Source organism: Manis pentadactyla, chromosome 1 (genome assembly GCF_030020395.1).
Source record: "Manis pentadactyla isolate mManPen7 chromosome 1, mManPen7.hap1, whole genome shotgun sequence".
Classification (NCBI taxonomy): Eukaryota; Metazoa; Chordata; class Mammalia; order Pholidota; family Manidae; genus Manis; species Manis pentadactyla.
The window spans coordinates 119708119-119970396 of record NC_080019.1 but is presented as its reverse complement, the minus strand read 5'-3'; the positions used below and the strand labels follow the sequence as shown (position 1 = coordinate 119970396).

The 262278-nt window shown below is 37.3% G+C and overlaps 2 protein-coding genes across 3 annotated transcripts; one reads left to right on the top strand and one right to left on the bottom strand.

Moving 5' to 3' along the window:
• Nucleotides 1-55287: 55287 nt before the first annotated feature.
• On the bottom strand, nt 55288-174436 carry IL1RAP (interleukin 1 receptor accessory protein). 2 transcript variants are annotated; one of them, XM_036875196.2, is made up of 11 exons: nt 174259-174436; nt 132670-132734; nt 98650-98935; nt 95350-95536; nt 85983-86148; nt 83870-83941; nt 81807-81933; nt 79314-79462; nt 66409-66552; nt 64964-65107; nt 55288-56603 (listed from the first exon to the last, which is right to left on the bottom strand). In XM_036875196.2, the coding sequence occupies exons 2-11, from the start codon at nt 132731-132733 to the stop codon at nt 55885-55887; spliced, it is 2058 nt and encodes a 685-aa protein (XP_036731091.1). In that variant the 5' UTR covers nt 132734; nt 174259-174436; the 3' UTR covers nt 55288-55884. The 2 variants fall into 2 exon arrangements, with proteins under 2 accessions (XP_036731091.1, XP_036731092.1); XM_036875197.2 differs by lacking the exon at nt 55288-56603 and adding an exon at nt 59071-62480.
• Nucleotides 174437-230665: 56229 nt separating this feature from the next.
• TMEM207 (transmembrane protein 207) lies at nt 230666-247191 on the top strand. Its single transcript, XM_036875324.2, has 5 exons — nt 230666-230821; nt 232653-232690; nt 236748-236792; nt 237650-237792; nt 246129-247191. The coding sequence occupies exons 1-5, from the start codon at nt 230750-230752 to the stop codon at nt 246263-246265; spliced, it is 435 nt and encodes a 144-aa protein (XP_036731219.2). The 5' UTR covers nt 230666-230749; the 3' UTR covers nt 246266-247191.
• The last annotated feature ends 15087 nt before the right edge of the window (nt 247192-262278 follow it).

Genomic DNA, 262278 nt, shown 5'->3' with positions numbered 1-262278 from the left:
TTCACCCCACCATCCTGAAATTTCTGAAACTTGTGAGCTAGAAGTTAGTGAGCTTAGAAGAAAAAAAAAATCAAACCATTTCACTCTGTGTATCCAGCGACCAGCTCATTTTCTGATCTGCCAGACACCAGACTGTGGAAATTCCTGTATTTCCCAAAACTCAATTCATGCCTTTCCCACTCAATTTTCCCAAAGAAACTCTTAAAACATCAAAGGAAAGCTGGAAACTAAACTATGACCCAGACTTCACCTAAGTTACCCTCTGCTAGGAGTCTTGTTCTTGTGACATGTGTCTCCTTTTACAGAGTTGTTTGTGCTTCTTAACTAATTTCTATATTTCATATTAATATGAAAATAGTTTTTAAAAAGGGGAAAATCATTAAGAAAAAGGAATAAGAGATGTGAAGTATTTAACATAGTGACTCATATATAGTAAGTGACCCAATAAGTTATAATAAACACAATTGTTATAATTTTATGTATCACTTCCCTTCTCAATTATTTTTCTGGAACACAATTTAGGCAAAAAAATCTTTCAAAATAGTCATATCATGACTTGATTATGTAGCACATGTGTACAAAATGTCCTCCTACCACTGAGGAACACAAGCAAATTCTAACTTCCTTGAGATGTTAGCAACAGTGAAAACCCGATGGCATTAATGTCCATAAATAAGGTATATATTAATTATAACAAATATATCTGATGAATGACCTATGTAAAGAGTTTAATTGACATTAAAATAATTGTGTTCATGTAGCACATAGACATATACTATATAAAAGATGTAGTAGAAAAAAAAAACTACTCTACCAATCAAGAGACCTTGAATCTACTTCTGGATCTGTTATGACCTAATTCATGAAGCTTGGTAGGGTCCTTTCCCTCAGGACAGTAGAATACTTTATCTGCAAAATTAGGACATTGGTCACTGTGCCAAGTGCCTTGGAAACTTGCCCAAGGCTGGGAACTACATTTCCTAGAATTCATTTCTCTGATGGTCTTCTGCTAGAATTGTCAAAAGAAGAACTTGCCTGAGATTTGGAAGGTCTGAGTAAAGCATGTGCGGTGACTGTTGGAGGGCTGTCTCCGTATGACGCTGTGTTAAGCAGATGTAGGAGTGTCCAGTAGAACTCAGCTTACATGCACTTTCTTCCTCTCTGCTTAGAGGTCACCTTCCCCACTGCCAGCCCTGCTGACCAGGCCCACCAACAGACTTGGCTGCAAACTCAGACATATCAGCTACAAAGTGGCACAACTTCCTGAGAAGTGGAGATTTCTGTCAACTCCCCACCAAACTCCCCCCTTTGTGGTCCTGATACACAGACTGAAATTGTTTGATAGCCTGGATTTCCAAAAAATCTTCTGTTTGTCCATTCACATCAGTGCTTAAGGTGGACTAGTCAGTGACCTTTTCTCAGATCTTCCAAATCCCCTCTGGACTGTCCCTTCTTCAGTTCCTCCCACAATTGGGTAAGGTCTAATTCCTTTAATAAATCCCTTATTCACATAACACCTATAGTGACTCTGTTTCCCTGACCTATAAAATGTGTTGATGAGCTGTAGGGCCCCCACTAAATGGGACATCTTAGGATTTTCAGATTCCATTCCATATGATACTGTATGATCTCTAGGCATGTCTCAATAAATAGTAGAAGCAGATTCAAGCCCTTTCATCTATTTCTAGCAGACAACAGGGAAGTTAAGACTGTAGGTTTTCTTGTAACTTCCCAGAACACAGAGTATTGAGTTCTCAGATTTCAAATCTATAACCAATAAAAGATTTACAGCGACTGCATATGGATTAAGTAGACACGCAGTCTCACCTGCATAATAGTATATATTTAGAACATAAGTGCTTAAAAAAGAAATTAAATAAAAAAATAACAAATGCTTCTATTCATGCTTCTTAAGTATACAAAGATAAAATAGAGATTAAAGATTTGTTCAATAGCCAAGACCACAGCTGAGCCCCAACCCTAGCTACTTCCCATTAGTCCTCAATTGTTGCAAAAGTATTTCACTTGTACCTAAAGGAGAACAATATCTCAGAAACTATTCTAAGACAGTAAATCAAGAAAGCTGGTTTGTTCACATTTTTTTCTTTTCTTTCCATTCTGAGGTAAACCTCCTGCAGAGAAAGTTATACCATGTTAGGGATTCAGCAAAATGAATGAAAATATATTTATGCCACTCATGGATTACTTTCCTGTGGCATAATTCCAATCAGCAGCACTGGAGGAAAAAAAAGTATATGTGTGTGTGTATGTTTTATGGTTCCTTAACTTTATAATTGCAGCTGTTCAAACATTTATTATTTCATGTTACAAAATAAGGATTTCACCAAAGCACAAAAAAGCAGCATATTTTTCTATCAGTTTAGCATTTGTCTTGGGATTTAAACAAAACAAATGAAGAACACGTGGTTTTCACATGCATTAGTTTGGCTTCATCAAATCAATTCCCAAATTATCCTTTCTTTGAAGTCTCCTTCTGCTAAAAATATTACCAACTCATCTTTGCATACCACATTAATTATAGAAGTTAGTATCAGCATATTAATTTACAGTTTAGAAAATAATTTTATGAACATAAAAATAGATCAGCAAAGTATAGAAGGAAAAGACTCCGGTTTTGGAGTTCAAAGATTCTTACCTTCTGTGAAGCAGAGTGGGTCAGGCAGAGGCGGGGATCACTGCTATTTTGAACCTCAGATCTCTTAGGAAATTTCTGTAAGATGAGTTCACTCATGTGAAGGTGATTTGCAATTGCAAAAGGTCTGAAAGGAGACAAATAAAGGATATTAAATTGATTTGCATTTTACAGATGAGGAACAGCCATTAAATGATTCAGCCCAAATTAAATACAGGCATATCGGGACCAGAAATCCAAAGTCTTGACTCCTAGTGTAATATTTTTTCAACTCCATCTCACTGCCTCTCTTTCATTGCTTTTGCTTAAAAACAAAAAAAATTGCCTAAAAATAAAAATATATATATTTTTTGTATGGACTGCATCATTTCATGTAGAAATTTAAAATGAAGCAACATATTTTAAAAATGAAGAGATTGTGAGCAGGAAATTGGGACCCAACTTTTCTGAGTTTAGATCTGAGCTCTTTCCCTCAATAGCTTTGTGACGGAATACACCAATTAACTGCTCTGTGCATCAGTTTCATCCTTAAAAGTGGGATAAAATTAGCTTCAACATCATAGCTGTTTTGAAGAGTATATTAGTCAGTATATGTAAAGCACTGAGAATACTATCTGGTACATACAAAGCATTCAATAAATGTTACAAATTTTGTGTAAACAGTACTATAAGGTCACTATGTAAATGCACTCTATTATACTAGACTTGCCATCAATAGGGTAGCAACACCACTGGTGTCCTTGTATCTTTAAAAGCACTGGGGATGAAGCAAGTCGGGCATGTGCAGGGCAGTAAAGGAATTTAGGGCCCATCTGGTCATACCAATCCTCATTTTATTCAATAAATAACTATCCTTTCCAGTATCACCTATAAACAATCTTCCAGCCACTATTCAGTGTTTTAAAAGACAGAAAAATTCTCATTTCCAAGGAAGTTCTCTTACCATCTGACAGGAATAGATATTTAGAAAGTTTTTCTTTACTTTGAACATAATTTTATTTCATAGTAACTTCTGTCCACAGGAACTAATGCCTGGCTCAGAAAGAACAGTAACACTTTACAATCAGTAAGGACTGTGCAAAATACCATAAAAATTAAGTTTTTAGTAAGTATTATAAAATAAGCCATATTTGGGTATTGTGAGATAGTCCTGACATGAAGGTCCTGCAAATAGATATCTGAAGCTTCTCATCATCAGCTTTCACTTTTCACACTACATCTGCCCCATGCCTACTCTCATTTTTGGCTGAGTACAAATGTCCAATTTATAAATTTCATAAATGAACCTGTAGTATAGTTTGAGTAGATATTTATTTCCTCCTACTCAAATTCATCTGCTGATGACATATTTGTTTCTATTTTTTCCCCTTCTGACCTAGGTTTTCATTAGTGTTGGGAGGAGGTCATCCAGGGGACATGACCGCAGGTTGACTGGAGGGCTGGACTCTGGCAGCCATAGGCTCCTCACCCCCTCCCCTGTCCTTGTAATGTAGGCTTGCCCACCATTCCCAAAGCTGAAGTCATCTCTAGAGTAATGTTGTTGAGACCATCTGTATTGTATATGTGACTGAATCCAAGTCCTCTACATAAACTATCAAGATTCCTGCAGCCGGTGCAGAGATTTGCCTTGTGGCATCCAAAGCAAGTCTCAAAAAGTTAAGCTCCCTTGCTTATTAAAACTGCCACTTACCAGTCTGGAGTGGCTTGCCTTTTTCTTTGGTCTCTCCTTGCCAAAATGGGAGCCAGTTTCAGATTTCACCTGGGGGCCTCCCGAAGCTGCAAGCCAACAATCGGTGAGCCAGCCAGGAGGCTGAAGAAATGCGTCTTGGGAGATAATCATTTCCGGAGGAAATCCAGATTGGCCATCAACTTCTATGTGGGGAGGGGTGGTGGTGCCTTAAATGCTCGTGGACCACTGTGTGATATGGGCATGCTCTGGAAATGCTGGCTGGTCTAATGCACTTGTTTGAGGGAATGTGCACAACACACAGTGGCAAAGAAGGAAAACATATGGTTGCCACAGCGGGCCAGACTCCACAGTGGGCAGAACCAGAAGCTGAAGCTCCAGTCAGAAAGTGCGAAGAACTGAGGTTAGAGAAGGAAGTACTGTTCTCCACTGCTTTGCTGGTTTTGGGCTGGCAAACAAGATGGGAGAGCAGAATCATAAGTCAGAGGTCTGAGCATGCCGTTCTGAAAAGCTAGGAGGGTACCAGCTGCCACTGATTAAGGTCCAAGAGCGGTTGACAAAGCCTGAGACTAATGGGTGGAATCTTTGGGAAGGTGAGGGGTGAAAAGAGGAGAATGTTGTGGTGATTGATGGTGAAATAGACAAAGAGCCCAGTGCTGCCCCATCTTAATACAAAGGATAGGTTTAAGTAATAATTACCTTAGACTTCTGATAACAGAGAAATATACTCCAAAACTCCTAGGAGAAAAACTTGCATTCTTTCTCTGTTCCTTGAGGATGTACATCATATCATGTTTTTGAAATATAAATATCCCAGGAGATCAATTAAATACTGCTCATAGGGACTGAAATAAAATAAAAGGGGGAAAAAGAAGCCTTTTAAAACACAACTGCTATGGAAGCTCCTGAGCCCTAAATCTAGTCCACAGCCTCCATTAGATTCTCATCAAGGGCAAACACAAATCTTCAAAGTCTTCACAAAAATTGGTACAAAGCTTTAGCCATGTGACTGGGTAATTTGAATCTGATACAATTTGGTTCTAATAGTTATTTGTAAACTAGTGAGTTTCACATTATTGTATCTCATTCATGGCTAAATTCAAATAAAGTCTTTCCAACTCTCTTTAAGTGTGATTTATTCCCTTTCTTCTCAAGTGGAAAATGTAGTTGATTTATTTTAATCATTCATATTCTCTATTTCATGTATTTATGCAAAATAATTTCCTCTAAATAGTTTCAATTTCATGCTACATATTTTCATATGTGGTGCTATCATATATTCAGTAAATAGTTGACAGGTCTCAGTGAGATGACCAGCACAGCTGTTAGGCAATTTAATTACCTGTAATTTTAGTTTCCAATTCCTCTTTAACCAAACATTTGCTTTTTAATTATCTTTATTTCTATACTTTCCAAAAGGATACTATATCCTTTTGCCATTAATTTTTATTATCACATTCTTGTTAATATATTTGATCTATGTTATTTTTCCCTTTTTTGAGTTTATTGAAATGATATAAATACTTCAGGGGGTTGCAAAAAATATGTACTTTTTTTGTTACACTATCTTGTAGCTTAGAAATTCAGTGTTAGCTGCATTCATTCTGCTATTGTATCCCATCCATTTTTTTTGTTTCTGCAGTTATGTTTTTATTTTTCAATTCTGATTTTCCTTTCAAAACTGCCTGTTCACTTTTATGAATGAATGTCCTCAAAAACATTTTTAAGGGCATTAATTATACCTAGCTTTCTTCTGGTTTCTAAATTAAGACTTTGGAGTTTAGTTATTTGATTTGTTGATGTACATATTCGAAATCCTGATTGACAAATACTGGCAGATGAAGATTTTTTCACTCCACCAGAAAATGCTGCTGTGAATGTAAAGGCAGATCTGATCGAAGGCTGCTGGGATGCACTGCCATGTCTGCATTTCAAATCTGGAACCACTGCACTTCAAATCCTGGGACTTGAAGTCTGAAGATTTAATTTAAAGTGCAACTCTTGCAGCCATGGGGGAGAAGCCATGGAGTCAAAGCAAACACACCATTGATATCAGAATGAAAAGATGAAAATGCTCCAGTCCTGGATGATATTGCTGTGTCACTGAATAAACAATCCTCTAGATGTCTTATTTAGGAGCTTGTTATTTTATGAGTTAACATATTTAACTTTTATATCCACTATGAGTTATGTTTTCTGTAATTAGAGCCAACATCATCCAAATTAATATACCACCTCCTACAATCTGTTTTCCAAAAATTAATCAGGGCAGTCTTTTAAATCATACATTACATCATGCTACTTTTCTGTCTACTTGTCTCCAATGGCTCCTGATCCTATTCAGAATAAAATTCAAACGCCTACCTGGTTTCCAAAACCTTACATAACCTCACCTTTGCTTCCTGCTATGCCTACCTTCTTACCATCTCCCACATGCCCTCTTTCAGATCCTCAAACATTTGTGTAAGATCATTTATGTCTTAGGGCCTTTGCACTAGCTCTTCTCTCAGGAATGTTCTTCCTCAGATCTTTAAATAGCTGGTTCTTTCTTGTTCACCTCTCAACTAAAATATCAGCTTCCTCAAACAACTCTTTCATAACTATCCCAATTAGAGCAGCTACCCAGTAATTTTTCTACCACATTAACTTATCTTAATTATTTGCACTGCATTGCCTTGATCTAATATGTTTCTTACCTCCCTCCCTCCCTCCCTTCCTTCCTTCCTTCCTTCCTTCCTTCCTTCCTTTGTCTGGCTTCCCTTTTAACAGTGTAAGCTTCATGAGAACAAGGACGTATCACATCACTTCACTGCAGTATTCCCGTCACATAGAAGAGTGGCTGGTATTTAACAAGTCCTCGATAAATATTTGTATAATAAGGAAATTAATCTACCCATTATCTTCCAGAAGTTCTTCACTATTCTGATAAGCTGGTGGTACGTTTCTCCAGTTTTAATCACACTGCTATGGATGTATTTTTATACCTGTTCCATCATTTTAGTAAGATTTTGGAAGAAGAAGAAGTAGATAAAAGTATGTATTTAGAAACATTTTTATAAGAATCAGTTTCCCTAAAAGTAATCATCATTACCTTTGAACATTTTAGTGATGTAAACACCACTGTTCACCTTAAAGTCATATGATTTTTTTTCACTTCTCAAATTATTATAATCACAATTCCTGAACAGAAACAGAGAGCCAAATAGGAATATCATACATGAAGCAAACATACAGAAGGTACCCATTTAGTCCTTCCTACTTTAGAGTTATTAATTTGCTGTCAGTAAATTTAAAATAAGCAGACTCTAAAGCCCAAATATGAACTACAAGAAAATATGTTAATGAGAATGCAGCCTGGTCCCCAAGTTTTTTTTTTACCTAAGACAAAAGAGTGTATTTCAGTGATTCCCAGGTTTTGTATATTGATCATAATATTTTTCAAATAAGAATCAAGTATTTTATGCTGGTACATTAAGACATGTATGCATATTATCATTATTGTTATAAAATAAAGGATATTAGAACATCAAATATTATAAAAGATATATTTAAAAATAAAAGGACATTCCTTTCAATGAAATACTTTCAGTTTTGTGAAAAATTTACTTCACTGTTTGTATCTTTCTCATTTTGCAATGGACCAGTGGAAAACTTCTCAATTCTAATGCTATTAAAAAATTCCTGGGACTTGAAGTCTGAAGTTTTAAGGTGCAACTCTACACTGTGTGACCATGAAAAATCGCTTAACTGTCTAGAGACCAAAGTTTATCTCTTTTTACCTATCTAGCTAGAGGAAACTGAGGATCAAATGAAATAATCATCGCATTAAATATTTTGTAAGCTACTAATAAATTACAGATTTAATGGAAGGCGTGGGAGAGAAGGGAATGGTGGCTCTAGTCTTTTCCCCCTGAGGAACTAGAAGTTGTTTTAAATTGAAACAGGAAAACTAAGTTTTGGAGAAAAGATCAACAGTTTAGTCTTGGACATCAGTTGGAGGTATATATGAACACTCAAGTGAGCATGTCCAGTAGGCATTTGGATATAAGGATCTGTAGTATAAGGGAGGGATATAGCCTGCAGGGATACAGCCTTAGCAATTGTTACCCTATAGGTGGTTTTAAAATTCATGAAGCTAGAGGAAATCACCAAGGAAATGAGGCAGACACAGAAGAGAAGAGATCCCATATCTGTCCCCTGCGCGTGATACTGTTATGCCATCAGAGAGAGGTGGAACACAAAGGCCGCTGAGGATGAGCACCTTTTGATGTCAGAGAATTCAGGAAAGCATTCTGGTGAAAACCGAGGGAAAACTTTTCCAGAAACAGGTTAGAACATCTCCTTGATGCTCTTTGTAATTCAGGCATACAAACTCAATATTCGCTCAGCCACACCAAATATAAAACCAATACTTACCACTGTTACAGAAGATAAAATGTAAAGTTGTTTACAAAGACAATCCACACATATACACATAAACATAAATTCAAAAATGTCTCTTACAGACTTAAAATCTGAGCATTCCAATGTACATAACCAGAAGGTAGAATTGAAATTTAACAAGGTGTAAGCTTTCACCCAGACAGAGCTTTGGGGCGCTCAGAGGAAGCATCAGTGAATGGCCCAGGAGTAGAATCAGTGGATACGCTAAGTGACTGCTTGGAGATTTGGAAATCTAATTCATGCTTTGCCAATGGTCTTATTGGGGTGTGTCAGTGTAGTGAATCAAGCCTTAAGTAACTTAGCAATGTGACACACTTCAAACATTTTAATAAGGAATTTGCAGGTGTGTTCAAATGTTAAAATGATATTTTGTCTTCCTAAAGGATCCTTTCCCATTTTGAAAAGACCTGCTTATGCCGTCTTTTAATAGTGAAATCACCCACCATCATTAAAATAGATTTTGAATTTCAGAAAATAAATTTATAGCAAACTGTTAGGTACTATACTGATGACATGATAGAAGTTACATGTGGCCATAAAGCTGTAAGTCCATTGCAACATCTCTGTTAACAGTGGAAGGAGAATGAATATAGGGTAAACACCCACTACATTTTAACAACTCTTTTTAAAAATTTCAGTCTCGGTTCCAGCAACACCATGCTTTGGAGTAGTTTGTGTTAGTGTGTCCTGGTGCTGCCTGACCCTATTGGCTTAGTTCCCCTTAGTCTTGAACTTTCCCCAGGTTAAGGAGTTGTTATTTACCTCCCTCACTGCTGACTGCTGATGCCCCCCAGTGGTCATTGTGGAAACAGAGCTCGAAAATGTCTAAATTCTGCAATGGACGGAGAGAATATGAAGAGCTAACTGGTACTGAGAAACTGTTGCCACGTTGTTACAGCTTGAACCAGTTTTCCTGCTTTATTTCTTATTTGCTTCTTCTGGAAATCAATCTTTCTTGATATTCTTTCCAAACATTGTCTCTTTCTTGACATTTCTAAAGCAGAAATCTGTATCCTCCATCAACGAGGTATTGACACAGATTTATATGCTTAGAAAGAATTTATGGCCTAAGGGGCACACAAAGGCAGACAGTGTGGATGCTATTTTAAGCTCACATAAATCCTAGAACAAAGCAGAAGATTATTTGAAAAAATTTTCATTCCTGGAGAAGATACGCAAAAAAACAGTATTCACAACATTCTTTTCCTAAAATATGTTGCCTAGTGACCAAATTGCATCAATTGACAATTGATCTGGTAGGAAACTCAATAGATAGTCTGTCTGACTACCCTTTATGAGGCATAACGATGCGCTTGTGAAGCTCCTCTACTCTAGAGGAGAGGACAAGAAACGAAGAAGTGACAGATGGAACCAGGACAGGAAAGAGCTATGTTTGATAGAATAAGAGAGTAATGGAGAAGTTCAACGAAATCTGTGGCAAAAATAATTATTGTTATTTAAAAAGCAGGAAAGAATAAGAACATTTATAACAACAATAAACAAAGTATGTATATTTGCCAGGCTTTATACATATACATATATTTTTTAATGTGTTTAATCTCCACAACAATCCTGTGAGGAAATAAGTATTGCTGTCATTGTCCTTATACATTTGATAAAATGTATCAAAGTTAAGAAATTTGACCAAAACAAAAGGTAATCTGGGTCCAGAATCCATTTTCTTAAGAAAGAATATTATGAAAGAAGAAAATTAAAAACAATATAGAGAAGATAATATAAAAGTTTGAAAATAAGCAGTGAGGGTATTTAAAAAAAAATTAATGGACCCATATATATTCATCAGCTTGGACTACCATGCCAAACTTCCAAAGACTGGCTGCCTTACATAACAGAAACTTATCTTCTCACAGCTTTAGAGGCTAGAAGTCAAGATCAAGGTCCTAGCTGCTTCAGTTTCTGATAGGAGCTCTCTGCCTGGATTGAAGACTACTACTTTCCCACCGTGTACTCACATGGCCATTCTTTTGTGACAATGTGGAGACATATAAGTAGGGAGAGAGGGAGAAACAGAGAGACAGAGATAGAGAGGGAGATGCAGTGTTTCTCCCTCTTCTTACAAGAACTCCAGTCTTCTGCAATTAGGGCCCCACCCCATGACCTCATTTAGCTATAATTACCTCCCTAAAGGCCCTATAGCCAAATATAGTCACATAGGGATTATGGGATAAAAATATGAATTCTGGGGGACACAATTCAGTCCATAGCACCACATTTTAACCTAAGTGAAATAAAAAGCTATACAAGATATTGAAAATAATATTTTTTTGGATATGTACAAGAATATGTATTGCAGCTTTAGTCACAGTGATGAAACAAAACACAATAAAACTGAAAAAAAAAGGGAATCCTTCTTAATTGGGAAATAAATGAATAAATGCCAGTGTCTCCATGGTGTGGAATATTATACTGCCTTTAAAACAGATGAAGTAGAGCTAGCTGATGTGAAGGGTAAAGTTAAATGAGTAAGAAGAGCTGTGTATATAACATGGTCATATTTTCATATAAAAACAGTGACAAAAACAATCCTGTGCATTTTCTACTTCTTTCTATTGAGATACAATTGACATATAACATTATATTAGTTTTAGGTGTACAACATGATTCAATACACGTATATATTGCAAAATGATCACCACAATAAGTCCAGTTAACATCTATTCCTTAAAAAACATATTCTTTAATGTAACTGTACAATACATAAATTTCATCGCGCGTAAGTGATAATCTACAACCAATCCAGCATTCAGTGAGAGAGCAGATCTAATTCCTAGAAAGAACAATTAACAGAGGAAACTTGATCAGTCTTAGATGAAAGCCTGAAACTCAGCTTCATGAAGCAGATTTGTGCTATGATCCCAGGAAGGCCCTAAAAGGTAGATTAAACTAAAACTTAATATGAATATTTTAGGTTTGCCTTTCCAGATTTGAACTCTTCATGTCCATCCTTCAAAAATCACTTACCAGTGAAAGGTGTATGTTTTTCCTGACAAACAGATACTGAGATAAATATTCAAGTGATGCCAGAACACACAGAGGAATGGGAAAGTAGAAAACAAAATGGAAAAATGCCAGCTAAGAGTACATTATAAAGCCAGTTACCACTATGGACAACTGGAACTAAATACTTCCAGGGAACTCTAGAACAAAGTTCATGGGTATCTGAGGGAGAGGAAGCTGGATTATTGATATGTCATCTCCCCATATGTCATTGTTTGAGAGCTGCTTCTGGGCCAATAATTACAGTACTTCTAATTTTCCTGGAGTGCAGATCCATTGTGCTCCCACAGTTAGGGGAAAAAAAAATCCTGGGGCAAGCACTAGCATGTATTCACAATAAGTTTTGAAGCAAAACCATCTTCTTTAAACTGCTGTTCATCACCACTGCTCCAATCTATTCCCAAGTTGCGCTGTTTCTATGTCCTTTAAATATATCCTGAATTTAGCCATATCTTAATATCCACACTTCTACCAGGCTAGCTCAATCACCACCTCTTGCCCAGACTGTTGCACATTCTATCAGGCCTTCTTCCCTTCAAAATGCTTTCCTCCAGCTTTTTCTACACATAGGAGCTTCACTGATAATTTTACAGGATAAATATGAGCATACCTTTTCCCTGCTTACGATGCTTGATGTTCCCTCAGTGACATCTGAATAATGTCTGAATTTGTTAACATACTTTGGACTTCTTAGCATGGTCCAGAAAGGGTATTTCAAGTGCTTGCCCCCTGCATACATACAAAGAAACTCATACCACTTGATACGATGCCTACTGAAAGCCCATATGGTTGGCAAACCTATTCTTGGACTAGAAAATGGATCTCTGTAACCTTCTCATGCTTCCCTCCCCTCAGAGAAAGTATCTTAAAACAGATACTTAAAAAGGAACATAAGTATAATATTTCCTTAGATAATATTTTCTTAGCATGATACAAATAATCTTAGCATCACAATCCCTTTGTATAGCAGAATTGTTTCTTGTTATGGTGGTAATCAATTCCACACTTTCTCTATTGCTTGAACCTCAACACAAAGATGACTTTACATTTCTTCTTTTTAGGTCTGAGGGAATTTTTGCAAAACTTTCCCAGGCAAGCTTATGTTGAGGGGTTACATTTTGAGGGTAAGTCCCTAGTTTGGAAAAATATTTAAAACTCATTTATTTAAAAAATACTAGTTGGAATTGAGAAAGTTGTGGGTTAGTCACACCTCAAAAAAATACCAGTCTCTTGATTCCCTTTTCTGTCTAGACACTGGGCCTTCAATGCCTCCTATAAGACTGCATGCAGTGGGGGCCTTACATATGGCCAAAGCATAGCATAGTCCTGTTGTAATAAGACCTTCTATCAGGGACAAATTGTTGAGAGTGAAGGTTTTGGTTTGAGGAAACCCCAAAAGGTGAAAATTAATCCACATGTGCCAACAAAAAGAGCATTATTGAAATGTTAAGATCTGTATCTAACCCCTTAAAAATAATATAGAAATCAAGGATGGAGGAATAACCTTTCTCCTTTCAAACTCTGAATAAATGCATATTGCACATGGTCCAGCCCCTGATTATTTAAATTTATCTCTTACCATGCCCCTTGCTCCCAATCTACCTTTTTTTCTTTTTTTTTTTAATGTTTCAGTCAGACTAAGCTACTCATCATTTTCTAGAGCTTTTCACTGGCTCTTACCTCTGCTGCCTAGGACTGTCATCTCCTACTTCCATCAGGATTGCTTACCCATTCTGAGTTTTACTTTAAATATCACCATTTTTAAGGAGGCTTCCTGAGCTTCCCAAGCCTGGGTGTTGCATTGCATAATGCCTGGAAAGAAGATGCTGTATGAACTACAAAGTTATAAACAGATATAGATGCTAAGTAACATGAATATTACTCAATAAATGGCATTTATTGTTTCAAATTATTTCTGTAGTGGCAACTGCTCCATATAGACCAAAAATGTTTGGAATTCAGAGCAAATATGTCCTAAAAACTCACTTTGAGACTTCTTTTGCTGTAATATATTTTGTTGTTATACCAAGTATCTGTATCTGTTTTATCTAGTCTTTTGCTAAGAGTATCAGTTGCAGAAGAGTTGTAATTCAATTTTAGAGTTTATTTTTTTAGGATATGCAAGGAGGTCCACAGCAATGTGAAAAAAAAAAATTTAAGAACTATTAGGTGGCCTTCAGGCATCTACCACCAGGTGGAGCTAAAAAAAACCTTTCAAGCTGTTTTATATACACAACCTATATGGGAAAGAAACGGGGTAACACATATGATGTCATTTTTCTGTTCTGAATTCTACATTTTGAATGTTCCAGTATATTATTCTCAGGAAAGGTGATTGCCTGCCATAGTTGGGGATTCCTTCAATTTTCTGTTTTCCCCAAATCCTCCTAAAATTCTGGAATGGTACAATTTGAGACTTTGTATGTTAGAAATAAAGCGAAGGCTTTCTTTCCAATAATAAAACCTACAAGCAAATAAACACCAAAAACCCAGTCTGGGAGAGGTAACTACTTTGTCAAAGATTTGATTCTAAACTTTCTCTGCCTGAGAGCTAGGGCCAGCCTAGCCCATTAACTCGCCATGCAAGTTAGTGGTTGAAACTGGGTGTCCTGGGAACAACCTGGCGTGGTTTCTAGCCCAGCCTAGTATTCAGGACCAGAGGAGCCAAAGGAAAGTCTAAGCCCAAGTCCTGGGTGAATTCTGGAGCTTAATGTTTATGAAACCTAATTTCCATGTAAGAAGTTGAAGATAAAGGCTGGTATCACCTGCTCCATCATCTTGTTGATGCCACCATCTATCTTTAGTTACTGTGATTATTGGATTTATCCTATCACCCTTACTAGTTTACAGTTTATTTTTTATGTATGTATTTTCTGTTTATTCCTAGCACAATTACTGGTTCACAGTACACTTCATGAACATTTGTAGAATATGAAATACCTAGTGCCTGGTTTACAGTAGGTGCTCAGAAGTGTTTGCACATAACTGGTTTGGATGAAGCATTATAATGTACAGCAAAGCTTGCCCTTTAGCCTTCAGCATCAGGACTCATTTCTTTTAATCTCCTAAAGCTGGTTTAGTTAATATGCCTGTCCCAAATGTTCACTTGCTTATAGGAATAGAGAATCTATTCCTAGAACAAACTAAACTCATAGACTCCATGAGGGCAATAGCTTTGCCTATAGCACCTCACTGACATTTATTCATAGAAGGAAACCACCCTAGCATCAGAATGAGCTGAGCAAGCTGTAGGTGTTGCAAAGTAGGACTCGAGTCGGGAAACCCACATAGCACACACCAACAAGAAACCCTTCAGTGAGTCTTAAACTAAATGCACAGATGTGTGTGGGGAATTCCTTAAATAGCAGGGGTGGGTTGTAAGTTTAGACTGTGATATCTCAACTGGGTGCTGTAGGGGTGGGAATAGGGAATGAAAACTAAAAGTGCAGGACATTTTAAGTTGGAACATTATAGTTGAAAAGAACTGGATACCCAATATTTAGGGGATATCATACTTCCCTTGATATAACATTTAGATAGAAAGATAAGTGTACACACATGCACACACAATAACTATATTACATTATGTGCCTTCCCTTGTTGTTGGACAGAAAAAAAAATGCAGGAATTTTCAGATTTCCAATGCAAAAGAAAAGGTAAGAAGCCACAGACATGCATGCAATTGGAAGTTAAAACAATATACTATTTTTTTTAAGAGGAAAACTTGATATATAGTGTTCTACCTGGGAATCAAAATGCATTTGGATCTGAGAACCAAGGGGAGGAGATAAGATCCTTCCCTCTCACCATTCCTTCCTGTGCCCCAGTTGCATAATTGGTCCTGCTTACCATTGCACTGTTAAGTCATTGCCAAATTAGACTTTCTGGTTTCTAAAGGGTTAATCACTTTCACCAAGGACCACAGTAAGGTTTCTCATGAGCTGGAAACTGCACCTACTACCTGCTTTCTTCTGCCTTCTCATACCATGGGTCAATAGGCAAAGTAAGGAATTGATATGATAAGGGTGCAATCAGCTCATATTATCAGGAGGAGTGATGTTTTCTGTTCTCTAATGCAGACAGGAAATAGTATGTTTGGAACTGTGTGTTTCTTGCATACCCAAAAATATTAGTTATTGGACAACAACAGCAACTATAGCCCAGCAAGGCAACTGAGGGCTGAGACCACATTGGGAAAGTGAGAGCCAGCATGCTGGCTGAGGATGAGGAGACTCTAGGATGAACAGTGGGAAGAAGGAAAATGGTGACAAATACTAATTACAGCCTCATTACTGCATTAGTATATTTTAATAACTACCTTGCCTTAAATCTTAACATCTAAGTGACATTAAGTGGCCAATATCTAGGAGATTTGTTGGTAGACTGGAAAATAGTGAAGGCATCTTGTTCACACAAAAGTGGAGACTCCATGTTGGGGTATGGCAGCCAGGTATAATATACTACACGAGAGATCTGAATGGTGTACCGGTTGGTCTCCAATGGCTCACAGTTAGGACCATTTCTGATCCTCTCAAGCTCACCTCTCTCTTGTTATGGTTATAGCTGTGTGGCTGCACAACTTCACATATATGTGAATTTCACATATATGAAATTTCACAGTACCCTGTATCATATCCACATTGGATACTTCTTACTTACCACCTTGGACCTTTCCTATTATGTTGGGATGGGAAGCTGTGGGACTCTACCTAAACCAACATATGTATAACCCAGAGGTGTAGGGAATTAAAAAACTTATATGGGAAGTATTTGCCCAATAGAAGACAGTTGGAGTATAAATGATTCCCTTTTACTTCCAATAAGAAAGTTGTCCCAATTATGTAGTTTATATGGCTTCTAAGAGGACAGTCCCATAGGATTGACCAGTCACTCTTAGTGGTAAATTATTCAATAATACATCCTGTATCAGCTCTCCCCTTGTTCCTCATTCTTACACCATAGGATCTCTCACCCTAATAAAAGCATAACATTTATGTTTTTTATATCTGTTTCAGTTTCCTAAAGAACCCAGGCTAGGACACATGGACTGTGCTTTAAGTCAATTTCCATAGATGGTAATTGGTTCCTATCTTACCTGAAGACAGAGAGCTTTGGAGCCCTTTGAAAGTCAGCCCTTGTTTTCAAGAATGTTTCACTTCGTGAACTGAAGTCCATGACCACATTATCCAGTAAACAGTTCTTTCTTTAAGTATTTTAGGAAAATCTGCACTGAAATTACATCTGATACCAGTATCAAAAAAGAAATTCCTAATCTGGCTCTGCCACTTGTTCCAGTTTTAAGGCTGCTTTTCTGCCCCTGTACTGAAGAGGAAACAAAGACAGAGGAGCAGAGGCAGACCGAGAAGATGAGGCGATCCTTATTGACTAGGACAAAGTGACTGTACAGTGCAGATGGTTTGTGAAGCAGGGTAATCCCTTCCTGCCTGAGTTATCCTATCATGTATCTGAACTAATTTAGACAATCTCAGACTAGATCAGCATCATCATCACAACAGCGATCAAACCCCATTAGGTTAATGTAGAACAAAAGAGGTTCTGTGTTAGAAAGGGCTACACATATAAATCTCTGTGTAGATAAAGTTGCTGCTGTTATAACTATTCTCAGTCTAGAGATTCTTAGCTACTCTCTGTGGGCTCTCTGGTGGGTGGGAGGGGTGATATGAAATTATAGGGGAGGCATGGATTTTGAGAACATTGGTACCTCATCCTGTCTCCACAAAAGGTGAAGGTCTATATACACGTTCCTTGGTTCCTCAGAGACACAGGTTCTTCATGAGTAGAATGAAGATAATAAAAAAGGCTCCCATACATACTCCCCACAGAGATGTTGTGAAGATCAGTAAGATAATGCTTGTGAAAGAACTTTATTAACTATAAAGAACAGGAAAAATATTGTTATTAATATTTTCCTCGATCAACTACTAAGGTATTTTCCTTGTTGAAGAAGTGAGTACTCTGCACTCTACTTGGCTAAGCAAACAACAAATATATAATTGCCTCCTTGAGATGTTGGTAATTAGGTTGAAGTAAAAACTCAATTTTCTTCAGGTTTTCAGAATGAAAAATCTTTCTACATTTCTATACTAGTGGACTTTAAGATCACCAAAGCCTCTTCTCTAGCCCATTGGGAACAAACACATTTGGTTACTTATGATCTATTTCTTCAAATACCAAATTCTTTAATAATATAACAACTCTAACCCAGAAATGGAGGACAGCTGTTTTGAGCTGAGAAAACTAAAAATAACTTCTGAGCAAGTAATTTTAGCCTCTCTGTATTTTAGTCTTGCATAGCTTTAACTTGAAAATATGAGTGAAGGGACATATTAGTAGAGGCTGGAGGAGAGAAGATAGAGTACAGATTGAGTGAAAAAATGGGGTGAAAACAGTGCAACTCCATGACATTTTCCCTAACTCCCCAGAAAGTAAATATTTTTGTAATCCCAAAGTATGTACCCTTTCACAGGAATTTAAAACAAAAAATTTAAATTTGTCTAAAATAAATGCATAACTCTTCAGAATCCTAGCATATGACTTCCAGTTTCCAGTTCCCCATGTAAGCAGCTTGGAAGTAACCATTCCATTCCAACAAGAAGAAGAAGATAAACAGATCGAAAAATCAACAACTGTCCTTAGATCCCTAAGAGAGGAGAGCACGTAGGGCAAACCACTGCAGGGAAGAGTGAGAGACTGATGTGAGCACAGGAGTCATGACTTACCAGACCAGAGGCTCAGGAAATGGAAACTGCCCCAAGAACCGCTACTAGGCTGAACCTAAGCTGTACCTGACAAATTGCCAGAGGCTCTGGCAACTCTGTACAGCACTGAGAATTCAAAGCTCCAGGGGCCACAGTCTTGGGGATGTCAACACAATACCATGACATTTACCTCCAGGAGCTTGACCAGGTTTCATAGGAAATAGGAGAAAAAATCCCCTGGGTTTCCAGAAGCAGCAGCAGGAGGAGACGAGGAGGAGGAAAGGAGCCATTTTGCAATGTGCCAGAGATTCTGCTCTCCTGAACAAGGCCTGCCCTCAGGGGAAATCAGTAAACCCAAGTTTAACCTGCTGGGGTATTACTGAGTCTAACTGAGCTGGAGAAGGGAAATACCTAACTCAACCCCACTCCAGCCATCATATCCCACCTCAAGGGGAGGAGAAAACTGAAACACATGTAAGGTTCACAGTCTGAAGGCACAGGCTGACTACGAGAGGGAGCGCTAATCAGAAGCTGTAGAACGCCTCCCTCCCTCCACACCTACCATCACATTACTAAAGGTCTGCACAGCAGTTCCCTTTAACTTGGTACCTCATGGACAGCTGTTAAGAAAAAATGTCAAGGCATATCAAAAGTAAAAAAAAAAAACAATTTGAAGTGACAAAGCAAGCATCAGAACCAGTTACAACATGACTAGTGGAATGATCAGACTGGAAATTAAAGCAACTATGATTAATATGCTAAGGGATATAAGGAACAAAATAGATAACATGCAAAAATAGATCTAAAATGTAAGCAAAGAGACAGAAATCCAAATAAATGACCCAAAAGAAATTCTGGAGATAAAGAGGAAACACCATAACAGAAATGAAGAATACCTTTGATGGGGTGATTAGTAGACTAACATGGCTGAAGAATGAATTTCTGAGCAGGAGAATATATCAATAATATCCTCAAAAACCAAAAGGCAAAGAGATCAAAGACTGAAAAATTAAAAAATTAAAAAAACAGATTATGCAAGAGACTGTGGGACAACTCTAAAAGATATAACAGATGCCTAATGGAACTAACAGAAGGTGAACAATGAGAGAAAGGAACAGAAGTATTAGAAGCAATAGTGACTGAGAATTTCTCCAACTTAATGTCAGACAACAAACCACAAAACCAAGAAGTTCAGAGAAAACTAAACATGATAAATATTAAGAAATCTGTACCTTGGCATATCATTTTCAAATTACAGGAAATAAAAAAAAAATCCTGAAAGAAATCAGAGAGAAAAAAACACCTTACCTATAAAGAAGCAAAATTAAAAACTATCTGAAATCATGCAAGAAGAGTGGAATGAAATATTTAAATTGTTGAGGACAAAACCAAGAGCCTAGAGTAAGCCTAGCAGTAAGGCAAGGCAAGGAAACAAAGGGTACACTGTCTTGCCAATGGGTTTCAGCGCCAGGCAAGTTCGCTATGGATTCAATGTGACCAAAGAAATTGACAGCAAAACGTTCTTTGGGGTGAAAGGGTTTATTAACCGGCTTGTTCTCCTGGCAGTAGGTCGGGCACTACTGTCCCTGCCTCCGCCCAGAGCACTGGGCTGAGCTCTCTATATAGCGCACTAATAGCTTATTGCCTAAAGGTGTGGAAGCGGTAGCCTAGCAACAGGCCAGTTACATAATCAGACGGTTTAAGTTCAGTAAGGATCCTGGCCATAGGAACCCCAACTTCCCCACATATACTGACTGATAAAGGAAGACATAAAACGTTCTTTGTTTACGGATGACATCATTGTCTACACAGAAAATCTGAAAGAATTGATGAAATACCATCTGGAACTGATGATTATAGCAAAGTTGCAGAAGTCAAGGTTAATATACAAAAGTCCACTGCTTTCCCATATATCAGCAATGAAGAAACAATTTGAAATTAAAAACTCAATACTATGCTTATTAGCACTAACAGGTGAAATAGATATAAATTTAACAAAATATATATAAGATCTATTTGCAGAAAGTACAAAACTCTAATAAATGAAACCAAAAAGAAGTAAATAAATGAAGAGACATTCCAAGGTCTTAGATAGGACAACTTGATAGTATCAAGATGTCAGTTCTTCTCAACTTCATCTATAGATTTAATGCAATTCTCATAAAAATCTAAGTAAGTTATTTTATGGATTTTCACAAACTGATTCTAATGTTTATATGGAGAGGCAAGAGACTCAGAATAGCCAACATAGTACTTCAGGAAAACAAAGTTGGATAACTGACAATACCCAAGTATAAAACTTACAGAGGTGCAGTAATCAGAACAATGTGTTCCTGATGAAGGAATAGACAAATAGGTCAATGGAGCAGAATAAAAAGTCTGGAAATAGACCCACATAAACTGAGTTAACTGATCTATGACAAAGGAGCAAAGGCAGTCTCTCCAACAAATGGTGGGAGAATAACTGTATATCCACATGCAGAAAAGTGATTGTAGACACAGACTTTACACCTTCACAAAAGCCAACTAGAAATGGACCACAGACCTAATTGTAAAAGGCCAAACTATAAAACTAGATAATAACATATGAGAAAACCTTAATGACCTTGGTGATGGTCATGATACAACACTGAAGGTCTGACCCATGAAAGAATTGATAAGCTGACTTCATTAAAAGGAAAACCTGAGCTCTGTGAAAGAAATTATCAAGGGAGTGAGAAGACAAGCCACAGATTGGGAGAAAATATTTTCAAGACACATCTAACAAAGGACTGTTTTCCAAAATAGCAAAAGAACTTTTAAAACTCAGAAATAAGAAAACAAACAGTCTGATCACAAAGTAGGCCATAGAACTAAAGAAATACCTCACTCAAAAAAGATACACAGATGGCAAATAAGTAATGGAAAGACAATCCATATCATGTTATCATCATCAGAGAAATGCAAATTAAAACAATGGGATACCACTACACTCCTGTTAAACTGTCAAAAGTCTGGAGTGCTGACAACACCAAACACTGGCGAGGATGTGGAGTAACAGAAACTTTCATTCATTGCTGGTAGGAAAGCAAAATGGTACAGTCACTTTCAAAGGCAATTTGGCATTTTCTACAAAGCTAATGATGCTCTTACCATATATTCCAGCAAGTGTACTCCTGGCTATCTACCCAACAGAGCTGAAAAATTACATCCACACAAAAACCTGCACATGGATGTTTACAGCAGATTTATTTGTAATTGCCAAAACTTGGAAGCAACCAAAATGTCCTACACTAGGTAAATGGCTAAATAACCTGTGGTACATCCAAAGAAATATTGTTCAGTGGAAAACAAATGAGCTTATCAAGGCATGAAAAGATATGGAGTAACCTTAAATGAATATTACTAAGTGAAAGAAGCCCATATGAGAAGGCTATATACTGTATTTCTCCAATTATACGACATTCTGGAAAAGGCAATACTTTGGAGACAAAAAATGATGAGAGGTTATCAAGTTTTGGGTATGGAGAGATTAACAGGCAGAGCACAGAGGGTTTTTAGGACAGTAAAAATATACTCTATGACACATACTACATATGTCATTATTCATTTCCAAACCCATAGAATTCACAACACCAAGAGTAAACCTAAAAAACAATGGGCATTGGGTGATTATGATATACAAAGGATGTTCTTGTTTGGTAGGAGAAATTACTATACTTTTATCTCAATTGAATTGTAAGCATAAAACTGTTCAAAAAAATAGTCTTTAAAAAAACTTACCACACTACCTCAAGAAAGAAAAACAATCCCATATGAGCAGTCTAAACTCACAATTAATGCAACTAGAAAAAGAAGAACAAATGAGGCTCAAATTCAGTAGAAAGAGGGACATAAAGATTAAAACAGAAATAAGTAAATAAATAAATAATAAAACAATAGAAAGAATCCATGAAAGCAGGAGCTGGTTCTTTGAGAAAATAAACAAAATAGATAAACACCTAACCAGACTTATCAAGAAAAAAAGAGAGTCTACACACATAAACAGAATCAGAAATAAAAAAGGAAAAATCACTACGGACACCACAGAAATACAAAGATTATTAGAGAGTACTATGAAAAATTATATGCTAACAAACTGGATAAACTAGATGAAATGGACAAATTTCTAGAAAAATACAATCTTCCAAGGCTGACCCAGAAAGAAACAGAAAATCTGGACACACCAATGATCAGTAATGAAGTTGAACTGGTAATCAAAAAACTATCTAAGAACAAAATCCCTGAACCAGATGGCTTCACTGTTGAATTTTATAAAACACTTAGTGAACACCTAATACCCACCCTCCTTAAAGTTTTCCAAAAAGTAGAAGAAGGGAATACTTCCAAACTCATTCTATGAGGCCAGCATCACTCTAATACCAAAACCAGGCAAAGACACTACAAAAAAAAAAATTGCAGACCAATATCCCTGATGGACATAGATGCAAAAATACTCAACAAAATATTAGCAAACTGAATTCAAAAATATATCAAAAAGATCATCCATCATGATCAAGTAAGATTTATTCCACGGATGCAAGGATGGTACATATTAGAAAAATCCATCAACATCATCCACCACATAAACAAAAAGAAGGACAAAAACCACAATGTCATCTGCACAGATGCTGAAAAAGCATTTGACAAAATTCAACATCCATTCATGATAAAAACTCTCAACAAAATGTGTATAGAGAGCAAGTACTGCAACATAATGAAGGCCATATATGACAAACCCACAGCCAACATCATACTTAAAAGCGAGAAGCTGAAAGCTTTTCCTTTAAGATCAGGAACAAGACAAGGATGCCCACTCTCTCCATTTTTATTCAACATAGTACTGGAGGTCCTCGCCATGGAAATCAGACAACACAAAGAAATAAAAGGCAAAAGGCATCCAGATTGGTAAAGAAGAAGTTAAACTGTCCCTGTTTGCAGATGACATGATATTGTACATAAAAAACCCTAAAGAATTCATTACAAAACTAGTAGATCTAATATCTGAATTTAGCAAAGTTGTAAGATACAGTATTATACACAGAAATCTGTGGCATTCCTATACACTAACAATGAACTAGAAGAAAGAGAAATCAGGAAAACAATTCCATTCACGACTGCATCAAAAAGAATAAAATACCTAGGAAAAAACCTAACCAAGGAAGTGAAAGACCTATACCCTGAAAACTACAAGACACTCTTAAGAGAAATTAAAGAGGACACTGACAAATGGAAACTCATCCCATGCTCTTGGCTAGGAAGAATTAATATTGTCAAAATGGCCATCCTGCCTAAAGCAATCTACAGATTCAATGCAATCCCTATCAAAATACCAACAGCATTATTCAACAAACTAGAGCAAATAGTTCTAAAATTCATATGGAACCACCAAAGACCCCGAATAGCCAAAGCAATCCTGAGAAGGAGGAATAAAGCTGGGAGGATTATGCTCTCTGACTTCAAACTCTACTACAAAACCATAGTAATTAAGACAATTTGGTGCTGGCTCAAGAACAGAACCATAGACCATGGAACAGACTAGAGAGCCCAGATATAGACCCAAGCACATATGGTCAATTAATATATGATAAAGGAGCCATGGACATACAATGGGAAAATGACAGCCTCTTCAACAATTGGTGTTGGCAAAACTGGACAGCTACATGCAAGAGAATGCAACTGGATTATTGTCTAACCCCATACACAAAAGTAAACTCCAAATGGATCAAAGACCTGAATGTAAGTCATGAAATCATAAAACTCTTAGAAGACAACGTAGGCAGAAATCTCTTGAATATAAACATGAGCAACTTTTTCCTGAACACATCTCCTTGGGCAAGGGAAACAAAAGCAAAAATGCATAAATCAGACCACATCAAGCTAAAAAGCTTCTGTACAGCAAAGGAAACCATCAGCAGAACAAAAAAGGCATCCTACAGTATGGGAAAATATATTTGTAAACAACATATCCAACAAGGGGTTAACACGCAAAATAAAGAACTTATGTGACTCAACAACCAAAAAACAAATAACCTGATTAAAAATGGGCAGAGGATATGAACAGACAATTCTCCATAAAAGAAAATTCAAATGGCCAACAGACACATGAAAAGATGCTCCACATCACTAATTATCAGGCAAATGCAAATTAAAACCACAATGAGATATCACCTCATCGTAGTTAGGATGGCCAGCATCAAAAAGACTAAGAACAACAAATGCTGGCAAGGATGCAGAGAAAGGGGAACCCTCCTAAACTGGTGGCAATGTAAGCTAGTTCAACCATTGTGGAAAGCAATATGGAGGTTCCTCAAAAAACTATAAATAGAAATACCATTTGACCCAGGAATTCCACTCTTAGGAATTTACCCAAAGAATACAAGTTCTCAGATCCAAAAAGACATATGCACCCCTATGTTTATTGCAGCACTATTTATAATAGTGAAGATATGGAGCAACCTAAGTGTCCACCAGTATATGTGGTACATATACACAATGGAATACTATTCAGCCATAAGAAAGAAACAAATCCTACCATTTGCATCAAGATGGATGGAGCTGGAGGATTATGCTCAGTGAAATAAGTCAGGCAAAGAAGAGCAAGTACCAAATGATTTTCCTCATTTGTCGAGTATAACAATGAAGCAAAACTGAAGGAACAAAAGAACAGCAGTCTCATAGACTCTAAGAAGGGACTGGCAGTTACCAAAGGGGAGGGGTGTTGGAGGGTTGGTGGGGAGGGAGGGAGAAGGGGATTGAGGGGTATTATGATTGGCACACATGGTGTTGGGGGGATCATGGGGAAGACAGTGTAGCACAGAGAAGGCAAATAGTGACTCTATGGCATCTTACTACACTGATGGACAGTGACTGCAATGGGGTATGGTGGGGGTACTTGATAATATGGGTGAATGTAGTAACCACATTGTTTTTCATGTGAAACCTTCATAAGAGTGTATATCAATAATACCTTAATAAAAATAAATAATTGAAATAAAAACTTATCATATATGTTTATTTTATCCTTAAGCCAGTTTCCTTTTTGGAAAATAAAATATTATGAGGTACAGAAAAATTAGAGAAAAATGGGCCACAGTTCTCACTTATACTGACCATAATTTCCATATAACTAAACTTAGCAGATATTTTGCAGTATTTAATTTACTTGCCTTCTAAGCAGTCCTTGAGAAAGTATCTCTCTTTGGACTTTGGAATACCATGTTCATATGTCTACGATCCTTCCTTCTTAATCTTCCAGATTCTTTGATTCTTTACTCAACATATACAAAGTGAATTAATTTATGACTCAGTTTGAAGTACTCTTTCATTTTTTTTAACTTCAAACTTATTTTTAAATGATCTCATTTTTACCAATGGATTCAGCTACCACCCAATAAGATCTCAGTACATTCACTGGAATCTTCTTCTGCACTCGAGAATCTTAAAACTGGCTGCCAACTTGATATTTCTAATTGGATAGATCAGGTCTAACACTGAACCTATGACTTTCCAACCAAATTAAAACAAACTATAATAATTCAAAAAATAAAAGCAAACAAAACAATCCCAGCCCCTATTTTACCATTTTTTAACAGATTCCTCCCCATGTGAAGGGAACCACTTTTCCCCGTCTACACCCAGACCTAACCAGTCCCCACCCCCTTACTTCCTAACGATCCCTTAGATCTGTGTATTTTGTTTCAATGTAAATACCAGCTGATCTAAACTATTTCTCATTTATACCATTTTGAAAATAGTCCCTTTATGAGTCTCTCTTCTCTACTCTTGTCCCTTCACATAACCACTCTTCTTGTGGCCAGAATGATTTTTGCAAAATAGTAATCATCTCCTTTCCTTGTTCAAAAATTCTTTCATGGTTCTCCACTACTCTCAAGCTAAAGACCAAAAACTTAGCACAGTCTGTAAGGCTCTGCATACCTTGACCACTAGTAATATTTCCAGCCTGTGTTTCATTTTGGTTTTCATCACTGCTCCTGCCACACTGACCTTTTCTCATGTGTCCATGAGAACACAACAGTTCCTTCCACCAAAGCTTTTGTATGTTTTGTTCCGCAGGAGTGAAAAGTACAGCACAGGGAATATAGTCAATAATATTGTAGTATCTTTATATGTTAATAGATAGTAACTACACTTACAGTGGTTAGTATTTCACTATATATAATCGTTGAATCACTATGTCATACACCTGAAAAAATTATGATATTGTTAACCAACAATACTTCAATAAATACATATATAATAAAAGTTTAAAAATAAGATAAGAAAAACAAAATTTATATGAAGATGCAAAGGACTTAAAATTCCAAGAGTAACCCTGAATATAAAGGTGAAAATTGAAGAGTTTATGCAACTGATATCAAGATTTACTATAAAGCTACAGTAATCAAGACAGTGTGGCATTTGCATAAATATAGACAAATCGATCAGCAAACAGAAGGATAAGGACCGAAATAGATCCACGGTTAGACAATTGATTTTTCAATTATAACACCAGAATAGTTCAATGGAGAAAGATCAATCTTTACCACAAATGGAAGTGGAATTACCAGATATTCAAAGAAGGAAAAATGAACCTCAACTTCTGCCTAAAGCTATTTACAAGCTTTGCTTCAAAATGGGTAATAAGGCTAAGCCTACATGCAAGCCAAAGACAAAAAAAACTTCTAAAAGAAAACAGGATAATTTTTTTCTAACCTGGAAATATCCAATTTTTATAGATAAGATACAGAAATTGGTAGCCATGAAAGAAAAAAAATATTAATCAGACTGCATTAAATTAAATATTCTATCCATAAGAAGATCACATAAAAAATGAGTAAGCAATGCATATACTGGCAATACACACACACACACACACACACATATATAATACAGATATAGTCATTTATATAATTAAAGGACTATATCTGTATATATACCTATATATACATGCACATAGGCACATACCTGTGTACATACATACACATATGTAGATGATAAACTTGTATCCAGACTATATCAAGAACTCCAGTAATTCAATAAAAAATATTAAAAACAAATACAATGGAGTGAGGGAGCCAAATACTTGAACGACACATGCAAATAGGCAATAGCCCATAAGCATATGAAAAAGTTCTCAACATGATTACTCAACAAGAAAACACAAATTAAAGTCATAATGTGATATCATTACCCACCTGCCTTTGTGGCTAAAATTAAAAAGCCTAACAATGCCAAATATCATCAAGGATGTGAAGCCATAAGAACTCTCATACATAGCTTGTGGTTATAAAATACCAAAATCACTTTTGAAAAAGGTGTAGCAGTTTCTGACATAAATAATTTCAAACTTCCGCCTACCTTATGACCAAGTAGTTATTCCTGTAGGTATTTATGCACTAGAAATGAAGGCAATTTTCTCAAAAAGGCTTGCATGTAATATTCATAGAAGACATATTCTTAAAAACCTCTAACTGGAAGTAACCCAACAATTCATAAGAGTACAATGTTTCTTTAAAATTGTAGTATATTCTTACAACAGAGTACTATTCAATGATTAGAGAGAACAAACTACTTATGCATGCCACAATATGGATGAATCTCAGAGACATTGTGCTGAGTGAAAGAAGACAGATACAGAAAAAGAATACACTGTCTGATTCTATATATGAAGTTTTAAAAAAGGGAAAACTTATCTTACAGTAAATAAATAAAAATAAAAAGAGAAAAAAAGAAAAGGTTGCCTCGATGGTGGAGGCATTTACATAATTAACTCAGAAGGGACATGAGGAAACTCTCTGCTATGATGGAAATATTCTATGTCTTGATTAGGGTGGTGAATATATGAATATCTATATGTATGTATATATACATATATATATTTCTGTTTATGTATATATATATATAAGAGTATATATAAAACTTCATCAATGTATTCACATAATGTGAATTTTAATTTATGTAAATTATGCAAAAATAACTTTTTATACAAAGAGAAAAGAAATATTGCATAGAGTGTAAAGTATAAACAACTACTGAGTTCTCACAAGAAGTCTTTAAAGCGTTAAAGACTTGAGCATAACAGAGCCATCTACCTTGAATTCTAAGTTCATTAAAAATATCTTGCAGAATAAAGATATTTTCAAACAGACAAACTCAGAGAGAATTTGTTTCCAGCTGACCTGTACCATAATAGCTTCTCAAAATGCTGACTGAAATTATTCAGTCTGGAAACAAATGATACCAGATGGAACTCTGGATCAGCAGGAAGAGAGGAAAAACATCTGAGTGGTTAAATAACTGGGTAAATATAAAAAGACTTTTAAAAAAAGTATCTTATTTTTATATGTAGTTTTAAATTTAAAATATTATTAACTATTTAGAACAAAATAACAATATGTTATGATGCACAAAATATATGGAAATAAAATATAAGACAACTGGAGTATAGTGAGTGGGAAGGGGTGAAATGGAATTACAGTTGATCCTTGAACAAGATGGGTTTGAATGGCATGGGTCCACTTATACGTGGACTTTTTATCAATAACTATATTTGAAAGTTTTTGGAGATTTGTCACAATTTGAAAAAGATTTTTTCTTTTTCTAGCTTACTTTGTTGTAAGAATACAATATATAATGCATATCATAAAATATGTGTTAATTGACTGTTTATATTATTGGTAAGGCTTCCAGGGAACAATAGGCTATTAGTAGCTTAGTTTTTGGTGAGTCCAAAGTTATAGATGGATTTCTGACTGCATGCAGGGTCAGTGCCTTCTAACCCCATGTTGTTCAAGGGTCAACTGTATATTGATCAAGATCCAATAAATTCTACAATGTTATTTGAAGGTAAACTGAATACTTACAGGTGTTTATTGTAATCTCTTGAGCCACAACTGAAATGTATCATAAAATAGCTTAGCTAAAAAAAAAAAGCCAGTTCAGAGGATGAATACTAAAAACAGTGATTTCCATTCCCTTTCAAAAAAGGGGAGGGAAGAAAGATTAGAAGAACAAAGAGTAAATAGAATAAATGCAAAACTTAAATTGTATCAATAATTAAATTTAATGAAAATAAACTGAGCACTTCAATTAAAAGTCCAAGATCATCAAACTGGATTAAAAAGAGAACCCAATCATATGCTGTTTACAAGAAAACACTTTAAATATAGAGCACATCTGATTGAAATAAAAGGGTAAAAAAATGAAAAAGGCACATTATACAACACTAGACATAAGAAAGCTGGTGTGGCTACATTAGTATCAGACAAAGTAGACTTTAAAATACCAAGTATTACTAGAGAGCAAGAGGGACATTTTATAATGAGAAACAAATCAGTCAGAACATAATAATGTCAAGTATGTATACATCTAATAAGGAAGAGAGAGAACTCTTCTCTTAATTCCTCTGGATGTTAATGTGACTGGAGGCTATGCTGGGAACTTCCGTAGCCATATACTAATCATGAAGGACCCAAGTCTCAGACTGAAGCCAAGACTTAAGACAGCAGAGCGAAGAGATGGTAGGAATCTATGTATATACACTCTTGCTACACCCTTAAACCATTAGTCATATCTCACTGGGTCCTGTCTTACTTCTAAACTTCCAGTTATAAGTGAATCAATGCATTTCTTTACTGCTTAAGTCAACTTTGGGCAAATATCTAATATGTGCTGTCAAAGACATCCTATTTAAGAGTGAAAAATAAACATGCAATTGCTAAATTAAATAAATAAATGAACATAATTCTGCAAATGAATCAGAAAATCAGTTGCCATCAGCAGATATTGAGAAATCCCTGAGTTTATCATAATTTTTTTGCTGTGTCCATTTCCCACTTTTTCCTAAACAGATAGAGTTGTCTTTTTATATGTGCTATTGATATTTCATCTCTCTATTGGTTTACTGCTTTTAAGGTTATCTATTTATTTTATCTTAGTGGCCTCTGTTATATTTTAACATACTTAAAATACCAAGTTGAATGTTTCTACCACATTAAAGTTAATATTTCTTTCTTCTGAACAAGAAAAAAAATGTGTCTACTTTAACAACTACCTTAATTACTCCCCTCCTGTCTACCATGTTATTATTTAGTACTTTAATTCCACCCCATTTTTCTACACACACACAAAATAGTCATTATTTTAAAACTGATACTTAATACTTCCATTATTAATACGTTTATTTAATTCTTTCCTCATATTTCTTCTTGCATATTGCTCCTTCCTTCTGGGTTCACTTTAATTTTCTATTTATACATCCCACGGACAGTGCTTTCACTTAGCATTTCTCTTTTTTTCCCTTGGAAATGTCTATTTCACCCACAGATTAGAATTATGGTTTACTGGGTATATAATTTTAGGGTGACACTTTTATTTTTCCCTCAGTACTTTGCTAATATTATTCCAAAAGTCAGCAAGCTTCCATTTGTGCTGATAAGAAGTTCACTGACAGGCAAAGCTACTTATTTTTGTGTCATAAACTGTTCTTTTGTCTTTCTATAGGTTTGGTTTTTCTTTTGATCAGTTTGAGCTCTATAAACACATGAACACACTAGTTTTTAAAGTTTCTTGTTTTTCTCTTTCTCATGATTCCATATGTGTACATTCTCCCATTTGTTAGTCTGTTTTCTGCCTTTTACTACTCACGTCTGTAAGAACATCCTCAGTGGTCAACCTCCTAGGGAGTTTTGTGCAAATTCTGAGTATACCAGAAGTCCTCTACTGGGAAGTTTTAGAGTTGCCTCTGCCTAGGCCCTAAGGGTAGGCTGGTTCCAATTTTCATATCAGGTTTTCTACTTGGGCTTCTTCCAAATAGTTCAGGTGGTGTAAATCTGGGCTGCACATAGGTATAAGACTAAGATCTCAATCCCTTACTGGTAGCTTGGTTCACGCCCATGATGTTAGGCCATTGTTCAGCAGGCAATGACTTCAGAGACTTTAGGAGCCTATGCTTACACTAAGCACACTTACTTGGCTTCTGAATTATACTAAGAACCCACCTACAGTTCTTACTGTATATGGAGACAGAAGTCTTGACTAATTTTTGCATGTAGCATTAAAAATTCCAGCCACTAGCATACATATCCTTACTCTCCCAGGGCTAACATGCTTCAACTTTTGCTCATTGCTATGACTCTGGGATTATTATTCATATCTGACATCTGATTATTTCCCTTTATTACTAATGGCCTATCTAACTTAATAATTTATTTAAAATGTATTAACCAGCCAGCATTACTATGTGGTCAGAGTAAGAGAAAGAATTTCTGCTCTGTTAAGTCTGTCTTTGAGCCCAGAAGTTTGGCTTTTCTACTGTCCCAGTTGGCTTCTTTTTGAGTGTCTACCTACTCAGTAGCCATTGCCCCTATGAGCAGTTCTTTTCTGTTAGACCACACCCCTATGAGCAGATATTTTATGTTAGACCACACCCCTATGAGCAGTTATTTTTATGCTAAACCACATGATAGGTTAGCAGCCAGTTTATGGATTTTCTACTTTTAGGCCAATCTAAGGTAATGAGTTCATTCAAAGAACAATCTCACTCAGCTTCTCATAGTAGATGTGGTAGGTTGGGACTTGAAAGATGTTAGGTCTGGTAGGCACAGCTATTGACATGTTTAATTACTTGGTAATGTGAGGCTTAAACTTATAAAATGAGTAATAGATTGGTATCACTTAAGAAATAAGAGTGAGTGTTACATAGAAAGATGGTGTGAGAGGTGAGATAGAGGTTTCCTCCTAAAACCACATAAAATATGAAAATATAATTAATACAACTAATCCTGAAAGAGCAACAGGAAAGAGGACTGCACCAGACTGCATACACCTGGAGAAAAGAGCAGACCTCACAGAACAGGGTAACATACCAAAGCTGTGCCCTGGTGGGGCCCAAGCCCTTCCCCAACCCCAGTGCACTGGTGGGAGGAAGAGAAATGGAGCAGGGAGGTAGTGGAGGCCTGGGACTGCTGAATACCTAACTCTGGAGATCTGCTCTGGGAGCACAAACCTACATTTCATGGTGCTTGCATGATACTCTCATGATTAGGGGACTGGAAAGCTACAACAGGCAGAATTCCTAGAGAGACTGTGATTCCAGCTGCTTGTGGAAAGCAGGGATCCATATCCAGCTGCTCTGAGACAAAAGAAAGGTGGGCAGTCTGAGAGACTTCCTAACAAGGAGGCCCTTAGCAAGAGGGCTGCTAAAGGGGCAAGGATTGCAGAGAGCTTAATGCTCAGGAGAAAGGACAGGTAGACAAAATTGTCTGGGTGCACTCTTCCCAGCAGACTGGGAACTTTCATGATTTCCAGATGCTACAGCTCCCTGGCTAGCTACACAGCTCCAAGGACACCCTCCATGATAGGCAACCTTCTGCACCTTTCTCCCAGCCAGCCCCACCTGGCTGGCAAACTGGCAAACCCTATCCTGGTGTTAGGACAGCCAGAGGGAATCAACCTCTTTCCTTACTCCAGGCACCAATATTGCTCCCCTGTGACCCCCAACATTGCATCAGGGGATGAGCAGCTCCAGAGAGTAGAGCTTCTGGACACAAGAGGGCACCATATACAAATATGAAATGCCAAAGGAACCTGGTTCAGAGTAAAATTATGAGTACAACTCCTGAGAAAGATTTAAATGACATCGACCTCATGAATCTTCCTGAAAGGGAGTTCAAAATAAAAACCATTAACATGCCAATGGAGGTACGGAAAGGTATTCAAGAACTCAGGAATGAATTCTGGTCAGAGATCCAATCGTTGAAGAGAACAATGGAGAGTATTAAAAAGCAGATTGGATATGGTGGAGGAGACTATAAATGAAATAGAAACTAGAGAAGAGGAATATAAAGAAGCTGAGGCCCAGAGATAAAAAAGGATCTCTAAGAATGAAAGAATATTGAGAGAACTGTGTGACCAATCCAAATGGAACAATATTTGCATTATAGGGATACCAGAAGAAGAGAGAGAGAGAGAGAGAGAAAGGGATAGAAAGTGTCTCTGAGGAGGTAATTGCTGAAAACTCCCCCAATCTGGGGAAGGAGATAGTCTCTCAAGCCATTGAGATGCACAGATCTCCCAACACAAGGGACCCAACGAAGACAACATCAAAACATATAGTAATTAAAATGGCAAAGATCAAGGATAAGGACAGACTGCTAAAAGCAGCCAGAGAGAGAAATAAGATCACATACAAAGGAAAGCCCATCAGGCTAACATCAGACTTCTCAGCAGAAACCTTACAGGCCAGAAGGGAGTGGTATGATGTATTTAATGCAATGAAGCAGAAGGGCCTGGAACCAAGATTACTTTATCTGGCAAGATTACCATTTAAATTTGAAGGAGGGATTAAAAAATTTCCAGATAAGCAAAAGCTGAGAGAATTTACTTCCCAGAAACCATCTCTACAGTCTATTTTGGAGGGACTGCTATAGATGGAAGTGTTCCTAAGGTTTAATAGCTGTCACCAGAGGTTAAAAAAACCACAGTAAAGAAAGAAGAACAGCTAATTACTAAGCAAATGAAAAATTAAATTAACTATCCCCAAAGTTAGTCAAGGGATAGACAAAGAGTACAGAATATGATACCTAATATATAAAGAATGGAGGAGGAAGAAAAAGGAGGAGAAAAAGAAAAGAACCTTTAGATTGTGTTTGTAATAGCATATTAAGTGAGTTCAGTTAGAGTCTTAGATAGTAAGGAAGTTAACCTTGAACCTTTGGTAACCACGAATCTAAAGTCTGCAATAGCAATAAGTAAATACCTATCGATAATCAACCTAAATGTAAATGGATGGAATGCAATGATCAAAAGACACAGAGTCACTGAATGGACAAAAAAAAGACCCATCTATATGTTGCCTACAAGAGACTCACTTTAAACCCAAAGATATACACAGACTAAAAGTGAAGGGCTGGAAAAAGATATTTCATTCAACTAATAGAGAGAAAAAAGCAGGAGTTGCAGTACTTGTATGAAACAAAATAGACTTCAAAACAAAGAAAGTCACAAGAGACAAAGAAGGACATTGCATAATGATAAAAGGGTCAATCCAACAAGAAGATATAACCATTATAAATATCTATGCTCCCAAACCTGGAGCACCTACATATGTGAAACAAATACAAACTGAATTAAAAAGGAAAATAGAATGCAATACATTCATTCTAGGAGACTTCAACACTCCACTCACTCTGAAGGACAGATCAACCAGACAGAAAATAAGTAAGGACACAGAGGCACTGAACAACACATTAGAACAGATGGACCTAACAGACATCTACAGAACTCCACACCCAAAAGCAGCAGGTTACACATTCTTCTCAAGTGCACATGGAACATTTTCAAGAATAGATCATATACTAGGCCACTGATTTTGCAGTAAATTCAAAAAGATTGAAATTGTACCAACCAGTTTCTCAGACCACAAAGGTATGAAACTAGAAATAAATTACGTGAAGAAAATGAAAAATCCCATAAACACATGGAGGCTTCACAACATGCTCCTAAATAATCAATGGATCGATGACCAAATAAAAACAGAGATCAAGCAATATATTGAGACAAATGACAAATATAATTCAACACCGCAAAATCTGTGGGATGCAGCCAAGGCCATGCTAAGAGGAAAGTATATTGCAATACAGGCCTACCCCAGGAAAGAAGAACAATTCCATATAAGCAGTCTAAACTCAAAATTAATGAAAATAGAAAAAGAAGAACACATGAGGCCCAAAGTCAGTAGAAGGAGGGACATAATAAAGATTAGAGCATAAATAAATAAAATCGAAAAGAATAAAACAATAGAAAGAATCAATGAAAACAAGAGCTGGTTCTTCAAGAAAATAAACAAAATAGATAAACCCCTAGCAGACTTATCAAGAAGAAAAAGAGAGTCTACACACATAAACAGAATTAGAAAAGAGAAAGGAAAAATCACTACAGACACCACAGAAATACAAAGAATTATTAGAGAATACTATGAAAAATTATATACTAATGAACTGGAAAACCTGGAAGAAATGGACAACTTTCTAGAAAAATACAACCTTTCAAGGCTGACCAAAGAAGAAACAGAAAATCTGAACACACCAATCACCAGCAATGAAATTGAACTGGTAATCAAAAACTACCTAAGAACAAAACCCTGGATCAGATGGCTTCACCACTGAATTTTATCAAACATTTAGTGAAGATCTAATATCCATCCCCCTTAAAGTTTTCCAAAGTGTAGAAGTAGAGGGAATAGTTTCAAACTCATTCTATGAGGCTAGCATCACTCTAATACCAAAACCAGGCAAAGATACCACAAAAAAAGAAAATTACAGACCAATATCCCTGATGAACAATAGATGCAAAAATACTCAAAAAATATTAGCAAACCGAATTAAAAAATACATTAAAAAAATCATCCATCATGATCAAGTAGGATTTATTCCAGGGATGCAAGGATAGTACAACATTTGAAAATCCATCAACATCAGCCACCACATAAACAGAAAGAAGGACAAAAACCACATGATCATCTCCATAGATGCTGAAAAAGCATTTGACAAAATTCAACATCCATTCATGATAAAAACTCTCAACAAAATGGGTATAGAGGGAAAGTACTTCAACATAATAAAGGCCATATATGACAAACCCACAGCCAACATCATTCTTAACAGTGAGAAGCTGAAAGCTTTTCCTTTAAGTTTGGGAACAAGACAGGATGCCCACTCTCCCCACTTCTATTCAACATAGTACTGGAGGTTCTAGCCATGGCAATAAAGAAATAAAAGGAAAAAGACATCCAGATTGATAAAGAAGAAGTTAAACTGTCCCTGTTTGCAGATGACATGATATTGTACATAAAAAACCCTAAAGAATTAATTCCAAAACTACTAGATCTTATATCTGAATTCAGCAAAGTTGCAAGATACAAAATTAATACACAAATCTGTGGCATTCCTATACACTAACAATGAACTAGCAGAGAGAGAAATCAGGAAAACATTTCCATTCACAATTGCATCAGAAAGAATAAAACCCTAGGAATAAACATAAGCAAGGAAGTGAAAGACCTATATTCTGAAAACTATAAGATGTTCATGAGAGAAATTAAAGAAGATACCAATATATGGAAACACATCCTATGCTCATGGATAGGAAGAATTAATATTGTCAAAATAGCCATCCTGCCTAAAGCAATATGTAGATTCAATGCAATTCCTATCAAAATACCAACAGCATTCTTCAATGAACTAGAGAAAATCATTCTAAAATTCATATGGAACTACAAAAGACCTCGAATAGCCAAAGCAATTCTGAGATGGAAGAATAAAGCTGGGGGGATTATGCTCCCCAACTTCAAGCTCTACTACAAAGCCACAGTAATCAAGGCAATTTGGTACTGGCACAAGAATAGAACCATAGAGCAATGGAACAGACTAGAGAGCCCTGATATAAACCCAACCATATATGGTTAATTAATATATGATAAAGGAGCCATGGACATATAATGGGGAAATAACAGCCTCTTCAACAGCTGGTGTTGGAAAAACTGGACAGCTACATGCAAGAGAATGAAATTGGATTACTGTTTAACCCCATATACAAAAGTAAACTCGAAATGCATGAAAGACTTGAATGTAAGCCATGAAACCATAAAACTCTTAGAAGACAACATAGGCAAACATCTCCTGAATATAAGCATGAACAATTTCTTCCTTAACACATCTCCTCAAGCAAGGGAAACAAAAACAAAAATGAACTCATGGTACTACATCAAACTAAAAAGTTTCTGTACAGCAAAGGACACCATCAACAAAACAAAAAGGCATCCTACAGGATGGGAGAACATATTTGTAAATGACATATCCTATAAGGGGTTAACATCCAAAATATATAAAAAACTTAAACGCCTCAACACCCAAAAAGCAAATAACTCTATTAACAAATAGGTAGAGGATATGAAGAGACAGTTCTCCCAAGAAGAAATTCAGATGGCCAACAGACACATGAAAAGATGCTCCACATCACTAATCATCAGGGAAATGAAAATTAAAACCACAACCAGGTATCACCTCACACCAGTAAGGGTGGCCAGCATTGAAAAAGACTAAGAACAACAAATGCTGGTGAGGATGCGGAGAAAGGGCAACCCTGCTACACTGCTGGTGGGAATGTAAGCTAGTTCAACCACTGTGGAAAGCAATATGGAGGTTCCTCAAAAAACTAAAAATAGAAATACCATCAACCCAGGAATTCCACTCCTTGGAATTTACCCAAAGAATACAACTTCTCAGATTCAAAAAGACATATGCACCCTTATGTTTATCACAGCACTTTCTACAATAGCCAAGATATGGAAGCAACCTAAGTGTCCATCAGTAGATGAATGGATGAAGAAGATGTGGTACATATACACAATGGAATACTATTCAGCCATAAGAAAGAAACAAATCCTACCATTTGCAATAACATGGATGGAGCTGGAGGACATTATGCTCAGTCAAATAAGCCAGGTGGAGAAAAACAAATGCTAAATGATTTCCCCCATTTGTGGAGTATAACAGTGGAGCAAAACTGAAGGAACAAAATAGCAGCAGGCTCAGAGACTCCAAGAATGAACTAGTGGTTACCAAAGAGGAGAGGTGCGGGAGGATGGGTGGGGAGGGAGGGAGAAAGGGACTGAGGGGTATTATGTTTAGTACACATGGTGTAGGGGATCACAGGGAGAACAGTGTAGCACAGAGAAGGCACACAGTGGATCTGTGGCATCTTGCTAAACTGATGGACAGTGACTGCAATGGGGTATGGGTGGGGACTTGATAATATGGGTAAATGTAGTAGCCACATTATTTTTTCATGTGAAACCTTCATAAGAGTGTATATCAATCATACCTTAATAAAAATTTATTTTTAAAGTGTGAGTGTTACATAATGGACATGGAAAATTATTAGTTGAAAGAGTGACTAAATCAGTGACTGAAAGGCCTATGTTTCTGTATAGGCTGTGCATTCACTGGAGTTGAGGAAACCCTCCTCTGTCCCTCACCTTCCTCAACCTTAAAATAGTGAGAATAAAATTGGCTCTGCCCACTTCACAGATTGTTATGAGAACAGAATCACAAGGAGGTAGAGTATCTGGAAATATTTTGAAACTGTTAAATGTAATATAAATGCAATTTCTTTTTACTGCTATTGTCATAACAGAATTATATTTGATTTCACAAGACCATTTATGTAGTTATTATAATCTGTGATCTATAATGAAAAAATAATAAAGCTTATTAATCATCAGGCCATTCTTGATTGCATTACATTATATAATCTGTCAGTGGTGCCAAAAATATAAACAACCATTTAAGAATCATGTTGACTTGAAATGTTATAAGGCAACCCAGTTTGTGAAGAAACCTTAAGTTTTTGGAGCCAGATTTATCTGGTTTCCGAATACTAGCTCTGACACTTGAGAGCTGTTTGATCTTAAGCAAGTTAATTTTTCTGAATCTTGGTTACCTAATTTTTGAAATGGAATTATCTAATTTTGTAATTATGTGAACTTCTTGTTGGCCCTAGGATGGTTGAATGGCATGATATCTGTGAGTGAGGCCTGGAAGACCCCACTACCCTCATCTCCTCTCTCCAGCCAGTCCCTTGATGCCTCCTTTACAGCAAATTTCAAGGTCAGAAAGATTGAAAAAGACTGTATAGTTGGAAGAAAATATTTTACTGTTTTAAAGAAAAACCCTGTCCATAAACATGATTATTTATAGAGTGCACAGCTGTGGCTTTTTTCATACAGTTTTATCGATAGAAACTATCAAAACGTCCTTCAGGAGACAGTAACTATCTATGGTTAATTGAACTTAATGGACAATTACTACAGCCTGTTTCATGCAATTAACGTAATTCCCTGAATAGTTCTGAATGCAAATATCTAGTCTAGGATTTTCCAGATGAAGGTTGTGGATAAAATGAGAGTTCCTGTGGCCAGGATTCTCACCTGGCCCTGGCTGACTAGCTCACTGCACACCTGTGAACAATGCATGGCTGTTGACTCTATATAAAGAGCTCTGCCCAGTGCTCTGGGCATGACATGGTGGCAGGGTTGCAAGGCTGCAGGAAAGCAGAGAAGAGGCTGGAGTGGTGGCATCGCTGAGGACAGAGGCCCAGAGGACAGCTGTGAGGGACGACTGTGCAGAGAGGCCCAGAGGACGGCTGTGCGGGCAGAGGGGCCCAGAGGCAGAGACCAGCTTGCTGCACGCAGACTCACTCTGAGTGAATGGGATTTTAGTGACTGACCTGCCACCTGGAAATAAAGTTGAGTATAACCTTTTCACCCCAAGAATGTTTTGCTGTCAATTTCTTTGGTCACATTGAATCCATAGTGAACTTTCCCGGGGCTGAAACCCATTGGCAAGACAAAGGTGTATCTAACAAAGCAATATAGCATGTTATGAACATGATTATGATTCTGTTATATTCCTCAGGAAAAGATTGTTGTTTTTATTTTCTCTTTAAACTCTTCAAAACATAATGTGTTTCACAAAAATAGCTAACATGGTATGCCATTGTTCTGCTTTTTAAAATTGGAAATAAATTATGCAGTGTGTTTGGAGAAGTTCTCTCTGTGCCTTTTGTGTGTACCCTTTGTTCTGTTCTGGGTTGTTGCAAATTAACAATAATTAATTAATTGATTTATAGCTCTGAATAAAAATTAGAAACCCCTGAATAAAATATATTGCAAGTTCTTCCAAAAGGTAAGCAGTTTGATAAAATATAATAGGGAGCCAACTTCCTTTGAAACAGTTTGATTTAAAATTTTTCTTTGTTTCTCTCAAGGGCAGGTTTTGTCTGCAGACTATGTGACTTGTGCTGAATATGGGCACTGTCATAATTGAATGAACCTTTAATTGCAGATTTTGGGTGGCTTTCAAAAGGAAGAAGAGTTTACTCTTAATTATCTTTGGCTAATTATCTCTGCATTAATGGCCTGACTGCTGTTATTCATTATGTGGGAAGTATAAATCGAGGATTAAAGTTGAAAGGAACAATCCTAGACAGGGGCTTTTCTCCCCACTGTCTAAGAGACTTATTTTTCCTGTTTGGATCCTAGGAGACCCAATAATTCTCAGGAGTTTGGGTTCTAATTACTGGATGCAGGATTTTTGATTCTCCATCATGTAAAGTGATATATGAGTCATGGTTCTTTTATTTATAATGGAAGGTACTCATTTCAACAGTTGTAAGAGAAAAAAAGTAAATTTAGTGCTTCACATGATTTGGGAAGTCCAGAGAACAGAAAATGCTTTATATATTGCTGGATGCAGATACTCAAAATAGGTCTTCAAGAGTCATTCTCTCATCTCTCGACTCCTCTTTCTCCCTCTGTTGGCTTCATTCAGGTGATCTCTTCCCACAAAGTAAGAAGAAAGTCTATTCTCTCAGTAACTCCATTATTTTCCTTTCTGAAAATTACAGTAATCCCAGTTCAATTTCTTTGGACTGATTGGGATCATATGCCTTTTATAAATTAATTATGGAAGCCAGGAAAATACCACTGATTGGGTGAGATCAAAACATATACCCTATTCTGGATCTAATCCTACCCATAAAACAAGAATTGAAGGAAGGGCAGAGCTACATGACCTGAAGAATTCAGAATGTTATTACTGTGGAAAAGGGAAATAGATACTGGATTGAAAAAAAAAAAAAAAAGAAAAATCCTGGTAATGCATTTGTCAGTAATATTTATGTTGAACCTCAAATAATGAAGAAAAGTTCATGAAGTATGCAAATGGTTGTGGGACATGGAGTAGTGGGCATTTGGGACAAAGGGGACAGCAGACTCCGGGATTGGGTGTTGGAGAATTGGATTGGGTGTTGTGGCCGAATCTCATAGTAATCACCTACAGGCAGTATCACTTCTGGTAGGGAAGGGCCCTTGAGACACTAGGAGGCATTCTAAAGACAGAGCATTTAAAAATTATATAAATGTAGGGTGCAATGAAAAAAAATGCTTAATAGTAACTGAGGATGGCTAGATCATTACTTCAAAATAGCTTATAAAGCACTAACTACCATGTTGGGGATCTCTGCAAGTACAGAGAACCTAAGCAAACAGCAGTGATCTCTTCAAGGAACTGTTAAAGGTGCTGTAAAATGCATAAGCAAGCCACTCTATACAGGGCGGAGGATAGGATCAAATTCTTATCCCTCATGCTTCCAATCATGTGGGTCAAGAGGCAGCCCCAAGGCTGTTTGTGCTCCTGGCAAGACCTCTGAGTCTCTCTAAATTCAGCACTCACAGCCTCACCAACCTTTTCTTCCTAGAGGACATTGGGACCAATACATCATGCTCTGTCCCCCTTGCATTAGCTACTACCACAAAACACACCTCTCTGGCCATTTCTGAGCCACTGAACTCTCCTCTTCATAGGCCTCTTTTCATCCCTCCAACTTGATCCAATTTCTCAACCATCCATTCATCTCAGTGGGGATTTCCTCATAGATGACAGTTGAGCCCAAGGCTTCCAGATCACCTTCGTCTTCCGAGTTATAATCCACATGTGGTCCTGTTCTTACCCACTTCTGACTTCATCCCGTTCCTCTCTCCTAGCACTTCACCACTTTCACCAAGCCCTCTGGAACTCACTGTCAGTCATCAGCAGAATTTCTGATATCCTCTCATTCTTTTTTGTAAATTGCTTTTCTTAGTCTAACAGAAGGTGATTTGCCCTGAAGATATTATTTCTCCTCTAGCTTTCTCAAATAGTGACTATTTTTCTCTTATCCCTTATACAACTGCTTTGGCATTAAAATAAGTATCCAGCTTTTTCTTTTTTCTTGATTCTTGACCATTGTCCCTTCTTCCTCTATAAAAAGAATCCTCCACCTTAAATTTCATGTATTCCACCCAGATTGCTTCCTGAATGCAGGCACATACCAGCTCCTGCTTCCTACCCACCCATTTTGTGATTTTTAACAACTTCAATATTCGATCTCCCTCACTCCCCCACTACTACTATCATACCTTTAATGTTATGAAGCTGAATATTTTCAATTTCTCCACAATCTCAGTTTTAAGCACTCATTCTGTCACCTGTTGTTCTAGCTCACTTGACCTAGTGCTACCCTTATTTCAACAATCTTTTAACCTTACAAAGACTGCCAATCTATTGATCTAACTGCTCTTCACTATTCCTAAACTCCCTCAGTCCTCAATTCACTCTTTATGTAGTTTACATTCCAGGGCCAATCAACACTATCATGTCTTTGCAGGCATTCTCAATCTGCATTCCAGTTAAACCCAGCTCTCCACCTGCTCACCACCTGTGCACGGGTAGCCAAATACGGTGGAGAAAATATGCAACCATGCTGATGGATCTCATATCAATTTCATGACCACCATCCTCAAGGAGACCCTTATTGCTCATCAGAAATAATTTTATGTTGCACAGGACCATTTGCTTTCCTATTTATCCAGCTGACTGTTTCATACCTGGCCCTTTTGTCTCAAATATTTAACTCCCAACACATCCTCTTCCATTCTGTCAGTAGACTGATGATCTTACTTTTCAATTAAAAAGAAGAGGAGAGAACCAGGACAGTCCTCGAACTCTAGCACTGCCTCTTCCTCCCTACCAGGATCTCTCCTCTGCTCTGAGCTCTGCACTATTTAAGGAAACTAGATGCAATTGATATGGGCCCATTTTTCCAGCAATTTTTCCTCTCTATCCTACATCTTTAATTTTTTCCTATCTTTCTTTTTGTCCATGTGCAGCTAAATATGGGTAATGAAAAACACACAAGGATGCCAAATGGTCTCATATAAAATTTAGGACTGACATTCTGAAGTAACACCTCATCGGTATTATTCTCATCAGTGAGGGAGAGGTGACAGCAAAGTACTTTTTTATGTCATTTACACCTCTAAAAACCATTTCATGCTTCTGTTCCCTTTTACAGAAGAATTCCTTTAAAAATTGTTTACTTTCTGTACCCAATTCTCTTTTCCCTCTTTCTTGAACCTATTCTAAGAATGATTTTGCTCTCACCACTCCATAAAACTCTTCTTGTCCAGCTCACCAATGACCTCTGTGTTGCTGAATCCAGTAGACAGTTCTCAGCGCTCATCTCACTTGATGCAGCCCCGCTCTCGCCATACTGGTCATCTCTTTCGCTCTGAAGTCTTTTCTTCACTGGACTTCCAGAGCTCTACATTCTCCTGGTTTTCTCTTTTTCAGACTCCTTGTTGCTTCCTTCTCATCGTATTAACTTTCCATCACTGGGAGACCTCAGGGATACTCCTTGGACCTTTTCTTTTCTCAAGACACCCACTTTTTTCTAATGGCTTTTGATGGTTCAAGATGAATATACCCTGCCCAGTCCTTTCTCTTGAATGGCAATTTCCCAGCACGAAGCTGCCTTGTAAACATCATCACTTTGAGAAATCTAAAGCATCTTGAACTTAAAAAAATAAAAATATCTAATCCTCTCTGGTCAGCACTACCATTCCATCTTTCCAGTTGCTTGGCCAAAACTATGGATTTATCCTATGTCCTCCCAGACTTTCACATCCCTCATCTGTCACAAAATTTTGTCAGCTTAAATGCATAGTTTGCAATTACTTCTCACCACTCTCCTGTTAACATGTTGATCCAAATCCCCATCATCTCTCAGTAGCTTCTCACCTCCATTCTTGTTCCTCTATAGTTTATTCTTCACAAAACAGGTGGAGTGTCCTGATAAAACATAAGGTGTATTATGTCAACCCTCTGCTCAGAGATCCTAGATCTGAATATCTTCAGTGTGTGCTCTAGATTCTTTCTATCCTTCCCTACCCTGGTTTATGCCCAAAGGGACTTGACTTTTTAGATTGCATCGATAAGACTCTTTGATCTCTTGATTCTGGTTGGATTCAGCAATGAGAAGCACTGGCTGGAGATTGGCGGGCAGAAGGTCAACAAGGGCTCTGCATTTCCCTGTACTGAAAGCCCTCGTTCCACATACACATCCCTGGTTTCTTACAACCACTCAGCACCTTGCCACTAAGACCTAGTATAGTGATGTTGCCCACTGTCCCTAGTACTTGGTACTACATGATCTCTTACTAGGTTTCTTAAGCCTTGTTCATGCATTTGTAAATAGAGTATGTTTGAAATGATCCTTCAGTTTCCCAGTTTATGTATGCCATCTCTTCCTGCTGGGACTATGGATGTTACATTTGCTGTTCCACTCACAGTGAACTGAAAGGTCCTTACAATAGGCTACAAGTGCATACGTTATTGTCACCTTACTTCAGTGCCTCTGACTTTGTTTTCTATTCTCCTACATGTTCTTTGTTCTCTGACCACAGGACTCCTCCCCTCCCTATATATATATACATATATATATATGTACATATATATATATGTATATATATATATAACCAATCTCTTGGGACTTTCTATGAGGACTATTTAAAAGCGAAAGTCCCTCAACACTCCCTATCTTATGTCTCTGCTTAAACTGCAGGTCTTATCACCATATAACATGCTCTGTATTTTCCTTATTTTGTTTATTTTCTGTTTCCTGCTACTGTAATGTAAGCTTGAGGAGAGGAAGCAGTTTGGTCTGATTTATTCACTGATATGATTTAAGTTTTTACAATAGATCTTGGCACAGAGTAGATGCTTAATTAATATTATTAAGTGGGTGAATGAATAAATAAAAAGTAGAAATTCTATGGGAAATTTAAAGGGAAAAACCTTTCTACTGGTGGTATCAGAAAAATGATATTTGAACTGCTCTTTGAGAGTGGACATGTGAGATATGTAGAAGAGCTTTCTCAGGCATTAACAACTTGCACAAGGTCACACTGATGGAAAAATATTCAGGAAACAGTAAGTCTTTCAGTTAGATTGGAGTGTCAAGTGCAGAAATAGTCAATTACTGAAGATAGGCTGAGGCCAGAGAATAGAGAGCCTCAAATGCAAGGTAAAACAAACCAACACAAATTTTATCTTGTAGGAAGTGAGGTTTCACAGAGTCTCTGAGACTTGAAGTGCCATGGTCAGAGTTGTACCCTAGAAAGGTTGATTTGGTGATGGTGTACACCAGAGTTTGGCAAGGAGAGACTGGAGTCTTTGAAAGAAACTAAAAAGCTGTTCTGAGAGGTGATGAGTCCCGAATCACAGCAGCAGTGCAGAGCATGAGAGGAGGGAAGTAAGACGCATTGCCTTGTAAAAGTTTATTGACCTCTAGAGGAAAAAAGTACATTATGCAGGGCATTTGGAAGAAGCAATCTCTTAATTACCGACTCACCCTGAATCAACATAGTGCTTTATTTTATTTTTCCAATATCATCTGGATTTTAAAACAATAAACAGGTTTAATTTTTTTCTGCTTGAATTAATTAGCCAGAAATACTCTGTGGGACACTGCAGGTAGAGTGTGTTTATCACAGCTTATTGTCCTGTCATTTTGAGGCTATTTAATAGAAAGATGACAAACAGAACATCTGCAGGTGAGTACAATACTGATGCCAGCCTCAGCTGTTCCTGCAGACAGAGTGGAACAGGGAAGGGAGTCCTTCATGTGATGATGGCAGCCAGGCCAGGCATGGCACAGCTGGGGCTCTTTTCACCCCCAGGAGATCATGGATCACCTGTCCTCACACAATACCAAGGGCTCAGTTTAGTGGTGTGGCATATGGTGTTGGGTGCCTCAGGATTCCAATATTGTAATGCCACACAGTGATGAACAAAAGCCTGAAATGATACCTGTTATAAAGCAGTGCACCTGTAATGGAGGGGAGATGGAAAAAAGAAAGAGACAGTGTTCTAATACTTTGTTTCCAGTGACAGTGGTCATGCTAATTGATTAACTTAAGAAAATGTCAGTGGAAAAATTGTTAAGTACTTACCATCATTCTAAGTCCTCAAATCAGAGATTCAATATATAGTATCTGCTTATGGGAGCTTATAGGATAGCAAGTGAAAGATATATCAAATTTATAATTCAATAACAGAAGTATTGGGAATAATTCAAGTACAGAGGAAGGAGCAGCCAACTCTGCCTGGGAAAGTTTCATAGGTTTGAAAGCATTGATTTCTTACCTGGAGGGGAAAAGAGTAAACATTCCAAGCAGAAGTCACATTAGCTGAGGCACATGAAGCATAAAATACATGGCATGTTCAGGAAATACAGTGCTTAGTGTATATGTCTAAATTCATAGAATTCTTGGGGAGAGGAGGAGAGAAAAAATTTGAAAGGTTTTCTGGAAGTAGACTCAGCAGTTGACCAGCAATTGACTCTGGATGAGTGGAGGGGAGAAATCTCTGAAATTTGGTTTCACATGTGCAACTCAACTGGCATTTTGTGCACTTAAGGAGAATCAAATTCCTTAGGCATCTGACTTTAGATTACTTGGAAAGAACCATGGATTATACCTGAAACACATAGGAAAGTCTTACTATTACACTGATTTCTGGAATACCAGAAATGGAAAGGCTCATAGTGATCCCTGAATTGTACTGGTGGAGAGATTGGCCATGAGTACTTTGCTCAAGGTGTCTTAGCAAAAGGAAAAAAAAAAAAAAGAATTATAGTTCAGATTAAAACTCAGATCTCCTAACTCCTGGGATGTTGCTAGTTTTACACTATGTAATTTTAAAGCTTGGCTCTATTTGAAATATATGGATACATCATGAAATATATGGACACATATTACAGTAAGAGGGATGCTTGGGGTTTTATAAGCAAAAAGTAAGGGCATAAAGCTGTTAAGAAAACAAAAGGCAATAGTTTTTCAATCTAATTTACCAAGTAGTAACCTTGGAACTTGAGATTAAAATTGGCTTAGAGAAATTGGAGGCACCAGAGTTGAACTGTGAACAGGCTCCCAGTAATCCTAATGTATCTTCTCAGAGCTATTGGCCCCAGACAGTGATAGAAAACAGATCAGGGACAACAGAAGTTAACTATTTAGCCTTTTAAGTCAGAAATGCATGTTACAGGAACTAGGTCTAAACAGAAAGAAGTCTACTTTCTGATTCCTTGAGAAGCAGCTTTGTAGCTTTTAAATATTCTTCCAAACATCACTAGACATTGGGTTCTCATGTATGTGCATGTGAGGAGGGATAGGGGTTATTTAAAAATTAGTGAATATAAGATGTATAGAATTAAAACACCTTACAGACTTTCTAGTCCAAATCTATCTATTTGAGGGTCCAGAAATTTGAGATACAGACGAGAAATTACTCAATTATTAATATAAATCCATTTAAGTTCAAAGCTAAGGTGAGAACCTGAGTTACTTCAAAAGAGCAATTACCTGCTCCTCCTTCCTCTTTCAGTGGCTGTTGTTTGGGAATAAACAGTTGCTTCCAATTTCTTTAGATGTGATCCCAGAATAAAAGTTCTGTTTCAATACTCAAATCCCAGACCAAGAATGTGGCTAACCAGCTCCATTCATCTCATCCATCTGCAACTTGTAAAGCCCCTTTGTCCACTAGAATAGAATGGGGGGAAAGGGGAAGAAGGGAGGGGAAAAGGAGAGGGCAGGAGAAAGAAAGAGGGAGAGAAGGCATGGGGAGAGGGAAAGAGAGGGAGGGAGGGAAAAAGCAGACAGACAGACAGGGAGAGAGGCTGAGATAGAGACAGACACAGAGATGACCAGAAATGCGCATGCTGTAATTCTTCCCATTCTGCAGTCTTTCACCAGGAGGAGGAAATGTCCTATCCAGAACAAGCAGGTGGCTCTGATCTGAGTTGTGGCACCGCTGCAGAGAGTTAGCTTACCAGTTGGGAATGAAGATAGGAGGGCTAAGGACATGTCACTTTTCTTCTCTCATCCTCAGTTTATCAACTGGTTGAAAAACAAATGGTTATCTATGTTACAGTGCTGGCTTTAACATATGTCCACACATTCTTTGATACCCCTACCTTCAGGAGGTGGAGCTGAATCCCCTCCCACCTTGAATTTGGACACGATTTAGGAATTCACTTCTAACCAGTGGAATATTGCACAAGTGATGACATGTCACTTTGGATACCAGGTCACAGAGGACACTGTGGCTTCCTCCTTGCTCTCTCTTTGGGATCTCTTGCTCTGGACTAAGTTGGCTGATGTGTCGTGAGGATGCTTAAGCCACCCTATGGGAAGAACCATATGGCAAGGAACTGAGGCTTCCTATCAACATCCATGTGCTTCCCCCTGGCAGGGGATCCTCTGGTCTCAGTCAAGCTTTCAGATGGCCACAGCTGGCCAACAGTTTGACAGCAGCCTCATGAAGTACTCTGAGCAAGAAGATGCCCAGCTAAGTAAATCCCAAATTCCTGGCTCACAAATAATGTGAGGTAATCAATATTTGTTGTTTTAAGCTGCTCTGGGAGTAATGTATTACATGGCAAAACAAAATCAATACAGTTATTTTTCCACTTCTTATTTTTTCAGAGACTATGATTTTCTTTTGAAATCTTCTACCTTTAGAGTCATATGAAATTGTGTTTTCTATTTTCTAATTTTTAGCTATGATAGATTACAGATAGATCATGTGTTCTGGAATATATACCAATATTTAGCAGCTTAAGGAACTTCTCTTGAGCCTCTTCTTTATCTTCAACTTTCTTTTATAACATCATCACCACCACCATAATGCCCTAAGCATGTCATTTACAGATTTTAGAGGTTTACATTCATTATATACTTCCCCCTACAATAATCCAATGAGGTAGATGCTATTTTATTCCATTTTATGTATGAGGAAATTGAGAACTTGAGAGCCAAGTTTCTGATTGAAAGTCACACAGTAAATACTAGAAGTCATACTCTAATTCAGGTCTTCTGAATCCAATGTAATTTTTTTTCCACTATATCAAGAGCCCTTTATAATATGAATGACCATTCAACTTTGTTCCCCAAACACTGACAACCACTCCACATATTAGGTGTCCAATCTCATATTTGGGGATTTTTACATATCTCCCTTCATTTTTACATTGCAGTATTGAGATTTGTTAATAAGTGAATGGATTCTCTTGTTCTCCCTTTTTTCTTCTGGTTCTTTTTAGAAATCATCTAACTGTCTAACTATATCCAAGTTGGGATATTACTCTTTATATTACTGATGACATAGGCAATAAGTATTATGATTCTAGCCTTCTTTGGCTGATCAATTGAATAACTACATTATTTCTATAATTTTGTTATCTACATTTTGTTTTTCTCATATTTTCTTTAATTTCATAATAGTGTATGAAAGTAAAGAACCAAAATCCCAGTATTTGCCAATGAGTTTTAAGTTTTGCACTTTAAGAAAAAAATATTGCCAGAATATCAGGATTTGTTTAACCTTATTACTCCAAATTTATGTTATCATTGATTTTTTTCCATTGAAACATTTTCAAAGAATTTAAGGGTATTTAAGGCAACTATTCTTTTCAAGAGTATGCATCTAAATTATTTGGGGAGATTTAGTAGTCTGGAGGGGGCCCCAAGTATGTGCAATTCTTTACAAGAACCACTTGCCCAAGGTGTTTCAAAACATGGTACTAAAGTGTAAGTTCAGATGTGTGGCATGGTTTTGACCATAGAAAAATAGTAAGTTGTTACATATGGCTTTATGTCTTAAATGAAAAATACATACCAGATTTTATATTATTTTGTTGTTTTGCTTTTTTCAATAAAGCAATGGTGTATTGAAATTCCTATCACCTAGTGTATAGGATAAAAATAGCTCAAGATGTGAGTTCAGAGTTTATGTGGAATGTTTCTTTCTTTCCAAGAGCCTATTTCAAAGAGCCATTCTTTCCATTTAAATATTTTTAATTGTTTTGAATTTCTAAGAGAAAAAACTTTGTAAATTATTCTCTAAAGAATTTTGAGTGTATTGGTCATCTCCTCAGTACACCAAGAAATAAAATGTTTTCTTTGTTCAACATGGTAACTTATTAACATAGATCAAAGCTCCATCAGCACCAATCTTTGCTAACCCAAAGAGAACTTTTCCTCATAATCAAATGATACTGCACAACATTAGAAAAGTCATATAAAAATTCAAATCTTTAATACAGAGAATTCACATCATGTAGCAGATACATAGATAGCAGCAAATTGCACAATACCCACACCAGCATTTGTGTCTTCCTGAGCTTTAGCACGTGCAGTCTGAATTCCCCATTTAGCTCTTCAAATAAATGGATCAAGTGATGCTTTCTAATGATGGTGTTACATGCTCTGCTGTGTTCTAAATGTCTTCAGTTCTTCTGAGGCTCCCTGGATATTCAAAAACGAAACGGCTCATTGGCAGATAGTTTGAGCATCATATTCTTAGAGAGCCAACTAAAGCCAAGAAATTAACCAAATACAGGGACGTTCTAATTTTTAAAAATGATTTCTCTTAACCAGAAGCCATAATCATTATTATGCATTCCTTCAACATCTTTTCTTTGGGGAAACATTTAGGGACAAGGTCTAGTCTTTCTCGTACACTGTTTTTTTCACTACTAGCTGCCTTGACACTCTGGCAAGCTGAGGTGGGTGTTGGCAGCCAAGTCTATTCCTCCCTTTTCAGTGTATGTGACAGATCTCAGTTTGAAGGGCTCTTGCTTCTTCAGGAATTTGTAACATCTCATTCTTAGATAAAGGCAGTGCTGTGTGTTCACATAGTTCCATTTCATTTTTTCTCTTCCTAGGAACACAGAAAGATTGCATTTTTTCAGCCTTCTCTATGACTGCACCAGTACTCACAGATACTTTTTGGCCAGTGAATTGTAAGTGAGAGTAGTAAGGGTCAGCTTTAGCCTGAAGCAAAGAACAGCAGGAAGCCACACATTTCAGATGACAAAGCTAACAAAAGGTAAGCCCCTATTTGGAGCTGTAGCATAAACAAGAAATGTTGTGTTACAGGAAGCTACAGAAATATTGGTGTTGGTTCTTAGCACAGCAAAGCTTATCTGACTCTGATTAATACATATGGGGACTCAGCAGTCCTACCAGATTCCCAGTGTCGGTGTTTGATATTTCATGTATGAGAAATACACTCTACTAATCACTCTTCTATTCAACTGTTTCCTTGTGCAGAGGCAACTCCAAGGGCTAAACGTGCCCAATATTTTCATCTATTCCCTGTAAACTTTGTTAAAAGGATGATTCGTAGTCCTCCTTGAATGGAGAAAATCAGAGCCTACAATGGTAAAAGAGGAGTTAAAGAGATACACAAATTTAAAGATCTTAAACATTTTGTGCATCAGAATCACATGGGAAGTTTATTTCAAGTGCACATCAGCCCTGTTCTAGAAATCCTCATTTAGCTAATCTTGGATGGGTCAAGAAATACACATTTTAATATGAACCCAGAATGGTTCTGATGTGGATACATAAAGGAGTACACTCTGAGAAGTCTTGGGCTAGGCTCTAATAAAGCCTCTCTCCCCTTAAACTTCAATAATAATACAAAACAATAGGGAAAGGCTTTGAGAGAATTCTCATAGATAGTAATTTGACCATAGGATACCTTACCTGAATTATCAAGGGCACAACATTTAAAAACAGACTCCGAACTAATTTCCTGGACCTAATAAATCAGCCCCTCTAGGGGAGGGGCCTGCTCTCAAATCTTCATTATAAAATGCCCCCAAATGATTTTCAGACACACAACAACTTGAAACCATTGCCACAGGGATTGTTTGTCATTCTGTGCTCATCTTTATGATTAGTTCAATTTATTATTCATGACTTTTTCATGAACATAAATTCAAGAGCATTAGTTTGACCAACCACTTCAAATCTTCAAACTGGAAGTGAATGTGCATTTACTAAAGATTTTACTAATTGTAAGAGGCGATAACTAGAACTCACAGTGTAAATGATAGCTGCTGAAATATAAAATTTGTTTTTCAAGGTAAATGGTGAATATATTTTTATTTTTCATTAACACAGATACAAACCATTTCTTTTGGAGGGAAAATATAGCCTGGTTATGAAGTCTAAAAGACACAAAAAATGGTTCTATTTTTTAAATGCTTAAACAAATGTATGGTATTTTTAAATGAAATGGTAGCAATATAAGATCATGCTATGACACATCAGACACTTGATATGACATTTAATTAGCTGTGTAGGGTTTACATTAACTGCCTTTCTGATTTGAATGAAAAAATGGTTCAGATTAAATAGTTCCAGTTAAATGGCTTTGTAATAGAAATACTTTCACTTGAATATTACTGGAATAGTTCTGGAATGGGCACTGGCTCAGGGATTAGAAGCCTAAATTAGAGGCCCAACCCTACTGCTAATGGGCCAGATGTCATTAGGAAAGTCGCTTAACCTGGATATGTTCCTGTTCTGACTGCTCTTTTGCATTTTGTGAGAGTTAAAAAAAAATACTGTATATGATATCAATTTATAAGCCATAAAGCACTCTGAAAATATTCGTGTCTGCAAGCACAAGAGTGATTTCACTATGGATATAGTACTGATCAATGCTGACTGAGCATTTACAATGTAGCAGGCACTGTGTTATGCACTTACATGCATTGTATCTTAATGCTCACGGCTATTATCCCCATTTTAGCTAGCAGGAGATTGAGGCCCAGAGAGCCCATTGTCAAACAGATAATTAGGAGAGAAGACCGACTCACATTCATATCTGTTTGACTTAAAACTCATGTTCCTAAATAACAGCATTTCTATGTAAGTGATATCCATTTAACCTACAATCATACCATTTGAGTTATGAATATGCATGATCCATGAGGAAATTTTCTTATTATCATTTGCCTCACTGAAACATATGGCACTGAATATTACATTCAATTGTAGCATATTGGGTCAGAGACTAATAACATAACCTCCTAGCATTTCTCCATACAGTAAAACGTGTGGTCTATTATCTTTCCAACCCCTATATAGCTAATGCCAAGAAGTATGACTTTATACTGCTTACACTGTACTTACATTGTTATGGAAATTGATACTGACCAAAACAGCTTTTGAGAACACCACACAATTATCTAGCTAGTCATTCATAGTAAGAGCTCATGTTTTATTTCCATACCTCTGCTCCTAGTCTTTTCATTTTTTTCTATACTAAGAAAATAATTCATAAATGACAAAAGTAATTTCTCAATTTTCCCAAAGATATTTTATAGTTTGGGACATTGTGTTAATAAGCAATAGGCTGTTTATGGATAAAAACATTCTCTCTCTTAGAATTTGGAGTAACTTATATTGTCCATTGTTAACCCATTTGGAGAGAAACTGCTATCTGTCTTCCAAGTGGAGATCCTTGAATATTCATCAAGGATGGATTAGAAGGACTGCAATATAGAACATGGATTATGTTCAATCATTTCTGCTGGATATTCAGGTAGGGTGACCTGTCATTTCCAAATTACAAGTCCCGTGATGAGTCACAATAACTCTGGGTGGTCCTTATTCCCTCATCTTCTTGTTTCAACAGGAAAAGGAACTAATAGTTTCTTCTTTTAACAAAGAAAATATCTGCTTTTCTTTCCAAGAGGAACAGTGGTATGAAACTTCTGGTTTTTGCTCTACTCTTCATTTGCTATTAATAACTAAGAGAGGCTGATGCTCATCGGGCCTCAGCTCATTGGCAGCCAGTGCTAAAGTGCTGAAAGTAGATTAAATCATGTCTGGTGAGGCCTTTTGTTGTTTCTTCTGTTCCTGTTCAGGGGTAGCATATTGTGCTTCTAATTATCTTACAGTAAACCCACCAGACCCGGAACCTCTACAGAGCAGACGGAAGGCACACTGTTTTCCAGCTTTTCCTCCACTGATGGAACATTAGGTCAGGTCAACCCTTTACCGAAGGTACAGATGTTTTTGATTTGGGGAGGGAATAAATGTCTCATTATGTCTTAATGGCCAGCCTGCATTCTTCAGTTTCAGTATTGCCAGGGACACTTAAAGCCCCATTTGGACATAGTGTCTTTGGATGAAAATTTTAGTTTTGATATTAGAAACTAGTGGCCCTTGGGATGAATGTGTGTTCATGAGTTTTGGTTGGTTCTTCACCTTTTTTCCTTTTCTCTTGTATTTATTAATTTTTTCAGTTTAAACCATCCTATCACTGAGAGATTAAATACAAACCTGAATTTTTAGGTTCTTTTGAAAAACTGGACAATCCACCAACAGCTAATTCCATGACAAGAATCTAGGTGGAGCTGAGTAGAGGTTGCTCCCTTTTTAAGAAATAAATGCTCTTCAGTTAGTTATAGGACCAGTTATCCCTACTATCTCCCTAAGTGGGAGACCAAAAGCCATATGCCTTTTATGATTGTGTTAAAATGTTTATGGGTGTTAAAAATATATCTGTACCCATGTCCCCACACACTATGGGTCTATATGGAGACCATATATATTGTGTTTTTATCTGGCCCCCTTTTCTCTTTTTTCTTATTTTCTGATCCTTGTAAGCATGTGAATTGATTATCCCTTCTCAGAATCCTGAACAGGAAGGAAGGATTCATGAACCCAACTCTACACTAAAGCTACAATGCTGAATTTTTCCAGCTGTCAGTTCTAAATATATGAAATTTTTATGTGAACTTCCATTTCATTTGAAACATTTCCTCACTCTCTTTTGGTCCTTTCCCAGATTTCTTCTAACACACATTAGAAAGGAACTAGAGGGACACCTCAGCTTTCCTAATGCCTAAACCAAATCTCCATTTCCTGAAATAGAATACTCTTCAGATATGAATACAAAAGTCATAAAAAGTATAAGGGGGAGAGAGAAGTAAAAATTTGTTAGTACAAATGAAATCACATAAAAATATAACTTTATTGACACTAACAACTTTAGGCAGTTTGGAGAACACTTAGTTTACACTGAGACAGAGAACACCATGTATCCCTGCCAAAGTATGTCTGGTTCTTCCAGGGAAACTGTGCTGTAGGTTTTCTGTTGAGCTTAGTCTTACAGCTTCCACCAGAACCAACTCCTTTCCATAAAATGCTCCCTTAGGATATGCATACCCTGTAAGTGTCATAGCCCAGGCATACCTGACTGACTCATAACATGAAGTTGAGCAACAAACTTAAAAGAAAACATATTTAAATCTTTGCTCAGTTTTAGACCACTGGCCAAGGCAGAGGATCATACTTTAGGCAACTTTCACATACTGACCTTCTAGGGCCCAAGAAGAGTGTGCTCTTCTGAGGCTGTTAGACACAATAATTCTGGATTCAGATCCTTTGGGTCTTTTGTCTCCTAGAAATAAATAGTTTTTAAAAATCAGTAAAGGGATCACAATCTGATAGTCCATTAGAAGATAAAAATGTTGATTATCCCCTTAAGCTCACGACACAAAAAGGGCTGGTAGAGAAGCAGCCACCACCCACCACATAGTAATTATAGGATATAAAAGTCATTGTTATTGGATAAATCCGTGAAATGGTGAAGAGCAAGAGCTGAGATCTGGGGAGCAGGGGGCTCCAATCTGGTGCCGTTTTGTATCCACTGAGTCTCTGACTCTCGGGGAACAGGCTTACAGAGGTGTGTCTCCCACTGGGGCTGGGTGTGCATCTCTGCCCGGCTCTTGCTCCTAAGGTGACTTTCTCCTTCACAGTAGGTGACACAGCAGCGACAGGCTGCAGAGGGCTTTCCTCTGTGCTTGGACACGGTGTCTGCAGCTGGAGAGGCCTCAGCCGCCGTCCCTGAGCTCTGGAGTCCTGGGGGCTCTTTCAAACGACTCCTTCTCCTCTGGACGTGGTCCAGACTGATGTCAGACTGGGAGGAACAGCTTTCATTCCAGCCAGAGCTGGCACTCAGACTTCTCAGGGGGAGAGCCAACCGCAAGGCCTTCCAGAATTTAGAGCCAGAATGTTTGGACTTTTCTCCCTTCCAGCTCACAAAAGACACAGATTCCTTCAGCTGCAGGATGCCCGGGTGTGGGTGCTCAAGGGGCCGGTACTCAACGATGATGAGCTTGGTGGCAATGGAGTTCTGGCACATGATGCCCAGTTTAAACTCCAGCATGCTGATGCTCTTTTCTGTCACGTAGTCTGGGCTCAGGACGACGATCATCCTTCGGCTCCTCTGAATGAAATCAAAAACTGCTTCCACCGTATCTATAGGAAAATGAAAGATAGGACAGCGCCTATTGAAAACTTACATGATTTCCAGTTCATCATCATCCATCCTACAAAGGACAGCCAATGAATAAATACTTGGGCAGATAAGATTTCAGTGTGAAATCTCAGTGTAGATGGTTAAGGAATCCATCTCCACCACTTTTACCAATTGTTGTTAAGCTTCTGGTACCTTCAAGGATGATGAATTTACACCTTTAAAAGCAACTAATTTTAGTTCTGTTTGTAAATTATTTCTTGTTTTGAAATATTCTTCCCTGCCACTTTTATTGGGTGGTTTTAACTTTGGCACCTTCAAATATTTGAAATATTTCACTATTTCAATACTGAAACTATTTTGTTCTCAGTATATTTTCTTCTACCTCTAGATTAAATAACTTGAGGATTTTTATCTTATTCTCCATATGACATGGCATCAAATCTCTTCCCCATTTGATCATTTTCCTCTGAATAATATTCAGTTTATATGTATCTCCTCTGAACACAATGCTCCCTCCCGGACACAATCTGCTCAGGAAAGAGCAATAGGAAATACCATGTCCTGAGATCCACAGTTATTTCTGTTTGATACTTAAAAATTTTGGACCCAACATCTGACAACTCATACTGTTGACCCTGTTGTCAGTCAAAATTCCCTTTCTTTCTTGTGTGTATATGTGTGTGTGTGTGTGTGTGAGAGAGAGAATTGGTCTAAAATCAATGACAGGCAACATTGACAGTCAATTCGTTAAGACTGACAAAGCATTCAGTTCTAATGGTTACTGAGGTAGATTTGGGCAGATCCCAATGGCAGGTTCTTGAGATAAATGCAGGGCTTAGCACACTATGATATTTAAGAGTTTCAACAATGTGATTTTGTGAAGGGAAGGAATTCCAAATGTGTAAATCACAGCCATTGACAACTCTGAAAATAGGTTGCTGCAGACAGACCATGAGGTTGAGTGCCTGCGTTTCTGGGGTCAAGGGTGAAACAGTGATGGAGAGACTTCCTAGTCTGTGAAGACAAGCTGAATGTTTGCAGTGAATTTGATCATTATGAACTTGATAGAAAATGAAGGAAAGAACTGTGCTCCTTATCAGATTAGCTCCTTGCAGTTAGTGAATTTGACGGGAAATTGGAAGAGACACGTGCTCAGTTTTTAAGAACTTTTGACTGGTTTGTCAAGAGTGCCCAGTGTTTTAGAGAATTTTTGTTTTGGTCTTAAAAGATGTCTTAATTTTCACTTACTTTTAAAGTGTGTGTGTGTGTGAATGTGCATTTTTGGTAACTTCTTTGTCCTGTCTAGTTTTCCTGGCCCTAGTCCTGCTCAAAATTTTACGTAGTTGCCTTTCATAAGCTTGACAGTGTGAGAGTAGGAAGCCTACTCCTTCTCCTGTCATAATATATTCGATATAACCTCAAGACAGGTTTTTCTTTAATTCTTGGTACCCACCTTGAAAGTGTAGAATTTAAATTTGAAAGAGGGCAATGCTAAAAAAAACTGTTGTGAATTGTGGCATTCCCTGCACTGAGGAATGGATGTAGGAGATGCTTCTTAGAGGGGGTTGGGCTATGTTTAGGGTTCTTTACATAGCACTTTGAAGGAAGCTGCTTCCATATTATCAAGACTTCATATCTAAGGATATGAATTGTTATAATTTTTTAATGCTGATGACTGTTTGGAAAGAGAGTGATAAATATGGTGGTTTATCCTTTTGGCTGAAAAAAATGAGGTGCGGCTGTAGAGGCTCTGAAGAGTTTGAATTTCTCGTCTGAAACTCTTCAATACTCCAGAGTACTCCTGTCTTTAAAAGTCATAATCTCCCTGGAGTTCACCTAGAAGAAAATGAGGGCTGTAATTTTGTTCTTTGGCTATGTTATTAGTGTATGAAAGAGCAGCAAACCCCTTTCTTGAAGAGTAGGACAAAACTGACGGGCAGTTAAAAATGGAGGGGGGACACGTAATTAGGAAGTTGGATCTGAATTCAAATAGTGGTTTCCTCATTTATCTGCATCTTAGTATCTCTGAGTTCATGCATCTGTAAAATGCATATGAGCACACACTTGCAGGGCCCTTCAACAGCTTAGAGATACCTATGTGTAAATGCCTAGCACATGGTAGATGTTTAAATTAACCACTGTTGTTACATTATTATTATTCAATGTCTAGTAAGCATAATATTAAAAATGTATGGACCAATGCTGATTGAATTCGAATCGACTCTTGATAGTAACTTTAGAGAATCACCTTAATATCTGGATTTATAGGAGAATAATGAATTCTAAAAATTCTGTCTATTCAGTTTAAAATAAATGTGAATAAAAAAAATACTACCTGTATTTTCAAATATTCTTCCCTGACACTTTTATCTCCAAGCCCATTGCTCTCTCTGCCTCTGTCTCTCTCTCCATACAAACACACACACACGCACACACACACATACACAACCTGCTGTACTAGAACACTCCAATTTACTTAAGTATCTTTTACTGACATGTAAAGAAAATGTTCTTCAGATGAAGTTTATATTTTTCTCAGATTTCTCAGAAAGAGAACATTTATAACATTTCTTTTTATGTGTAATATTAATTCTCTTTATTCTCATTTTTATGCCCAAACATGAAAAGAAAGACATGGAACACATGAACAAAATAAAATGCAAAGCTGAAAATAAATGGTTTATTTTTTAAATAAACACATTTACAAACCAAATGGAAAATGGAAAATACAAAAGTTTATGAATAAAATAAAAAAGATAATCTTAAATTATTAAAACCTATGGAAAGAAAATGGATCATTAACAAGTGGAGTGATGCTTTTGTTTCTTAATACAGTGGTGTGCTTGTTTATTAGAATTCTACGGAATCATCCAAGTTACAATATAGAAGAGAATTTAATAAATTTTATATGATTGTGTAATTAGATACTGTATATATCATGGTTCTTTGTTAACTTGTGTGCAGGTCTTTATATAATAAACCTAAAATCACTAAGTTTTTTTTTTTAACATTAGAGGCATAGTTAACACTAGAGAGCAATTTCTGCTCGCTCTCAAAATTATATTTCCCCATCTCCCTCAAACATTCTATATTAGGCATCTTCTGGGACATAAAACAAATAATCCCGAAAAAAAATTATCTTATATCATTTAAATTTGAGATGCTTTAGACTTCAGCACTTGGAAAATTTCAGTAACAAAGACAGGAATATAAATAGGAAAAAAAAAATCAAAAAGTTTCTAGGGGCATACAACAGCATCTTGGATAAATATGGAATCCAAAAGTGCAAAAAAAAAAAATGCAGCATTGGCAAGAGAATGGCCCCTTGGTGATGGGACTGTCTCCCACTTACCTAAAGCTATGCAAAAATTGATATTCAAAGTATATCTGGAATCAGCTCTCCTGTGGTCTTGCAAGTGAAGGGTTAATAGGAGAAGAAACTGTGTTTTGTAATATGGAAAAACATTCATAAAGCTAAAAAATGATATCCAAGAGTGACTCCATACAATAGTTTTATGGTAAAAAATTTATGAAGATTTTGTTTTAAAATAATAACACCTCTAAAGATAAATGAGGTACTATGCACTTAAATACTGCTGACAGACACATAAATATTGGAAATAGTTTTAGAATTTCTTATCAACATTTATATTACTGGGCTAAGGTTGTCTTTAAATTATGAATTACGGTATTTCATAGGATACTCAGGCTCACTTACAGGTATTTTCTTTTCTTTTCCTTTATTGCTCAACAGTCCAAATAGAGACTAATCTAGTAGTTGAGCATTGATATTAGCATAGCTTACTTTCTAAGTGTGTGTGCTTGGAACATAGTCGATGATTGGTTAATGCTAGAAGCCTGGGTACTATTCAGGAGTGACCATGGAAGCTCTGTGCACAACAGATGCCACTGCACCCATATCAACTGTTGTAGTAGTAAGTTATTTATTACTAATTCAGGGAAGACAAGAACTAACAAGTACCACTTTGTGAGCTGTGAATTCACAAATATTAATGTACAGAGAACAACGACACAAAAATGTTACAGTAAAAACATAATTTAAAAACTGACTAAGAGTTCCAGGGGTATGTAATATAGTGCCAATGGCTATTTAAAGTCATATGCATGTGTGTATGCATATGTATATATACATACATATAATGAATGTATGCATATGTGTGCATATATGTACATATGTAATTCATATGTGTATGTATGCAATAATACATATATAATTTGTGTGTATATATGTACATATATTTTAAATCTGTATGTACCATAGAAATTCACCACTCTGTAAACTCTGGACTTAGTTTTCACTTTTCCAGGTCTTAAGAACAATAACATTTTACTTAAAACAAAGTAAAACAAGTTTCATTGTCAGTGACTTTTCAGACTGATTTGTTTGAGTGTATTAACTGTACCAGTGAAGAAAATATGGGAAATGCTGCGAGTCCAGTTAATTTTCTTAGAATATTAATGCTAAACACAACTTCCAAGGTTTCTGAGTATAACTTCCATACTTTTACAATGGGGGAAACAAGTGAGAAGTCGCTTTCCTAATATTCACAGTAGCAAGGTTGCAATTAAAAGGCAAATGACCAAATGCTCTGTTCTGTGCTTTTCTCACAAGCCAGAAAATGCCCTAAAAGCATTTTGCTGTTATTTCACTCTCTATTAGCACCATTAGGAAAAACTTCCTATCCGACCGAACCAAATGTGGAGCCGCCTGCCCCCCGAACGCCTGACAGCAAGGCAGAGTAGACAGGAAGATGGAGTGATGAATACGGTTGAACCACAGATGTTCAGTATAACAACAAAAAATATGAAATATTTTTCAGCTTGACAAATATGACATCAATTACCTGAGATAGAAGGCACAGGGTGTATAGTAGGAAAAAAACTGCAGGCAAGTCCTTTAAATCAATAAGGAACCTTTCGGTTTTACTGCTTTGTTACAGTTCTAAGTGAGCGTCAGTCTTGCCAAGAGGGTGTATTTTAGAGCAGAATGAGCAAAGAGCTCATTATCCTCAGCTAAAATAAATTTAGGCCCTGATTATCTTTTTAATGCATGAGTAAAAATAAAAGAAAACTATACTTGAAAACTCATAATGACCCTGTTAACAGATGATTTCTCTTTAAGAGGTCTCTAAATCCACAGCAAAAGGCTGCCGCACAATGTTAAGATTATGAATGAGAGAGAATAAAGACATGTGGGGACAGGGATAGAGGATGCATAAAGAGGAAATTCGCATCAATCAAGTCTTTGCCTGCAAAGAACAGAGTGACATCAGATCTGGTGACAGCCCGGGGGCACTATCCCTCTAGACCTCAGCATTGCCTGAGGGGGCAGAACGGGCAAGTGACACCATCACTTGGAATTTTTCCCTATGGAGAAGCTTTGATAGAATTGTTTTCTGTTCATGTAATAATAAACTGGGAATAAAGAAGGGGTGTTTCTTCCTTCTTGGAGCGCCCTTGGTTCTTTTAACCCCTTTTTCATCCCTTTCATACATTTTTCAGGGATGAATAGGAGAGACCCTGCTCGCCACCTCTAGACCACCTGGAACTCCTCTTCACCGGCATGGCCACCTGCAGCTGCTTCCAGAACCTGCCCTGTGGATACTTGGATTTCTCCCCTTTCCATTTAATGACCGTGAGCACCGTCTTAGCCCTCTTCAGCTCCTTCACCTTCGTGTCCTTCACAGCTTTGTACTGTACTAAAATGACGTTGATGTTGCCCCGAGAGGCCATGTTTTCTAGGCCAGCCTTGAGCTCCAGGAGGGCTTGGGTTCCCTGGAGCACGTAGTTGGGGCTTAGGACAACCAGGAGGCGTCTGCTTTTCTGAATGAAGCTCAAGGTCTCATCTGTGACAACTGGGAAAGAAAACACCATGGGGATTAGTGTTGGCCAAGAACTCCCCAAAAGCATGGGGCTTGAGAAAGTGTAGGGAAGGTAGGGTAACAGCCTGAGAAAGGAGGTGAAACTGTGCACTCTATTCACTAAATGCCATTTTCCCAGGAAAAATTGGTATTATGCATGAGTATTCCACCCCCAAAAGAATTCCAAACAGGCATGAAGCCCAAATATACTTCTTTGACCTTGGTCTTCAAAGGCATTATTTGGGACATAAGGAATAGATGGATTGTACTGAAATTAATTTCTTCAAAGCATCTGGTATGTTACAGCCCAGTCAAATCAGCTCCTGAGCCCTTTCTCCCAAGGGTACCCATGTAATCAATGCTCTGCTGCCAGTGGGTATTCAAAAAGATACACATTATAGAGTCAAAATCATGGAAATTCATTTTTTAAATTAATACAGGAGGGCAAGAGTAGGGAATTTTGGTATTGTAAAGTCCCTCTCTGTTTCTAGACACCTCCCCAACTCATACTGGTATCGCTTTGTGGTTGGATTAAGACCTTAAAAAAAATCTAGCCAACTGAATTTCATTTTGGATGGCATTACACTCTTAGCTCAGCTTTCTATTCTGCTTTCTGCTCTGGAGCCTAAATTAGTCCCTGGATCTTTCTTTTTAAACTCCTATCATTACTATGAAGCCATGTGTTTCGGCAGCTGCTCACTGATGTGTCTGCGCTCACTAACAGGCAAATGCTTTCTTCAGGTCAGAAGAGAAGAAGAAAAAACAGGGAAAATGGAAATGCAGTGCTATTTTATTCTGTTTTCAAGGGTTCTGATTAGTTCCTGTCACTAAATTCTTGGGAATAATCTATCTTCTCCAGATTGGTTATGGAGGACTGTATAATCCTTTACCTAGAGTTTGGATAGGAGCCAGCTCCACGGAATACACTAGTGCTATGGAAAGCTATTTCACGTCTTACCATACTCCCCTAAGCAGTCATTTGGCCCCTTAATCTTCACAGGTATAAAGGCAGTGGGGAGAGACTTGCAATTAAAATACCATGTGCAGTCTGGAGGAGAATCTAAGAATAAGTAATTGTCTACTCCAAGCAGTGCTCCTGGAGGCTGGCTACATGTATGCATGGAAAGAGACCCAGAGGCAGAGAGGACCGAGTATAAGCAGCAGAGAGAATGCAAAAGAACACGATGATCAACCATCAAAAGTAAGACGCAAGAGTAACCATGCAGGACTCGAATTCTTCAAAGAATTATCAACTGCTATCAGAAGGTCTTACATTGCTGTTATACTGTATATCTTCATATATCTTCATGCAGTAAATAAATATTTGTTGAATGGCAGTACGAATGAATAAATGATTTAGGATTTTAAGTTCTAAAATGAATGGAATTTATCCTTTGACTGTATAATCAAGTCATCATTTCCTGGCAGAAATACACTGAAGGAGCTATCCACTGCAGAACACAAACATAATGGACTTCTGGGTGATGAGCTTGGGAGAAAAAAATAACTGATCCAGCTAATTCAAAATGAGAACAAACTTTTAAGTCTATTCTGTATCTCAGTGACCCATGTAACATTTTTAAAAACATGTGAAACGATTAATGTAAACAGGATTTTAGGGGAAGAAAATTAGTTTGTTGTACTGAAGATCAGAGACATTACATGCATTTCAACAGTTTAACAGGACTTCAGAATTCTATTATTAAACATGCTCAAATGGACCATCCCTGTGTGTTACTATGTAGATCTGAAAATTAGAGATGTACTTTTATTTTAAAACATTCAGCAAACAACGCAAGAGTCAAGCTTCCTTTTTTTTTTTGACCTACTGCAATATACTGGCCTTTATAAGATTATAAACTCTATTTCAAATGTATACAGTGACAGAAAGGAAAGGAAGAAACAGACCCAAGGTAAAGGGGAATTTGAGTAGTGCTGGTTTGCTAGAAAACCAAAGCGAGGCAAAGGAAATTAGCAAATGCCGAAGGCAACTATTCTGATTTATTATCAGTGAGTAATAGAAAGACAGATTCCATGCACTTTTTCTGCATTTTATTTTTAGTATAATTGAGTAAACCTCACCTTTGTAAAAGTGTTCTGGTTGAACTTAGCCTTTGTAAAAATAATTTTAAGCAAATTAATGCAGATTGGCCTAAAATTTCTAAAAACCTAAGGTGAATAAATAGGACATTTAAAGCTATGGCATTTAGTAGAGCACTGATCCACTGAGCGTCCATGCTTTCACCAGTTTTTCTTAAAACTTACAAGGGAAAACTATTTTAATACCACAAACCACACTTAAATAACCTACATCTTACAATGTAGTTTTATTCCTGCTACTACATTAAAGAATTGGACATTAAATGTCCAAAGGTGCCAATATAGAGATATACCATGATTCTCATACATGACCCAAAACAAAGGATCCGCTTGACCCTTCATGGCAGCATCACCAGTACTCATATGAAAATACCTACTTCCCCCAGGCAGACTGTCTCGGTCAAAGATGCACAACTTGTATCCAAATTCGTTCTCCAAAACACCACGGAGGGTCAGCAATACAAATTCTTCTTCTTCCGCATTCCGTGCATAGGATACATAAATATCATATTCCTTTCCATCTAGCAAAAGGAACATAGGTCCAACATAAATTAGGAAAAGTTTTCAATAGTATTGCATTTTTTCTTAAATCAAACATTTGCATATTAGACATTTTCATTTTTCACATATGTGAATGACTTGACAGATTTCAGTGATTTCCCACTTGTGACAGGTCTCTAGGCAAAATGACTATTTTAAGGTGTAATTGCAAATTCATCTGATGAGTCTTCTACTCATCTCACTGCGTTCAGTTTTTAAAGTGGAGAATGAGTGAGGGTTGGCTCATTCAACTATGAAGTAAGAGAATCAGGATGAAGATAGTCAGTCGTAGGTACTGGCAATTAAAACCATGCAGAAAGTTTCTAGTTTCTGTCCTAGTATGTCACTCACTAATATATTAGAACCACAAATAGAGCAAAACTTTTAGAAACTGTCTAAATTATTTATACCTGAAAACAGCTACAGTTAAAAATATACTTATGTTCAATAAACCAGTCTTTCCCAAAGTTGTCTAATTGTAAAAATTATCTCTCATTAAAAATACTGTGTCTCTTCCACAAACCTATTGAATGAAAACCTTTATGGAGTGGGTCTAAGAATCTATATGTTTAAGTGTTCCATTCTTGTTACTAGGCAAATCTGCAGTAGAAAAGTGTTTCTTAAAATTTAATGTGCACATGAATCATTTGGGAATATTGTTAAAATGTGAATTCTGATTCAGAATAGGGGTTAGACTGAGGTTCTCCTTTTAATAAACTTCCCTGGAAGGCTGATGTGGCTGATGCATGCATCACCCTTGAGTTCAAAGAAGGTATTGTCCAACACAGCAGACACGAGCCACATGTAGATACTGAGCATTTGAAATGCAGCTGGACTGAATTGGGAGATGCTGTCAGTGTAAGATATAATACATTCAGAGTTTTAAGAATTCTTAGTAACAAAAATAAGACTAAAATATCTCCCATAACTTTTTAACATTTGTTACATGCTATAATGAAAAAAATGGAATATACTGAATTAAATAAGATATATTATTAAAATAATTTTCATGTTCTTTTAACTTTTCCTAATGTGACTTCCAGAAAAGTTTAAATTACATATGTGGCTTATATTATATTTCTAGTTAGACAGTGCTGGTCTAGACTAAACCACACATTGAGCCAAGAAAGCAGAATAATATGCATTAGAAAGATTTTCAATAGTAAGGGCTGAAACAGAAGGAAGTCTGATTAAATCTTCCAGTTAATCTAGCTTTTATCGAGCCAACATGTTTTCTAAAGATGACAGTAGAGGAGATTTACATCAAACTTCCATTACTCACCTAAAATGGTTTCATCTGTTCCAAAATGAGCCCGGTAAAATAGGACCATCTCCAGCCAGTAAACATGGTAAACAACAATGAGAATTACTACCAGCAGGACTGTGGCTCCAAACCCACATGCCAGTTCCACTGTGTATCTTGGAGCTATCAATGGAGTGAACAACAAAGAAGTAATTGATTTCTGTGCGGTGATCACAGTGACCCATCATCCTGCAAATGGATGGGTAAGCCAAACAGCTGAGTCATGTCCCTGACTTGTATGTGTGAACAAGCAGAGATAACACGGTAGGGTTTAAGCACTCTGTTTTAATACTAGACTGTGGCATATTTATCTTGTTGTTTCCAACACCTGGCAAAGAAGGCATTTTTAACTGTTCAATTACTTGAATAGACTTTGATGGTCTACAAACTAAAACCATCTTAGCATTGGGAAGGATTTTAGACACTCATCTAATTCAGCTCATAATCTGATACCTGAATGTCCTCAAAAATGCTTTTGAAAAGTGTAACTCCATCCTCTGCTTGTCCATCGCTTGGGATGGAATCCTTATAGTACCCAGATTAGACAATGATCTTGGTAAAATTTTAAATGTTAGAGCAGTTGAATTGAGTAAAAATTTTAGTGTTTCCATTAGCCTTAATTTCATTCTCTTGTCAGTGTCATATGGAAAAAATATAATTGTTTCCATTATGTCTGGAAATAAACCTCAAATATCTTATTGTCATTGGGCAGAAACAGAGGATATCCACCAAATACTGATTCTGAAAGTATCTCTCATGTGTACAGTTCTAGGATACACACTGCAAAGACTGATTTGCAATATCCAGGTGTGGGCAGATTCCCAAATTATCTGTGAATATTTATATCATAAGCACCTTAGCAGCTTATTTGGGAATATCAGAAATAGAATGATCTAACTCCCGATTATCTAAAAACTAGATGTTAACTTAGCCCTGTAAACAAGGTCTGCCACAATCACATGACCAACTACCTGTCTTATTTACTATTGCCCTTTCATCCAAAACAAAAGGAAGATTTACCTTCGTGCCTTCACTCATGCTGTGACTTCTGACTGGACTAGTCCTTTCCCTTCCTTTAGTTTTCAAGTTCATGCTCAAATGTCATCATTTTTGTATAAACTTTCCTAGAACAAGACTCTTCTTGCAATCTGACCCTGCTCCACAGACATTCCTACTCTTCCCATTCTTTGTAATTCTAATACAACATTTTTCTTATATTGTAATTTGGCTACAAGCCAAATTGTAATTTGGCTTCTCCACTCTCACTCCCCACTAAACTATCCACTTGCATTCTTCTAGGTGGAGACTGTCTTCTTCATTCATCCTACCCCTAACACCTAGTATCTCAATGAACATTTTCAGATATAACACTTCTGGGTGTTTAAAATAAATCTAGTATTACACTATGTGTCAACAACTTCATTTGGCTGCTCTATTAGCTTGTGATAATGAAGCTTAGAGTTTAAAGAAGGAACAAGCTACTTGATGGATCTAAGACAGAAAGGGTCTCTTCCCTCTTAGAGCTAATGTTCCAGTGCAGTGAGATAAGGAAATAAATATGTAAGACAATATTACATATGATCAGTGCTATAAAGGAAATAAATGAGGGCAATATGACAGAGCTTAACTGAGGGGCTGGGTTAAAGGGGGAAGTATATCAGATAAGGGTGGTAAAAAGCCTTCTCTGAGCCACTGAACTTTATAAGTGTTAAGTGTTTGCCAAAGCAAAGCTGGGATTGTTATCCAGCCTCCCCAACTCCAAAGTCCAGAGATTTTTGCACAGCACTACCATGAGATTCAATTATTGATAATATAAATGGTAGAAAAATCCCCTTCTAAAAATAGATATATGTCCCAAGAGGAAAATAGTAAGTAGCCTGTAGGGGAAGCTGAAGTTCTCTAATTAAACGGCCAGTCTTAGAGTTGCAAGTTCATTGTCCTAAACTCAGGATACTAATCCTATTGCAGCGAATGGGTTGGGGCTCCACAGTGAAGAATTATTATCAGTTACTCTTCCACTCAAAATCTCAATCTTGTTCCATCAAAAATGATGCTTTAAAATAAGAAAACTCCATCATAAAATACCAGAGGATATGTCAATAAAGTTGTTGAGAATTTACTGATAAATTTGGGTGGAATGAAAATTGCTGTGTCCCTGGTTATTTCTGAGTACATGTTAACAGTACATTGTGGTAATTCCCATTGTTATCTTCACTATTTGCTCAGTTATTTTGGCTCTCTCTGGATGGATATTTTGTGACACAGAGAAAAAAGGTCAGTGGATGCACTTACCTGAAACAGATTTTTTAAAAATGTCAATAGATATCTTGCTTAATGATCCAGGGATCAATTGCCCTCATAAATTCCCATCTGTCACATTCATTTTACTACTGCCTATTTTACTTCTAGTGGGACTTTTCAGTTGGTCTTGTGTCATACAATTACATATGTCTGTGTTTTGTGGGGATCTCTTGATGGTATCAAGAGGTTCCCAGGGCTAATTAACTAGTTGAACTCTTCAGATAAATAATCCATATGCCTGAATTTCTAAATGGCTTGAATCACATGCAGGAAGTGCTCTGATATCAGCACTTCAGTAAAAATAAATAAATAAATAAAGTCCAGTACCAAAAATAAATAAATAAATAAATGAAAATAAAAAAATAAAGCTTTGCTGGCTTACAGGGAAAGGGTGGTCCTCAGTCCCCGTTTTATGTCTGCCCCAGCTGGTCCTCTGATGCTTTTGCATAAAGAGGATTACAGTGTAATCCCAGACCAAGGGTTTCCAGTTAGGAAGGGGTGGTACAGTTTGACCAAACCGGACTCCTAAATTGCTTCTCTTTGACTCACTGACAAACTGATTCAGGATATGGTCAAATTTAGTCACTTGCTCTGCTGCTGCTCTTCCCTCCACCAGAATTCCCTCCATCCCTTTGGCAGTTCTGTAGTAGTAAGTGGCTCCAAAGCCCACATTTCCAGCTAATCACCCTTGGTTAAACCAGTCTAGTACTTCAGCTTCAGTCTTTTTTCCCCTGTTTTAAGTTATTGGTCTACAATCTTGTTTCTTGTTGAAAACCTAAATTACTCTCTTCATCTTCATTATTGTGGTTGGGGCCTTGCTATCCACTGAGTCTTCCAACCAAACGCTTATTATTTCCTGCCACAGAATCTGTTGCTTTTCCTTGCTGAATTGCTGGGGCTGCTTGATAGGTTTGGAACAATGGTAATGGCCATCTTCTTGGATTATAAACAAAAAGAATGCTTTGTTTAAATGACAGTAAACCAGACAATTGAATTGACTTATAGACCTGATTTGTTTGGCTATCATAGCATATTAAAACTTGTTAGTTTGGACTTTGCTTCTGACCTTATTGAAGGAACTGATGCAAGAATAGCCTTCTCTCCATAATGGCTACTCTAACAGCTTTTTAAAGATGAACAATTGGTAGCATGAAGAGGTGATTCGTGAGAGAAAAGATACACAGACGGCAAGCCCACAATCACAGGCTTTTTGCCTGAAGTTACCCTGGATGGTGGCATAGAATGGGGAAAACCAGAGATGTACAGTCATTGCAATGAGCTAAGGAGACAGAAAACAGGACCATGGAGTCTATTGAATTTATAGACCTGGGTGAAGAGGGAAGAAAACTGTGTAGCACTCTAGACATATAAAAGGGGTTATCTAAAGTCTTTGGAAAAATACAAAGCTTTGCATATTTAGGGTGACATTTCACACAGTCATACAAAGAACAGCTACTAGTGAAAGAAAATCTACCAGGGGAAGAAACAACTACTGGGGAAGTGGGAACTGAAGAATTCTAAGAGCACATCAGGGCTGGAGGACACCTGAGTTAAGACCACTCAGAGGAAAGAAATTTTGTTTATCTCCCCAACTATTAGGTAGAGGCCCCAGATAGTCTGTGTCTGAGAAATAGGTGCAATGTAGACTTAGAGAAAAGCTATTTTAGACCTCCTCTAGCAACAATAAGCAAGGCACTTCAAAAACAGCCAAGCTGTTAGGCAAGTAAATTAACTATGTATTAGAACAAAACTCAATAATGCAACATTCATAATGTACTGTATATGATTAAAAAAAAACAAAATAAAAAGCAAAAAACATGACCCATACTCAGAAGAACAGTCAGCCAACAAAAACAAAATCAGAATAGACAAAGATGATATAATTAGCAAATAAGTACTTTAAAATGGGTACTATAAATATGCTTCTTTCATTTAAGTGGAAAAAAAGGCAAAAGGCCATGAACAAAAAAAATAAAAAGAAAGACAAAAAAAAACCCAAAAAACAAAACCAGAAACAAAAACAAAAAAAAGGCCATAAACATTATGAAGAGCAAATAGGAAATATCAATAGAGACATTTTTGATGGAGAAATGGAAATCCCAAACTGAAAAATACAATTCTGAAATTAAAAACACTGTAGATTAAACATCAAAAAATAGATAATCAGTGGACACTAGAAACTATCAAAATCAAAACATAGAGGAAAATAAAGGATGAAGCTAAAAATAATAAGAACATCAATGATACTGACTAGTCTGTCATAAATTTTATTGTTCTTCTAGAACAAAAGGAAAGAATGAATGAAAGAATGACCAAAACATATTTGAAGAAATGGCTGAATTTTTTCAAATTTAATGAAAAATATACACCCAAAGAATCAAGAAGTTTAAAGAACATTAAATAAGTATATACAAATAAAAAACAAACCAAAGGATAACAATTTTGAAAATCGATGACAGAGAGAAAAATCTTAAAATCTGCCAAAGAAAATAAAATGAGACACACATAAAGGTTTAATGATAAAAACAAACAAAAACACTGCCTAACTCACATTGGAAATAATATTAGACAGAAGACAAGAGAATGTCATCTTTGAAGAGCTGAATGGGAAAAAAGAAACACTTCCAACCTAAAATTAAGTGTTCAGTGAAAATATCAGCAAAGCACCAGAGCAACACAATGAAGAAAAGAAACTCTTCCCAACAAATTGTGCTGGAACTGGATATCCATATAGAAAGAGATTACATTTCAAATCCTACCTCACACTATATATTAAAAAAATAATAATAATTAGGGATGCATCAGAGACCCAAACAAAAGGTGAAATTTCATGATTTGGGGTATGCAAAGTTTCCTTAGGACATAGAAAGTAGTTAGAGAAAAAGTTAATAAATTATACCTCATCAACAGTGGGAACCTTAGTTCATTAAAACATACCATTAAAGTAGGGAATTAAAACGCCAAAGACTAGGAGAAAGTATTTGCAAAACGTGTACTTGACAAAAGACTGGTACCCAGGATAGAGAAAGAACACTTAAGATTCAATAATGAAAACACAAACAATCCAATTACCAAATGAACAAAATGTAAGAACAGACATATCATTAAGAAGGTACCAATGGTCAATAAGTACATGAAAAAATGCTCAGTATATTAGTCATCAAGGAAATGAAAAATAAAACTTTAATGAGGTACAATCACACAGTCACTGAAACGGCTAAAACCAAGACTGACAACCCAAATGGCGAAGATGTGGATACTGTCGGTGAGAGTGTAGGATGATACCACCCCTTGGGAAAAATAGCCTGACATTTTCTGATAAAACTAAGCCATTAATCCCACTCATAGGCATTCATCTCAAAGAAGTAAAAGTCCGTAAGGAGAACAGCATAAGAATATTCACAAGAAATCTGTTTGAAGGACTCCAAAATGGGTGACAACCCAAATGCCTACCCGCCAGAGAATGAATAAACAAATTGATATTCTCCCTGTCCCCCCTTAATTACGTGGTACACAAAGGAACAATAACTCATACACACAATAGCATGGATGAATATCAAGAACATTTGCTGAATGAAAGAAGCCTTGTGCAAGAGTACCCTCTGTATGGATCCATGCATATAAAATTTTAGAAGAGGGAACAATAATCTATTCTAATTAGGAAAATCACAACAGTTGCTTTGCCAGTGGTGGGGGAGGTAGGAATAGCAGGGAGGGACTGATGTGAAGAAGGGGAGGCTGCTCTCTGTGGTGATGGTACCATTCGACATTCTGGTGGGATATTAGGTTACACACACGTGTGCATACATGTGTGCACACACACATATGTATACATATACATTTCTAAAAAATTATCCAACAATATATTTGAGTTATGCAATATGTCACCCTGCAAATTTTACCTGAACAGAAGAGAAGTGTAAATAAATATAAAAATCTAGATAATAAGATGCAAGTTTAGGTGGTAATTTACTGATGTCTTCCAGTACTTTAAAAGGTATTAAAAAATATGATGGATTAATGGATGTATAGAAAAATAGATAGATGGACAGATATGTGATAAAGCAAGGATAGCGAAATAATAGAATTTAGGTGGGTTATTGAATGGTTACTGTAGAATTCTTTCAAATCTTCCATGTATTTGACAATTTTCTTAACAGAGTGTTGAAAGATAAAAATTAATATGAAACAAGACATTTTCAGGTAAAAACAAAGCTAAGAGAATTTGTCATCAGCAGATGTGCACCACCAGAAATATTAAATAGCTCTCCAGACTAAAATGCTAATGAGAGTAAGTTTTGCCAGAAATGGAACATATGTGAATTAAAAAAAAACCCTTTTTCTCAATTCTTAATTTCTTTAAGAGATAATTATATAAAGCAAAAATAAGAATGTATCATGCCATTTATAATATATGAAAACTAAAATGTATTACAACAGTAACACAAAAGATAGAAGAAATAGTATATCATTGTGAGATTTTTCATAAAATATGTTAACTGTTTAGTTCAAGATAGCTTGTGATAAGTTCAAGATGAATACTATAAATACAAAAGAAAATAAAAAACAAAGACATTAAGCCTAAAGGTGAAAATAGGTGATAAAATAGGTTACTAGGGAATTATCAATTAATCCACAAGAAGGCAGGAAAGAAAAAAAAGAAAGTAGAAGTAACAGGTAGAAAACATAGAGCAAGACAGTAGACTTGAAGTCAGTAATATGAAAATTACATTGAAAATAAATGGATTAAACATTCAAATTAAAAGAAAGAAATTACCAGATTGGATTAAAAATCAAGAACCAATATGTTGTCTATAAAAGATGTATAGTAAATGTGAATACATTGATAGAAGAAAGGATGACAGATGATATACCATGTAAATACTAATTATAAGAAATCTGGAATGACTAAACTAATTTCATACACAGAGTACTAACAGAAAAAAAAACTATCTAACTTTTCAAAATTTAAAGTAGTCAATCTATCAAAAGGATATAACAATCCTAAGTGTGTATGTACCTAATAACACAATTCCAAAATACATGATGCAAATACTGGCAGAACTGCAGGAAGAATTAGAAAAATCCATCATGATGCGAAAGATTTCAATACCTCTCTCTCAAAAATTGAAAGATTTATAAGCAAATTAAAAAAAAACAGTAAGGATATAGAAGACTTGAATGACACTGATACCAACTGATTTGACATTTACAGAATACCCAAACAGTAGAACACCTCCAAACTCAGAATATGCATCCTTTTTAAGTGCATGTATAACATTCACCAAGACAGACAATCTGCTGGACTTAAAAAAAGTGACAATAAGCTTGAACAAATGATACAAATGAAGGAATGAAATGATAGAGTATACTTTTTAGCTACGATAGAATTAGAACAGAAATTAGAATCAAGTGTGTAGCATCATGCTAAGTACTTGTTACCTGTTCCTTCAGTTCTCAGAGACACACTGGAAGTTGGTATCTGAAGTCTTGGACTAGTTCATATATCCAGTCAGTACCAGAGTCAGAACTTGAACCCAGGTCTTTCTGGCACCTAAACCCATATTCATCCCACTCTACCATATAGTTTGTCCAGATAGTCCTGAGTCAGAAGAACCCTGAGTTTTTAATCTCCATTGCTGAATTTTTTAATTACTTAGACTTACATAAAAATACTTCAAATTATCAAGACTGACCATAAAGGTCAATTCTAAAGGTCAAAATAAATTTTAATATGTAATTTAATTTAAAAAAAGCATTACCTGGAAAATCTCTCAATAAGTGTAAGTTAAGTAAGTTCTAAATAAACCATGGCTTAAAAATAAATAAATAAATAAATAAATAAATAAAGTATTTTGAATTGAATGATAACATTTAACATTTTATCACTTAAATTATTCAAAATCAATTATGAAGCTTTCATCTTAAGATGGCAGGAGAAGAACAGCAAATTAAATGCAAAGTAAGCAGAAACAAAATAATAAAGAGTAGAATGAAATACAAAATAGATTAAAAATAGAGAAAAATCAATGAAAACATGTTTTGTTCATCGAAAAAAATAGTAAAATTGGGAAACCTCTATTTTGATTGAAGAACAAAACTAGCCAAAACACAAATTATTAATATGTGAAATGATAAAGAGAGAATCACCACAAATCCTGTATTATAGAGACAATAAGGAAATAATGTAAAATACGTATGTCAATAATATAACAAATAAGATGAAATGGAAAAATATTCTTTGAAAGACAAACGATATTGACATAAGAAGAAAAGATAAAATCTGAGTAACTACTAAAGAAACTGAATAGTTAGAAGTATTCCCATTAAGAAAACACCATTCTCAGAAGTTACATAGCTAATTCTTTAAAGAGCTCAAGGAACAAATAACATCAGTTTCACACAAAAGCTTTCAGATAATAGCAAAAGAGGAAACATCATTCAGCTTATATCAGGAAGCCAGCACAACACTTACACTAGTCAAAAGCACTACAAGAAAATTATAGACTGATATCTCTCATGAACAAAGATCTGAGCAAAATTCTTAACTTGAGCCAAAATCTTAACAAAGAATTGTTATTAATAATCCTTATTAGCAAATCAAATCAAATCCAGCAATACATAAAAAGGATAATAAATCATACTGACATGGGGGTTTATCCCAGGAATACAAGATTGGATCACGATTTTAAAATCAAGCAGTGTAAATCATCAAACTGACAGGATAAAGGAGAAAAATCACAAGACTCTTTCAATGGATGGAGATAATAAGAATTTGACAAATCTCAACATTCATTCATTATAAAAACAAACAACAACAAAAATTCTCAGCAAACCAAAGACAGAAAATTAATAGATAAAGGTTATCTACAAAAACCACACACAGATAAATCTCATCTACAAAAATCTATAAATAACATCACACTTCATATGTATAAATATTGAATGCTTGACCTCTAAGGGAACAATGCAAGGATAGTTGCTTTCATAATTTCTGATCACAGCCCTAGAGGTCCAAAAGAGTGAAATAGACAGGAAAAGGAAATCAGAGGCCTAACGTTTTAAAGGAAGGAGAAGTCTGTTTAGATATGGGTGAAATGATCAAGTGTGTGAAAGTGCTAAGGAATCTAAAAACAGAACAAAAAACCAGAAACCTTATTTAAATTAGTGAATTTGAGAAAGTCAAAGGACCAACCAAACTCAATACATAAAAATCAATTAATTTCATCTCTATTTTCTATCAATGACCAATTGAAAAATTAAATTAAAAAAATACCATTACAGTAGCATCAAAACCAAAAATGTTTAGAGATAAATTTAGTAATATGGGTGCAAAACTACAACACATAACACTAAAAAGAAGAAAAAAACATTGCTCAGGAAAATCAATGAGGCAATGAGATCTAAATAAATTGAGAGATATATCATGTTCATGGATTAGAAAACTCAATATTGTTAGGGTTTCAATTCTCTTCAAATTGATTCATAAGTTTAATGCAATCCCAATCAAATCCCAGCAGGCTCTTTTATATAGAAATTGGCAAGCTGATACTAAAATCTATATGAAAAAATATATGGTCCCTAGAATAGTTAAATCAATCTTAGAAAAGAAAAAGGGAGGAGGATTTACAGTTTCTGATTTTATGATTTACATTAAAGCTGTTAAGACAAAGCAGTATTGGACTAAAGACAGGCAGACTAATAGAACAGACTAGGGATTATAGAAATAGAGCTACTCTCACAGTTCAATTTTTTTGCCAAGTTGTTAAAATAATTCAATAAAATAAGGAGATATTTTTTTCAATATAAGGCTAGGACAACTGGTTTTTATATGGAAAAATGAAAACAAAAAATACCAAGCTCTAACACATATCTCATACTATAAAGAAATTCATTTGAAATGGACTACAGACCTAACCGTAAAAGAAACATTTCTAAATCAATGATTGCTAACATAGCATTGTAAAAGTACTATCCATAACAGAAGAAACTGATAAAACTGACTCCATCAATTTTTAAAAATCCTGCTCCTCAAAAGAAAATGAATTCACAAACTGGATGAAAATATTTACAAGTCACATACTTGATAAAGGAGATGTACACTACAGCTCATTAACAGACTACCCAGTAACAAAACAGGCTGAAGATTTTAATAGACACTTCACAAAAAGAAGAAATGTTAACTAATGGTCAATAAATCCATAAAATCGTGCTCACCATCGTTAGTATTTGAAAATGCAAATTAAAAACATGAGGTGATAGCTATATACCCATCTACAGGCATGAATAAAAATTAGAAGTTTGAAACTCCCAGCGTTGGTGAGAATTACAGTACCTGGAATTTACACACAGCGTATGTGGAAGCAAACAATGGTACAACCTCTTTGGAAATAGGTGTGGCAGGTTCTCACTAAGTTCAACATACACCTTGCCTTGGTCCCTACCACTGTCCTATGATGAAACAACTGCAAGTTTAATACATTCACTGACTTTCCTTTCATAATTTAACTGACTAGGTGAAATGGTGTTATCAAGAAATTATGAAATTTCCAAAATTTTGTTGTCAGAAGACTTATCCCAAGACACTCCTTTCACTGCAGGCTCTAGCCATTTTTTTGGTGAAGTACACAGAATGAAATGCTTTGTCAATGAATTTGGAGAAGGACCCAGACATGTATGTATGAATGTGAGCACAGGTATCACCCCCAAATTTCAGCAGTAACTGGCCTAGAACAGAAGCCAAGAAGCCAAGCCCACACACCTCTGATACCACTGGACATACACAGACCCAGCTGGATTATGTGTACTATTAATGTAACTTCAGCACAGATCATCTTGTCTAATGGTTGCACTGGGCATTGCACATTCCTGATGCCATTCACATCAAACCATTCAGAGCAGTCTTCTGTGGAAGGGGTGCTACTCTGTCACTTCTAGATTAAACAGTATTTTAATCGATTGCTTTGATTCTATCCAGCTGACAAAAAGTAATTCATTTATGTTATCCTCCATAATGTTTTCCCCAAACACATGCAAATAGTACCTATGAAAATCTTGTGGAAATAGTAACACAAGCTAACATTTATTGAGCATTTAATGTATAGGAATATATGCCAGCAACTGTGCTGAGTACTTTAAAACAACCTTATGAGGTAGTCTTATTATTTTTGCCTATTTTAAATATAAAGGAAATGAAGCTCACAGAGAAGTAGCTTTCCCAAGGTTACAGAGCTCAGATGCAGAGATCAGATTCCAACACAGGTCATCTGAGTGAGTCTACAGTACAAATGATGAATTGCAGTACTATGGAGTCTTAGTAGTGTTCTTAGGAATTGACTCTGGGAAACACTGCCTTTTATCATGTAGTTCAGTCTTTTCTCTTTACACTGGCAACCAAGGAGCAGAACAATTAACTATCCAGAAGCAGTCCATTAAGAATTCTTAAGAGGCATATATGCTTCAGGCCTTTGCTCTTTACTTTCCAAATTGTAATGAAATGTTAAGGTGAAGACTCTTTTCATCATCTTTAAGACAAGTTTAATTCCCACTGCAAAATGTAACAGTTGTGAATTAACTTTTGTTTTTTTTACTTTTGATGTAAATGTTTTGGGCTTTATCTGACACTGGGATGCAGGATGATTCTGAATGACTTGACGGCATATGTGATATATCATCATCTGTCTCCAGATCATTGAATAACATCCTGGAAAGTATTAACTGTCTGGGATTCTGTGTTAGGTGAGAGACCCAAAGAGTATTTTAGACACAGTCTGTTTCAGGAGCAAGAGTTCACACAAGAAAGCTTTATAATTTCTGTTTATTGTAGGTAAATAGTACAATCAATTTAATGTATTATGGATAATATCAACATATAAATCACTTTATATCATTTTAAGTAAGGTTTAATTTTCATTTTAGCAATGGTGGCTAGTGGTCTCTTATAAATCTGCTTGAATATTGATAACAGTGTTTAAGATGATCATTTTAAAATTATATTTTTTAGAAGAAATATTTTACATCTTAATTAACTACTTGCATACAATTAGAGACTGCTATTTATAATGTTTCATTGCTATAGTTATGATTCTAAGAATATCAATGCATACATAATTCTCTTTCTGTTAAGTTACTTGTTCAGGGAAAATTCCTAAAGTATTAAGTCATATTGTGTGACCATTTTTATGGCCCTTGAACTCTGCCACCAGTGATTTCTAAAAGGGCCTTTACAATTCACCAACCATATGCAACTCTATCACTTTTATTATATCTTTGTTAGCTTTAAATATTTTCTGGATTTTTTCATTTTTCATGACTGTACAGATATAAAATGATTCTCATTACCATAATCATGGATTGTTTAGCCACATTTGGGCACTAAATTACAAAACTATAAAGAAATGTTTTCAGTGTGTTTATATTGATGGAAACTTTCTTTAAAGATTTTTTATTCAACTTTGATTACTCTGTGTCAGATATTGGGCTAAGCGCTGGAGCTCTCTCATTCTCAATTCCTCCTTTTTCCCCTTTGCCCCCCAATGCTACTTGGGGAGTTCACAGATTCATCTGCTGATCACATCCATTACCTTTCTGTTTCACCTTGGCTGGTTTGTCAACCTCCCCTTTGGCATTTCTAGCATGACAGACATAGTTGCGCTTGAGATCCTCAGCAGTAACTTTCTTGATGCTCAAAATCTGAGTTCTTGTTTCATCCTCTGTTTTAGTCTCACTTACACTAGAAATGGGGGAGAGAAAATCAAAGCATTAGTGAGATTCGAGAGCTGGGCCCTGTGCATTGAGTCAGATGAGTCAGCAAGCACAGAGACCCCCCGTGAGGACAGACAGGGTGTGGACGGGCTGTGTTCCTGTGACCCAAGGGTTCCAAAAGAGTAAAAGCTCCTAGACTCCAATACTATTCTTCACCGACTATACAACACACAATTTCCATATCCAGGTAAAATCCCATTGTGGGCGTCATACTATAGATCTTCCTTCAAAGCAAAATGGCTCCTTCCCTCAAACTTCTGGGGCAGGCTACTCTATCAGTTTAGAGAGATGCCTCGAGGCCAGATTCATTTGGGTCTTGATGCAGGTTTTGGCATGTACTGGCTAGATACTTTGAAGAAGGTAACCAGTCTTTCCATGTCTTGAATTCTGCCTTTGAAAAAGTGTCAAGTAGCAATGCCTACACAGTACATGACACGTATTAACTAAGGCAAGAATTCTGAGGCTTGAATATGTTAATGTGTAAGAATTAGAGCAACACTTAGCAAATATTCATGCATGTCATTATTGTCATCTCACAGTAATAGTTGATGTACTCCAGGGATTCCCAAAGCTTGGATTTTGAGGTAGAATATTTTGGTCAAAATGCTGAAACCTCATATTTAAATCATAACATATCAAAGTAAGAAACTTCTCAGAGAAAGTTAACTTTGTGAAAATAAATATATCCACATCTCATCAAGTTATAGATCAAGTGCTTTGGGTCCAAGATCAAAATTTAAGATAACTTCAAACCACTTCGCTCAAAAGGGAAAAAAAAATCTCTTTTCTAGATGACGGAAACCCAGGTTCTTCTAATAAGGCTTACTGTCAGTCATGGGAACTTGGTTAAGGGCTGTGATGGGTTTAGAGCTTAACTGCACTGCTCAACTATGAATGTTGACTTGTGCTTCAATAGCAGCAAGGAGGAAATTTTCTATTATTATTATAATAGGATAGAAGGCACAATATTCAAAATTCCTGAAATGATCAGTAACTCTCTCTCTGTGCTTTCAGCTGCATCTTTGATCAATTCCTTCTACAAAAACTGCTCCAATTTCAGGAAGCTCCTTCTGCACTTTTAAATATGTCCCACTTCCCTAATATCCAGGCCTTTGAACAGGTTGCTCCTTTTACCAGGAACATCTTTTCAATTTCTTAATCTAGTTGATTTCTACCCATTTTTCAAACCTTTCTTTAGGTACTGTTATCATCTGAAAAGTATGACCTAGTCATTTAAAACTGACTGAAATATCCAACTAAGTCTTCCCATAACATCTCCTAACATAAATGGGATACTTTCCAGTCACTGCATTTATCATGTTATATTGAAATTTCTGCTCTATCACTGTTACTCCTATAAAATCTACTCAGTGAGGGAGTATCTTGCAGAGTGTCTAATGCAAAGCAGACATTATAATTTTTGCACACAGTCTGAGTTTAATACTAGGAAAGAAATATCTTTGCATTCTACAAGTTAAAATAGCCTAAGATCTATCTACACATAGAGGATAAAGCTTAAGGTCTTAAAACTACTTTGTCATGAGCTTTGTCAGATGCTATTTTTTATTAATTGTAGCAGTGAGCCCATTGCTATCTTGCAGGTGTGCACTCATTTACAGAGGCATCTTCTGTCTTCAAAGACCTGTATTTTCCTCTTTGCCAACCTAATCCCTTTCAAAAGAAGTCATGTTTATTTAGAAACAAAATGATCCAGCTTGTGATTTAAAGAGTGAGTTGTGTTACCACCCATCCACTTTAAAAATAAAATTTAAAGAACATGAACGTATTTAGCCAGTATTTAAAAAATAACTATCAATTGTAAACGTGACATATATGCTATGTGAATTAAGAGAGAGAAGGAAGAAGATAGGAAATACATGCTTACGGGAAGACAAGAGACTAATGCAGCTCTCTGAGGCACAAATATATAGGCCCAGATCCAAACTTGAGGAAGAAAAGAACAAGGCTACATTGACAAGCTTTCATCTACCCACAACCCTATTGTGTGGGTTTTTCATTCACATCAGATATGCACTGCATCTTCTTGCAAGTGGGTAGCATAAACGCGTGATCAGCTAACGGCATCTCAGTCCTGGTTTGCAAGTCCAGTAACCCTGCTTTGGGATCTTTGGGATCGGTCATTAAAGACTTGAAAATCTTGCTGATTTTTGTGAATGATGAACAAAAATTAGAATTTTTATTTAATTGATTAGGATACAATGAATTTATTTTTTTCAGTATTCATTTTCATTTATTAGAGCATTTGACTGAGGGACAAATGTTAGCCACCCCCTTTCCTGAGCCAATGATACCTTTCATTAACAGTTACATCAATAGTGGTGTCGTCTGGCTTTTTTCCATCAATGGTCCACCACACCTCATTGTGAGAATCCTTCACAAAAGTAAAAAAGGCTGTACAGGGGATGAGTAGCTCCTCTCCTGAAAAAACAAGTTAATCCATCAGTCCGTAACCTCCACATGGTTAAAACCTATATTGGTAGTCTACTCTATGACAAACCAGAAGCTTTAAAAGTGTACCTAAAACCCTACCTCTGATAATTTTCAAGTGGGCTACTATAAGGTACTATACCATATTTTATTGCAAAACAAACCAACGAAAAACAAAAGGACAGCAGCTTTATAGAAAATTACTAAAATGACTATTTTTAATACAATCCATATCTGTTCTAACATGACAGTATTTGTTCAGAAAGGCTCTGACGACATCCTTTTTTATCACTAAGACTCCATGGACCACTCTTCTCCTTTGTTATCTCCCTTACAAAGGCTGACTAAGGAGAGGTTCTCCAGATCCTTGGTCCTTGGCCCAGAGAAGATGGGCAAAGCCATCGTAGAGAGGACTGCATAGGCAGGCCACATCTTGAAATGCTCAAGCTGTCAGGATACAATCAGTTTTAAAATGATTTATAAACAGAAATTCTATGCTATCATTCTGAGATAGAACATGGGATTAGAGGGATCTCCAGGCAGAACCAGTAGTGGTAGGAGTAATAATAGTAACAATAACAATAATAACAGCAGCACCCTCCTCAGAACCCTGTACAAGTCACAATGCTAAGTATTTACACTTTATAATGGTCTTATTTAATTTTAATTAAACAATGTTAGATACTTTTAAATTCATGTTTTACAGATGTGAAAACTGAAGCTTAAAGATGTTAAATGGCATTTCTAGATCAAGTTATTATTAAGTGGCAGGCCAGGATTTGACCTAAATGGACCTTCCATTCCACTTTGCCCAGAATAGTTCTTTTTGATGCTTACTTTCCTAGTTATTAATACCAATTGCTTGCACTGTTTAAGAGTATCCAGGTTGAAATGATAAATTATACTGTCATCCTAATTTGAACTCAGGTCTGTCTCACTGCTCATACTCTAGCCTCTCTTCCACTGCATGGTTCTTAGGCCTTCCCTCCAGTTTTCTATATCAATATGTAGGAAGACAAAGTGAACATGGATTCAGGCATGCTTTTGTAACCATATGACATATACTTAAGTGATTAATAAGGATTTACCCTGAAGGCAGGAAGAATGTTCATATTACTATATAAAGCTACTACGAATTCTAGGAAATGTGGTTGATTGGGGTTGGCAGACTCCTCAGTGTGTTCTTTGCTTTTTTACAAGGCAGATCACTATCTGAAACCTTAACTTAATTGTGTGTGTGTGTTGTGGGGGGGATTGATCACTGCCTCTATTCTCTTTAAGATATTTAAGCAAATGTTCATTTATAACTCTAATTAGGTTTAGAGTAAATTTATTACAAATGATACAATACAGGAAATGTTAAGATTTTCTATGGTTTTCCATTTAACTGTAGGAGGCTCTGAGCCAGAAGAATAAGAAATTATGCTTATTTGGTCAGTTACAAATGATTTTTGTCTAGAATGAAAAAAATGTGAAAATGAGAAGAAAAGCCAGCCAGCCATAGGATGCATTCAATAGTATTCGGAATCAGGGTGCACTAGTTCCTCGGCTGTTACCTATCATGTTCACAGTCCGGCTTCTACCCTTTGGAGTGGAGCAGAAATTAAAGGATGTCTTATGCTCATGCTGAAGTCTTGGCAAATCAAAGCTGAAGTCTGCATCAAACAGAAATCGCTAATCAGGAGAGGAAAACCGCTCACAGAGAGGAAGGGAGCAGCTGCTGAGAGAGAAGCAGAGTCCCTGAGTTGCCCTCGAGATCAATGAAGGAGCTAATCCCCAGGGCTGTCTTGGTTTCTGATAACATTTCACTTTCAATTCATGTGTTTCTTTCCAATAGCCCTCTATTCTCTAGCATTAACTTAAGTGACAATTCAATCCTTGTGATTAAGAGAATCCAACTGAAATTTAGAGGCACAGCTATAATTACCAGGTTCCTTCTCATAGACTACAAGATCGTTGGGTGAGAAGATCAGGGGAGGTGACGCATCTTTTGGAGAGCCTATGATAGACAGCAAAGAACAAAGGAAGTTGATGTTAAATCATGTAGCTTTTATCCCTCATAAACCATTTCAAAAAGTTGCTCTTCTGTGAAGCCTTGCCCAACTTGCTGGCATTATTTGTCAGTTCTTCTTGAGGAGACCTACAATTCAGCGTATAGTCAATTGCAATACTTCATTCATTTAAAATAAGCAAACAAACAAACAAAGATAACGTTGAATATCCTCCATATTTCAGGATAGAACCTTTTTAACCAGTGCCTTCTTCCCCAAAGTTAATATGAGATAGATTTCTCATACTACATAATAATTAATTGCTTTCATATGTTGCTCAATTGTTTCTTTCCTACACATTTTTTCTCAACATACTTAGAACGTCTAATATGGAACCTGGTTAAATAAGTATTAAATGAATGGAAAATTCAAAAGCACAATTGTGAGGCCAGCATGCAAGTCATCTACCTGATGTCTGGCTATTAACTGACTGTTCATTCATAGACTTGCTGCTCTTTGTAACATTCTACACTCCTAAACTGAAAGAACAATACCTCAAAGAGACTTAATAGCATAGTGTTTAAGTGTAGAAGCTTCAAAGATTTAATGGCCAATGTTCTAATCCTGACTTGGCCATAAACTAATCATATGACTCTAGTTTTCTGCTTAATCTTCAAAAAGCTAATTCCTCAGCTCTAAAATGAAGATAATAAACTCACCTCACAGTTCATTTTGAGGATTAAATTAAGCAATGCATATTAAAGCATCCTACTGGTATATAAGTACTCAACGGATCTCAGCTTTAAAAAAACAAACCTGTGCTTAAAAGTTGGATATGAAACTCCCAACACACACATCTGTGTCTGTCAACTTTTACATCTATAAATCAAGGTGAACAAGCATGACTGCTCCCAACTTTCCAAATATATTTATATTTATATATATATATGAAATAACTGCCTAGATGAATATAAAGTTAGATTATTGATTTGACTTTTAAAGTCCTTCATGTTAGGTTCTAAATTTAGTCTAATTTTTCTTTTGAATTAGTCCTTAACTTTGTGTTATTCCAAAAGTAAACATTTACACATTTGCTTGTAATAAACTATTAAGAGAAAAAGAGAAAGATAAGTGATTATACAATTGTTCAATTTGAATTTTATTTGCATTATGTTAAAGCCTTTAAAAAAAAACAGTCTGCTGACTCTAATGTCAGACTAGCAGAAAAAGCCCTGAAAAGATTCTGGATTTAGAATCACTTCCATTAATTTAGAGAGCATGTTTAAATAATTTATGTTCTGTTATTGGCCCTCAATGTTTCCATCTGGTAAAAGATGGGATATGCTATCTTTTTTAATATAGTTGCCACAGTGGTATTTAGGGCTTTACTATAAATGCCACCTATTCTGACACTGATTCTCTTGACTTCTGGGTTTGCTAGGAGTCTGTTGACTCTGCCTAGACATTGTCCTTTCTACTTTCCTAGTTTTCTATTTTCTCAGTACAATGCAATGGTTGAGCCCTGCTAGCAAGTAGCTTCAGCATTACCTACAATAGTTCTACTACTCAGAAAGACACAGTTTACTTAATTCAAGTTAAACATATTTTTGACAATATTAACTGCTATTCGTTGACTCTGTTGCTTGCTTATAACTACATTAGCATAATATATTACTTCTGATATTCTAAACTGTACTGAATGCTAGGCAGTCTTAGTCCCAGAGTTCAGATAAAGAGATTGAGACTTTGATCATAGTCAATATTGTTAATAAATGACAATGGTTTAATTTGAACACAGGTGTGTCTGGCACACTTTTCAGTCCCCAAACTGCCTTTACTTCATTCATTCACGTATCTGTTCAGTAGACCAATACTTAGTAAATGCCTATTATGTATGTGGAATTGCTAAAGGCTCTCAGGATAGTGGAGTGAACAAAAAAGATAAGCCTCTGTTCTATAGAATTTACACAGTTGCTTGTAATAAACTATTAAGAGAAAAAAAGAAAATTATGGCCTTTTGGCTATGCACTTAACACAAATCATGCTTACCTACCACCTTTACAGACAGAGACCTGGTGAGATGGAAGGTACGCCCATTTTCCAGATATGTAACAACACACGTGTAATCTCCATTGTTTGAAGTCAAGGGTATGAGAAAACTCAAGTTCATACCTTCAGGTATTACATTATGAAAGTTATATATTTTTTGACATCCCTAGAAGTAAAAGAAAATATGTTTACCACTGCATAGAAAATATATAAACACATATATATACACATCTAATTTTGCACAGAGCGTATCTACGCTGGCTGCACTGTTTGCAGAACTCTTTTGGCCACTTATTTGATGATGCTTCTGCAAAGAATGAACGTGGTAAGTTTCATTATCTTTTTGGCAAAAGAAAAATAAAAATTCTGAACTAAGAAATTAATTCAAAATTTACAAATTTCTCGTCTAAGGATTCAGTATTCAGATTCTGAGAATTCCTATTACTAGTGAAGCAAGATTTAAAGTCTTGAGAAACAACTAAGGCAACTTAAGCAAATGTATGTAGTGCTATTTAAAAAAACAATTATTTTTCATTTTTCCACATCTCTTCACTGATTATATCAATTCAGGAATCCAGTCACTCTGGCAAAGTAGGCCTCAATGTAGATGTCTGGTTTTGGCATTCCTGATCATTCTGCTGAATCACCATACCAGTCATTTCCAAACTTTTTTGTGTTTTTCTTCTACTTATCCCATTTTTAACAACTGAATATTACAGACTCCAGAATCTAAAAATAAAAGATATTTTATGAATCTCGCCAAGAGTTAAGAGTTTATTTCTGTTCCAACTCCTATTTTCATGTAACTCTGCTGATTTTCAAATTTTTGAGATTGAAATGTCTCATTTAACATAGCTAAGATCTTGTTTTGGAACTCCTAGCCCCATAAACTAACTATATTATTTTTTTATTTTAAAGGAAAATATCAATACATCACCTGTGACAAAAACATATGTTAAACATTTACTTTTAGAAAAATTTTGTGTTTGTTTTTCTTTTACAAAAATCAATAATTCATTTATGAAAAAAGGATTGGGTTAGCTCTAAGGTCATTTAGATCTTTAAAATTCTGGGAGGTTATTACCGGATTGTATTGTCAATTTCCCGTTTTACATACTTAATTCATGTATACTTAAGGTTTTCTTACCTCAATTCTTGAAGCGTGCACTTTGAAATATGACAACTACACTAAGTGACATATTTTGTAATTCTTTGTCACAGGAAATACGTTTTTTCAAGAACAGCACTGAAGTTTGATGTATGGAGATGATCATCAAGAGGAAGTAATACATGTTCAGTTACATTTTTTAATGTAATTTTTCCTGTTTTGATGCAATTTATCCAGTACTTCTAGACACTTGCCACATCAGCAAAATATTTCAACACTCTTAGTTTATTACAATGTATAAGGCCACAAAAGCTTACATTCTTATAATGAATTTACATCAGATTTGGTTTAAATTGAGTTCAGACTGTAGAACTCTACTTGATTTTGTGGCACCTTTCATTTAAAAAGTTCAAAGCTATTTTCTTCTTTCATTTGTTAGCTTAGCTGTTCTTAAATCTCCATAAAGCTGACAGAGCAGACTACATAAGCTCTAGCTTTACAGGTGGAAAAAAAATGAGACAGGCAGGTCAAGAGATATTCTAGATAAAACAGTCCAGAGCTAAAACTCAGTTTTCCAGATAGCTGAATCTTTCAGATACCTAGTCTTCCACTAACTTCTTAACCAAGAATGAACAACTCTTGTCAGCATTTGTCAAAGCTGGAAAAATACTGAGACATGCACTTACATGAACTCTATTTTCTCATCTGATCATTATTCCAAACCTAGCAAGTTATGTCCATTTTATAGATGCGGATACAAAGGCCTAGAAAGGTTAAGTAATTGCCAGTGTCATAGAGCTAGGCAGTGTCAGAGCTGAAATTTGAGCCTTTTAAATTCCAGCTGACACTGTCTCCCCACCCTATACTGTGGTCCTGCACATATGGCATACCTGGGTCAGCCCCAGCGTTAATATGTGATATGGCTCTATCACTTATGTGAAGCTGATTCCTGTCTCATTAATTAGTAGTAAACTGGAAAAGATTGGAAGTTTCTCAGGATCAGAAGTTAGCAGTTAGTACTGAACTTGTCAACACACTTCTTAAGAATGTTATAAAAAGAACTTTTTTGACTTGCCAAGTATCATTTAAGTAAAAACTTTAAGACACATTGTTTTAGGACTCATACTATGTGCTATGAATGTAAAGAAATGCTTCTGACTCAAAGTTTGTTCACACATTCACTTCTTCATTCATTCATCCTTGAGTATTAATCAATAAATCATGTGCCATGTACTATTTGAGTTTCTGAGAACACAGCATTGAATAAAACAAAGAATTAGCCCCATGGACTTATGAATAGAGATGTGGATCAGGTATGTCTAAATAGCAAGGAAAGTAGTGCAAAACAGGCATCTGTTGATCTCTTGCTAGCTCCTTCTCTTTATTTATCTTATCCCAAACCATGAAGAGGAACTTGAAATTTGGACTAGACATATTTACAGCTATTCATTGACCCTATGTGTCAGTGATGCAAATATGCTTTCTCTTGAGATTTCCTCTACTTTCCATAAGGTAGGATAAAAATATAGGCCAGGGACAATTTTTACTTAGAGCTACTTTGTCTAGAAAAATATTTCAAATTGAGGAATATATCATAAGAAGTAATGGGTAAGTCTGGGGTCTAATCTACTCTTCAGAGAACACAGACCATTAAAAATTGTGTATTAGCTAGTTTTAACTGAAAGAAAATAAAATAAAAGAAAGCCATTTGAAAGCTATTAGACCTATAGCATATTAGAAAAGGAAGTGAAGGAAACATTTTCCATTCTAAGTGATGGGGTAGCTTCAGGGCATTTTTGAACTATAAATACTCATTAACTCTAGTCTGTGGCATCTGATGATCTCTTGCTATTTCTTATAAGCAGTTGCATCTCTCAACCCTTTGACACATGCACCTGAGACACCCAGGATATTTTTAAACATGATGAACCATTCCTGAAAATAAATCCTGTAAATTTTATGATGCTTTCAAAATTGTTTATTTCAAATCCATGAAAAAAAGATATGAACAAAGATCTAGATACCCAAAGAATAAAAAAAAATCTCTCCAAATAGGAGAAATGGGTTAACAGTGGATTTCCATTATGAAGCAAACACTTGTTTGTCTAGAAGACAAGTCATCCATTTAGTTGACCAGTCAGTTCCTCATTCTGAATTCAAAAGGGAGAAGTTAAACAGGAGAGCAGCTTTCCAACCACGTAATGGTAGCCAACACAACCTACCACAATGTATAAGTAAAGAAATGCAAGAAATGAGCAAAATTCTTGAAAGGAAATAAATCATGTGGTGAGATGTTAGCTGTGGGGGCAGGGGGGTATGTCATGACTAGGCAAAGATATTTTCCTATTTTTTTGAGAGAAACTTATAAACAATATCTAACCAGTTATGATTAATTTCACACTGAAAATTATAGGTGGAGGTAATATACCAATTTTAATGATCACACTGGGTACAAGGACAACCAAATTTTCCAAATCTGGAAGGATGTCCATTCAGTTAAACAGCAGTTGAGAGCGTTTCAGTTGCTATACATGATTACATTTCCGAAACACTTAGTGAAGAGGTTCCTCTGATTCTCAGTAAGGAGGGGAAAATTGCCTTTGTTTTTTGTAAGTGTCTATGGAAAAAAAAATCAAATATGCAATTAAAACAATGAGAATCAGAAGTAATCTAGTAATATGAAAGTTCAGCTGGCTTGCCATACTTTAAAGCTCAGGTGTCTCTAAGTAAATCTAATAGTAAAAGCAAACAACCACCACAAAGAATCCCACGTACATGTGCCTTTACTGCTATATATTTGGAAAGTCCTATGTGAGAAAACAGGCAGCCTCCAATTTATACACACGTTTTGTTCCAGAAGTTATTTTATAAGCTGGCTATTTGAAATTCAGTAAATCACTCGTAAGCCATGGTTTACTTTCCAGGCTAGTTACAAAATCTGGCTTATTTAACAAACATTTACTGAACATCAATTTAACTCACAGGATTGCTGCATTAAAGAACTGTTGAGTCTGGGCCCTGAATAAAGAAAACCCTGCCAAGCAGAAGAGATGAGGCTAAGCAAAGACAGGCAGAGGAGGAAAATTTAATCCTGCCCCATTTCCCCTGCAATTCTGAAACAGAAACTTTTGACTTTCTGTTCCTAGCAATCTCAGTTTTCTGAACCCCTTTTGACTTCCCAGGGCCCTCTATCCTCAGGTTTCTGTATGTCCCACCATCCCATTTATAACCCACTCTGTATTTGAAGATTGCCCTGCCCTTCAAAGTGCCCTAAATTTCAGAAGAAAGGGCTGGGCCACCCTTTCTGTGTCATTTCTGGGGAGTATAGGCTTTAGAACCAAATAAAAATTGGCCCTAAATCTCAGACTCTCTCATCATCAGCTGGACTGTTTTGAGTAAATTATATAAGGTAAAGTAGAAGTATAGGCTCTTGATATAGATTGCATAGGGGTGAAACTTAGCTCCTAACTCTGTGACCTTGGGCAAATCTCTCAACCACTCTCTATTTATTAACTATAAAAGGAGAAAACAAGATTGCCCATTTCATGTTGAGAAAACTAAGCAACATAACTAAAGTATTTGGAAGAATTCCTGTGTCCAATAGTGTTTGCTATTTTTGTTTACCTCTCGGAGCCTCTGGTTCTTAATCTGAAAAGGATATCTACCCTAAAGGATATGATTAACATTCCATATAACATATAAAGTACCCAGCATAATGTATTTTACATTATAAAATGCAAGAAATGTTAGTTTTCTCTCCCTTTTTTTCAGTTTCCATCTTTCTGTTAAGAGGAAAGAAAATTTTCTGGAACTGATTATCTTTTAATGCTCATAGAGTAATCTGTGTTACTAAAAGAGACTATTTTTTAAAATGTCAGAGTAGGAAGGCAGTTGATGTAAGAGGGCCAGGATATGAGGTGGATGCAGGGAGAAACTGCAGAAGGTAGGAAATAGAGAGCAACGTGAGCATTCCCACGCACTCCTACATAGGGGACAATGTAGCTGCAGAGAACGACCTTTTTGCAAGATGGCAGAGCTCTTAGGCTTAAAGGTGTCAGTCATTACCCCACAACAGAAAAATCAGAAGCAGTACACCACACCTTAATAACACTCCTTCCACAATCGTAAAGTAGAAAGGATGGCTGGTAACTGGTTTCCTTTTCAGTCACCTCCACATTGCTGGTATCGGCCATGGTGATGGCTTTACTGTTAGGACTTTTTTTGTGTGATTCTTTTTCCAGGCTTTCTGCTTTCATTCACTGTATGAACATTCTCCCCAGATTTTGACCTATGTCCTTTTCTCTTCTCCTTTTATTTTTCTTAAGAGCTTCAACTATTACAGAGATGCATCCAGTTCTCTGTCTCCAGCTTTGATTTTTCTTCTGAGCCCCAAACCCAATCACAAGTGGCCTACTGACCACTGCCCCCTAGATGTCTGACAGACACCTCTGACTCAATAAGACATTACCTAAATCTATTGCTTGCTCCCTAAACCTAATCCTATGCCTCTGCTATTTCATGCCTTGGTTAATAGCACCAACATTCATGCAGCTAGGAAATAAAAAGTCTGAAAATCATTAGAGATACAGAGTATATGCAATAACTTTGCCCTCAAGAAATAGATAATCTCATAGAGTATAAGCATGTACATTTCTCCCTCCTTATGACTAAAAATAGATACTCTTTGGCACTTTTGTGGAACTTAGAATCCTACTTCTGAAAAGAATAGGAATTCATAATTATAAACTTATCTGAACTAAAATGTAAGATCCATTAGAACTATGTAAGGCAGGAGATATATCTTATTCATTACTGTGTCCCCCAAATCCCTGACATATTGCAACTGAACAGAGTTAATCTTCAACAAATATGTGTTGAATGCACAAATGAATGACTATAAAATGATAAAGAAGTGAAAATGACATGTAAATAGACATAAATAAAAAGATATGGGATTATATGAGGGAAACATTATTTCTAGTTGGACAGAACAGGGGACATTTCATGAAGGTGGCAGAATTGGACCCATTTTAAAGAAAGAAGACAAGACATTTCAGGCAGAGAGAATGAATGAGGAAAAAAGGAAAGGAAAAAAATATAGAATGGGTAAGGGAATAGAATTTTTCCAGACCACTGAGTACTCAAAGTATAGAAAAATTAACAGAGTTGGAGATGAGAGAAATTGATTGTGGGTAAATAGATGAATACTTTTTTAAACTTGGAAATGTATTACACTTATTGATAAGAAATTGCTAATATTACTCTTTTAATAATTTTTATGTTGTTTACTATAGAAAATTACAATCATAGAGACAATAAACAGTGATTCCCCTGTATCTACACCTACCCTCAAAAGTACCAATTCAGGCTGTCTCATTTCATCTATAACCACTTACTGTACCTAAAGATTATTTTGAAGTAAATCACAGACATTATACAAGTTCATTTGTAAGTATTTCTGTGTGTGTCTTTAAATGATGAGACCCTTCTGCAATTGTAACTATAGTTCTGTTATCACAATTTAAAAAGTAATAACCATTCATTGTATTATTAATATTCTGTCTGTGTCCATAGCTCCCTGATTTCCTCACAACTTGTTTCATAGTTTGCTTGAGTAAAATACAATCCAACTAAGGTCTATACACTGCAAATGGTTGTTAGATATCTTAAATCAGTCTGTCTCAGTCTCTCTCTCATTGTCTCTTACCTTCTCTTGTTCTTCCCTTCCTCTCTACTTTTCTCTCAATCATTTTATTATAATACAAAACACACTCAAAACGTGTGTGTGCTTTAGTGAATTATTATACAAAAAATAACAAAAGGAAACACCTTTGTAACCACAACTCAGATCCAGGAATAGAATGTTGCCAGCCATCCTTGAAGGCCTTCCATATGCCCCATGTCAATCACAGCTCTTATACAAGCCCCCAAAGTAGACTCTATGTATACTTTCATAATAAAATCACTTCCTTGTTTTTATTTATAACTGTATCAGGTATATGTGCATCCTTACACACTATAGTCCCATCCATTTTTAAATGCATCTATATGTGTTTCTTTTAATCTATACATCCCAAGACCATGGTTTCTTTTTCTTACAATTTATCTGTTGAATAACCTAAAGCATTTGACCTACAGTATTTTCCTTTGAATGTTGCTGACTGCAAATTAATGGTGTAGATCAATACATTCCTCTGTTCACTCTATTTCCTGCAAAATGGAAGCAAGATCCAAAAGTTTTATAAGGTTCAGGTTTAAGCCACTTAGCACAATTATAAGTGATACTGTGTTCTTTCACCAGAAGGAATCTATCTGGCTATTTCTCTTCTTGTGATATTAGCAGTCACTGATACTTAATGTTTAAATTTATTAATTTATTGGGGGTTGCAACATGATTACATACTTTTATAAAAACACTTCTCTGCACTTTTTCATTGCTCAGAGTACATTTCTTATAGGGAAGAAATAATGTATACTTGATTTTCCCCTTTATTTACTAGTTTAAAAGATAACAAATTGATTCCCTATCAATATCCAAATGTGACCAATTATATATTTTGAAATATCATTTCGAACTTATGGATTTAAGCTTAATTCATGGGACTCAACAAATGGTGATGAACACCCTTACTGAAGTAGAAATTGTTCCATCTTTGACCACTTGAAAACTCTTAAACTTGCCTCTTGTTTCTTTAATGATCAGTTAGAGACAGATGATAAAATTTTCAACTATGATTATGTAATTGTCTATTACTACTTTTAACTCAGTTAACTTTTGCTTCATGCATTTTGAAATACTGTTTTAGAAACATATTTATTTTTTATACCCTCCTTGTGAACTGGTCCTTTAATTATTCTGAGATGTCCTATTTTTCTCTGATAATACACATTGTCTTAGAGTCTACTTTACATGATATTGGTATATATCCTAATCTTCTAATTTTTATTTATCATTTATTTTCACTTACTCCCTTCAATTTCTGTTAACCTTAAGACATTATCTATTGGGTTCATTTGCTGTTATGTTCCTCTTTAGCTTCATTTCTGAAATGACTTATTTTCTTCTAAGATTTGATTAATTATATAACTTATGGACTTTTCTAATTCTTATTAATTTATTTATAAATTACACCCTGTATCATTTCTTAATGGCTTTTAGTTAACTTTTGAAGTAGTAGATTACAATATGTCCTTCCAGCACGTTTTTTTTAATACAGAAATGCTATTCTGTTTCTTATTCTCCTTTTTCCTTATAACTTTGAATGGGATTTTACCTTGATTGCTTTTTGTTGCTCATTTCTATGTGAAACAAGCTTTTTTTTTGAGCTTTGGAATTTGGCAGGATTTCTAACTTCATGGGGATCCCTCTTCAAAACTGTACCTTGAGATTCCCTGACACTATTCTGCTCCTCTGTTTCTAGCTGGTCCTTCACTTTCCTTTCTATATATTGTGTAATTCTGAATCCCAGCAATTTCCCTTCAGTGTGGGTGACAGTTTTTCAGTTCTGAGGCATTAGACTATTCCAATCCCTTCAAAATTTCTTACTCTAGGCCTCTTGGACTCAGCATCTCTTAGGGAGCAAAATCTCTCCCAATTTCAGCTACTGCTTTCAAATTTACTCATACTTCCCAGTAAGTACCCACCAGCTTTCTGGGGGTCCTCCACAAGTCTGCCAGATGCTGGTGGCTCACCTCACTCACTTCACTGAAGGCAATTCTTGTGGATAACTTGTCACTGTTTTATTTTAAATATTGTTAAGAGTTTTTAGCTTTGTCTTATGCAGACATTTGAAAAGATTAAAAACTTTGCTACCGACACAACTGACACCTTCCAGCATTTTGATTTTTGATTAACACTTTCCAAATCCCTCAGATATGGAAGAGACCACAGATGTGCTCTGCCCACAAATCAGGGCAAACATGAAAACCAAAAACGAAATACCTCACTGACTGTTCAAGGAGTTGATATTCACCAGATGAATTAGCAGTTTCTGACTCCACTCAGCAGTCAGTAGAAGTGGGCAACATTTCTCAAACTGTACTTCATAGGAAGTTAATAGAAACAAGATAGTTCTAGCAGTTCAGTGACTGTAATTCAAGAAGTGGTGGGTTAGGCAAACAGTTCACCACTTCCTTTAAAATGGTAAAAAAAAAAAGAGGAAGTGGTGCATGACGGAAGAAATGAGAAATCTCAGTTTCTGTATTAACAAATAATTATTGCTGTTTTAGAGAAGGCAAAATGCCTTCTAGCTTGCTTACCATATACCAAGTGATGTTTGGTTTGACACTGGAAGGAAAATATCCATCTACATTTGGACATGTGATCTTCTGAATACCATATTCTAAATACAGCTTATGCAGTGGGAGTTTCATGGAAGAATTGAAGCAGCTATCTTTCTGAACAACTTCCAGAGGAAACGCAACTTTGCTGCAATACGTGGTATTCCTGAAAAGAGAAATATGCAATGAAAGGGCAATCTCATTTGCATTTGATTTAATGCAGCAAACATTAAAATGAGCTAAGTGAAGTAATGCTATGCATTGAGACTTGATTTATATGTGTGAGTTCATCTAAGAATTAAATGTACTGTGGCGTTATTTCCTATATGAATTTGAATCACAGAATAAAAACTGACACAATTAAGTATTACTGATATATTAAAATATTTACATTTTAGATGTGTTCCTAATCATGTGTATGTGTTTTTGTATGTATATATATATATGTATATTTGTATTCAAGGATACATATGTATGTATATATATTATACATAATTTTACCCTTAACACATTCTCAGTAAGACTCAGTGTTAGTAAGAAAAAGGTGAGAATAGTGTATAACTCATAGCTAATAATGGTATAAATAACCTTTGGAGAAGAAATATGTTTTTAAAACCAAAAAAAAAAAAAGTTTAGCTTTTGCCCTACTAATTCTATTATTAGAAATTTTTTCACATAGTAGAAATATGAAAAAGTGGGGCTAAAAAGAGCACATGATCCAAAATGCCCACCCAGTGTTATATCATCAAGGAAGAGATTTGAATAAACAAGAAAATCTATGAAAAGGAAGACTGTAAAAAAAACTGTGGTAAAACAATTCAAAGTTGTATTTACCTATCAAAAAAAATTAAGCATAAAGAAAAAAAGTAATAAATGCATGAAACTTCTTAGGATAACTATGGACTTGTATTTATGCTTGAATGTTTGCCCAGGTCATTTCATCATTTCATCCGCCTGTAAGTCTCTTCTGCCATCACTCCATCTTTCCACAGAGGTCCTCTACATCATCCCCTATGCATCCGTATCTAACTTAGGTCTCACCTTCTCCGAGCATCGTGGACATTTCCTTGACAGAGTTTATCATAGTTCAAATAAAGGCATAACTATGTGTGCTTTCTTTTATTCCATGTACCCAAAACAGTGTGCAGACTTTCAGTAGGCATTGAATAAATGTTTGTTAGAATGGAATGGATATAAAACTTGTGTCCACATACAGGAAAACAATGAAAGGAACTTAGATAATAAAAATAACTGACTTTTAAGGGTGATGGTAAATGGGTCATTCACTGTCTACTCTTTTTTGTGATTTCTATTTAAAACATATGTTAGATACTCAACAGCTCATGAATTAGTATCAAATATAATGGAAGGTGTAGGGAAATGCATTCCCCACTCCAAGGTTGGGGGAAAGGGGAGAGTTATTTAAAAAATGACTTAGGACAATGGTAATAAGGTGGGAAGGGAAAGTGTCAGGCATGATCTCTACCTACAAATAACAAAAGGTCCACTAGGTTGAAGTCTTCTATACATGGATGTTATAGAAGGCAAACTTCAGCTTAATAAGATACATACTTTGATTAAAAAATGATAAACAGTGGTTGGACTGACTTTTCCAGCTCCAAAATCAAATCTGGATGTTATCTTAATAGGGGTATTGACGTAAGAATACAATCAGTAAAATCCTGGGGGATGAATCTCGACTTTATGGCCTTAGAGATGTCAGGCCTATGATTTCACTTGATTCAGCTGAAGATCATTTTCAGTCTAGAAATCACCTCAGGACAAAGGGAAGCTTTTGGTGTCCTCACCTCACAAGTTCAATTCTAGATTTTCTTTAAAGAAACAGAAGATAGGCAGACAAGCAAACTGAAGAGATGACAATCTGGAAATTGATACGTAACATAAAAGGTATACTCAGGCCTTAACAGCCATGCAGCCCTGCTCCTATAATGTAAAAGAAGGTCAGAAAAATTTGGGAAGGAGCTCTCCATATGTGGTGAGTTGCCAAGGAAAAGGAAATAGAGATACTATAAATGCTAGAATGCATAGTAGAGACCAATGTCATCTAGAAAGCTACTGATGACCCCTTCCCAGGTATTTGCTGATATTCCAATTATGAAATGTTAATGGAAAAATAACTGTCAAAGATGAAAAGGAGCTTGAAGAGGATTTCGGGTAACTTTCTCATTAGTGGGTACAGATACCAAAGCTTTCAGATGTACACTGACCAGATGAGTAGTAGCAGAGCTGGGACAACAGCCGAGTTTTTCTGTCTTTTCATCCAGTGCTCTTTCTACTATAACCTGTTCTAACCTCTCCTACAAACCTGTATTAGGACATAAATAATGGACATATGAGTATTTCAGAATTTCAGACTCTTTGGAAGTCCACACATCAGTCTAGAGTCCACTGCAATGAAATCTAAGAGTGAGATGAAAGCCTTGGAAGAGCTTTCAGAAGTTACAAGGGACTCCCAAAGCCACAGTGATCAAAGCTGCTTTTCTGTGATAGAGAAGAGGTCCTTTTTCACCTAATCATAATAGAGCTTAAATTAATAAAAACACACTCATAATTCTGCATCAGAAAACAGTAACATCCATGAGAGATAAGGGACATTCAGAACAAGGTCTAGGATTACCTATTATGTTATTCTAAGCTGTTGTGTTGTTGTGTTATATTATTCAGCCCTATTGTTATGAGCTGAATTGTGTCCTCCCCAAATTCATATGTGGAAGACCTAAGCCCCAGGACCTCAGAATGTGACTGTATTTTGATACAGACCTTGAAAGAGGTAATTAAGGTAAAATGAAATCATCTAGGTGGGCTCAATACAATATGACTGATGTTCTAATAAGGAGAGATTAGGATAGATTAGGATACAGAAGACAGAGGGGACAGCATGTGAAGACAGCCATCTACAAGCCAAGGAATGATGAATAAAACCAACCCTGACAACACCCTATATTGGATTTCTGGCCTCCAGAATTGTGAGAAAACAAATTTTTTTTTTATTTTTTAATGCCACCCAGGCTATTCTATTTTGTTTTGATAACCCTAGCAAACCAATACACCTATTAAATAGTATGAAATTATGTATTTAAAAAAAATCCATATCCCAGATGGGAGTTTAAAAATAAAAGTAAAGCCTAGAATCTAAGAAGGAACTTTGGGGGAAAAGTAACCAAGGAATTCCGCCTTAAATGCTTATTCTTAGCAGGGGCCGCTAGGTTAAACCCAGGAGCTAAAGGGAAAAGGGGGAGTCACCAAGAGTCCGTCTACCTTAGCATGCAGGTATAGTTTCCCGTGTCGTTGAGGAGGGTGGGCCGGAACCAGAGTACGTCTTTCTCTTTACTAATGCGGTTCTCAGGCAGGCGGAAGTTAATTGGCTCCTCGAGGTCCCGGTCCTGCCTAGTCCAATACCAGATCAGAGTAAGGCCCGCCGAATGGGCTGTGCTATAGTTATATTTCAAGAAGTGTTCAAAGAGTGGGCACTTGATGCGCGCCGGCTCATCTTCAAACACTTGGACCTGTCTCATGGTATCTAGTCCCCAGTCGTCGCAGCGTTCTGGAACAACCAAAAAACAGAAAGGTTAACCGAGTCATCTCACGCTAGAGACCTTCAGAGAGCACACTTTCTCCTCATGGTGTTCAGTCTTCTCCCCTTCTCCGGCCATCTTCAATAGGTTCTCTCTAGTAACCGCATGTAATAGGCACCTGTGATAGGAAGTGTGCCTTCTGCTCATTCCTTGACTGCCTCTTGAATAACCATTTGATCCAATAGCTTGATCCTACTGAACCCTTTCAGGTACCGGGGAGAGTCACACCAGAAAAAGAAAACTATGTGCTCTTCCATTCCTCTGGGGGAGGTTCTCAGAGGAAAACTACAAATTGAAAAGACAACCCTCCAAGACTCCCAGTTCTTCCCAGGTCTCCAGATTTAGGGTCTAGATCTGCTCAGGCAATGATAATATGATATATATATATAATATATAATATATAATAAATTCATGAGGAAAAATACATATGCAATAAGTAAAATGAAGTTTGCCACCGACTTCCATGGTAGTGTATTAGACAGCATTTTTCTGGCAGCAAATAACTGATGGAACAACTAAATTAGTAGCTACTTTAATTTTTATAAAAGCAAAGAATTTGAAGCTTTATGACTTGAGGAAGGATTTGTAATACATTCCTAAGTAATAGATCTCCACCAAATTTAACAAAGTGTCTTTTCTAAGACTTGACAAATTATTATTTATTGTTGCTATGCTTTCATTAAAAAACACCTTTTAAAACCCAATACAAAGAGAAAGAATTGGAAAGACCAGAAGATTTTGCATATCAATACAAACATGGTAATAAAATACTTTTTTAAATAAAACATCTGACTTATCACCTTCTTTAAATATATTTTCATTAATTAAAACTAAAGAGTTAAAGAATTAGCTCATTCAGGTTACAGGAAATCACAACCACAGCATTCTGGATAAATGCATCCAATTCAACATATGCAACCAGTTTCACTCTTTTCTGAAACTTCACTAAAACCAAAATAATTTGTTTAAGACATAACCCCAACTAATAGCAAGAACAGGAAAAAAGACAATAGCAATAACAAAATGGACAAATGGTAATCAGCTTAGACAATTTAAAAAGACATATCTTAAGCAGTGGGGTGGGGGGAAACGAGAACAAAGCAATCTGTAGTTCACAATGCTTGAAAAGACCTAAGATGAACTATCAGCACCAAGACAGGAATCACTAGTGCTGTTCACCCAACAGTTCTGGGCTCTCTTCCTTGCAATTGTGAGACAGTACTCTTCTGCCTCTCTAAAGTAAGAAGAGGCCATATGACTTAGTTTTGACAATATGATGGAATGGGTGTCACTTGGGGTGATTATTTTAAGGGTAAAATATATTTCACCATGCCTCCTTCTCTTCTGCCTTAGCAAATATAAAAGCAGAGATTGAGACTGATTCCCTTAGGTTGGATTTGTTGGCATACAGCAAGAGAAAAAGAAACAGAAAGGTGAGCATTATTAGCTAAATAAGTCAACAAAAATAGACTTATGTGACAAAAATATTTTTTCTTTGAACTGTGGAAAAAGAGAAGATTCTATCAACTACCAGAGAGTAAGAAAGGATGAAAAAAATGTTCACATACAAAGGTCTAGGAATCAGAATGGCTTTGGAACTCTCAAAAACAAGACTGGAAACTAGAAGATAATGAAGCAATGTACCCTGAAGGAAAATGATTTCCAATAGTGAATCTAAATCACATAAGTGTGAAGGTGGCATTTTCAGGAACATAAAGACTCAGTAATTTTATTTCCCATATATTCTTTATCAGGAACGGTCTGGGGGATTTATGCCAACAAAATGAGAGGGGAAAAAAAACATTTTTATAATCCTCATTTACTATAATTAAAAGTGAAAAAGTAATGCTTTGGATCACTAAATGAAAAATAGCAGTATACACAAATTGACTAGCAAAATATAGATAGACAATGGCAGAAGAAATTAATACAGTACTCCAAGAAGTGACCTCTAATGAAGAGACCTAGTGGGGAGTGAGGGAAGTTAAGGCAGAAGGAGTATAATCATTCTGCTATAAGCCTTTTAATACGTTGGCCTTAAAAATTCTCTGTGGACGATTCGCTTTTAAATAATTAATCTAATAATTAGAAAAAAGGAAGGAAGGAAATATCTATCATGTAATTCAATTGACAAAGCCATTCTCAGTGTTGAACAATCCTAATCCTATCCACTTTCTGTTATAAAAAGTCTTGATTTCATTTTTAATTCTAAAATTTATATTAATATGCATTGGTATGAGATCATTTCAATTTTGCATTATAGTATATAGTTCAAAAGAGAAAGGGACAGGCAGGTGGACAACTGATGGAGTCAAGAATATCACTATAAAGTATGTTGTCTGGGTGAAGTAAGATGTAACTGCAGTGTGTATTTCATAAAATATTCTTTATACTGCTCCTAATGGCAACTCTTTTAAGGGCTATGCACTTTTTGTCTGAATTTAGATGTGTGAGGGCAAGACTATTAAATGAAAATTATATCCACACTCTATCTCAAACCAGATGACCCCAACTTGGGCCAATTGGCTACAGTTCTCATATTGTGACTCACTCTTAACAGGAACATTGGTAAACTTGAGAGAAAGAGGAAGCCTTTCTGGGAACTAAGTGTGTCTAGATTAAAGGAGACTTTCTGACACCAGTATTATAAATTGTAATTTCATTTGGTCTCTGCAGGTATTTATAGGCCTGGGCAATGATTACTAGTAAGATAGATGGTAAGTTTTCCTGTGTAGAGGAGAATGCTGACTGTGAAAGGGAGGTGGATCAGGAGGGCTAGTGTTGACATCTCAACCACAAGCATGTAGTCAGATCAACTCAGGAGGAAGTACAGAATGGAACTTTGGTGACCACTAGGGCAGACTGATAGAGACAGGCTAAATGTTCATTGGTACGATTTTTACACCCTCGGCTGGTAGGAAAACCACATATCCTTAGCAGTTGGGCTGGGCCCACGCAATTTCTTTCTAGACAGTGAATGTGGCCAGAAATGTTACCAAACATGAAACTCCAAGCATAATCCTTGATGTTCTCTCTCCTTCCCTTAAACGTAGACCTTGAAGGTTAGAAGTTTTTGGTAACAGTAGCATCACAAGATGGAAGGAGCCTGGACCCCTGCCATTGCTTGGAGCAGAACTCCTCCCAATTGCCAGCTCACTTTCCAGGGGCTGTGATAGGATGAACCATCAACCTCCATTGTGTTAAGCCACTGATATTTGGCAAGGATTGTGGGAAGAAGGGGGTGCACATTAGTTATAGCAGCTCATATTGCCTAAATTTATTAATAAAGGAAGGCAGACATTTCTTTCCATAAAATAACAATAAATCCAGAATAGACCCTTTTCAAAATAGCATTTGTTAAAAGGCCCTTACATTAAAATTTAACTAATGATCAATCACCAAGATTTTTGGCTGATTCCATAGAATTAATATCTTTTGTTTTTAATTGAAGTATAGTTGATATATAATCTTATATTGGATTCAAGTATACAATACAATGGTTCAACAATTACCCATATTATTAAATCTTTACCCCAACTAGAAGATGTTACAGAATCATTAACTATATTCTCTGTGCTGTACTGCCAGCCTTCTGACCAACTTATATTATGATTGAGAACTTCTGTGCCCCTTTATCCCCTCACCCTCTGCACCCATCTACGTCAAACCCTCCCCATGGTAACCACCAGTCACTTCTCAGTGTCTATCAATTAATTTACATGGATTACATTTTAAAGGGGAAAAAATCATTATACCTGCTATGTGTCTCCCTTGTTTACTAGGCCAAATAAATATATCTATAAAGTGAATTAGACTGCTTTACAGTAGGAACTGAAAAACATGTATTAGTATTTATAAACCTTAGTGAAGATGATATTATTATGGAGCTTTTTCTTTGGAGTGTTTGCTCATTTGAATTTAGTTTTGTGAGTATTTAAGTTTCTCTAGACAGCCACTTGAACATATTTTGTCAGAGCTTTTTAAATTATTCAATGAACAAATAAAAATAAAATCTATGGCAGCAGACTAGAGTGTCATGTAATACCAAATTAATTGTATGATTCACTGCAGTTACCAGCAGAAGAAAAGACTCTTATGCAAATAGATTTGTCTCTAATAACAGCAAAGGGAATTTAGCAAATTACTGGCATGGTGAATTACTTTTTTATTTAAAATGTCCCTCCTTGTCCAGTTTGCTCCACAGTGGAAGTCCTCTCTAAATCAGCCCTTCTACATGGGCAGCCACAGAGTCATCATTTCCCTCTGCCAAAGGATTTGTTAAGGCTGAGGTTTGGTGGCACAGGAGACTAATGGAAATGTGCAAAGCCTCGCAAAGCCAAGTCACTGGAAAATCCAACCCACGCTCCTGACAGCAATTAGCATTTATATAGCAGGGTATACATTTTAACTAATTAATCTCACAACACCCTCTTGGGCTTTCATGCCCATTCCCACATTATGTGCCAGGAAAGGGAGACAGAGAGATTAATTGACTTACTTTTGCTCGAGTGGTAGCACAAATAAAGCTGCCTGAACATAGATCTAGGATGTTTGTCCCAAACCTATGCTCACACATTCGAAGCAAGGTATTTCCCACAGGAAAGCTATTCATATATTTGTATTTACTAAATATTTACTGAGAACCTGCTGTAAGCAAGTCACTGTGATGGGTGCTGGGGTTGAAAGACATGTGGATGTAAAAACTCAGGAAGCTCAGATATAGAAAAGAAAAATATTTAAGTACTGGAAGAGTGTAACACTATGGTGACTTGCTTCCCATATTTGTTTTTTATTTGCTATGTGCCACTCACCTAACACATAACCTTGAACAAAATACTTTCCCTTCAGACTCAATTTCTGCATGTGTAAGAACATGCCTATGTTAGAGTTGTATGAGAATTAAAGACAAATGAAAGGAGCTCAGTATATATCAGCTGAGTCTTCATAATAAACCTATGTCCTTGCCTGTCAAGAAGTTAACAATCCTGAAAAAAGAAAGACATAGACATAAAATTAACTACATGAAAATACCTGGTGGAATGAACCAACTGTTGTAACAGTCTTCTAAGCAAGAGCCTAGTTATTATAATAATATGATATGATACAATGTAATATAACATAACATGTAGGGCAAGGGGTGGAGATGGAAGTCCTGAGGTTGGGTTGAGATCAAAGCCATTCCCCTTTTACATCCCAAACTGGAACTCAATGTGCTTTAAAAATAGTCCCATAGCACATTCTAGTAATCTAGTAGAAGGCAGAGCTAAGTCTAAGGGAAGGGCTGTTTTTATATCCATTCTGGTTGTTTTGCTTAATAATTCTTCTGGTGGTACACTTGGATTCTCAGGAAATGTTAATCTGGGACTGTGATGCAGAGAGAATTCAAGGTGTGCATACATTGGTTAGGTTGGCTGGCAACACTGAATGAGTGGCATGAAGACAGAAAAAGTAAATCAACAACTTATGTGTGGGTGAGTTTCTGAGGCAAGATACAGAGTGCCAGGCACTAAAACTGCAGGAGTCCTGATGGAGGTGGCACATGGCAGAGAGCACAGAGCATTAAGGGTTGGGAATAGCAGACATAATTCAAAGGCAAGCTTTGACACCTCCTGGCTTTATTAATTCACTTAAAAACTATGTACTGAGCATTCCATCATGTGACATGTATTGAAACAGGTGCTCAGGAAGCATCAATGAACAAAATAAGGGTCTCATCAAGTGCACCTTCAAACAGGGAGACTGACAATGACAATGAAGAGTCGAGGTGCTAAATGAGAAAAGTAGAGAATATATTGGAAGGTGGTAAGTCAAGGGAACAAAGAGAAGCATAGAACCTGGCATGAGGGATTAGGAATGAGAGGAGGATCAGAGGGAGAAGAATGCAGTTTTAAACAGGGTAGTTAGGGCACGTCCCTAAACCACTATGAACCTCAGTTTCTATATCTAAAAAAGAAAGCTCATAATAGTGCATAGTAGTTAAAAAAATGAGTCTATGATACAAAGTACCATCAAAACTGAAGTTCTATGCATGTATTAGTTATAATTAATCTGTAGACAACCATTTTCTATATGACCTTTGGAAAACGATTTCCTCTTTCCAGGTCTACGGCAAACACTGCTAAACATGTCTCATTTATCATGTCTCAACATTCCCCTTCTTCAAGTATATGGGAACTTTCAGTTGGGCATATAGCCATTCAGAATAAAGGCTACATTTCCCAGCTTCCCTCTCTTTGAATGTGCTCAGGTGACAAAGTTCTGGCCAATGGAATATGTCTGAAATTGTCATGTGGTAGATTCCAGAAACTTTCCTTGAGAGATGCTGGCATGTTCCTATGTTTCCTATGCTTCTGCTACCATCTCGTTTCTTCTGTCCTGCTGCTTGGAACATGGATATGAGTGCTGGAGCTACACCGTGGTCCCTAAGAATGAAGGCTACACCCTAAAGGTGCTGGAATGTGAAAGGAGGTAGGACCCTGAATGACATATGGAGTTGCCTTCCTAGACCTGACAGTTCTGCCTCTAAGTTTTACAGGAGAAATAAATATTTTATATCCTTGTTACTCAAAGTGTGGCCCACAACCCACCAGCATTATCAGCATCCCTTTGGAATTTGTCACAAATGCAGACTTTCAGGCTCATTCCAGACCTACTGAATGTGAATCTATAGTTTAACAAGATCCCCAGGTTATTTCTAAGCACATTGACATTGGAAAGGTATTAGTTTAAACCATTGTTACTTTGAGTCTCTTTATTCACAGATGAGTATCAACCCAATAACAATGTCATCTGTTAAAGTAAGCAGGTTGTTGAACTACTTCTGAGGTTTTCTCCACTGCATGAGTCTATGTATCTTTTATTAATATTTAAATTAAAAGTTCATTTTTTTGCTCCTCATTGGAGGCAAATATTAAAAATATATGGGTATCTTTCAACACTATTTTATAGAAAGCCACCAGTTTTAAAAAAAACGTACAAACTACATTTCCAGAGTAAGATTTAAATGGAAACAATATTATTAAAAACAGATACATTTTTTTTTATTCAGAGGCAAGCTAGGCCTATTCAAAGACAGGTCTAGAAAGTGTTTCTGAAGTTTGATAGATGTCAACTAAGCCATCAGAAGGAGAGAGAGAACTTCGGGCTGGGGAGGAAGGGCTGGTAAGGCTATGAGCAGCCACTAGACATCTTCATGTAGCTTGTACTGTTCAACAACACTGAGCTAATAACTTGGCAGATGGCTTTCCTGGACCAGATAATTAGACATACCTTACTCTCACTGAAAAAGGGAGTTTTCTTTATTGAGTAATTTGAAGAAATTAAGAAATAGTTCTGACAGATAGTAAGATTTGCCAGATAAGGAAAGAATGCCAAATTCAGAAAGCAGGTTGCTGTCAGTGAGGAGAATCCACAAGCTACAACTTCAGTTTAGCAGGGGTTGTTAGAGGTCACTCCTAGAATATGTTTTACTCTTGATAGCGCCCTCCTTCTTCCCGCGACACTGAGCATTAACCTTTACACTGTCCTAAAGACTGCTTTTTTATACTAGAAGTGGTAGGCCTGACTAATTAAATAAATGTGGAGAAAGTTATCACCAGGAAAACATGAAAACAAGCAAAAGAAAAAAAGGAAAGAAGCAAAAAGGAAAGTGAACCCTCACAGATGAAAACAAGCAAACCTATGAAGATGAAATTTACCACATACATGGTAGTAGGTGTGACGTCAATTTACAAAATCAGATTATTTAAAGGATGACTTAAAGGTGGGGTCTTTCAGAGTCTAATTATTGTTACAGAACCAGCACTCTAGGATTTCTGAACAACTTGGTTTCTTTCATTCAATACCTATCATGTAGAGGCTCCTAGAGTTTGCAAATGGAATATTACTTTCTATAAACTTTCCCCTGTGGCAAAGGATTTGAGGATGGAGGATTTTAGAGTTCCCAGGGATAGAGGAGCTGCTGAAAGTCTGCAGGCTCTTTCTTGATCTCCATGATGTCATTTCACAATTGGTTTTTGAAGCTCCAACAAAAGACCCTTAATCAACATGTGTTAATGTCCCAGAAGGGTCCAACAGCCACCTTTCCTGCTGTTGTGAGTAATAGGGAAGGACATGGAATAACATCATCTAATAGCCACCTAGAAAGGGCTCTGCTTCTTTCATCAAAGTGGCAGCAGGGGTCAGCAGGATAAAGAACGGATTCTGGGTATACTGCTTCTATACCATGGCTCCATTACTTTCTTTTTTAAAAAAAATTACCTAATGAGCATTCTCATGTGGCTTAAGGGAATGATTTTCTTTGCAGGGCTATTGTGACAAGAGATAAACTGGCCATATCAAGAGGGGCACAGTACACTAGGGAAACTCTAAGTAGTCATTAGCTGGTTTTTATGTTTTTCTTCCCCCAAGCAATATTTTCTAATCCATGATTAAGATGTAAAGATACAATTACTGTTCTCATGTAAAAATCAAGTAGCCTTCACACTCTTTAGTTTTATTGTTACATAACATTTATTCAGTGTTCTTTGAGTGTCAGCAGCTATAAACAAAAAGTAGGAAAAAACTTGGTCTTTGACATCAAATTTCCATTCAAGAAGCAGATTATGAGTATTGGAAGTAAAGGTATTTTATACATTATCATAGAAGCCCAGACATATAGGTCTAAAATCTGATTGTAGCCTCCAGTTCCAGTAGTAATGCTGGTAATACCCCTTCCACAAATGAGGGAATGAAGCTAAGAGAGGATAACAGACAGATCTGACACATGGGCCAACAATATGTAATAGAGGTGGGGAAGCACTAAACCAAATGTCTTATTTCCTGAAGCTATTTTCCCTGTGGGGTACACTAGCCTCTGGAGTCTGACAATCTCAATTCAAATCCTTGTTCCGCCACTTCCAGCTATGTAAATATATGCAAATAAATTAAATATTCCTATGTGTCAAAGAAGGCTGGTTTGAGGATTAAATGAGACAACACTTCCAAAGTGTTTAACAGAGAGCTGCTCAGTAGTCCACACTATTACTATTCTATTCCTTTCTTTCTTAATTCCAAACTGAGTATGGCCAACTTCAAATTGAATATGGCCTAACAAATGTTGTTAACATTTAACTTATGTAGACTCACCCCTCACAGAGCATTCAGGTTGTTAAGACTACAAGGGTGTTTTAAAAACATTTAGAACAACCATCTCATTTTATAAATGGGGTAAACTAAGCCCTGAGAGCTACCTTGATGAATGACAGGGAGCTCATGAGTGGCAAGCACAGAATCACTTTTTCCAACAGAAATGTCAATAAAATATACATCATCCCAATAAAACATATGTTCCAAATATGTATGTGCCCAAACATTCCCAGTTAAAAGGGGATGCAAATAGTATACAGGTATACCCTCCTCCAAAAAAGATGTAGAAATAGGCAAAAAAGCAAACTCAGGATGACTGGAAAAGATGACCTTAACAGTGAACCATAGAAGGTAACTTTACATACATTCTATGTGATCAAGTCACACAATTCTTCTCTTTCCTCTCATTTTGCAACTGAAGAAGCTGATATGTGGGTCTTGTCCTTGAGGGTGAGAGCAAAGTAGGTGGCAATGCTGCCCATAGGTGTGGCACCTCAAAGAAAGGATCCTGCACTTCAGTTTCCTCATATGGAACAGTACATGGAGCTAATAAGAGTACCTACCCCAAAGAACTACAGATAGAGATAAAAAAAAAAAAAGATGATGTACAACATTACCATGAGCTTAGGTGCATAGTAAGAATGTAATAAATCTTAGCTATGAATATTATGTTGATTTATATAAATAAGGGAATTAAGGCCTAAAAAGACAACAGGGAAAGTAAAGTGCTGTATTTGTTTTTGAGTTTTCATTGTACTTTACCAGAGCCTGGGGCAGAAAGTCCAAAAGTAAGATTTAAGTCCTAACATGTAGGAAACAAGCTAAGCATGGACTAGCTTCTTAATTAGTAAAGACAGCTCAAGCAATCACTTTTCCACCCAGCATGGTGGAAATTAAAAGCCTTCTAGGTACTCAGTGGGCCTGTATACCCTCCATCTCCCCGTCTCACCTCTCAAACGGAGGGACAAAGAGGCTTGTTCAGTCAAAGTACATCAGGCACCTCCAACTTTCAATTAGGAGCTACATGATTCCCCTGCCTTTAGACTTGCCGCCATATTCTAATAACAGCTACAAAGTCAAAGGAAAGAGCATCTTGTGAGCCTTGCCAGCAACCTCCCTAGCAATTCTCAGGAAACTGTCAGGAGTAAAAGGGTGTTTGAGATCTTTATCACATGCCAGAGGAAGAGACACATACTATAATACTGCCAGTGCATTTAAGAGAGGTGATCACCTGTGAGTGGCAGTGCAGCCTCATTCAATTTTAATAATATTGTTAAGCATGTAGATTTTTCTTGAAGGCTGGTAGTGACACAGAGAAGACAAAGGATTCTGAGAGAAAATCGGGAGAAGCGAGCATCAAAGTTTGACAGCATGAGAAATGGGGCTTGAGAAATATCTGACAGTGCATGATGATGGGATGTTAAAGAGAGTCCACAAGGCAGGGGTTTTAAATGGCTAGATTTTCAGTGGTCCCTCATCTAGAGAACAGTATCAGGTCCCAAGGGGAGGAGAAGGGTCTCGGGAAGATAAATTCCAAGAGAAAATCACACTCCAAATTTCTGATGACTTAAGTCACCTATAATCCACTATGCATCTTAGAAAACCAGTACTCATTGGAGCTGGAAAGGGGCCATACAAATCATCCAGCTCCATGACATATTCTACAGTAGGCTCTCAGCCCAGAAGGGCGAGGGAATGCCTGAGTGAAACACTGGGCTAGTAGCAGGATGAAAACTTCCAGATTTCTAGTTCTCTGCTTTATATCACACATGACTTCTGCCTATAATAAAACCCACTACAAATGAGAGCTTACACTACACTTGCATGGGTCTTCGCTTTTTTCTCCTGGTATGTCAGAGGTTGAATTTTTATACCTATATGTATATTCAGCTTCTTAACTCATCATGGTCTTAAGGTTGAGGATATTTGCCTCATGTATTTATTGCTGCAAAGAAAGTAGAATCTACAAATCAACTTTTCCAAACTACAGAGCTCTTAGAACATAGAAGCAAAACAGAAGAGACTTTTCATATATGAAGCAAAAGTAAACACTCTAAAGAATGCAAACACACAATCACTTATATAACAGCCCTGTTATTGGTCCGCCCTCTTTCAACATGGCACTCACATTCCCTCTTCATTCACACTCACCAGGGGCTATATACCAATGTTCTGCCAATGAAAAAAAGCAAAATAATCACCATAAAGTAGAAAAATTAAAATAAGGGAAATAGATTATAAATCAGGAAAAAGGTTTGCAGTCATACCAAGAATGCTTGTGTGTGTATGTGTGTGTGTTCAGGCATAAATCCCAAGGCAAAACTATCAAGTCCAGGACCCTCATCTCTGGATACTTTCGGTCTCCCAATGCTATGCTTCCCCTGCCTCATGGAGAAATTGATAATGAAGGTGGCTGATTAGAAACACAGCTTTTTACTTCCATCCTCTGAGGCAGGAAAATGCTCCAAATTCATCATTTAGGAATCATTGCCTTCTTCCCCACCATATTGCATCAAAGATTACAAATCTATAGTTGTTAGTAGATTCCATAATATTTTACATTTTATATGGCAGTTTCAGACACATTATCTTCTTTGGTTACAGAAAAGAGGTTGTTGCCCCATTTTGGGGGTTAGAGAGACAGGCTCAGGCAGTGGCTTGGGCAACTCACAGTGCTATCAAGCTGCAGAGCTTTGATTCCAGAGCCAGTCTTCTGTACTGATCCTCTCAGGCTCTCTGGTATCATATTTCATCCTTTGGTTTCTAGTTCGGAGACTATATACACTTTCTTCCCTCAAATACTCCACTTGCATTGATATTTTTATGTTAACATCTCAAACCATGTTCTTTCCTGCTCTCTTATAGCAAACTAGCTACTGAAACTTACTTTTGAGTTTAGAAATTCATTTTCAGGCAGATATCTTTAAACTTCCTTGCCACTAAATACAGTTCTTGAGGTACATCTTATAGGATTCCTTACAGAGAAAAAAGTAACAGGATCAGGAGACCTGCTTTCTTGTCCTAACTGCCAGTGTAATCACATTATTATTATTATTATAAGTATCTTCATGACTTCCTAATATTGAATGTTTTTCATATGCCAAGTATTTAGTGTTTTACTTTTATTATCTCAGTTATCATAACAGCTCTTTCAGAGAGTTTTATTATTGGTCCCATTTAACAAATGAGGAGCATGAGCCTTAAATAAGTTAAAGAATATCCACACAATTATATAGCATTACATTAATTAAACAAGGAGGCCATTAGACTGAGCTGGTCTAATACCTTAGCAGCCTACCTAAGAAAACCAAAATCTAAGACTGTAATGCTTCAAGGCCAAAAAATAAACTTAAGGAAACTAATCACAAACAGCCCATTAAGCTTTATCAACTAATGAAAGTGCCTGTGCTCTAGCCAATCAAATAATTTCTTTGAAATCAAGTAACACAGTCAATTGAGTGCTCCTAACTACTTCTGGTTTGGCACTATCTGATTCCAATCAGTTTTTGCTCAAATAAACTCTCAAAACTTGGAATATGCCTCAGTTCATCATTTCACAACAGCAAATAAGTAAAAGAGAAGGACTGAAACAAAGATCTGCCTCATTCCAGCATCTTTCACACTGACTACCGGCAAATAACTTCCCTTTTCTTGGATTCAGTTTTCTCATATACAATATAAGAATGTAAAACCAGATGATCTCTACCTCCTTCCATATCTATAATAAGTTTATAATCGATAACTTCAGGGACATTTTCTAGCCTCAACACAAAAAATTAAAATCAAGCCAGTTTTTTAGGGAAAAGAGTGGGGGTTGGGGGGACTGGGCACTAGCTGTTATCAACTGGAAGAAACTAAGTGAGTCTCTTTAATGAGAAGCATAAAATCCTTGATTAGCAGTTTCAGCACTGGAAGTCACAAGTCACTGCCAAGAGGCAGCGGGGCAGAGCACATCTGTCTGAATGAGAGCGTGTCATCATGTAGTCATCTTTGCAGTGGAGACTCCCAAACTATGTTCATGCTCAACTTGCCTTCACAACACCCACTTTTAAAAAGCAGAGGACTCGGAAATGTCAGCGTGTCCTCGAAAGCAGCTCTCTCAGCATGAATTGCCTCTGTCTTATTAAGTATAGTCAGGCATGACTCAGCTCCTCCATCAACTGTCTGGGAAAGAGAACATTTCATGCTGGTAGAAAATCACCTTAAGCAGAACAATGGAAGGCATTTAAGGTACAGTTAGAGCTGGGTTGCTTATTACTCAAAATCAAATCACCCTTTTCCTATCATAGAGAGGAGAACATAATCACAGCCAATAGGTAAAAAGACTGCCTTTAGTTAGAACACAGAAGATCACCCTGTCACCCCCAGTTGCAACGATCAGCCACTCAGATATCTCTTCTGTCTCTTCAACACAAAAAAAGGTGAACTGTGGGTTATACCATATCCTTCAATCAATGAATCCTCAGTGAGAACTGAATACATGCAACAGTTTATAAAAGGCTCCAGTGGAGGGATAAATACACAAGGAAGACATGGTTTCTGCTTTCAAAAATTCAGTATCTAGAAAGGGTGGAAAGACAGGCAAACAATCACGACACAAAGAAAAATAAAGGAAATACTAAAAAGAAAAAGATTCAGCATGTTATAAGAGGGCAGAGGAATTCTTAATTCTGACTGTAAGAGGCAAAAAGTTCAATGAAGCCTTCACAGAAAAGACAGCATCTGATTTGAGTCTGAAAAGTGAACAGAGTGTGCACTGACAGATAGAAGGAGAAGAGTCCAGGATGACAGAACACTGTAAGCAAGGGCATAGAGGGTGAAGGAGCCTGAGCAGTCCGCCAGTCAGCTGGGGCTGGATCACAGGGTAGGGTAAGATTTAGTAGAGTATGAAGATGGGAGATGAGGGTAATACAGGGTAAGAAATTCTTATTTTATATTCATAGGAACTGACAGTCACTGGGGTACCAGAAGAATGAACTGACACACATTAATGATAACTATGGCAGAGATAAAGATCGACTGGGAAATAAGTTTGTGTCCTGAGACTGTCTGATGGGTCTCATACATGGGCAACTCCACGTATATCAAGAATGGAATTTCTTTATCCATTTTTTATCTCTGATTTTATATACACTAACCACAAATTAAAATAAGAGACAATTACAGCAAACGGGGCTGGGTACAGGGGGTAGGCACTGAAGCTAATTGCTTCTGAGGCTGTCCTTTTGTTCTATAGTTGGAGTAGAGGCTCTTGGAGAACCTGTTGTAAAACCAGCACAATGTCATATGGCCCAAAATTCCACTTTTGGGAATTTACCTGAGGAAAGCAAAATCACTAATTGAAAAGATGTATGCACCCCTATGTTTATCTCAGCATTATTTACAATAGCCAAAATATAGAAGCAACATAACTATCAACAGATGAATGGATAAAGAAGATGTGGTACATATATACAGTGGAATATTATTCATCCATAAAAAGAATGAAATCTTGCCATTTGGGACAACATGAATGGACCTAGAGGGTATTATGCTAAGTGAAATAACTCAGACAGAAAAAGACAAATACTGTATGACTTCACTCATACATAGAGTCTGAAAGACAAGAAAAATGAACAAACAAACAGAAATAGACTCATAAACAGGTTGGTGGTTCCCATAGTGGGGAGAGGATGGGTGAAATAGGTGAAGGGAAAAAAAATTATTGAGAATGTTTGGCATCTTATCTGGGTAATGTTATGTGGTGTATACATGCCAGAATTCATCAAGCTCTACACTAATATTTGTGCATTTCATTGTATGTACTCAATAAAAAATAATAATAACCAGAAACATCAGTGAATGGCAACTCTCAGTAGTGTAACACACTATCTATACACCCCTTATGACTTTCAGAGCATTATTACTTGAGTTATAGATGTTTCAAAACCTGTTTTCTCTTTCCAATTACCTAAAGGCTTCTTGTTTACAGGATAATTGCCTTTTCTGTCTTTATAGTCCCACTGTGCATGAAAGAACCATAAAGCCCTATAAGTATTCTGAGTGGAGAAGGGAACTGTGGTAGATCCAATGATGGGCTGGGAATTAGGCTTTAAAGTAACTAGAGAAAATAAAGGTTAGCTAAGACAAGGCATCGATGAGAAGAAAATATTTAAAAATAATATATCTGATAAAGGTCTTTCATGCAGGATATATAAAGAACTCTCTAAAGTCAGTACAAAAACAAACAACTTAATTAAAAAAGAAAGATTTCAATAGACACTTTATCAAAGAAGATAGCAAATAAGCATATGAAAAGATGCCCCAACATATTAGTCATTAAATAAGTGCAAATAAAAATAACACAAGATACTACCATATACTTATTAGAATGGCTAACATTTTGAAAATGGAAAATACTAAGTGTTGCAGAATATATATATATGCAGTAGCTGGAATTCTCCTTCATTGTTGATGGGAATGCACAAGGAAGTACAACCACTTTGGAAAACAGACATTTTCTTATTGAGTTAAGCATATACTTACAGCACAACCTTATAGATAATATAGGATTAGAGATAAGCTATATTAGTTTGAGGTATTTAGTCCTCTTGTACACAGATGCTTATAGCAGTCTTAATCATAATGGCTGACACCTTGAAGCAACCAAACGAACTTCAACCAGTGAATGGATTAACAAACTATGCTATATCTATACAGTGGAATACTACTCAGCAACAAAAAATGCTCTTCTGACACACTAGACAGTATGGATGTATCTTGAATGCTTTATGCTTAGTGAAAGAAGCCCAGTTATGTATGATTTCATCTATATGACATTCTGAATAAGGTAGAATTATAGGAACAAAAACCAGATCATTGATTGCTAGAGGCTTTGGCTGGGGAAGGTTAACTGTACAGTGGAAGCATGGAAAAATTTTGGGGAGTAATGAAACTTTTCTGCATCTTAATCAAGTGGTTGTTAAACAGCTATATGCATTTACCAAATTTCATAGGCTTCATACACCAAAAACTGAAGTTTATGTAAAAAGAATGAATACAAAAATAAAATAAAATATAAAAGGTCAAGAGCTGTGTAGAGTAAAAATTGATCCAAATAACTATAGCTTCTTGATTAGAGTTTTAACTTTCCTGGTAACAACTGTAGGGGGCAAGCACTGTGTTATGGACTGATTCTGCAAAGCCTTTTCTTATCTTCAAGTAGTAAAATCACATGAATCCTCTAAGACCTAACATGGTCAGTAACACTCTAGATATGACTGGCTACTATTTTTTTTTGTTTTTGTTTTTGTTTTTTTTTTAAAGTAATTTCTCTCACTTCTAAACTACAATAGCAGTTTTTCTGGACACTGGACCTCTTCTATGACACTGACCACTTTCTACCTTGCATAAATACTATATAAGGTTATGGGTAATTCCCTGGTAGATTGTGAGCTCAAGGACAGGGCTTGAGTCCTCATCACCCAACACAGTGCACAGAATTTGGTGAATATTTGTTTCTAAATGGGGTGGAAAGAAGCAGCTCACTTTAAAAGCAGATATCAATAACTACATAGAGATAAAAGTCTATGCTTCCTTTGGACTCCCTAATATACATACCACAATCTCCCATACAAAATAATCTCATAGCTCATGTAAATACTGAAATTTTAGCCATTTATCATATGCATTCATTCATTCATCAAGTATTTACTGAGCATGTAATAAGTGCAAAGCCTAATGTTAGGTATGAAAGATACAGAGGTGATATACTCTGAAAACTATAAGACACTCATAAGAGAAATTAAAGAAGACACTAATAAATGGAAATAAATCCCATGCTCATGGATAGGAAGAATTAATATTGTCATAATGGCCATCCTGCTCAAAGCAATTTACAGATTCAACGCAACCAAAATACCAATAGCATTTTTCAATGAACTAGAAAAAATAATTCTAAAATTCATATGGAACCACAAAAGACCCTGAATAGCCAAAAGAGTCTTGAGAAAGAAGAACAAAGCTGGGGGATTACACTCTCTGACTTCAATTTCTACCAGAAAGATACAGAAATCAAAACAATTTGGTACTGGCACAAGAACAGACCCACAGATCAATGGAACAGAGTAGAAAGCTCAGATGTAAACCCATGTATCTATGATCAATTAATATACAATAAAGGAGCCATGAATATACAATGGGGAAAAGACAGTCCCTTCAACAACTGGTGTTGGGAAAACTGGAAAGCTACATGTAAGAGAATAAAATTGGATTCTTGTGTAACTCCATACACTTGAAGTAAACTTGAAATGGATCAAATAACTTGATGTAAGTCATGAAACCATAAAACTCTTAGAAGAAAATATAGGCAAAAATCTCTTAGACATAAGTATAAGCAATTTTTTCTTGGACACATCTCCTTGGGCAAGGGAAACAAAATAGAAAATGAACAAGAGGGACTACATCAAACTAAATAGCTTTGGTACAGCAAAGGACACCAGCAGTAGAACAACAAGGCATCTTACAGTATGGGAGAATATATTCGTAAATGACTCATCTAATAAGGGGTTAACATCCAAAATACATAAAGAACTCATATGCCTCAACACTCAAAAAACAAATAACACAATTAAAAATTGGGTGGAGAACCTAAACAGACACTTCTCCAGAGAAGAAATATAAATGGCCAACAGACATATGAAAAGATGCTCCATATCGCTAATCATCAGGGAAATGCAAATTAAAACCACAATGAGATATCACCTCACACCAGTTAGAATTGCCACTATCCAAAAGACAAGAAATAAAAAATGTTGGCAAGGATGCACAGAAATGGGAACCCTCCTACACTGTTGGTGGGAATGTGAATCCACCATAGTGGTGCAACCACTGTGGAAAGCAATATGGAAGTTCCTCAAAAAACTAAAAATAGAAATACCATTCAATCCAGTAATCCCACTTCTAGGAATTTACCTGAAGAAAACAAAATCCCTGATTCTAAAAGATATTTGCACCCTTATATTTATTGCTGTACTATTTGCAATAGCCAAAATATGGAAGCAACCTAAATGTCCATCAATAGATGAATAGATAAAGAAGATGTGGTACATATACACAATAGAATATTATTCAGCCATAAAAAGAAAAGTAATCCTGCCATTTGCAATAATATGGGTGAATCTAGAGGGTATTATTTTCAGTGAAATAAGCCAGGTGGAGAAAGACAAATACCGTATGATTTCACTTATTTGTGGAATATGAAAACAAAGCAAAACAGAAGGAACAAAATAGTAGTAGTCTCATAGACAATGAGAACTGACTAGTGCTTACCAAGGGGGAAGAGTTGAGGTGGGTAGGGAGAGAGGGGGAGGAGGATAAAGGGCACAATAATTCACAATCACAATATAAATTGGTCAAGGGGACGGTAGTACAGCATGGAGAGTATAGTCAGTCATTCTGTAACATCTTTCTACACTAATAGATAGTAACCACACTAGAGGGGATGAGGATTTGATAATATGGGTAACTGTTGAACCACTGTGTTGTACATTTGAAACCAATATAAGATTGTACATCAATGATACTTCAATTAAAAAAAAGTTGCAGAGGTGAATAAAACATATCTGTCACCATGGAGCTTTCATTCCCAAGATGGTGAAAGATATTAAATAACCAATTAACTAAGTAATTAAGCACATAATTACATAACTAATGATTTAGTTGCTATTGGCATGCGTACAATGAAAGATAAGTCAGGGTAATATGAACAGGTATCTTAGGGAGCCTGAGTGCCTGAAGGGATAGGGGGATGGCCCCTGAGGAACTGACTTTTGGTCTGACTGCTGTAGAATGAAGGGCAAAGCTGAGAGGAGAGAGTGGAAAGCCTCACCGTAGAAAGACACACTGTACATGATCGTCTGAAAGTAATCTCAGAAAGCTTCACTGCCAGGATCAAGAAAAGTGAAACATGAAGTGGTTCAAACAACAGATTTAGATCCAAACATACAGGGCCATAAAGGCCAGTGTAAAGAATTGAAATTTTATTCTAAGAAAAATGCGAAGTATTTCCAGTATTTTCACCACAGGAGACCTATGATGTAGTTTACCATAATGCTAATGTTGAGGAACGGCCAGTTAGGAAACTATTGTGAAATGGTGTGGCTTGAACTAGGATGATAGTTAAGATGGAGAGAAGTGGACAGCTTTATTAAAGCAGAGCTAAGATGAACTAAAAAAAAAAAAAAAAACGCAAAGAAAAAGAAAGGCAACTTGGTTCAGAGGCTCTTGACCCTCAAACTTACAACTTCAATTATGGAATCCTAGAGGTCTAGACTCAGAAGGAACTATACAGTTTTACAGATGAGGGAACATAGATTCAGAAAGGTTAAGTAGCTTGCCCAAGGTCACCCAGCAAAGAAGCAACACAGCTGAATGACAGTATTAAGATCTTTTATATCCCTTATGGTATTTCTCATTTGTATGTTTAAAGCCCAATTTCAACCTTTTTTATTAGTCTTCATTTTTATATGAAATCAGAGTATTTTATTCTTCACTTTTAAAGCAAACACAGTAATTCTGCCATCCATGGGTCATGGTGAATAACGAAGACCCCCAAGACTTTTAGACATAAAACATAGGAGATTGTGAGTAACATAAAGAAAGGAACAAGATCTATTTTGTTCACCATTGTATCATAAGGGTTAGCAAATGCCTGACTCATGGAAATATCTCAGTAAATCACTACTCAGTGAAGGGATAAATTTTCTTTGGCAATTATATTGAAAAATACAATTGAAAAGTAATACAAAGCAACTAATTTAGAGTCATCAAAACTAAAATAAAAGGCAGAGAATCACATGACCATCTCAAGCAACTGATTCTGCAGAATATGCTACCACCTGCCTTTGAATTTTTAGAAAATTGTTAAGTAAATAAACATCTGGAGCAAATGAAAACCCTCTGGGCAAAGGTTAGATTACATTTGGAAATGGTGGATTCTTGTGGGCAAATACCCACTTTTGAATGCAAAAATCTCAATCCTAATCTCCCAATACAGAGAACAAGAGAACAAGTAGGTGCTTACCTGTATACTAAGTGTGTGCTATCAGTTTTCAAATTCATTCAACTGAGCTTCTGCTTCTTACTTGCTTTTTCTGGTTTCAGAAAAACTCTGAATATATTACCTCACTGGATCCCCATAACAACTTTGCAATTTTACCATCTCCACTTAATTGATAAGGATAGAGAGTTATATGAAGCCCAGCTTTGACTTGAGTCCAGGATTTTTTTTTCTCTACATTATATATTGTGAATTATTCAGGCATCTTCTGACCCAGGACATGTTCTGAGCTCCCACAGCACTGAGATTTAAATTTGTTACACTAACAAACAAGGAAATGCTCAAAGCTCCTCTCTTGGATCAGAGACTAAAGGGCTGCATACTAAGAAGACCTCTGAATTCACCCAGATCTCTTCTTTTTCATTTAATGTGTTTTATCTTAGGAAGCCATTCTGAAAGTAGTTGTTGTATTGCACCCACCCTGAGATTCATCTGCTATTCAGTATTTCAAAAAGATATTTACAATTGTGCAGTCAATTTGAAAGATAGTTTGGGAGTTCGTCAAAATGTTAAGCATAGAGTTACTGTATGAACCAGCAATTCCTCTTCATGCTCTTTACTCAAGAGAAATGAAAATGTGTCCACACAAAAACTTGTACATAAATGTTCACAGCCTCATTATTCAAAATAGACAAAAAATGAAAACAACCTAAATGCCCATCAATGATGAATAGATAAGCAATGGAATATTGTTTACCAATAAAAGATAATGCTGTACCGAGACATGGTACAACATAGGTGTACCTTGAAAAGCTTATCCTAAGCCAGTTGCATAAGAACACATATAATGATTCTATTTCTATGAAGCATCCAGAATGGGCAAATCTACAGAGACAGTAAGAAGATCAGTGGTTGCCTCGGGCTCAGAGAAGTGGGGAGAGGGGATGTGGATTGATAGCTAATGGATAGTTTCTTTTTCGGGCGATGAATGTCTTCTTAGATTGCAGTGATGGTGGCAAGGCTACCAAGACTGATTTCTACTGTTTTCAACACATAGGGTCTTCAGAAAGTAATAGAGAATAAATGATGTCCTTACCAGTGAAAGCTTTGGGATCCCCTGGTTCTGCCAGGGAAAAGAATAATGAACTTGAAACTAGAAGACAAGGACCTGAATCCTGGTTCTCTGTTTACTATCTGCATGACAATGGCTAAGTCACCTAACTCTCCAAGTCTCTGCTTGAAACAGGAATAATGATATACTTTATTGTCAATATGATGAGCAAATAATGTAATCTTTTTAAAACTATAAAACCCTATATGATGTCATTCACCACTGTAATGATTAGTTGATATAATGATAATGTGAAGTGTATCTGACACATACTGTAAGCCCAATACTGCATATGTTTATTGCATAGAGAAATGAAGGAATGTTACAGATGAGAAGTACTCATTTATTGAATACATGTATAATCATGCTTACAGCTATTGAAATGTTGACAGCTGGTTGGGTATACGCTGCAGTACTGATTTCTTAAAAAAACAAAGACAAAAACAAAAAACAGAAAACAGTCTGTAATCAACAGAAATGTTTAAACGATCTGATAAGTAGGCAAGAATTAGGGTACATTGGTTCTTTTGAGAATGAGTATCCAGTGTCAGCAAACTCCGAAGTGGTGAAGTGGGGACTTATTGATTTCAACTTCCAAAAGTTTGGGTGGCTAATGCTTATTTTCTTGACATTCTATATCTAACACAAATATCAGCCACAAGTATAATACAGGATAATTAAGCATAATATCTCTTTTCTCACACAAATCTCCAAATTGAGAAGTCTACCAAGGTCATTTCATGAATATTTAAGTTCTCTCTGTGCTAGAGAAATTGTTCACATACCAATTTACAGATCAAAACAAAGAGCCAAATGCTTAATTTGGGGTATCTCAAATTGCCGCTTGCTTGCTATCCCAAGAAACTTCAACCCGTTGGGTCTGTATTCTTTCTTACTTCCAAAAACTAGGTTACTCTTTATTTTCAATTATAAATATAATTAGAATATAATATATTCAGATGATAACAAAATTATTTTAAAAGGGAGGAAATAAACTCAAATGTAATTCCACTTCCTAAAGCTGATCACTGTTAAGATTTGGGTGTACTCTACAAAAGTTTTCTACATATACTTACATAGTGGTGCATGGTAAATCAGCTGGGTGAGAGGGTGGGTAGGAGGGGCCTGATTTGTATCTTCAGTTTATCAATTTCCATGGGGTAAATATTCTTGTTATAGCTATTTTCAGATTACCAAAAATCTAACTGCTGATTTGAAAAAATTCCTGAAAATTAAACAATAGGTCCTTATAAATTGGTTCAATCCAGCTCCAGCAAACAACTGCCAGCTTTTAAAGAGTGTAGACTTTAAAAGTTTGTCCCCCTGTATAGCACCTGTTTTTAAACAGAAATATTTATGATAAACTCACTTCCACCTCAATAAATATAAAATTATAACTTTAATGACTCAACCCTATTCCATTTTAACAGTATAATAAATTAAGCATCCTCTATCAGTGGATATTTGCATTATTTACAACAGTATCTACTTTAACGATTATATGAAAAAATAAAGTTGTGAATACATCTTGATTCATTTCTCTGATTATTTCCTTAAGATACATGTGTGAAAGTTTCATTACAAGGTTAAAGGGAGGCACTTTGGTGTCTTGGAAACAAGAGCCAGGGTGCCCTCCACGACGCCTATTCCAGGAATGCTCTCACCCGCAGGGTAGGAAAACACCACACCTGGTCACCAGCCCACCATGGGCCCAGCTCTGCATAGGATGGCCTTCTCTAATTGTTGGTTATCTAATGGGTGAAGTGCATCTATCTTCTTAGACATGAACATGAGCTTCTTTTTAGTGTGATCAAGTAGTTTTTATCTTTTTTGAACTTCCAGTTAAAAATACTCATTCATTTTTCCACAGAGTATACTTTATATTGGAAAAATACTTTTTATGTGCAGATCCTTTTAGTCCTATGACATTAACTCTTTGCCATATACCTCCATTTTTCCAATTGTTTTTATTCATCTTTTAACTTAATATTTTGATGCTACATCACTTTTGTCAATTTTTATGTAGCCAAATATTCAGATTTTCTTTAATGGCCCTTACCTTTGAGGATATAGCTAAAAAGACCTCCATTTCAAGATTATAAAAATGTTTGCATATACTTTCTTCAAGTATTTTTGGATTTATTTTATACATTTAAATATTTAATTCAACTGAGATTTGTTTGGGGGTAAAGCAAAGGCTATAATGTAAGTTTATTTTTAAGGAAATTATCCCAAAGTCCTAGTACTTAAATATATCGTTTCCCACAAACTCTCGATGCTACCTTGGGGAGCTTCCAGCTGTGGAGCTAGCTGGCTTCCTTTCTTTCCTGGATTCCTGTTTTTATTTCAGTTTTATTCTCTGAGGATTTCTTACCAACAGAGCAATTCATTTTAAGAGACATTTATTTTTAAATGCAACATTTCTAGATGCTTTACAGCAAAAGGGTTGTTCAGGGGATCTTGTCCACCATACTGAGAGGAACTGAAATCTCTCCAATCTATTTTCCACATGGCAGATAGCATAAACATGCAATAACTAGATAATGTCAGGGACCTGCTCAAATCCTTTAAGTGGCTTTTGTTGCAGTGAAGGGAAATGTGACAACACCCTAAATAGGCACTGGACCCTCCCTGCCTTGTCCTCATTATCTTATATCCTGATCCCCCTAGATCTTCAAGCTTGAGAAAAGTTAGCAGCATGATCTTTATAGTCAGGGCCTTCATACATGCCATCCCACTGACTCCTCTTTTCTTCACATAGGCAATTCTTTCTCATTCTTCAAGTCCCAATAGAATGTCATTTCAAATAGATCCTCCCTGACCACCTGGCAAAACAAGTATTGTCTGATGACTTTCCATCAATATAATGCCCTACTGATAATATTGACAGAACTTTAAAAAAATGTATTTATTACTTTTCTTCAGTCCCATGCCCTCCCCATGGCTATAAGCTCTATTAGGGAAGAGATCATTTGTGTCTTGTTTACCAATAAATATTAGCAAGCACAGTGTCTAGCACATACCCATATACTATGGATGAATGAATGTAGAGTGTCTTACTTGTCTTTACAAATCCTGTGTACCAAGCTTTGCACGTAACAGGTGCCCAGGAATTGGGTATCATATCTATTCATAAAGGACCAGCCTCCCAAAATGGAGTTTATATAAATCTCTGATTTGTTCCTTTTAATTCACAAAGAAGCATTCTCAAAATAAAAGAGAAGCATTTATCATCCTTCTGTGATAAAAGTATTGCATGCTTTCAAATGGATAACTAGCCTATGAGAATACTGACTTTCCTTTGACTAAAGAGGATTTGAGCATTAAACCTGAACAAATTTTCAGGTTTTCAATTCTGGAGAGTTCACAGTGAATGAAATAACATCCTTATGTATGGATTAGTGACACTGCCCCAGCTAGATCTTTTGTGCACTTGCTGAATCAACCAATTAATAGGTTAAACCAAATTCTAGCTGTTTTGTTACCCCCCATCCCACCACACACACACAACAGTTTTCAAGAAAGATAAAACATTTCAGATCCATCAGAAATAAAACGGAAATTGGAGTGAAACCACCATCAAACTTCAGAATTTACACTCCCTCACTGCCAGTCTAGACAGAAAAAATAAATAAATGGTAGTTTTAGATCACAAAGAATTTTCTAGAGCTACACACTACTTGCTACCAAAAAATATTTATGAGCCACATGTAAACATCATTTACTAAGTCCCTATCCCTACACCCTTAGGAGAAGGGCCAGGGCCTGCTGTAGTCAAGTCAGAAGGAGAAGCAGGAAGTCGCAGTTAGTGTCTCTCAGTTTGCCCCACGGGAAGCCAAGTGCAGAGAGTCAAGTAACCTGCAGCACCTGCAGTGAACGGCTTCCTGCTCTGCTCAGACCCACCACCTCTGCACTGTCATTCCTTCACCCATCTGTAATCTTGTTTAGAACTGCTTTCCTTTAGGAAATTTTTATACCCTTGGAAAAGTGTACATAATCTGAATGTATGCAGTGGAAGTACACTATATACGGTTTAGGAATCTTGGAGCAAATCAGTTTGAAATAGTATTTGCAGCATGAAATCACATCCTATGTTCTATTTTCTTAATTGTTTGAATATTTCTCTTCAAGTGTGTTTGCTCTATATCATCAATTATTGACAGACAGCTTTTGTTGGCATATTTAGAAAGTGAAGAGTTTCAATTGTAAAGAATTCAGTGACAAGGTATTCTGCAAATATCATGCATTCTGAAGTCAAGCAGGTATACATATCTTACCACTGAACAGCTGTAGGAAGCTAGTCCATTAACTTTTCAATTCACTTTTCTCAATCTGGTGTTTTTCACTAGTAAAGGCAGAGGAAAACACTTATCTCTGCCTTATGGGGCTGTTCAGAAATTTATGTAATTCCCTGGTTCCCTAGTTCAATTAATGTTATGTCCATCACCTTCCTTCTTTTCTATTACACACACAAACTCCACTATATAGTTATTACCAATTAATGGAGAATTAGAATGTAAGAGATTTAAAGCCACACTTATATTAACATAATCTTCTTTTAGTGATTAAAAAAATGTCAGTATTATACAATGCTTTATGGCTATTATTGCAGTCATCCATTATCACTGCATTGTAGATGACAGGAAGAACCTTTTTAATAACAGGATATTTAGAGTAATAAGGCTGCAGGAGCCAAGAGTTTACTCAAATAAAGCAGCAAGGAAAAAAAGACCCTGTCTCCACTTTCTTCAATCCCCCTTAGTATCTCACTAAGAACATGGCATGCAGTGGGAGGGATTTCTCCAGCACTTCCATTTACTAATTGTTCTATTCACAATTTCCATGATTTCAGTTATTCTCCAAAGTTACACCCTCCTCGTGGTTAGATCTGAATACAAGCTGGGTTTCTACTGAGCCTCAATCAACACATTGCTACTAGGAAAGATGTTTTGAAGCTCACTGTCAATTGTGAACAACAGCAGATCATTTTGCCTTAGACCTCATGAATGCAGAGTGCAACAGGGGATCCAGAATCCTACTCTTGCCTCCATCTCCTCTTCCTTCATTATGATGAAGGTCGTGCACACCTCTATGCCTCCACCATGTCTGCTGCATACTTCCTCCAGAATCCAGGCATCCTCACTGACACAGCATTATTCCTGGAGATGCTGATGAGTCTCATGGCTGGAGGTGCACTAGATGTAAGGAAATATATGTAATATTTAAGGCTTCTATTTTCTCTCATCATTTTAATACCCTAGGAACAAGGGAAAGAGCAGGAATGTCCAAAAAACCTATAAAAAAGAACCAATTAAAAATGATTTCATCCAACTAAGCTCAGTAAAAAATGGGGCAGTATTTAAATGTGGTACTTAATAAAAAAAAACTAAAAAGTTATTTTCATGATCTCAAAAAGCATATACCTGGATTTGCACCAAATCCAACAAGACCCTCTGTGGGAAGACTCTCTGTGTCTCCAGCTTTCTCTTTGATGTTGCTATCTCTATCTCAATTACTATCTCTTCTCTCTTCCTCACTGCTCCTTCTCTTCATTTCCTTTTACCTTGAGTGGACAGTAAAAAACACTGACAAAGCATTTAGCATTAAGCCAGGGATGTCAAAAAGTCTTGTATAAGAGAAACTGAATTTTCTCTAAGGTACCAGATAGATCAAAAGGTCTAAATAAATTAGAAAACCCGAGGATGAAATTAACTATTTCTCTCTTGAAAAGCAAAAATTAGTTCATTAAGCAACTTCTGGGGCAAAATGAACTCTCAAGGGATCCAGGAAGGACAGAGGTAACTGAGATGCTTCAGTTTAAGCCATTAGGGACAATGTGTTCAAACAGCAATCAAGTCCATAGTGAATGATTAAAGGTTTCTCTCCAGAGTAAAACAGGGCAAACAAAGCTAGTAAATAAATGGTTAATAATGGTTGAGATCCACTTGGGAACAACAATTTGTATTATCTGTATTTGCTTTAGTAATAATAGAGTCCTACATTTAAACTAGAGTTGTACTTGCATTCAAGTTTAAGTAATTAGCAATCAAATAAAGCACACAATATTATACTCGTATAAAGCTGTATTTATGTAGAAAAGCCCTTAGTGACTGATGGATGCACTTTCTTTTTTTCTTTCCTCTTGAGTATCTACACTTATACTGTAGGCCCCACAAGTTCCATTGAGGAATCATAGTTGACAAATACTCTTTACTTGATCCCTCTCACTGGCATGGCAAGCCCAAAATTTAAAGGGACCACAGGGTTCTGTTACAGAAGTTAAGGAAAAAATGCAAACTTCAGTATCTTGGTGTACATACCAAAATGCACACTCCAACTATCTAAAGGAGTGCTTCAAAAAATATTTAAGTATCTCAGAAGGTAAAAAACAATGAGTTAATGGGCAAGAGCTTTAAACTATTATTCCAGACCCTACTGTAGGAAAATGATATTTATTTCCCAATAATGTACAGCTATACCAAGAGTTTTGATTCTGGTGGCAGGAGGAGTAATAAAATTCAGGAAAACAACAGAACTCAGCCATCTCTAGATTATTGAGGGTGTGATTATTTCATCTCTTTTCTCTCATTTTCTCAGCTATGGTCTTGTATTTTCATTGTTCCTACTGCCTACAAAAACAGCAAAGACAAAAGGAGGCCATACTGTGTGTCAGCTTTTATAGGTTTGGATGGCAGGTGCTTGAAGTTATTGACTGAGTTACCCAGATTATTTGTAAAATGTATCTATTTTCTCTCTGTCTCTCAAAAAATAAATGAGAGACAGCAGCATCCAGAGGATTTAAAAATAAAGCAATCAGTGCCTTGTTATATTGAGGTGGATGTGTATTTTATTCTCTAAAGTTAATCAGCTAAATAGAAAAGAAATTTTAAAAACAATGGAAGAAAAATGGGTGAGAACTGGCCCAGGAGTGAGTCACTAATAATAAAGATGGTGATCTGGTACTATAAAGTTTATCTCAGTATGGCAGAAACCAATGTTTTTGGGGAAGAATGCAGAAGCAAAGGTGTTTAAAGGGCAGAATAAATTCTTCTAAACTCAGTGTTGTCACCTATAACCATATACACCCATGTATTCCCTGCAAAAATACTGGTTTCTCTTAACTACCACAGCCATGTGCAGGGGAATCAGGTCATTTTCCTAAATGTAGAATTATCACTGTGATCCCAGAGACTGGTCTAGAGAGTTTATATGTGTAAAGTCAGCATCAGGCTAATAAATTATGGCACTCAAATCTCTTTCCAATCAGGCTACAGAATGCCCACCTTTGGGAAGTGTAAGTAACTTACAAATAAATACCCGTGTGTTTCAAAATGCAAATGCAGCTCAAAAAAGAAATGAGTGAAGATACCTGCTCCAAAGAGGTAGCATTTAAAGGACAACAGGGTGAAATGTTATAATTCCAATGACGTTTAGGTATAAAAATAAAATAAAACTGTATTCTTCAGACATTCTCCAAATGTTTGAACTAAATTACATAGAAATGAAGGGTGTTCAGGACGGCCAGCCATGAGCAACAGGGACAAGATGGAATATCATAAGTACATCCAAGTATGGAGTTTTTCAAAAAGCACATTCAAATAACATGAGGCCACTGGGGCTGGCAACAAATGGAGTCCTTACCAAAAGCTGAAAGAACCATTACATAGTATTAAAAATATTATATGACCTTACAAAATAAGACTAAATTAAAATTTTAAAAAAGGAACTAGCCAACTTTATCTAAAATACATTAAGCACAAATATTCTCTTTACCTGTAGGGAATCCTGTCCCCAGCAATCTGTTCCCAACCTTACTTTCCAGCTTGGCTTCTAAACGCCTTTACACTCTTCTGTCAGGCACTCTGCACTATTCTGTCACGAGATAAGAGATGTATTTGTACTAGAAAAGAGCAATTGCTATTTGATAGAGAACTCTTCCCTAATACCTCCCTACAGGACTAGTAATTTTCTCTGTTCTCTGATGGCATTCTTTTTGGTATTTATATTCTCTTCTTTCTCTCAGACTTTGCTGCAAGGTGCTTACAATAAGAATCCTCCCTCGTTTATCCTGGATTCTATAATATAAAATGGTTAAACATATGATCTTTAAAATGAAGTGAAATCATTGTAATTAAACACTTGTCATAGAAATTTCTTAAATTAAGCAATTATTTATGTATGTACATACTATGTATGAATTATTTATGTATGGACATCCTACATATGTCCATGATGTATAATAATGCTCATAATATTCTTTAATAAAAAAGAAAGAAGGCAGAATCGGTGGGACCTTTGCTATTGCTGGTTGGTGGTTGATTTGGTTTTGTATGTACGGACGGAGTAACAGAGTGATTAAATGACTTCTTTAATGCCATTAAACTGCTCACAAAATAAAGCAGAATTTTACCAATGTCTCTTGATTCCTGGTAAACCAGAGTGTTTTCTTTTATTTTGCGTAGTGGAATTTACTCTCAGTAAGCCAAAAGATTATTTCCACTCTCTAAAAAGTTCTTAAAAATAACAGAAAGAAACCAGGAGATCTTACCTCCATTAGCAGAACAAAGTCCTTAAAGGTCTGGTGTATAAAGGAAAGAGCTCTCCTTTTGCAGTCAAGGGAGTCTTGAAAAGCTCTATCAGGCAGGCCACCACCAGCACTGCTAACCCAGGCTACCTCCTGGCTCCTCATTGCCTAAACTATATACGGGGTGTAAAATCTCTAGCTCCTCCTCCCACAGTGTTTTCTGTGAAGTTCACGATAATGTTTGTAAAATCTAGCCCTGCACCTGACACACAGTCAGCTGTATGTTGACTTTGAAATAAAAAAATGCATTCAAAGACCTGTATATGTGCATTGGGGGAAGAAGTGCACTGCTATCATTTTTTATGTGGTCTGTGTAGTAAATAATTTTGATGTGGCAATATTTTAGAAATTCACTGTACTATATATGGTGACATTCTCACTATCTCCTCAACTTGGAATTCCAAGTTCCAAATATTTATTTCTACTCTGAAGGCAGCTTTAACAGTTCAGTCTCTAACATGCTTCCAAGAAAATAAACCAAAAGAGAAATGTGTGAGGAGTTGAAGTTTTCTTCTGGAATTTTTGTAAAGGAGAACTCCTTTGAGTTTGGCGTGGGAAATGTTTAATACTAGAACAAATAAAAACGGGAATACCGAGTTCTGAGCTTATATTACATTAATTTTTTTTTTTCTAAAGAAAACATCTAAAGTGGTGGGGTGGGAAGAGTGAAGGTACTTTATATCTAAACAGAAAAAAACACCTGTTGTTGAGCAGTTTTTTTAACTGTTAGGAAAACCTACCTTGGATCTCAACGTCCTTACATTGTTTTTATGCAAGTGAAGTCCAGAGGGAGTATATTTAGAAAATATTACACGCATCTGGTAAACTGAGGAACTGGTGGAAGTCATAGTTATGCTAATTATTAGCTATGTGACTTTGGGTAATTCACTTAACTACTTTGGCTCTAATTTTCTTAGCCCGAAAAAGGAGTTACAACAGCCTGACTATCCACGGTTTGGCTGTAAGGGGCAAATGACACCAGATATGTAAAATGTGAAGTGCTTTCTCATCAAAGGGAGCTTTATTATTATCACAGTAACTACCACATTGCAATTATATTATCACCATTATAATTATCTAAGAAGTGAATGCATGTTTTTGATTATTTGCCTTTATCACCACATGAGATGAAAATGTTGTTCCCACTTTCCTGAGCAAATAATGAAATCACAGCATTGCTACCAGAAGGACTACGTTCTGAAGTCAGAAATGTGTTCTTTGAAGTCAGTTCAGTGCACTGGAAACACACCGCATGGAACTAAAACTCTTATGTTGTTATGGTTCCTTTTTAATATCTGGGGCTTCCTTTGAGAGAAGGGCCCAGAACAACAAGGTGAAACTCTTACTAACATCCTATGCACGTGCAGTGCCGTAGGGTTTTCAGGCGGCTGCTCCTCTGTTCCTCATGTCAGTCCTGAGATTCTATTACGACAGGTACCTGAATGTTCAGGGGCCTCATGAAAGACCAAGAAGTCTGCCAACATCCACATGATTGCATGAGGTGACACCTTGATGCACAAGAGGTCGGTTGGTCCCCCAGTGTGTGTGGTGACCCGTCTTCCGCTCCTAGCCCAGAGCTAGCTGCCCCTTGTATTTTTGTCAACAACACTTCCTTTTTGTTCCTCTCCCTCCAACTAGGAAGTGCACCACTGACATAGACACAATATACCTTTTCATAAGGAAGGCAAATGAGTATGCGCCAGATGGGCTGAGGGAATTACAACATGTTTCCTGCCCCCGTGGTGACTCAACAGAGCTGGTATGAGAACTTATCTTATTCAAGAAGTCAGCTTCCCTGGCAGAACTATGAGTCACAGTTCCTGGGTGGAAAGCTCCCTTTCCAAAGGCATTGGGGTGGGGGCAGAGGGGGCTCCTTGGATGGATTACAGCAAGGGTCATTCAGAAAAGCAACACGGCCAGGACCCCCAGGGAGGCACCAGCACCGCACAATTCTGGGACTTCACTGATCTCTCAACAGGAGTAACATGGTCACCCCTCCCTTTTTCCTTCAAGGTGAGGCAGAACATAAAACCACATTGATGAATTCCTGGTATGAGTCCAAAGAAGTTCCATTATAAAACTGGCCAATTTGGGCAAAAAGGAATGTGAAGGGACATTTTTCATCCATTTCATACACACACACACACACACACATTCTGTGTGTCAATCATTATTCCAAGTGTTTGAGTAACAAACAAAAAGAACAAGTCCTTGTCCTCAGGTAGCTTAAAAACAGAGAAACAGGGAAGGAGGAAGGGAAGGAGGGAAAGAGAGAGTGAAGGGAAGAAAGCAGAGGAGGACGAGGAGGACAAGAGGCCAGGGAGGAAAAAAAGGAGGAAGAAGGACAAGGAGGGAGTGGGGAAAACAAAGAGGTGAAGAGAAAGAGTTAATAGAATGTCAAGAAATGAGTGTTATGAGGAAAACTAAAGCAGGAGAGAGTGACTGGCAGAGCTATTATAATTAAGATGGTTAGGGAAGGCCTCTGTAAGCAGGTAACATTCAAGCATAGAACTAAATCAAATAGGATCCAATGATAATCAGGGGTTACATTCAACATATTTAAAAGTCAGGACAATCACAACTGACCAGCCAACTGTGGCACTCAAGCAAGCAGGACAGATGTTGGTCTAATAGCCAATAGAGCTGTATACCAACACACTGCGGCTGAATATCACCCTGGTTATCACATATGCTTTCTTCTGTAAAGCCTCCAAGGGCCAACAGGGTTGGAAGGTATCTCTACTTTTCTCAGCTTTGAGCTGTATTCTGTCTTAGTTATAACCCCGCCCCATTAGTGCTATTTTTGGCCTCCAATAAAATGCTTTAAGTGGCAAAGGAAACCTGAAACATACCCAGAAATGACGATCAGGATAGTAAGGGCTCAAATATATGCCATGTGAAGAACAGTTGAAGGCATATATTGGGGAACACCAGTCATGGTTACATGATCATTATTTTAACATCTCCAAAGGCCTCTCACATAGAAGAGGAACTAAAGCAATGACATTCAAAGTATTGTCCATGGTCTTCAGGGAAGCTAGATGGGGAGCTTTTTAAAAATAAAGATACCTAAATTCCCTGAATTAAGTCAGAGAATCATTAGATAAGGTATTTTCTATTTAAATCAATCAATTGAACCAATGCAATGTATGGATTTAACAGAGACAAAATTCAGGTATATGTACTAAAAAGAATTTTGGTCAATCCAGACATAATGGGCTTCAGTTAGATGATCACTGTGTAGAGTTACCATAGAGTGGTTCTAAGCAATAATTCTGGAGATCAGAGAGACCTAAAAAGACCTACATTCAAGTCCTTTGTAACCGATTTCATATGATCCAGGGCCATGATGCCTGCATTTGGTCATACAAACTTAATAAAGGGCTTGGCTAGTTTTCCTTATAAAACAATATGCAAAGAAAAGAAAAAGTCTAATGACAGGCCCTTTTGCTCCTTGACAGAAGTAATATGACAGGAACCCATCATTATTTATTTGTTCTTAGAAGGGTTCCATGGACTGATACCACTGAGGCCTTTTTACCCCCATATGACCTGAGGTAAGGAAAAGAAGCAGGATTCTAGTTGGTTTGGCTGTGAAGGTTAGGGAAAATTCCTATATTTATGTACAGCAGACCACCATGCCAAGTACACCATGTCCCATCAAGACTACAGATGTCAGTGGTTCCTCCCATTGCCAAAATTCTCTCATTCTGTCATACTGTGGTTCTGTGCCACAGAAGACAGTGGGAATAAAATGTTCTCTTAACTCATTTTCAAAAAGAGTTGGTACATTACCCTGTGCATAACTTCTATTTTAATAGATTGTCAAAAGCCTTTCACTTACCTGAGGCATCACTTTTCAGTATCCCATAGAAGTAGAGACTCATTACACACCACAGAAGTCCCATCCTGTCAACATAAATACAAAGGTAAGGGGGAGTACACATTCCTCTCAGTGCTTATATAATGATTAGTACACATGCATGCCGACTATAGACCAGGTACTACTGTATGAGTTTTACAATATTGACAAATATAATTGCAAGAACCAACCAGTAAGATAGGATTTACTTTTAACATCCATATTACATATGAGGAAACTAAGTTTAAATAGCATAACCAAAATCCTTTGGCTACAAAGTGGTAATGATAAAACTCCAGCAGTCCAACTCCAGAACTGTCTCTTAATCACCTACTTAAAAAAAAAAAATTCTCCTGGACTTTTTTCACCAGGAGTCACACTTCTGGGAAATAAATTTTATCTCCTTATGCTTCTTCACATTCCCTTGGTCTATTCCCAGTTGGAAATATTTTATGACCCAGGTGATAAATAGAAAGTCTAGAAGTCCTGGATTCAGACTTGGTCTACAGTCCATCACACTCTAAATGTCTAGTAAGGGGAAATGTATAAACCTCATGCCCTGCTGTGCCTGCTCTCTTCACTGGAAGAGAGAAATAATGAGGCTGGAGTCCAATTTCTGTGATCTTCAGCCTTATTTCTATGGATAACCACCTGAAACATCCAACTAGCAAGACCATGCCCTTGAGCTGGGTTTCGTGACCTTTAATACAGAAGGCCTGGAGATTTTAACAGCTCTGTGAATTATCTTTCCCTACTACCTGGCCTTAGACATACCTGGCCCCTGATAAAATCTGTAGGGTTCTAAATATTGAAACCAGGATATTACTAAGAAATTCCGTATTCAAGACCTTCGCTTTCTGTTTTGAACACAACAGCCATATAAGGGTGCTTAAAGAGGTCTTGGTAACTTGTCCAGATCATATTTCTAGTAAGTGACAGAGATTTATAGCCACATTTGGCTAACTACAGTGGTATTATCCCACACATAAGCCTATGCCACACATTTCACAACCACAGGGGCCCACCTAACTAAAAAGGTCAAAGAGGTATTTGATAAATAGGGTGACCATAACTACAGCATTTAAAACGGGACATGTTAAGAGTCCTATATTGAAACAAAGGGTACAGATTGGGACCATCTATCCAAGCAACCCAGAGTGTGTTGTCATTTTAAATGACAAAGCAAGTTTCTAACACCTGTCAACCTTTCTTGACCACACATCACCAAACTCTGTAGCTCATATTGTGCTTCCTTCTTTAGCACAATTGTTCACAAATCACAGGTGAGTTTATTATATTTTAGACAACCGTTTCATCACAGAGATTAAATGTCTCTTTTTTACCACTACCATTCCATTTCAATTCTTCTACAGTTACATTAGGGAACTCTTCTCGCCACCATTCATTCATTTATCCAATAAATGAGCGCCTCTGGTCAGCAAGGTGTAGGGCCTTCTCTAAAGCCAATTCTCCCCAGTAAAGGAATTAAAACACATGCAAATCACTTCAACATCATCAATTATGAGCAATATACATGGAAAGGCACCACAGAATAAGCAAAGATTTATCAGATGGAAGTTATAGCTCTAAGCAGAGTCTAGCAGAGACTTAAAACGTGGGCAAAAAAGTACCAGCAATTCAAAGTAAATGGTGATAAAAAATAGCAAGAGAGGAACAGTAAGTGCTATTGAAGATAAGCAAAAGAAAGAGATTACTCCAGCCAAGGGAATCAAAGAAGACTAAACATAAGAGGTCGCTTTTGAATTGATTTGGAAATTAAGAATTGAGGCAGAAGGAAAGTGTGGGAAAAAGAACCTCAGTGAAGATAATGTTCAAAGATGGCTAAAGCATGGGACATAAATAGGAACTAGTCTATAAATAATTCGGTTTGGCTCACACACAGGGTATTAGTAAAAAGAACTACAGAAGATTTTGTTGGAAAGCAGGGAGTGTGAAGGGCAGAATATGGCAAGGCTCTGAATAGCAAGCTAAGGATTTGGGATTTAATTTGAACAGGAAATAGGGAATCACTAAAGATTTCTGATTAGAGGATTGATCTGATCATCAAATTGCACCTTATGGAGATTATTCTTCCAGGCAGGTATTGGATAGATTGTCACTAAATTCTGTCTTGAAATCATTTTGGCTCCTCAGTCTGTCATCACAGTAATTGTTATCCTCCCAGCTCTGTGTCGTCTATAAACTTGATCAGTATGCCACCTATATCCTCATCTAAATCATTAATAAAAGTAATTTATAATTCTGCATTAATCTTTGTCAGCAGAGAGCAACTAGATTATTTCATTACAGATTCAAAGCACAGTAATTTCAGACCCAATACTCAGCTATGCTAAAACACTCTAGCCTCCCAAATTGCTTTTGGCTATTAGAAAAAAAAAAACCAACAACCTCATACCTCTAGATTTTCCCAATTTGCCTGTTTATAAATCGCTGAATTCCAAAGGCAACACTCAGAAGACATTCTAATTAGTGTGATTGAGGACCTTAATTGATATTCCCATGAGCAACTGGATTATGCCTGAGGCACTCAGGTTACTGAGGTAAAGCTAATCTAAAGATAACCTTTGTGCAAACACAAATCCAGGGTCAGTCCTGCCCTCGGATGAATGAAAATACAGCAGCCTAAAAGAAAATGTGTGACACTGGTTTTGATAGACTAAAGGTTCCAAGGTTAGTAGGAGGTTGGCTGGTCTGAAAGCTTTCAAAGTTCTTGTAACATTGCCCTTTCATTCTGCATTAGAATTTTATTATTGTGAATAGTAATACACTTTTAGTTCTTGTTTCTTGAAGGGCAGAGGGAACTGGATGGCAAATCAAAAATTCTAGAGACTGAGAGATCTCTAAAATAAAAGTGCTTATTGAGCCATTACAGATGCAGTCAGAAAAAGGACTGAGTCCTGGGACGAGAAGTTTCTGCTTCACCAGCAGCAAGGCCAGTTAACAAAAAACAACTTATCCACAGATTCAAGCAATGGAGCACATTTATGAGGAGCCTCGAGGAAAGAAAGTTCTTTAAATTCACATGGGCTATAGATAAGCAAAGTGGGCTAATGTGAAGCAGGGAAAGTCCTAGAATAGGTGGTTAGTCCACAGAGAGGGCTCATGCATTCTTTGTTGATGGTGGTTAGACACTGGTCACGCACAATAGGGGTGTGGTGGTTCTGGGGACCTTCTAGATGATTATTGAAATTATTTCATCAAGGAACGTGGAGTTTCTGGTTAGCTGCAGCCCGCAGCTACTGACTGATAACTTTCCCTTGTCTCTCTCCCTCATTATCTGGCCCTGTTGTCACTTACTTTAGGATATTTCATCATTTTTCCTTATCAGGGATATTTTCAGAGATGGAGAAACTGTCATAAAGCAACTTGCCTAATAATGTATGGTTTCTCACTGTCTGAATTACAACGTACCTTTAGATTATTGTAATAGAGTTTAACAGACTCTGTCTGCCCTTGCATCAGATGATTGGAACCTACATATAAAAAATTCTTGGTCAACCTTTTCTGCATTATCCATTTTACTCCCTATATAATAACTTTCATATTTCCCACATATTTAAGTCATTGTTTCCCAGTATATCAACTTGGATGCCTACATAATCTAGTAAATTTCAAACATTCACCTAGTTCTATATAATCAGCAACAATATAAATGATGATCGTTAACATGTGATCATCACTTTAACATTTACCCTTGCATACAAATCTATCATCTGCATTCTCCAGGCTTAATAAGCTGCAGGATCTCCCTACCTCTGAGTCAGCCCTGACTACTGATTCTGCTAAGCCAGCAGGTGACAGGTTGAAACCAGGCTTGTTGCACCATAGGCTGACATTATCTCTGAATCACCGTTTGCCTTCCTGCTGTACAGAAGCATTTCCCCAAGCCATAGGACTAGACTTATCCCTCGGTTTCCTTAGCGATCCCACATACAGCTCCATACTCATCACAGCCCCTCTTTAAAGCCCACTAACTGGTTGGAGTTTGGACCTTCAATCCGGTACTTGTCAGCATGCTTTTCGAGGAGCCTGAATTTTGCCCTGTGGAAGGTCTTGCTCCAAGCTGGATAAGCCTCCTGAAGCCATGGAGCTGCTGTCACCAGCTTCATTCCTGATTGACAGAGAACCTTTGCTATCACCTGCCCAAGGAAAACTTGGCCACAACACCAAGGCACAAACCTAAATGTTCATCTCCATGCAGGGTCAGCCCTGCTGCTAAATCACTTCTTGAGTTTTGATCCTTCCTTTTCCCTTCTCTAACTTATTGATAAAGTTTGAGCAAGTCTTTCATCTATACCATCCTAAGGTATGACAAACAAGCCTTTGAAGGGCATATTGCAAGTTAGTAATTACACTATTTGATAGAAAAGGAGAGAACATTTATTAAGAAATCAGAGTTGTTTTTCCCATCTTTTATCTACTTTATAGTTTTTTGAACCATAAACGGATCCTTGGGCAGAACATTTCAAAATCTAGTATTTATCAGTAAACAAAAATTTCAAAAAAGTGACATGGAAGACTCTGATTCTGGGTAAAATGAAGTAAGCACACTTTACCTTGTTTTTCTCTATGAATGCAAATATAAACCTGAGCAGAATGCATGGAGCAATTATTTGTACACCTGAAAATAAATACATTCTTTTCAAGTACACATAAGACATTCACCAAGATAAGCCATAAATCAAACTTCAACAAATTTAAAAGAATTAAACGTGTAAGTTCTAGTCATAGAATTAAATTAAAAATCAATAAAAGAAAAATAACAGGAAAATCTCTGAACAGTTAGAAATTAAGTAATATACTTACAAAAAAAATCCATGGGTAAAAGATGAAGACTCAAGGGAAATTAGAAAATATTTTGAACTGAACAAAAATGAAAATACAACATACCAGAATGTGTGGTATTCAGTTAAAGCAGTGTTTAGAAGATAATCTGTAGCATTAAAGGTTTATATTAGGAAAGATGAAAATTTTCAGTAATGTAATCCTCCACTTTAAGAAGCGAGAAAAATAAATCAAGCAAGCAAACTAAAGGAAATAAATAATGGAGAGCAGAGATCAAAAAATTTTAAAACAGAACAAAAAAAAATATATACATATATAGAAAAAAAACAAATGAAACCAAAAGTTAGTTCTCTGAAAAGAATAATAAAATTACTAAACCTCTAGTTCGGTGAAACAAGAAGGAAAAAAATAGACATACATCACTAATATCAGGAATTAGAGAGTCACTACTGATTACACAGGCATAAAAATGTTAATAAGGCAATACTAAAAACTCTAGGCATATAAATACATAATTTAGGTGAAATGAACCAATATCTCAAAAACTACAAACTACCAAAGCTCATTCAAAATGAAATGAACAACCTGATTGGTCCTATAATTATTAAAATTAATTAAATTTACAGTTAGAAACTTTCCAGTTTCCAGTAGCAGGTGGTTTCACTGGCACATTCTATCAAACATATAAAGAATAAATAACATCAACTCTAAATAATCTCTTCCATAAAATAGAAAAGGGGAAAAAAAAGTTGTCAATTCATTTTATGAGACAACATTACTATTATTCCAAAACCTGCCACAGACAGTAAAATAAAACAAATCTATAGATAGCCCACAACCGAGGAGAGTTTATGCCAGGAATGCAAGCTGGTTTAAGTATTTGAAAAGACTAAAAAAGAAAAACCACATGATCATATCAGTGGATACAGAAAGAGCGTTCGACAAAACTCAATATCTACTCATGACAAAAATTCTAAGAAAGGTAATAGAAGGGAACTTCCTCAACCAATAAAGAGCATCTACAAAAAAATCCCAACAGCTAACATCACATCTCATGTTGAAGGGTGAATGCTTTTCAACTAAGATCAGGAGCAAGGCAAGGATGTTCATTCTTAGTACAATTCAATATCATACTGGAAGTCATAACCAGTACAATAAGGCTATTCACAGATGACATAACTTTCACAGATTTTCACAGAAAATCCTAAGGAATCTATCTATTAAAATAAATAAAATTAAATAAGTAATGTCACAGTATATGTAGTCAATACACAAAAACTAAACATATTACTATATACTATCAATGAACAATGAAAAACAAAAAATTTTAAAACACTGGTTACAATACCTAAAATAAATAAATAAATAAATGAAATGCTTCGCTATAAGTCTAACCGAACAGGTATAAGATCTATATGCTGAAATTTACAAAATGTTGATAAAAGAATCAAATATAATTTAAATAAATGGAAATATGTGGTTGGCAGAACAGCCCCATGCCCTAAATACCTGGAGCCTTATTTAGCAAAAAGAACTTTACAAATATAATTTAGATTTAGGGCCCTAAAATAGGGAGATTTATACTGGATTATGCAGATGGATCCTATCGAATCATATGAGCTCTTAAAACTTTCTTGGTTAAAATCAGAAAGATGCAGCAGAAACATAAATCAAATAAATGTGAAGCAAGAAATAAACTTGATAGGCCTTTGATGTTTAAAGATAAATGTAGTAACATGTCAAGGAATGCAGGTGGCCTTGGAGCTGAAAGAGAGAGTCTTAGCTGACAGCCTGTCAGGAAACAGGAACACAGATTTATAGCCATGAGAAATGAGATTCAGCCAACAACTTTGGAAGATATTCTTCCCCCATGCCTCCAGAAAGAAATGCAGCCATGCTGATTTTAGCCTTGTCACTCTAAGCAGAGAAACAGCTAAGTCACACTCTACCTGGACTTATGACTCACAGAAACTGTGAAATAATAAAAGAATATTGTTTTAAGCCACTAAGTTTATGATAATTTAATATAGTGATATAGAAAATAATGCAAGAGACATACCATATTCATGGATTGAAAGACTTTACATAGAAAAAATGTCAGTTCTCTCCCAAATTAATTTACAGATTTAATGAAATTACAATCAAAATCCAAGCAAGATTTGTTCATAAAGACAAATGGATTCTAGAATGTATATGGAAAGAGAAATGCCTTAAATATCAAAACACATTTTGAAAAAGAAAAATAAAGTTGTAGAAATCACACTACAAACAACTCAATTTTAAAATGTCAAATTTCTTAAAGAGACACTTTGCCAAAGAGGATATTAAAAAGGCAAATCAACACATGAAAAGATATTAAACATCACTAGCCACAGGGAAATGAAAATTAAAACCATAAAATTTAATAACACTACATAACTTTCAGACTAAAGAAATACTGACAACACCAAGTGCCGAAGGGAATATAGAGCAACTGGAACTCTATTACTGCTGTAAATATACACTTACTGTAAGATGTAGTAATTTCATTCCTAGGTATTTATCCAAGAGAAATGGAAAATTATGTTCACACAAAACCTTTACATGAATGCTTACAGCAGTTCTATTGTTAATCGCCAAAAACTGGAAACAACTCAAATGCCCTTCAACAGGCAAATGGATAAACTATCCCTGGTACATCCAAAAAATAGACTACTTTTCGATAATACAGAATAATGAGCTATTGATAACATCCACTAGGAGGAATCTCAATGGCATTATGCTAAGTGAGAGATGCCAGTCTCAACAGATCACTGACTACCCAATTCCACTTAAACAGCATTCCTCAGAAGACAAAACCAGGACAAAGAATGGGTCAAGATCTAGAGGTAACAGGAAGAGGAGACTGAAAAGATAGCACAAGGTGTCAAGTAGGGGATAGAACAGTTCTGTACTCTGATGGGTTAAGTAATTATATGAACCTATGCATGAATTATTATTTATAGAGCTGAATTTCCAAAAAAAAGTCCATTTAATTGTGTTAATTAAAAATATTTTTTTCAAGTGGCATGATTTTTCTGTTCTACAAGCTCTACAAATTGTCTGTGAACCCTTTCAAACAGTTCAAATAAATGAAAGCTCTTTTAACCTAAATATGGTTTCTATTTTCAACATTTACTTTGAAAATAACACAGTTCTATTGTTAAGTACTGAATGTTCCAGAAAAGTCTAGCACTAGAAGCACATAGAGAGATCAATGAACTTTCCCAGCTTTCAGCATAACAAGCTAGTGTTGCTAACCTCAATACAACGTCAGAGGCCAAGTTCACAGAGAAAACACTAGCACACTCCTCTTAGATATTGCCTTTCCCTTTCTTACTAGATAGCTTCAAAGTATTTGGAACTCAGAGAGGACGTATATAACATAATATACCACCTGCCATCTTTAGAAGCTTGGAATAGAATGTGAGCAAATTGATTTCCATTTGTTCTTTAATATTTTGAGTAGCAACATGCTCTGTAAAGTAAAGGGAGAAATGCCTTTATTAAGCCTCATACTTCACAAGAGAGAACTAGAACTAAGTTGTCAATGAGATGAAACTGAAAGAGAACCTTAAAATAAGCAGTGAACTTGGCATTCTAAGTTTGACTGTGATCCTGAACAACTGAAGAGGAAAGGAATATTCACAGCAACCACTTAGAGGTATAACCTGGTCAACTGTCTTGATGACTAATCTAAGACTGACACTAGGTATTGCTGGGCACTTCTTAATGAGGACAAGAGTGTTCCTTAGTACCCTTTCCCTAGTGGGCAGACAATTTGATGATTAAGTATTCTGTACTTAGCGATACTGAGGCAGGTCTTTTGCATAGGGGTGTGTGTGTGATAGCAACTAATTCCTACCTCATCAGTTTGTTGCAAGGAATGTACTTGATAATTCCTCTCAAGGGATTAACACTGTCCAGGAACATAAACAGCTCTCAGCAAATGCTGGTTATCATCAGCTCTAATGAAATAAGATAATATATGTGAAACACTTGAGAAACCATGGAGCAACAGACAAATGTGAGCTACTGTTAATACAATTTACAGAGATGAGCCCAAGTTACTTGGTTCAAAGTAACCATTGGCCATTCGGCAAAACTTGCCATGTCCTACTCTTTGTCCAAATTCAGTGCTCTGCTCCTGGAAAAGACAGTCAAGGTTTTTAAGTCTCCAGCCACTGTAACTTACAGTGTTAAACTTACAGAACTTACAGAAAAGCAACATTGTTATGCTAATGCCTATGATGAAACTTGAACTTGGAGAAATCATGATCCAGGACGTACATATCCCTCCTGTAGTCTTCAAATACCTCATGTTTAAAAGGAAGTAAGAACTTCTGCAATGTCTCATAGGGTAATTGTAGAAGACCAAATGATGCGACACAAGGAAGGAGACTTTATAATTATTATGTGCTATATTAATATAGAGTTATTATGTTAGTTTTATTATGCATAAGCTGGACTTTTTGTTTTGCTTTGTTTAAATCTGAAAGAATTCAAAGGGGTGGACATCTTAAAGTCAAAAGGAAAATCATTATGAATCGCTTTCTTCAAATCAGAACCTGGATTACCTTCGGGGATATTGACAGGGAGAGGCAGAATGACACTTCTGTGGTCTGGTAACATTCTGTTTCTTCGTTGATGGTTACATGACAACGCATTTGTAAAAAATCATCAATTTGTACACTTAATATTTATGTGCTTCACTGTTAATATGTTCATATATAAAAAATAATGGCAAAACTTTTGCTTGACTGAAGTTAAAGAATGGTTTAAAACAACAGGGAAAGGTTTGAAAAAGGCACAGGATAACACTATAACCTTTTAAATCCAGAAAGCAGCTTAAAATACAACACAGAATGTGACAGTCATGTCAGAGAGCTTCAAGACTGGGCAGAGAGTACTTACAAATGAATACAACTAGCGTTCTTCCTAATTCACTCAATAAACATTTATCAAGATCTGGACACAGTCTGAGGGAAGAGGAGGAAAGGAAATCGGTTTTCTTCATGGAGCTTGCAGTCCTGAGACATAAACACCCAGAGCCCAGGGGACAGCACTGCCGCACAAGCATTTCATGACCTGCACATGAGAGCATAGAGAGGGAGCCGTTCGCTGGGGAAAGCTCATGCCATCTGAAGTTAAGGTCGGGACTTGGTAAAAGTATAACCATCACACACACAAAACAGTCATATCACTTTACAGACCAAGTTCTAGTCACCTCCTGGTTAGGAAGGTCATTACTTTTCCCAGCACAGAAAAGCTTCCTAGCCATTGGAGGTTTGTGTCTTTTAAATTTCATCTTACAGCTTTGCCACTAATAGTTCTCTCATTCAAAGGAATGCCTTGAAGAACATGATCCTGTCTGTGAGGATCTCAAGAGAAAGATACCATCTACACAGTTACAGAGACCACAGGTAACTATACTCTGGCCAAGTTTTCAGAGATTTCTCCATAAAGACTGTACACCCCATCAGCTGTATCTACAGAATCAAATTTTGTTCAGATCAAGAATTTATTTATTTATTGAGCCCCTATTTCAGACACTTTAGTAGAAACTGCTGTATACAAAAACAAACCCACAGTTATAATTATAGATCTCACAGTTTGGGAGCAAAATCAGACTTATAAACACAAAATAAAAAGGAGAAAAAAAGCAGAGAAAAGAACAACTCATTGGTCCCATACAATACAATCACAGCAAAGAGGTGATGAAAACCAGCATATCCTATAGTGGGCATTCTGCCAAAGGACCATGTGGCTAAGTGATTTTGAAAAGTAATAAGTCATATGTTTCTTTCTCGGAGATTCACAATACATAATAAGCATTTTAAAGGTTCTGATAATCTACCCAGTAAATATTATGGTTGACTTGTTTGAACATAGCATTAACCAAAGTTTTTGATCATGAACCCCTTTTTTATGCATCATACCTCTTAGAAGTCTGCTGGAAATCCTGACAGAGAATGTGAAAGCCCTAATTAGGGAAACGAGAGTGTGCAAGCCCTAATTCCCAGATTAATCCTCAACCCGTAAGACGCAGATGCTTTTCAAAATCATCCAACTCCACTTGAGACCAAATTGGCTACCAGGGAAAGAAAATTAATCTGAACTTTCCCACAGCTTCACCTTGCCTCTGCAGCCTTTCCTGATTCTCTGTTATCTTGCCTCTGGCCAGAAGTAAAACTACAGCTTTTCTAAATATTCTGGGCAGGTGCCCTAACCTCCCTCAGAGCCCTGAGGAATTTATGTTCTTATCTGGTTTATTTAGGTTTCTTTCTTTTTTTCACCTCCCTTGGAGGACCAAGACTCCAAGTTCATGTCCACAGGATATAGTCCAAAGCTGTTACACAATAAACATGTATAAATATAGGGCAACTGCTGGGTGGTAGAAAGAACATCTCCCTAAGCACAGTCAGCCTCTGAGCTAGCTTGCTGTTGGTTGCTTTTTAACTGTGTGCTCTTGGATAGTGTACTTAACATCTGTGTACCCTGGTATCCTTATCAGTAAAACAGGGTAACAAATATTTACTTAAGCATTACTATAAAGATCCGATTAAGTATATTTATGACAAAGCTCCATGATGGTGAAGTGTGATGCAAACATGAGGTTTGTTTTTATTTTGCAAACATACTCACATGCACACTAGTTTCTTTAGCAAAGCTCAACGCCATCCAGAGGATGAAATCTCCTCCAGGTATAGATCTAAACAGATGACACTGTAAGTTCTGTGACTCTCACCAAAATCCACTGCCTAAAAAGTGAATCTGTCTTCAGAAAGTAGACTTGAATGACTGACTCTAAGCCATTCTTGGTCTCACAACACAACCACTAGTCCTTTCAGAAGAGCCCTTCCTCCATGTCAGCCCTACCACCCCCTGCTTCTGTAAAAAAAAATGGCTGGCTTGCCAGAGATCATCCATCAGGCCAGAGTTTCACCTGCCCTTGTGTTCAGGGAATGGGAAGCTTCAGTAGCTTCAGTTCCTCTCACAGACCCTGCAGTCCCCAGGGGCTCCTCATTCTCAATTACACAGACAAGCAGGTAGGGTCCTAGCCTGACTCCCACATTAATTAGCTAAATAGCCTTGCCTGTGCACCTCATTTTCCTGATGTCACAATTTCAACAACTAGTTTAATTAAGAGTTAATGTCAAAGTTAAATTCTAATTTTCACAAAACACTTGCCACGTGCCAGGCCAACACTGTGCCAGTTGTGAGAAAGCACAGGGGCTTCAGGACAGCCCTACCTCCAAGCATTCTTTCTACTGGAGAACACAGTCCATTAGTCATTCTCCCCAGCCCCATCTCCAATCTCGTCCTGGAAATGCAAAGAGAATATTCCAAGTCTCTCTGAGAACCTACATAAGCCCAAACTGGAGAGACTTAAAGGAAACATCATTCCTCTGTACCTAAAGTGTTAAAGAAAATCCCCTTATGAACTAACACTGAGGAAGTCTGTGTGAATCTGTGTCCCTGCTGAGAAAATTCTGTGGCTCCTTTCAGTGATTTTTTTGGACACCAGGATCAACCTGGCAGATGGCAATGTGCACCCACCAGTCCCATAGTCTGGGAGGTACCCTCAGTCCACCAGATCACTATGGATGGAGAAAAGGGTTGGGGGCTCTAACCACAGGTCTTTACATATGTATTTGACATTTGGGGATTTTATTGCAAATAAAGTAAGACCATGTAATCCCACTTCTATCAGAATGAGAATGAGATAAAATTTAATAGTGCTATTATCTACTGATCCATAAACCACTAAAGACAAAAGCGACCCTACTTTCAACAAGTACACCTTATCTTTATTATACAGCTACTTAGGAAAAAAAGTGCTTTCACAGAAAGGTACTCAAGCAGGGCTTAATATGAGGTTTTAAGATGCATTGACAAGGAAAATGAACAGGAGGGGAGAACATACACTAAAAAATATTGACAGAGTACAAGTGGGGCATTTTGTGACTGCACCATTAGCTTTCCTAATGCAAAGTTAATAAATGGTAACTGAACACCTAGTATGTGGACCCTCTGTGCTGGTGCTGAAGAATGAAACATTTTAACGTGCTCCAGACATCCAGGAATTCATAACCTTGTAGGGATCTCCAATATGTGTATTGCTAATTATAATCTTGTGGTTAATAGCCTATTGTTTTGGTTAAATATTCTAATCCCTGGCTCTGCCACTTAGTACCTGTAAAATATTGGGCAATTCACTTAATCTGTCTGTGCCTTAGTTTCCTCAACTGTAAAATGGGGAGAATATCAGTACCTACTTCATTGTTGACAGAGTTATACAAGTTAACATATATAAAATGCCTAGAAGAATTATTCCTCCAACTGTGTAAAGCAGTTAGCTGTGTTTGCTCATGATATTATTAAGTGTACAAATCAGTCAAAGTAACATGCTCTGAGGAAGGAATTACTTGCATTTTAATAGCGGGGGGGGAGGTGTGAGGTTGGGGGAGATCCCTCGAAAAAGATGGCATTACAACTAGATTGTGAAGACAATAATACTCTGAAACACAGCCATGCCCAGGAAAAAAGGCATTTAGGGCAAATTAAAATAAAACAACTCTTGCTTTTTACCACTGAGCATCAAACAGGATGGAAAGCTTGCTGACAATGTCTAATCAGATGAATATTATCTTGTTTATGAAGTCCCTAAAATCATTGACTACGAACGGCTATTAGAAAGAGAAATTGTATTCTGCACATCATTTCAAGGACTCCTCGGAACTGCTAATCATATCGGTGCATGGTTACCCCATGCTGCCCTAGGTAGCAGTACCAGAGATTATAGGAGCTAATAGGGCATTACTCAAGTGATGGAACCATAAAAAGCATGTTGATTACACCAGTGCTGCCAGTTCCAGAATGGGAGTCTTTCTCATCAGCACACAAAAAATTTTTTAAAACATTTTGCCATTCAGAAAGTTGTTTCCACACATATATATTCATTTAAACCTCTGAAGACCACTAGGAGTTTGGTATTTAATATCAATCCCATTTTCCAGAAAAAGTAGTGATTTCCCCAAAGTTCTACAGATATTTAATGGTGAAACCAGTCCGTATTCAAACTCAGGTAAGTGGACACCAAATCTCACAATCTTTCAACTAAATGCTTCCCTTCCACACTTGTTATTACTTTAAACATTTCTGTTACAGACATGGGGCCCCAAAGCACTATTTTCTCCTGGAATCTGAATGTTTATCTTCTGCTTAGCAGATGGTCTCAGCATTCATCATGTCCTAACAAAAATCCCATGTTACTTCATGTCATTGATCTGTAGCTGTCTCTAACAAAAAGACCCAAATGCTTGAGGTGGCCCTGGGAATTTTAAATAAGAAGTCAATGAGAGATGCTGGTAAGTGGTTCTGTAATTGTCTAGCGGTGGATAAAACCTTGTGGAGTAATAATCATATTGATATGTTGGCTATGTGAATGATTCTGCAGTGAATTACAACAGGGCACTTCAACTCCAAAGTCTAGGGTACCACATCTGCATAATTAATCTCACTCTACAATAACCACGCAGGGTCAGCAAGATTGGCATTCAGCAGTCCAAATTAATGCCCTATTATTTCAGTCTCCTTTAGTATTTCTTCAGATTCAGGAATATAATATCAGATGGAGTAGCTCTGTTGACACAGAGTTTTAAAGGATCGCCAAGGTACAAAAAAATCACATAAATCCTTGTAGGTAGACAGAGAATGAGTTTAATACATAGTCCTACTACACCTACTAAATTCAAGGTTCTTGATAGATTTATTTCATTCTTGGATTAATATATGACCCCTGCCAAAGACCACATATTGATCCATATTATCCAGTGTGGGCTTACACAGAATGATTTCAAGAAATTACATTTTGGTATTATGGCCTCATTTTACAGTAACATTAGATTATTAATATTATGCTAAAAAATAGGTTAAAAAGTTATCTTTCTCTACAGGATTTCTAAAGGCCTCAGAATGCTAATAATGAATACTGTGAAACTAAATTACTTAGAAATAATTTACAGTGTTCCTCAAACTTAACTGACTTTAGGAATACTTTTTAAAAATATCTCAAGCATTAGAATCCTTGGTACGGTTTAGAGATGCTGACTAAAGTTCTTTCAGAGAAAAAAGGGTTTCATTTGTATAAGGCATCTAGCAATAGACCAAAGTTTGAGAAATCCCTATAAATTTTCCATTAAGGCATAATAGATTTTTAAAAAAGAAAAGAAAAGAAAAAAAAAACTCCTAGCAAGATAAGGATTATGAATTCTCAAATAGGGAAAAAAGTGGAAAGTTCAAGTTAATTTTCTAGTTTACTAAGCCATCCCTGTGGCAAGCTGATGGAGAAACAATAGCAAAATGACGAGCTAAAATGACACATAAGACACGCTGGTGAATTTAAGTATGGTAATGCTATGCTCGGCCAGTACAGCTAATTGGAATTGATTATGATTTCACTCCTAATATTTTGGATGCTTAAAGACTGTTGTCAAATCAGAACATAAGACACCATAGAGAAAGAGTCAGAAAACAGAGATAGACTCGAATTTCTCTTATTATAAAAGGTATCAGCACATAGGACTTTCACCTTTGTGACCTTAATATATGCTACAAAAATTTAAAGTGCTGTTATTTTTAATTGGTGTGCTCTTATCTGAGAAAGGGAAAGATGAGAAAATGTGTATATTCATTAGGCTGACCTAAAAACCAGTAGTTCTATGCATATGAATATTCTTTCTATCCACTAATGCTCGAAAACAGACAAAAACCTGTTCTCCAAAGCCAAGAGAAGAAATGTTTACCCTATCACAAACAAGAAGGCTGTAAGAGCCTTAGGTAAGTATTGGGTGCCATGAGGATACCTATAAAGGCTGACTGATGACAAGCACCAAATCAATTTCCAACACAGCACATCTTAAATCTCTTTCCCCAATGTCCTTCGTCCTTCTTATGAGATTCTCAATCCTCCAGGATCTGGTGGCAAAACTCTATCTGACCCTTTGCCATGATATTCCCCGTATAACCCAGGTTCCAATCACAGGTACACAAACGGATGGTTTGTGTACAAATCAGCTCCATGTCTCCCTTCCCTTTTAGTCATCCCTTCTTCCTGGAATGCCCTGTACACCCCTCCTCACATGTAGTTCACTGTCCCTCCTAAAAGATCTATTTCCAGAATAATTTCCTTCATGAAACCTCCCTGCCTGTCTTAGCCAAATGGAATGCAGCCTTCTCCCCACTGCTTTCCCTGATGGTTGCAGTAATGTAATTCTCTACCTTGCAGGACAATTAAGTGTGTATGTCTTTTCTCTTAAGGCCCTTCAGAATAGGGTCTACCACAGATGAAGGCTTGTCTGGCAGCACGTAACATGCAGCCTGGCACACAGAAAGAGCTCAGTGCCCTGGTCTGCTTGATTGCAGCCTTCTGAACAGAGTGATTCTACAGGCTGTTCCTCGGTCTCGGAAAATATTGCCACTCTTTTCATTTGTTTTCCACACCTCTGGTCTCTCAACACTCATTACTTTCTCCAGATAATCTTTAAATCATGTTCTCATGAAAATCTGTTAGACAATTTACAAGCATACCCTGGGCTTGTCTGCTCTGTCACCATAAGATTCAATTATGCCATATATATATATATTTATATATATATATATACACACACACACGCACACACACATATGTATACATACATATATATACATGCAATATATTGTTTTTCAAGCATCAGTGGATAGAAAGACTTTCATTCAAAGTATTGGTTTTTAAGTCAGCTTAATGAATACATGCATACATACAAATGTATATATTTTATACATGTATGCAATGTATGCATAATTATATATATAATTAATTTGTACTTATCTTGTGCATGATGGTGCTAAACAGAGAGACCCAGTGAACTCCTGCCCAAGCACCCTTATAAGGGAACTAGCCGTAGAATATTGTTTAATTTGGATGTAGAGCATCTGCTTCAACATTATTGTGGCTCATTGTTTTGGGGCCAGTGTAAAATCCCTTAGCATGCTGCTACCGGGCTAAAAGAAAATTCCCTTCTTTCTAAGTGTATATGTTCTAGCAAATGACTGTATTTCTGTCAGTTCTGAACCCTCAAAAGCTTAAGGAAACATGTAGACTTAGAAAGGAAAACCTGAAGGAAGGATGTAACATTCCTTTGGACCCTTCATTTCACTCACCAAACCCTAAACTGAAAATTTTAAATCTGAAGTATGATTTGAGTCAGAAGAGAGGGGTGTGAGGAGGGAGCAGAAGAAAGCAGAGTGGACAGGTTATAAGCCAAGCTAAGAACATGTGTAGAGAGGAGAGAAGCCTAGGAAATTTAACTTTATGCACATTACCTATTCATTCATTCAACAAATATCTTCCAAATCCCCACTATATGCTAGGCATCTTACACAACTAAAATAATGCATGTTTTGACTGTATACACAATGCTTCTTTTCATGTCTTATTTTATTTGCTATTCACAACACTTATTCAGAAAGGAATATAATTTTCCTGTTTTACAGATGAAAAAATCAGATGCAAAAAGGTGAACTGTCTCACTCAAGCTATTGCAGCAATCAAGCAGCAGAGCTTGGCTTTACATAAGGTGCTCTGACTGCAGCCCTGATTCTTACATCATTCTCCACAGTATTCATGGCCGGCTATCAATGAAACAAATGAAAGAAGTGTTCAGTATTTAGTTTGCTGTGTTTCACAAAATAACCCAAAAGATCAATTAAGAAAGATCAAGATTCACTGGAACAAAGGTTATGGAAAATGCCAATCTACATTAGCAAAATCCTTGAGTTATAAGCAACAAGTATTTCACTTGAAAGGCGGTTTCCATTACTTTGAAAGGAATGGAGTGGCACCAATGAGGCCTTTCTGAGATTCTGTGGAATTAGTATAGCATCACTGGTATAAATGGGGGCACCACATTCAAAGGTTTTAAAGTTATTTTTCCCAGCTTCCCAAGAAAACACCTTTGTGTTTCAAATCCTGGGCAAACAGAACTCTACTTACAGTTTAGGCAGAATATTGAAATTTCACTGCAGTTTTAATGGGTATGTTAATATGTTAATGATTGGGGTTGCCAGGGGCTGGTGGGTGGAGGGGATAGGGAGTTAGTGTTTTAAGGGTACAGTTTCTGTTGAAACTTTGGAAGATGAAAAGGTGCTGGAGATGGATGGTGGTGACAGGTACACAACAGTGTGAATATACTTAATGTCACAGAATTAATTGTATACTTACAGGTGGTTAAAATTTTATATATATTTTTACCATGATAAAAATAAAAGGTAAAAAATGCTAATAAATTTTTGTAGAGAAAATGGAAATTTCTGGCCAGGGATATCATTCACTGTAGACATGAAAGAGCCTGTTTGCATATCTGTGGGATTTTACCAGGGACACAGACGCTAGTCAGTCATGGGAGTACAAGCTCAGGGGAGGGGTGGAGAGGAAACCATTCTCTCCTTTCCTCAGTTCTTGTTACGTAATTGGTCGGGCATCTGCCAGTCACCATAGAGACCTGCATGCAGAACTCCTACTAGGGACTGGGAGAATGGGAGAGAATGGGAGGAGTGGAAAGCTGAGTAGGAGGGTGGTGCAAGCGGAGGAGGGAAGCCTAGAGGGAGAACCAGGAGAGACTGAGACCTACTGCCGTGAGAATTAACATGGTATGATCCCCTTTTAACAGCCCCAACTTTATTAGGTCTTTATTAGGTCTCACCCAATTCAGAGTGAACCTTGCCCAGAGCAGGGGACACCCCCACCGCTCCTCCTGGAGGAACAATTTTCAAATCAGATACCATCATGAAGTACATATTGTGGTTACATAAGACTAAAGACAAGCCTTATTTGAATTGCTGGTTGATCACAAATGCAAAAAAAAAAAATAAGACTTTAATTCTGAGCCACATTAGCTAAACATACTAAAATTTGTCCTAGTCTCTATAAGAACAAATACAAATTAAAAATAAGTGGTTTCATTGTCCTTGTTGAAAATAAAGAGATTTCCGTTCCCCTCTATTTGTCACAGCATTTACTTTAGAAAGCTAGTAATCGTTAGGTACTTTCTCCTCTCTTTGAGTATACAAAACTTTTTCAAGAGTAGATTAAGTCTCTTGTCAGCTTTATGAACTAATAATGTCTTTCTCAAAGACTGGCAGCCATCTCTTGGAAATACAAACATCAAGATAAAGATGCTATTTCTCAGTTTCTAGGGGAAGGCAGGAGTCTAACAGGAAACTGACTTTGGTAGGGGGTCTTGACTCAAGTTGCAAAGCTACTTCCGGCCACATCCAGCAAATCCCACTTCTGGGTATTCTTCTGAAAAAATGAAATCAGGATCTCAGAGATATCTTCACACCCATATTCATTGCAGCACTATTCAAAATAGCCAAAATGTGGAGAAAACCTAAGTGTCCACCCATAGATGAATGGATAAAATGCATATATATACAATGTAATACTATTTAGACTTAAAACCAAAGGAAATTCTGCAATGTGTGAGAACATCAATGAACTTCGAAGATATTATTCTAAGTGAGATAACCTAATTGCAGGAAGACAAATACTTCATGATTCCACTTATATGAGTTATGAAAAACTATCAAATCACAGAATCAGAAAGTAGAATGGTGGTTGCCAGGGGCTAGGCAAAGAGGAAATGGAAGTTCCTTATCAATAGGTATAAACTTTCAGTTAAGAAAGATGAAGAGATTTTTCTCTTTCTCTTTGAGATCTGCTGTACAACATTATACCTATAGTTAGCAATAAAGTAGACTTCTAAATTTGTGAAGAGTATTGATCTTACATGAACTGTTCTAACCACAATAAAAGGTAATTTTAAAAAATAGTGGTATGAGAAGTTTTTCCTTTGTATAAAGCCAATTAACTAACATAGATGGTTACTCCAATTATCAAATCAAGTCAGGATGAACTTTGTGTGGCAAATCATGCTACCAAGTCCTCTTACTTGAGGACAAGCTATTATTTATTCTGAAAATATGTGCAATGAGCTACTGGGTTAAGTATTTTCTTTCTCTCTTACCTTTGGGGAGAGGACTTCTGGGTGAGAGATTTTGTTTTTAATTATATTTTCCCAATACCTTCTATTCTTTACCATCTATAACTTTCACTAAAATAAATTTTAAGGGGAAAAAGCTAAAACATATACACACATGAGAGAAAAGACTAATTCTCATTATTACAAAGTGGCAGAAAAACTAAAGAAAGGGGCAAATAAATTTCTGGAAGAAAAGGAAAAATAAATTTTAAAATAGTAAGTATTGGTATCTATGAAAAAAATAAATGGCAATTCTATATCCAAGAGAGGAACAAATTTTCCTACAGATAGGCTCATAAAAAGAGTTTGTAAAATAATTTCCAAAAAGAGAATTCTGTGCATTTTGAGGCTTTTAGTCTCAGAATGAGCATCATACAAACACGGACCCACCAAAGACTAGGAATAGGAGGACAAAAGGGAAGAAAGTAAAAAAAAAAAAGAGAGACCTTGGGAAAAGGAAGAATGAAGGAAGGGAGAGAAATACTGAGATAGAAAAAGGTAAAGAGAAAGATAGTGAGACTATGAATGTGAATTTCAGTACTCAGAATTCATAGAAACTAGTCTTCAATGTGCTAATAAACTTCCTAACATTTCTGCATATCCAATACCTCCTGGATTTCTCTAAGCAAAAGCTCTCTGGCTGTTTGACACAGGGTTGTTAGCATCTATCCCCTTTACCTTGCGACATGGTTTTTCCTGTACATGTTTCATCTCTTCTATTTCACCGTGAGCACCTTAAAGGCTTGAAGGCAAAACAAGTTTTGTTTTGTTTTACAGTTCACTTTTGCATGTACTACATTGCCACATGGAGAGTACAAAACCAGAAAATATCTTCCAAATAAATTAATGAATACAAGTAGAAAGAAATCAATTTCATAATCTTAACAAACTAAAATAAATGGATGAAACAGGCATTACATATTTATTTGCTTTTTAATAACAGGAAAATAATAGTGATTGCTCACTGGGCTTGTTCTAATACAGATCAAATAATCATCTGGTAATTTTATTTATACTGATATCATTTACATTTATTTTATTATTATGTTTATGTATCATTTTATTTCATTATTTACTTTTATTTTATATGTTTGTTTTATTTATTTGTATTTATTATGATTTTGCTAATTGTACTCAACATTTTTGTGAAGGATTGGGGACAGCCTCAGAGTTATACGATACAGAAGTTATGATAAGGGAATAATTAATGGAATGAATGAGAAAACTATAAAACAATGACATAGAGACTAGGAGAGGAGACAGAGTAACACAATAGGAAAAACAATAATGCTGGGAAAGTGGAAAAGATGGGGACATTGGGAGAAAACCTGAAGAAAAACTCTAAGAAGATACAGGAAAGCCCTTTTGAAATTATGAAGTGCCTCACTTTCCGAGTTTTGTGAAAGCATATACAATCAACTAAAGCAATGTTGTTTTCCTGATCAAATGTACCAAAGTCTGATTCTGGACCTTACTCTACCCTTGTGACAAGGCTTCCAATTCTTCAAATACACAATTATGCCAGCTGTATAGATATAGCCCTGTTAATAAGACTTCATTACACAGTGTTTTCCTGCACCTTGATTATAATCCCTTGGACAGTGAAATCACATGAGCTCCTAAAGCTCAGACATGGCAGAATATCATGGCTCTTCTCAAAGAAGTGAGAGGAGAGAACGGATTTGATAATGGTATAAGCCCTTTTGTACAAGAGTCTATAAAACCCAATCACAGCAGGGACAGGAATGAGAAATTTGAAAGATATCTTGCTGACAAGAATCATGAAAGTACCATGCATTCATACATTTCCCTCACGTACCCCTTCTCATTGAAAGCAGATGCTTTCATTCAACAATACACACTGAAGGCTGTATACTGTGTGCAAAGCCTGCCATCATGCCCTGCAGATGAAAGATGAGGACACAGTGTCTGATCACAAGACACGGTCAAACTGAGTCCACTGACACAAAAGCAATCAAGTGAAATGCAAGTTGGATATCTGTTTTAAGACAGTGCTTCTCAAATAGTAACGTGTATAAGGATGATCTGGAGATCTTGGTAAAATGGAGATGCTGATTCAGTAAGTCTAGGACAGGACTCAAGGATGTATTTTTAGACGACCCCTGGTGGCTGCTATTGGTGCCACTCCACAAACCATAGATTGACAGGCAAGAGTCTCAGTAATAAAGTATAAATAAAGGCTAAGTTAGAAGTGATTCCTTCTAGCTATTAGGATTAGAGGTGTTTCATAGAGAAGATCCATCTAAACAGGTAGAGATGCAGAGGTAGTAGATGTGAGTGTCTGTGTTGGTACGTGGGGACCACAGAGACCACAGGGGTGAGAGCAGAGGAGGGAAGAGGAAAAGGAATTCAAAAAGAAAATAGGTTGAGCAAAGTTCTGAAAGCTGAAACGTGCATGAGCCATTTAGAGGAAAACAAGATACATGGTAAAACTAGAGTGTAATCTGCAGAGGAGCAGGCATGGATTTATAGGAAATAGGCCCAGAATGATAAGCCAGGGAGAAATAATGGGATCTTACATGTATTTGACTCTTTTTCTGGAGAGATGGGGGAAGGCATATGTTCACCAATAAGGGAGGCATATTCCAGATGTTGAAATACATTATGCAGAATAAAATTTTCTAGAATCTTCTAGTTTATATTTATTCATATTTCACATTTTGATATTTATAACTAAGTACCCCAAATCATTGTTTTTCAATATAATTGGCTTTCTGCTAACCACAGCCCATCCTCAGCTGAATAACTCACCTTCAAATGAGAATATGCAGGACTGAAACAAAATAGGGTCTATCCCAAATGTCTGATGGTATCTGCCACTCAAAACCCTGAAATCAAGCAGTGGCTTATCAGAAACACAAATAATTTGTGTGTATTCTCAAAACCTGATAATTTCCAGAAATATTTTATAGTGTAATATCCTGGAAAAGGAAGCTAAATAAGGCTATAAGAGCGTACAGGGCTTGCCCAGTTGCCTACACGGAAAGGCACAGCACAGAGTCCATGTGTGGTAGTACATGCAGGAGAAGTCACAGGATGCCTAGGAAGTTCAAGTAAGTTGCCAGATCCTAACAGACAAGTTCATTGCCTCCTCTTCCAACATTAATAACAAAAATAAAATGAGAAAAAAAGTATCTGAGCTACCTAAGGTAAAGGTGTCTAACAGACCCTCTATCAGTGTTTGTTTCTTTCTGTCCACATCAGTAAAATCTGTAAATATGGTGCTATGGGCCTCGGGGATAGTTTTCAAGTTTCACTTAGCAAGAGACTCCAGGTCAATTCCTTAAATAAGTCTGAAAATACTGAAAGACTTAAAAACATAAAAATCTTCCAATACATAGATGGAGAGATACATGATAAAGCAGCTATATAATGTTAACAGTAGAATCTAGGAGGTAGTTATATGGGGGTTTCACTGTAACATATTTTCAACTTTTCTGTATGCTTTTAAATCTTCATAATAAAATGTTGGGGGATGGGACTCTCCTTATCCCCCTTTAAAAAAATTACATTAGGTAGGAGTGAAAACATTAAGTTCCCTTTTCCTTTTTTGGCATTCAGGTAACCCACTTTCAATAACCACAGGTAACTAGTAATTCAGATTTTTTCATTTTTGCATATATAACATTTTTATTCATTCTTCTTTTTCAGAAAATTAAACTATGTATTGGTCTACAAATTGCTTCTTTCATTCATAATATATCATTCACATTTTTTCAGATCAATTCATGCAATTATACTCATTCCTTTTAATATCTAAATGCAGTCCCATTATGTAGTTATACCACGGTGTTTGACCATTACCCTATTGAGGACATTTTATTTTCAAAAATTTTCTCTTTTCATACCACACTTAGGCTTCTGGTGATTTTAGTATTAATAAAAAAAAAAACCCATAGAGTCTCTAGCATCGCAGAAGACCACCATAAAAATCTAAAGTGATCTAGTGGCTAAGAAGTACAACATCTAAAAGAGGAGGAAAGCAAAACAGAATCAAAGGCATACAGCTATACCTCAACAGGTAACTGAATTAGTAGACAGTGTCAATTACCAAGCTAATACCAAGTAGCCAACAACTAGGTAAACAAATATTCTCAACAGCAACCAGAATGAACTCTGCATCAACTTTTAAAAAGCTAATCAACTTCACCTAAATTCCAGTCCCTCAGCTCCTCATTTTAACGTTGGTTATCTAAGTCCTTACGTCAAAGCAGAGAAGAGTATCAAATCTGAATGAAAGACAAAATACTTTTTTATAAGTAGGCATGTTGTTGGCAGTGAGAAAGTTGAGATATTAAAAGCAAACAAGAAAACTAAAAAAAAAAAAAAAAAAATCCCAAAAGCTGGTATGGAGGCTTGGGGCCATTTAATGTTAAAGACTTACATATTTAATAGGTCCTAGGGACATCATTATGCACAAAATAAAATAATTGATGTTCAAAATCATGGCCTTGAATTACTAATTAAAGGTATAATATCTTAAGATACTCTCTATAAACAGTTGTGTGGTATGGAATACACTATGGAAAAATATACTATTAAAGCAGTTACAATAGGATCCCTGATCACAGAAGACTTGCGGAAGGCCTTGGGCCGACCACTTCACTTAACGAGAAAAAAAGAAGCACAAAGATAGCGTGATTTACCCAAGGTCAGCTGGTTGCTGGAAATAATCAGAGCTCTAATCTAGGTTAGATGAATCTTACTGTTCGTGGCAAACCTCCTTAAAAATTAGTAACTAGGAAACAAAACCTTATCTTTTCATAATGCTCTATAACCCAGAAAGTAACTATCATTGTGGCTTTTCAGAAAGTTAAGGTTTTACCTCAAGAAATACTGTGATAAGAAATGTAAAGGTGGGTAGACCTGGTGAGGAACTGAGACTGAGTTATAAGCTTAACACAGTGTTCCTTGGAGAAGTAAACCTTCCAAACCTAAGTACACGTGTGTGTGTGTGTGTGTCTGTGTGTGTGTGTATTATAAATCAAATCCTCCCAGCATGTGTTTCTGGTCACCAACCTCTACTGTTTAGAAATCAATCAACTCGAAGAATCTAGCTTGATTCTAGCCTTTCTCTAAAGACTCATAATTGCTAAATAAACTGAATGGGCAATGTATTCAAAAGAGAATTGTCCAAGGAGGCAGCAGGAAACTTGAGTTCAAAGCTCTGTGTAAGTCTGAACAAGGGCCTCAGGGTTGTTATGTGTGAAATGAGTGAACTGAACCTGGAAATCTCTAAGCTTCCTCATGCCTATGATTCATGTTTCTAGTCAGGTCTTAGCAAATAGAAATGAGACAAATAGAGGAAATCCAAATGTTCTGCAGTATGCAATACAGACCAAGTTTCTTATATTTGCAACACAGGCTTGTTGCAACAGATTTTCTGTGTCCCACGTAAAAATAGAGGACTTATTTTCCTAAGCCCTGTTCTCCACTTACTTGCTCTTAATTCTCCCCTTTTCTGTCTTCCTGTCAAGATGACCTCTAGGCAGTCAGGGCCTCCTTAGTCAAATAATGTTACCTAGGATACTGCTGGGGAAACAGGAGCCCAGGAAGGGGTTCCTACCTCCTCCAACCCTTCTCCCTACCTCTCTTCCTCCCTTGCCGGTCCCTATCTCTGACTTTCAATGAGCTCAATGGCTTCCTAGTGAAAATGTGGAAAGACTGCTTTTGATTTCCAGTTCAAGACTTCCTATGATGAAGACATACTGCCTCCCAGGGCTAAAAAACTAGGATATACAACTGTCCCCTAAAAATAGCACCACTTATATCCCAGGAAAGAGTCATGTCTAAACAAGCAATGATCCTGTGTTGTTAAAGGAAGACAGCTCCCTGGGCCCAGGAGCAATGAGCAAGCTGCCAGAGAAGCTGAAGCTGCTGTCTCTTTGTGGAGATTTATGATGCACATGGGAAATCTTGGCCACACTACCTTCAGGCAGTGTGGGACCAGATCCCTAAAGGCGTCCATGCAGCTATGAAGTATTTAACATGTTTATTTCTGGAGGACAGTGGGGTTGACCTGACCAGGTAACTGTGAGTTCCTGAAGCATCCCTATAATGCACAAGATTGCACAGTTTGATATAGTCAAACATGATAGTTTTGAGCAAAGCAGACTTAGCTAAAATATTTCATTTTAAAAAAAGGTGAACTCAGTTGAAGATTGGTAAAGTCTTTTTAAATTGTGAGGGGAAAGATCAACCTTATTTAATCAAAAAGCTGTCCATTCCTACCTGCAGCACTGGTCAGTATGACCCGCTGCCAGTTTGGGTGACTTTCTTTTTATTCTTTCAAATCAAAACTAGACATTTATTCAACTGCTGGACATTTCCTGTCATTGTAACACTGACTCCTTCAAGAACTGGGAAGTGTCTTAATTCTGACATTAAATCAAAGGATTATCATTTTTGAATGGCACAGCTTTCAGATTGGTAGTAAGTCAATTAAAAAAAAAAGGAGAAAAGAAACTGGAACAAAAGGAGCTTTACACTTCTGACATCCTGGCCTGCAAACAGCTCTCCTTTGAAATGGCAAGAAGAAACTGCTCTCAGAGATGCTTTCTCATATGCTGCCAAGGGCAGAGGGAATATTTTTAGGGGATGCTTGTCTGGTCTGACTCAGACTTGTTTCAGGGTGTGTCTCCGTTCCTCCAAGAGGTCTGCTCCGGGCAAGACTGCATTCATTAGTAAATCAAAAAAAAAAAAAAAAAACAACGCAGAGCTGGCAGCCAGTGGGAGGTCTTCCCCCACGGATGTGCGCCTCCCACTCGCTCTAGTCACAGGCCCGGCTGGGCCGTAAGCGCCCGGGGATCCGTGCCAGGCCCAGACACAAGTCTCCCATTCTGACCCGGAGTGCTGCCAAGCGGGGAAGGAGCCACATCCTTCCTCATCCTAAGTCCCCTTCCTAAATCGAGTAGTTGTTCAGGCAGGGAAAGCACAGAGGGGAGGGAGGAGGCGACATCACTAGTTGGTGTTAATTATAACAAGGGGAAACCTTTATTCCCAGTATGAAGTTTCTAAGTGAATGGGAGACAGAATCTCAAAGCCGGAAAGGCCTTCAAATGTCATTTTGATTCAAACTTCTTTTTCCAATATTTAAATTTCCCTGGAACATCTTTGCCAAATGGATGCATAGTCCCCCTTTAAACATCTCTAGTGATGGTGAATGCATTACCAATGTAGTTTTCAGATGGCCCGAACTATAAGAAGTGTCTTATTATGTGGAGCTGGCCTCTGGTCCACTGGAATTCCCATCTACTTGTCCTTGTGGAGGTCTCTGGGGCCCTATCAGGGATGCGACTCTCTCCTCCGGACACTCGTGGGCATTTAACCCAGTGGTTCCGGTATTTGAAAGCAGCATTTCCATGTCTCCACAGACCTCACTTTCAAAAATACAAGACTACAGCTTTTGGAAAGCACTGTTCCCCAATTTGCTTCCCCAAACCTCAAAGTGAGAAAAGCATACTTGAGGAATGAAAATGCCACTAAAACAGGAAAGACTGCCATCAATTGATTAAGGCTCCTCCTATTGCTGTCTGGTCTGGAAAGGAAATCGAAAAGGAGAAAGGAAAGCAGTATGACCAGTGGTGTAACTCATTCCAGCTGGGTTTCTAGGGAACCATCAGACAGATCAGTGTAGTGACTAAACATCTGTTCCTAGATGCTTATGTTCCTGTACGCAAACCGGATGGGGCCACGGTACAGAGGGCACGCCTCTGCACAGTTAAGCAAGTGTGCTTTGGGGTCACAGACCTGGATGCAAGTCCTCAGTAGTTGTACAAGCTTTCTAACCATGCTGAACCTCAGTTTCCTTACTAGGGATGGGTCAGTAAAGAATCTCACGAAATTACGTATGAGGATTATGTAAGACAGTTTTGTAAAGCACTCAAATTCCTTAGCCTTTCTTTTTTTACCTTATTACATTACTAGAAGACTAGCCTTCAGTTTTCCCAAACTTATCCCTACCTACTGCAGCAAACACAGGGAGCAGAAAACCCATATATCTGGGAGAGCAAAATGAGGCCAGTTCTCAGTGGGAGAACTAAAGCAGGAGAAGAAGCATATTCCAGTAGGAAGTCCACCATACTGGAATTTGGAAGGCCAGCTTTAGGGAGGTTTGGCTCACTCTTAATGAGACACATCCCCTCAGGCCTACTCGCAAAGCCAGGGGGTTAGCCTTGTTCACCCTAACTAGTATTCTCAAAGAACCAGTACAAGTACTCTGTTTGAAGGCAGCTGGGAAGGCTTGGTTTCTGTACACCTCCTCTTGCTCCCGAGTCATGTCTCTATATAAATAACTGCAAAATTCCTAGACACTCCACAGCACAGAACCTGAGGCAGTCACCCCCATCGGACATGGGGATCCATTCTAGAGGATAAAGCATGACAGGGGCATACTAAATGGAGATTATTGATTTTGTATTCACTTGCTGTTGAAATCTCAGGTGATATAGCACTAGGTCTAAGTGTATGTTTTAAATAAGTCAAGACAAGTGAATGAGTTCTGCTGTGTTTTGCCAAGTAGGAAGCCAGGAGATATGGCTTTTCAACATTCAGGAATATATGTTTAGAAGAGCTGAGAGGTACGATTTATGGAATGACCTAATTCAGAGATGTGTGAGTCTCCTGGAGATGTTAAAGTACCCAATTAGGTATGCTTTGTAAAGAAGGTGTTCCTCTTTACCCAGCATTTGGTGTTCTGTGCTTTGATGGCAGTAAAAATCCTGTAAAGGGGTGAGAAATCAGATGGCTGCAACTACAGCATCTGGGTCACAAGGAGCCTGCTCTCTGGATGGAAAGAGACCTATAGGTAATGGTGTCCAAAAACTATGCACAGATTTAGAACAGGTACACAGAAAACCAGAGACATGTCCCAAGATTCTCAGGCCGTGGTGCACAGGGTGAAATGGATAGAAAGATGTCTACTGCTGCTAAGGAACTGAAGCGAGTGCTCTTGAATCATCAAGGGCTAAGTGGTCACTTGATGCTTATCACAACCTCTGAGCTTCAGTTTTCTCACTTAACACTAATTCAGACTAACTGACCTTGCGGAGCCACTGTCAAAGCAAATGAGATAACAGACATGGAGATGATTTACAAATTGTTAGGTATTTGGACAAGCTTAAGGGTATACTCCTATTACCCCTCAGTAAAACCAAGAAGCATTATTTTGCTAAGTGAAATAAGAAATTTTTATTTTTATAGGATCTTCCTTTCCAAACGATACTGATATGGTTGCATAAACCAATTTCCTTTCAGTCAATATTCCAATTACATATATACTGTCTCTTCCTCTTCACATACTGAAGACAGAATCATCAAGAAATTTCAAAGAATAGTTGTCTATGTCATAAGGACATTACAGTTGAAAACATTAGTCATAGGTCATATCACTTTAGCTTGCGATGTACATTAACATTTTTAATTCCTAGAATAGTCCTGAAAAACCTCTTAGAATACCTGAGTCACCTTTCCAGGTGAAAACAGAAGAGAGCACTGTGAATGTAAATTTTCTTGCCTGGATGATAAGATGAGAATGCTCGTTAATTGCCCCACCTATTCCCATGCTAAGCTCCAGTGCTCAGACATCCAATGCCAGATCTGATCTATCTAAAACACAGATCTGATAGTGTACCTTCTTGGCTCAAGAATATTCAGTGCCTGTCCTTGCCTTACAGGATTAAGTGCAAATTGCTCAATAGGGTATTTAAGGTCCTCAACAACAGCCTCTGCTCACTTTTTCTCAGTCTGATCTTCAGTGACCTCTGTGCTCATATACCATCTCCCAGTCAAATGGGGCTCTCCCCATGCAAGGCATCCACTTCCCTCCTCCACCTTATGTTTCCATTCTGCTCCCTTTATGTGGAGTATCATATGTAATTTTTAACCATGTCAACACAATTGCATTGGAATTATGTTTTTCCAGAATCCCCTGCTCCTGATGATTCCAAGTTAGGGCTGGACACAGGGAAATTCACATGACATTTGGATGGGAGAAGTTAGGCAGTAGCCATGGCTTCAGGAGGGTCTGTCTAGGCACCCGAGTACTGCTGCATCTCATGCACATTATTGCTGATCTGATGGCTCACTTCCTAGGTGGCGGAAGCAGCCATACCCTCTGCTCCTTTATCTCCTTCCAGATCCTCCACTCACCCTCTCCAAGTCCAAGGGTAGGCACATGGGAGCTCCAAGGCTGAGCTCACCAGCTCCTTCTGCAGGCCACCCACATTGCCCAGGCTCACACAGAGACAGTTCAGGGCTGCAGTCCGTCCCCTCCCCATGGGTTCCAGATTGCTCGCTTCCCCTTCACATCCAGCTTGTCTTGAATTCATTCAACAAATATTAGTAAAAGTCAGGCATAGTTCTCAGGTGTGTGTGTGTACGTGTGTGTGTGTGTATGTGTGTGTGTGTGTGTGTGTGTGTGTGTGTGTGCGCGCGCGCATGTGCTGTGTGTTGTGTGTAGACCTTTCCTCCAAGGAAATTATCAAACTTGCGAGATGTGAGATGATAAAAGTTAAACCTTTTAAATACCCATTAAGCAAAAAAAAAAAGTCATTGCAAATCAGCACCATAATGCTTTCTTACAAAGAAGGAAGCAAACGCACCAACAAAACTGGACTGAGTTCACTGTTACTAGCTTCTCCCAGGGAAAAATAAATTGTCAACTAGAATGAAGCTTCTGGCTTTCCCCATACAACCTTTGCCTCATTTTTCTGCTAAGTATTTCTTCACTTCAGGGAAGGTCCTCAGAGACCCCAAAGGTGCTGCAAACGTGCACAACTTGCTTTGAAAGAAATGTGTCAAAACAAAGGTAAGAAATCTGCTTTTATCATCACAGCACCCCAATACACACATGGAGTCAACTGTAGCAGCTTTTAATTCTTTCCCCTGGTTTACAACTAATATTTAAAATTCACAGAGGGTTGAAAAAAGGACTGAGTGAGATAATGAAAGGAAAGCTCTCAGCACAGCCACTGGCACACAGAAGCATTAGACACATATTAGTAATTATGATTACCAAGAGGTCCTGGATGTCCAGCAAGCTCTGTAAATTTGTCTCATTAAGTGTTATCTGGAGCCAAATTTGAGTCTTCTGTTTCCCGTTTGTCACCCAGAATGCTGTGAGCCATCACTGGGATACACAGTAACCTTTGGGCAAGGCAGGCCTGGATGGGGAGAAGGCGGGCAGGGCTAGAAGGCCTGTCTGCAGGTTCATCACATGTGCGGCAGAGAGACGGGCAGCCTGCAGCACCTGTGCTCCCAAAGCATTCCCCCGGGACTGGCCCTTCTACCCAAGGAGTGCCCTGCGGAAGGCAAGGTGCCAGAGTGGGTCATGGGAAAAATCAACATCACTGATTATATGATTGAATCTTTAGCTGCGATTTTAAAGGGAAGTTAATAAAACAAGCACAACTGAAAACTGCCTGAATATGTTAAGTATAAATATGTTTGAGGAGGTCCTTTTAGTTCAAAAAAAAAAAAACAGCTCAAATGGACTGAGTATGCATTGTGACACAGGCACTGTACTAAGCACTTAATGGACATACTTAATCCTGGCATTTCTACCCTTGTGCCAACAACATAGAAGAGGAAACATGTTTAGAGATGTTAAGTAATTTTACCACAACCCAGAGATAGTGAGTAGCATTACCCTGCCCAGCTTGTCTCACTCTAATACCCATGTTTTTGCCACTATGTGCTAAGGAATTGATACAACTTGAAAGAATAGGTCACGATGAATACAATGAATATATTCATTCACTGATTCAATACATTTACTGAATGATTCTGTCATATGAGGCACCATGAAGTGGCACAAAGATGAATAAAATATTAAGGGTTACTTCTTACAATCAAAGGGTTAAGCTTGCCCAAGTTCAAATCCTGGCTCTACCACTAACTCTGTGAATTTAGGCCTCAGTTTTCTCTTCTGTAAAATGGTGATTATAACAGTACCTTCCTGATAAAGGTATCCTGTGGTTTCAATAACTAATATTTGTAAAGCACTTTAAAGATGCCTGGCACATGATATCATGCTCTTTTTAGCTTGTATTATTAGAAAGCAAGTCTGAGACATGCATGTGTCTAATATATACTTGTAAAGACTTCATGGAGTTCTACTTAAAAAGTTAGGCACCATTTAGGTTTATAGAGCCTAGAAGAAATTGATCTTATATGGAATCAAATTTGCTTTTCACTTGTTCACTCTTCAGTACAGCAGATTTCAGCAACTGGTACCTGAAATCTTGTACAGAAATAGCTCTAGGTCCAGTGCTTTGGGGGACTGATTACATAAGACACCTACACAAGAACTGTAAAATTTCCAGCTCAATTGAATTGAACAGTGCATACATTTCCATCCATTGCTTAGGACATTTGGAAATAAGAATGAGATCATTTAAGAAAAAGAAGAAGAATCTGGTTTTACCTATTTTCACAGTTGTTGTTTTTTTTTGAGACATTCTAATGGGAAAGAAAAGTTATGAATGACACACCAATGGGACTGAATTGTCTTTCTCCTCTGTTCATAGGAGCTTCTATGAGATTAGAGTAGTTTATCGCCTCATCTTATAAGTAACTTCTTCCATTTTCCTGCACTTGCTGTTCAAGGCTTCAGAAATGTCAAACATGGTCACAATCCTAATCAGGCCTTTCTGTGACGTCCCGCTGAATTTGCATTAAATCCAAACCCCTTAACATGGCCTACTTGGCCAATCTAACTGAGCCCTTCTTATCTGAGACCTTACTGCCGGCCCCTCTCTCCCTTACCTGGCCCCTGCCCCTGCAACCATGACCTCAGGCCTAGTCTAGCTCCTTCTCAGGCTTTTGTCTTAAGTTCAAATGTCACCTTCTCAGAGGTGCCATTCCTGACTACCCTATTTAAAACGTCCCTGAAATCACTGGTATTTCTACGATGTGTCTCTATTGTCTGTTTAGTCTTTTATTAATTTTTTGTCTCTCTCCCAAACTATCCTTACAGCATCCTAATAACAAGGAATTACTTCAACACCTCTGCTTCACAAGGCAATTTTGGACAGTATACATACAGACACACACATATTTAGAAGTACGCAAATAATACATATACACCCATACATACATATACACACAGCCATACATATATACACACATTTTTATTTTAATATTCTAAATATATATTCAGCATTCTAAAAATATATGCACACATATACCTATTTATATACATATGTCACATACACACATGTATGTATATAAGTGTATATATATGTGAGTATATATGAGATCAAGTTTTTAAAATGTTATACATATTAAACATATATATTATATATTTTATATATGTGTGTGTGTACATGTGTGTATGTGTGTGTATGTGTGTGTGTGTGTGTGTGTGTGTGTATATATATATATATATATAAAATTTGTTCCTTGTCCAGTTCCATATATTTATCTTTACTACTTGGGGACAAATAATTATACTAACATCTACTCATGCATTTATTTATTCATCATTTACTCATGATTAAGTAGCTGCTATTATAGGCACTATGCTAGGCACTTGAGATACAGCAGTGAGCAAAACAAAGGTCCTTGTCTTTGTTGCTTTTATATTCTAGTGTGGTGAATAATAAACAAAAGACAGACTAAATAAATTAATTAAAGAGTATGTGGAAGATGATATAGGGGACAACTGCTCTGGAAAAAAAGAAAAAGCCCAGAGGGTAAGTGGTATCAGGAATAGCAGGGGTGGATATGAGTGGCAGGATGAAGGGCAATTGTATGTAAAGCAGTCAAAATAGCCTTCCCTGAGATACTGAGCAAAGGCTTCAAGGAGAGAAAGGAGTTATCCACATAGCAATCTGGAAGAGTGCATGAGAGAAGAAACAGAATGCACATCATATGAGCCCTTGCAAAGTATTTTAAGGACCAGTTTATACATTGAGTGACATAATGTGTGGTTACTTATACTAGTCACTCCTCTTCCGAGCACTTCATATGTATAAACTTATGTAGGTCTCACCACAACCCAATGAGTTATGTATCTTATTTATCTCATTTTGCACGGAGAAGTTAAGTAACTTGCTTAGCATTACACAAATGGAACCTGAATTTGAACCTATGTAACAAGATCCCAGACCCCTCTAATATACGGCCTGTCCAGATAGGAAATTTTAGTCCAGTGATTCTCAGATTTTGGTGCAGATCCCCAGAGACCTGCCTCTTTAACAAGCTTTCCAGATTTGGATGTAGGTGGTCCATGCCCCACATTTTACTATTGATCTAATTCTTCCTCCACATGAACGCTTTCTAGATATTCTAAGTTAAATATCACACTCACATCCTATCCCCTGCCATACCCATTGTTTGCCAAACTGGAAAGATTTCCTTAGCTAGCTGAGGCATCTACGTGTTATACGTGCCCTCTCCATCTGAGTTCCATCTGAGTTCCATCCAGTCAGCAAGGCTTCGGGGTAAACAGCAGTGGTTAATGAAGAGGGAAGAATTAGTATTTCCTGAGGGCCTTTTAGGTCCAGCTGTTAAGTGCGAGGGATTTACTATATTTTATCTTACTTTAACCTGTCTAACATATATAAATATGTAGATATAGGTGTAAAGATTGATGCAGATGTCTACCTGTCTAGGAGATAGCAGAAGCATGCTTATTACCATTTCACAGATGAGAAAACTAAGTCTGGACAGGCTAAGCAAGCCGTACCTATCTAACCCAACTCCGACTCCAAAGCCAGCCAGCCTTTCGCTCCCCACTCTATACATTCGGTCTCTAACCTCTGCCGTTGTCTCACTCTGTAATTGAAAACTGAAGTCTAATCTCCCAGAAAAGTGTGATTTACTGTGTACTACCACTCTTGAGTGTCCACCATTTCTCTAAGTTGAAAGACCTCCTATATTTAGTTCGGTAAGAGCCAAGCTTCTTCCATGGGCACTAAAATTAGCTGAAAAGGACACAGAAAATAGGTGCTCATAATGCTAAAAGCCAAATATTTTATCCCTTTATTTATTTGTAGATTATAGTCATTAATAATAATACAGAGCTTGCTTTATATAAAAAGGCTTTCTTTTGATTTCCCAAACAATAAATGTCAGTGTGCCTAACACAGCCATCTATTTTCTCTTCCACCCCCAAACCTGAGTCGTGAGGGGAAAAATCAGTTTTCAGGTCATGGGAATGTAGCAGAATCACATCCTTAAGGACTCCAAAGGTGTCTTTATGGATTTGCCTCCAAGTTCAGGGCTCAGGTGTGACCCTCACTGAGGCCACGGAGGCTGCCATGAGGCTGGGACTGAGGCTTCTCCATATGCCATGCCACGCAGATGCCTCTGTGGGAAGAAGAGTGCAGTTCTACCCTTACCCGGTCACGGCCTCCCCTAAGTCACTTCTCTACAGGCACAAATTTGTAGAACACATACCTTAGAGAGCACCTTGCTCAAATTCCTAATTTTGGAGATGAGATAAAGGACTCTTAGAGAAAGAAAAGCAGCTTACCAGCACCAGGGCTGTTGGATGGAATGGCTGCGGGAAAGAAACACAGCCTTGGAGTTAGAAAGCTAGCGTCCAAGTTGCAGCTCCACTACTTGCTGGCTGTGTAGCCTTAGCAAATATTTAGCCTCTCAGAGTCAGGATGGAAAACGTTATTGGAAGCATTTGCCTTGATCACTTCAGATTACTAGGGAAAAAAATTATGTGTGTAGATAACAACAGGTACTTTGAAGGTTAAAATTTTTATACAACATAAATCTTATTATTGAAACCTAGATCTTGATTTTCTCATTCAATATCGATTTGGGCATGCAACTGAATATCTCTGCAGTTGTTAATCATAATAAAGGTTAAAATCCCCACACACTAGACTCTTAACAAATATCATGGCATGTGATTGACACTCAACAAAAGCCTAATGAATGGGTTTTATTATCTTCTTTTCACAGATGATGAAAATAAAGCAGAGACAAACCAAACTAACTTGTCCAAAGTCAAACCCAGCAAAGTCAGTCTGATACAAAGCCTACAATGTTACACAGCCACAATTTGAGGTCACCATAGCTGGCTTAAAGAACTGTATCATCTATGAAAAGAACATTTTCAGATATAAGAGTTTTATAAAGTGACTGGCTCTCTTTTCTGTTGCCTTTCTCATTGATTGGGAAAGGAGGAAGTCAGTGTAATCATAAGGACTTATGGGCCAGCGGGCCAGATGTGTAGAAACCACAGGCAGCTCCTGGATACAAACTAGATATAAAAGGTCACCTGTCTTATGTCCAATTATACAAAATAATAGCTTGACTGATGTGAATTCTTCACTGCTTTTAGAAATCTTCAGATCGAAGCTCATTGCAGCTGCCCACTTCCCTGTAAGCTTCCTACTTTCTTTCAGGTAATTTATTTATGACACTTGAACTGGCCTTGCCGTCAATATATGCAAGTGTATACTTGAGTGTCATCCTTCACTGTGTTCATTGCAACATGCCCTTGATTGTTAAAAATATCTTTTCCATCATTGAGTTAGTGGTGTCCAGCCTTCTTAGAGTCTGTGACTCCTTATCATTTGTCTGATTAGTCTGTAGAGATAGCCTTCGAGATAATTAATGATATGATAAAGTATGACAAAACTAGGAAGGCAATGCTGGGCCCACCTGATAGAGTATGAATCCATCATCCATTTAACTCTGCCATCTTTTATGTACAAGGCACTGTGCTAGGCATGCAGAATAAATTGTGTCATTAGCTGCACAGGTTCTAATCAGAGACCTGAACAAGAACACAACAGGACAAATTATTGACCCACATTTTTTTTAAAAAATCACAATAGAAGACAGAAAGAAGATGCTGTAAGCACTTAAAGCAGTTCCCTGGACTGGGAAGAATCAAAAAAGGATTTGAGCAGCATGTTTAGGAAGGAAACAGGAAGAGAGGAGATAGCAGTTGAGGTGGTGTGGTGTGAAGACAAAGGGAAGGGACATTTACGAATCTAACTGCACAAGTCCTCAGATTTTATGGTGTGGTATCTACTCAACATGGTATAGTAGACCAAAAGGCTTTGCACTCAGGCACACACATTAGTTCTAATTCTCACAAGTTACATAAACTTGGGCAAGTCTCTAAATGGTCAGAATCTCAGTCCTTCATCTGTAAAAGGGAGACAATAATAAATACCTGAGAGTTATTTTTATGCTTAAATGAAATGACAGAAGCAGATGCACCAATGAATGCTGGTTCCCTTGCCCTCCTCTGTTTGACCAGAAAATAGATGTTTTAGCACAAAATAATAACAGTATTTTCTCTTTCATTCCTTTTTCTCCTTATAGCCTTGAGTTTTACAAAGACACATGGTGAAACAATCTCAGAGCTGAAAGGAATCGTAAAGAAAAATAACACCATATTGTAGAAGAAGAACTTTCGAGATCATCTCATCCAGTGCCCTCACATTTTAGGGTCAGAGATAAAGAGGCTCTTTAGTGTTAGAGGTAAAGAGGCTCCTCAGTCTCAGAAAGATAATACCAGGATTGAAATGGCAAGACAGGGATGGGTGGGTCATAGCCCCCACTCCAGGTCTTCAGTTCGAGTCCAGAGGTTGCAGTTTCAAGCCCTTCCTAGCTCTGAAACGAAATGCGTTGATCATCTTAGTATCAGTACTTTGTGCTATGCGTCACAGGTCATGCTACATAACCTCTCTGAGCTTCAATTGCCTCAAAAATTACTCAGGATGATTGCAAGGATGGAATGAAATCAATGTAAGACTCTCATGTAAGTACCAATCATGAGGGAGTTCAGTAAAGAGCAGCTATTAAATTTTGATTTTCACAATTTAACAGACTAATAAATTGAAATAACTGATAGCAGAAGATATTTATTAAATGCTGCTTATGAAAAAGGTGCTGAGATGGGGACTCAAGCTTCTATGTAGGCATCAGTGTTCCTATTTCCAAGCTGAGGAGATTGAGGCTCATCTCAATACAGCAACATGCTGCAGATACCTGCAAGACTCTAAAATTCCACACTGCCACAGCTGCCAGTTAGTCAGAATAAAGTCCGGCTAGAAAGAGGTCTCCAGACAACCCTGTCAGTGTAAGCCATGCATTCTCACCTTCAAAATAGGAAAAAAAAAATTAAAAACTGAGTTATTGAGAGAGCTCACCTAAATTAATCCCTCCAAAATATTAGACAGCAAATGTTCTGTAACTTTCCAGTTCTTTGGGATTTTTATTTTTCACATAGAACAATTTCCAAAGTGGGCAAAGAGCACAGGAGATGGCTCTTTTTAATATTTCATGGGCAAGGCGACAGTGACTCACCAATCCTACATCTGTGTCACCAGCAAAAGCCTGACAAAGTTGAGCAACAAATGAAGCTGTGTGCATGCTGGAGATAACCTTTATTATTATTATTTTTTGGTTCTGCCTCATCCTCTGATTTCCTCCAGCTATATTCTGCTTTCCCAGCTGTGCCAGGTAAGATCATGCTGACTGCCTACCTTTTGGCAAAGGCAAACACAGGCTTCCAAATGTCAAAAGCAAGGAGCAGAACGTTTATCCCAGAACTGCATTTGCAAGCCTGTCTGCCTGCTGCAAAATTGAGGAACCTGATGGCCTGTGTGGAGTCTCAATGGATAAATGGCCAGAAACAGATCTGTTCATTTTCCTACGTAAGCTTGCAGCCATGAGTTTCCACGAGGAGGAATGAAAGTCCAGCACCGCCAGCAGGCTAGGGGTCTTTTCTGCAAATGCTCCATCTGCACACTACTCTACATGCCACCCTGCAAATTAGCACAAGGAAGGCAGATGGAAAAAAATGCTTAGAACAGGAAGAAGAAAGTGACATAATTCTGAACTTTATGTCTGAACTTCACAGTACCCTTCCTGCTAGGAACTGAGGAAGTGCAGGATGGCTACCTTGGAGATCATCACTTGAAACTCCCTCTCCTGGGAGTCAGCCCCACTAAACTCCACAGAGGATGTTTAAGGATTGTACCCTTACCAAAGAAATACCCTCTCTGGGACAGAAAAGATACCCTGCAATCTCAAGCCTAACAACTGAAGCAAATTATTAAAGCACTCATTGGAGAGGTGACAGGGTATGATGGGAAAAGCCCTTAACTTCAAGTCAAAAGGTGTGAGCTGTATTTCCAGGGCAGAAACTTAATAACCACGTGACCCTTGGCAACTTCTCATTTCTCTGAGACTCATTCAGTTTCTTTCTCAATAAAGTCCCCATAAATTGAGACTAGCTAAGAAGACCTATCATTTAATGAGCACCTATTCACTACATGTACTTAACATTAGTCTACTTAATTTAATCCTCACACAAATCCTTGGGGTAAGCATTTTTTTTTCATTTTAGAAATGCATAAAATAGAGCTCTAAATGGTGAAATAAATTGCTCAGTGTCACCTAACAACATAGGAATTAGAACTGAAATTTGAATTTGACCACAAAACCTGGGCTCCTTTCACTACGAATATGCCAGCTATGTCCTCTCAGGGCTATTACAAGTAGCAATAAAATTATATATATAGAATACATTTTGGGAATTTTAAAGTTACACACGTATATGTGTAAATCATATATATAGATAGATATGATTTTGGTAACAAATAATCTGGGTAAGTAGAAAAGGTATAATTGGGCATCCTTTCCTTAAAGAACCATAACCAAAAGGAATTAGCCTTCAATCTTCCTTCCATCCCCTTGTTCTGACCTTATTTTGAACATTTTCCTTTTCCCCACAAGTCCCGGTCTCTCAGGCATGCGTTCAGATGCATCCTGGCCAGCTCATCATCATGCAGGCACACGGAACAGGCTGACAGAAGCAAGTGACCCCATCCTCTGCAAATGCTTGGTGCGGAAGGTACCTAAAGGGACACCACCAAGCTCTTCCCTTCCCTCAGTGTGTGTCACACCCCTTCCCAGACATTCATTAGAATCACACACAAATGGGAGGGACTGTGAAGCAGGCAGCCAACTATAAATGCTGGATGCACAATTCAGGGACTTACAGCAGAGCCAGGAGATAGTAGTGAGTAGTTCATGAAGTCAATCAGAACAGAATCAATTGTTCTGAGCAGGGTAGGGACATGTGAGGGACGCTACTGGATTTTAAAATGCCAATAATAAAGGAAGGCTAGTGTAGGCATGGTGTTTGTGTCCAGAAGGGACTGAGTTTACTTAATGCATAATCCAAAAGAAATACATGAGAATTTTGTTTTCCTATACTAACACAAAACATAAAGTCGCTTGCCTGACATAAAAGAGCAGGAATAAAATGCTTAAAACAGTGTGTTAACATATCAGAACTCCCAACTTTTTTTGTCTTCCTACCTCTCCTCAAATTCAAGACCCTCTGCCGATAAATGATACCTCAGGTCAGAGCTTCACAAACCTGAAGTATGGCCTAAAATCTAAGAGGGAATTGGCATCGATGAGAAACATTAATCTTCTATTCCAAGTCAAGCACCCATGATTGAAATCACATATAGACAGCATTCAGAAAACATTTACTATAAAAGAGCTGTTTAAACTCCAAAGAAGAAAACACCACATTACGGATTTATTTATTTTTTTTGAAGTCACTCTAAAGGTAGTATAAAATCACCTTTCTGAAAACCCGCTGTCTCCACGGTTACTATAGAAGAAAATTTACAATAGTGCCATCAATCTCAAAACGAGCAGGTGCGAGGCACAATGCTAACCACGTTATTTCATTATCCTATTTCATTCTCCCAACTACCAGAAGATCTCGTTGTGACCATTATAATCTCCATTTTGCGGCGGGGGAAATAAAAAGATATGATAACTCGCCCAAGTTCACACAGCAGAGCTGGAGTCAAAAACCAGGTAAATTCTCCTCCTCTGCCGGTAGCGAACCCGAGGACCTGCGGAGCAGAGCAGCAAAACGCAGGAGCGGCGACGCTGCGCGGATCACAATTTCCCAACCAGGGAGGAGGGAAGACAGACTGGGGACTGGCTCTTAAAGGAAACGGCAGAAGTTTGCTTTGGTTCTTGATTTTCCCCTTTAACTCCCCTTCCTCATTCCCTCCATACTCAGAAGTGAGAGGGCCTGAGGCTCCATGAAGTCAACTGCTCCCACTTGAGGGGCATCCTACCGCACCCAGGGCCACAAGCCCCGCTTCCGCCCGGGCTGCAGAGAGAGCTGTGGGTACCCTAGGAAGTCACCCGCACCCCCACCGCCTCACCGACACCCTCGGCAGGGGCATCTTTCGGAGAAAGCATGTCGGCGAGGAGAGGGCGAAGCTGCCACAGCCTTTGGCCAGGCGGACAGCCCCCGGCTTGGGGCGGCGTGATGCACTCTGGGTCACACTGCCCTCTTCAATCCTCGCCGTCCACAGCAGCGTTCTGGAGAAACCAAGGCGGGGGACACCAAGGTAGCTCCCCTGAAGGGCTGGAAGTAGGGAGCAGCAACGCGAAGCTATCCCCAAACTGCGTTACTTAAGCAAAAGAAGGGGATCTAGACAGCTGGGTTCGAGTCCTCGCCACGGCACTAACTCACTAAGTGACCTATCCCAGCCGCTCCCTCGCTCTGTGCCTGTTTGCTTCTCTGGAAATTAAGAGGGTTGAACAATTTGTAAGAATCCTTCCACCCTGATATTCTGCGATAGGGGATTCCTCCGAGCACTCAAGACAGCGCGAGACTCACCTTTCTTGGGAAGCTGAGCGGGCGCAGCGAAAGGAGCAGGGATGGGTACAAATCGCCCAGCACCGCTTCTTCCAGCGCGTCTGACCAAAACGGAGCCCCAGGGACCCTGATCCGGCCAGTCTGCCCCCAACGAGCCTCTTACTTTCCGCCGCACTTTCTTTTTCCCCCTTCGGGGCTCCTCCCCCGGCGCGGCGCGATTGGCGGCCGCCGCGAGGCCCCGGCCCCGCCCGCCGCCTAGGTTCGCCAGCCGCCGCGCTCTGGGCTTCCAGGGGCGGCACCTAGGGCAGCCCCGCCCGTGGCGAGGAGGAGCCGCGCCGGGCAGGCCTGCGGGCGGTGGCGAGGCTGCGCTCCGCCGCTTCCGCGCCCTGCCGCCGCCGGGGCTGCCTGGGACGCGCAACGAAAGGAGGGGGGTTGGTCCTGCAGCTTGGCACGCTGCCAGGCGCTCTGGGCAGATACGCCTCCCCGCTGTGCACAGAGACCCACACATGTGCTCATTGCAGGATTCTGGTCACCAGGCGAGATCGATGCCACGGTCTTTTCTTTCCGGCTCTGTGTATTTAGCCATCGTGCTGCACTTAGCCGTGAATCAATTCAGGACACAGGACTCGCGAGTACGTCCACCTTGTGCCAAGCATGGAGCGCGACAGGAAGAAAAACTCGATCTCGGTAGTCAGGAGCTTTTGCTCCACTACAAGTGACAGTCGAACAAACAGCTGATCATGACAGTAAGGCTGAATCTCTGTTTTCCACTGGTGTATGACCAGTACCTAGTACAGTGCCTCGCACAAAGTAGGCATTCAATACATATATATTGAATGAATGGATGAATAAATAAAATAATAATCGTAGAAGAAAATAATCCCCAAAGAATTATTTGCTTTTCATTCCTTCCCATTCTTCCAGGTTTTTAGAAGTGCCCTCAGGTGCCCTCCTTCACTTTTGGTGGTGGTCTGTAAAATCATCTTGAGAAGCTTTATAATGCTTAAACTCCTTTGTTTAAGAACCGTCTGTTGTTCCCTGTTGGTAGTCCATAGGGACTTCTTATTGACTGACAAGGTCCTTCATCACTTGACCCCATTGCTGAGATTCCCTAATAAAGACAGTCTACCAAGCTGACTTGTCTCTTCACACATTCCTTGCCCACTACCACCTTTATTTTTCTTCCACTCTTAGAATTACCTAATTAAATATTTCTAATTTATTTATCCAAGAAATTGAGATCCAGGTAAAGCAACTGAGAAAAAAAGAGTTAAAAAAAGAAAAGGGTCTAGGTAAACTAGTAGGTGAAACTAGCAGGTGTCAGTCTCTATACACCTGTTAAGACTGACAACAGGGCAATACTCAGGCACTGTCTCTGCCTTCAAGGAGCTTAACTCCTCAAAGAAAAATAACAGTATAATCAAAGTTGTAGAAATGTTCATGTTATTTCATTTATTAATATCACTTATGAAAATTAATCCTCACAGATTATTGTCTCTGGCTTTCTGGCACAAAATACACGCTCACAACATTATTACTGAACCCAAAGGAGAATAATCCAAAAGAATTTCTAAAGTTAGTTGTATGAAGCAGAAATAAAACTTTTCTTTGATTTATTATTCACTAATCAGGGCATCAGCTTTTTTTTTTATTGTCATGATACACTTCTCAGGCACTTGCATAGGAGCTTACAAAGCGGTGGGCACTTTGCACATATTAGTTTATTCAATTATCACAATAATCTATAGGCAATATTGTAATCTCCAATTTATAGATGAGATTCAGAAATGTATCTTGCCTAAGGCTACAAGCCTACAAATAGAGAATGCAAGATGAGAACTGAGGAAGTCAGTTTTTTTGTTCTTAACCTATATTAACACAGTCTCTTAGCTATCATGTATTCTCATGTGCTTCCTAGAAGTCATGACTGTTTGTCAGGCACATGCTGGTGATCCAAAATTGAACCAGATATAGTACTGGAAGTTGACAGGCTGCTCATAACTTAATGAGGATGGCAGGCATCTAGACCAATCATTTTAGTATTATACATTATAATTTGAAGACAACATAAATGGTTGAGAATAAAAATGATTAGAAAACTATTGCTGTATATTCATACAATAAAGTATCTACTGTCATAATTAATATACTATGAAAATATGTCTACAAAGGAAAAGGCTTACAATGTAATTAATAAGGTTGTATAAAAGTTATGGGAACATGGACAGTAATTAAAAGGAAGGTGGAGAAGTATAATGTGTTAAGATTATGGGAGTGTAAATATACTTTTTCCTTTTTAAATTTGCTTTAATATCAAAACATTGTAACAAAAAAATATTTTAAACTCATTTACTAGGCATTCAATGAACAATTGTCCCCTAAATGAATGAATGAATGAGGTTGCAAACTTACTGGTGTCAGTGCCTGACAGTGTTGGGTGTGTAGAAGATGCTCAATAAAATGTTTTTAAATTGATTAAAGTATTTGTAAAAGTACTTATTACTCTCTTCTTCCCTCTGCTCCTGTCCTCCACCTGTTTTCAGGTTATCCTTAATCATTTTGCATTAGCTGTAAGGGAGCCTCAAAATCTCGCTACTCCCTTGAAGCCAATCCAATCAGCCCCTTGTCCCTCACACACTGTAGTCAATGTATCTAAGGATCTCCACTCTGCCAAATTCAATGGTCAATTCTTGGTCTTCATCTTACTTGACCTATTAGCTTCATTATACACAGTTGGTAAGTTTCTCCTTCAAACTCCTTCTTACGTGACTTCTATTCCATTGATTTATCTTCTGCTCCTTCCCAGACTCTTGTTGGATCCTTTACGTCTTTATGATCTCTGAAGGTTAGAATGCCCCAGAATATAGCATATGTGTAAACCCTCCCTAGGTGATCTCGTTCAGATACATAGCTTTCTCAAACATCTTTATGGAAATAACCTGCAAATTTAAAATTACGGTCCAAAGCCCAGACTCTATTTACCCTATTGCCTCCTTCACATCTCTTATTAGAGGCTTCCACACATTACTTATTCAAAACAAACTCTTCATTTGTGTCCCTCGCCAATCCACCTCCTCCCCCAGTTTTCCCAGTTTTGTAAGAAACACCATCTTTTACCCATTTGCTTAAGCCAAAAAATTAGATTCCTCATTGATCCCTGGCTTTCCCTCATGGCTCATAGGCAATCCATTAGCAAACCTGCTTCCTCTGCATTCAAATCACATCTCAAATCTGACACTATTTCTTTCCTCCACCACAAGCACCACAGTCCAAGTCACTGTCCTCTCCTCCCACACTGGTCTCCCTGCTTAAACTCCTACCTCCAGAGTCTTTTCTCACACTTCACAGTGATCCTCCTAAATGGAAATCAGAATAAATATGGACTAGTGGTTGAGGGCAAGGACCTTGGAGCCAGAATGCCTGGGTTCAAGTTCAAACTCTATAATGTATTAATATAACCCGATCAAGTTACTTCTTTGTGTCGCAGTTTCATTAGCCTCAAAATAAATACTGCTACTAATAATAACATCTGCATCATAGGGTTGTTATAAAATTAAATAAACTAATAATAAGTAAAATACTTAGAGCACAGACTGGCACATATACAGCACTATGTAAATATTAGTCATTACTTTTACTTGTAATAACATGTCATACTCTGCTCTCAAAAATACAGTGACTTCTCATCATGTTTAGAAAAACATCCAGAGTCCTTACCATGACCTACAAGTCCCTACATGATTTGGCACTGAATTACTTGAAATCATCTACTGTGTACTCCTTGCTATAGGCAAGCACACTTACATGTCCCCATGCCAAGGTCTTTGCACTTACTGTTTCCTCTGCCTGGAATGTTCTTCCCTCGTGGCTTGCTCCCTCACTTCATTCATATTCCTGCTCAACTGCCACCTGCTCATTGAAGCCTTTCCTGACAACCCTATCAAATAGTACTCTTTTTATTCGCTATCTTGTGTTACATTTTAATATATTTGTTTATCAAATATCTTTTTCTAGATCATAAGCTCCGGGAGCATAATATGACGTTTCCCTATCAAATAGATAGTACTTCGCATATAGTGCTAATTTAATAAACATTTACTGAACTATGAACCCAGTCCAAACTCTCATGGTTAAATTGAGATCCAAAAATAATGACTGATTTTCTGCCCCTCTCCTTTGATTTCTATTTTGTAAGGCCAGAATAATTGGAAGAGAAGAAGTAAAACAATAAATAGCTTTCCTTGGCTGAGAGAAGGGTAAAGAAACTACAGTACAAAGATACTTTACTTTCGGTTTTTGGAAGGAAGGTGAAGAGCAGGACTGAGCCAAAAAGAAAAAAGGAGAAAAGCAAACCCATCCTCTTCCATATCCTTTTATGTTCCCACCTTTTATACCTCTCAGCTCTTTTTCCTTCCATCCCACCCACCCCCATAGCTGCTCTCTAGCTGTCTCTAACCCCCTTGCAGTACTCAGTCTTTCCCCCTGTCCCTGGACTGCCCCATGCTTCCAAGTCACTTCTCCCTCTTCCTCCTGATTGCCTCTGTCTCTAATAAAAACCTCTCTCCCCTAAATTTGGTTCAGTTAAGGGTCGGACAGCAAGCAGGTTGAGCAAAGTCCTGTTAAGTGGGAGATTGTTAAAAGCCCCTCCCTGTCTTGCCAGATGTATATGCTCATGTACCCAAACGTGTATATCTAACTATTGAAATTCAAATCGTTTGGAAGAGGAAATTTGATTATGCAGTAGAGGCTTTCTCCATTCATCTCTCTCAGCCTAGCAGGCTATGCTGTGTGCAGCCCTGGAAGATCAGTGAAAGGGGCTCCTGGATCCCAAGAGGAGCCTTCGCACAGACTTGCAGGCGAGCCCCGTGAATGGTGAGCTCTCCCTCGTGGAGTTTTCAAAAATAAAAACAGCTGGACATCAAAGCAATGAAAGCATATTTTATTCAGTAACTACTGACTGTAGGTGAAAGAGCTGAGCTCCATTCCAATTTGTACAGAGGAGACATGGGTATTTTAAAGGGAAAATGAAGGAGGATGGAAGGCAGGAGCTCAGTAGAGTCAGAGAAATGAAAAATTACAAGGGGTTGGTCAATGTAAATATGATTAAACCAGCTGTATCTACTGGCTGGTAGTTATTGGAGTTAGGATTCTATCCTCCCACACAGACAGGGAGACAGGCCCTATTCTTTCTGACGATTAGATTTCATAACAGTGGTTGTTAGGTCCTTGAGAAAGACAATTCTGAGTTGTAGAAGATCCGTATTCACAATTGGAAGCCCTTTATAGTAAATGCTCCAAGAAAAGGATGTCAGAGGCCTATCATCAGATTTTGGCTAGAACAAATAGTAAAGTTTCCTAGGTGGGTGGGTCCTGTAATAGCAGGCAGGAGGTCATGACTGGGACACAGACTGATGCTGCTAGAAGCTGTGCTAGGACCTGGACTATTCTCCTGGTGCAGGCACTTGGACAGAACTGGTATGTGCTAAAGGTTGCACAGCTCTCAGTTCCAGTGGAGTATCTCACACAATACCCATAGTGAGAGAGGCAGCACCCATTTTCCTCTAAAACTGGCTTTTCCTCCTGTGGAATTGTTTGTTTTCCTGTGATGCTCCTCCAGAGGTGCCACAGGAACACATCTAGGTGAGTGACAGGGTGACAGGAAAAGACATGTTTTCCAAAAGACAGCCTGAGTCTTCTTGGCCTATGGCCTAAAGCTCCTAGAGACTGTTAGAAAAGACCCAATTTTTTCTCCTTGCTTTTTTCCTTCCAAATAGAAGCTTTGAAGTAAAGGTCAGGATTTTAATAAAGTCTTGGAGGATGGTTATTATGCGTGTTGACACTTCACTACAGCAGGAAATTTAAAGACAAGAACTTTGCATGCAAAAAGGAGAAGGTTACCTTTATGGTTGTAACTTGGTCTTCTAAGTAGCTAACAACACATTTACTAGCTTCCAGCCTCCAAAATCTACTCTGAACTGAAGACATGCTCTTCGTATAGATATATTCACCTCTATTATTGCATAAGCCAAACCACTGCAATATTCTTTAGAGCAGACTCAATCTAAACTGCTCACCATCTGGTGAATAACAAGCAGTCAGTGACAGTTAAAATCATGCCAATATTTGCTTGTTCATACAGCAGTATGAGAAGGCTGTGCCATTCAGCCCTTTTCTTTCTGTGAAGCAACAGGAAGCCTGAATGAGCTCCTAGCAGGCAGGCACTTGCTATATTATTTATCTCAAGAGAAGGATTTTCATATAGTCACCTGGGATTCAGAGACTTTGTATGGGATTCTTTCTCCACCACCAGTGTTGGAAAGTTTGTTTTATCTTTTATTTACTCGTTTATTCAAACATGTATTGAACATTTGTGTACTGAGACACTGTGAATAATGCCAAGCCAGGGTAGATGTGGCTCTTTTACCACAGAAGAAGACACAATGTCTACATAGCAAATACAGAAGGTTGGAATATCTCTTCTCCAAAGAACAACTATTATACAGCATGCCCTTCAAATACACATTATTTCTAAACAGTACAATAGCCTTAAAAGGAGGTAAGCAGTTTTCCCTCCTTTTAGTGATGAGAAAATAGAGTAGGAGAAGCTTACTTGCCTAAAGATACACAACTAGTTAATGCTGAACCCAAGAGCAAACCCCAGAGTTAACAGCTTCTGAAGGCCACACTTCCCCATGCTACACTAAGAGCCATCAGAAAGGGGAAAAAAGTACTCTTGAAGTACTGAGGGAGGAAAATTACTTCTGTTTGGAAGAGATCAAGGAAAGAAACAGAGAGTATGTCACTAGCAGGAACTGGAAGAAGTGGAATTAAGACTTAAGATGACAAAGAGAAGGAATGAGACACCTCAGGACAGAAGAAAATTCATCTGTCACCCAAATATTATCAGATATATAAACAAAAGAATTGCAACATGATGTGCACACTACACCAAGTGAACCCAGAGAAACGTGTCTGCATGCAGCTCTGAGAGGTGGGAAAGAAAACGGAGTGAATCCTCTAGCTGAAGGACATATGGGAAGTGGTGTGGAGGGAAGGATGGAAAACTAAGATATTGGAAGAAAAAGGGAGGAACTACCATTGAAATTACTCATTAGAGGCCAAAACCTTTGACTTACTGGCTTTCATATCCCAGATGGTGCATGACATAAAGAAATGTTTGAGTAAATGAATGAGTTGCTGACACCTGCTGAGGGCCAGGAGCTCTCAAGCCTGGTGCTTTTATAAATAATTAAATTATGTTATCACAACATCTCCATGTGGTAGGGATTTATTTTTCTATTGAAAAGATTCAAAAAATTCTGAGGCTCAGGGAGGTAATGCAGTTTGCCCAACATCACAGAGCTAGGAAGACAGAAAGCTTGATTTTAAAGTTTGACTCTAGAGCTTGTGATTTCTTTCCACTCTCTGCTCAGCTCTAAATGTCAGACGAAGGCAGTGCTGTGTTGTTAGCATTCTTGATATTACTTTAAATATGCATTTTATAGATGTGTAACATGAATATATAAATATGTAAACTAATCATGTGTGTAGAGAATAATGAAATTTTGTAAACACAACCATGTAACTAGAAACCAGATAAAAAAAGTCACCTTATTTCAGCCTACAGAGTTTGCCTTGATATGGTAATATAGTAGTCAATATCTTCATTTCTGTTGGAGTAAGACACTCCCCCTGCAGTTTTTGTGCAGATATACACCATGAACAGAAACTTATGAGCTACTAAGTCATAACCAGCCTTGAAAATGAGTTAGTTCTTTTTGGGGAACATATGCATTCCCTCTGTTCAGAGCTACCTTTATTAAGCAACAGCACCATAGGTATACCTGGGGATTACTGAGCCTGGGGCAACTCTGGCTGAGTCTGAAACCCAATCAGTAAAAGAGGAAGCAGCAATGAGACTTCTGCATCTAATTTTATTGCCTATCACTAATGTGCTGGTTAGTTGTATTTTTACAACTGTAATTTGTAAAAATTACAGTTTCCTGAGAGTTAGCCCAGATACAGAAAAACCCTGAAAAAAGAAGGAAGAGTGGAGATGTCAGAGAGTAGAGGCAGAATAGTGCACTTAACTGGTGCTAGGTGACCTGGGTTCCTGTCTAGGTTTGACGGCTCATTCTGTGTGCGATCTTGACACAATCATTTCTGCTTTCTGAACTTCTGTTTCCTTACCTTTCAAATTGTTGTGAACATCCAACATTGTACAGAATAAGCTCTCACTAAGCATCTAAACACTTGTGCTTTTTTTGTGTAATGGTTTTATTGTACAGTTTGTTTTGTATTTAATAATTAGAGATGCCCCAGTCCTTATGCTAACCTGTGGGTTGTGGGTATTGAGTGAGATTAATCACCTCACTCCAAAAGTGATTCTCAAAACTGAAATTTGATATAGAGTTGCTGATCATATATTACTTCATGTATGAAATTTTATGCTAATTCAAACATAAATTTGGAAAAGTTCACAAATAATCACTTATGCAAAAGAAGTTGCATTTATAAAAACTGTGTATTTAAAAATATGTTTTTGTGAAAGAATGACCCCACAACTGATATATATCACAGGAGATAATTACATGTAAAATACATTTGGTAAAATTTGCACATTTGTGGTGGCTGAATATCACCAAGTCTGCAGGAAGAAGGAACAATTAGATTATTTGATTGTGTTTGTGTATGCTTTTTAACATCAAATGAACTACAATATTGTTTATTTATTTAAGATCTGCTTTGATACTTAAAAAAGTTATTGTGTGAAAATATAGAAACAATTCAGAGATTAAAACAATTAGCAAATGTGAAATTCTGTATTGTGTTCCACAGGAAAAGCACAGTGAACTTGAAGAGATAAATTTTTAGTGTGACAACTATGACAGCTCTACACATTCACATTCATGCTGTGGAATACAAGATGACTCCCAGCTGGGAAATCGGGGAAGATTTTATGGAGATGGTATTTGAGATCTGTTTTGAAAGATGGATAAGATTTGTCAAGAAGAGAGGAAGATAAGAGGCACTTGGTCGTAGCAACAGCAGGGACAGACCCATAGCGGCATGAACGTCACAGCGAGGAGAAAAGAAAGGGTCTAGTTTTCTTGACAGTAATTTTCATCCCTGGCAGTAGGATAGCTAGTTAAAGGTAGGGAAGGCTCATTAAAGACCAGTCATGGCAGGTGTGGCAGGCGTGGCAGGCGTGGCTATGGTAAAGCATTGTTTTTTGAAACCATGGGAAGCCCTTGAAAGCTGATGAGTGAAGTAGTGAGTTGCCCAAGGTCACACAAGTAATATGAGTTAGAGGAGTTGGGCTGGAATTTGGATCATCTGATCTGAAGTCTAAAGATCTGTCTTACTGTCCCCAACTACTGAAAAGGAGTTGATCAAGTCATGGGAGAATGTCCATGCCAAATACACCAAACTTAAAAACTGGCAGACTTTTCCATAACAGCCTAAGTGTTTGGAAGTAGAACTGAAAAACAGGATTGACATTTATAATGACTTTTCCCCTGGTGGGTTCATGGCCTTCTCCAGGGTAGAGAGAATCAGTTACCTACCAATGCAGAGCAGTAGCATGCAGTAGGTTGGCCTCAGGAAGCACAGGGCATTGCAAGGGAAACTGCAGAGGGAATTTTAAATTGGCCAGATGCAATTACCAAAGTTGGAATTTGGCCAAGGTCTCAAGTTTTAATATCACCACTCATCCTGGGTCCTTGTAAAGACCCTTTGTGGTCAGACACCTTAATTTTACTGTTCCCGTAAAATTCATGGGACAGGATTTCTTAGCCTTTACCCCCAAACCAGGACTTTTTACTTTGTTTCCTTGGCCACTGTGCTTCCAATATGGCTTTGATTGCTGCTGCTAACACCAAGACACTTTCATTGCCCCTGAAGGCCATTTTATTTATTGGTGCTATGTTTCCAAAAGACGCATTTCTTTCCACCAATATGTTCTGCTGGCCACATAATAGCATAGGCTGACATTTTGCTCACCACTCAGGAGAGCAGCAGATTGTGTAAATTTCACAGCTCTGCATGTCAATTGTGAGGTACCTTGAAAAAAATGTGTACAGGTTGACCTAACTTTAAAAAAAGAATCATAGAAAATGCACAATCACAGAAAATATAGCAGGAAGTAGAATATAGGAGAAAGTAGACTTTCAGAAGTCAGGAAGATTTAATTACTATTATGCATAGTTTTACAATGCAAACTAAGGCATAACTAAAATTAAAAATATGTATAGAGAAAATATTGCAGCGTGTCTGAAAAGTCATGGACCAAACATCAAATTCCAATAGTTAAAGAGACAAATGTGTGGTCAAATTATTAATAAATAAGTGAATGTAGTTATTCCAAAAACGTATGTGACAGTGTTCAACTTTACTAGTAAGCAAAGAAAAGCAAATGTAGACAATGAGGAACACTTTTACATTTATTATTGAGAACAATGTAAAACTAGTTTTGCTAATGAAATTTTGGGATTTCTGGTACACTGCTACATTTACATAGTGATAAAGTCAATAAACACAACTTGAGAAACAATTTGGCAATTAAAGTAAAGATCTTTAAAATGTTACACTTTTCAAACCAAAAATTTCAATCCTGGAAATATGCCTAAAGAAATAATTCAAACAAAGAGAAAACTGTATCCACATATTCATTGCAAAATACAATGGTAATCTGAGGTTGTTATCCAGAATATGTAAACAGCTACTACAACTCAACAACAAAAAAATAATCCAACTAAAGAAAGGGCCAAGGACTTGAATATCAACATTTCTCCAAAGAAGACACACAAATGGCCAATAAGTACATGAAATGATGTTCAACATCATTAGGGAAATGCAAATCAAAACCACAATGAGATACCACCTTACAACCATTAGGATAGCTACTATAAAAACACCACCACAAAAACCCTAGAAAATAACTGATGTTGATGAGAATATGAGAAATTGGAACATTTATGTACCGTTGGTGAAATGTGAAATGGCACAGCCTCTATGGATAACAGTATGATTCTTCAAAAAAGTCAAAAATAGAATCACCATATGATCCAGCAATTTTACTTTTGGATATACACCCCCAAAAATTGAAAGCAGGGTCTTCAACAGATATTTGTATACCCATGTTCATAGTGTCATTATTCGTAATAATCAAAAGGTGGAAGCTACCCAAGTGTTCACTGACTGATGAATGGATAAACAAAACACAGTCTATATACTCAATGGAGTATTATTCATCCTTAAAAAGGAAGGACACTCTGACACATGCTACAATGTAGATGAATTTGAAGACATTATGCTAAGTGAAAAAAACCACAGTTACAAAAAGACAAATATTGCATGATTCCACTTACAAGAGGTATCTGGAGTAGTCAAATTCATAGGGACAGAAAGTAGAATTGTTACCAGGCATCAGGGACAAAGAAGAATGGGGAATTAAAACAAAAAAATCAAAACAACATTTAGGTTGGAATAAAAACAATAAAATAAACTGGAATTTAGACCATGGATTATAGAAAACCTTAAGGATACAAAGAAACTGAGAATATTATTTAACACTGTATATTTTAGCATATCCAATTTTTTATTTGTTTTTAATATTATTATGCTTGTTGAACTTTTTTTATTTTGGATGTATGGTTTCATGAGGTTAGTAATCTTCCTTTGCTCATAATGAGGCAAAAACAACTTCCTATTGGAATGTATTTCCAATTTTGTAATAGACATCAACAGAAAAATGTGATTTGATATATATTCTTTGTAATGAGTAGTTTTTAGAGGACACCAGTGCTAGCTTTAAGTGTTTATTCATTCACTAAATGTACATTTGCTTTTTCTTCACTAATTTTTGTTAATGATATAAAAATTGCAAATAGGTCAGATGGTTCTGATATGTTATTTAATGTGCCACAATTTTTCTAACTATAGAAATGAAATATGAGCCCTCATGCCCTTTGTGATAATCAAATACCCTGTGAGCGTGAATGAAATCCTGTGACACCACTATATATAAGACAATAAAAATTTAAATGAAGAGTTCATTGTGAAGCTGGTGACCAGAGAAAGGGAGAAAGAGAAGACAGAGAGAGAGACAAAAAAGGAGAAAACAGAGCCTAAGTTTCCCAAAAATTTGTTCTGTGAACATGTGAACAAGGAACCACAGAAAACGAGAGAGGAAGGGACCCTCCCAGTAGGTTCTGGTGGTTTGCCAGCCTGACCTGTCGTTTGCCCAAGGCTCAGCGAAGTTGGATTTCTGACTTTCTAACAAGTGGTAGAATCTTGAATAAGTTCTCTGACATTTCTATTGTTCTGTGTTCACATATGAGAAAATGGAGATAAAAAATTTCTATCTCAAAAGGCAAGTTACTGTGAGGATTAAAAGGGATGATGCATTCAAATTGCCTAGTGTAGTGTCTGGAGCATTATACGTGAACAGAAAATGGAGTTTCCCATCCCTGCCCCTTGACTTAGAATGAATTTCTAACTTGTCTCCTCTTCCTAAGGAACCACAGGTTCTGTAAGAGAACTATGGCTGATGCTAATTCTTATTTTCTCCGAAGTCTAACGCAATTCCTTACATGTGATAGGTACTTGATATACATTTATTGATTAACATTAACATTCAATAAACCCTTTTTAGCTAGATCAGCACTGCAGCAGGAGATACTTGGTTTTAAAATTCTCCTGATTTATTGTGACAAGTCCAAGGCAAAAAGTGGAGAGCAGCTAGGGAGTTAGCTCCTATGTTACTATTTAAGAAAAGAGAAAGGTCCTTCCTGGATTGTTGCAATAATTATGATTCTTTATGTTTTGTCACTTCAATATGCTTTAGAAAATATTAGATTAAACTATAACTTGATCTTCAGAACAATCATGTGGAAAGCTAAGAGTCGGTGATTATTACCCCATTTTAACACATGGCTCAAAACGGGTGATGTGATTTGCAAATATATTGTAAATGTTAGCAAAGGGACTTGAACCCCTGTCTGCCACATCTTGTTCTCTTCGTGATGTCGGTTTGGTTTAAGCCTGTGACAGAATGAGACCTCACACAACCTTGCAGAGTCGGCTTTACTACTTGCCTACATGGATGTAACAGAGCTAGTCAGTTTCTTCATTACTAGGCTTCAGAGTGTTTAGCTACGAGTAGACACCTAGCGTTGCAATGAGGTTTAATGAGACAAGTTGACTTCCTTTGAGAAAGACACAAAAATACAATTTTTTAAAAGTTATTGTAATGATCATTATTCTTTCATATGGATTACTCTACCAATGCTTTTCACATTCCGTTCATATTAAATAATCATCACTTTTGAAGTTCTTCACTTTTGAAAATCTACAACTAGAGCTGAGGTTTTGAAAAGAACCTCAGTGTAAAATGAGTGAGTGAAACTGTCTAATCTGCAAACTAATTAAATGAAGTTGGCATCTCAAGAGGGAGTTTGCCAGCATCATTCCCAGGCATCATTGATGGCAGCTGCCTGACATGAGCACGAATGCCATGCTGTCTGGTTTCATCAAGTCATCCCTGATGATATGACAAGATGGTATCTTGACATCTAGGGAGCCCTGATATATCAGGCAACATTAAATCATGTGGTTGTCTTTTTCATCCCAATGGCATAGGGTATAGGCAGCAAAAATTGGAACAATTTTTGACAATGCAGGAATACAAAAATGATGCACTATAATAGATGGGCCCTTAATATTGTCCTTGCATCCCATCTCATGTTTGCAGCCAATCAGTCATTGTTTACCATGCACCTACTATGAATCAGACCCATTCTCTGCCCTCAACAAATTTTTGGGATCTCAGAGTGGGAAAGAGTACACAAATAGATATCACAGAAGGACCATGGGATGAGAGCTACAGACACTTACAAGGTGCAAAGGAGTTCAGAGAAGTAAAAAAATAGAAATACCTCCAACTTTTTCCATCTGCAAATTGTCTCCTCTATGTGCAGTCCTTGGTTTTAAAGAATTCTGGTAAGACCAACATCCCACATTCTCATGTTGTATCCTATATTAGTTCTTCCTGAATTAATCACCATCAAAAAAAGGAGGTCTCTTTTTTGCTTTTCCTATTCCTACTCTTGGCTTTAGGGAAAAAGGGATTAGTTCTGTCTAATAGGTGGTTTTAAATATTGTTTTATTTTCTACTAATGGAAGTCATGACATCCGTATAGTTAATATTTCAAAGGAGATAGAAAAGGGAGATTTGCCCAATTGTCTGGACTCAAGCTCATGACTTCTGATTCAGGAACATCTCTTACAAAGGACAATGGAAGAGAGACAACATCGGACAGCAATGTGCAGCCCATTACTGAGAATTTTAAACATCAGACTGCAAGTGACCTGCTCTTAAATATGAATTTCACTGTGACGGAAGAACAAATGTTCTGAAGAGATTAGTTGGATAAAATGACTATTATAAACTCACCATTTATGTATGTCAGGACAAATGGAGCAGCATAAGAGTATTTTTTTTCTGAATTTCTTTGAGGTATGACAGAGAAATTAATTTGAGACTAGAGAATAGGCAGGGAGCATTATAAATTTGGAATTTGACAAATAAGGCATGCTTGTACAATGCACCAAGTCTGAAATAAAAAATGAACTTATTAGAAAACCTCAAGTCCTTGTGAAGAATCTCTTAAAAAATTTTTTCAAGTCAGGCCTTTGTCTGTTTTTTGTTGTTGTTATTCTTATTTTTACTGTGTTTCCAAAATCTTGAGCCATGATCAAATCAATGTTATTATCATCATGGCAAAAAAATATTAAAAATGGGTGTAAATCTTTTCTGAGTTATGTATATAAACTACCACATAAACAGTTTAAGCTTTACTTTAAGGTTTAAGCTACAGGGGGATAACTTTAAGGAACCTACTAAAATTAAACAATATAATTTATATAAATGTATTTACATATGTATGATATGTATATAGGGCAACTATAAATTTATGGTACTGATTTTTCACATGCATACATACACGAGTGCACACACACACACACATCCCACACACGCCAGGCAGTGCTCTTACTATATATATGCATGTGTTCATACAAACACATATGTACAGTACTTTATATAGCACTTTGTCCATCTGTTTAAGAAGCTTCCATATATACCCTTCAGTTATAGTTAAATGTGAGCATGTGTTTCCCATTTTGGATCAGGTAAATCCATCACTATTTCTTTCCTGCATGTAGTATATAATACTTGAACATAGTAGGACTTGTAAATATTGTTTGCACTAAATGGGATTGAATGGTGAACACTACAAATACTGAATTAAATCAATACAATATTGATATAATGTATAACATAGACACAATGAGACTTGCTTTAAACCTATAATCAAAATAGTTCAAGACCTAGAGTTTGGAAGTATTACAGTGTCATAAAAATGGCTTCTATCTAGACATGGAAGTCACAGAACCTAGGTATGAATTTCATCTCTGTTGCATGACTCAGGGTGATTTATTTATCATCTCAGAACAGTACATACTTTATTGAAGTATGAAATGTCAAATTAAATAACACATACAGGCAATGTATATGTGATGAGTACTTGATATATGTTTCTTTTTCCTTTTCTGTTCTGCCCAAATTTCAGCTGTTTAATATTTGGAAATAATAACTTTGTCTTTTGTGGATTTTAAATATGCACTCCTTCTCCCACCTCAAAGAATATTTAGTAAATTCTTAAAAATATTATATCTTTGGATTAGTTGTTATACTATCATTATTTTATTCAGCACAAATATATTTCCCAGTGTAATAAGTAACTGAGAATATCCACTTACATGCAAGTATGTTAATACTGATGGCGACCTGGTAGAACAATAATGATAAGGTCAGAATGGCAGTTAGGAGACTGAGATCTAGACTTTAGGCCTATGTGACCATTGACAAAGCATTCTCCATACTCTGGTCACAATTCCTCTATCTTTAAAATGAAGGAGTGATACTATATGTAAAGGTTAGCCTAAGACTTTTGTGATTCTGCACACAGAAAAAGATTCCTGTTTTCTCAAATTTATGCAGAACACAGATATAGAAGGGGAAAAGACAAGTTATTTGGCCTAGTGGAAGAATGGATTTATTTTTCTGAATTTCTTCTGTCTCATAAGTGTTCAAGTAAGTGCCCCTTTTTTCAGACAATTGTGCCACAGCTAAAAACCTTAACCTGATAATGCTTGCTTTGTAATTTGATTATTGTCTCAAACAATGGCCGTTAGCTATAGTCTCACATTCTCTCTTGGTGTAGCCCATCCACCTTAACCACTTGGTGAGAGCATCACATGTGTCCACTGGCTTGGTGTTGCAAGCACTACACAAAATAAGATTATGGTCCTGGTTGTCAAGCTGCTCACAGCCTAGTGAGAGACAGAGAGACAGGACAACTGGGGAAGAATGAAATAAATTCTATAATTAAGGCATGATAAGGTGGAGAATTTGAGGGGATAATGATTAATTCTGATTAAGTGAAGCAATGCTTAGTAATTTAAAGTAAATGAATTGTAAATTTCTACATACCTTTCTCAAGATGACTGTTTCCCTAAAATTAAGCAAATTCACTGGGAATGAAGCATGTTTAGGCCTACAGTATTGCCAGTGGATGGTTTTATGCCAAAGTGCTGGATCCCACTTGCCTTGATGAGAGAACAGTCAGATTCCGACCCAAACTGCCCTATCCATTAATCCTGCTTCCAATTCATTCATTCATTCATTCATTCATTCAAGAAATATTTATGAAGAAACTCTTCTGTGTCAGGTATGTATCAGTGAGCTAGGGATATAAATTGAACTGACAATGGTTCACCACTGTTCCTTGGGAAAATGGCTGATTCTAGGACTGGAGCAGGAAATATATGAGATGAAACTGAAGCATCTTATAATGTCAGAAAGTAAGAAAGTAGTAAAAAATAAAGTGAATATGTCAAATGGGCACAGGAGCAACTGGAAGAGCTCCCAATGAACAGAACTAGACTACAAACCAGATAAAGTAGTACTGGATTATAACCCAACATATAATTACATATACAATATATAATATAACCCAGTGTAAACCCTTGTGTTTATACTAATAAAAATAAATGATTGAATAAATTATGATGAAAAGAGACAAATCTCCCATGCAGAAGAATTCCCAGTTATTTGCATGGTCATTCTACTCTCAGGAAGAGTTGGAGTATAACTCCCCACTTCTTAAGTGTAGACTCTGCATAGTGACTTCCTTCCAAACATTACAATATGGCAAGTGGAGGGGAGGCAACAATGCAGTGGAGACACCTGAGAAACACTATATCAACCAGGTGATCAAGGTCAACATCATCAGTCATAGATCATGCTAATAGTGTGTACTCTTGACATGATGTGATGAAGATGGCACTTTACCTCTGTGACCTCCTTCTCCAAAACCAATTACATCAGTCTGACAATTTTTAAAAGCTAGAAAATTTCCAGTGGAGTGGCATCCTACAATATATCTGATAGGTCCTTTTTAAAACTGTCAAGATCATCAGAAGTAAGGAGTCTGAGAAACTGTCCTAGCCAAAAGAAGCCTAAGGACATATGATTGTATAACTTAATGTAATATAGTGTCCTATATTACAGGATTCTGAATTAGAAAAAAACACATAACAGATAAACTAATGAAACCTGAATAAACTATTGACTTTAGTTAATAATAATGTTTCAATATGGGTTCATTAATTGTGACAAATGTATACTAAAGTAAAATGTGACTAATAAGAGAAAACTGGGTACCAGACATATGAGAGCTCTTTCTGCTATCTTCTCAATTTTCTGAAAATACAAAGTCCTTCTAAAATTTAGTCTTCTAAAAATAAAAAAAATTTCCCCACTTAGTGGGGATTAATAGTGCATGTAAAATCAATTGTAAAATTATAATATGTCATAGGTGAAATAAATTCAATGAAAAGAACAAAACAAAAAAAGTAGACAGTGGTGGAGGTAGTATAATTTTATCTAGAAAAGTTAGGGAAGGTCTAACTGAGAAAAGTAGAATTTGAGCAGACTTAAAAGATGAGGTTGTAAATCACATAGCTAACTGGAGAAAGAGATTCCAAAAAGATAGAATAGCAAGTGCAAAGGCCCTGAGGTAGGAGCAAACTCGTCATGTTTGAGGAATAGCAAGGATACCAGTGTGGTTATAATAGTGTAGAAAGTGAAATAAGATATACAGAGGTTGGCCAGACCATGTAGGGTCTTTTAACCATATCATAAGGTATTTATCTCTTACTCAAAGGGATGTGTGAAGCTTCTGTTGAATTTTAAAGAAGATTAGCATGATCAGATCTATTTTTTAATGGGATCTTTCTGAGTGTTGTGCAGATCATAGACTGCTGGAGGAAAGAAAGAAGTAGGTGAGGCTATCACCAGTAATCAGGTGAGGATGGTGCTTCTGCTAGGGATTTAGAGGTAGAGTTGGTGAGAAGTGGTAGATTCTGGATGTTTTTAACACAGAGCCAACAGATCGCTGAGTGTGAAAAAGAACAAGGATGAGTGGCCATTAACTAAATCTGGGTAGATTGTAAAAGGAGCAGGTTTGTGGTAGAAGGCCAGTTCATTGCCAAGTTTCTTTTATTCTACCACCTAAACATATTTCAGATTTGCCTTTTTGCTGTTTCCAGGGCCACCCTTCTTATTAATTATCTATCATTCTCTCCCCTGGACCTTTGCCACAGCCTGCTACCTGGACTCTCTGCTTCATGTTTGTCCTCCTATTACCAGTTCCCTCCTGAAAATGAATACGATCTTTTAAAAATGTAAGTGAATAAAGTCACTTTATGTCACTGCATAAAGCCCTCCAGCTGATTCCATTGATTCTCTGTAGCTAAAATACAAACAAATCCCTGCCCCCGTAACTTAAACCTCATCATTTTACTCCCTGAACGCCAGTTACGTCGTTCTTTTCTCAGTTCCGCGGGACAAGCTCGCCCTTCCTTGCCCCATCCTCCGCTTTCACGCCCCTACCACCCTGCCTATCCAAGGGAATTGGCAGCAGTGGTTCCTTCTGCTTGGAAGAGGTTTCACATTCTTGGGCTTTATGCCTGGCCTCAGAAAGCCCTCCTCTTTGTTCTCTGCTTAAAACAAACTCCTCTCTCCTCGTTTCTCCGTTTGTTTCTTATCACACGTGTGTCAGTTTGGTCCCTTTGTCTCTCTTGCCTCTCATCTACAAGCTCTATGAAGTCAGTTGCCAAATCTTTTTAGGTTAATAATTTATTACAAATGCCTAGTATAGAGCCATAAACTATATTAGGAGCCCAATAAATACCGGGTGAATTAATATTTTTTGATTTTTTTCCTGTTATTATATTGTATTATCTTATTAATACGTTCTTTGGCATAATCCTGGTCTTATTTTTTACCTTCTCATCCTGGATGCCAAACTACAGAGTTCATAGAGAAACACTGGTGAATGCTTAACCTGCAAAAGCTGCCTAGCAGCTACTCTCACTGATAGAATCTCATCGAGTGGGCCTCTATTCTGCTCAAGTGGAGTAAAAATAGGCACTGCTTAGCAACCAGCATTTTGTTCTGAGCTGTCTCCTCCTAGGACAGAGGGATGCTAGAGCTAAAACGGTAAGGGGATTTAGGAGCTGGTAAGTATATGAGCCAATTAGGGAAAAGTGCTTTTGAGTGTTTTGGCTCCAAACAGTTGCTCCAGAAAGAACGTGAACATAACATGTTAACGATGAAAGGACTCCTTTTTACAGGAATCCTTTGTATGTCCTACATCAGGGAGTACACTCAGGTCAGACTACAAAAGGTTCTTCACATAAACCAAAATAGACTCATTGTGCACAAATCTTCCCTACTCTTCCTGTTTAACTTGATTCGTTTCTCTTACTACCACACTTACCAACTATAGAAATGAAGTTAAAACTAAATTAAAAACGAGGTTTGTTTTGTTTGTTATGGGTCTTTGGTTTTGGTTTTTATTTTTAATTCTAACTAGGCAGCTGGTATATCCACGTCTCAATTTTTTTTTCTGCTGTTCCGTCTTTATACAAACTTTGGGTGTGCTTTTGCTATCTGAGACTCATTTTCCTCAACTGTCAAGGGAGGTGATTCAGTGAATTCCAAAACCTCTTTTAGACCTAAAAGTAAGCGACGAAATTTCTTTTTTTTTTTTTTTTTTTGGTCAACTATCTAGCTTCCGGAAGCAGATATCGGCATGCAATTTATTAAAAATATAATGATTTCAAGAGACAGAATAAAACAGATTTATATTTCAGAACCATGCACTCCCACTTAACATCTCATTTAATTCTCCCAACAACTTTGAGAAAGTTCGTTGTGTATTTTACAGACAAGAAAATGAAAGCTCAGGAAAGCAAAACACATAGCATCAAATCACAAAGGTGTTAAGTAATATTTGTAAGCAACGTAAGTATGGTAATACTGATTGTCTGATCCTTAAGTATAGAGAACTTTCCCCCATATCACAGCTGAGTCACAGAAAAATTATAAAAGTAAGGCAATTATTTATTCTTTCTGTCCAAATGCATCCTTCAATGCTTACTCAACCATGGGTATTCCTATAATCATTTCTTCTTGAAGGTGAGCTTCCAAGCTTTCTCAGTAGAGGGCAGGAGAGAGACATCACAGAAAGAAGATGCTCCCTCCTCAGACTGGGTGTGCAATGGTAGGTGTGAGAGCATCCGGTGGAGCCTGCCCCAGCCAAGGGCCCAGAACACCATCTCTCCAGGATTTTGCAGCCTCCTGTCTGGACATTCTGGGTGAGCCCTAATTGCCTGGATTGCAGAGGATCACACACCCAGCAGAGGATTCCTCTGCAAGCCTCTTCCAACCCCCAGCACGGCCCGCCTGCTCTGAAGCCCTTCTGCTCTGTGGATGCCAGGCCTCCCACTGCACTCCTACACCCCAGGTTACTGATGCTGTGCAGCTCACTTGCGACCAGAGATTACCTGTTGTTTGTCCTGGAACTGCAGAGCAGTTCCAGACATCTCTACTATCCTGTGGATGAACGCTACCTTCTTCAATCAGGTCTGAACCTCTTTCAAGTTTGTTCTTTCTTGGGCATTCCATCCACCCCAGGGCACCATAGAGTGTTTCGATATATTTTACAGTTACCCTTTTATCATGGTTAATAATTCTTTATATTCAACTATCCATGTTTAAGCAATTTCTATGTATCTCTTGACTAGGCCCAGACTGCTACCTCAATGGAATTAAATTTGTGATACATTTCAATAGAGTATTATATTTATTAGAAGGAAGGTGAAGGTCTTTACCATTACAAAAATAACATTTTAGACAAAATCATATTTTGGAGAAGCTAACTTTCAATAAACACTGATCTCAGGCTTATCCTAATTGTCTTAGTGGAGCAAGGAGGGAAGATTGTCAAAGACAGGTCTAGCAATCAACCCTAAGGAAGGTCTGAGGTACAATTTGGGTTGAAATGTATGTTCAGTTTTGGTTCCAAATATTTGTGCCTTCTGCCCCTATTTTTAACAGCGTGAAACCATTTTGGAATTAAAAGAGAAAAGCAGGAAATATCAGTACAATTGAGAATGAAGTCGACCTCTCATGATCCTTAGGAAGTTTTTATCCGTACAGTTCTATCCTTTAGAAATTTGTAGGGTATCCATCCCAACTAGGAGGGAAGACTAGTGGAATGACACAGGAACCCATCTTTTGTCTAATTAGGTTTAATGTTTCTGCTTCTGGATAAAAACAAAGGAGGAAGATTCGCTGAACTTTCTAATTAGATGCTGGGAGGAATAACAAATGTATAGATATAGAATAAGGAACCACAAAGATCTTCATGGATATAAAACTAAACACTCAATAATTTAAGAAAGCTAAATGAAAGTAGAATCTTCAGTAGATTTATATTTAAAGACAACTTCCTAAATTTTTACAACTCTCCCTAAAACAGAAAGTTTACTATTTTCTCAGTAAGAAATTACGTGTCTTGCTTGTGCCTGATGATTTCTCTTGGTGAAAGTGGAACCCTTGGTGAATTTTCAGAAAGATTCATAAATATGAAGAATTCACTCTCTTGATCTTGTTTTCTTGTAACAGTGCCTAAAGATCAGACATAGGCTGTGCCTACACAAAACCATAAATCTAGTCAATTCAGGTTAAGAAGAAAAGCAAGTCAAATGAGTGAGAAATAAATCAAGGAGATACCAGCTACAAAACACTACTTGTATGATTTAATTTTTCAGTTTCCATGTCCATATGAGTATCTTATGCAGTGTACAGAACCACAGACAATTTGGGGTGGATTTATGGAAGCTGTAAGCACACATTATCAGCCCATAACCTTACATGAGCTGAGCTGTCATATATATGTGCCTTAGAGAAAGTCACCTTTAAGGATTTACAGTAATCAAGAGTAGCAGAATAATAAAAGTAGCTAATAATTATGAGAACACCCTGTTTTCTAGGTATTGTGGTAAGCACCTTAGTTGTCTTAGAGACTAAGTGACTTGCTAAATTCACACAGCTGGGAAATTAGAGATGTTGGATTTGAACCCTGCTGTGTCAGACTCCAAAGCTACTTTTCTGCACTGCCAGGGCTGAAAGGATCCTGGAGGTCAATTAGTTCACACTTTTTGTGGGACAAAGAGCCCTGAGAAGGAAAATGGTGTGTATAATGTGGCCTCACAGAATCATAACTCACCCTGTTTCTCCTCACTCCTTGTCAGTTATGTCTTCCATCACAAAGAACTCATAGAGGGTATTAGATTCTCCCAAGTGCTGCAGATTGTATGTTTATGAATCTACTTGTCTAGAGGGTAAGTTACAGCAAAGATGAGGGCACAGGAAGGAGACACAATAGTTGAATGGATTTAAATCAGAGTGCATAATGTGTGAATCAGAGTTTGTAATGTTCAGATATGGATAGTTAATTTGATACATATTTTTGATGCTTATAATGGGACAGTTACTGTCCAAGGTGCTATATGAGAGCAATAAATCTGTTAGATATAAGTCTTCTCTTCCAAAGAATTATAGTACAGAGTAGAAAGTGTAGGTCTATAAGCTAATTTATAAAACTAATTTAATACTAATACAAATACATTTTATTTATTTGTTACCTTTATTTATAAACTAATTTAGCACAAGGCAGTCCTGTTTCTGTCCACAAGAGATTTTTTGGAAGAGTATTGGCTTTGTCACTTAACCAACTTCTTCACTATATTCTAAGTTCCATAGTGTAGTGTTTAAGACTTCAGTCTTTGGGTTGCACTGCCCCTGAGTTTGAATTCCAGATTTTAACCTAAGTAGGGGGGAAGAAAAGGAGGGATGGATGGAGAAAGAGAGGGATGCCAAGTGATATGAGATACAGAGGAGATGTCAATTAATTTCATTTCATAAAGTAGTTCTTGTTGTCTCCAGGAAAGTCATGGAAGGTACCTGAGCTTAGCTTGAAAGCTTCATGGAGTTTCAATATATGGAGTAGGATGATCTATTCAAATTGCTATTCTTTCTTATTCTAGAGTTAAACTACATTTATAAAAATAAAAAGCCAATTTAAAATACATCTTTTTTCACCATTTTAGTTTGATAGGTAAGACTTTGTATCCTGAGTCTAGGACAGAGGTCACCAACTTGCAGCCTGTGGGCTGAACTTAGCCACAGATATCTTTTAACTGGTCCATGAAGGTTTTTAGACATTTAAAATTACTTGCCTACCTTTAAAAATCAATATATTTTACATAAAAATTACATTTTCAGGCAAAGTAGAAAAAGCTACATATGATTAAGGTCCAGAAACTATTTTCCAAGTTTTCTGGGTTCCATAAGCCTTCTGGATTCCTGCATGATCTTGAGGGAGGGAGGAGACTACCCTGCCCCTCTACACACAGTGACTGAGAGAAGATATTCAGCCAATGCTTCTGGGTAGAGGTGAATCCAGATATGACTTAGGATAATAAAGACATATGAAGTTTAAGGCATATGAACAAAAAAATTTTTCTTTTCACAAATATAAATGGAAGTGTTGGAAACATTCTAGGTTGAGAGAAAAGGCAGCAACTCCAAGAGTGTTCAAGGAAGGTGAATAGGTGAAGGAATAATTACGTGGGTGGGTTAGGTGATAGTAAAGGGAGGAATGAAGTGACAAATGTGGAAGTGTAGGTATGTCATGGTTACATCATAGGAGTTCTTAGAATGCCAAACTAAGGCATGTCTATTAAGCCCTTTTCCCCTCCCTATACTTTTTTTTTTTTGCAGTACTTTTATCTTTATTTATTTATTTATTTATTTATTTATTTATTTTGTGAGGGCATCTCTAATATTTATTGATCAAATGGTTGTTAACAACAATAAAATTCTGTATAGGGGTGTCAATGCTCAATGAACAATCATTAATCCACCCTAAGCCTAATTTTTGTCAGTCTCCAATCTTCTGAAGCATAATGAACAAGTTCTTACATGGAGAACAAATTCTTACATAGTGAATAAGTTACATGGTGAACAGTACAAGGGCAGTCATCACAGAAACTTTCGGTTTTGCTCATGCATTATGAACTATAAACAGTTCAAATACGAATACTCATTTGATTTTTATACTTGATTTATATGTGGATACCACATTTCTCTCTTTATTATTATTATTTTTAATAAAATGCTGAAGTGGTAGGTAGATACAAGATAAAGGTAGAAAACATAGTTTAGTGTTGTAAGAGAGCAAATATAGATGATCAGGTGTGTGCCTGTAGACTATGTGTTAATCCAAGCTAGACAAGGGCAATAAAACATCCACGTATGCAGAAGATTTCTCTCAGAACAGGGGGGGTGAGGTTCTAAGCCTCACCTCTGTTGATCCCCAATTTTTCACCTGATGGCCCCCCTGCAACTGTTCCTGTCTTAGGTTGTTCCTCCCTTGAGGAATCTTACCCATCTCTGGCTAACCAGTCATCTTCCGGGGCCATACAGGGAAATGTTAAGTTGGTAAGTGAGAGAGAAGCCTTATTGTTTGAAAAGGTTAGCTTTTTACTTCTTTGCAGATTTATGCCCTGTGGTTTCTATGCCCAGCATTTGTCTTGAGGTATCTTTACCACTTGGAAGAATTACGATACTCGGTAAATTTGATATGAGACACGAATTCTATTTAAGGGTTGTAATTAGGAAGGAAGAAGAAAAGCTATAGAAGTAGCAGGAGGAAGAAAACATGGGAAGATTGATTATTTCTTTGACATATCTTCTTGTAGAGTAACTTCAGCATGTATAGGTTTTAAGCTACTAATTAAATTGCCCACACACATTAACATAATAGGAGTAGAGTTACATAACCAAAGCATACCTGTAATTACCAGCCATCTCCAGTGAAACCAAGAAAAACCAGTTTGGCACCTTAGGCATTTGTGAAAACTTATCTATGATATGGTGGATATTGTCCAACTGAACTTGAACAGTCTGAGAGAAATCAGACAAATTAAAACAACCCATTCCTGGGGAATGTTCACATCTCATATATTCTTTTAACAGTAAATAGTCTGTAGTTGTAAGATTTTGGAGTGCTACAATTTGCACTTCTCCTAATTCTTGGTTGAGTTCCAACAGTATAGATCCAGTCAAATTTGTTGTTTTACTGTATGCACAGGCCAGCTTAGATATCTCCTTCTTCATTCCCATGGCAAGTCCAGAAACTGGTGGGATGAGTGCATCTACAGCTGTAGCAGTGCATGGATCTTTGTTGGGGTTTTTTGATGATCATCTTCTGGCATGAGTCTTCCAGAGAGTGCTGATGTTGGAAGTTCTTTTTCATATCGTATCTTAGTTCATTTTTGGGGTAGCCAAATTAGGCTTTGATCCTCTGTATAAACACAAACAGACCCATTGCCTACACTTTTATATGCCCTTTATACCCTTGTGTAGAACTCATTGGAGGTCACCACACAGGAACTGCCTTTTTTTTTTTTTGGTATCATTAATCTACACTTACATGATGAATATTATGTTTACTAGGCTCTCCCCTATACCAGGTCCCCCCTATAAACCCCTTTACAGTCACTGTCCATCAGCATAGCATGTTGTAGAATCACTACTTGCCTTCTCTGTGTTTTACAGCCCTCCCCTTTCTCCCACCCCCCCATGCATGCTAATCTTAATATCCCCCTTCTTCTTCCCCCTCCTTATCCCTTCCTTCCCCAGTCCCTTTCCCTTTGGTACCTGTTAGTCCATTCTTGAGTTCTGTGATTCTGCTGCTGTTTTGTTCCTTCAGTTTTTCCTTTGTTCTTATATTCCACAGATGAGTGAAATCATTTGGTATTTCTCTTTCTCCGCTTGGCTTGTTTCACTGAGCATAATACCCTCCAGCTCCATCCATGTTGCTGCAAATGGTAGGATTTGCCCTCTTCTTATGGCTGAGTAGTATTCCACTGTGTATATGTACCACATCTTCTTTATCCATTCATCTACCGATGGATATTTAGGTTGCTTCCAATTCTTGGCTATTGTAAATAGTGCTGCGATAAACATGGGAGTGCACTGGTCTTTCTCAAACTTGATTGCTGCATTCTTAGGGTAAATTCCTAGGAGTGCAATTCCTGGGTCAAATGTTAAGTCTGTTTTGAGCATTTTGATGTACCTCCATACTGCTTTCCACAGTGGTTGAACTAATTTACATTCCCACCAGCAGTGTAGGAGGGTTCTCCTTTCTCCACAGCCTCGCCAACATTTGTTGTTGTTTGTCTTTTGGATGGCAGCCATCCTTACTGGTGTGAGGTGATACCTCATTGTAGTTTTAATTTGCATTTCTCTGATAATTAGCGATGTGGAGCATCTTTTCATGTGTCTGTTGGCCATCTGTATTTCTTTTTTGGAGAACTGTCTGTTCAGTTCCTCTGCCCATTTTTTAATTGGGTTATTTGTTTTTTGTTTGTTGAGGCGTGTGAGCTCCTTATATATTTTGGACGTCAAGCCTTTATCGGATGTGTCATTTTCAAATATATTCTCCCATACTGTAGGGATCCTTCTTGTTCTATTGATGGTGTCTTTTGCTGTACAGAAGCTTTTCAGCTTAATATAGTCCCACTTACTCATTTTTGCTGTTGTTTTCCTTGCCCGGGGAGATATGTTCAAGAAGAGGTCACTCATGTTTATGTCTAAGAGGTTTTTGCCTATGTTTTCTTCCAAGAGTTTAATGGTTTCATGGCTTACATTCAGGTCTTTGATCCATTTTGAGTTTACTTTTGTATATGGGGTTAGACAATGGTCCAGTTTCATTCTCCTACATGTAGCTGTCCAGTTTTGCCAGCACCACCTGTTGAAGAGACTGTCATTTCGCCATTGTATGTCCATGGCTCCTTTATCAAATATTAATTGACCATATATGTCTGGGTTAATGTCTGGATTCTCTAGTCTGTTCCATTGGTCTGTGGCTCTGTTCTTGTGCCAGTACCAAATTGTCTTGATTACTATGGCTTTATAGTAGAGCTTGAAGTTGGGGAGTGAGATCCCCCCTACTTTATTCTTCTTTCTCAGGATTGCTTTGGCTATTCGGGGTCTTTGGTGTTTCCATATGAATTTTTGAATTATTTGTTCCAGTTCATTGAAGAATGTTGCTGGTAGTTTCATAGGGATTGCATCAAATCTGTATATTGCTTTGGGCAGGATGGCCATTTTGATGATATTAATTCTTCCTAGCCACGAGCATGGGATGAGTTTCCATCTGTTAGTGTCCCCTATAATTTCTCTTAAGAGTGACTTGTAGTTTTCAGAGTATAAGTCTTTCACTTCTTTGGTTAGGTTTATTCCTAAGTATTTTATTTTTTTTGATGCAATTGTGAATGGAGTTGTTTTCCTGATTTCTCTTTCTGTTGGTTCATTGTTAGTGTATAGGAGAGCCACAGATTTCTGTGTGTTGATTTTGTATCCTGCAACTTTGCTGTATTCCGATATCAGTTCTAGTAGTTTTGGGGTGAAGTCTTTAGGGTTTTTTATGTACAGTATCATGTCATCTGCAAATAGTGACAGTTTAACTTCTTCTTTAACAATCTGGATTCCTTGCATTTTTTTGTTTTGTCTTATTGCTGTGGCTAGGACCTCCAGTACTATGTTAAATAACAGTGGAGAGAGTTGGCATCCCTGTCTAGTTCCCGATCTCAGAGGAAATGCTTTCAGCTTCTCGCTATTCAATATAATGTTGGCTGTGGGTTTATCATAGATGGCCTTTATTGTGTTGAGGTACTTGCCCTCTATTCCCATTTTGCTGAGAGTTTTTATAATGAATGGATGTTGAACTTTGTCAAATGCTTTTTCAGCATCTATGGAGATGATCATGTGGTTTTTTTCCTTCTTTTTGTTGATGTGGTGGATGATGTTGATGGACTTTCGAATGTTGTACCATCCTTGCATCCCTGGGATGAATCCCACTTGGTCATGGTGTATGATCCTTTTGATGTATTTTTGAATTCGCTTTGCTAATATTTTGTTGAGTATTTTTGCATCTATGTTCATCAGGGATATTGGTCTGTAGTTTTCTTTTTTGGTGGGGCCTTTGCCTGGTTTTGGTATTAGGGTGATGTTAGCTTCATAGAATGAGTTTGGGAGTATCCCCTCCTCCTCTATTTTTTGGAAAACTTTAAGGAGAATGGGTATTATGTCTTCCCTGTGTGTCTGATAAAATTCCGAGGTAAATCCATCTGCCCCGGGAGTTTTGTTCTTTGGCAGTTTTTTGATTACCGCTTCAATTTCGTTGCTGGTAATTGGTCTGTTTAGATTTTCTATTTCTTTCTGGGTCAGTCTTGGAAGGTTGTATTTTTCTAGGAAGTTGTCCATTTCTCCTAGGTTACCCAGCTTGCTAGCATATAGGTTTTCATAGTATTCTCTAATAATTCTTTGTATTTCTGTGGGGTCTGTCATGATTTTTCCTTTCTCATTTCTGATACTGTTGATTTGTGTTGACTCTCTTTTCTTCTTAATAAGTCTGGCTAGAGGCTTATCTATTTTGTTTATTTTCTTGAAGAACCAGCTCTTGGTTTCATTGATTTTTGCTATTGTTTTATTCTTCTCAATTTTATTTGTTTCTTCTCTGATCTTTATTATGTCCCTCCTTCTGCTGACCTTAGGCCTCATTTGTTCTTCTTTTTCCAATTTCGATAATTATCACATTAGACCATTCATTTGGGATTGTTCTTCCTTTTTTAAATATGCTTGGATTGCTATATACTTTCCTCTTAAGACTGCTTTTGCTGTGTCCCACAGAAGTTGGGGCTTAGTGTTGTTGTTGTCATTTGTTTCCATATATTGCTGGATCTCCATTTTGATTTGGTCATTGATCCACTGATTATTTAGGAGCGTGTTGTTAAGCCTCCATGTGTTTGTGAGCCTTTTTGCTTTCTTTGTACAGTTTATTTCTAGTTTTATGCCTTTGTGATCTGAAAAGTTGGTTGGTAGGATTTCAATCTTTTGGAATTTACTGAGGCTCTTTTTGTGGCCTAGTATGTGGTCTATTCTGGAGAATGTTCCATGTGCACTTGAGAAGAATGTGTATCCTGTTGCTTTTGGATGTAGAGTTCTGTAGATGTCTATTAGGTCCATCTGCTCTACTGTGTTGTTCAGTGCTTCCGTGTCCTTACTTATTTTCTGCCTGGTGAATCTATCCTTTGGGGTGAGCGGTGTGTTGAAGTCTCCTAGAATGAATGCATTGCAGTCAATTTCCCCCTTTAGTTCTGTTAGTATTTGTTTCACATATGCTGGTGCTCCTGTGTTGGGTGCATATATATTTAGAATGGTTATATCCTCTTGTTGGACTGAGCCCTTTATCATTATGTAGTGTCCTTCTTTATCTCTTGTTACTTTCTTTGTTTTGAAGTCTATTTTGTCTGATATTAGTACTGCAATCCCTGCTTTCTTCTCGCTGTTGTTTGCCTGAAATATGTTTTTCCATCCCTTGACCTTTAGTCTGTACATGTCTTTGGGTTTGAGGTGGGTTTCTTATAAGCAGCATATAGATGGGTCTTGCTTTTTTATCCATTCTATTACTCTGTGTCTTTTGATTGGTGCATTCCGTCCATTAACATTTAGGGTGACTATTGAAAGATATGTACTCATTGCCATTGCAGACTTTAAATTCGTGGTTACCAAAGGTTCAAGGTTAGCCTCTTTAGTATCTTACTGCCTAACTTAGCTCGCTTATTGAGCTGTTATATACACTGTCTGGAGATTCTTTTCTTCTCTCCCTTCTTATTCCTCCTCCTCCATTCTTCATATGTTGGGTGTTTTGTGCTGTGCTCTTTCTAGGAGTGCTCCCATCTAGAGCAGTCCCTGTAAGATGTTCTGTAGAGGTGGTTTGTGGGAAGCAAATTCCCTCAGCTTTTGTTTTCTGGGAATTGTTTAATCCCACCATCATATTTAAATGATAGTCGTGCTGGATATAGTATCCTTGGTTCAAGGCCCTTCTGTTTCATTGTATTAAATATATCATGCCATTCTCTTCTGGCCTGTAGGGTTTCTGTTGAGAAGTCTGATGTTAGCCTGATGGGTTTTCCTTTAGAGGTGACCTTTTTCTCTCTAGCTGCCTTTAAAACTCTTTCCTTGTCCTTGAAGTTTGCCATTTTAATTATTATGTGTCTTGGTGTTGTCCTCCTTGGATCCTTTCTGTTCCCTCCCTATACTTTTTTGAGAAAAAAATTCAAACACTTCTTAAACACATATAACAGTCTAAACAAAAATTAAAACTAATGAAAAATAGTCAATCATAACTCCATTCAATGAGACTGGCTTCCTTTTTTCCCATTTTTCTCCTTATTTTGTGTATCACTTATCGTAGTCCCTTAGTAGTTTCTAAAATATCTGTAAGAGGAATACAATGTGGATAAGTAATTTGGTCCTAAAATTACCTCCTAGTTCAAATAGTGTTTTAGCACTTGACTTTACCAGGTGCTTCCATACATGTTATTATGCAAATCTCTCAACAACTCCAGATGTAGATGAAATTATATTTTCTACCAGATTGAGTTAAATTCCATGAATTGTGCCTCCAGGTCTATACTCTTGACAGTATTTCCCAGTCATCACTGTGGTTCATTTGGTCTTGGTGGTCTGGACTCTATGGACACAAAAAGGGTATACTCCACACTATAGGGCTAATGAGGACACGCTGACCTAGAAGCAGGTGTGTTAATCAAGGTGATACAAGGGTTGAGCAGAGGAGTGAGGCTGGGGAGTGACCAGCCTGCTAGCCCAAGCCCTGTGTTTTAGGAGAGGAAAATAGAACACGAGTGACAGATACTCAGGAGTCCCAGCAGGCAGTCAGAGAGGTCACTCTGTGGTGGATGCCAGGTTACTGAGCAGAACTCTAGTTTATACATGAAGAGTCAGAAAAGAGTCTGTTTACACAGCCTACTGGGCATATTAGGAAGACCGGTATTCAGGAATTGTAACCAAGATTCCTGGAAAACGCTAGATTCACAGTGCTATAAATGGCAATACTTCTGAAACTTTCAGGGGCATTTCAATCACCTGAAGATCTTTTCATAAATGCAGATTCTGATTGAGTAGGTCTGGGGTAGGACATGAGATCCTGTATCTCTAACAACCTCTCAGGTATGGCCTCTGCTGAGCAGCAAAGCTCTAAAGCAAAACAGCAAGTCAGGTGCCAGGGACCCTAGAGCTGCCTTAGCTGAGAATCCATCCTGAAAACTCTAAGTCTGAACTGGCAGGTGGGGATCACTCAGCCTCTGCTATGCTATGGCATTTTCTGTATCTCCAGCCCTGTATCTCCAGCTACGGATGATTAATGTTTATGGGCTCCATAATCTCTCTGGATGTCTGCATGATCTTGATGGTGGGAGGAGATCCCACTGCCCTCCAGAAACAGTGAAAGAGCTCAACACAAGGCTATTCTTGTCTAACCTCCCCAGGCATTACTTGATGACAGTTGTGATGGAGAAGTCTGCCAATTCAGCAAGAACACCAAGACTCACAGGCCCTACAAGGCCTTTTTGTAGTAATCATTTGATATATAAATACTTTTTAAACATGCTTTCAAACTTTGCAGAAAAATCAGAGTCAGTCATTTTAGACCCTGCCCTAGGTCATTGGGAAATAGTAAGTACTAGACTTTTATTGTTTCAAAACTGGCAGCAAATTTGGGAGCATAGCTCAGCTTCTGTAGTTTGCCCAAGAGAACTGAAAATAGGATTTACTGGCAGAGAACGTCATCTGCTGTGTTTGAGATTAAAACAAAAGCCAGATAGGCCCCAAAGACAGAAGAGGTGGGGCAGATAGGAAATGCCCACCATGGGCTATATAAAATACAGGATGAAAAAATTTGTTTGCATTTTACCCTTTTGAACTGAAAGAATGGTAGGGAAGTATTCACCTTGAAATTAGGTGGGCAGCTGTCTAATGTCAAAGATAAAGCTGGATACTAGTTAAAGTGGTAAGGACAGATTTTGCAATAGGGAAAAATGTCCAGTGTGAACTGAATTCAACTTTGTACAGATGTGATTGGGCATTTAAAGGCAGAATGAAAAAATAAGGACAGGAGTGAGCAGAGGCTCAGTGAGGCAGAGAAGTGAAAAATTACAAAAAGTGGGAAGGCAGCGGTTAGTCCATGTGAAATCCATCTGGGTTTGTAAACTGGCCCTTATCAGAGTTAGACTTCTGGTCTCCCTCAGAAGCTGGCAGACAGGGGCCCTATTTCAGGTACTGGCAGGTACAGCCTTAAGCTGTTAGAATCTATGTTAGTGTTTTGCACAAGTCTTTGTAGGTCCAACTTGAAGCTTAGTCAGGAGGAGGGCTTAGCAGAGCCTGTCTAAAGTTGGTCAGGAGAACACAACAGTGAAGGCATGGGGAAATTCCTAACTGGCTCCACCTTCTGAAATTCTGAAGCCTAAAAACTATGCCCATAAATTCAGCCCTTTGATATGGTACAGTCAGAACACTAAAGACATCAGAAAAAAGAATTATCAGGTATATTAATAATAGCAAAGTAAATCCATAGATGATTAGTGCTAGAAGGACTTAAAGAGTTCATCCAGACAGCCCCAGCCTCGCCATCCTTATCTCTGGGTCATTTCACAAATGTGGACAAAGTGATTCCAGAAAGGCAAGTGTTTTGCCCAACATCAATGTTAACTAGGAAGAGAGCAGATACATGTCAGACACATGTTCCAGGCAAGCAGATACAGAAGGTGCTGAAGCAATGTGGGGGACTTGATTTCACAAATACTGCAACTCTCTCCTCCAAATGGAGTCTGCCATGCCTTCCCAGCTCTGCCCACCCCCACATCTGTGCCTGTAGCCTCCGTATCTTCAGGTGTAGTGGGAGGCAGTGAGTCCCGATGCCATCTGTGCTGCCAGGATGCCCTGGTATTTCCACCCTCCACCCCCATGTCTCCTCTCCACCCCTGTATTTTTTCTTTAGGAAAATCTGCACTAGAGGCAAAGAACTGTTTGATCTCATCTCTCTCCCCCTTACCACCCCCTCTACACACATAAACACACATTTCTCCCTTGAGTCAGTTTGTCAAACCTTTTGTTATTTACCCTTTAGCGACACAAATAAGTCTGGTGTTGCCAGCACCATCCACACTGCAGTATTATTTATATAGCAGCAATCGCTTCCTGCATCTGTGATTATAACCCAGGGGAAAGAACCAGAGCACCGGCTGGTCTTTCAAGTGTTTCCTTTTTGCTTAAGTCATTAATGGTCCAACATTCCGTGCTGGTTTCTGCCATGGCTTTTAGCCACTAAACTAATGTTACATTAAAGTGATAAATGATGCTGTAAAAATGAGGAACCCCAGCTGAGAGATTAATGTAAGGTGCCCTTTAAAAAGGATTTAGATTGTGGATTTTGAATGTATTTGTTATGAGATGCCTTGGACATTTTGGTAATACACCAGCTTTAAACCCTTGCATTCTGATGTTGTCTGTTTAAACAATGTCAGATCAACTCTAGCTTCATAGACATCAGAGATAAATCTTCTCATTAAATGAAGCCCTTTTGGTCCTATCCAGATAGAAACCCATGGTAGGCAAATTATTAGTCGGCTAGTCTGAACTCATTAGCATTCATTCGGTCCACTGCCTTTCTCATCCTGACCTCTTCCTTTCTCTTTCCATTCACAAAGGCCATCCTGCTTCTTTGCACTAAATACGTGAAGCCCTGCTCTGACATCCCACTACACAAAGGTGGTTTGACGAGGATAAAATCTTCATTACTAAAAACTCTGCTATTGAGGTTTCTTCTAAAACAGGCTGTGTATGTTATCATTAAGTTGTTCCAGGCCACTTAGGGGTTAATATTAAGAAAATGCTCAAATATTTTCCCAGTTTTATTATAGGTGGACTTATCTATTTTACTTTTTACATTTGTGAGAAGCTCCTAAACTAAAACTCTTTCTTAACCAGTCCTCCCAAGTACCAGCTCTTAAGTCATTGCATCGTAAGACATATTTGCTAATATTTGCTATAAAGATAATTTCATTCTGGAGAAAATAAAATCACTGATTTGAAAAGAGACATGCACTTTTATGTTTATCGCCACATTATTTACAATAGGCAGAACATGGAAGCAACCCAAGTGTCCATCAGTAGATGAGTAGATAAAGATGTGATACACACACACACAATGGAATTTTATTTAGCCATAGAAAAGAAAGAAATCTTGCCATTTGCAGCAAAATGGATGAACCTAAGAGGGTATTATGCTAAGTGAAATAAGCAAGGCAGAGGACAAATACCATATGGTTTCACTTAGATGTGGAACCTAAAACAAAAACAAAAACAACAACAAAAAAGAACAGAACAGAAATAGAGTCATAGATACAGTAAAAAGACTGGTAGTAACCATAGTGGAAGTGCTGGGAAGTGAAATGGATAAAGGGAATAAGGAGGCACAAAATGTTAATTATAATATAAATTAGTAATGGTGATGAAAGGATAGCATAGAGAATATAGTCGTTAATATTGTAATATCTTTCTATGTTAACAAATAGTAACTACACTTATTTGGGGTGAGCATTTAATAATGTAGATAACTGTTGAATCACTATGCTGTACACCTGAGACCAATATAATACTGTATGTTAACTATGCTTCAATAAAACATATTTTAAAAAGATAATTATATTTCCATTAACTAGAATACTGACACTAAATTATTTCTTAATGTCATCTTTAGTGACTAGCTCTTTTTCCCTTATGCCTTTAATCATAGATCACTATCCTATTTTCTTTTACTAACACTCAAAATACTATGATAAGGGATGACGTAGATATAAGAGCATCAAAGCAACCAAAAGAAGCTGTTATTATTCTGCAGTGCTATCAACTTGGCTTTGCAGGGAGTAATATTCTTTTAAAAAAAAAGAAAAGGTGTACTTTCTTTTCAAGTTAAGGCAATTAGAAGTCTGTGCATATTGGCTATTTCATGAAACTTTCAAAAGCATATCTGAGGCCAGTTACTCAGCTTCCTATTTTGCAACACAGACAAGTGTAGACTGGTGGGGAAAAAAGTGGGAAACTCAGGGAACTGTACTACTAACTCAAACCAAAAACGCATTGCGGGATTCCTCTGTGTCTTCTATTTTGAATATCCTTCTATCATGAATATCCTAATCTAAGAGCTGACGTCTTATTAAACTGATCAAGTTTCCTTATTTCTCTAGTTCCTTTTCTTCTCTTTTGGATTAGGATTGATTCACAACCTGAAAGGCTATGTGTGTTTGGGCACATGCAGAGACACAGGAAAACTGCTTGGGTTCTTAAAAATTGAAGCCCAAAAGTAAATCATAGTGATAATTCACAGATCACCTTCTGTCAATGGCTAGTCACTGAAATTAGTTTCCTAAACAGCCCAATGTGAAAACCCATTTAAGAAGTAGGAATAGAGCAGAAATACTGGAATCTGAGCTTTTCTCTTTGTGGACAGCCATTTTCCACTTCCCATTACTCATTAATCACCAAAATCATGCTATAGTTTACTATTATCTAAGACCAAAAAGGTGTCTACTCTAAGTAAAGCTTTATTACACAAATACTTGTGCTTAGTTTTTACCTTTCCTATTTCTTAAAATATTTTCATTACCTCCATGTTCCCCTCCTTTTCCATTACCGTCCTTAAAAGGCTTTTAAGAGCCCCTCCATTATGTAACTGATTTCTCAGAATTAGCATGTAGGCCTTCATACTATCAGATGTTCATTCTGGCTAAACCTATTGTCTTCCAGGAGTTTTTTTAGTGTAACTGCTGAAATAGTTTTGATTAAGTCACTAGATCCAGGAGTCAGATGTATCAAACCTCACAGCCATCGATAACTACGCTGAATTCCCATGGAATAGATGAAACAGAAAATAATGCAGAGAAGTAAAGGGAACACAGGTGAGAAACTGAGATGGTAGTTCTAAATTATGATAGAGGAATCTTATGAAAAATTATTTTATCAACAGCTACTTTTTTTCCCCACAACTACTTATCTACCACCTAGAATATTCTAATGCTTAGTTCCTGGTCTCATTATGTCTTCGCTTATGTCCCACAATATAAAATAAAACATTATTATAGGAATTCCCTACTTAAAAAAATTTACATCAAATTTTTTTCATAGTGTGGTCCATGAGCACTCTGATTAAGAATTTTGGAGGGGACTTATAAAAAAAGGTAGATTCCTAGTTTCCTCCCCAGTCTAGTGAGTCAGAATCTATGTACCTTTCTAAGCAAGCCCCCATGGTAATTCTTAAACCATCAACTATTGCTATATACAGTACAGTCTAAAATACCCAACTTGCCCTAAGAGATACTCTAAAATGTGGCCTAATTTCTCATTAGTTTTCTTAGCCTGGGGAATAGCCAAGCTCTTTTGATTGAGAACAAGAGACCCCCCCTCCTGGTTCAGTTTATGAGGACATATCAAGGACTGAGGTAACTCTAGAGACAGGTCACTCTCTGATTAGTTAAAACCTTATGGTTTTCTTCACAGAGCTTCTATGCCCACTAAATGGCCCTGATTCTGTCTTACAGTTTTTCTTTCTGGATCTTCTTTTCCAGCTTTACCTTCCACTGAAACTTTTGTGTTTCTAGGTTCAAATAATCAAAGAGGGCATGTGATTGGCCTCATTCATTTTTTCAGCCAAGCCAGTGTACAGGTTTTGGATGAGCCAGTGGAGAAGCTGACTTCTAATGCAACAAGGGGCGATTAGAGACAAGGTCACATGGTAGTGATCATGGCTCCTAAGAGAAAATCCTGCATGATGAATGGATAAATGGGTGGCCACAAGGAAGCTGTGTGTGGACAAGCATTGCAGTCAGTAAGCCAACTGCACCCTCTCTCCTCTACCCTAAATGCTCACAGCCAGTATGCATTTTCCTAAAAAGCACGCTAGACTTTCCCACCTTCTGTCCTTGTATGTATATTCCTATCCATCTGAAATGACCTACTTTCCAAATCTATATTATTACAGTCTTATTTTTCCTTCAAGGTCCTCTCTCAATTTAATTTCATGAAGATTTCCCCAAATTTTTAAACAGAGTTAAACTTTCCATGACCTATGTTCTCAAAATTCTCTCCTTTAAAATGCCTTTTTTTGCTTATAAAGTCTATTTTTTTGCTTTTAATTACTCTCATTTGCATAACTGTGAACCACTGGAGTTCAAGAACCTTGTTTTATTCATTTACGTTTCCTCTGTAGAGTTAAGCACAGTGTCTTTAACCATTAAGCATCAAAACAGTGCTTTGAACTTTATTTAATAATGTGGCTAATCCAAAATTATAAAGTCCAAATCATTATTTTGGGTTTTGGTTATGATTTAGAGAGGTGTTACATTCACTACTGTTGTATCAGTTATATAATTTTAAGTATTTAAACATTTGTTATTGTGAAAAGAAAGTAACAAAAACAATTCATATATGTTCCTTCAAAATACACGGAGATCCCAAGAGATATTGTGTCTTATAGTTTATCTGATAAATAAGTTAACAACATGGTAAATCTCAGGCCTTATTACTGAGCTACTCTGTGTTCTTACTTTCCCCAACTGTAAAATAAAGGCATTGGTCTGGATGGCCTCTAAAACACCTCCCAGTTTTGACGTCCTGTGATCTATGGGTCTTCGTGTGTCATTACCAATATCACTCATATTCCCAGTCACTCGTCTTCCTTTACGTCTACAACCATTAAAAAAAAAATGTGCATTGTTTCTTCTTCCGCATCTCTAAAAGTATAACCTAGGTCCCCAGATTCATTGCCTGCACCACTGTCCACCTTCCTAGGATTTAAAATAGGACTTTCATACCGGCTCTATTAGCTTCCATTTCAAGCTCCATGGAAAATGCTCCACACCTCAGATCTTTTTCGGTTTAATTTCTCTCGACCTACCTTAATTGAAATATTTAGAATATTTTGTGTCAGTATACAGTCTAATGGTCATGATAAAAGGCACAAGGACTTTCAGGAAGTTGGCTGAAGGACATGTCCCAACTGGCTCTCCTCAGTAGCCCCAGCTGGTGAGTCAAGGCTGTGCTGGCAGAACCCTTGAAAGATCCTGGAGAATAAAATTCTTGAGAAGGGCAGATTATTCTCAGTGGAAAATGCCACGTTGTAAAAACAGAGGCTGAATGACTGAATTTACAGCAGTAATTATCTCCAAATGATAATTAGCTATTTTTTTTCAAGTTTCCAGAGGCTTCAGTGCCTCCTACTTTGCAGTGTTTGAATCTCCTCTTTGGATTCCAGAGAATGATCAAAAACTTGTTTTCATTTTCCTTCCTAAGATTGTCCCACTTATTCCCCACCTGATTGCATACTCTAAGGTGGGAATTACTTTTATATAGGTAGTTTTTTGTTTGTTCATTCATTTGTTTCAATTTAAACTACCATGAATGAATTTATCAATTTTGGGACCTTAACATTAACATAAAATTTTAACATACTGGGACAGTTAAAATCTCAAACTTTTTGGCATCATATTTGGCTTTTTGGATTCAAGTCTAGTTTGTTCTCTTCCACATGGTGGTATACAAATGGTGGGATGGGGAGAGTGGTCCACCCAGGGGTAGGCAATGAGAGGGTGCATTGTGGGTAAATAATTTATAAACAGTAATAAAACTGACTAAAACTGAGTCTGATTTTTGTTACCACCATCTGCAGGCACTGCTAAGAAATGTCAGTAATAAAATACTTGTACTTGAAAAAGTTATTTTTTGGCCCAAGTTCTAATAATAATTGTCATGGAAAAACTGACTTTCTTTCTCATTCTTTCAAGTCTTATTTATGTTGTTCAACACTTTTAAACTTGTATTCACATTGATATTGTTTGAATAAAGCAGGAATATTTATTTTTATATAATAATTTTGTACACAGGAAGTTTACTGAACTCTAATGTCACAGTCTTAAATATAAATACACAAACAATGATCAAATATAAAATAAATCTTTCAAAATGAAATAGTAGAGCAAAATAAATAAGCAGAAAAAATATGTCACTGGAGCTAACACAGATAATTAAAAAAAAACTAAAGGAAACTTCAAATAAAAACAAAGCTTAACACCTGAAACTAATAAAATATTGTATGTCAACTTCAATAAAAAACACTCTAATCAGGGGCTTCAGAGTGATTAGAATTAGAAAATATTTCATAAATAAAACAAAAACAGAATGCCATGGAAAAGTTACAAATGAGTACAAGAAGAGCTTTGGAATTTAACTGCTCTGATAAACAATTCATGAGAAGTGTGGGAAGATGAGTCAAGGAAAATCACTTTTATGCAAACCTAATGCAATTTTCTATTTTGGAAGGAAAGAATTTGTTGGTTTTATGTTTCTGTATCTTTCATTTTGTTTCCTAATTCTAGTTTACTTAACCAAAATAGTCGCAGCAACTTTCCAGTATTATTATAAAACAAATAGGTTCTGGTTTGTTTTAACTTCTTCTATGAAATGTCCTTAGCTCTCCCAAATAAAACAAAACAGTCTTCCAAAGCATTTTTGCCATGTATAAACAGAGGGCATCAGTTTGTTACTCACTGTGATTTCATACGTTATCCTGAAGGCCACAAGATGTCCAGATATTTGGTCAATATTCTATGTGTGTCTATGAGGATGTTTCTGGATGAAAGTAACACTTGTATCCATAGACTGAGTGGAACAGATTGTCCTTCCTCTTAAAGAAAGGTCTCACCTAATCAACTGAAGACCTGAATAGAACAAAAAGGGTGAATAAGAGGGAATTCCTCTACCTGAATCCTTAGGCTGGGACATCAGTTCTTTGGTTCTTTTCTTGCCTTCAGGCTCAAAATAGCTCATATGCTCTTTCTGGCTGTTGAGGCTGATAGCTTGAGGACTAATAATACACCATCAACTCCCCTGGTTCTCCAGCTTGCCAACTGTAGATCTTGGACCTTGTCGGCCTCCATAACCATGTGAGTCCATTCCTTAGTGTGTTTGTGTTCTGTGTGTGGGTTCTGTTTGGCTGGAGAAACCAATATACTGACTAAATTACAAATAGTGCAATACAGCCATCCCATGTCTCTATAATTTGGTGAAAATATGCTGCTTCTTGAATATTAGGTGAAGTAGGGTAATAGATTATAGTGGAAAGAATGAACAGACAGAAATCAGGAGACTTTAAATTTACATCAGTCTTTGCCAGGACCTCTCTGAGACACTGTCACTACTTTACCTATCTAGAATCAGTTTCCAATACCTGTAAAGTTTGGGGCTTGAGTAGATGAACTCTAAGATCATTTTCTGCTTTACGATTCTATTTGTAATGAATTTTTAAAGCAATTACTCCATCTACTTTGTTTATTAGATTTGTTATTAAAGTGCCAGACTAGAATCATTCATTCTTTTATCCATCACCATTTGTGTCATCTACTTCTCTATTTTTTTTTACCTGTTGGTAAAACTATTTTCCTTCTTCAAATTCCAACTCATTGACTTTTCTTAAGTAAAGCCTTCTCTCTTAAGTAGAATTGTCCTCAGCTTATTTTGGCTTCCCCACTGCATATTTTTCCCTTATATTTTTGTTTAAGTACATAGTGTTTTGTACTATAAATCATCAACTTATACAACTCTTTCACCTCTAAGCTATGAATTCCCAGATTATTGAAGGCTAACTACTTCGACTCTTTCACAAAAATCTGAAGAGAGCTCATAAGACATAGTGAACACTAAGGATTGCTGTTGAGTGAAAATTCAGTTTAACAAATATTGACTTGCTATGTACAGACACAATACTACATATTACATATGTATATATTTCATATTTATATGGAATCCAACATAAGTCTCAGTCCCTGACAGTTATAATGTAATTGAAAGTAAAGAAGATGAAAACTCAAATTAATACACTACAGACTAAAACTGGGTTTGTCATTCTCAAACCTAGCACCGTTGACAATTTTAGACCAAATAGTTTTTTATTGTGGGGGATTATCCTGTGCACTGAAAGATGTTTAGCATCATTTCTGGCTCTACACACCACAAGACCCCCCTAATTGTGACAAAGAATGTCTATTTGGAGCATGATGTTAGCAAAGGGCATTTATAAAGATAGAGGAACTCATGCTGTAAATATTTTCTAAGATAAATATCAAGGAGAGAACAGTATTCTTTAGCTGATTCTTTGAATGTTTTCCAAATAAGTCTTTAGATTGGCAATTTTTTTTTGCTTTTATCTTAAGAATGCAATTTAATAGCATTGTCTATTTTCTTGATGAATTATTCCTGTTTTATCATATAATGACCCTCATTTCCTAAGAAGACTTTTTTGCCTTAATATCTATTGTGCTTGTTATTTATATAGATAATATAGAGAAACTAAGCATTCCTTTGGTTAGACATTGCTTGGTATCTTTTCCCACTTTTACACTTTCATTATTAAGTATTTTGTTACTTATTACATAGGCTTTTCTCTTGCAAATAACACATTTTGTTTCTAATTGATTCTGAGAGTCTTTTAATAAGCAGTATTATATCATCCAGATTTAATTGGCAAGTTTAGATTCTTTACATTTACTATAATTACTGACAGAGTTATATTTATTCCACATCTTAATTTTGTGTATAGAAAAATAATAGTAGTAAGGTAACAGATTTCAGAACCAGACTCTGAGTTCTACTACTTACTCTCTGTGTGAATTGAGCAAACTATTTAAATAATTTGTATGTCAATTTCATAATCTGTAAAATGGCATGCTTATAATACTTATTGTCTGGCATCATTAAGAAGATTAAATGAGAAAATACATCTAATATACTTGTAATGCTGCCTAATGTTCCTATAAGTACTCAACAACCTTATTTTTATGTACAATGTTATGCTTTCCATACCATGCTTTCTTTCTATTCCTCCATTGGGTTAATCCTAGTATAATATAATTTATTTTGTTTTCTCGTCATTACTAGTTTCAAGGTTTTATATTTTCATTTATATTCTTTGTGTGTTTACTTTTAACTTCTAGATTTTACTTAAAAAGTAATTAATAATTTTACCTTCCACACAAAGATTATAAGAATACTTCATATTAACTCACATATTTCTCAATATTTCATTTACCATTGCTTTTTGTATCCATTTCTTCCAGAATTTAAAATCCTTCTTCCTGAAGGAGGAACCTGTCAGGGGAAAACTCTCTCAGTCTTTGTTTATTTGAAATTGTCTTTGTATGACACTCAGTCGTGATAGATTGGTTGGGCAGAGAATTATAGGTTGACACTTGCTTTCCACACTGTGAAGATACTATTCCATAATCTTTATTTTTATGGTTTTTGTTGAGCTCTCTATAGTAAGCCTAATTACAGTTCTTTTGTATGTAATCTGTCTTTCCTGTTTACTTGTATTTCACATATTCTCTTTGATTTGATGTTTTGAACTTTCACTTATATGTGTCTAAGTATAGAATTACTTACCCTTTACAGAACTTAGGCTTCTTGAAAAGGAAGAATGTTAATTCTGGAAATTCTCAACCATGGTGTTTTCAAATAGACTCCCCTATTATTTTCTATATTGCCTTCTCCTGGAACTCCTATCCTTCATGTTGAGCACCCTTACTCTGTTTTGCCATCTCTAAACTTGTCTTCCATGTTTCTATCTCATTGTCTCTGTGCTATATTACTGACTATTTTCTCTAATTTATCTTTTAATTCTCTAATTCAATTTTCAGTTCATACTAAGCTCTTGAAAATTATTTTCATTGTGCTTTTGTTTCAACAGGTCCAATTCTGTGAGATGTTCTTGTAACCTGGATTGTGTACTGTCTCTTTAGAGTGGTTTTATATTTGCTTTGTTAGGTACTCACTGATTTGAGACCAATTTTTGTCTTAATTATCGAGCAGGGAGTTTCCACTAATTATTGAGACAGGAATTTGCAGTTATTGGTAATTTAGAGTCTAGCATTCAAAGATTTGGGTCCAGGTTTACCATTCTTTTTTTATACATCCAGAGTCTAGCCAGAGAGAAGCCTCATTGTTGCCTAACTACTTCCGATATCAATGTACAGATAATATTCTAGTTTACCTTCTTAACTAAGATTTAAATTCTCTTAGGGCCCCAGATATTTGCATCAATCTGTTTTCTAACTTCTTACAAGAATGAACTAAAATTAGGTCATTAAAATCCAAGTGTTAGACATACTGTGTCTGATGCTCAGCACTTCTATCTACTGCTGCCCTAAGGTTTCCAGAGATTAAGCCTATGAATTTATCACCTGGGGATTCTCATTTTTCATGTTAGTTCAGCCACACATTTGATATATTGTTGTATTAAATCCAGCTTCATAGTGGTAGGAATTTTATACTATTTTAGTCCACCATTTTATCAGAATCAGTTGGGCTAGTTGCTGTCTATCAATAACAATACTTTACATATTGAAAGCTCACCATGCACACACAGGACATCACGGGAGAATAAGAACACTTTTCAAAGAGCTTTTAATTCAAACTTTTGTTATGGTAATGGCAGCAGGTCTTCTGCTGTAATAAGAAACGAGAAGGTTAGTTTGTTTATCAAAAACTATTCAGCAAAACTTAGAACAAACCACCAGACTCTGGCTTCACTTCTAGGATCATTCTATATATCACACAACTTCAGAGAGCAGAAATGAATATCTATGTCATAATAATACAACATATCATCCATTGTGGTTCCAGAAAAGTCATTAATAGAAGAATTATGAGAAAAAATAAAAATGGTAAAATTATATTAAAAGGAGGGCTATGGACAAGTTCTTTGAAATCTGAAATAAAGAAAATAAATTATTCACAGTCATTGAAATTCTGAGATTCTTAATAATCATTTTTTGGTATTTTCATGCTACACTCATATGTACCACCCAAATGTGAAATTTCAAATACGGTATGCATGAATTAGCTGATAAAATACCTTTAAGAAGAATATATTTCAGTAGTCATTGCTAAATGGTTTTGCCAAGGAAATTGACTTGATAATGCTTCATGAAAAGTGCCAGGTATTATAATGTAATTTCAAAGTCCAGTCTAAAATTGTATCAGTATTTCAAAAATAGAATACAAAAATATGACTTTTATATTTTTAAGACTCATTTCCTTCTTTTCTGTCCTTTCCTTCCCAGGATTAAGTGAAACTTAAGGCTTAAAATACCATATAAATTATTTTTGTAAGCTTTTTACCTATATGCCTATAAGTAATAGCTTGATAAAAATTCTAGTGAAAAAATGGGTATGTTGTGAGGAGCAGAAATAAAACTAACTGCCTGAAGGAGCAAATGTAATTTAAAAATTACTCCTTATTCATTTACTGTAGAGTAAAAAGCTTATTAAAACCAGAAAGTATAGTCACAGTAGTTTAGGTCTTAAATCAATAAATTTCAGATGTATTTTACTGCATAGCTGTTCTTCTAAGTGATGAGAACCATAAAGAGCTTTCAGACAGCCTCTTTTACTGTGGGCTCATCATATTCTTAATTGCTTTCTCTAAAAAATGAAACTGATCTATAAGTTAATAAGCAGATAGGATAATTTCTAATTTAGATATCTAATTCCAAGCCTGCCTGAAAACTAGGCAAAGAAAAATATGCTTAGAGGACATGATGGATCAGCAGTGATCATTATTATTTCAGCCTCAACTAATGGGAGTCGCAACAATGTAGACTGAATCACAGATCAAAACCCAATCTGCATGCTTCTTAAATTTCTCTTTTACTTTGGCAAAAGGGGTGCATTAGTACTAAAATGCTTCTTAATAACCAAACAGTAAACAAAACTGCTGGAGTAAAAATCCAAGTAATGCATTGAAGAGAGTGAAAACAACTGTTTCACTCTAACAGTGTCACCCCTCCCTCAGGGCAGCACTGCTTAGTGCCAAGAGAGAACCCCTTGGCCCTGGAATTTTCCCATGGAGGAAACTGAGAGTGAGGTAAGTATGTGCCTGGCTTTTTGCAGGACCGTGTGTAAGATGCCCACTTCTGACTTGCCCCACCTAGAACACTGAGGGAATTGGCATAGCTGAAGAAAAGGGAAGAGGCTCAGAGTAAATGGCATATGGATCTCAACAACTGGCCACTAGACTATTTTATGGTCTCCACCAAGAACCCTGCCCACAGACCTTGTGGAACCCCCATCTGCAGACCTACCTAGCTAGGGAACACGTGACCCCAGTGCTCTGTACACCTCCCAAGTGGCCAGTGCCCCACACGCGCCCACAGACAGAGTTCATGAGCCTCCACAGGGGTGACTGAGAGGAAATATTTGCAACACATATATCAGACAAAAGACTTGTATCCAGGGTATATTAAAAACTTCTCCAACTTTTTAAAACTTTTACAACTTGTTAGTCACAAGACAAACAACTCAAGTAAAAATGGCAAGATTTGAATACACGTCATAAAGATATAAAAATGACCAATAACATATGAAAACATGTTTAATATCTTTAGTCATCAGAGAAATTCAAACAAAAGCACCATGATATACACAATATACCCTTTAGAGCAGTTAAAATTAAAATGACTGTACCAAATGTTGACAAAAAGTGTGGAGCAACTCCAACTGTCATACAATGCTGGTGGGAATATAAAATGTTACAACTAGATTGTAAAACAGTTTGAAATTTTTCTGAATTAACATGGATCTCTCAGATGACCCAGCCAATCCATTCCTAGGCATTTATACCATAAAAATGAAAACATAAGTGCCTCCAAAAATTTGTACATGAATGTTGATAGCTTTATTTATAATTAATAAAATCTTCAAACAAGAAAATGTCCACCAGTAAATTAATCAATGAACAAGTTGTGGGAAATGGAATATTATTCAGCAATATAAAGAAATGAACTATTGGAACATGCAGCAATGTAGATGGATTTGAATGACAGAAGCCAGACATAAAAGAGTTCATCCTGTATGAGTCCTTATAAAAAATTCTAAAGACTGCTAGTAGTCTGTAGTATCAGAAATTGAATGGTGATTGTTTGGTCACTGGTTGGAGGAAGGAATGGACTGCAAAGAGGCCTGAGGAAAATTTGGGGTTGGTGAAACTGTTCAACATTGTGATTATGATAATGGGCTCATTATGTATACATATGTAAAATTCATGGAACTATAGATTTAAAATAATTTGTAGCTTATTTCACATTTATTATACTATAATATATTTATAAAACAAAACAAATACTGTGTGAAATGAGAAAAATTGTTTATTGAAGAACCGGTTATTTACAATTTATTTCCCTGTTTTTCCTCTTTGTAATGTACTTTCTCATCATTCATATTGAAGAAGGATTAAATTGACTCATTAAGACACTGAAATTCTTCATTTCCCTCCTCCTACTTCTCTTCTTTGTTGCTCTAAATTAGGGAGCTTGAACTTTACCCTGAAAGCTCTTAGAAGCCAATGCACATTTTCTAAAAGAAACAGAATTACTTGATCAATTTTACAGCTTTGAAAGATCAGTCTACTAGGGAGGTTATATTAGGCGAGGATGAGAGAGATAAGAGGGAGACAAGAATAGCCAAAACAAAACAATAGCAAAAAACATACTATAGAGATCCAGTCCTGAACCAGTACAAACAGGAAAGAATGGTTTTAAGAGTCATTAAGGAGACAGAATTTTCAGTCATTAGTGATTAATTACTTTGTGTGTTGGGGGCAGGTATCAAGGAGGGAATGAGAATGATGTATCAGAGGGCATCTATGTTTCTGCCTTGAGTGATGGGCTAAAGGAGAAATAACACACAGAGAACATAAAGTAAATGATATCTGGGGATAAGATGATGTGGATACATGAGCTGTGTATATGTTTAGCTGAAAGTATAAATAGAACTTCCAAACAGAGATATCTATGGGGCAGTTGAATATATAGATCTGTAGTTCAGAGAGTTTTCAGCTAGAGCTGGAAATATTTAGTATGTGGATGACAGTTAAGCCAAGGAACAGGATGAGGTCATCTAGGGTCCCTTTCGCGAACAATCAAAGGGTTAAGGATAGGCTACTGGAAACACTGATATTGAAGGGATTAATATAAGCAAAAAGAATCCAGAGAAAGGAAGGAGAACCTCAGAGGCAGGAAGAAAGCCAGAAGAGAGGGGTCATAGAAGCTCAGGGAGGAAAATAATGGGAAGATGCCATGGTCGATACACTCAAGTGACAATTTGGGATTACCACGTTTCAGATAAGAGAACTACACTGTTTAATTCAGAGAAGGTAATACCACAAAACAGGAACAGCAGTAAGTGCAGCATTCATTTTCTGGTATCTGGAGAACAATCATGTGTACAATGGAGTAGATTGTGTGCATATGGTTTCAAAAGCCAGTACTAGAACTAATGTGTAGAAGGTCCAGAACGAAAAATTTCAGCTCAAATTAAAGGAAAAGGTTCTGCATTTTGTGAGAATTGTCCAAAGATAAAATGGATTTCCCCAATAGAAGTTGTTAGTACTAGACCGATGAGTCACGTGTCAGACAATCAGAAGTTCAGGCATAAAGATACCATATATCTATCACCGTCATCTAGAAATACTTAATGAATAGTGGATTGAATAATATTAATATGTAATTGCCAATACATACCCATTTTGAACCAATAAGAATTACAACTTTATATGGCTCAATCTGATATTCACTGAATGGAAAAAGAATGAGTGAATAAATGTTGAATGACTGAATATGGGCCTAGGAAGTCCTTTCAGTATTCAGTGAATAAAAATATTCTTGGTTCTTACAAATCAGTTCTAAAAGCACTAAGGAAAATACAACACAAATTAACTACAGAGTTTACCAGAAGGAAAAATATTTCCCTCCACCTTCATGTAAAAATTTTTGAAGGGGTTCAAAAGCACTATCTTAGTTAAGTATAATGTACATATTTATTGAGCAAATTTATTCAGATACTGCATCATCAATCCATTGTAAGTATTATAAACTGAAAAGCAAAATTATTATTTAATTATTGTTGTTATTGATAACAGCAAGGAAGGAAAATATGTTACCTCAGAAACATACCTCTGAATCAGGAAATGCAATAGCAGAATATAGTTTGTTTGTTTTTTTAATTTAAAGGAAAATATCTTATTTACCAATTCAGCTCATATTACTTAGTTTCCATTGGCTTTTATCATCCATTTATAAGGAACTTAAACTACTCAAAAGGAAAGAAATTGCTGGTTGTTGATTTTTTTTTTAATGATTGTGAGTTACTATGAGTATAATTTCCTCATGTTGTTGCCTGGGAGTCATAAATGTCACCACAAGTGCAATTTTTTGTTCTTATTTTGATTTCTATTGACTAAGCCTTTCCCTTTTCAGCCACTTAGTGTCACCCTATCACAACCCAAATTATAGTCTAAATTACAAAGACAAAGTGCTCCTTTCCTCAGCCATAGTGAAATGCAGACTCTATGGAGCATAAACTGCTCTCTAGGGCATACATTATTCAATCTTTCATTTTCTTTCACATTCTTCATTCAGGAGAATTTCTGGCAAAATTATGCAATAGGAAAATGAATATTTTGCTTCTTGGACATTTTGCACATTCATAGGTTAAATTATTTTTGTCATTCTGGTAAGAATCTGTTTAATTATTAGCATGCTTAGCATCTGAATAAAAACAAATAAAACACATGATTAATTATTAATGATATGCTGAAGTACATGCACCATTTCTCTGGACCTAGATGTTAAAAAATACAAACACTTTACTTGACATTTTCTCCAGCTCAAGTCACCTCTTGAGATACTGATCACAGTATCATCTTGATCAAAAATCCTCTAAAATATCTTATTTCCTGTAAGGAAAAGCTTAAATGGTCTCTTTATTCTGATATTAAGGCCTCCATGACCTGGCCTTGCATCCTGGTTCTAGGCACATTGGAATCCCAGGTTGCCTTTTCTCCACTGTATCTTACACAGGCTTGATCTATACCTTTGCTCGTTTTGTTATTTCCACCTGAGATGCCCTTGCACTTCAGTTTACCCTATGCATCCTTCACGATCCGTCTCCAATATCATCTCATCAATAAACCTGCTATGAAGTCGACATAACATTTTAAATGCAAACTATTCAAAGTCATAAAGGCTTTATCATTCTCTGGTTAATATTTCATGTGTGGAGAACTGTTTCCTAAAATCCATGTCCCCTATAGCATATGTCCTCTCATGTCTCATTGTCTATAACTGGGTCACATCCCATGCCTAACCTAATTATTAACAAAGTGAATAAATGGACACCACAAATGGCTGAGCCTTGGGTTGGGATAGGAGAACTATAAACACAGTTCAATAAAACCAGTGCTATGAGAAGGAAAGGGTAGATCTGGGGTAGACAGTCATTGTTTTATTCAATCTTTCCAATGCAATGTTAACTGCTATCTCTGTAAATTCTGGTTGCATTTTCTTTACACAGTTATCAAAGAAAACCTATTCCAATTAGCCTGTGTTACAGATAAGGAACAAACTTGAGATTTCATCTATTTGTCCCAGTATTTGGCATGCACTGTGTATAAAAAGTGGTCTCTGGAAATGAAACTCATCTGAGCGACCATCACTGGTATTCTTCAATAACAGAATGATGATTCTGCACCCCACATCTAGAAGGCAGTAAGAGGGAGTTAAAGGGAGAAGAGCATGTGTCTTTCCATCCTGCTGCCAGTCACAGTCACCTTTCTAATTCCATTCTGTTACTTCCTCCCTGTGTGCTTTGGCAAGTAACATAAGCTCCATAGCTTTACTTTTTCCATATGTAAAATAGAATGACTTTACATGAAAATAAAGTTTGGTAAGGCTTAAGTGAACCAATGATTGTAAATTGATTAAACCAGTGGCAGAGACTTAGTAATTAGTAGCTGCAGTTAGTACAATCTCCTTGGATCAGAAAGATGTGGCTATTTTGGTCAGTGCAGAGTATGAAAGTCTAATAAGCTTCCTGAAACATGTATTATTTATATAAGCCAAATTGAGGTAATTTTCACCAGGATAGATGGGTCTACCAAGACATATTTGCCTTTTACTAACTATATATGGCAACAAAGGTAGCAAAATTGGTACTTCTGAAGTATTCCGTGACCTTTTCTGAATTTAAGACAACAAAACAGTTTAAAGGTATTTTTTGATTACTCTTTCTAAAGAAACATTGATGTTGTGTGAAAAGGGAGAAAACTAGGTTACCCAAAATGAAAGTAGGGAGGGAAATAATATGAGATATGAAAAGAAAACTCAGTATCTACCCTTTGTGCATTCACAAAGGCTTGAGTAATGTTCTGTAAAATCAAATTTGGAAATTAGAATCCTAAACTTTTAACATTTGACAAGAAAAATATTCATTTAATTTTGTAAAAGGAACTAAGAAGTAGAGTTTAATGTTGGTCATATTATCTTTCAAAGAGCTATTTAGCTATTTAGCAACTGCAATGTTTATCCAATGGTTTTAAAACATAACCAGAATTTGCAATTTTCAGGAATTCAATAATGTTACGAGTTAATAAAACAACTCTTACTCACATTTAAACTAAGCACGGTTTGTCAATTATTACCATAAACAGTGGCATTTATAGCAAATGTTTAACTCCAAGTTATGTCAAAGCACTCTTCAGAGTGATATAATTTGTATTAAATCTGCAAAGGACTACATTTAATGGTCCATTTCAGACACGGCCTCTTAGTTGCTAGTACAATCTCATAATGAATGTAGAACAAACCAATGTCAAGTTTTTTTCCATTCAAAAGCTGTAGAGACACTATCTCACCAAGCTCCTGCTGAGCACAGATCCATCCAGCTACTGTGCCTTCCTATCACTCCTGATGCTCATCTGCCCCCTGCATCTTTTTTTCCTGACTGACACCTTTTTATAGTTATGTGACCCTAGCTTGGTCAGTAAAATTTCCTCAAAAGTGACCTAAAGTTTGTGCTTAATTTTTTCCCCTCTCATACAATCTGATCTGGAAAATGCCTTCACTATAGAAGACTGTCTGGTCACCTGCTTTCACAAGCAGCTTACTCTCTAGTCAGCCATCTGAATGCAATGTAATTATAATTGTAATGCTTTAAGCCAGCTCATTCATTCATTGGTAGGTCAATTAGTTCATCTATTCAACAACTATTTATTGAGTGCCTAGTATGTGAAAGGCACTGTTTAAGCTGAGGTACACAGTGAACATAATAGGCAAACTTCCTTTCCTCTTCATATTTTCATTCCAGAAAAAGGGAGCAAAACAATAAGGAAATGTCATAAATGTAGTATAACAACTGGACATTTCCCAAAATTCCTTGGAAACATAAATTGCAGAAAGAGGGTAGGGAATGTTGGCTGGGGAAGAGGTTGTAATACTAAATGTAGCAGTCAGAGCAGAGAGCTTAAAGAGGTGAGAAAGTAAGACACATGGATAAATGAGGGAGGTGCCTTGCAGACTCAGGCAAGAGTTAACGCAAAGGCTCTGAGGCAGAGGAATGGCTGGCAAGTTCTAGGGCAAGCAAGGAGTCCAGTGTGCTGAGAACAGTGAGCAAAGGGGAGACAAGTAGAATACGAGACCGAAAACCAAAGAGAGAACAGAACTTGTAAGAGTTTGTGAGCCTTTGCCAAGGACTTCCTTTTTTCACCTTGAGGTAAATAGGAAGCCACTCAATAATATTGTTCTATGCAGAAGAGTGACAGGATCTAACTTATTGTTAAGAACATCACTATGGTTGCTACATTGAGAGTAGACTATGGTCAGGCAAGTGTAAAAACACAAGAACCTGCTAGGAAGTATTGAAATAATTCAGGTGACAGATAACGGTGATTGGTGAGTAATTCATGTGAAAAGTTGCTGCTGCAGTTAATGAAAAGTGGTGGAGGTCTGTATAGATCTTGAAAGTAGAGACTACAAGATTTGTTAATGGATGGGAGATGGTATATAAAGAGAGAACTCAACAATGTTTATAAATATTTTTGGCCTAAACAACCAAAAGGAAGGAATTTTAACTTACTGATAGAGGAAATTCTGTGGGAATAAAAGGGTAGAGGGGAGATGGGAAAATCAGAAGCTAAATTCGGGGCAAATTTATTTGCCTCAAATGGTGATATGGAGTTATATAAATTAAGAGAAGTGATCAGAATTGGAGGTAAGGGTTTTGAGACCTATGACACTAAATGAGATTCCTGCAAGTGTGAATATATATATATATAAAAAGAAAGAGATCTGAGGTTCAGCTGCAGGGTACCCCTTACATGTCAAGTCTGGAGAGGTGAGGGAGAATCAGCAAAGGAGATGGAAAGCAGTCAGTAAAGTGGGTGGCAAATAAGGAAATGTACTGCTGTGGAAGCCAAGTGAAGAAAGTGTTTAAAGGAAAAATAAATGATTACTTATATCAAATGATGCCAGTTGGGTCAAGAAAGACAAAGACTGAAAACTGACTACTGGTTTAACAATGTGATGAATATTTCTTCTCACTGGGGAGAAAAAGCAAATGATGAAACTGAACAACCAGACATGCTGCCTCATTTAAAGTCCTCCTTACATACTGCTGACTCCCATAGTTTCCATGAACTGACCTGATTTTGGAATTCTTTATTTTATTATGCACCAGTAATCAATTCCTTATGTCTGTGCTTTGTCTGAGTTCAAGTTGGTATTTTCAGGTTGATATTTAAAAAAATTATATGAGGGAGATAAGACAATATTATTATCATTGTTTTGTAGAAAATGCACTTTTTAGAGAAGATAAATGTTTTATTGTCACACCTCTGGTTAGTGGAAAAGTGGTGACTTCAGCCCAGGTCTCTGATTTCTAGAAACTTATGCTGCTCCTTTAATTTTCAAAACAGAGTGGCTGATGCCTCCTTTCTTGTTCTTTAGACCTTCCTTTATGCATTGCCCACTTCTATTCATTCTTTCTATTTATTCTTACTTGATCCCTTGAAATTTGGTCCTTAGATTTTTTCAACAGCTGTATACCTTGACCTTTAAGGACAAATATCAGTATGACTTTAGAGCTTCAGGAAATCTGGACTTTTGCCAGGCACCAAAACCAGAGAACAGTTTCATATACCCTCATGTCCACCCTTCCCTGCAGGATTTACTTCCTCTTTTGCACAGGAGAAAGGCTGAGTAAATGATCTGAGCAGTACCATGGAACATATATCTGCCCATTCTCCTATTACAAAATAAAGATTGTATAGTCCAACACCCGAATACTCAGTAAATCCTATGAGTATAATCTCATATGTCATCACATACATGTCCTCTTTCTTCTTCCTGATTCTTTCCAAGCCTTTTGCTTCCTTCCACCCTTGGTTCAAACCCTACGAAGTGTAGAGAACCTCAGCAGCATGAGCTCATGCTGCTATGAACAGCCATCATCCATCCGCAGCCAGACTTCTGAGAGAGAGGAATTCACTGCCTCAGGTTCATGCACATAAGCATGGACTTGGATAAAATTATTGGATTAATCACAATTTTTAAATAAAAAACATAAATTACAAAATTCATGCAGGTGGTGGATTGCATCCGTGTCAGTTTCCTTGTGCTATTGTACAATAGGCAAGATGTTGCTGCTGTGGGAAACTATTTGGGAATCTGCAATTACCTCAAAATAAAAAGCCTAAAGTATTATGCAGTTTAAAGGGACATCCATGGGCAGAGTTCTTTGTCCAAGCCCATCAAGCCGTTGCGATGCTGGGAAGGGAATGCACTAGTGAACGTATTGCCTTACACCAAATTTAGCACACTGGCCTTTGGGAGTATGAGAAAGTCACCAAAGTAAGTAGATAGATAGCAATCTGGAAAGCAAAAGGTGATGACAGATATGAGTTTTTACTCATACAAAATGAAAGTGGTGTTTGCAGAATTACTGTGACATAGACTGCCTCGAGTCCGCTGCCATACTCCCAGTCAGCCACCTGCTGCAGGAGCATGCATTTTTTCACAAGAATTTCTCTCCATATATATCTGTTCGGTCATAGTTCCCATTTCTAAGGCTAAAGCAAACATGCTGCCCTTGTCTTCATTTCATCTCTGCTCTGGTCATCTGGCCTTCCCTTCCTTTCCCAGGAACTCTCAAGTTCATTGACTCCACTGACGGAAGTCAGGTCTCCGACCGCCTGATAAATAAGTTCTCCAGTGAAAAGCCTCTTTTTTCATTCTGTTTAATTACAGCCTTCAGAGACACTCAAAATGGAGGGTGTCTTAGGGACAAATAATACTGTAGGCTTGGTTTACTTATCTCCTGTTGGCATTGGCACCAAGCCCTTCCTCTGCTTTGAAATTCATGGCTGTGTCTGTGGCTGCATACTAAACAGACCGAGGCCACACAGCCTGCTTAGCCTGTGCAGACACAGCTCCACTAATCCATATACCTTAACGGCCAATTCAGAACAGTAGTTTACATAACTAACACAGCTGGTTTGTTTCTAGTGCAGCCTATATATGTGATCATAAATGAATTCATCTATTTTCATTTGAATTGGATTTGGTAAAGTATACTGGAGTTTCAGTTACAACATGCTAGTTCTGAATTCCAGATGATTGACTTCAAATGTGGCCCTTACAACTGTATGTATGTGTAAAATGATTAGATGGAAGAATTAGTAAATCAACCATAAAAGAAACTAACAGTGAAAAGTAAATTTCCCTTCTACTCTTGTTTCCTTAGACTCTCATTTCCCTTATACAGAGAAATTCCATTAATAACTTTAAGAAGAGACATTCTATGCATGTATGAATATATGCATATGTAGGTTTTACATAGAAAGAAAACACTGTAACTATACTTTCCCACTTATTGCATAAAAAGTAGCAAGATGCACAGTGTTCTATAATGTGTTCCTTTTCCTTAATGATAACTCTTAGAGGTGTTTTCATATCAGCATCTGTGATCTGCTCCCACCTTCTTAAACAGCTACCTACTATTCTTTTGAGTGGCTATGATCATTTTGTTTTTAACCAGTCAAATTTTGACAAACATTTGCTATTTTCATGGTTGTGTTACTACTAAAACTGCTTGGGTGAACAGCATTGCATGTATAGTAGTATCTGTAGGGTACATTCCTGGAATTCTAGCCCAAAAGGTATATTTGGTTGTTAGGTTAATAGATATTGCCTAAGTGTCTTCCAAAGAGGCTACAGAGTTTTTCCAACCATATGAGAGGATTTGTCTCTCCATATCTAAATCTCCTCACTATATTATAATCAATTTTTTTTGAATTTCTCAATCTGATTATAATTGTGAGCTATATTTATCTAATTATGAATGTGGTCAAGCATCTTACATATGATTTGTTACATTCTTTCCACCTACTCACTCAGCTCTTTACCTTTCCCTGAACAATATCTGTTTCTGGTTTGAAATGGCAGCTGAAGTAAATCTCTGTGATTATTGTAACTTATTCCTGACCCCTTTATTCTGTTGTATTTAACTTACCATTTATGTCCATCAGTACCAATTTTTATAAATTTCTGTATTTATAATGTCTTAATATTCTGTAATTTAGTGCCTCTTTATCATTTTTTCTCAAAATTTCCCTAGATTTTTTGCAAGCATTTTTGTTGGCAGTTGTATTGGAATTGTGTCATTAAAGTGAACATTGAAATATGCCCTGTGTAAAAGTAGGACATGGTCATTATGAGACAGGGAAAGCTTTATGCCCAAGGTTGGGTTTGACCTGGGACTGAAAATGAAGTATAGGGAAAGAAAAGTAAAAAGGAGGAACAAATGGAAGAAAACTAAATAAATGTTCCAAATACAAGATTCCATATAAAATTCAGAAATACCCTGGCATAAAACATGCACTTAAATGTCTTAAGTCATTTAAGCAGCCAGCTACTTTCGTGGGTCAGCATGTATAATCCTTGCTTTTAAGGGCTTGATAAACAGTACCAACGTCTGACCTTAGGCTGGAATTCCTTGAACTCTCAGTACCTGTGAGCACGCACCCAGCATTCCTGCCCCCAGCACACACTTTCCCAATCACAAGGAGCCATCACTAATGAGCGCCCTGGGAGGAAGCATAACTTAGAGAGAGGCTAAGGGAGACAAACACAGACGGCAAAGCACCACCTTCAAGCAGCTTGTCCTTTAAGTATGTGGAGAACCAGACCTTTTAGTTTCACCTCGGTGATCTCAAAAATAGGAACCTTGTGTTTGCCAATCCAGGTAACCTGCTCTCTTTCTGGGAAAAGACTTTCTAAGGTTCTCGAAGGACCTGACTTGGTATAGATTTGTTCTTTGGGTAACATAACTACTCCTACATTTAAAATATTTCCTTTAAGAAAGTATTACCAGTACCTTATGATTTATTATATTCCACGACATTAGTCTTATATCTCCTTTATTTAGTTCTATTGCTACTGAACTACTACAATGCAATTTAATGTCTGCTTAACTTTACTATGCTGTAAAATGTTTTTAAATAAAAAATGCTATTGAAATAGCAAAATGCTATGGCAAAATTAATTTAAGATAGGTTTATTTTTGCCTGCAACCATACATGAGGCTTGACAGTTTTTCAATGTAGGCAGAATCATCATCTTAGAGTTTATTTCGGTTCCTCTGCTCCAGCATTTCATTCAGACTAATACCTGTATCTCTGTATCTGTGTTATTTGAATGCAATGTATCTGGAAGATTTATGTCTTAAACACAGTAAGGCTTTGCTCACCCTTTCGGGATAACCCTAAAGTCTGACCGCTAATGCACCAGCAGTGAGGTGGTAATAACGGGAAACTATGTACTCCTTGCTAAGAGTACAGAGCACAAGAAGACGAGGAAGTGGCTTGAAAGTGAAATGCTGATTTTATTTGTTTATCTGTTAAACTGGATCCCAAATGATTTCATTTACTCATAAATAAACTTTATGGACAGAATTTGAATGTTCATTTTCCTCCCAGTTAGCATGTAAATCTGCTTGCAGCATTCTAGCAAAAGAGAGTGCAACTCATTTTCTGTGCTTATAAATTGTTCATTACCAAGCTCTCTGATGGCCAATTCCTGGCTCCATCTGCAGCTCCACAAATATCTTTGCCCAGATAAACTTGGTGGGGTAAATATACGGTGCCAAAGAAGATGTATTTGGAATTAAGGAAACAAAAGACATACCTCACACAAAATTCCTAAGTCTATCATTCTAAATTTTGTAACTTCTTACTTGTATTTATATTTGTATATCATAGTCCAGAAAATACTTCACTGATGTCGTCAACCCAATTTTTAGGACTACCTATAAATAATATTTGAAGATTTTCTCACTGTACAAGGAAGGAATGTCAGCTCAAAGGAAAGGCAAGCACACACACAACGAAACCTCTAGCTAGGAGTACTCTCTTTCCTCTGTGATGTGAGTTACTGTAACTCATAAGGCTTAACACAGAGAACTAAGATCATTGTGTTGGAATGCTTAGGGTCAGGGTCTTTTAAAACAAAACAATCAAGGTTATTTTCTCCTCTTTGGTGAAGGTACAAATGTAAATCTCAATGGTTCATGTGACCTTAAACTGATTTAGCTTTAGCGTGGGTTAAAGTTCACTTCTTCATGCATATATTTAACACCCACTAATGCTGATGGGATGGAGTTCTGTCATCATGTAGAGAGCGAGATTCCTTTGTGTGAAAATAATACATATAGCGAACCTCCTTCTAGCTAAAATGTGGAAACAGAAAAAAATGCAAGGTGCACAAAAGATCTTTAAAGCAAGTGAAATATGCCTATAGAAAAAGCAAAAAGTGTTTTCACATCTGTCTATAGTGGTGTGCGGGACAGGAATCTCCCTCACAATGTATGTCTCCTGTCACTGCTGAGCTGGAGAATCTACCCAGAGAGTTTTTTCAATTAAAACGCTGTGTGTACCAACAATAGACTCTGCTATGGAGCTTTTAATTTAAAAAACAAACAAAATGATTTAAACCCACATTGCCTCTAGGCGCTGTTTGTATTAAAGGATCAGACTGATGAAATGTTTGGATTTTATTGTTCTAAACATGTGTTTCAGTTGGTGCTCTCGGACCCACTCTGTGAAGAAAATGAAATGTGAGTAAACAGCAAAAAGCTCCATGCTTTTATTTAGCACTTTCAAGATTCAAAGGATAAAAAAGGTTCAAATCATTTAGCCCCAAATCAGCTTCAAATGATCATCATAATCATGCAAGAAAAATACAAGTAAACTGTTTTAAATGCAAATGGGCCAAATTTTCTAGAAGCAGAAAAGGTACACTTTCATGACAATCAGCTTTGTGACATAGGTAAGGGGCCTTGTTAATTTCTACTATTTATTTTTGCTCACTGCATTCTCCACCCTTGAGGTTTCAAGGGCTCCTTAAGCTTAGGAAAGAATTGCAGTGTCCTCTATGGCTGCATCTACACCCAAAAGGCATGGTGATGATGGGAGGCAGTTTTCCAGATAATTCAGTCTCAAATATAAGCAAACTAACAAATTCTAATTTGTATTATGTGTACATTTCGAAGTGCTTTTGATATAAATTATGTGAATAATTTACTCAATTTTCTCACTTCTTGTGCTGTAGACTTACTTAATGGTTCCCAGAATTCTATTCGGAAGATGAGGAGAAGGCACTATTAATAATGCTGTTGATGATTAATGATAACTGTAATGCAATGTGACTTACTGCAAGTGTCACAAAAGCACTTCTGCCAAGCTCTGTCTTCCCCCCAGGTGCAGCCCTCTTTGCCAGCTAGATGTTTTCAGTTATCATTGGCTGTTACCCTCAAGGCCAGGGTCTCTGGGCACTCCAGATTAAGAGGCCATGCTGAGTGGGAAGCCCTGAAATCGTTCACCTGTTTCTGGTAGATCACCTCATTATTGATAAGATTAAGTTTGTGCTACTCTTTCAGCTTTTGCATGACTTTCCATTGCTGCTTCTTTACATTAATTTTGGCTCACTTTGTTCTCTCTTTTCTGATGTTTGTGACATAATGGAGTTCTGATTATTGGTGTACATACCTAACTCTAGACCTCATGGCTGCCTCATCATACCCCACTTCTTCATCTGCCTTTGACCCAGAATAATAGAATAAAGAAATTCATAATAGGAAAGGATCACAAACAATGAATCTAACTCTTCAATCAACATAACAGGAAACTATGGTACTGAGGAACTTGATAAGCTGGCTTTAGAGTCCCTGAGGCTACTGGTCTCCTTTTCACATGAAGAAATTGAGACCCCAAGAGAGTAGTAACAACTTAATTACAGGAATTCAACTTATACTTAGGTACAATCTTTTTTAGTTAACTTACTTTGCATGTAAGTGTCTGTGACATTTGTCATTATTTAATGCCATTGTTTTTGAGTGAGAACAAGAAATTACATCAAATAAAATGAAAATTCATGGAAAATAAGGACAGGGAAGGCACGAAAGTGGCTGGTATTGTAGGCAGATGGTGTAAGATAAGCATATGTATTAAAGTGAGACAATATCTCAACTCTTTTGACATCACAGAAAGGTAATTTTTGTTCTATTTAAATGTTTTCAGACACCAGATTAGTTTTTGTGATCTAACTTTCTCAATTTATCATTATATCAGCATTCTTAGTATGTGCGTTGCCATCCTGTCTTTCTATAAAATTTAAATACTGCAAGTAATTTAGTGTATAAAATAAAACATGACTGAATTTCTCCGTAATTACAGCTCTAATCCTTTCCCTTCCCCCAAAATAAACAAGTGCACTGATGTGCATGTATGTATATAAGTAGGGTAATTTATAAAACATAAATACAATCATACATATACAGGATTTTGTAAATTAATTGTATTAACAGATTCCTAATTATATGCCACCATCTTAACTGGCTTGGGGAAGTTAAGTATTTTCCTCAAGAGTAAGCAAGCAAATGGCAGAGCATGGATTTACACCTAAGACTAACTTCTGAGCCCAGAATTTTTACTATAAAGCCATATTGTGTACCTAATGTTTACATGAAATCATACACCAGGTGAAATGCCTCAGGGATATATAGTCCATCCATTCTTCTAGACACTATACAATTTAGATCAGGCCATCAATCTCTGGGTGATATGACCTGGCACTCATCTCTCCTCCAAATTGTTGTAGCTGAATTGCACTTTGGCTTATGTTAAGGAATGATTTTTAAAAAAATGACAAAGACCTATGAAATTTGGTATTGCACTTATTATAAGAGTACAATGAAAAACATTGCTCCTATTGTTAACAATGCCCTCTTCATACAGCCCCACAATTTGAATTTTTCTGTGGTTTCTATACCAGAAATAGTTATGCATCTGATGAGTAATGCTGTCTGTTTTTGTTAATATAACCAGTTCTCTCTCTTATCCTATTAAGTGCTAGAAAACTTAAGCCAAAAGTGGAGTTCATTTCTAATTTTATACATGGGATTTACCACATTCAGTTTACAAATCAGTCTCACTCCTGGCTTATTTTCTTTGTCTGATACTCTCCATCCTCTCATTTCTAATTTCTTTCTTTGTATTTTTAATATTTCCTCACAGCATTTTGGAAGGCAAGATATTGAATGCATTCAGGCAGTACTCCACATAGTAATATGAGGTTAAAGCTGGCTTTGTACTAGTCCCACAATCCCAGTGCTACATGTGGTAAGAGACACAGACTCCATCACCAGACCATTTGGCTTTAAAGTTTGCCTCTGCTATTTCCAGCTGTTGTGTTGAGAAAGTTACCTAACTTCTCTATGACTGAATTTTCTCAACTGTAAAATGAGAATTGTAGTATTGTGACCCTATCTTACAGCATTGTAAATTTGAAAGTGAGTTAATTCACATGAAGTTATACAACTAGTTTAAAAGAATGCCTGACACAGGAAATTCTGGGTGATTCTAACAGAGGAGCCAATGGAGTGGCTCTGCAGTTTTCTCCTTAAATCTTGGTCCCGTCCCCCACTAATTAATTTTAAAAGGCTTTATTGGTGATCACTTGTCTGAGGATGATTTTTAAAGTCATACTTTTACTGCCATTTTTTTCTCAGCCTCTTTTACCTGGTTCTTGGCTAAACTCAGTAAGGTGCACACCCCCCAATCCATCCCCTCAAGAAAACCAAACACAAAACGCAAAAACCAAAAACTTGTCTGGGTGATTGACTGTTGTCTTAAATGTCTGGGGTAAAATTTTTATGTTGATACTTCATGTATGTTAAAAAGTCATTTCTGACTAATATGATGATAAACAAGACACACTGCCTCCTTAGTGATGCTGAGAGTAGTAAATTAGCTGACATTTATGAATGCTCTCAAGCTGAAAAGTACTCAGTGTTATTTTAACAATGGCTGAGGAAGACATGCTTAAGTATAGCTCTACTTCACATGCTTGTTGGGCTGTGATGAACAGGTTTCTACTGTGTGATCCTAGAATACTTTGGCAGCGGCCCATATACTATGAAAAAAAAGTGAATGAGCAAACATACATTCAGTGCACTGTGCCTGGCATAGCGGAGGACTCTGGCATGATAACACTTAAGTGCCTACACTTGGTAAATTAAACCATCTGAAAAAAATCACACTATGAGCTTTCTTTTTGTGTGATCTTTTGAAATTCATCTCAGGAGTAATTGAATTGTGCCTCAATGCACAAATGGCTTGACCATCCTGTCTCCCTGGTAAATGTGTGGCCATACTCATTCATTTTCCCTTTTTTCTTAATGTCTTTTCTCCAACAAAGGGTTGCAGGCCTGCTGTTCCCTACCAAAATGTTAAAAATTGACAGAGATCATAAACCTGTCTTGGATAATTTGCATTTCAAAGAACTCTTAAGTCTCTGAATAAATAGAATGGTATAATGGTTATCTATCTATTGTATCTAATACCTATGGCATGTTAGCCCTGACAAGTTAGTCACTACCTTATCAATGCACAATAGTATTTGTAAATCTAGAATCAAACATATTACAATGCAATTATCTGCTTATTTTCACATTCACCTGTATTCTCAGTGCCTTGAGTGAATGAAGTGGGCATACAGAAAACATTTTCTTAATTGTGTTGGAGAGGTGGTGTGCTGTGAATGGGTGGTTGTTCCAAAGAATAGGCCTTGGCCATCTGGAGGTCCTGCACTAACAGGTCTTTTTTTATTACCAGGTGTGTAAGCTATAAAGATCAATACACAAGTGGCTGGTATATCTGGTAAGGACATCCTCAATTTGTGTTATGAAACCTTTGGTTGTGTATATACATACTCCTTTCCCTAAATAAGTGAGATGGCACATAAAACCATACAGCTTAAGGTAATTTTAAGGGTCATGTGAATCAGTACACATGGAAATATAACTTTTATGTTGTTGGCCAGTGTCTTTTACACATGTCCTGTGACAGGCAACTTGCTCTTTTTAATATTAATAGTTTTATCCTGAATTGGAGATCTTTAGCAGTAAAAAAATTATTCTTTCTCTTGAAATCTCCCTAATGACTCCTCCACTGATTTTAGTTCTGGCCTTAAAAAGCCATTCAAAATAAAACCATTACCTTTTATGAGCCAGTCCTTTAGAAATTTTAAGACAGTTGTTATGACCTCCTAAATCTTGACTTCTGTATTTTCCAAACTAAATATTACCATTTCTCACAACGGGATGGCTAGCTCTTTGAAGACAAAGACCCTGTCCTGTCTACCTTTAAATTCCCAACCCCATATCTAAAATCTGTTCAGGTGCTTACAGGTTGAATGAAGGATGTTGGATGGTTGACAGGAATAAAGGATGAATGAATTAGGAACCAAGACAATATTCCTTAGAACGACCTTCCCATTTCCAAAGAAGAAACGATATTCACCACATGGCAAGACTGACCACCTCTGAGCTCAGTGAGCATTCCAGGTTCAGTGACCATGTCTGAGTTGCAGTGAGGAACTGCTTAAGGAATTCAGCCTCCCAGATTCTTTGCATCCTATTTAGCTGAGTTGTTGCCTCCTTTCCAGAAAGTTAACAGAAGCTCTTCACTTCCCTACATGTTTCGCCTCACTCCTCCACTGCTTCTTCTGGCCCCAGGTTCTTGCTGCTGATTTTCCTGGTGGCTCTTCTCTGTGGAGTGGTGTTCTTCTGCCTCCAGCACTGGCTTAGGAGACGCCGAACGGATTCTCCAAGACGCACTCTGGCTGTTTTTGCTGTTGGAGACTTGGACCCTGTGTATGGTGAGCTGTCTGCACGCTTCTGGATTTCTTCTTTGAAACCTTACAGTTTTGTGGCAAGCTGAAACACTAACCTCTGAAAAGGAGATTTGTGAACTTAGAACAAGACAGTTTATTGGAGACACAAAGGCATGCATTGGGGAAAGGCTCTAAGTGAGTAAACTTCAGAAAAAGGAGACTCCAAAAGAAAAAAAGGTGTTTTAGGGAAATGACTCATAGTTGAGTATGGGGATAGACCCTAAACCTATTTGCTCAGTCAACAAACAGCAGTGAAGAGATAACCAGGGCTGGTCATTCCCAGTGAGTGACCGGGTTTAAGGCGCAGAAGAACATCTCTGTCCTTTTGACATAAATCTCCTACCCTGTGTTCACAGTTTCACTTACTGAGCCCTCAGTGCCTTACTTGTCTGCAGTAACAAATGATGCCCTTATTTTTTTCCAGTCTGCATTGGAAGGTGATGAGTGGAGGAAATTGAGGTCTTAGAGCTATTTGTAACTGCCAGCCTTGGCTGAAGTAGAAAAAGGATCACTTACTGATTTCTGAGAGGTCATGAATGAAAGTTTACTTTTTCATGTGAAGCACTGTCCTCATCCCGACTGTCTTTTATGAGACTTTCCCTCCAACGTACTGCCCTGTACAGCACAACTGCCTCAAGAGTGCTTGCTGAGTATTAATGGCTGCCTTCAGAAACTTGGGTTAGATTAAGATTTTCAAAATGTGGATCAGGGCAGTTCCTAGGAAAACTAACAGCTAAATAGAAAGTAAGGTAAAAATAAACTTAAATGTTTTACTAACAAAACTCAGCACTCCAAAATGCAGGAATTATTTTCATTATTGGCTTTTTTTTTAAGTCATTATGTAATAAAGGAAACACATTGTCAATTTGAGAAAAGGTTATTTTTGGAGAGACTAATTAAAGTCTCCCCTGTAGAAAGCTTTCTCCTAAAATAAAAAATATTTTCCACTGAGCATAGAGGTAAATGGGGTCACCAACCTTCTAGCAAAATAAATTAGTTATAAGATCAGCATGTTCACATTGCTCTGTTTTTCTTTGTTTAACTTGAGGTAACTTAATAAATAAATGCAATTATGTTTCTTTCAACTTGACTTGAGTTTCCAAAGAGGAGCATGCACCCTGGTCTTTTTAGCCCTTCTCTTACTCTGAGGAAGAATGTCTGACTGGACACCTTGAATCTTTAAAGAATTCTGTTTTTAATTTGAAATAAGTTAGCTACCCAGTTATACTGTTAGCCATTTTTAAGGCAGTTTGTGTGCCACAGTTATATACCCATGTATCTACTGTTTTTATTTTCCTGCATGGTGGTTTACGTATATGCTTTGGGATTTGCCTGAAATCGCCTGAGTCAGTATATCAAGGCTGATAGATTCCTTCAGAGATCTGCCTGTAAAGAGAGCACTGAGTGCAGGGCATTCCAATCTCATTCTTTGTAGTTCCCTGAAGACTTTACAAATAGGAAAATAAAATACTCGGGAAAAATTGTTTTTTAAAAAAGAATTAGTCACCCTTTTTTTTCACATCTACCAAGTGTTTGGCACCAGGTGAGGGACTGTTCAAGTACTAGCTGATTCCTATTTGAGTGGCTATTATTTCTCTTAGAGGATGGTACCCATTTTTCCCATTCTGCTGGTTAAGTATATCACATGGATCTTTGCACAAGATCAACTAATAGGTCTCCAATTTTCCAGAACTGAAGGTAGGGAGCCAGTGAAACTTGGAGCAGGGCACTCATGGCTGAGCCACCCCATCCTGGACACTAAGTACAGCATGATGCCCTGAGCCTCCAGACATTTCCATAGGATAATTCTTTGAAGGTAGAGATTGAGCTCTAGAATTCTCTTTCCCTTCTTCTTCCTAGCCTTTCCTCCCTAATCCTGCTGGTATCGCTCTGGATCTTATTTCACTCAAGAAATATTTAAACTCCCCCCTACTCTACATTGTATTACAAAGCACACTCCTATTAATTTCCATCTGAGAGACCACAGGCTCAGTTGCCCATTCCCATTCATTTTCTTCTCCCTTGCCTACACTGGGTTTGGTGTTACATTATCCCACAGAGAACCCATCTTCCAGCCCACCCAGCAAAGCTCAGATGGGGTACAGACAGTGAGCACCCATTCACATAGCCTGTGACATGGTTGTAGATCCTAGAACTGTGTTTCTTGGCAAAGCTTTTTCTCCTCTCTAAAACAATCAATAGAGTGATTTAAGAACTGTTATTCTGTGTGATCTCTAGTGACCTCTTCTTAACTAGTAATTTCCAGAAATAAATTATAGGGAATCAGTATTTTAAGACCCACACTGGACTTCTTTTCCCAACTGAATCCCCATTACACTTTCAATCTCCAACCAAATGATTCATTCTGCCTAATATTTCCGTAAAAGGAGCTGTTCTCCAAAAGGGCAGTGAGTGGGCCACAGGAACTTTGAATAGCTACAGAAGGAGGTAAGGGCCCAAACCACAGCTTTTAACTCCACAGCCCCTCACAAAGTGTGTGCCCACAGGGTGGAGCTGCATCCAGTTGTGGCCAGACCCACACGCCCACACTGCAGGCTGAGAGTGGCACTTTGGGGTCTCCCTCACAGCCGCTGTTTAGAGCGGCAGAGGGAAATGGGAGCTCCCTGAAAGACACCAGTGACCTGATCAAATATGAAAGAGGGTTTCTGGACTTCCTGCCACCCCTCGACAAAGTGTTCAAGATGGGATGTTCCCTCCTGAATACAGAATATAGGAACTGGGTCGTTTAAAACATTTAAATGGAAAAACTAGATTTGCTCTGCTAACTGTGGGTTCCTCTTGGAACTTTATTTTATTTCTTCAGATATTATTTCACATTATTATTACTACTTGTGGAATATATTAGTTGAAATAGCTCTACTCTTCTGACTTGTGGGCGAGATATTTGACTCCCAGGATCCCACAAAGCTGCCCTCAACAGGGAAGAGCTGGGAGGAGAGTTCTGACTATTGAGACTGGAGAGGACTGAACTTTATTGATGTTAATATACATATATATCTTGTTAGCAATTCCTGACAATATTATAGGGCTCAGGTGGCCAATTCTCTTGATTAGAAATATTCAAGAGATAAAGGAAAACACTGGGCTTGGGATCCTGCTAAAAGGTGCATAAAGGAGGCCTTGTCTTTGCAATATATGATGAGATTTCTGTCTGGGAAAGATCCTTGGGCATCTCAGGCAAACTCCCAGGCCCCAGTTGCATCTCCTGGACCAGTAATTGTGACTCTTCATAGCTCTCTGATGATTCAGTGCTCAGACTTCTCAGGCTTCCTTCCCCTCTCTTGGGATCTATGTTTCCATGGCCATAACAGGTTATGATAAAGCCCTGTATGCACCAAAAAGGGAGAGAGAATCCCTCTGAGGTACCCTTGGAGTGTAAGGAGGAAGGGGAGGTACTGTTAGAGACAGAGGAGGAGGAGGAAGACCAGAAGAAAGGCAGGAAGGCAGAGGAAAGGGGAAGGATGAAGAGAAAGAGAAGGAACCTACAGCTTGAAGTTGCACATATTGAAGGACTAAAATTAAAACCTGTTTATTTACTAAAACCACCAAAATCATGTTCTTTTTTTCTGCTGTGGGGCCACCTCCTCTTCCTGGAGCAGCTGACCCCAGGGGTCTCCTAGACAGTCCTTCCTCCATTAGCACCCTGCCTCCGTGCTGACTCCTCCTCAGGATGTGCTTCCCCCTGGCCGTCTCTGCTGTACCCCCAGAACGGATCCTATGTCTCCTCGAATGGGCTCAGCCGCGAAGCAGTCTCTGAGACCTTCTTGCTCCCTTTTCTCAGCCATCAGAACCTAACAGTTCTAGCATAATTCAGGTAGCTTGTATCAGTACTATATTAGGGGTAAGAATGATTTGTTGTTTCAATGTTTTATTTCAACGTCTTACACATTTTAATGATGTTTTTTGAATCCCTCATATCTGATAATTCAACAAAAAATACAGATTTGCAATTAGCTGGGTTTTTTTTCCTCAAATGTAAATAGAGAGTGAGACCACATGTTTGGCCACAGGAAGTGATTTTTAAAAGAATGCATACAAACTCTTAGTAAAGGTGGGGAAAGAAAACAAGAAAATCATGAGAATTCTCTATAACTCTCTGTATTCCAAATCGGGATTAGAGCTTTTACTGTAGAAGAGCGAGGACTATACAACAGGATGAATAGGTAGGAAATACAAGTGATGTAAAAAGAAGAAAAAGAAAGAAGCTGGGGTTTGTTAGATCAATTGTTTTGTTTTTTAAATTTGTATTTGAAAAATAAATGACAAAGAAGTGTTAAACTTTATTATAAACAAAAGTTTCTTTTAAATTCACCAAAAATAAGAGTGAAAATAAGTGTTCATGGAAAATAAGATTGTGAAGCTGAATAAAAGCCATTATTTATGAAGAAGTAAGGCATCTAAAGATAATGAAGAAAGAAACATTGGGGTCTAGGAGGTGAGAAGACAAAGGACTTGAGGCAGAAAATCAATCTAGCGTTCATTAGAAAAGAGAGAATTTGAGAGCATAGGAGAGGGATCCCCACCATTGTCTGACCATATTTTTAAACAAAGAATCATAATGTACTGTAAGATCCCTACCAAACGCTTTTCTATTTCCTGTGGATCAGATCCAGATCTCCTCATCACTGAGAAGGCAGCAAGTAGGTCCTGTGCCTTTCCTGGGAAGGTGGCGAGGGGAGCCCGGCTCCATGGGGCTGATCTCCCTGTAAATGCTGCCTTTCACTATCCAATCTCCTTGACCTGATTTTTTCCTGCAATTTCAGAGATAATCTTCCTTTTTCTTATCTCTTATTTCAGGGCAAATACAAATACTAGCTAGCCTTGGAGCAATGGTTAAACATGAGGGGAGGAGGAGGAGGACTGGACAGAGGCAGACAGGAATCAGACTCTTACCTGCTAGGTCCTTTCTCTCCCATCTATCCTATTTTAGGATATTTTTGAAGTGTCATTTTCCTGTTCTTTATGTTCTCCATGTAAATATTCTGTGACTCATTTTAGGTAAGGGAAAAAGGAATATTTCTTCCACACACTTTCATGGGAGGGCGTGATAATAGTAGCAGCTCACATTTATGAGCATTTACTATGTGCCATGCACTGTGCTAACACTTGACATCTCCAATCTCATCCTACAACTCTCTGAGGTGTTCACCATCATTCTGAACACTTAGAATATGAGGAAATTAAGAAACTGGTAGAGCAAGCAGCACAGGGAGCAGGCTGTAGAACTGTGACTCAAATTCACGGTGTTCTTAGCCTCTCCCATAGAAGAGAACGTGATGAGAGCAAAGTGGAAAGAAGAAAGAGGTAAAAAAAGGTGCTGAAATAAGGCAAGCCTAGTGGGGTGATTCTTAGTGATGTCAGAAATTTGAACTCCGGCTGTAAAATCTCAGCAGTGGGTATATTGGTTTTACAAGATTGAACAACAAACTCTAATACCTTCACCAACAGGTCTGTAGGAACTATTGAATTTTGGCAGACATTTTTATCTGAGTTCTCTTAGGTTTTTTATTTGTCAGAAGATAAAAATAATGCTTGCTCCCCTCCCAGTCACATGATACAGTTTCCCCAGCTACCTGAAAGCAGAGCATTCATATGAAACCTTTCATAAGCTGAAATGGCATAAAGCAAAGAAGCAATTATCATTAATTTAAATGGGAACTGTTTGGGGCATTCCCAGACCCCCAAAATAATTTCTGTTAGCCTTTTCTGATACCTTAGGACACATCTTGCTAAATGGATGCACAAAATAAATTGAGATGAAGCACAGCTGCTCACAGATGCAGTTCAAAGCTATGCAGCTTGATGCTGAGTGATGCTGAGATGCCGAGGGTGGTTCCTAGGGAAGAGGTTGGTGGGGCCACTCTCCCTGCCTGGGTGCACACTGCCTCTGCAGGGGCTCACTGGAAAACAAGCCCTGGACACTGTTTTTGTGTTTCACCTTTGTAAAAACAAAAATCCTCTTCAGGCTTCTTTTGGTTTCTGAAAATAAGTGCTAAGGTAGGTACTTTGTAAAACTGGAGTGGCATAAAGTGAACTTTTGAAAAGTGGGGAATACCTGTATTATAGGTAAAGATGTTTTGAAAAAAAAAGAAAATTGACATAGTATGTGTTTGGTTTCACAAAAGCTTTCTGAGCACATTACTTTAGTTATTGCTCATCAAATGAATGCCCTGTGGTTTTCATAATGATTTTAAGAGGAATGGCTAAATTCATAGTAAGGAGATAACAATAAAACTTTCCTACCATAGAGAACCATTGTCAATATCCTGTTACCTGGAGCACAACATTGATAATGGCAGAGGGAAATAAGTTTGAGCTAATAATTGTGGTGAGTCAATCTGGTCCACCACTCCCAGAAAAATGAAAGCTCAGTTACCATTGAGTTTATATTGAATACACCAGGAATAGTTCATCTAGAAAATGGTCTATGCTCAGGACAAGTATCCACAATGGAGGGAAGGATGGGGCAAGTACAATTTCCAATGATCACTGTTTCAGCACGTCCCTCAGACCCAGCTTATGTCATCCTAAACTTTCTGACTACAAGACTCTAACTTCACAAAATTTTTCATCTAATTATCTCTGTGCTATTACATCAGTAATGATAATGATGAAATCATTTAACCATTAAAATAAGATAGATTGGAAAATAATATTGAAAAAATATTGCAAAGGAAATGCATGCATACTCCTATTGTACAATGCAGTTCTTGATATTTAGTAATATACTAATAGTACTACTACAATAATGGTAATTAACCTTTAATGGGCAATTGCTGTGTGTCTGGCTTTAAGTACTTTACAGTTATTTAGCCTTGCCTTTATAGACATATATACTATCTATATCCTTTTATTGAATGGAAGAAAACTGAGGTACAGAAATATTATGTAATAGGCTAGAAGTAGATTATTCAATCAAATAAACAGCTGCTTAAGAAAGTGCTGAACCAGGAGGTGAGACTTATATTCAGATTATGCCTCTATCCCTCATATATTATATTAAAATTTGAATTATTATAGTTTGCTCTGTGAACAACTAAGTATAAAAACAAATATATAAAGATCCATGATTCTAAATAAACATTATCCACTCCAAAGTAATGATGCTGAATAATCTACACATAGCTTCCAGTGATGCAGCTATTGTCTGATATGCAACTATTGTTTGAATTGTTTTGATAATTGTTTTGATAGTCTCTGAAGTGGTATTAAATCTTAATCCTTTAAGGAATCGGTCAACAAACTTTTTCTATTAAAGGCCAGATAGGAAATATGTTTGGCTTCACTGACCATTTGGTCTCTGTGGGGACTACTTACTTTTGCCACTGTAGTGCAAAAAGCAGTCAGTGACAATATGTAAAAGTATAGGCATGGCCATTCCAATTAAATGTCATATACAGAAACAGTCAAAGAGCTAGAGTTAGTTCAAAGATCTAGGTATTATTATTATTATTATTATTATTGTGAATTTACAGGTGTTACTCTTGTTTTGGGAAGAAACAGTCAAATCATTCCAAGATAGCTGAACACTCAGGTGAAAAAAATATAGAAAGATGGTTCTGAAATATTACTTTTAATTCCTGTGTAACTCAAAAATAGTCTTTCAAATGAAGACTGATAGATTTCCAAAAAGCTGTTGGAATAAGTGTGTGGTCTCTCAAGGTGATCAGTTTGAAGAAGAACGTGCATGTTTTTTTATATCGAAAGGCTTGTCGTGTGCATAATCTGAAAGTGAAGAACTTTGATTTCAGAGCATTTTTTAAAATTTGAGAATGGTTTTTCTTTATTGTGTGTGCCTACTTTGTATGCAAACTTTTCACAAGTTAACATCTTTACTGTTCATTATAGAGAAATATTTAAAGCAAATAATTGCATTAGTTGCAGTTTGCAGAGCAAAAAAATAAAATAATGAAATTTGGATGTACTATAGTAATGTTTCTATTGAGACTTGCATTTCCCATGATGGGAGCATTAGGAGAAATACCATTAGTATTTACAGGAAATCTTGTCTTCTGATCCACCAAAAAGGGTATTCCTCCTAGTTTCAGCTGCTAAATTGTAAATGCATCTTGATGGGCTACTCAGGGATGATATAATCAATTCATGAGAGCAAATTTTCTTGCTATAGTGACTAAACTATCACTGCAGGGAGCAAGATGGTTGTAAATTTTTTCTCAAGGGTACAAATAATTTTCTGTTGCTTCAGTGATCCAAGAAATGCCAGATTTTATTAGGCAGTTCATGTACTTCTGTTTTATGCTGACTAGAAAGATTACAAGTCCCCATTTCTCTCTTTCCAGGGACAGAAGCAGCTGTGAATCCAACTGTTGGAATTCACCTTCGCACTCAGAACCCTGAACTGTGTCCTGTCCCATGTGTTGACAAGTTAGGCCCCCCACCTCCATATGAAGGAATTTTGAAATCAAGTCAATTTTAGATCTGGATCTGGATCATCAACTGAAAATATTAGAAATATTTTAAATTCCAAAACATCCAAAATTTAGGAACACTTCTTCCATTTAGTGGAATTCTCAGAGGCTAATCAATATAGTCTGAAGAAGATGAATAGACAAAAGTATGAATTCAGGGAATGAATTTTGGTGAGGGAGATGTTTAATAAATTAGTGAACTCTCAGTGTATCACTGCTGTATAATATTTTGTGCTACACAGCCAAGTTAATGTTTCTCCACTAGCACTTTAATATGCAGTAATTAATGCATGGAGTGGTTGCCACTAAGTTTAGGAATCCACTACAGTACACAAGATAGCTTTTCATGCCTCAATATCTCTGTTTTAATCTGACCTCCCCCCTAGTAGGGAGTCAATAAAAATTATCATAAGTTAACAATGGATCAAACAAAGATTCAGACACATCTAGACCCAGAACCAGAAAGAGAATATTTGAATTAGGATGAAGGGAGAGAGTAGGAAGAAGGAACATTTGGAATTGAAGGGTAAAGGATGAATAAAGAAGATTAAAGGTTGTTGTATATCTCAGTACAAGGAGTTGTTTATCTCATCCTGAGGAGGGAGAAAGAGTAGATAGATGTGAAGATTACCTAAACTGGGGCATGCATAAGACCACGTGGAGAATGTGGACAAGAAGGAGAAGATTCCCATTTTAGATAGGTCAATGTGGCCTCTGGAGTCCACAGGCTTCCTCTGGTGCCTCAAGACTTGGCATTGCCTGGAGAACCATGATAAGAATCTGTAAATCCAGGAAGGGGAAATCCTGGGGCAAAATGCCTTTGAACCTGAAATCAGTCAATGGGAGAAATAAAGTTTAAAACCCAATTATTGCTTACAAGGAGTCATCCTGCATCTCTCCTGCTGTGGCAAAAGCAAGTAAGATTCCCCCCAATCTCTGCTCCAGCTAAGCCCTCACTCACCCATGTAATTAATCATTGATATGGAGACAGACTACTTCTCTCCACCCCTTAGAAACACCTGTTGATACGGAGATGCATTAAAGTCAGGCAAGAGATTCTGAAAACAGTGAAATTTTACCCACAGCCTACTCATCCAGAAATCTTGCCTCACAATCTACTCTCTTTCCATCTTCCACAATGGCCCCTGGGTGAGAAAACTGGGGCACTGTAACCAGACTAATGATGTACAATAGCAACAGCAATAAAATCATGATAATACTCAAGCCAGAGGATTCAGATAGGTTCAAAGTCCAATGAAGATTAAGTCCATAGCTTGCCCATTCCACAGGTGGTCAGTAACTGAACAGGTAGGGAGTTCAGAGCAATCATCATGTGGCAGCTGCAGCCAGCGGGTGCATCCAGGCCACAAGGACTGTAGAAGAAAATAACCTTAAGGGCGATAAGATACATGTTTTAATGATACCAGCATAGGCAGTTTTGTTCATCAAGTAGGATACATGCAAAAGATTGGTCCTGTGATAGGATAGTGGCAGGAATGGGATCTCATCCTGGTCTAGTATACCAGACTTTCACCCACTCCCTGTGAGAGTTAAAGACTGGTCAATATATAGTAGGGCTGTGGGAGGTACATGCACTGGCCATAAAGAGAAAACAAAACTTCCCCATAAGATGCTCTTACCTCCTAGATGTTTTGGGTACATTACCATGATCTTTGGGGGCCACTCTGCTGTTACTACAGGAATACATGAGACCAGCTTCCAGGCCTTTTCCCCAAGGTTCCAGAAGGGCCAATCATCACTGGTTCATGTGTTGACAGGTCCAGTACCACGTCCATTCAACAGTGTCTCCAGGCTTTAATGAAGTTGGGGCTGGCAGCAGGATGTTGCTCTGCTGGCCATATCCTGGCTTCAATAATTCCTTTTTGGTTTGCACATACAGTTGTATAGGAGAGGCAACAATGTGTGTTAGAATATCCACAGGGCTCAAGGCTCCTTTCTGTGGCTTCTCATTCAAACACTGTACCGCTGTCCATAAGTGAACTGATCAGCCCCATAGATTATTGGTGTCCGACTTCAGCCCAGATTTCAACAAACGGTTGTACCTCTCTATCATGCCTGCTCCAGTAGGGTTATATGGAACATGAACTTCCACTTTCTTTCTAATTGCTACACCCATTCTTGTAATGCATGTCCAGTAAAGTGGGTGCCCTGATCATTCTCAATTGCCATAGCCTGCAAAAAGACACTCTAGGCCCCTCTTGGTGATTTGCTAACCTGCACGATGTGCAGGAAAAGCAACCAATAGTCCAGTAGCCATGTCCATACAAGTCATGGCATACTGATATCCTTTTGATATGGGTAGAGGCCCAATAATAGTCTATCTGCCACCTGACAAGGGGTATCGGCCCCTTTACTATTGTCCCATGTTGCTACAGGACTCAGTGTAAGTCCCTCTTGGAGCACATGAGGCACTCCTTCCTGGCTCTGCTGACTTCTTCAAAGGTCAATGTCAAACCTCATCAATGGGCTACAGCCCACATTGTCTTTTGCCCCGGGTGCAACAAACACTGATGTAACCTTGGGCTACATCAGAAGCAGGCTTTCCTTCTAGCCAATACACCTGGGCCAATGTGTCTGCTTCATCATTCCCTGGAGATGCCGAAGGCAAATGGCCAGTCACATGATATATGGTAACAGTCTTAGTCTGACCAGAGGCCCATAGGTCTTACCACAACTCTTGCCCCTAAAAGGGCGGGTGACCAACCATCCAGTTGGCATGGCACCATGTTGGTAGCCACAGAGTCAAGCCCCAATAGACAGCCCAGCTGTCAGTGCAGACAACTATAGGGGAGGGTTCCTGAGTGATCATGAACCGTACTTCCCACAACTCAGCCCACTGGCTGCTCTTCCCCTCACCATCCTCTATCCATATTGTTTCAGTCTTCAGATTGAAAGCCACAGCCCTCCACTTCAGGGGCTGCTGACAACTGGAGCTGTCTGTATGCCAAGCATCTTCAGGTATAGGGTCTTTTCCCTCCTGATAAGGAGTATCAGCTACCAATGGCTCAAAAAAAAGTTCTTCCTGCTTTTGACTGGTATAGGTCACTGACCCCAATAAGAGTTGGGGTTCTCCACTTAAGGGGTTTGTAGAGAGGGTGCTACACTGCTGTAAATAGGTGCTCCATCAAGCAGTGTAGGCATCTGTCCCACACCACTCCATGGCCTTTGGGTCGAGTCTTGCACTCACCCCACAATGGGATTGGTGGTTATTACCTTGGTCAGAGTTGTTCTGGTGATGGGCTCCATAGCCAGCAAGACATGGTACACAGCAGCTAGTTCTTCTCTATCAAGGTGTACCAGACCTCTGCTCCTTTCCATAGTTGTGACCAGAATCCAATAGTTTGGTGTGTCCATTCAAGCCATTTCCAAATACCACATCCATAACCATCTTCAGTTACATGAACATCTATCTCACAGGGCTTTGATGAGTCCACTACAGTCAAGACCTGTATGGCCTTGACTGTTCATTTAGTAGCAGTAAAAGCAGCTGCACCTGTCTCATCCCAGTCCCACCTGATAGATACCCTTTCTTACCAACCAGTATAAGGGCTTCAAAATTTGTGCCAAGGGCAGGATAAACACTCTCCAATAGCCCTAAATACCCCAAAACTCTTGTAAAACTGCCACAGTGGTAGGGGTGGGGAAAGCCTGGACCTTGTCTATGACTGCTTCAGGAAAAACTTTAGTTTTACCCAACCAGACAACCCCCAAGAATTTCACAGACAAACCAGATCCCTGAACCTTGGTGCTGTTCACAGCCCATCCTTTCTCCTGTAGAAGTTGCAGCAGTCTAGGAACTGCCCCTTCTAAATCTGCAAGAGAATCAGACATGAGCATAACATCATCACTGTAGTGATACAGCCACACCATTTGCTGTTCCTTCATGTGGCCAAGTCCTGGGCTACAAGTCCGTGACAGATGGTGGGACTGTGGAGGTATCCCTGTGGAAGGACAGTGAATGTCCACTGCCAGCCTTCCCACATGAAGGCAAACTGTTCCGGATTTTCCTGTGCTAAGTTAATAGAGAAGAAAGCATTAGCAAGGTCCACAACACAAAGATACATTCCCCATTCATGACTGAATGTGTCCATAAGGGCTGCTATAGAGGGGACAGCCGCATGCAAAGAGGGTGTGACTTTCTTTAATTCCCTGTAGTCCACAGTCATACGCCAGGCGCCTTCTGGCTTTTTCACTGGCTACACTGGGGAATTAAAAGGACTATGAGTGGGCTTTATGATGTCCACCATCTCCAACTCCTGTAGAGTTTCTACAGTTTCCTTGTGCCCCCCCTAGGCAATTTATACTGCTTAGTATTTGTCACCTGCTGAGGTACAGACAGAGCTATAGGTGGGTGCTTAGCATGTCCCCTCAGAACTGCCTTTACCACATGTACCCTCAGTCTGAATTCAGCTGCAGTGGTCTGCAACCACAGGCCATGCAGTTTATCTATCAAAATATATTCAGAGATGGGAGAAATGTACACAGTATACTCCCTTGGGGTTAAACACCTTATCCCCTATGGGATTTGGGCTTTCTTCACTCTAATTGCCTTACCCCCATAGCCATCTATCACTGCAGGGGTTCTGGGAAAATGCCCAGGGTTGCCATTAATCAGAGAACACTCAGCTTCTATGTCCATCAGCACCAGGACACATTGTACATTCACAGGGGACCAAGGAATTGCTAATTCTACATGTGGCCTCTGGTCCCCACCACATCCCCTAAAGTGGGGAACTTGATGCCCCCCTCAGTTGAACCACAATGCCCAATTGTGGGGGTGAGGGCCCAGGCAAATCCTGAGTACCTTTGACTCTGGTTTCCATGCTCTGGACCTCAGCGGCTGGAACTGCTGCTCTGGCTTTAATTGGTGCCACAGTTCCAACAAGATCCTATTGGGCTGCCTATCAAGTTTTTCTTTCACTACCCTGGCCTTTATCGAATCAACCCACGTCTGGGTCCTCGAGACCTTCATGGGGCCTTTTGCACCTCTCCTTTCAGTCGTAGCCCATATTTCCTTCTGTGCACTTATTGTTCCAACCTCCCAGATCTGCCAAAGTACAAGTAGCCTCACCTGTGGGTTGCAAAAGTAGTCACTAAGGGGCCCAAGGAGATATGTGAGAGCTGTATGCAGCACAAGATTTCTAATTCCTATGGTGAACAACTCCTTATTGGGGCCTTGGGGGTCCATACAAAATATCTAAAAATTGGATATTTTTCAATTCCCGCAACACCTGTTGGGGCTCTACATACATTTTCCAGCTAGTGGGTAAATATGGTAAATCATCCTGATTAGGTCAAACTTGCCTAGTGGCAGCTGTCAGCCATTCCAGAAGTGTCTGATTCCCTGAGGCATGATGGGCACTTTGCAACCATTGCTGGAGGGAAGAGTGAGTCATCAGGGAAGCCATTCTACTCATTTCAGTAACCAACATAACAATGTTTTCCACCCTCATATCCCAGAGATGTAAAAGCCATGTAGGCAGAGATTCCCATGGCTTCTACCTATACCGTATGTTCATGTCCACCAGCTCATCCTGGGTATAGGTGCGGAGCATGGAGTGCTCCACAACCTGGGGAAGGGTCGGCTTCTCCCCCTGAGGAGTCTGAGGTTGTTTTGTTTTTATTTTTTTAATTACAGCCTGGCGGGTCTTTAATACAAGAGAGGCTGGTGCCTTGGGCGGTGGCCTCCGCAGCAGATCAGCCTTTGGCCCTGACTCCTCAGCTTCTCTCCTCCCCCCGCTGGGCACTGGCTCCTCCACCATCTCTGGGGCTAAAGACAATCGCTCTTTCCTCCCCCTCCCACATGGCGTCCTGCAATGCAGCTTCTCCTGCTGCCTCCCCCCTCGCCGCTGCTAAAGAATCTTCCAGGAGCATGATCCATTTTCTCAGAGACTGTCTCTCTTCCTTAAGGGCATCCCATAGGTCATCGCCTAGCTCCTCCAAGCGATGCCAAGTGTGTCTCTCTCCTGCTGAACTCCCTCTCTCTCCTCAATAACCCTCTCGATCACCCTCTCCTTCTCTTCAATAGCCCCTTTCTCTCCTGTATAACCCTCTCTCTCTCCTTGATAACATTTTCCACTATCTAGAGGAAGAGAGACCCTATACTGCCAGCTGCTACATGGCCACTCAGGGCCTCTAAGTAGTCTTCTATTTCATGGAGGGCTAATTCTGCAGCTTCCAGTGTCTCCACCCTTCACCAGTTCTGGAAGGGCCCACCCCTCTAGGAGGTGCTTTACCCTAGACCAGTTCCCCACTAGAGGCTCCCAAATCGGAAGCCTCACAGTTTGGGGGCTCCCTGGTGAAGCTGCACCCTCTGCCACTGCAACCACTGGGGCCTCCCAACTATCCACAGTGGGGATTCTGGGTATCTCCCCAACATCTCAAGTGTCCGCTGAAGGGTCACATCCATGAAGACAGATTTTGGGTTCAGAGGTCCTGTCAACTACTGCCAGATGTAAATCCGGGAAAGTGAAATCCTGGGACAAATGCCTTTGAACTAAAAATCAGTCAAAGGGAGAAATAAAGTTTAAAACTCATTTATTGCTTACAAGGAGTCATCCCACATCTCTCCTGCTGCAGCAGAAGAGAGCAAAGATTCCTCCCAACCTCTCCGCTCCAGATAACCCCTCTCCTGTCCGTGTAATTACCCACTGATACGGAGATAGAAACACCTGTTGATGTGGAGATGCACTAAAGCCAGTCAAGAGATTCTGGAAATATTGCAATTTTACCCACAGGATCCTTGGCAGAACACATAGATATCAGTGTTCTCACTGAGGACTCTGACTAGAGAAGTAGCAGTGAGACAGTGTCATAAGGAATTTTTGCAGTGGCCATGGGTAAGGGGCAGGAAATGAAATCCAGAGCAGATGCCATATGGTCTTCAGCTGACAAATTGGTAGAACAAAACAATTGATACCTTCACTTATTTGTCAAATATACCTCTCAGATTTAATTTGACCAAATGAATCGCTCCTAATCTTTTTTCCAGACTTGTTTATGCAAACTGTCCCCATCTCCAGTGATGGAAAGAGCAACCTTCCAGTTGCTTAAACCAAAGAACTTGGGGAAATCCTCGAGTCCTCTGCTTGTGTTACTTCCCACAGCCATTTTGCCAGGAAAGGGCTTGGTTTGGCTCTACCTTCAAAATAGGTCTAGATTCTGAACAGTTCTCACTGCATCTCTGGTGTGAGCCATTCACTGCCAGTTTTTGTTCAGATTTCTACAGTAGCATCTAAACTGACCCGCTTGCTCCCAACTCTGCTCTCCTCTATTCTATTTCTAAAGCAGTAGCTAGAGTACTCTTGTTCAAACATAAGGTGGATTGTGTTCTTTAAGTAAACTCCAATGGCACTCCACACTCAAAAAAAGGCCAAAGTTCCTTACACATGGTCCTATGGGATCCATACCCTTCAGGTCTTCTTTCTTACAACTCTCGTTCTTCTTCATTATTTCCAAGAACACTGTCCTCAAACTTATCAAGTATTATTATATGCCCTACTATCTTTTAGGGCCTTAACACTTGCTGTTCAACATTAAATTAGCAAGAAGATTTTAACACATGAAATTATGTATGAGATGGGTACAGATGGATAAATCCTAATTGATGGGAATTTCAAGTTTTCCACTTTTGCTGGAGTCCAGCTCCAGCAGTGGGGTGTGAAGCCCAAAAGGATGAGATGGAGTCAGTGCACTGAGAGACAGGACACAGAGTCAGATGGAGGTGGTCTCTTGACAAAGTGCCAAAGACAGCTTTATTTATACCATTTTGCACAAGGATATGATTATTTTTTATTGTTCTGTTGATTAATTGGTATAGGCAGTTGATTAATAGGTATAGGCAAGCTTTTTTCTTCTTTCTAATCTATACATGGTTAGTCAAGTGTTAGATAGGTGATCTTTTTCTGTTCCTTGACTGAAACTTTTCCTAGCAACATGTACTCTATTGTGTCTCTTGTTTCTATGCAAAGCGGTTTCTAAGTAATGCATGTGACCACAGAAACGTGCAGCATGCAGCAGTGACTATGGAGTCTATGAGCTCAGGGTGAAATACAGGTCACTCACTACTACAGTTAGCTAGGCAGGTATCATCATGTATATTTCTAATGCAATGGGTACATTTTATCTCCTCATAATATTGATTCTATCGTAGGTAGATGCAAGATAAAGATAGAAAGCATGATTTAGTGCTGTAAGAAGGCAAATGTAGATGATCAGGTCTGTGCCTATAGACTAGGTACTAATCCAAGCCAGACAAGGGCAACTAAACATCCACAGGTGTAGACAATTTCTCTCAAAACTGGGGGGGTGAAGTTCTAAGCCTCACCTCTGTTGGCCCCCATTTTCTCACCTGATGGCCCCCCTGTGACTGTGCCTGTCTTAGGTTGTTCCTCCCTTGAGGAATCTTACCCGTCTCTGGCTAACCAGTCATCTTCCGGGGCCATACAGGGAGATGTAAAGCTGGTAAGTGAGAGAGAAGTAATATTCTTCGGAAAGGTTAGCTTTTCACTTCTTTGCAGATTTATGTCCCGTGGCTTCCAAGCTGCCCAGCACTTGTCTTGAGGTGTCTTTACCACTTGGAAGAATTATGGTACTTGGTAATTTCACATATGAGGCATAAATTCTAGTAAAGGGCTGTAATTAGGAAGGAAGAAGAAAAGCTATAGAAGTAGCGAATAGAAGAAAACATGAGAAGATGGATTAAGTGTCTATTCAATATTCCCTCATAACTCTATTTCTCTAATTTTCTTATAAAACTTTTCATACTAATTTCACTAACATTGCAAACAAGGGGGGCATTCCCACTTAGGTGGAGATGGGGTAGTCAATGTTTAACTAACTGACTGCAGGTTTTGGTATTCTATGCCAAGATCGCCGTCTGGCCCCTGCATATTCTCTTCTTCAGGAGCACTGTCCTGAAAAGCTTTGGGGAAGTTTATATTCTCCTCCTTTCCATGCTGCTTATCAAAGGTTAGCTTAGTCTTTGGCAAAAATGCAAGCAAAAAGCAAAGCCAATAGTATAATGGAGAAAAACCAAATCAAGGTGGGTAATAGGGGAGCCAACTGCAAAGGCCCTTGATTTGTGAGGGTCTTCCTCCAGCCTGAGCTTTGCTACACAGCTTGAGTAGCACGGCTCCCAGCACACTTTGATGAGTGTCTTCAGGGAAGAAACTGAGAATAATCAAGTGAATTCATGCTATAGTGATGCAAAAATGCCTAAGAATTAGGGGCAGAGTGGTGAAGAGAATTCTGAAATAATGATCATGTGGGTAAAATTGCAACATTTTTAGAATCTCTTGTCTGGCCTTAGTACATCTCCATATCATTAGGTATTTCAAGGGGTGGAGAGAAGCAGTTCATCTCCATATCAATGTGTAATTACAAGGGAACTAGGGCTTATCTGGACCAGGGAGGTTGGGTGGGGTCCTTTTTTGCATCTGGGTAGCAAGAGACACAGGCGAGCAGAAGTGAACGACGGCTTGTATGCAATAAATGGGTTTCTCTCACTTTATTTCTCCCTATGACTGATTTTGGTTCAAAGGTATTTGCCCTGGACTGGGATAATATTTTTCCCCCTGAGTTACAGATGAACTATGAAGAAAGCACTGAAGCAGCTCAGAGAAGAATCAGACTAATTCCGATCAGAACATGATGACAAATAGTGGTGGAAAGATAAGAGGGATGATTAAAGAACAATACATAATGAAAATGTGGTGATAAATTAACAATTGGTAAATGGAATGTGAAGGAACTGGGTAAAAAAGGCAATTATAAAGTTATGAAAAACAAAATTTGGATTAACTTCTCCAAGATGGTTAAACAATGAATAATGTAAATATTTAATACTGTGTATTAAAATGGGCCTTATTCATATTAACAAGCTAGGAAGAGGGAGAAGTATGTATGAGGGAAAGTGGAAGATATAATAAGAAAGATAAGTATTAATCTCAGATTGTGGGAAGCCAGTGAATAATATTTAAAATCTATTAAAAAATTAAGAAATAATGGTAGGGTACATAATTTGGAAATTAGGTCATAAACATCCAAACCAAAGCACTAAAAGAGTTCAGATTTATTGCTTCAAACAGTAAGACCTGGAGATAATGCTATGTAGATTAGGTAGAACAGAGAAATACTGTTTTTTATCATGAACCTATAGCATATTTGACTTTTAAAACTAAATGTATGTGTCACTTTAATAAAAAAAAGGTTAAATGAATAAATGTTTGGCAAAGTTATAGCTTGCAGTGCAAGCAAACAAAGGAAATAAGGAAAACAAATGCTACCGTAAATGTGTTTAGGCAGTAGAGCTATAGGATGTTTTATTTTTTATTTATGTTTCTGGATTTTCTATTTGTTCAAAAATGTGTGCACATTACTTTTACAATGTAAACTTCTGTTTAGAAATAGATACAAAAGAAAAACGTATATATTAATTTATACATTTAATGGATGAGAAAATGTGGATTCTGGAAGAGTAGTCAACTCACCCAGCGTGTATAGCTAATTACTGTGACAGACAAACGAGTTAGGTATTTTTATCTTGCCATTCCTATTCCAGGTGTTTTCCCATTATGATCTTCTATCTTCAAAATAAACATCAGAGAATGTGGGTTATAATTCTATTTATTTCAAATAAGTAGCTGTAAGGAAAGGTTTCTATTCATATCCTATGTGCTATGTAAGTTAAAAGCCATTCCAGTTACAAAACAGGCAGGGGTCATTGTTAACACCCAGAAAAGTGTAAACACATCTGGAAACAGGGCCAAGGATTCAGCAGCTGGAGTTTGCCAAAGATGTTGGTGAAAGTCCAGGTCAAAGTCATCAGAATTGATTTTTGTGTGACTTGCTTTAACGTGTCAGTCAAAGTCTAAGCACACAATGGTTGGTGGTTTATTTTGGGGGGTGAGGAGGAAGTGAGGGTATAGGGTGTAGGAAGATGGGTATGGTTGATAGAAAAAGTTTGTTTTCATAGAAACTGTTCTGACCAATATCTCTTATTAAGTATCACAAGGTTCATTTTCATTTAATGTCTAAAAATACTGAGTGATAAATATGTTAATTTGTACAAGTTCTTGATATATTTCTTCAACAAACTTAGTATTATTTTAATAATGCTAGAGTTTCCACCCCTTGGCTTTGACCTCCCAACAGAGACTTGGAAGTTCTGTAGCAGGTGCTCTTTATAGTACATTGTAAACTACTGCAAATAATAAAATAATACAACTGTAACTCCAGGGAGAGGAAATCCCTGGGCAAAATACCTCTAAAACCGAAATCAAAGGGAGAAAAAAAGTTTAAAACCCGTTTACTGTTTACAAACTGTGGTCTGGGGCCATCTCTTTTCTGCGCTGGCAGAAGCAAGCGAGACCTCCCTGCAACCTCTCAGATTCAGATAAAGCCCTTGGTTGCCCAGGTAATTACCCATTGATATAGAGAAGAACTCTCTCTCCACCCCTTAGGAATGCCTGTTAATACGGAAATGCACTAAAGCCAGGAGAGAGATTCTGCAAATCCTTCAATTTTACCCACAACAATTAACTTGGATTATATGATTACTATGCTATTTTTAAAAGTAATTTAAAAAGTTGAACCTGTTCTTTTTCTGTGATCTCATCTCTGAAAATCTTTACCTAAATCTTAGTTCATCAATAAATTGTTAAAATTCTATTTATCCTAGTGCCTCATATTTTAATTTTGATAGGACTAGTATTTTTTTTTCTTCCCATGTTAAAGAGCATTCATTTTTTAAATGAGGCTTTTCTTACTGTTAAGAGGTGTAGCTTTTTCTTTGAATATCCAGCAGAGGGCATGAAAGCCTATCTATGATTCTAGCCCATGACTAGATTTTATTTAATGGTTGTGAAGCCATGAAGCTGGGTTACTACTGATAGATTTTTGATAGACCCTAGCAGAAAGGAATAATAATAAAGTTCAAATTTGCAAAGAGAAATCCAGTACTTTAGCTCACATTGCTCACAAGGAAGCTGAACATCAGGTGAGATGCCTGCTATCAAATTCTAGAACATTTGAAATACACCACCACTTCTGAGGCTGAGACCTGTGAGTTTGAGTAGATTGCAAAGCCAGGCTAATTTGTGTATAATACGCTCATGTGCTATGTAACATCTACAGCACTGACCTCATAGGTCAAGTCTATTTCTTTTTTACCTGACCACAAGTTTCTCTTTAATTTTCAGTCTTGTAGCTCTAGATTTGTTTCATTTGTGTTGGGAGTACAACTTTCATTAAAAACAAAAACTTTAAAACTCAATATCTTTCACAGAAATGAAATAGACCTGGGATAGAACTGAACAGCATTCATGTGTACAATGAAATGAAACTCACCAAAACATTATATTTAAGGCAAATGTGAAATACTTCAGGATTGTATAAAAGAAAATGAGACAATGAAAATGTGTTGGCTATGAGACCACACTTTTGATAATGATATTTTTTAAAAATCAGAACAAAGAAAGGAAATAGAATATACATTTTAAAGGAATCTTTTGCTTTTATACTCATTTTGCTTTGTGATTTTGTACAAAATAACTCTCTATGGCCTTTTTTTTTTCTATTTAATGTTAGATCCTGGAAAAATAGTATATATTTTTTTGTTATTTTACTAAATGTAGTTATAGGGAAATGGAATAAAAGTGGTATCACAAAATACAATTTATATTTGTGTATTTGAAAAATTATGCCAGTCTATACATACTCTCTGACTCATGAGGCAAATAATGTAATCAATCAAGATGTCAGATTTTATATTAATAAGATGAAAAATGGCATTGCTGAGAAACACTGAAATTATCAATGAATACAGGTGGAAATTATCAGTATATGCAGGTTTCTTAGCTTTATTATCATGCTTCCTTGGAGGAAGCTTTCAAGCCAGGTTTCTTGGAAAATGTGTTTATGGGATGCAATAAACAAAAGTAAGGTAATTTTCCTTTATCTAGTAATTAAAATAAGAATGTTTCAGCATTTAATAGTTTTAATTTTTTCCATCAGATATAAAACTGAAACCATGTGTCAATTCAGATTATTCTCTTTTATATGTCTAAATTTGTTTAAATTTATAATGTTAAAGAGTCTTAGGTATCACTGACTAATCGCCTTCTAAATTTAGAAGCACTGGAGCTATTATTTTTCCTTAAAAAATAATAAACTGTTGGACACAGATGTAATTCTAGTGCTTGACCTATCCAGGTAATAAATGTTCCACTGTCATTCCTTGGTCTCACTGAGTCCATAGTGAACTTGCTGGGAGCTGAAACCCACTGGCAAGACAGGGAGAAACTCTGATTTGCAACTAGAGCATATCTCAACCCCCTTTCTTAATTCTCTGGGCTACCTATGCTTAGCATTGCATAGAAAACTTGAGAAAATAACAGTAAGGTTTGTTGATTTCAACAACACCCACCTCCCTCTAGCCCCTTCACCAGTTTCCCACCTGTATCCATCTGTATGCCCCTCCTCCAGCAAATAAAGGAAGACAGTTAAAGGGCCCTTCTGCCTGGTTGCATCTCTCTTTACCTGAGCAAAGGCTGCGTCACAAAAGCACCCCCATTCTTTCTTTTAAACTTCCATCTTCCTTCTCAACTCCAGTTTCCCTCTTCCACCCCAAGTATTATCAACAAATATTTAACCTCAGTTTTGTGGAAAAGTTGAATTTTTGCAAAGGAAGCCTTATAGAACTTTGCAGTTTCCAAGTCTCCTAAACTCTGACTCAAATAGAGATTATAGAAATTAAAATTACAGTATTTTAAGTCATATCAACTGCAAAGTGTGGGCAATTTTGGATCTTGAATTTTTGAGTCAATTGAAAAGGATATTTTGCAGACAACTAGAAGAAAATAGGTACTGAAAAAATTGATATTAAGGAATTGCTAGTTGTTAATGTTAACTGTGATAATGTTATTGTGGTTATATTGTTAAAAGTCTTTATCTTTTATACATATAAAATGAAGTATTTATGAGTGAAATGATATAGTTTCTGAGATATTTTTAAAATAGCCAAATGAATCAATAAATACTATTTTCTTCTTTTTTTTTGCTTTGGAGCAAAGAATTTTAATTTGAGCATATGTTTATTTTTTACATGCTAACTCTAATCCAGTTTATGGCTCTATTTTGCATGAGCAATGGAATTTAATAAGCTAGGGTATCTTTTGCTTAGAGTATTTTTTAAGAAAATTTTATTGATTACCCATTGTATACCAATATTTAGTTCCTCAGATACAGACTTTCTAATTTTTGATGACTGAAGAGTATTGTAGTTACGTTCATTTAGGTATTTTAAAATCAACTCAGTTTCAAACTTAAATGTATTTTAAATGGGAACTTAAAATTATATCTTAAGTAGAAAACGTGCGTTTTAAATTTCCTGAAAAAATGAACATATGGCTATAAATAATAAAAATGTCCAATATGCCACTTAAAAATATTTCAAATACCATTTGTCATAAGTAAGCACACTTTGAGAAGCTCTTTAACATATACCACTACATGCCTATCAGAATGCTTTGGAATTAGGGATACACCGTAGCATGGGATTAAATACAAAGAAAACAATTTCTGTCTTCAGAAATAGTCAAACAATAGTGATTGTAAAAAGTTGATTGAAAGTGCTCAATTTAATTTAAAAAATGCAAATCCAACTAACCATATGATATCATTTTTACCCATAAGGTTGGTGAAAATATTAAAGATTGCTAATAACTTGTGTTGGCAAGGGTATACGGAACAAGCACTTGACGGAAGAATAAATTGGTATAAGAATTTTTGGAAGCCAATTTGGTTAATGTATCAAAAATGTTAATACAGGTTCACATGGATTCAACATTTCTACTCTTACACAGATTTAGAAAGTTATTCTATATTCTATAGTTATAATCCTATAGGAAGACAAGGATTTTTAAAAATAATATTCGCTGCTTCATTGCTTATAATAGCAAGAACAGCAACAATAGAGATGCTTAGACAAATTAGATAAATAATGGCACATATGAGCAATGAACTACTCAGCCATTAAAAAGAATGAAGTGATTGAAGAAGAGCCAATAGATATATTTAAGTAATAATTCTATTTTTAAAGGGAAGATAACAGTATGGTGTTTACATTTCAAAGGTCCTTTATATATCATTAATTTCATTTTTTTTTGCCTTTGGAAGAATACAATAAATACGTGATAGTTAATATATCTGGGGAAACAGGTGGTGGGGGAAGACCGTGGAAATGGGTAAGAGAGACGTTGTTTAATGTTGACATTTCTGTACTGTTACCTTTTGAAGAATCTTATGCATGTATTCTGTTCATGTTAACTGAGATTTTCTGGGTGCTGGATAATTGGTAATATTTTTGTTTTCTTCCATATCATACATACACTTTTCTGTTTTAAACAAATAAGGACAATTTTTATAAAAATATAAGTGAAATATATTTATAATTTATAAAGATAATTTTAATAAAAATGTAAGTGAAATATATTTTAAATATATTTTTAAAATATATAATTTTAATGAAAATATGGGGTAACCAATATTGGATTGTGCATTATATTGTTTTCCAATTAATTATTGCATATCAGGGCCAACAATTATTAACTTAAGAACAACAATTTCTGAACTCAAAAGCTACAGAACCTACTCCAGGAATGGTTTTTCTACTTAATCCCCAGTTAATTCCCTTAAAATGAGATTGGAACCATTCTCTCCAGCTAGAGAGTGCTGAGATAAAGAGTGAAACCAAAAAGATAAAAAAATTGATTTGAAGGAAGATTAAAGTCTAAAGGAGAGGATATAGTAGGAAGATTAATTTGGGAATCAGAATTATCTCTGTAATAATGAAGACTGGCTTAATAAGGCTTTGCTACATAGTTGATTTTTCAAAGAGAATGATTGTAGGAAAGAAACCAGGCTAGTTACCCAGCAGAATAAAACTAGCCCCTTACGAACTTGGATTGTATTTCTAATAGTGGCATTAAGGCTTTTAGCA

Excerpts from the sequence above, each read along its gene's own strand:
- IL1RAP (XM_036875196.2), bottom strand. The coding sequence starts at position 132,733 with ATGGGACTTCTGTGGTGTGTAATGAGTCTCTACTTCTATGGGATACTG. Across the intron at positions 98,936-132,669 it reads ACTGAAAAGTGATGCCTCAG|AACGCTGCGACGACTGGGGA; the intron begins GTAAGTGAAAGG and ends TGGTTGTTCCAG. Across the intron at positions 83,942-85,982 it reads TCTGTCTGTAAAGGTGGTAG|GCTCTCCAAAAGATGCGTCA; the intron begins GTAAGCATGATT and ends TGTCTATCATAG.
- TMEM207 (XM_036875324.2), top strand. The coding sequence starts at position 230,750 with ATGTGGAGAACCAGACCTTTTAGTTTCACCTCGGTGATCTCAAAAATA. Across the intron at positions 230,822-232,652 it reads CCTTGTGTTTGCCAATCCAG|TTGGTGCTCTCGGACCCACT; the intron begins GTAACCTGCTCT and ends CATGTGTTTCAG. Across the intron at positions 236,793-237,649 it reads ACAAGTGGCTGGTATATCTG|GTTCTTGCTGCTGATTTTCC; the intron begins GTAAGGACATCC and ends TTCTGGCCCCAG.